Raw genomic sequence first — 215202 nt, forward strand, 5'->3', positions numbered from 1 at the left:
AGGTCCTTTTTTTTTGCTTGCTTGGCCCTTGCTGGTGACAGCAACCTACAGCTCTGCCCTCCCTGACTCGTCGGTCTTCCCAACCCAAGTGGTGATGGCTGGCTTCACCCCTTCTAGATAAGCTGAGTCAGAGATAGGGTTTCCTGCCATCCCCCAGCACACGTGTACCCCAGCCCAAGAGATATCCCTGACACGCTGCCACATAGGCATTTATATACTGCCTGGATATTGCTGGGGAGAAGGTTTTCAAGCCTAATCTGGTGCAAGGCAATCAGCAGTTGTTGCTGATGTGTTCACACTGTCTGCAACTGCTAATAACAGAGCTCAGGCCTCTGGACGGGGTTTTGTGTGCGACAGGACTGACACACAAGGCATCCTAGTAGTCTGACAGCTGGCTGCTCGATTACCTAAAGCTCCTCATTAATAGCTGCACTTTCTGCATAACGAAATGAAACAAATCCAAAACAAAGCAAAAAGATTTCCTGTTCACACATGCACGCTAGGGCCCTTCATGAACTCGCTTTCAGTACTCAGCTGCTTCTCCCATGAACAGGAGGTTCACTTTTGGCTTGACACCAACTGCTTTCGTGAACGATGCAGTTCCCATTCCACCCCTGGGAGTCCAGAGGCAGGAAGTGAACTCCTTGGCTTCTGCCTGAATCCCAAAAGAGTCTAGTCATCTGTGCCAAGCTCTACCTGCTCGTGAGCTCTCTGATGCTCACGTCATCTTTTATCAGACCCCTGTCCACAGCGCAGCACGGGGCACACAGGGTCCTGGACCCTCAGCCCCGTTCAGAGCAGGAGCGCAGCTTACAGACTCTCAAGTTCAGCTCTGCTCCACCTTTTACTCCTTACCCTGCTGTTTTACAAAGAAAAATATATTCGCACAAGGGACAAAAAAATAAATGTTCACAGCTCTTCAGTGACACAACTGCTTCCCTGAGTTTTCATGCAAATGTCTTGGTTCCTTGGCTTTCTGAATGATGTCTTCCTACGAGTAAGCAGCCTTGACAAGAGAGCGTGCATTCAGGTTAATTGATGAGGCCTCTCATAAGGCAAAGCCATACACATCCTGCAGGATGAGGGTACCTATGCAAAATACATTTACATTTCCACAGGCCAAAACTACTCTTGCTGAAGCCTCCTTAATGCTTGTAATCCTACACTGTAAATCTCCAAGTCTTACCCCCTTCTGTCCAAAACATATTGCTGGACAAATTGGTAGCTGCACCTTGCTGCCCTGCCAGTGGCAGATCCCTTATCATCTCTGCTGTCCCTCACCTTCACAGGGTATTAATGATGGACAATTCCTTTCCACTCTCAGAAACTTCAGCTCAGGGGGCTTTCACCTAAGTGTCTGCTGATTGCATCATGAGACAACACTCGTTCGGTGCCTCAAACCTGGCTGATGCTCCCCTCACCACTCATCTTCAGTGCCAGCAGCCAGACTCACAGCCATGACATCACCCTGACCCGGAGTTCCCTTTGGGCAGTGCAAGTCCCACTTGCTGTCCACCCGTCCCCTCTGTTAGCCGAGCACTGCTGGCACCAGTGTGGTGAGAAAGAGATGGAGACTGAAACCCTGGCATAACGTCGAGAGAAACTGTTGACAGGTGGAAGTGTCCCATGGCTGTTTTCCCCCATCTCCTCTGGCTTCTTAGCGCACCAGGATGGAGGTGTTGGGCTGCCCAGCAGCAGGGAGGAGAAGAGCAACCTCCCTGAGCGTCCAGGGGATTTTTCTCACATCTCAGTGTTGGCTTGAAATTCTCCAGCTCTTTCCTTCTCGCACAGAAACTCTGCAGGGTCTCAGTCTCATTTTGCCTCATTACGTTACTCATCCTGGTGATGGGTCTTCTCAGGCAGCTTGTGACAAAGTAATCGTAAAGGTTTTGACAGAGAAAGCCGCTCACTGATATCTGCTGAAACTCTCTAAGCCTGATATCCCACTGTCTCAGAAAGGTCAGCAGTCTGAAGAGAGAGAAAGAAATGGGAAGACCGGATCACCACAGCTGCTTAGGAGGTTGGAGAGGGTGAGCTTCAAGGAGGTCTGTTCCCCTCCTGCAGATTTTCTCCCATTGCCAGGGATGGCTTCTCACTTTTTAGCACCTTTTCACCATTTTTTAGCATCTTTCACCCTCAGACAAAGCCAGCAAAGCCAGTCTGAAGGACCATAGGGCAACACCCCCACCACCGACGCACAGGTTCCCACCGCATTGGTCTTGTGCAGAGGAGACGTCCTTGAGCCAGAGCAGGGGCTCTGGTCGTGGCCCAGGGAGGAAGTAGTGGAGCTTGGCTGCACCCAGGGCACAGACTGCAAAATGCGGTACCACCAGGTGCACTGGGAAATTGAGACAGCCCCAGAGGGAGATCAGAGTTAATGCACAGCTTTACCCCATGTGGGAAGGGGTAAAGCTGTGCATTAACTCTGATCTCCCTCTGGGGCTGTCTCAGTTTTCCCCGCTAGCCTGCACACAGCACATCTTACCACAGCTCCCTTGAAGCACTGTGGCAGCCCAATCCAGAGCGCTCTGGTTTCCTCTGATTTTATACTTCTGGTGGAAACCCAGAAAAAAAACCATCTAAGGTACCTGAAAGAGTTCATTTCACAGGAATATATCTTGGCATTACAAAAAACATTTTCCACAGAAAATTCCAAACCAGTGTCTCCAGTGTGGCTAAATTCATTCTGCCAGTCTACAACAGTGAGCAGCACTTGCTCTTTCCAAGAAAAGTGCAGAAATCCCACAGGACCCAGAGATGGGGTAACCAAGCATCGTGTTGTTCCCTCACCACCACTGCTCAGCTCACATGGTGCCCTGAAGCATGGAGGCTAGTTTCATTTCTGGATTCTTTTATAAAACTTAAGCACAGTTATTCCATCCTTGTTAACTACCTGGTTTGCTTCATAGGCACTAATGAAGCAGGTGCTGTTCCTAACTGTCATCCCAGGTGGAGCTGGTTTTGAGAACTGCCTTTTATCTGCAGACAAGGGCCTTGAAGCTTTAGCTTAGTGCCAGTGGTCAAAAACTTCCTCAAACTCTTCTCCATGTCCTATTTCCTTAGGCAGTGGATGGCAGAGGCTGTATCAGCAGCCCCACAAAGCTCTTTCCTGGGGAAAGATGTTAATGTTGATTCACACATACCCCCCAGACTTTCCAAACACCACAAGTACAGAACCAACAGTTTTGCTGTGTGAGCTACACTTTTTTATCTTTTCTTTTCTTTTTTTTTTTTTTCTCTCTCAAGGCAGATTTCTCTCCATAACAGCTCTTTTTGTTGTAAGGACAATTTTTTATCTATTAAGCTCATTATCTGCTGTTAGAGGGAAAAAAGCTGAATGCAGGAAAATGCGTGCACTACCTTTCAGGGGGAGTGGAAGGGCAGGGGATGTGAATTGCTGTGCAAGGCTCTTGCTGCATTCGTGGTAGACAATTAAGCCCTGATTGATTCTTCACTTTTGTTGCTATATAACTGACTTAACCACATTCTTCAGTGATGGATTTCAGTAGATGACACTTATGTGGCTTTTTGGCTTCTGCTCAAGCTGCAGGGAGATGCAGAGCAGCTGGGAAGGGAGGGGGATTTCATCTGCTGCCCAGAGGCTGGGCACCCACGTGTACCCCTTATGGAAGAGGGGCAGTGCAAAGCTATCCCTCTGCCTAGGGTATGGCTGTATGGACACTGCTCTGTTTGGTTTAAATTAGATTCAGGGCACAACTATTTTCTGCTCTCTGTGGGAGAACACCTCCGGCACCATCCTCCTAGCCTGGGGAGTGTTTTGCGAATGTTGGTGTTGCCACCTGCATATGAAATCATAGCTCAGCCCCCTCCTCAAATCAGCTTATGGTTGCTCCTCACGGATTGGAAGCACCAGGTAAGAGCTGGCAGTGGTGGTGAAAGGGAATATAGCACAGCAGAGTCAGGCTGGGGCTGTCAGATCCAAGTCTCAGCAGTGCTGAGTACTTGGGTACATGCCAGACTGAGAAGCTCCATGGAGTTGTGGATAGGATTTTTAAACACAGCTAGAGAGCACATATTTGTCTTTCTTCATACTGGGAGACCTGCAGCACACGCTGCATTGCAGACACAGGCTTACATTGCAGCGCCAATATGCCTCACTGTTTCTTGCACTTCCTTTTTCATGGCTTGTGCCAAGACTAAGCCTGAATATAGAGAACAGTGTTCATCTGAGAAGCAATCCTTGATGGCTGTCAGCCTCTCACTGTGACCCCGACTTTGGCCACCTTTTAGCTTTTTAGTAGCTCTGACCCTCTGCAGCTTCCCCCCGTCCTTTCCCACAGGACACCGTGGCAAATACTTTCAATGCATCCAGAGCCATGAGATCAATCAATTTTCCCCACGAAAGTGACCACCTTATTTTAAAAGGCGCAGAATGCAGCGTATCCTGTCTTTGGCAAACCCCTCTGCTCTAAGAGCAGTTGCTCCTGCCAAGCATGTTTTGGGGAGTGGTGGGGTGGTGGTGAGCAGCTGCAAGTGATCACATCAATGAACTAGATAGACACTTGTGAACTACTTTTAATTGCCCACTGTGATAGCTGGTGTCTAACAGAAAGAGCTGACGAGTTCATTTGGTGGGTGTTTTCCATGGACCTCTTGCACAACAGACTCTAGTCCATGACAAGGACCTCCAGCAATACTGACACACAAGCAATTAGCAACATGAAGTGTCTGCCTGAGCCTATGTCTCTGCCCAGGCACTTTCCAGTGCGATAAGAAAAAGATCTATTTAACTAGTTTGATCTCCTTGAAACAGGCCCCTGGCTGGCTGAGCTGATCCGGTGCTTCTCAGTCACCTCTCAAGCTTTAATTCATTTGCTAAGAAGTTTGCAGGGGCTTGCACAGTTGTGTGACTATGCTCAGAGTCATGCCGGGGGGTAACAGAGTGGAGTGAGAAGCCACCATGCATGGATGTCGTTTGACAAAGCAAAGTGCCACGGGGGCAAGAGCTAAACTGGCAGTGCTTCACCATTACTCATCTTTGGTTTTGATCTTGCCAAGAGGCTCTATCAAAAAATGGGATCTACTCGGTGCCAGGTGCTGTACAGAGTCCTGACAAGAGATGGCCGTTAGCAAAATAAGCAAAATATAAAGAGTCAGTGGGGAAACTGAGGCAGGGAACATCTGCAGGGTCACCAACCTGTCCTGCTCAGTAGCTTCCAGCAAAAATGTGGGCCCCAAATGGGACTGAGAACAAGGTGATTAACTGTATTTTAAATATTTTCAGGGTGGCTTAGGAGAACGATAATCCCCTCTTCCAGGCTGTGGTCCCAGGAGAAGATCCAGGGCTAAAGGGACCTTTGCTCTGGGCATTGGTATATCATGTTCCTGCTAGAAACAGAGGATTTGTTCTTACTGAGGTAATGAGGCTCTTGCTGATTTTAAATTCAAGTAGCAAACCTTGGATGCGGCAGTGGGAACAGCACCAGGATCTTAGTGAAACGTGTGTCTCCTTTCTGTTTGCAGCGGTTGTAGAGAGGAGCAGGCTTTCCCTGGAAGTGAACTACTTCAAATCTTTAGATGGAGAGGGAGGGGATGGGAGGTTTGTTCATCTCAAAATTAATAGAGCAGCCCCAAGGTAAAGTATGGAGGGGTCTTTACATACACCCATCCCTTATAAATAGCCCACAGTGCAATCTGTAGGCAATATCTGCACAGCAGCTCACAGATAGACTAAGTAATGCCACAGTTGTGCTCCCCACCCCACCCCCCCCTCAGCCCAGTCATTCATTTGGGTCTCCTCTTCTCATCTCTAGAAATGTATGGTAACCAAATTATCCTCAAATCTTCCAGCCCGCTTTCATATTTGATTAAAATTCATCAGTTCAAAAGTTATTGCCGGTAGAAAAACAGATGCAACTGCATGAGCCTTGATCCCTTTGAAAAAACACAGCTACTTCTGCAGTGGAGGTACAGGTGGGGTGTTGGTGAGCTGCGGAGCATATGCCAGAAGAGACAAGGAAGCAAAAGGAGACAGATTCCCTGGGTGAGACTAACCCACCCGTGTCAAACCCCAATTCCTCCTCTATGCCCTATTGCTACTAAGTGCACAGACACATAATCCTGGCTGTGGCCACCACCGCTGACTTAATTCTATGTAGGGAACCATTTTCCTCCTTCCCTTGTGTCTGACAAAACCCGTTCAGCCACATGCCTGCTTATCAGTATCCTGTGGCTTGCCCAGGTGACCCTGTACTTAAAACATGCTGCTATATGAGCCACATGGTTTTCCACTTACGAAAGACAGGCTGGTGAGGCGTTCCTGCTACAGGAAGGCAGAGGAGCAGCTGGGTCCTCACCCAAATTCTTTATCCTGGTCTTTCTTCCTTGGACTTCCCTTGTCTGCACCTCAACATATCTCAGCATCTGCAAAGTGCAGATCTCCAGTGTGGAAGAAGACATCATGCCCACCTCTTTCACCTTTATGGCTTAAAGTCTGTTGTTGCCACTCTGCCAAAGTAGCACACGTTTTCTCATGTACTAGTCTACCAAAAGCTGAAATGTGGTGATTTCTCTCTTCCAGCTAAGACCCATAAAAGCATCCTCCAGCTCAGATCCTTCATTAAAGCAAAGCCAACTAAATTAGCCACCCTGGGGATCAGATGAAGGCCTAGAAAATGTAAAAAAGATTAAAGGGAAAAAAACCACAACTATTGCCACTGGTAAATGTGTCTTAATTAAAACTTTTGAAAGCACAATTCAAACACACTCCAGTCATCCTTCAAGCCCCTGCAAAAGTTAATGAGATGAATTTTTCTTACAGTCCCCCATTGATCCATGAAGTGCAAAGAGGGAATCAGAACTGCAAATGAAAAATTGTGGGTGCAGGGCTAGATGCTGATTGCATTTGCAGGAGTGTAATTCCAACATGACCCCTTGCAGACCCTATTGGCATTATTCCAGGAAGGCATGGTGGCAACTACTGGGTTGTGCTGTGTGGCCAAAGGTGTGCCTTGAATGACAGAAGCAAAAAGTGATGCTGAAAAAGTCCGCTTCATGCACCAAATGTCATGAAAATCAAACTTCAGCTACTGTGGTTTTGCTTCTTCAATGGAAAAGGAGGAGATGATAATTACATCTTTGATTTATGGATAATAAAAGTTTGGGGTTTTTTATTTCAATTTTAAAAATCTCCCCACAGTTGCACACTGTTTCCAAGCCTCTAATAACCCAGCCCAACAGCGGGAGAATGAACAGACTCTGCAAACTTCCTTGCAGAAAAGAGAGCAGACTTGATCTCCCACAATTTGCAATAAACATCCCCTACTCACAAAAAACACACACCAGGGTTCTTAAGACGTGCAAGTCTTTTGAGATCTATTTAACCCAGCTTAATGCAGAAAGATCACAAGCTTGATTTAGACTGGGTCAGGGCTAGCTATTTGCTTAAAGCAAATGCTCTGTTTACCCTGGGATAATCAGTGAGCCTTTCCTTGCCCGCTTAGTCTCATCCTCTCCCTGTTCAGGATTTCTGCTCACACAGGAACAGCCACAGGGAACCACCCCGGGGAGTGCCCCACATACCCTGTGCTGGTCTGGAGGAGGTGGTCTACACATGCGTTCCAGGCAAAGTGGGCAAAATTCCCATCAGTGACCCTAAGGGAGCTCCAGTGAGAATGGGCATTTTCCTGCCTCATTTTCATTTCATCCCCCACTCCTCCTGCAGACAGATTTGGGGCACACAGCTGTGTCCCAGGAGATGGCATCTGGTTGGAAAGAGACATGCAAAGGGACAACCATCTCAGTCTCCAGTTGCAGGTTCCTCCACAGCACAAAAATTCCTGAAGAAAAATAACAAGTATTTGCATATTGTGGGCTTGGAGGAGTTTGCTATTGTTTGTCAGTTATTGGGGTGGTTGGAGGCATGGGGTGTGTTTGGTGGGGGTTTTGGTGTTTTCGGAGGGGGGTTCTGGTTGTTTTGGGGTTTGGGGTTTTTTTTTTACAGAATAGCAGCTAGCACTATTAATACTACTACTCATTAGTGAGCACTCTTACTTCCTAGGAAAAAAGAACCGGAGAAACCTCCTCAGTGGAGCCATAAATGGGTCATTAGGAAAAGTTGATGTGGAAGAGCTGTAAATGAGCAATTTATGGAAAGAAGGGGAGAGGGAAGAAGGCAGGAAAAACATGCCCTCTGCAGACACACGCTGCTTTCTTTAAGTCACTGTTTGGCATTGTAAACCCTGTTAATAATGAAACAGGACAGAGCAGGTCCTAGAGCAGGCCCTGAGCTCCCCAGGACAAAGACTGTGGCAGCACAGAACACGGCAGGACAACAGAAGGCAGAACAAGCCAGGTTTGCATCAGGCCATGGCACACTCCTCTCTGCCTGAGCCACCATCAGACACCCAATGCCACAGGCAACCTCCTAGGCAAGAAGAGAGCCCAGGACATTGCTAGTTTTGGATGAGGCTGAAACAAGGGCCACCACCCCTGGCATCTGTCCCCACTCCACCGGGCACAACTCTGCTCTGTGTGAGGTTTACATTTGCTGTTGGCTTCTGTGCAGAGGAAGGGGGTCCACACAAGGGCACCCCAATCTCCCCAGCACTCGGGTCAAAGGTAAGGCAGCAGCGGCTGCTGGAGATGCTCTGTGGGTGCCTGGACCAGGCAAGGCTGGGCTCTGGCACAGTGAATTACCTTCTGGTGCCCTCTAGTGCCAGCAGCCAAGTAAGGTGGCCTTGCACAGAGCCCAGTGGGAAGAGGGCTGTGGGGTGCCGGAGGTGCATCTCATCACCCTCTCTGCCTTGAGTAGTCATCGTCCCCACTCACACCAAACCCTCTCAAAGGGCTGCTAGCGGTGTCCCAAGGCGTTCATTTTAAGCAAAGAAAGAATCTACGCTCTAGAAAGATCCCCCCAAATCCCTGAGCAGACCCTCACACTGGGCCCCTTTTGACTCAAATCAAAAGGCTGTGAGCTCACCAGGAAGAAAAGAGAGGACAGATGGGGGTCCTGCAGGAAACCTGAACCCCTTTCTGGTGCATCATGTGGCAGGGTGACAAACAGGCTCTTACAACACACAGGAGACATGTTGGGATTCGGTGACCAGGGTCCCGACAGCCCCTCCGTTGCGTGTTGCAGGAGGACTCAACTGTAGTGTCTAAGACAATCTCCCAGCGTCCCTCAGGGAGGTAGGAACTGTAGAGCACAATTCTTGAGGAGAAAGGGCAGGCTGAAGATACCCAGTTCAGCAGAGGAATGAGTCCCTACCTATGCCACAGTTGAGGGACAGGCCACTGTGTGAGCTCAAAAAAAAAAAAAAAAAAGGGTGGGTCAGGGTGGCAAAAAACGCCAGTGTAGTCCCTCTCATTCTCTCTCAACATTTTCCACAGGCTTTGGGGTCTGACGCATTAGCTCTGTCCAAGTAGGACTGATGATAAATGTGACTCACCATGCTTGCCACATTCCTTCTTGGTGGGATGTTTCAATACAGGGTTTACCTAATGACTTCCTACAAGGAAACACTTAAGATTATTTTCCTCTAGCTTCTTATGCAACACCCACACTGCCCTGCATGAGGCCTTTCCTTCAGGCAATGAGATGTCTTTGCTCAGAAAGGAGCACAGTTCATTGCTCGGGCAAGTGAAAGGCAACCATCACCTTCCTGCTCACCTGAAACAAATGCACATACACAGACTGACGTCCACCACTCTCAGCCCTTCAGTGAGACATCAGTTCATCTCCCAGTCTCCTGAATCTGGCAGCTGGTTATTTCAGGTGCATCACAACATCTGGCAACCAACCCCAGACTTGCAGGGGCCAACGCTGCCTGGAGAGGACCTCTCTGGCAACCAAGCACTGACCCTGGGGAATCCAACCCCAGAGGTGAAAAGCTCTGCAAGCCACAGAGAGCCAAACTACCCTTTTCCCCATGTTTCTCTTGCTTTCTGGAGAACACCTAGAGAAAACCTCACCTCCTTTGAGCCTAATGCAGCCCTTTCCTGTTGTCAAAACACCTTTTGTAAATGTGGGGCACAGTGTTCTCCTCTGCCACTGAAACCAAAATCCTCTTCCTGCTGGCTCTGCTCCCCAAACTTCCTTGTCTCCCTCACCCAAACCCCACATCTCCATGTCAGGGTCCATCTTCTCTGTCAGGCTTCTCCCCACACAGACACCCATACACAAGTCAAGAACTACATCCCCGGGGTCACTGCCCATTTCTTAGGGATTAAATTTCCCTATGAATCTTAAAGCACAAGACTGTTATTCTTTTCGCCCCCGCACCACTTCCAGTGTTACATCACACACATCTGCCCATGCTTCTGCACAACCCCTGAGGATCACAAAGCAAAAGTCCCTATCTGATGCAGGACTGGTGCTGCTATCGGCAAGCCAGAGCTTTGCGGCTGGGCTTTGAGGTACGTGCTCGTCAGCAGGAGACAAAGTCTGCATCAGAGCTGCAATGATTCAGGGGGGGTTGAGGGTGATTTTTTTTCTTTCCTCCCAGCCAATAAGAGCATTCAAAGAGGCACATCTTCCCCTGCAGGAAGCAGAGCGGTCACTCCTCTTGTTTGCTCCTCTTCTGAAGTGGTGGAGATGGCAATGAACTTCGCCTGCAGCTTCGCCGCACTTTGCTGTTTAGCACTCTGGAGCTTCACCAGAACTTCAAGTGGTAAGAGTGGAGAGTGATTTCTGTTTTCCTCGTGCTTCAGGTCCCGTGAGTGCTGCTTTCTAATGCACTGGTAAATAACAGCCCTTCTACAACTGCTGCCCATGTTGGCTCAGCACTGCAGGGTTCAGACCGGAGCTGAAAATCCAGCTGCTTAAAAGACTTGCTCCCTTTGTAGCGAACCACGTTATCCAGGGACATCATCTAAGGATTTTAAAGTCAACTTATGGTTTTAACTTATTTGCCAGTGTTTAAACCCTGCGTGACCTTGATTATTAAATCTAAAGACTATGGGTAACAATTTGACTGCTAAGTACAGATGGGCAGTTGAGTGATGATCAGCTGACTTTAATGAAACATTACTCTGTATCGTTTCTTTCCTTGCTGAAGAAGGAAACTCTCTTGATTGTAGCTGGCCTTAAGTCTTTCGAATGGGAGCTGCAGACAGGAGTGTTTTCTCTCTGAAAATCTTAGTTCTACTTCAGTTTTACTTTGGCTTCAAAATACAGAAAGCACTAATTGACTCAGGGATGGCGTTTGGTTAGCCAGCAGCTTTTTGTTTCAGCTGCGGTTTCCTTTGGGGCTTGCAGAGGCATGCAGGAACTCTGCTGCATCTTAAATGTGAAGATAAAGCCTAGCCTTGCTCCTAGTAATGGAGAGGAGGTTTTGAAAGCACGTCATGAAAAAAAAAAAAAGCAACCTGTTGTACTCCGCCTATTTGCTTCACTGCAGACTGGGAGCATCCATAGGATTGCTCTCATACTGCAGGTACAGGGCTCCCAAATTATTCCTCAGTGAGGAAAGCAGAAGAGAGGGCCTCTTAATACAACGGTCAACTCATCTCTGCAAGAACAGCCCTCTCTTGCTTAATAACAGGCAGTTGCCTGTTAACACAGAGCAAGAAAAGAGTCTACCCTACTACTGCCCAAGAGAAGGAGGAGGGCTAGATTTTTTCCCTCTCTTCTCATTTCCAAACTCAGAAGCAAGGATGAGGTCTGAAATACAAATGCTCAGGACATAAGCATCTCCTTGTAGTACAGTAAGAGCTGTTTTCCCAGGTCGTGAGATCACATCCTCCAGGCCTCCGAGTATCGTAGGTGCCTGGCCAAGTCATGCCGTGCCTCTGCTCCCACCCAGGCCTAGATGACAAGTGTTTCACCAGTGCTGGTATGCCTAGAGCCCTGCACTGTTACCTGGGCCATTCTGCTTTGCTCCTGGAGCAGAGCCATCACCTTACACACATTCAATTAAGGTAATGGCCCTGGAGGGCCAAGCTAGGGGAGAGGCTGTCAGGAAAGGTTGCAGTGAAGGAAATCAGAACTACAGGTGCCTCACACCAGAGTTTCTGGGTTTTGGGAATACAGTTGTGCAAACTATTCCAAACAGCAAAAGAGATTTCAGACCAGTGTGTGTGCCATGCAGTGACCACCTTGAACAAGAATCAAAGCACACCAAGAAAAACAAATCCTAGCCTTGAGGAATCTGGGTCACTAGAGGAAAACAGGGGGATAAAGTTCTCCCACAAGGGCTCAGTAGATTTTATACCCACTTTGCTCTGGATGAGTCATTCTCAACACCAAGTTGCAATGGGTGAAGGAGGTAAAATGCCTGGTATCCCTTGCTGAAAGCTGGGGCAAAAATATACTAGCCTAACACCTGCCTACAACACATGGTATATTACCAGCCTGCTACCTGTCTACAACACGTGGTCCAGCTTGCTAGACGGTGAGCCCACCTCTCCAGATGTTGCATTTTGGAGGCCTTGCCATGTGTGATGTTGCTGGATCTACCAGGCACTGGAGTCAGGAACATGGGCATTTTGGACTCTGACTCTTGCTTTGAGTAACACATTTTATAGTTTTCTTCCCATACACACAGTGTGACTTCAGCCAGCCTCACTCGTCCTGCCACCCCATGCCTTGATGTCACCATGACTCAAGAGGTGTTGACAGCTATTAAGCTGCAAAGGGACCTTGTGCTAAGCTTGAAAAAGCCTGCAGTTATCGCCTCCTACTATAAGGGACAGTATCTGCTGGCAACACCCCCACCACTGCCACATCTAACTCTCCAAGAGACATAAAAGCATAGATTCAAGAAGAATCCTTGAGACCAGCCAGAAGAGCCCAAGCCAGTGACCTGCTCTCAGCCTAGCAGCCTGTCTCAGTTGCTAGCTGAGCTCAGGAAAAAGCTGGTTCCTACAAGCTATTGGGTTGGTATTGATGAAGCAGGAAAAAGCACGACATCCCTGACGAAGAGGACAGCTGGCCTTATAGGCAATACTCAAACCAAAGCCCTGCTCTGCCCCAAGCTTCCTTTCTGACTTCAGACAGGTCCTGCATGGCCCTCTAGAATCACCTGTGGGCCCCAGCACCTTAACCCCCAGGCAGAGTTTCTGTTCAGGACAAGAGGACAAACAGATGCTTTGGAAAGTCTTACCCATAAGCTGAGCACTAGATAAGATCTGCTGCCTGAGAAATACCTTCAGTCCTAGTCTGCATGGTAATGAGTTTCTGTGACTCTAGAATCCCACCCTTGCTGCACTGGGAAACTATCATCCCATAGAGAATAGCCTCAGCACCTACAAGTGGATTCTGGGCTGTCAGGTAAAAAAACCCTGCCGGGTTGCCCAGCACTGGCTGCACACCCAGTTCTAACATAGATCGGAGATGAAGGACAGGAAGGCTTGTCACCTCCACACCAGACACAAAGCCACTTGCAGAACAGCTGCTCCTCTCAGCCACATGGCCTGGGTCTCTCAGCTCCCACCTGCAAGAAAACTTGGGGGTCATTAAGGTAGCTGGATTATCAGCCAGGAAGAGATGTGAATTTGGACATCTTTGGGTTGAGGAGGGATGTGGAACTGAGTCTCTCCTTTGCAGGTCAACACTTAATCCCTGAGCAGTGTTACAAGAGGGTGCTGCAATTACTACCTGCAAGGGAGGATGTGATAGTGTAACTAAGATGTACATAAGCAACTTGAAAGGTGAATTTTTGCAGCCTCCTATACCAATGATGGCATGTAATGCTGGGGTGGTTTTTTTAATAGGCTCTGGATCACCCTCTCTCTTCTACTTGGGTTTCTCAGTACCAACTGGCTTAAATACAGTCTACGCTCTGCACTTGGCCGTTAGTGAGAGATCTAGATGTGAGAAAAAAAGCCGGAGGTGACAAAAAGCTTGACTTTCACAGCAAACTTAGCACAAGCTTTGTGTGCACGTGCACACACAGGCTCACTGCCTATAGACACACAGTGTGAACTCCAAGGGCCACCTCCTGCACTGGCAGGTCTTGGTAACAGCAGCGGCTGCACGGCAACTTCCACAAGTTGAGGATTTTTTCCTCATTTGTATTTCAGCAGCGGGAAAATGGAGGGGGAAGTAAGTGTAAAAGGGGAGGAAATAATGACATCAACTGTAAGCTTCAAGCTTCTTTTAAATTATTGAAAAAACAAGCAGCGCATGGGGAAATTAGCTACACAACCAAGTAAGAACATACAGTGATAAGGGCTGTGTGGAAAAAAGTGCTCAAACGTGAAAGCTTGTGGGTTGCCCTCCCACCCCACCCCCTATCTCCATTTCCTACACACCTTGCTCCTCCACTTCATGGCTGTGATAAGATGGTCCTTGTAATTTGGGTCAGGGCTTCACACTGCACTTCAGCACCCAAAGCAGCCCGCTCTGCAGGACAGTGTGGAGCTAGTCCAAGTTCTGCCCCGGGACCTTCCCTGCCCAGCTGGAGAACAGGGACACTCTCTCCTTTATCAGCATGTGGGACGAGGGTATCCTCCCCTCACGTTTATCACCCCCTAAATCCCCCTAAAATAAAAACCTCAAGATGCCATCAAAGGATTAAGGGGAGGGTGGGAAAGACTTATGTCTGCAAGTTAAACTTGGCATGCCAACTAAGAACAGCAGAGCTCTGCCAGCCAGTGTTTGATATCTTATTAAAATTATACTGTACTCTGAGCAACATGACCTAGCTTTATAACTAGATTCAAAGTTGGGCCTGCTATAAGCCGGGAGTTGTACCAGAGATGTTCTAAATAATATTCATGATAAACTGACTTAGAAGAAGCCAGGGTGAGCTCTGCTACCACTTCTAGCAGCATCTTTTTATGTCACTTCATTCCACAGGATTGTTTCACCATTTCAAACATATAAAGGAAAATTGCTTTGTAATGGATGCAAGCAGAGTCCTTCTGAAGCACAAGTGCATTGGACAAGTAAGAAGGTTTAGCACTGGTTCAGAGGCTGAAACTCCCACTGTTTCAGGCACCTGATGTGTTTTGCACTCATGTTTTGTGTTGTTTCAGCTACATATGTACCACCACCTCATTCGACCATGAAGCCTGGCTTCCCTGTCCCAATGAACACAGACAACCCTGGTGTTCGCAAAGCAGCTCGCTTTGGGGTTTACAGATACAACAACAGTTCCAATGACCTCTTTCTGTTTAAGGAATCACAAATAAACAAAGCCATGGTACAGGTAAGAAGACCCCAGACTTCTGGTGGTCCTCCAAACCATTTGCCAATTGATCCTCTACAGAGCACCCAAGACATAGGAGCCCTCATCCTCCTCAGGACTGCTATGCATGCCTAAAGATAAACAGCACATGTCCCTCTATCCCATTCAATTGCTTTGTAGGAGGGCTCTGCCCCCAGCCCCCCCCCTGTAATTCAACACAAAACACTTCAATCCACACCACCACACACAATTCACAGATGTAGCACTTGAGCCCTAGCCAAAATTCTGGCATCTGTTTCCCCTGCCCTTACTTTAAAGGAGGAAACTACTTTCTCTAGATTGTCAGAGGGCTGAAATACATGCTCCATGTGGAAATTGGACGCACAGTGTGTGAGAAGAGGGAGCACTCCAGCCTGGACAGCTGTCACTTCCAGAGGAAAAAAAACCTGCAAAAGGTATGTGTTCAATTCCTTTGGGGTACCCAGTAAGTGCAGGTAATTCTTGGCCACCTCTAGCTCTATAGCCACCTTTAGACCAGCTCTGCCATGTCCCCACAGATGTAGAAGCCTCCTCTGTGCAGAGCCAGCTGGGGTGAGGCAGGGTTATCAGCACAAGCAGCATAGTACCTCTCATGCACCCAGGGCCAGCTCCCATCTGCAAGAAGTTGAACCAGACAGAGCCACCTAGACCGTATTCCTGGGTAACTGAGCGAAAGGGTGCAGAAGTAGAGTAGGTGCTAAATAGAGAGATTTCCTGGGTGGGGGAAATCCTTACACGGGGTTTCCCACTAAGATATGAGTACTTAACAAACAGTACTTTTCCCAGAATAAAGGGGGCAGACAAAAGATGCTGTTCTCTCCTGCCCCATCATGGCCCACAATGCTGAGACCAAGCAGCAGCCACCTGAACTTCATCACCAATTCCCATTTTATTTGCAGATGCTGAGATGTTATTTTGAGGTCTGGATAATGCCTTGGTTACATAAAGCATATGTCCCCATTGCTCTCTGTCACTGACTCATGCTTCCCCATGGGAGCCTGACTTCCAGAGGATCTGCCACCATGAGTTTTTCCTTGCCTGGACTGTTGAGGCCAAAACTGAAGTGGGGAACGGCCGTACAGAATTGCCACAGAGCTTTTCTCTCAAAGCATGTGGTTACTTTTCTCCCTGAGAAAGATGCTCAAGAGTGACAAAAACCTGACTTGACTGAATGTCTTGCTATCCAGCTGTGTAATTGTTTTTCCAAAACTAAACTGCAGATGAGAGCATGTTGTCATTCATTTAGTAGAGAGCCATCCACACTCTGGCTGAATTTCCAAGCAGTGTGAACACACCCAGGAAGCTCTGTTGGTCTTGCTTTATTCTGTGATGAATCTTCACACAGCTATGATGTAAACAAGTCTAAACCACAGCACATGTGACTACAACACTGAGAAAAGCTTTACAACAATGGAATAGTTTGTCTGGGAATACACACATACACACACACAAAAAAATTCTTAAGTTTCCCCAGTGCTAGATAAAAGGTTAGACTGTCAGGAATACATGAGGTAGAGTTGTTCTTTCTTCAAGACAAGAGTATGGATAAGGCTGTCTTGAAACACACCCGCAGCCCATAAATTACACAGTCTCACTAGTGCTTCTACTTCAATAGAAGCTAATCCACACTATGAAAAGGCATCATTGCAAATGCCAAGACAAATAAACCCAATCATATTCCCAAAGCATATTTTTGCTGAGGTTAAACAATGTAGTTTCATTCAGGTTCATATAAGACATTCAATCTCTGGCTGACCACAGGTTATATTCAAACTTAGTAGAACAATGGTCTTCTCTAGGTGGGCATCTACTATTCCTTCAGCCTTCACTCTTCCTGCATGGGTAGATTATTGCTTACACTGGTCTAAGGCCCTTATTTGGAAGGATTTGGGTAACTGCTCCCTTAAACCACCAATAAAGTCTAAGCACATGTTCAGTCATACCCACACCAGCACTTATGAATGGATAGGGGCCTGACCTATGCTATGAAGAATGCTTTCTTTCCACAAACACCCCTTTTCATCTGATAGCTGTTGCCTTTCTGCAGCGACATTGCAGCTCATATTAGCAGTGACATGCACACTTTCAGCCTTTATAACAACCACTCTGTAAAAAAAGGCCAGTGAAGGGCTCCAGGCCAAGATCCAGGGACCTGAAGACAGATGGATCTATTAACAGCACAGCTGACATCTCTGCTCCAAGTAATCCCAAAGCAAACTTTGCAGGCTGGGCAAGTCTCAAGTTCTGCTTCAGAAACATCACTTGTGATGAGTAGGTGGCCCAGCAGCAGTTCAAATTCAGCATCCACTGCCAGAGAGGCAGCTGTGCTGCATCTTCTCTTTGGGGGCAGCAGTCTCTTAGCTGGAAAAAAAAAAAAGAAATGCTCAAAAGAAGCCTCCAGAAGTGCCATGGATAGATGTAGTGTGGTGCTACATTCATCCATCATGTAAGCCATCACTGACAGCCTGGTGCCAAAGACAAGAAAGAAGCAAGCCAACTGTGGTGACTCGATTTGTCCACAAAGCAGGAAAGCCAAGCCACAACTAAGTTTGTGAGAGAGCAAGATGAGCTGCTCTCCAAATCTCAAAGGGGTAACAATGGTTTTAATCCCTCTTCCACTTCAGCTGGGTGCATCACACAATGCCAAGCGCTTCCAGCCAGGCTGTCAGCTCCAGATAGCCTCAGCCCAGAACAGGCCAGACAGATCCACATTTCCTCCTTCAATCAGCAGGACAGCCTGGTGCTCAGTAACAGATGTCATCAGCCTTTCCACATGCCACAGTGGGGGTGAGAAGGCAGAACACAAGGCGCTTAGGTCCGTGCTGGCAGTAAGCACATCACAGAACAGTCTTCCATGTGTGACCCTTCAAGCCCCTGGCATAAAGGGCTTCATCTCAGTCTCCTCACTGAGTTAATTTCCCATTTGTCAAAGAAACAAAAGTTAAAGCCAGGTGAACCTGGCACCACGCAGGCTGACAAACCTTGCTGCTCTCTCAAGGAAAATGCAGCAAGATTTTCTGGACCCCTCTATCCAGGCTTGTTGGAAGCAAGTTTCACCAAAAACTGTTGCCAGCATTTACTGCAACACAGAGGAACTCATTGCAACCAACACAATGGGAAAGGAAACAAGCACTTTCTGAGAAAGACAAATTAGCCTTATGTTTACAGCTGCAGCAAAGTGTTTACTGTAACATTACAGTAAGAAAGGCACACTGGAATAGCAGCATCCATCATCCCTGCCCAGGTAACAGAGTTATCACGAGCACCAGAAAAATGAACAGAGCTAAAGTCAACTGAGCTCTTAGTATCACTCCAGAGCACTTGGATCAGGAAGGATGTGGACAATTAAAGTCCTACGTCAAGGAGGACACTGCTAGGACTGACCCAAGGAATGGGAGCTAAGTACCAGTTAATCACAATGACATGCAGCAGTCAAAAAGCCAACGTGTCTGCTCTCTGCATCTTTGCTAGAATTTACAAAGTTAACTGTTCACCAATTCATTCCAGAGAGTTCATACCTTTGCAGAGCTTGCTGAGGCTCTGACATCTATTCCAGGCTACAAAGGCAATTAAATAAATATTTCTAGTAAAGATTCAGGGCATAAGGAGAGAAAGGAAAGTTGCTCCTGCCAGCCCCAGATGCTGGAGAAAAAAGACCAATCCCAGCAGTTGCATTAAGAGCTTCTGGGACCACCAAAGCTGGTGCTTCAGAGGCATGGTTTCATGCAGGAACGCGACACACAAGCTTCAGATCTCTCTTCTGGTGGAAGCACTGGGCTCAGTGCATGAGTTACTTTCTTGGCTCATCTGTTTATGAGGATCTTTCACCTGTTCCCTAACAGTCTGCCACACAGAGGGACTAGTTGCACACTGAGGAGACCTCCGTGCACATGGTGCTACTCAAACCAAGCTAGCCTCCATTTTACCAGAGCTTCATAGAGCCCAGCGATCCTCAGAGATCTGCATTTGCTAAAAAGCTTTGCTATGCAAATATTTCCTCTCACAATCCTACTTTAAATTGCATAGGAAACAAACGGCCTGTCACCAAAATATAAAGCATTGCTGACTGACGGACTTCCACTTCGCATTCACTTCACATCAGCAGCTCCACATTAAGGACCTGGAAGGCCTTTTTATACCAGTTGTACCCAATTTCACAACCTGACTTGCAGGACCCACTGACAGCTGGGGGAGTCACACATGCAGCTGCACAGAACCAAGACAAGGTTTAACTGGCAGCAGTTAGTTTCCTCCTTGCTGGCTGGGAGGAAAAAACTTGTATATGGCTAATTAAAAATCACTTACTGCTAAATTTTTCAGTCCTTACCTCAAACAGAGCAGCAAAAAGAGCTGCCCCATGTGCTGCTTCTTTTACAGCATTCTGGTTTCTAAGCAAGCTAGATGAGAAACTCCAAGTGTCAGCATCATCAGATCTCTGTTGTGATCACTGAGCAGACAGACCCAGAAGCCAGGAGGTCATTTTCTCGTCTGCAAAAGTTACTGCCACAAAGCAGACTCGGATTTAAAGGAATAGGATTTATGCCAAGGTTTTGCAATCACTTTCATCAGCTGTTTACACTGACATACCAACCTTTGCATAACCGTGTTGGGGCATACATGAGTTACCTTCCAGCAGCTCTGCTACAGAAGTTTGCTCCAGAAAAGGGACAGGGCAGTTAGCTGTGGAATAACATTTTGAATAGCTTCAGCAAAATCTTCTTGATACTTGTGCCCTGCAGAAACATCTGTTCCACCAAGGCAAAACAAAACATATCTTTAAAAAGCACAGCTGTGGTGTACTCCAGCTCAGTTCCTTTTCCTTAGGCTGCTTTACTGTAGAGCTTTAGGCTAAAGCAAAGATTTCCCCAAGCCCTTCAGGAGACCAGGCACTGTTCTCCAATTCCACATCCCGTAGTCTGTCCAAAAAGAAGCTTGGGTTAAGATGCAAGAAGGACCCTCAGGCTCTTCCAGGAGTTGTGCAGAGAGGGTTTCCTCCCTTCTTAGGGAGCCACAGCCCCTTTCTCCTGCTACCAAAAAGCAATCTTGCCCTGACAAGATCTTTGGATACTGCTGTAAATGCTCCTGCTTCTTCCAGCGTGGGTGATGTGTCCGCACTAGAGAAGAGCCAGCCTTGGAGCTGCAAAGGTGCCATGTTCCTGCACTGATACCATCAAGTGAGAAGACAGAACTCATTTTTTCCAAGCCTGACTTGTTCCAGCTTTCCCCATTGCTCAAGGCAGATTTGTCACCATCCATCTAAAACTGTAACGTGCCATTGACTCGTACTTCTGTGGAAGCAGAACAAGCCCATAAAAGCGGTTTTCACAGGAGCACCAAGAGGAGTTTATGCCAGTTTGTTTGTTCCACAGGCATTTTAATGCATTACTCTTGGAGGATTGCATTTGAGGAACCATCAGGGATTAAACACACCTGAGCTTCTATGAAAATACTGTTCATAAGCACCCCTTATGCTTCGTAATGAGAGCTGTGTGTCGGTCAACCTGTTTCATTTGGGTTCTACAGCAGACCACCCCACTTCTGCACACACAGGATGGACTGTCAGGATCCAGGACAGCACCAGAAATAGGAGCCAACATCATCTGAGCTCAGGAAAGGCACTCCTTTCAGCCTCTGCAGACTGTGGGTCTTCCTGGACTGGAGGTATGCAGGCCCTGCATTCAGATACACATCACAAGATCCTTAACTGCACAATGACACCTCTACCTGGTACTGCAGTTCCACCCTGGTCCCCCACCAATGTTGCAACCATCATGACAATAATTGGCCTCCTTTCAATTTTAGTGGCCATGGAGGCATTGGGAGTGGGATGTGGAAATAGGTCAGACACCTCTCTCACCAGGAAGCATCAAGCATAATGACTTTCTCCTAGACCTTGGTCCCTCACATGCCACCATCCCAGTCTGCTTCAGGTTGAGCTCCAACTTGCAGGGCCATGCACAGCACTGAAAAACCTTGCAGATAAGTTTCAAGTCACTATCAAAACACAGGAGACGATCAAATCACCTCCTTCTGAGGAAAAGACTGACCCATATTTACGTCCATAAAGCTCCAGCTAAAATGAAATGTTAAGGTTCTTGTGCCAAACAAAATACCAGTGGCCTGGTTAAGCAGCCTGTCACCATGCAAAGTTTGTTGCTTAGAATGATATTAAGTTGTGCCACCTACCACAGTTTACATTTGGTGCTTTATAGACTTCAGTGGTCTTTATTTTATTTTATTTTTTTACGGGAACTGCCGACTGACTGGACCTATACCCAGTGAACTCTCTCTATTTGTAGAGGTTAGACAAGCTTTATTCATTCTGAGAAATTAAATTGAGAAGAACTGCACACTCTGTCCAAAGGCTTAACCTTTAGACAAACTCATTTAGACTGACAGCTATTCAGATACTTTCCAACAAAGCACAGACAAGAACAATAAAAAATTTATGTTGCCCAGGGCGGACACAACAGGCAGGTCAAGACATCAGAAACTATGAAGACTTTAATGGGCACAAATTCCTCCTTGCATCTGAACCCTACTCCCAGAATTCACCTCCTGCCCTCAGTGCAGAGCCCTGCCTTTTGTCTGCCTGCAGTTGTTTCCAATGTGGCTGTAGCTAGAGGCCCACTCTGCACAGCTGGAGAGGTCTGGCCAGCAAGAACCCATACAACAAGCCAGAAAGGAGCAGTACTGACTGAACTCCTACGAGACCAGTACAGGTTAGGGGTTGACCTGCTGGGAAGCAGCACTGCAGAGAAGGACCTGGGGTCCTGGTGGACAACAAGTTATCCATGAGCCAACACTGTATCCTCGTGGCCAAGAAGGCCAATGGTATCCTGGGATGCATTAAGAAGAGCGTGGCCAGCAGGTTGAGGGAGATTATCCTCCCCCTCTACTCTGCCCTGGTGAGGCCACAACTGGAGTTCTGTGTCCAGTTCAAGACAGACAAGGAACTACTGGAGAGAGTCCAGCAAAGGGCTACAAAGATTGTAAGGGGACTGGAGCATCTCTCGTATGAGAAGAGGCTGAGAACGCTGGGTCTGTTTAGCCTGGAAGAAGAGAAGACTGAGAGGGGATCTTATCAATGCTTATAAATATATAAAGGGTGGATGTCAAGAGGATGGGGCCAGACCCTTTTCAGTGGTGCCCAAGGACAGGACAAGAGGCAATGGGCACAAACTCGAACACAACAAGATCCATCTGAATATGGTGGAAAACTTCTTTACTGTGAGGGTGACAGAGCAGTGAAACAGGCTGCCCAGATGTGTAGTGGAGTCTCCTTCTCTGGAGATATTCAAAACCCACCTGAACACGATCCTCTGCAACCTGCTCTAGGTGATTCTGCTTTAGCAGGGGTGTTAGACTAGATGATCTCCAGAGGTCCCTTCCAACCCCTACCAATCTGTGATTCTGTGAGACACCAGGGCCAAAAAAGACCCCAAGTGCCCAAGGCATCAGCTCAGCTTCCTCTGTACTACAGTACTACCCTTCACTTGCTGGATTTTATAGGCAAGTTGCTCCCCATAGGAAGACTCTTGTGCAGACAGCTCCAATATCTTCATGGTGTCCGACCTCCTTTCCTAACTGTGGCACTTGGCAGAACAACCCTCACTGCTACCACAGCGTTAAGAGAAGAGCTCAGAAGGCAACAGGCCCAGTCAATAAGGGCATTAGCTATCTTCAGGTTAGGGGAAGCTGCTTCTGGGCTTTGGTTCTGCCATGATATACCATTATATACCATATATATCTGCCACATAACCATTTCTAGTCTTCTTGCACCTGTCCCTGAGATACCCGGACACTGCCTGACAGTTTGGACTAGATCATTCAAAAGTGACACCAAAGTCACACTCTTAATCTTATATTTGGCCCTCTCTTTTCCCCTTCCCCAAGAAAAGCAAGTTATTCATATGACCTCTGGGTCTGCTATACTTGCTACAGAGCTCAGAGAGAATTAAAAAAGACTCAAGAACTTTTTGGTGGGACCACGGGATCATCAGTGTACTAAGTTAGTATCCAAAAGTAGCCAGGAAGAAGTGAGGGGGTGGAAAAGTAGAAAAAGGATCAGAACGAAAAATCTCCCAAAGAGAGAACTCTTCATGCATCTTATCCCTCTCTCTTCAGCATCAGCAGCACTACAACTTATTTTCCTTCTCACTTTGTAACTTCAGAGACAGTGTCTTAAGAGGGAATTAGTCACACAATCACCATCACATTTGGCATGCCAAAACAGCCAAGATCTACTTCACTACAAAAGACAGCACAAATTATTCAGTTAGATACTTTGGCAAATGAATCACTAGAGGTAACTATGCAACAACAGGCAAAGCTGTGCTTGCCCCGAGGCTACCAAAGCACCAGCATGAAACAAGACCCACAGACTTTTTTTTGCCACCCTAATTTAAGATCCTATCAAGTTGAATTTTCATATCCCACCAGAATGGGACAAATAGCTGCAAGGGCTGGCAGAGCAATGCTAACCAGCTACAGTTTAAACAGCCTGCCCTGTGATGGGTTTTCCCAGAAAGCGACACTGCAAGCGTGTCCAATTCTCAGCCCTTCTTCAGAGTTCCCGCAGCAACAATCTGTTGTGCATGTCCTCCCCTCCTCCCCCAAGGCAAGTCACCCCTCTCCAGCCTTTCAAACTTATCACAGTATCACCCCATCTCTGTCCACAAACTATTAAGACGGAGCTCAGCTGGACAAAAGGCCAGAGCCTACAGCAACTTATCTACTAGGCTTCTTTTGCCTCTTACTGAGCTCCCTCCCAAATCCAGTCAAGAAAAAGGGCTTGCAGCCCCTGGCCTGTATAGGAACAGGTCAGCCTGACCTAGCAACCATCAGCTACTTGCCACAGCACTCCTGCGGCCTGGTAGTACCACAGAACAAGGTCACAGAAGCACTGACATAAAGGAATCACTTTCATTTGCATACCCCTCCATTAATAAAGACAAGCACAGAAGGCCAGTGAAAACAGATGACATTTTTAACATCACCTTCCCCTTCTCTGGTGCTTTTCATGATATATCAAGCAAATCTTGATTATTTCCTTCTCAAAGGTGAGGTAATTGAGCAATAGCGTAAGTTTATGTTTGACTATCACCCAGTGGCAGAAAAAGACAGAGCAGCCAAGTCTCCAATCCCAAAGCACAAATCAATCCACTAAATCACACAGCTGCTGAAGTCCTTCAAGATGCACAACCTCTTATTTAAAATGTAAGAGCACAACCTTTCCTTTGTAGTAGTTGACAGAAAAGCATTCTCTGGATTTACCAAGCAGAGTATCTGTTAACAGCAGAAGTAAACCATTTCCTCTGGAGGTACCAGAAAGCACTCATGAGCTACTACCGCATTCTGAGATTTTCCACCAAAGTCTTCTTCATCCACTGTTACTACATTTTACAGGGACCCTTTCAGTTCACGTCCATCTTCAGACACCAACATTCTCCAAAATCTTTACCAGTTCTCCATAAAAAGCATGCTGAAGAGGATTCCTGCAGCTGGCCCTCTTCCCTCCCACATCTTCTCAGGAATGGCCACCTACATAGTGAACAGGAGACTTAAAGGATCTGGTAAATATGGAGCAAATACTACAAGTGACCCTGTTTAAATTCACTGGAACTAGTCTTTAATAACATAGAAAATGCAACTTTCATTCATCATCTGACTACAATGGTATAAAGAAACACAGGAATCCACAGATAATGATCAAATTTGATTCTGCATGTTGATTAACAGGTAATTGTAGCATCTGATGTTGATTACACAGGCTGGAATTGAAGAAACCCAGATGGTATAACTAGATTTCTAGGCATGTTCTGGATGTTGCTGCCTCTACCACAGCACCATGGTATTACAGTAGAACGTGCACTGTAATCACGCCTAAACAGGAGGCTCTAAAACAGAAATAAACACATGCAAGAGATCCTCTTCAATCCAAATCATACACAATTAAATTCCATATATCACAAACCCTTCCAGTGTAAGAAGACATACAGTTGCATTAAAGGTGACAGATGATGTCTGTTTAAGATGACTCCAAACAGGGCCTGAGCATGGAAAAGCAATGGATTTTCTTTAAGGACCACATGACTGTATGAAGATTGTCCACCATACTCCTCAGATATTAATAATTATGCACGCCAACTCCAAAGCAAGAGCAGTCAAACCAAGGAAGAGGACAGGTACAGCAAGCTGTACATTTTCCTATGGCAACACAACAGTGCTACTGCATGTTAACCGACTGTCTTTCACTTTTTGTCCTTGGTGACACACTGCCTCAAGCACATGCTTCCTTCATACCTCTGGAGTATTATAGGACAGTGGCACTTTATCATGGATGGACACTTAAACATGCTGAAGATTAAGTCTGCAAATAAACGGAGACTGGAAGGAGCCCAGGTAAAGATATCCATTGTGCTCATGTGCCTCGCTAACGTAAGCTACCGTCACTCCATTAGGATCATGAAAGCTTCTTCTGTAGGATCCCGTCTCACTAAGTTCAACAACAAGGCTATATTTGGGCACAAACTTTGTCACGGTTTCCTGACTCAGCAACTAAAAAGAAAAGAAAAAAAAGAAAATTAACAACAAAAGATTTTGTTCTCCACAATTGGATCTCAGACACTTACACAGTCAAAGACCATTCCACACTCCTTGGAAGAAGCAGCTAAGAACATAAGTACATGTTTTGAGTAAAGAGGCACCTGAAAAGCCAACTTTAAAATAAATAAATGAGACCAGCAGTAGCATACTCTACACTAGCGCTAGGCTGAAAGGATGTCCATGCAGGAGACATCAGCCTGTTCTGGTGCAGTTGATGCCAAGCAGCAGACATCATGCTCTGCTCCCCATATCATCAGTTTGTTAAGGCTCCTGCACTGCACCAGGAGAGACAACAGGTTTTACAGGGACAGCACAGAGTTTGTTTAGCTGAAATGGCACTTCCATCCTAAGCACTGCTTGTTGATTTTTATTTTTTGGGGGGGAAGAAGTATTTTCAAGTCTTTGTATTAGTTAAAAAGTACCATGCCATTTCTTTAGCATCAGATATCCCTTACAAAATACATTATTCTTGCTCATCCTCATCCTAAAGGGGAGTGTGATATAACAACAGGCATACTGAGTCAGAACAAAGCGTCACCTAGCAGCATACATAGCATACGCTGTCTCTGAGGATGCCTAGTGTAGTGATGAGAACAGGTCAGACTTCCCAAATCTCTCCGGACACCTGCCAATAAGTAGTTTAGGCACTTCGGGTACAAAGGTTAAGCCTTCACCTATCCAAGTGTAGATCCTATATTGCTGCAAGGGTAGGGCAGAGATAGTCTCTTTTTCTTTCCCGAGATCAAGATGGAAGGCAACTTAAGAGATGTGCACCTGGTACTCAGAGAAGCAAATGTTAGTTTTATTACCTATGAACTTATAAGGACTGTTCTACCTGGGGACAACCAGGACACTTTTAACAACGGCACTAAAAAGATTTTAAAAATCTTCCTGTGAAAAGGAAGAAAAAGGACAAACAAACATTTATCACTTCCATTCCTATACTAAAGGTGATTTCTAAAAAAATTTTTTTTTTTTACCTTAAATATCATCCTTTTAATCCATGGTTTTTCAGACAAGAAATCCAACAAAGAAAATCCAGGATTGGGCCGGACAGCTGACATAGCTACCCAATATCCTCCAGAGCTGCTTAACCTGATATTATCTGGAAGACCAGGCATATTCTCAACAAACATATCTGCTCCACCTTTCATCAGGCCAGACACATAGTACCTGAAATTTATAGATAGTAGGATTAGGACATCTTATATCAGACAGTCTAAGTAAAAAATAAAAGTCCCCGAAGGAATTAACTTCAAAAAAATAGGGGTTTTTTCCTTATTTTGGTACAGGGAAATACAGCACAGCCACATTCCTTTTCCAAGAACAATCAGCTTACTCCACTATGCTCAAGGAGCCCATGATGGAAAGATTATGCAGTCCAGATGTTTACAGTGAAAGAAAAAATTAAGTACAGAGGAAAGCCACCTTCTTTGCCATTGACAACAAGGCATGAATAGAGTGCAGGGTTTCTTCTGTCATTCAACTCATTTATTTAAAAAAAATCTCTAAACAGAGAGTAGTAATAATTTCAGCAAATTCATACCTCCTGATTCTAGCCATGGTTGTCTCCTGCACCAGGACAAAATCTTCTGCAGGAGAGAGCTGGACACCATTGGGAAACCTCAGCCCCACCATTAAGACTTTCACTTCTTTTGTTACTGTGTCATATTCAAGCAGGCTAAAAAGAAAGCATTATATATGGTTTTGAGTGAAGACAAATATTTATTCACCTTGGTTACATTCTCCAGGCATTCTATCTTCTCTCACATACACTTCAGCTCAGTTAAAAAGGCAGAAGAGCCAGAAAGCATTTGTTGATGAACACAGGAGAAATAATAAGCCACTTGGGATTAACAGCATTCATGAAGGATTTTGGCTGAATCTAATGCATGGAACATCTTTTTTAAAAGGGAAGGTGTAAGCAAGACCTCTTGAAGGAAAAAGAGGAATCTCATTCATTTTGCTGCAGGTCTCATTAGCAACATCCACACATTCTCTCACCCTCTCCTGAGCAGTGCAATGTTTGCACCAGGTGGTTTATAAAGAGAAAAAAGCTTGAATACCAAGGAAAGGGTGAAGTCCATTCCTACAGCTGAGCTTACAATAAGTTAAATGCCTTGGGGAAGAGATACTTGCCGCCCATCATCTGTGCCTTCCATAATCAAGAATAAGTAGTCCCGTCTTTGCCATTTGCTACTGGAGTCAGTGAAATAGATTTTCCTCCCATCCTGGGTCACTGTCAGATCATTCACAAATGACAACTTCTGACCTTCAATTAGTGTTTTGGTTGACACAAGCATTTTTGTTTCACCTGGTTACAAAAAGAAGAAGAAAAAAGAAGACACACAAGACAAGTTTTATGTCCTGCCTTGGAAATGAGTTAAATACTAACACAAAATTAGCAGGCACTTCACATTTTTTCCATTCGTGCCTCTGTTAAGTAATAAGGTTTTGGGTTGTAATGGAACAACTCAACACTGAATGTGAATGACCAGGAGAAAATACCCATCAGAAAAACTGAAACAGTAGATTGTGTTCCCCATTGATAAGTGCCAGACTTTTCACATTTCTGAAGCTCGTATGAAACCAAGTGCAAACTCAGGTCCCAACCTTGTAGAAGGATGCAGGCAAGCCAATCACTACTCCCTCTTTCCCCAGAAATCCACAGAAACAGAGAGTAGTACTTTCTAAACATTAAAACATCGGCAGGTTCACTAAATTGCTCTGGCACATATTAGCAGGTATATTATTAAAGTCAGATCTCTAAAAATTAGCAAAATCTATAGAAGTCATCTTTGGGCTTGTTTGCTTGCTTGTTTTTGTCATGAATGAGCTAAACCAGCAGCTGTCTGCCATTAAAAGGGGAGACCTTGAGCATACCCTCCCAGAGCCACACAGTCTGAGCCCTTTGGTTACATCTCACCTAGGATTCAGCTAGACTCCCTCTCCCCACCTGAAGCCAATTTGGAGATGTAAACTGTCAGAAAATCAACCCTACATGAAAGCAACTACTGCTTTCTGACAGCACAGCTCCTAAAACTGAGATCTGGCTCAGGGACATACAAGAAAGGGCATGATGCAACAGTGCTTTTCTCAGCAGGAACAAGCCACCTGATCTTCAGCTGCACCAAAATACATCTTTCTTCACTTTTTATAGATGGGGGTTACAGAAAAGTTAAGAGCTCTTCACTACTACACAGCAAGATCAAGGCAGAAACAAAAGTACAGCAAACATGACAAAAAGTTTATGTAACAGCAATATATTTTTTCCCCTTTATGAAAACTGAAACAGCTACACAGAGCTTTATTCATGGATTATCAGGTACAAATTTTGACAACCAAAAGCATATGTCACCAGAAGATAAGCCACTGGTAGCTCCGATCCAGACAGACAGACATAGAGAGGAAGTGATTGCTACAAGAAAATAAATATCACTTTCTTGCATGGCATATTTCATCCAGACAGCTCCAAGCCACTTTACAAAGGCAGCAGGCATTGTTTTGTCTGCAGTGTCTGGCAAAATTGCAGAAGCAGCCCAGAATTGTCAGTGGAAGAGAACTTCTGAACAGAAAAGTCATACCTGTACCAGGATTAACTTCATAGAGTCCATAATAAGCATCTGCCACAAAAAGGGTGTTATTTGGCCCCACTCTGATGCCAAGTGGTCTCCCACATGTTGGCTCATCTTCACGGGTTCCTTAGGAAACAATTTTAAAATGGTTTTCCAAATAGAAATAAATACAAGGCATTCAGGCTACCTATATAGGTCAAACTGTAGCTTAACAAAACTCTACAGCCAGCACCACACACATTCACTGAAGAAATTATTCTTACTTCCTAGGTGTGAGTGAAATGGATATCCCAATGTTTTCATCAGTCTAGAGATAATTATGTAATTTGCCAGGCTGGCAGCTAGCTAACAGCTGCCCTGCGTAGGGCTGAATATCAGAAAATTGGATTTAACTAAACACTTCTCCGAAAACTGCAGGTTTTCCTCTTTTAAATTAAAAAAAAAAAAAAATCACGCACACTTTGGAACTTTCTTTTTCTGGAAAGGTCCAATGCTGTCACGAAACAGCTGGTTTCTCAAGACACAGACACTGAAGACTTCTATATGAGGAGGAAGGGGAATACTGCAAATCTGCAAAGTTTGTCTACTTGAGTCCTGAAGAACTAAGAACTTCAGAACATCTGTAGTTTGAAAGTCTAGCAAGAGAAACTTCTGGAAAAGGTAGTCAGCTACAGCCTTTCCACTTCCCTCCCCAACTCAAGGAGGGCAAGATGGAAATCTAGACTCCCCACTACCTCTTTGGCCCCAAACAAATAGGGCAGCACCATCTTCCCACCTCTCCCAAGCTGTACAAATCCAATGGAAATGAGCAGTGGAAAGGTGATTCTTCATATCCATCCCAACCTATGCTCACACCTAAGCAGCAGCTGGAAGTCCAGCTTCCTATCAACTGGCAGCAGATTGTCAGTGCCAAGGCTGACAATCCACATAAAATTATATACCTAAAATGATGAACATATCAATGTGAGCTACATAAGACAACAGTTCCTGCCCATAATTTCTGTCTAAACTGGCAACCAGCTCAGGGCTGCAGAACCTCATGCAAGCTTCTACATTGTTTCCTCAAACAAAACCACCCACCACCCCAACAAACACCAGCCAGGCTTCTCAGACTGCCCAGGCAGTACTGAGATGGGCAACATGAAGCTTCCCCACAGAAACGGTTCTATTAATAAACAAGCCACTACCAGTTTTTCTCACTCAGTTCCAGAAATCTCATTAAATTAAGCAAATAAGTGGTTCAGAAAGAGGTGTGGAATTCAACAAGAAATAACTGCAATTTAGCAGTGAGAAAACAGAAATATCATGACCAATGGAAGATCTCTGCTAAAGCAGGTGCAGCCACAACCTCCCACTGTAGTTAGAGGAAAGGAAATTAGTAAATAAAATGCAAGGCAAAATTCTGTAGATGGGGAAGGTGATACTTATTTTCAAAAATCTCTAAATAAGTTTATCTTTTCCACTCACACATTATCTCACGAGTTCATTCACTCACACTTGTTTAGGAGTCCTCAGTTTTTATGGGGTGGCCCTTCACCTCAGAATCATGCTGACTTCAGCTTCCATAAAAATTAGGCCAGGTTGCTGCCCATTTTTATCTTGTTTAAGATACGTGCTTTTTCTAGATGGACTAAGAGGAAAAGGAATGTTATTTGTGATGCACTTCAACCTTGTCTTCCTCCCAGTGTTAATACGCAGGATCTTCTACTGACAAGTCATCCATGCTGCAGCCTCACAAGAGTGCAGGCCTTGTAGCCATGACACCAAAACCCCACATGCCTAAATTCTACTGCTGGGAACAGTGTCCTTTGTTATCAAGAGCATCCATTCCCATTCTTTTGACCCTTTGTTCTGCTGTTCCTTCCAGTGCTATGTAGATATTCCACTCACACTTCATTCGTACAAATATATTAATATTTCTGATACAAATCTCTACAGAGGAAGATATGCACTTGCATAAGCAATACAGACAGAACACCAGTTTGATCAACACGAGCCCTGACCCAGATGTTTTGAGGTACGCTGTGTTCAGGAGCTGTCACTCACCACAAGGACCATGGCCAATTCTGGCTATTGTTTGTATTTCCCCATCTTCAATTTTGATAATCTTTCCATCAGCTGTCCCAGTAAATAGCACATCTGCAAAAACAACTGATGTGATTAGCTTGATCACAGAACTATTGTGGCAAACATCTTTCTACAGGATCCTTCTACTACATGAAGTAGAATTCAGGTTTAAGATAAAGTAAAGCAACAGTCATCTTCAGTCACAGCAAAAGAATAAAGAAAGAAGAGGAAAGATGAAGGTAAATAAAAGTATTTGGTTGGATTTCTTCCAACTCAAAAAGAAGAGGAAGGATTTAAGCCGTAGGCGTTATGAATATGGGATATGAAGCTTTTCACCCATAAGTGATCCAAATCCTTGGTTAAAGATGAACGTAACAACTTAATGGCTAGTCATTGGATTGATCCCTCTGGGCAAATTTCTACACCATAAAATGCAATCAGGCACTGCATCCATCTTGCCACTTTTCAACGAGAGACTGACTAGATAAAACGTCTTATTCTGATAGAGTCCACATAGGCTGCTGGACACCTGGCAATGCCCATATTGTATCGGTTCTGAAGAAGAATTGCAAAAACCATAGCAACTGAACAACCACCCAAATCAAAAGCACTGCCAAATTACTGTATTCATGCCAAGCCACGTGACAGCATAAGACAGATTCACTGAATACAAACAACACACAAACTTTTCCATGCAACCAAAATAAATAAAAGACCACTGGATTAGTAGAGCCCATTGCCTGGGCTTTTCCATCTCCAATTTAACTGAAGTTTTAAGTTTGCTAATTACGCTTTTAAACAGGGAATGACTTCAACATTTATTCATACAAAACTTATTCCCAGACAGGTTGACTATTTCACCCACAGGTCAGTTGTCCCTTGCAGGAAAGTTTCCTTAAAGAGTTTCCAATGAGATTGACAAAACTAGGTATCAGAAAAGAATCAGTGATTTCAGGTAATCACTTTAGCACATTGTTAACAGGTATAGGTAGAAAAAGCATAAACTGAGGAAGGAATTTACAGTAGTTTTGTGGTGAGTAAAATATTTTTTTAAATTATTATTAGCAAATATAGCAGAAGGAATATAAATGATATGGCTGCTGAGCACCTCTTGTACTGAAGGATGTTTCAGTAAGGGCCTTGCTTGCAACTCCGACACCCTTTCCTTTTTCCATTAAAACAGTCAAGGACTTATGTCAGGAGTAATTTCTAGCCCTACCCCCTTCAGGAGGCACAGGGAACAACTCCTGCACAAAGCTGGTTTCCTACTAAGAGGGTGTCTTGCCATTACAAGTCTAGTCACCTCATTAAGAAACTGCTCAGAGGTGGCATGGGTTTGTAATTTGGGGAGAACACACATACCACAAGAGAGAATAGGATGGCACCTGTATGTGCATGCAACAGCACTAAAACGTAAGTATGCTATTTATCAATTTGAGATTTTTTTCTGTCATATAAGCAAAAATTAACACCACAAAACTCAGCTCCCTCAGAGGCAAGGAGCATTAAAAGACTAGGTAGTACCCCATAAGTATTACTTCCCAGTTAAGAGCTAGCCAAATGAAAAATAGGACCACTTCCTCCAAACATAAGTAGCCCCTGACTACACTGCTTTCAGTCCTGGAAGACAGGGATTTTTAACCTGGCAGCAAGATTTATTTTATTCTGGGAAAAGAGGAGAAAAGCAGTATATAGCAGCCAGGTTATTTTTTTAAAACCTGTATATTCAAAATAACTTCCAGAATTTGTTGTTTAAGAGCTATATTGCTGAACAAATCCTTATCAATAGAGCAACATTTAAAAGACCCTTCTTTAAAAGCTTATTTTGTCAGTGCTTACCTCCAATATTGACAATGGACTCTGGTCCGACCAGTTGATTTTCCCATAACCGCTCAGCTTTTCGTAACTTGATGTTGGGCTCAAGCACACCCGTCAGGAGGGGAGGTTCCTTCAAACTGCAAGACAGAACACAGACCTCATGATCCTTTCTGCAAATCTGCAGACACTCTTGAGCAAAATATTGGATCATTTTTTTGCCTAGTTTGCCAACTCCTGCAAGCCTGACCTATGCTTCACATGTAGCATATTTCAAAAAAGCAAACACAGCTGACAGGCTGAAAAATTGACTCTTGTTCATCAAAGATCATAATTTTCTGGTTCTTTTGATCAGAAAAGTTGTGGTTATGTGTTCCTAAGACGTATCTGGAAATCTATACAGCTTCAAGTCCAACAACACGTTCCCAGTTTATCTATCTTACACAAAGGCAAAGGATTTCTGCATTGCCACAACAGAAAAGAATAACTGCTTTCTTACTCAGCTGAATGAGTTGTTTGTATCAGAATATTTTTCCTAAGCAGATATATGCAAATTCCTAAGCAAAAAGGATTTAAAATTTCAAAGCCTGGCATTTTACAATACACTGAGATCCGACACTGTATAGCATTTTGATCACAGAGAGAAAAAAAAAAATTAATTACTAATTAGCATACAAGTAGGGGAAAAAAGCGTTCCAGTAGTTTGAGCATTAGGACACACAGACTTTTGTACCATAGTGAAAGATACATTCTCGTTCGTGACTTGAATGCATACCCGTAGAGAAAGACCAACTAAAAGGAGTAAGTTGCATGTAAACTTAAAGGGTATTGAACTGAAATCTCAAAATGACAAAGTCCAATCTTGCAAGCCCTTATTCACAGAAATAGCCAGGTTCAAGCCAACCGGAGTTCCAACCAACTACAGAGATACAGAGAAGGAATGTAGTTAAGATGCCTACGCAGCTTCAACTTAAATACCAGGCTCAAAAGTACTGTGCTTCAAAACTAGCCTTAACTGTGCTGACAACCTTTAATATGTTTTGGTCTCTGGTTCTTAAAAACACAGACATAAGCCACCTCAGCCTCCATGAGTTAAGGATTTCAAGTTATTACTAAAAGCTGCATACATGCCCAGGGTGGTAAGCTCATTAAGTGTTCATTCACAAGAGTATGCTAAAGCTCCCTAGGCCAAGTTTTGAAAGATTTTTTTTTTTAATGACTCCTTATATGACCATAAGCAAATGCCTTCCACCTGTAGAATCTTAAAAAGACAAGGTTTGACTCCAAAACTTGCCCAGGTTCACAGGATCCAGCACCTATTTGTCACTGACCACATTGCAACTCTGCTGCTCATATGGTAAAAAGCATTACAATTTCTAGACCTTCAGTGAGTGGGTGAAAAAAAAAGTCAACTGAAATCACAAATTATAAAAGCCATGACAATTGAGGAAAACCGGTTCACAACACAAACAATTCAGAAGGAGGGAAAAATACATACTTTTATCATCTGGGTACAAACAGCAAACTTTCCTTTAAGTATGTATTACTGCAGTGGCAAAGCCAACTGAATTACTGGCTCCTGTCCACAGAAGCTTTACAGCAGAGTTGTCTTCACAATGCTAACACAAATTCATTTTCCATCCCTTCTTCCAAGCATTAGAGAGTTTCAGATGAGGATAACAGGCTTCAGATAAGGAACTCATTTGCTGGGAACTCTGGACAGTTGTGTTTGCAAGCAGAAAATCCTCCCTGGGATCAATATTATCCAAAACAGGCTCATAGATAAAGAACTTGAAATAAACCAGAGTTGCAGGAATTTCACATGGGAGTTTCACAGATCTCATCTGGTTTTTTTCTCCCCCCCTCTTATTCTTAGTGGCTTACAGGAATAACATCACTGTTGGCAAACAAGATTTCTATGTGTTCTTTCACTGAAGGAATTGATTCAGACAGCATCTACCTCCTTGAGCTTTTTCAAAACATTTCATAAACATCATACAGAATTATCCTGGCTATTGTACAGACTGGAACCACTTCTGGCAGTGAAGCTAAGAAGCTAATTAAGAATGTACAGCAATATAAGCCAGTGATTTGGGCATGAAAAATAGCTCTCCTGGTCTTATAAAAAGGACTTAAAAGTAAGAAATGTAAGCATGCACAATACTGTTACCCTGGACCAGAATTAGACCAGGACTATATAGCAGGAAAAGCATTATACACATGCCTTATTGGCTTTCAGAATTACTGTTCAGTTGCAATGTATTTCAGGGAATTGCGTTGTGTTAAACCCAACCACAGTAGAAAGCTTTTCATTATGATTTGCAATGAGGCAGCCTATGTCTAACAGTCTATTGGCAAGGCTTGTAACTGCTACCCTTACCACATTAACAGTTTCTTTCAACTCTGGAGATATTTACAGTGTCATTGTTCCTTTTCATTAAGGAATTATTGAGTTGAGCATAAATATTTATCAGACCAAGCATTTTCACTTACTGCAAAATGCCAGGAGCACTAAACAACCTGACTCCACCCTGTGCTAGCAGTAAAAGTGTTTCACGTACGACTTCTCCAAACACAGGTCACATCTTCTCACATAGTTGATTTACTGTGACACTACACATTTGATACAGACCTTGATTCAGATGTTTATGAATTCAGACAGGGCAGAATTCACCTAGCTGCATTGCTTTATGAGATCTGCATTTAAATATAACACCACCATATGGTTCCACTGGTACAAAGCACCAAATCAACCAACCAATTCAATTTCCATCCTCAGATAAACAGTCTCTCTTTGACAGAACAATAATAGAAGGGGTACAGCTTGGTCCTTAGTGAAAATGCAGTTCTTGTCTCACAGAAGGCAAGAGTACACGTAAGTAATCACAGGCTCCACCGACAGCTTGGACAGCGGAAAATAATTTTCTAGATTAATGATCAAAGAAATGATTCTTCAGTGATCAGTAGTAACACACAACTGCATGAGATGGCTCAGAAACAGACTGGGTAAGCGAAGCAAGCCATGGCAATGGATAATACACCAATCACTCCCCAATTTCTTAATCCAGTTAGAATCACTTTACACAGTTGACTCTTGTTTGCTGAAAAAAACAAACAAACAAAACCCAACAGAACACATACCAGAAGTTTCAATAATATTTATTTAAAAACAAAGCAGCAATTTACCTTATAGGTTGAGGGTCTATAGGACAATCCAGTAGAACAGTTACTCCAAGCAGGGGCACAGTTAGAGATGCAGCCAAAGTCAAGAAGGTAACACGGAACACCTTGCTGCTGTATGTACTGCCAAAACCAGACAAGAAACAGGATTAACATGCTAAGCTGTTTTAAGATACAATAGTCTTTAAAAATTCTTTAACAGCCCAGGAAGGAACCTGGGCTGGTAAAAGGAACCAGAAATACTTTTGCCCAACCACCAATCTGAATGATGGTCCACTTTGAACTCATTAGGATAACAGAAAGGGATATTTATCCAGTCTCAGCATACTGGTATCATATGAGGCACAGTATTCTCATGTACACTTACAAGTTACAGCTTACTAAAAAAAAAAAAAGAAACAACAACAAAACCCCAAAAACCAAAAAAACAAACCACAAACAAGAAATGGGGGGAGGTGATGCTGTTTGGTTGGGATTTTTTTAACTAGCTCTCCAGTTTTGGCACTTCATCTCCGCACCAGTTTTGGATGAAAAGTTCAACTAAAACAAATGTTAGAGGAAGTTAAATGAATGCTTGCTTAACTTAGTGAACACTGGTTTGAAACTCAAGCCCCAGCACACAAAAGAAATTAAGTATCTTCTATTTACCCATCAAAACACACAAACAAAAAAGTAAAAACTGTTCTTCTCTAGAAGAGAACAGGTTTTGTTCTCAAGAGGCATCAATCAGGCATTTACAGAGGAAAGTACAGAGCCACACGACAAATCCTAGCCTTGAACTGGAAAAGCAGCTCCCACAATTTTAGCTACTCTGAACCATTCACTAGCACAGCCAGCCTTGCAGTATCAATTAAATAAAGGCAAACTGCGCCTGATAGTTCTGCATTAATCCTTGGACCACTTCCACTGTTTTGTCCTTCATTAGCCAGTCATCCAGACAGTAGGAAGTATGAACTACTGCCCAGAGCACAAATATCACAACTGGGGAGCTAATGACAGGTACTTGCAGTACTGATATCAGCATCAAAGTAACCTTTGGGATTATCAGGTGGGACAGCAAGGACAGGACTAGGCCTGGATTTGGTCACTGCCTGCATGCACAGCGTACAGAAGTTGGAATAGTCATAATCCATCACAGTTCTTTCCTGATGGCACAACTACTGTCAGCCCTTCTCTTCTGGCAGCAGACGTGGGCAGCTAGGATGGAGGCCTGCCCCAGTTTCCCCATCTCCGCAGAACACGCAACGGGCCATCACAAACCACCACGCAAATCACCAGGCTGTGCCAAGGCAACTGCTACAAGGATGCTGACAGCCTGCCATGACAAGAGTTGCTGCTAGCCCAAAACCACAGACAGTACAGCCTGCTCCAAGAAGCGTTGTTAGCGCTGCTGCTGTTGGTCACCAAACTTTCCCCAGCTTCCCCAAGGTACTCACACCTGAGCCTATTTCCTTTCTACCAGCATGCCCAAGTATTCTTGCTCTCAGATATATTAAAAAATAAATTTTATTTCTCACACTCAAAACCACAGCATTCCCATCATGGCCTTCAGCAGTGTTAGAGCACTAAGCCTATCTCCATCTGAGCTAGACCACGCTGGGAAACTGCTTCAAACAAGCTCTCTCATCTGCACTGACCTCTTCATACTTCCCAAGAGCCAGACTGCCCTTGTAATTAATTAGAAGAATTCAACACTTCCTGCTCTAATAGTAGATGTCTTGAGGAAGCAACACCTCTCAATCTGTTTCCCCTTGGATTTGGAATCGAGCAGGTGGTAGAGATACAAGGTGATCCCCATGTTTACACAAAGACTTCAGCTGTCAGCCTTGTCCTTCAAAAGATGAAGGCTCAAGACTATAAGATTAAAAGTACTGTCAGCAGACACCTGAGCACCTTTGTGCCAGCTGAGAACAACTTGTGCAAAAAGAAGCGGATATGAATGGGAACTCATCTGCCAAAGCCAACTTAATTAAAAGTCCTGAAAGCATGATTTAAGTAAAGGTCATATTTCTTCTGATCCTCAAACTCACAAGGAATTGACAATAAAGGAAATAGGCAGGAAGAATGAGGCGTGTGTTGGTTTTGCATGGCAAGGTTTTGGTAGCGGGGAGGGCTACAGGGGTGGCTTCTGTGAGACCAACACAGGTGACAAGCAAACTCACGCTTCAAGCCTGAAAACTGCAACAGCTATTTTATACACTGCTGAAACCACAAGCATTTAAACAAAACCAAAAAACTTATATAGAATACTAACAACTGTAAGTTGCTGACTGGTCACTGGAAAGAATCACTGAAGTAATGGTTCACCAACACTAGCAAGAAAAACAGAAATCCTTAGCTAATTGTGTCTCTGATAATTAATCCCACATGGACTCCAGCAACAAATCTCAATAATGCAATTTACCAAGACTCCAGCTATAATAACAGCAATTTAGTTGTCACTAAGAACTAAAAAGAGAAGCCATTGCACCAGCTCTTGAAGCCAGACAGTAGGCTGGGACACCATAGCCAGAAGCCCAGGCTGCCTCACCCTCTTGGCAGAAGAGCTACTGGGGGGCCGGAACGGAAAGCAACTGTCATCAAGACTCTCTGCCATGGCTCTCAGCCAGGAAAAGGTCAGCCTCCAGAATTTCTTCCTCTGGTTTCATGCAGGACAGTCTCACGAGAACAGGACTTGAGGATACTCTGGATCATTGCTGGAGCCCTAGAAATTCAACTGATTTGAGCAAAGTTACCAAGAGAGGCTGAAGCCAGGAAGAGCAGTCTCTCAAGCTGAGAGATGCTGATGCTCTCCTTCAAAAACAGGGGCTATGCATGCAAGCCACCATATGCAGTCTTTCATTCTGATCACTCTGATGGGCAGGGATAAGAAGCTCCAAGGTACTCCAATTGGAAGAGGCACAATAGATAGTGAACCAAAGTATTATAAGTAATCAACCACTTTATTCAGTGGAAGGCTAAGCAAACATCACCACTTTCTTATTGCAGCTATTGCTTTTAGTTACAGTGAAGCTAATTTTTTTATAAAATTCCTAAACAGAAAGTTGTAAATGGAATCTTCTTTAATTTAGCCACAAACAAATGGATTGTTTATAAGATTATTCTCAGACACATACAGACTAGTCTTTAAACTGCAGATTACTCTTTAAACTATTGCCAAATATAAACAGACTAACCAGAGTTATACAGGACTTAATCACACCCACAATAAATCTGTGCAAGCCACAATGGGATAACTGTGATTTCTTGACTAGCAAAAGATAAACAGTACTTAAACAGACCGACTACAAAAAAAACCCCACACAAATTAAACCTTTTGTTGTTGTTAAAAGCTCTTTCTGCAGCTCAGCACAAGCAGGTGTGCAGGCCCTGCCAGAAACGCTCCTCCCCTCTGTCAGCCACCTCCAGCAGAAACCCGAACACTACAGAGAGAAGAGCCCGCTGCGGGTTCGGGGTGCTGGGAGGCCGGGGGTCCCCACAGGCTCACACCCACGGGCACCCCAGCATCAACCTGTGCTGGCAACCAAGAGAGGGGAACTGAGGCCTCGCTCCCCACGCCTGCGGGGCCTGCTCAGCCCCGGGCAGCCAGCCAGGCCCTTCCACCCCCTCACGCCCAGAACACTCTGGCCCTGACCAGGGCCTCCCTCACCGGGGTCAGGCCAGGCCGGTGGAGCCTCTCCCTGTCCAGCACACCTCCCAGCCACATTTCCCTCACGCCAGGCCCAATCACCGCCCTACGGCGTCAGGTCAGGCCGGGCCCTCCAACCCACCCATCACGAACCCTCCTCCTCGGCTCCCAGGCCAGACCGGGCCCTTCCCTCGGGTCAAGCTGAGTACCTCCTCGCACCGCCCAGGCCAGGCCCGGCCCGGGCCCTCAGCACCCCCCGTCACACCGCCCACCGCAGCCCAGCCCTCCTCTACCCTCAGGCTGAGCCTGCCCTATCCCTGCGGTCACAGCAGGCCCCTCTTCCCTCCCCACCTAGGGGGACCGTGCCTGGCCCCACCTGCCCTCCTTGGCCTCCTGCGCCGGGCTATCCTCGGTGATGACCTGCGGGCGGAACGGCCGGCGCTGCCGCAGGCCCTCCGCCTCATTCATGCTGCTGCTGCTGCTGCCGCCGCGCACCGGCCCTCCCGCCGCCGGCCCCGCCCCCGCCACACGCCCCCAAGGCCCCGCCCCACTGGTCCCGGCGACGCCCCCGCCCCGCCCTCAGGTGGGAGCCGCCCCCGCGCCGCGACGGGCGTGAGGTAAAGGGCGCCCCAGGCACACGGCTGGTGTCGGGTCCATCCCCGTCAGCAGGCAGTACGTGCTAATAGCTACGCTGCCCTCACGGGGATTTCGGCGACCTCTGCCGCTGCCTCCTGCGCGGCCTGGGGTTCCCGTGGGCAGGGCCGGTGCTGCAGCCGTCCTTCCCCGGGCGCAGCCTGTGTACGGCGAACCCCAGCTCCAGGGCCCGCAAGATGGCGCCAGGAAACCGCCAGGGAGGGAGGGAGGGAGGGGGTGAATTCCCCGGAGGGGCGGGGGAAAGGGTCTCCGGTGGGACTCGGAGGCAGAGGGCCGCCGGGGGGCTCTGGGACGCGGAAGGCAAATCCGTCGCTGGTTTTCGGAGCCGGCTGCGGGGGTGTGAGCTGGCGGAGCTGCCGGGCCCTTCTTTATGTCTGCCTGTCCCCTTCAACTCCTGTGCCCACGGGATGACTTAACCCAGGTGTGAAGGGACACCTGTGCCCATCTTTGTCAGCCTGCAGGCTCCCAGAACATCACCTTTGCTCCTCTCTTGGTCTTCTGGGTAATGCAATATGCTGAGACTTTTCTGGCTTCTTTGACTTGCTCAGGAGCAGCGGCATGACAGGAAGAACCCTGGGTGCCAGCGCCAAGGAATGGGAAAAGCTATTTCAGATCATGTCTACTAACAAAACGTGTGGGTTTTCCACAGAGAGGGGCTGTGGCCAGGAAAGCAGGGCATTGGGGGTGCCTTTTCTCTCTGGGTTGAATTCAGGCAACGGGCCCAGCAGCTGCAAGAGAGCTTAGCAGCACTGTTCCCTAAAGGCACACACTTTCCTGAACAACCATCTCACCCCAGGACCCTGTGAGTAGTATTTGACAACCTTTCCTCCTAACTGCAGTGAGGCTACGGTGTTTCTGGAGGTGCAGAGGGCTGAGGCACAGAGGAGTAAAATAGCATCCCCAAGGTACAATAGGTAGAAAAAGAAATTTGAGTCTTCTGCATGCCAAGTGCAAGATAAGTGCTAAAAAGGACTGGGTTTCCACTCCCAGCCTCAACAGACTGAAAAGCCCAAGTAAACTTTGTTGCTGCAGATAGGAGTCCAGGCAGATACAGATCAACCATGGAGGAACAGAGCAAGAGTGAAAAAGCTGCTGTGGCAGATCATTCATTACCAATGTTTGTAGGCTGGTAATTTGTCATACCTGTGATCATTTCCACTCCAAAAGGTGGTTACGCCCCTGAATCCTTCTATTGAGGATAAAGCAGGGCTAGGCTCACTGCCATAAAAAACATGCTGTGCCTCTAGACTCAGCCAGAAGACAACTCCCTGTCCAGCTTTGTTTGTTTTCAAGCTGAAAAAAGAATCATCTGTTCCTGCTTAGTTTAAAAACAGAAACTTATTGCTGAAATCAGTTTCTGTGGCTTTAACTGGCCACAGTGACAGCCCCTGAATATAATTGTGTTAGGCTGGAAAACAGTCTGCCATTTTACCAATAAATTCTCAGTAAATAGATCAGGGCAGCTGCAGTAGCAAAACACAAAGCGAGGAGAGGGGCACTTGCCTTTCTATCTATCCCTTGCTGTGCCTTGTCTGGCACACTTACCAGAGGGTTGCAAGAGCTCAGAGTGGCGTTGGAAGCTTTCCAGAAGCAGCTGCTGGACAAACCAGGAGAAGTGGCTAATAAGGATGTTCAGCGTCCATCCCTCCATGCCATCTATAGCATTATCCATGTGGTACGCTGCTGCAGGTGAAACAGTCTTCCTCACTTCTTAATGGACAAGACACCCTGCAGGGGATGTGTTCCTGGCACTTGCAAACCATCCATGGCACCTGGAGACAAATTTCTTCTCTCATCCGCTCGGCTCTGGGACAGCTACATACCTTCTATGCAATGCTGTCTCTCATGTTCCCCACACACATCCCTTTTTCCCTCCTTTTCTACCTGTGCACGCTGTAGATGTCCTTGTAGTAGACAAGGAGAGTAGTAGCTGAACCATCCATACCAACTAATGGTAATTAATTATTCCCACTAATTGTTCTGTTTGCATCACACAGGAAAATGAGTGTAGAGTACTGACACCTTGGGATTCACACAAGACATGCAAACACTAGTTCTTCAACTTTTTGACTTGTTTTTCAGTGGCAGTTTTCTGGCAGTAACTCATTTCGTGTGAGTTACTGTTTAGAGAAAAGCAGCAAAGCAAAACAGCAATTTGGACCACAAGATGACTCATCCTGATCTCAAACTTCTTTGCCTTTCTTTGGTCTGTGCTGGCAGACTAAAATAATCAGGACAGCAAGAACTCTGAAAAAGTCCCAGACCCTTTAGGGGACAGAGGGATGGACACCTATGATGCAAAGCCAACCCATCACACAGAGAAAGGTATTTCCTTTAATGAATATATGAATACAGGGATCATTGAAGAAACTGGTTTTGGTCAAGGACAATAAATGTATTTAAAGCATGATTGCAAGAAAACAAAAGGAAATTAAAGGCTTCATATTAGACTGTACAACACACACCTCATCTCTAGAAAGAGGGACTTTCCCTTTCTAAAATTAAGAAAATCATGGTCTGTGCCTCCAGAGGGGGAAAAGGCACCATGACTGGGTCTCACTGGCAAAACCAAATGGGAGAATAAGCAAGCACGTTTGCCCCTTGCAACAAACTGCAACAGGTAAAACTGACTCTGGATTTCTTTTGATGAAGCTACAAAGGCAATCTGGCAAACCACCCACACGTTATTCACGGGCACACAAAGGTTTAGAAGAGTCCCAACAGTTTTTTTCTAAATGAAGCAATTACTCCCAAGTTTGTCTCACGATCCCACTATAAAATACTCCATGTATCATTACCTCCTTCACTGATTAGTGAAGATCAGCTCTTAAACACTGCAGGCCTAGGGTCTCTTGCAAGCTATGTCCTTCCTAGGATTTCAAGAACTGAGGACATCACTGCCAGTTCTGCAGGCAGAACCTGCCCAAGCTTGGGGGGCAGGGGTGAGACAACTGCATGTGAAGCAGAAAGCATGGTTGCCACACACCAGTGCTGATGTTCATGATGTCCAGGGAGTAATGAAAATGCAAAGCTCAACTCAGGCTTGCACTAAAGATGCAACCACTGCAGTTAGCAGAGATCATGGGGGAAAAGAAAAAAGGGGGACTTCTCTGCCTGGAAAATTTCATGTTTGGCAAAGCTAAAACCTAAATGAGTAAAAAAAAAAAATGAGGAAAAAAATAAAGCTAAAGCTAAATGAGTAGCCTACCCAGTGAAGAACACTATTCTTCTTTTTGTAAGAAGTGCCAGTTCCAAGCCCTGCCTAACTCTGCTTCTACCAGCCTCAGGGTGCTATTATATGAACTGAGCACAGGGTGTTAGCTCCAAGAGCTGATGCTGCTATACTTCCAGAAGTGCAGTTTTACAAAGAGAGGTGGGGGCTGAGGCTGCCCAGCAAGAGCTGTGCCCGCTGCAGAACACCATGTGGGCAGCATGGCACCATGCACTCTCTTTGAACACCCTGAGAGGGCCTCTGAGCAGATGGACACCCCAAGGACTGTGGCTGTGCTGTGGAAACGGGCAAGGAAGAAACGGAGTGGCCGTGGTGGTACTGGATGGCAGGTGTGTGGCACTCTAATCTTGCACACACTGGTGACTTGATTTTAGCAAAGGTGCTTGTAAGGCTTCAGAAGTTCACAGCATGAGGCTTGTTTGTAACTACAGTCTGTCCACACCATAGCTCGCATGGCTGTGAATTTACTGGGGTGCTGCAGCTACCTGGTCAGTCTGTAACCTCCTGGCAGTGGTGGTCCCTAAGCCCATGCAAGCTGAGACAGCAAGGATGCAGGTGAGGGAGCACGCCTATCATCTCCCCCTTTTCCCTGAGCAGAGGAACTGTGTGATGAATGTCTCCATGCACCAAATCACCTTGCTCCTCACATAGCTAATCTTCAGAAGGCAGTTCAGATGAATTAGACCATGCGTCTGTGACCACTGGGTCACACCTTAGCATGGAAATTTCAGGTCAAGAGGACAAGGAAATTCTACATCCATAATATAGGAAATGCTTTCTTGACTAACAGGAAAGTGTGTAATCTTGTTCAAAAGTAATTTTTCTTCCTCCACGCTGTATTTCAGATTGCATGGAGACACCTTGTTTAAACAAGGGAGTCTATTTTTTCTGTCAAAAGCATTAACTCCTGGCTGCTTCCCACTTGAAAATTACTTAAGGAAGCATGGGGTTTTTTTCCTTTTACAATGGCAATAGAGGATATATGTAGTGGCTGTCTCCTAAAATATTAACATCCTGTCAACTCTATCAAACCTTCTGATCTTCAACTTCCCAAAAAGTCCACAGGGTATCTACTCATCTTAAGCAAAAATGGATTGCAGTCAGAAGGATGGGAATTTTAACAAAGCATGATATTCCCTACTGTATTACCCAGTCCCTAGAGACATTAAAAAAAAAAACCCAGCAAAAAAAACAACCCAGCAAATGCAGCTAGCATTCTCAGAGGAACTCTGAGATCTAAGACAACACACCTGTCCTTGAGAACACATTGTACTGTGAGCAGCCTGCTTCTCCATTTGGTACCAGAATCTCTGCTGGCCAAAAAACTCACCACTCCTCTCCCAGTCCTACAGGATCACCCAGACACTCCCTGCCTTTCCTGCCTCCAGCTGGGTGCACAGATTGTCTTTCCAGTACACAGTCCCACTGGAAAAGGCAGTAAACAAAACACACAGCCAAAAGGCCAAAACACACAGCTCTGTGAAACTAAGCAGTCATCCAAGAAAGACTGAGGCAGGACTGCAAGGTTTGATGGAGTGACCCCAGGCACAGCGCAGGAAAGGTGGTTAGCAGTCACTTGGCTTCGGCAGGTTAAGATGGAGAAGCTCTGCCTGAGCCCTTGCAGCACACACTCCCAGGATCAGCACTGCGCACACTTGCACACTACACTGGCGTGTACCTTGAGCTTCTGCACACAGGGAGAGGGGAAGGGTCCTCTACTATGCCTTCCTGGAAGGCTCTGTGGCACCTCCAAATACTCTGAGCCCCTCAGCCAGCTTAAACCAAATTTAGCAGTGGCAGAAGTCTCAAAGGCATTCGGCACCTATGAGATTTTCCGTGATCTTCAGTGGCATAGTAGAGGACAAGAGACCTACTAACAAATTCTTCTGAACAGCCCAAATATAAGGAGTGCTTCAATAAAAATGCATTCATGAAAAGACAAATCCAGAAATAAAACGCTCAATATATTAGTTGCAATTTTGAAAGCATATAAAAGACAAAGGCTATTGTTCCCTGCTATTCTGAGGTTGCTGGTCTGGAATGCTACCGCTGCTTTCCAGGAGGCATCTAAGAGGCACTTCCTTCTTCTTTAAGGATTGTGCAATTTGCTGGTACCCACCTGGCACTTAACTCTTTGGAAGATCAGCACGGCAGCATGTGGAAGGGGCAGACGTGGTAGGGCCCAACTTGAAATGATAAGCGTTAAGTTGTAAGTTCTGACAGGAGAACCTACCTGCAAACTGGGTGCCTGTCTTTGTTGAAGCAAACAAGATTACAGGGCATTTGGGAGTGGGCTAAAATAACCATTCCTTGGTCAGAAATCACACAGCCTGGCAAGTCACAATGAACCCTCCAGCACATCTCTCTCAGCTTCAAATCTCTCTTGAGCACTTCAGGATTTTGTTTCCCAGTACTTCTCTGATGGACAGCAAGCAAACATCGTCCCTTTTCATAGTGGCTTCAAGAAACAAAGGCACCTACACAAATCAACAAAGATGTACCAGTGGTAGACTACCACTCCTAATAAGCAGAAGTGAACCACAATGAACAACATTGATCTAGTCATCGATGAGGAAGAGGACAGTTACTTTAAAAACCCAGTTGGTGATCTCAGTTTCTCAAGGCAGAATAAAAACACGTGGGATCAGACCCCTCCTATGCAACCAGCAGTGCATTGAGGACATGTAGGAAGCCCAGTGGTAGGCTTTGTGGCTCAGTTTTACAGCTGGAAGTGCTGGTGCTGGGTTGCATAGATGGGACATGAAGGGGGACAGGCTCACCATCTCTGGCAAGTCCCAGGACATATAGCAGTAGGAACAAATCCTTATGAGGAAAGCTGAAGGAGGTATTAGAAAACCTGGGTAAACACAAGAATTATCAGACTAGTTATGTCCTTCTCATTTCGCTAATAACACATGAGAAAGATCTACTAGAATACCCAGCATTGCTGAAAAGGCACCACAGTTGCAGTGAAATACAGCTACTTGAACTCAGATATCCAAGCAGAAAGAAAAATTGCAGAAGTGTATTCCAGGGCTTCTTTTAAAACTGCAAAACTATTGTATAAAAACATTTCCCTGTACAGTAACATTAAAATGAGAAACATTAACATCTGCACCTTGCTTCAGCTAGTATTAAATTTCATCATAGCTAATGGAAACCACCAATAGCTGCTCTAAAACAGCTGTAAAGGCAATGAAAAGGAGCTCAGTGACTCTGCAAAACTGCAGATTGCTCCTAGCTCTGTGCATCTCAAAATACCTTGTGGAGCAGAAAATCTTTTTCCCCTAGAAAGGAACAGTTTTTAAAAAAACACCAAGAGAGAACTATGTCATTTGCCTGGTTATTTGAGACCTTCCACATTTCCAGAGAGAGATTCCAGAGCTGCATGCTATGAGGAATTCTTCTTCTTGTATTTCTGGTAAGCATCCAGTATCTCCTTAACAACACTTGGATCATCAAGTGTGGTGACATCTCCCATGTTGCTTGATTGTTCAGTGACTACTTTCCTCAGCAGCCTTCTCATGATCTTCCCTGATCGGGTTTTAGGAAGGCGTTTCACCACCTGCAGAGAAGGGACAGATGCACCCATATTAGAACCTGGGTCCTGCTGGAAACCACAAGGAAATTTGGCTGAACTGCCCTAAGCCTGGCATGCTATCTCATGGCCACAGCTGCTTTAAGGCTCCTGGGAAACACTAGACCATTGAGCACATTGGTTTGTGTCCAAGGAAAGGAGTGTCACTAGCATCAATTCTTTGTGCTATAAATTTTCTTCTTATCTAAGTGGACTTTGTTCCCCATTTACTCATTGCTGTGTATCTCCAGGCTGGGTGCTGCAGGACACACAGCTTTTTGGAGAATCAGGTCCTGAATGAGCTGTTAACTATTGAACTAGAAAGCTAGTTACACTTGAAAACTCAGGCACTGATGATGACACAGATCTCAATGCATTACGAGGACGGACATTCATATTCCCCTTCACAGGGCAGGAATATGAAGCACACAATGCTGCGTGCCAACTACAGGGTCTCCTACTCAAGGGATAACTCCTGTTTGCTGATGTTTCTCTCTGCCCGAGTATATCTGTCAGCCTACATGCCTTCCTTCATAACCAGAAGAATGTTAAATGTCTTGGCTATGCTTCCTGCAAAGGATTTAGCAGCAGATTCAAAGGCTTTAACACAAACTTGAGCCTGGTAAAGAGTTCTCAGGCAGCAGAGACACTAGCAGGTGTCACATTTTGCTACAGGATCAGGCCAGTAGACTACAAAACTCCAAAGCATTAACTACAAAGAGTTGCAGAACTTCTCTGCATGACTACCCCCAAACACAAGGAAACAGAGGTGTTCCCTTGCAAACGCGCGAGTTCTGGGAGCTGCTCCAATCCACTGAGGCTGTTCCAAGTTGAATGAGCCACCCTTGCTTGCTCCTGTTGTATTCTGTAACCTGTGTCTTGGTGTTCACCTTCCCAGCATGTGGCTAAAGCGGAGCCCCTCAAACAAGTGGTCTGGTCACTGCCTCCAAGCAGAGCAGAATGGATGCAGACGGGCCTTGGGGGACAACAAAGGGGCAGCTTTCTGCACTCTCCCCAAACACACAAAGGGAGCTGCTGAAAGGTGAGCAGGCTCAAAACAGAGCCTGGAGATCATCAGTGTGCTCAGGGTCATGTTGAACAGCTGAGTTACACAGTAGAAACAGCCGGTGGTTTGGGATCTGGAGTTGATGATAATTATCAATGCAAGATAGCTGGGCAGTGGAAAGTGTCACACTGCCCCTCAGAAACACTGAAGGTTGTGGCTTTTCTCTACAGTTTGGTGAGGTTTTATCTGATCCATTGCACAGGGCCACAGAGAGCAGTGCCACATTGCTTCAGCAAGGGGTTAGCTGAGGGCAAGAGCTATGTGGAGCAGTAACACTGCTGCATGGTGAACAGGGACATCAAGTGCATCTTGAGACACAGGAAGGGCCTAGGGTTCCCCTTTGCCAGAGCTCTGGCCAAGCACGGTGCTCTCAACACTCTCTGTGCATCCCATTTAAAGGACTGTTCAGCACTTGGCCCAAATGGAGCAGCCCCAGGGTAGCTCTAAAACATGCTCCATAATGGCCCCACCAAGAAGCTGCTCTGCAGGCTGGAGCAGCTGTAACATCCCAACCACCCTCTGGGTCAGGCATGGAGAAGGGGCACATGCAGACCACTGCGCCCGCCCTCCACTACCTAGGGATCCCCTCCAGCTAGTTCTGTCTTCCTGCTTCTTCATCCTGCCAGAGAGGGACAACAGCAGCACTGCAGGCAGGCAGGTGAGGCTTGCTCCATGTGACCATTCCTGCTCCTGGTACCAAGTTACAATCTCCCACTCACCAGAATGTGGTCAGGCACAGCATATTTTGCTATCTTAGAAGCCACTATGGTTTTGAGCTCTTCTTTGACACGGTCTGTATGAGTTGTCTGCTCCTTCAACACGATGAAAGCAAAGGCACCTGGAAGACAAATGAGCAGAAGCCACACACCTCATATTAGATCCTGGCTGGCAAGACCAGGGATGCTCATTTGAATGCCAAGGGGGGTTTCAAATCATTCCTATGCGCAATCTAGGGACTGCCAAGAAAACGATAGATCCTGTTGACAAAAGGGAGTCAGGCTCCATCCCTCAAATGATGGCCCAGCCTTGTCTTGGCATCTATGGACCAGACTGGTCTCAGTGACAATGACAACTCCACATAAATTACCAAAGTGTCATTGGGATCAAAAACCAGCCAACACAAATCAGCTACTTCCATTCTGTTCAAAGGACATCTCTGAGCACAATCCCTTTAAAGGAAGCTCTACCACACACATAAACACTATGTGCAAAAAGAGCTTAGGAATACACAGTTATTTTCATGGCTGTCTTTGCCTCCTGGGGCTGCAATGCCCTCCCATTCCCCAGGCACCTCCTAACAAACAGCCCAGGTTACAAATTAAGAAAAGTGTATGTAGGTGTCATGTCAGGACACTGCTTTTCACATACCTTCTCCTTTGATCTTGTGCGGATACCCAATCACAGCTGTCTCGGGGACCTCAGGGTGATCAGCCTTCACAAAAAGTGAAACAAAAATTTGCAGACCATAACATCTGCTTCAAGCCCTGCAGAGTTCACACCAGTTGCTCTAGGAACAAAACGCCTCGCCAAATCTCACCCTCCCCTTGACAGATCCTGCTGAAAGCGCAACAGGAAAGCTGGATGCCACCTTTCTAGTGCATGGTCAGCTGGTGGCCGCGTCTCGGGGAGTAGCATTTACTTATTGGATTGGCCCTGCTTTTAAACACACAAATAAGTACTCTTCCATACACTGCTAAGCCCACTGCACACCAAGCTTAATTTGCACCAGCTGGAAACTTGCTTTCTCTTTCTTTGTCTGTGCTCTTATGTGTGTATGGCTACAGTGCCAAGTGGTGTCTGGCCATGGCCAAATCACAAGCAAAACCAGTGCTGCATTGCTCTGTGCTACAGGGAACTGTTGCCAGCAGAGCAAAAGTGAAGCTGCCAACATCACAGTCCACGTTTGACTGGTGTTTGTAAGTGCCCAAAGCACACCAGAAAGCAGAAAGAATCAGGTTTCTTCATCTTCCCAGAAGGGGGGAAGGGTTGTTTTGCTGAAAGCATATTTTCATTATTGTGCTACACAACAGTGATTTATTCTGTCACACTTCAGAGTTTCATTTAACATTCTTCTGCTGTAAGATGACAATTTGGGTGTGCAGACAGGCAAAAATCGCATATCTGAATCCCACACCAAAGACTGGATTATGCTACCTTAAATTAGATTAAAATATGAAAGAAAACATCACAGAGCAATCTAAACATATAAATACATTTGCATATACACATGCATACACATATATTGAGTGGGAGAGGAACTGGATCCTGTATCTACAATTAGAAACCCACACAGACAAAAATATTACTCAGAGGAGAAAGCAGGATCCCGTGTGCCATGCGAACACAGCTCAGGTTTATCAAATGCTACATTTGAGTGCCATTTGCAGACAAGGCACATAATACAGCAATAAATATTCAGGTCAAGCTTTGAAGATAAATGGTCTGAGGACTTTTTGTTTTCAATTCCCTGAGCTAATATTGGTTTTCTCTCAAAATGACAGGCTAGCTTTGCAGCTCACATGAATCAAGGTTGCTTCACATTTAACACTGCTGAATTCTCAAGCATACTCAGCTAGTTCAAATGAGCAAGAACCATAGATTTGCGAAGGAGAGGTTAGAGGTTAGCAGAAGGGAAGGAACAAACAGGAGGGACAAATCCTTTATGGAGACTCCACCAGCATCCAAAATTACAACTGCAACAGTGCAACATCACTGAGAGGAAACACAACTCTGACACTCTGACTGCAGGGACTGCCCACGGTGTGACGCCTCTCTCACTTGCCTCTTCGCTGTCTCCTTAATAAGGGAGCTGTTTCCTTTTGCACTTTTGCTATTCATTGTGCATCAAGCTGCGTGCGTGCAGGGACAGGGGTTTGAAGGCAAGACACCCTGCCCTTGTTTAAATTCATAGAGCCTGCTGCAGATATGCGCTGTCAAGGGACCTCTACCTGCCTGGAACTTACCATTGCATCTTCTATCTCTGCGGTCCCGAGCCTGTGTCCGCTGATGTTAATCACATCATCCATGCGTCCCGTTATCTGGTAATAGCCTTTCTTGGTTCTGTAAGCACCATCCCCTGTGAAGTAGTAACCTACAGCAAAGACATGCAGGTGGTCAGCAGTAGTGAGCGTGCCAGCCTGTTGCTTTGGGCTCTGATGCAGAACAGACTGTGCAAGCAGGGTACGGCGGATCAGGCAGCTTGCAGGGCCTCCTAAACTTACAGCCGCATGACCTGTGACACACCATTTCCCACTTCCATCTGCCATCCCCAACCTTTGTCTGCTCTGCCTGGGCTGTGCTGGCTCCTAGTAAGCACCTGAGCAGCACCACAACAGTGGAGCTCAGATCTCTGCCAAGGTGGGCAAAATCACTGTAGGCAATCAGCAGCAACCAAAGTAAAACCAAGTCCAACACCACCACACAGTGATGTTTTGTTGGATTTACACAACTGATCTCCCTAGGCTTTACATGCCTACAGCTGCACAGCAACTGTGTGCTCAGGCCTGGTGCATACAGCACTAAGATAAAACCACTTCAAATGCCATTTGCCATCATGCCGTAGAGTATTGGTCAAACTCAGGTCTGCTGCTACACCTCAGCACTCATGGAAAACTACACCTGTTCAGCTGAAAGAGAGCAATTCTATTATGTTTTGAACATGGGAACATTGCCAATTTTTTTATCACTTCCACTGGGATGGATGAAAAGCCATTTTCCCTCCTGGCTAACAACAATTCAGATCCCAGGTAACAGTCCCTCTCCAACATATGAGCATGGCAGAAACACTGCTATCAGATTAGCTGGAAAAAACCACCCACATAAGCATGCTGTTTGGAGGCTCCAAAACATTTGATGGATACTAAAAAAGACCCAGTGGTTCCAGGAAATTCCACTGTCACTGAGGACACATCTGGTGGCACAGATTGTGTTGGCTCTTCATCAAAGCCACGTCCACATCTGAATTGTTCCGGTGGCATTTCTGAGCAGCAGCAGGCAGCTAGCGCTGCGAAATCTGAAGGTGGTTCTTGCCAGGACCCATTATTGGCCAATTCATGGACTTTGAGTCATGCCTCCTGCCCTTCCAAATCAATTAAACAACCATCAATTAAACATCAACAAGATTTCAGATGCGAACATGTAGTGACTAATAAGGGACTATGGGCTCATTCAATTTCTTCCAACAGTTTCCCATTCTTATTTTCCAGCCCATTTTGTCCCATTTGCAGGATTGTCTCTCTAATTCTTGTCTACCTTGTAGCTTTCAAGTCTCTTTCAGTTGCTCCCCTGAGTGAAGACAGTGGTCTTGTCCAACCTCCTCTAAAAAATGTTTCCCTGCCACTTCTAATTACTTGCCAGATACAACTTGACCATATTTTAAAAAGGAAGGATGTTACACAGCCTGTGACAGCAGGGGTGAGATTCAGTGACGCAGGAGGTACTTTCCCATCCAATATGCCTATTTCCAAGGGAGACACAAATGGCCCCAAAGAAAAGGTACTTGGACTTTAAAATGTGGGCATTAACATTTTCTGAAAAATACATTCCCTTTTGACAGCTAGAAAGGCCAACACTATCTAAGACCATTAGTGCATGCTTGCAACACATAGCACACAATCCCAAGCAACCAAGATCTGGTACAGAAATATCACAAAGTGCTGCTGCAAATATTCAGTGTGCTTGTACTGCAGTGCAAACTGCCTTCCCTTGGCACTTTCCTTACCTGGGTAGGCTTTGAAATAGGCATCAACAAATCGCTGGTGATCTCCGTGGATTGTTCTTGCCATGCCAGGCCATGGCTGGGCAATGCAGAGCGCACCGGATACATCATTGCCCTCTATAACCTTTCCCTGAAGGTTCAAGCACAGGAAGGATGATCAGGTGAGGAAAATAGGAATAGTAAGGGCTTCTGTGTTATTCATATATCAGGCAAGAGACCCGTTGGCTGCTCCATCACAGCCAGCATCACCAGATATTGCATGCACTGCTCCAACTGCTCAGCTCCCTGATTCCCAGGAGCTGTGTGACTTCTGATTTCTCTCATAAATGGAGGCAGCAGCTCTTAATCAGAAGCAGTGTAAAAAGTGGTGCTGAAAATGCAAACACTCCTCTAGAGATTTGCAGGCAGCTTGCAATGCCCAGTTGGCAATCTGTGTGGACATTTGAGATATGCTCAATATATATGTTGCTCATTTATTCTACCATTTTAATGGAGAAACAAACATCCTTAAGGATCCTGTTCCTCTGCCATCAGAAAAGTGATTAAAGCAGAAACACACACCAGATTCTCTTTTGGACACTCAGCACAGCCTCAACTCACATTCTCATCCATCAGCACGGGCACAATCCCAAAGAAAGGTCTCATAGCCATAGCCGGAACGATCTCAGCTTTCTCCTCTGAAGGCCGTGGGGCAATGCAGATGCCACCAGTTTCTGGAAGAATAATAAAAACCAAAATATGCGGGGTCCATCCAATGCTGGATGAAAGCAAATGCCAGCTCTTCTTAGCTAAAGTTGAGAAGAGTGAAGCCACCTTGCAAGAAAAAGCCACCGGGAAGGAATTATGCAACACCAAGTAGCACAGCCATCTGAAAGCAGCACAGACCTGACAAACCAAGAGCTCTCTGTGAATACAAGAAAGGCTTAAACATAGAAAAACGTCTGGCAAGCCAGGATGATGCCACCAAGGCCTGTTCTGTCTACAGGGGACATTGCAGCAGGTAGAGAGCAGAGAGCTGCAGGCAGGTATCCCCTTTGGTAAGCTTGGATCAAGAGCTACTCCTACTCCCTGTTTGCATGGGGCCTCATTCAGTGCTGGCTACAAAAATCACTGCTCCCTGTGTACACTGGTGACAACCCACAGAGCGTGGCCACACTTCCCTGAGGGGAAGAACAGCTCGCCATGCCCCGGAGCATCAGGATCACCGACGTCCGGCTTAGCTCTTCAAAGGCTTGGAGGAGAGCAGTACCCGGTTCTACAGCGGCTGGCTTTGCACCAGACGGCCTGTGGACTCTGCAGCAGCAGCCACGACACGTGCGTTCCACAGCCTTCCCACAGTCCCATCTGTGACAAATCAATCAGGCACAATGAAGACCCCATTGATTGAGCCCCCATGCTCTGCTCTCTTAAGTCAGCTCACAGATAAACCCACTCCTCCAGCTACCGGCCAGCAACGAATACAGGCAGCTCTAATGCACACTTACACCCTCGCAGGTCCTTTCCTTCTCACGCTATCAGGGCTGCTTGGTGGCAGGGGCAGTACTCACCAGCCCCATTCCCTACCCCAGAAGTGATTTTACAGGGAAAGTATAAGCATGTCAGGGGATTTATCTCCCAGTGCTCTTTTTACAGTTAAGGTTAGCATGAAAATCACTACAGGAGTCTGAATTACTATTATTACAGAATATGAGATTAACCCACCCCTTAACAGGCAGGTTGAGCTGCTTTTTATTCAAAATTGAACCTTTTAATCATCCTTTTTCATTCCTGCTGGGATGAACATTAAATCAGATTCCAACCTTAATCAGATCTTTTCTATTTTAAAACTAATTCAGAAACACAAGAGAGAAACAAAAACAAAGGAGCATTAGGCTTTTAACAATACAGCTCTATGAATAAAGGTATGTTCTGCCACATGGAGAGTGCATTCTTCTATCAGCTTTGCTGAGGTTGTGAAAACTGAAACCAGGGGTTGGAAAGGCTGAATTTGACCCTGAATTTGAATCCAGCTGTCCTGACGTAGCTATGAGGAAGGGTCTCTTTGAGGAACCCTAAGCTTCAGACCTGCAGAAATAGATTCACATGTGGCTTACATATAGAATTATTTCACATTTCATTGATGGGCATGCATCCACTTCACATGTTTCTGTTTATTTTGAAAGGGTCATCTTGAATTTTTTCAGAAAAAGAAAAAAGCACCCCAGCCACCTGCTGTTCTGTTTGCACAGACAAAATCTGTGTCAGAGCAGGGAACCTGATTAAACTGATGGTTGCTCTTCCTAAGCCAGTATTCATTCTGAATACAGCGCTGCAAGCTATGTTTCAACGTGGGCTTTGCCACATTCTACACATCCTGCAGCCAGCTGCACTTAAGGCAGTAAAGACGCATTCCAGAGGGAGCTGCATAGTGGCAAGGATGCTTTAAAAATTATTTGCATGGTAAAGACCTATTTTAAACTGGTTTAAAAGTACCAATTTTAGTCACTGACAGCTAGCAAGGCTTCTAGGCTCTACCCTGCCCTTATAAAGTCTGTCTCTTTAGAGGAAGCCAGCAAAAGAAAAGCTGGACTTCCACGTTACCTGTGCCCATGGTGTCACCATTGTGCATATCCACCCAGACTTTAAGCAAGGACAGCAGAGTCTGAGCAGGGGTGATGCATCAAAACAGGCTCCGCTCTGTCGTAGGTGTATCACCTCTGGCAGCAGCGTGGTGCACGTACTCTCTGACACTGTTGTCTTCACCACCACAGATAGATTGGACTGACTACTTCGGGGGAACCCATCTCAGAAGCACGAGCCCAGTCTAAATCGCTGTAAGATGATGCCAACAAAAGCTTCCAGGGCCTATTCAGAGATGTCTTTCAAAACCAGCTTTTCTTCACAGCTGCATGCAACAGCTGTACTTTTTTTATAAAACCAACAACAAAAGTAAAAATACCTAGTGTCTCCTCCGCACTGTGAAGAACTACACCTGAAACTCAAACACAGCTTTGATTCTATTACTGTCAATCACAGCACAGCACTACCTAATATTTTAACAGTAAGAGCCATAGGAAATTTTCATCTCTCGCATCTGCACATACCACACTACTTAAATTGCTTCTCATAATTGCTCACTCATTTGCTCATCCAAAGACTTTCAAGTGGATTCTTAAATCACCATTTGCTGATCTTTATGCCACCAGGCTTTATTAGCTGGCAACACGTTGCTGCTTCGGAGAGCAACGTATCGTAGAGGACACTGCACACAACAGCACAATTAACAATCTATATTGAAATGGTCTATGAGAGGTGACACTGCAGGACCACAAACAGCATCCATCAAACTGTTCCTGTGCTCTCTTTCCACGCTCCCTTTACATTCAAATGGCATATATAATGTTTCCAAGATTAATTTGGCTTCCTCTTTATTGGAAGTATCAACTGTGGAGAAAGATTGATTATTCTACTTTCTAACAAAATCAATGTCATGAATATTTATCATTATATTATGCTTCCAGGAGCTGGTAACTGTTGACCTGCAAAACTATTCCTGGTTCAAGGTAAGATCAAGCACTTACAGACTATCAGCAAATGTTCTTTAACCTCTCACCTGACAGTTGTTGCTCCAAAAACCCAGGAGAAATACAGTTTAACATAAGATCTAACCCTGTACTTTGGAGGAAATAGAAGACACTGCACGCACCAGTTAACTGAAGACAAACAAGCAAAAAATGTTAGGACAAAAAAAGATTCTTCTCATCTCTGTTACTGTACAGTAATCAACTGCTTCTCCACGGTATTTTATTTCAGAGCAGTGAGGAGGAAAGCATATAGCACTTAACCAGTCAGCTTTCCTTCTGCTCAGCATGTGAGAACCCAGATGGTTTAAGAGATCAGTAATTGAAGTAGATAGCAGTTAACATTGCTGCTCTGAATTCTGAGGTTGTTTTGTTTCAAAACTGAAAATAAAAAGAGTCTGCAAGTCTGGTCTGGATTAAATGGAACTTGGTTGTGTGCCAGAAGCTAATTCATCACACAGAGATGGGCCACAGGGATCCTGAAGACAGAGCCTGCTAGCAGGAATAAGGATGAAATCAGGAGCAACTTGACTGGAAAGGGAATGAAAATTCTGCCCAGTGCAGCTAGAAATTAAAGAGTAGGGATGGCTTTTTTTTCAGCAGAGGCAGAACACCAGCAGCTGTGCTGTGTCCTTTTAGTCCACAGTTCCATGGCAAACTGTGGTTCACAACCTGAGAAGAACATATTGCAAGACACCTTTAGCAACTCTGGAAAGTTGTTGCCCATAGGAGACTTCCAGGTGCTGAGGAAGGAGCCAGGAAGGAGCCGCAGGACTCCTTGGAGCACAGGGCCCCACCAGGCAGCACAGCCCCAGCCGGAGTGCAGCGCTGCGGCCTCTCTCCGCTGCTGGCCAGGGAGGGCAGGAGGCAGGGACCAGCTCTGCTCCAACCGGACAGGGATCTATGAGAGCCGGTCACTCTGTCCAGCAGGTTGTAAACAGAAAACAATTCTTAACTGATGCGCACAGCTGGGCCAAGCACATTGCCAAAAAAGAAGCACACTCCTTTTTGAGGCATCGGAGGTCCAGGGCCAAAGCAACTAGAGCGTACAACTTCACTGCTGGGAGAAGCTGCTCCCAGGCAGCCCTGCTGGGTGACAGACACTGTCCCCTACCCACCTCCACTCGGTCCTTTCCAATCTGCCAGAGCAGTTGCACTACGTCCCTTTGACTACACAGCTTAGTTTTACGTCCTCCCCTGACCGTTCCCAGGAAGGGAAACAAAGCACACCTAAGTACAGATTGTGGCTATGTGGTGCTATAAACACCTTTTCATGATAAGACTATATCAAAGTCAGTACTGTTGGATAAATAATTGAAAATGAGGTTTCCAATTCAAACTGCCTACTCCCAGCTTTGCCCAGAAATTAAATCTCTGCCTCCTGTTTCTAGAACCGATTGATATTTTCTGGCATTCAAAATATCAAAGAACATTTAGAGGGGAAAAGAAAAAAAAACAGCATTGCTATTGCTTTTATATGCTGTTACATTGCTATTATGTGCTGAAACTCCCCAGTGAGTTTCAAAAGCTGATCAAAATGCCAGGAAGGGTTTTTTTGACAGACTCGTTGGATCAAATTGAAATGTATTAATTCTATTCTTCTCTACCCACCAGCAACCTGCCAATGGTCAGGGCCCTCCACGCTTGTCCATGGGTGCCTTTTACCTGTCTGCCACCACGTATCCACGAGGGTGCAACGTCCTTCTCCCACCACCTGGTAGAACCACTGCCAAGCTTCGTTGTTGATGGGCTCTCCCACTGGACCAAAATAAGAAAGGAAGCAGCCTGAGACTCGGGGGCGGCGGGGGGGGGGTGTTGCAGGCAGTTCATTCTCCCTTTTGGTGCACAACATGCTGAATGCATGATCTTTAAGCAGAATGCTTACAGCATTTTTACTGGGATGTGCAAAGGACTGCAATGCACTCATGTAACTGAGGACTGTTTTTTTCCAGAAAGATCAAAAAGGCAGGCAATAAATATCAATGAAAGTAACTAATCAATGCAGGTCATGTATAAGAACCTCCAGAATCCTAAATAATGCAGGAAAATGCTGCTTGGGTCATCTATGCCAGTAAAATTCAAAGTGATGTCATCTACCATTGGGTAAATCTTTTCAGCAAAGAATGCGATCCCGCAAAATAAGCTAGGAAACAGGCAATCACACTAAGGTTCAATGGCCCCAACTTCAGTTTGTTTCTCCTTCTGCTGAGAAAATATCTGAAAAGCCAGACAGGGAGCCTGCTTTACCATCTATTTTTAACCACATCCCATCTGGTCAGCCGAGCTCCTCTGGTACCTTCATTTCACCAGCTAGAACCCCCTGTCTTTTTCAGATGAAGATTTCATGCCCCTTACCTGATCCCAAGGTCTTCAAGGAAGATCTGTCATATTTCTTCACCCACTCTTCTCCATAATTCAACAGCAAGCGTATAGCTGTAGGTGCTCCATAAAACTGATTAATTTTCAACCTTTGTACCACTTCCCAGTAACGACCTGCAAAATCACAACCAGGCTTTTTATCTGTCTAGTGCTGACATACCGCTGCAAATGCTCAGCAGGAAGGTTAACAGCCAAAGCTAAAGCTGTGACTACTGTGAGTAAAGAGCAAAACCAATGGCAACTTCCCCCCCCCCCCCCCCGGATGCACAGATGTTCCTGAATGTCATAGACATATGTTCCAAAGAAACAGAGCTTACCTCCCCTGAGCAGGCAGGTCACACTGGACAGGTTTCTAAATCTCCTTTGTCACACTGCCATGTCTAGCCAAACCTTTGCCCACTGCTTCCTCACCTGGGTCAGGGTACACCGGAGTGCTTTCAAACAGGACAGAGGTGGCTCCATTGCAGAGTGGTCCATACACAACATAGCTATGTCCCGTGATCCAGCCAATGTCAGCCACACAGCCAAAAACATCGCCTTGCTGGTAGTCAAATACGTACTGCAAAGATAAATGTGAGGCCAGCTGACTTTCTGTTGGCAGGCACAAACAGCTTAAAGGTAAGGTGCTGGACTGGACATCCAGGTGGGAGCAAGAGAGTGCACAGGGCAAGCGGAGCCAGGCACATAGGACACCACAGTACAAAGGCCAACCCGAGGTGAGGAAACAAGTCAGAGGGACCAGTACCAGGGCTTCCAGGCTCCTGACTGCTTTTGCAAAAGCACAGGGAGCATGGCTGTACCAGCAGCTGCTCAGACTGGAGCAACAAAGCTACAACCAAAGCCCAGAGCCCTGGATACCTAAGGTTGCCTACTCCAGTCAGCCCACATGCGAGAGCTGACTCTGAACTGCAGGGAAGCTGCAGGCCTTGGAGGCTCAAACCCCTCACCAATATCAACAGGTTTCCATGAGAAAGCTGGAGAAACTGATAGGTGCCCGTGAAACATTTTCTGATAAACATTCTTAACTGCTCAGATTCTCCATTAGTATATTGCTTTCCAGATCCTCCCTCTCCCTGCTTATCAAATTCAAGATAAAGATCTTGGAGAACTCATTATCTTGTCTTGGTTATGGAAGATGCTTCGCACTGTAAATCTAACTCCTCTATCGTATGGTGAAGAGGTCCTGACTCATAAGGCTGAGTCAGCTTTATGTTTCAAATGAAAGAAAGTGGATCAGAACTAAAAGAAAACCCCACGAGTGTGCAACAAGAGTGTCACACATGAGTGTGCAAAGACCACAGAGGCCACACAGCTCAGCTGATCCCTCTACCTAGGAGAGCCAATTCTCAACTTACTTTTGCAAGTGCCTTTCCCTCGCAGGCTCTGAAGTACCTCTAAAGGGACCACAGCTGCATACAGTGCCTCCCTGCATGTCTGCACCAGGGTGCAGGATCTACCTTCTGGACTAAGAAAGAGAGAGATGCTTTGGAGATTACACTGTGACTTAGAAAAGCTGACATAACAAATACCCTCCATGCAGAGAAGTGACACTTGCACATTCAAGTCTTCTAAAAATTCAACTCTGTCAGCCTAAAGAGATAAAAACTCTGCCTGAATTGTATGTGATTACAAACAGGGTGATACCACTAAAGCCAGAGGGAGATCTTTCACTGCAGTCCTCTCCATATTTCACTGTTATCTTATCATATGCAGAGCTCAGACTAGAAGCTTCAAGAAGCAGTGCCTTGACTTTTTTTTTTTTCATGAGAAACAGGATGAAAACTTTCAGCCTAGATCACAGAGAAAAGCAGCACAAAGGTGCAACCATAGAGCATGAATGTAATTTTTGATCTTCAGACAAGTGCTATGCAAAGAGGTTGTTTTAAGAGTCCAGATCCTCTCCGAAATAAAAAAGGCCAGCATCCCTCTGCAAAATACTACAGTAATATCCACATTACTGATGCCAGTAAGATACTTCTCAGAATCTCCTCAGCTGCATCATTTTAATGTCTGGCCTGCAACACTAGCATATTTAAAATGCAAAAGTAGCAGCACTGCAGTTTCTTTCCTTTCATAACTCTAGGCTCTGGTTTGCATAGTATTATATTCCGCAGGAACAAATCCTGAAGATTAATTACACATTCTCAGACATTCTTCAGTTTGTTTACACCCAGTAAGTCAATTGGGCAGCGAACACAGAATACAGCACCCCTCATCAGTCCAAGTCCCTCTCGTTAGTGCTGCTGGAAGGTAAGTGAACCTTTTCCAGAGGATGCAGCTGAGTTACCTTGTGCGTGATAGCAGCGTACAGCAGGTATCCACCGTGGGTGTGAACGATTCCTTTGGGTTTCCCAGTGCTGCCCGAGGTATACAGCATGAAAAGCACGTCTTCGCTGTCCATGCTCTCTGGAGTGCATACAGAAGCTGCCTTGGCCATCTCCTAATGAAAAAAAAAGGTGGTAATGACATATTTTGGCTATATCGAGCCAACCAATATTCCATCTGTAAGCATGTCAGCAGTGTCCAGAGACAAGAACAACCATTGCTGTTGCCCCCTCACTAACATCCAAGGTTGTATCATAGGTTATAAGTGCTCACCTAGTGGAAAGGTTCCTGTGGACACACAGCACCTAGCCTTTCCACCAATACCTCTGCTAGGTGCAGAAGTCAAGGGGAATTGCCCAGATAAAATAACATTTCAGGAAAAAAATGGTAGGTCATAGCTTACATTTCAAGGCTTTGCAAGCTGCTGGTAGAAAACCAAAGTGTGACTGCAAACATGAACCACACTTGACAGCAGCAGCAAGGCTCCCTGGATACTGTTTAAGATCTTCCTTTTCCTTTTAAAACTGCAGTGCTACAGTCAAACTGCGTGTTCATCTCCCTTCCCTGGCCCCACCAAAGGATGACTGGCCTGCCCATTTGATCCTCAAATTCTAATTGCTTCTACCCATGAGATGGAGAGTGCTTTACTCTCCTGCCTCTGTCACTCTCCTCATACTGCACTGTTTGGCCAGGTGGGTGAGATCCTCTCCTCACTCCTTTGGTCTGAACCACGGGAAGGAAGGATGCAATGTCCTACTAGGTCAGAGCAAAATTTTAGTTCAGCTTGTGTGCTCAGTCCAGCAGAGGAAGGGGAAATAATGTGCTTTGAAAGAGATGCTTCTGGTCACTGAACCTTGTAGCAGCAGAGAGCTTGTCTGCCCAGACTGTAGATTTTTCAGAATGAGGTTGAACATTTTTCTTACCCATGTACAAACTTGGAATAATCACCGTGTGTTCCAGATGCTCAACATATGGCTGTAAAAAAAGCACAGCTGGCTTGCTTCTCTCAAGCTCTGTACTGTCCTAGATGAATAATGATTCCTGCAAGAGTTCTTAGGTGGCTCTTTGAAGGAATTTCTAGATACTGAGGTACTGCCTTTTCACAAGTATACACTGTAAACACGCTGTATTTACAAGTGAACACTATCAACGGCAGGTACAGTTGTTTAAAAGTGTCTGACAAACAAAGCTTAATAAAATACAAAGAGTTGATAGTGTCAGATGTCATTCTTAGCCTCTGAGTTACAGCACTCCTGCTCATCTCAGGTATTTATTCAGACATTTCAGCACTGCCAATTCAGGCTGACTTGCCAGTTTTTGAAACTAAGATGGAGTTCTCATATGCTCCATTACAACATGAGCTTAAATTTTGCAGTAAGCCATTGCACAAGAGCTGGAAAGCACAACTGCTGTAAAGACCAGTAATGACAGAGTTAACAGCATTAATGGTTCAATTCTTGTTACGTTTCAGACACTACAACTGACAATGGGCCGAGTTCAGCTCTTGGATCACCAAAGCGACTCAGGCTGTTTGCAGACTAAGGAAAATTGTCAGAATGTGCTTTGTGGAGTAAGAATGAGTAAGACAATTTCCAAATAAAACCTGCATTCTCTGTTTAACTTACCCTAGTAGTTGCTCCTATCTCATGTGACCAGCACAGGGACTCCGGAGTAATTATCTTGGCTGCAGACGGGGGATTTCCAGGCATTATTACGATGAGTAGTTTCTGTTTACTGCTGCCCGCAAACTGATAAAACTACTTCTGCATTAGGCTGCAGTCCCCTGTGTACCAGCTAAACACACTAAAACAACTGCTGTTTTCTTCCCAAGGAAGCACAGGCTCTAAATATTCTCAAGCCATCACTGTTCTCCCATCATGGAGTAACCATGACATTGTCCACGGGCTGTATTAAGCCTCTCCAGGTACTTGATTATTTCTGCACTGCCTTTTAACAGTTTCCAGTCTGACAGTGCATATGACAAACCATAACAGAGTGCCTGAACACAGTACAACAGCAGCAGCAATGGTATCAGTGCACTCTGGGTCTCAGGAAACACTCATTCCTTAATCTCAGCAGTGTTTGCAAGACTACTAAAATGGAGCAGCACACCCCCTGCCCATGCTGAGATGAATCAGACATGGATTGAGCTGCTTCAACTCACAGTCCTAGCAGACTGTAAATACAGGCAATCCATTTGAGGATGAAGATCCAGATGCCATAAAGGGCATCTCCTTTTCATCTGCAGAACTCAAATCCCAAAGGCACAGATGGAGAGAAAGATGATCTAGCCAACGCTCAGGCCTAAAAGGAGTTATCCAGGATGTCGCTGGGCATCTGCAGAGCTAGGTGACTGCAGGGACGTACAGAGGCAACACAGCTGTATCCATTAGCCCACCGGGGTACTGTGGAAGCACGGGAAGAGCAGAACACGCTGAAAACCTGCTCCAGAGGCAGCAAAAAGCCAGTCATCGCTGGCAGGTCTGCTGCGGCTACACTAGAGTGCCAACCTGCAGTGCAGTGGCTGCATCATAGGCTTTTACCTCAGCACACATACGCAAGTATGGAGACTGTCTGACCTTCCTTGGGTGCCGATTCCCAGTGTAGCCTATAGCAGAACAAAAGACCAAAGCCAAATAGTAGTGTGTGCATTTTCTACACATTCAGCAAGACTCTCACGTACATGTTCCGAACAGCCCTGCATTGGGTCTCTCAGAGATGTCTGTGTTAGCTGGTCCCTACATTTATCAGTGCACCATATTTCTCTCCCCCAGCACAGTAAACATCACATACTTCAAAGAAACATCAGAGGAAACAGGCAAGGTTTACAACACCAACATACCTCCTCCAGGGGAATATCACGGTCACCCATCCAGACTTTGTTATCTGTCCTCTGAGCCACAAAGACGTGTTTGATGCTTGGACAGCTCTTCACAGCTTCATCCACAGTCGTCTTCAGCTCTATGATTCGGCCTCCCCTGACGCCCTGGTTGTAGGTGATAACTGCTTTGCATCCAGCTAAAAAGAGAAAGAATTAGCAGACATACCAGCCTCTCTTCCAGGCTAGTGCGTGCACCCTGCTTTCCTTCCTTTTGGGGATGATGTACAGGACAGCATGTGTGACAAATACTCAGAACTCCTATCAATCAAAACCAGTCAATGTCACTGACAAAAACACTTTAAAATCTGAGACCCACAGAGATTAGGAGCAGCTGGAACCTCCCTAGGTTTTCTAGTCCATCTCCCCCACCCCAAGGCAGGGTCCACTCCAGCTAAACCATTTCTGACAGCTGTCAGTCCAATCTTCCTAAAACACTCCAGTGGTAGGTATGCTATCCTCTCCCCGCCAGTCCACTCTAATGCCTGTCATGAACATGAGAAAGTCTTTCCCAATGTCTAGCCTAAGTATCGCTCACTGCAATTTAAATGCCTCCGTTCCCGCCTAGCAAAGCCGACTTGCAGTTTTTTCCCAGTTACCTGTGTTATAGTGAAAACTGCTGCTTTAGCCTAACAGCTCACATGCTGAAACCTGCGCAAGACTTCCTACGACCTTAGCGAACAAGCTCGTTTGCCCCCCTCTCATCCTCTCTCTGGGGCTGCATGTAAGTGCCCACTGCAAACTGAAGTGAACCAAATTCGGCAGCCTCTCGCAGGCATTCTGCTGCTCTGAGATACCCGCAGCCTTCTGAAACTCACCCGTACCTTGAGGGGAAATCTCCTGGAAGCCCCAGCACACGGCAGCACTCTGGCAGAGCACTTCACATGGTACCATGCTACGTTATTACAGAGCTGTGGCAGCAGAGAAATGGCTCTTTAGCCCATCACCTCCACACAAGTGGCCAAAAGTGAGGGATAACTAAAACATGTACTTCCTCTCTATAGATTAACTCGAGTAAAACAAATAAACAAAAAAAAGCATGAAAGCTGCTGTAAGACTTATTCCCTCACATTAGCCATTAAGAAACTGATGTGACTGCTAAGACATACGCCACTTGCTATTTTGTTCTTCTGCTGGTATTTTTAGCATTACTTTTTACCTAATCACACTACAAGTGCTTCGGGCTAAGAACAGCTCTGCCTGTTGGTACAACGGCTAACAGAGCGGGGGCAGGCTGCCAACGCTTCCAATGCTATACATAAATCACAGTATCACAATTGAGACTGCAGAATTAGCCCTGCGCAGGAGTATCAAAGAAACACTGCGATTATACTGCAAAAGAACAAAGCAAGCCCCATTCCTAAGCTCTGGTTTTCCCTCCAGCTTCACTGCTGTCTGGCAGCAATCCAGCCACAGACTGAATGTTAAGCAATTTGTAAAGTATTTTAAGGCCAGAGGATACTGCATCTGCCACTAAGGAAAAGGCTCTCCACAGTACTTTGCAAAGGAGACTGAACTGTCCCATCAGCTGAGAATGAATCTTTTCTCTTTCTGCCAAGGAAACACAGAATTGGGATATGTCTTGGAGCACTGTCCAGAGGGGTTAGCTCCCCAGTCTGCATCTACTTACAGTCCATGATCCTCCCAGCTAAGGACTCCGCGCTGAATCCAGCGAAGACCACAGTGTGAACGGCACCAATCCTGGCGCAAGCCAGCATGGCTGCCACAGACAGGGGAGACACGGACATATAGATGGCCACCTTGTCCCCTTTCTGTATCCCATATTTCTTCAGGGTGTTGGCAAGACGGCAAGTCAGATCCAGAAGTTCCCTGCGGCACAGAAGCAACGCTGTCATGCGACCGCACAACCTGTTTTACGCCAGGGAGCAAAAAAAGGATGAACTTGAACCGAGCGAGGCATCACGATCACTTCTGGACCTGGTCATCTCAGCAGTAGAGGGCACGTCTGCTTTTGCATCTTAAAGAAGGCTGGCCTGGGGTGTGGTGAGAGCCAGACTGCTCCTGCCACTGGGGAGAGAAGGGGGGCAGAGAGCCATGCTTGCTGCAGAAGGATGAGCGAGCTGCCAGCAAGCCAGTGGCCATCCTGCTGCCTCCAGAAGTCAGTGTCCATTCTAGCCATCCTTGATGCCTTTTTTTACCTACGAGTCTCAATCAGAAGCTACTGGAAACATATGTGGGATAAACACAAGATGAAAAGGAAGCGTTGTCCAAAGATTCCCAGCACTGTTTATGTTGGGGAACTGCCAGAAGTGCTTCACAACTAGTAGCTTCTCTTATACATTGGAAGGGTAAACAATGCATTTGCATGCATAAAGAAGAAAAGCAGCAGCCCCGAGACACTTGTGCGAGTGGCAGATTTTACAAGACTCTCATCAAAGCCACATCACTCGCAGCCCGAATTCCTCCATTGTCACTTCACCCTGCCGTGCAAAGCGCAACGGCCTCGCAGAACAGAGACGCTGCTCCAAGTAAAACCACAGCCACTCTTGCACAGAGAAACTCGGGAACACTGAGAACAGGAACAAAGGCTCTTTTCACAGGGCTCGCCACTGCGACGTGCTCACTTAATAGCAGAAACGTCCCTCTAAGGAACAAAAAAGCAGTCTGTGTGTAAGTACCTGCATGTACTTCTGATGCCTGTGCGGGGGACAACACGATTGCAGCATCTGGGACCAAGATGCTGTCGTGAACTGAACAGCTCTGCGTGCCTACAGCAGAAGGGCTTTGAGAAGATGACGGGTAACCGTGCCAGGCAAGGAGTGGTCTCACGCCAAGGAAGGAGGTGACCCTCACGAGGGGCAGCAGAACACCCCTTACTGGTGCCAGCCATCAGCTCAGAGGAGAAACTCACAGAGTCTGCCAGGAATGAAAATTGTCCTCTGGATTCAGGAACTTGCTGAGTACCGAGGCCCAGAGGAGAGAGAGATCTTCTACTCCCTAGCACACTCATCTTCAACCTGTCACCTGTGAACCCTGAGGGCTCTGTAAACTACGAGGGACTCCAAAAACTGTTCACAAACAAATGAATTTCGGGGGTCTGCATTCCATAATAAGCTGTAAAGCATCCTTATTGCCTAGAACTGGCCATAGCTGTGAAAAAACAAACAAACAAAACCATTTTTCAGCTGGTGGCTAAGCTGCAAAGAAAATGAAACGTTGTTTCTGGTCCATTAAAAATCGTTTTATATCTTTTTTTTAAATCAATGCAAGTTGGAAATAGGCAAACCCCAGTGCTCCACTTTGGAAATGTTGTAACAAAACCATGAGCTGAGAATAACTTTGCATCTTCTTTAGGAAAAAACTCCATCTGCACTGTGAGGGCAGTGAAGCAACAGAGAAAGTTCGAAGACAGATACAGTGATGGCTGGAGGGATACCACTTCCCTGCCATCTTTTGGAAGATAAGGAAAACGAGCCTCGAATCCCAGCCACAGCACTTTGTGCTATTTATTTTAAGACTATTCCTGCAGCATCAAGTAAATCGAACACCCCTGAAGCACAGGAACTCAGAGAGGTGCCCAGGCGTGCTCAGCGCCTGCTCTCTGGCAGTAGCTGGCAACAGCTGCCACCGCAGAGACCACAACCCTGCAGAAAGCACATACGGAGTGGCTTTACCCCGGACTGAATTCCCTCCTAATCCTTTACAGCTAGAGATCAGCCTAAACCCCAAAGTACAACATTCAATACCTCTTCCCAAGCGTTTCATGACCATGCACGTTCCTGCTATCGACATAACTGCACAGTCTGTCAGATGTATTATTTTGCTTACTTTTACTAAGTTCATGAACTGAGCGACTCCGTGCCAATAACAAATTCCCACCCAACATTTGGTTTTGTGCCTTGTCGTAAAAGGTCACATTTAGGACAAGAGGAAATGGCCTCAAGTTGTGCCAGGGAAGGTTTAGATTGGAAATTAGGAAAAAATTCTTCACCGAAAGGGTTGTCAATCATCGGAACAGGCTGCCCAGGGAAGTGGTTGAGTCACCATCCCTGGAGGTATTTAAAAGACACGTAGACGTGGCACTTAGGGACGTGGTTTAGTGGTGGACTTGGCAGTGTTAGGTTAATGGTTGGACTTGATGATCTTAAAGGTCTTTTCTAACCAAAATGATTCTATGATTCAATTCTCTGGTCCAGAATTCATCCAATGCTGCATTAGAGAAAAATCTCAATGTGGATAAATATTAAAGAGCCAAAACAAAACTAAGCTGCTCAACTGCAGAGCACAGGAAGTAAAACAAGCCCCATACAGACAGTTGTGAGAAAGCAAAATAAAACCCACTTATCTGCGATGGAAAATACCCAAGTGCTTTCAGAGCAGCAGCCTCCTTCTCCCAGTCAGAAATGCCAGAAGACCTCTGGCTTTGGGCATCTGTTCTGAGCAACTCCGTGGTTTGCTTGCTTATTCAGGAGTCGGTGACGGTGATGGCAGAAGCTCTCATTGGTTTTTTATGATTAAACCCAATTTAACATTTGCTTAATGAGATTGTGTGAGCAAGCTGGTAGACAATAAGGAGCAAGTCTTCACACCCGGATCTGTTCACTTTGCCTTCTCCTTTGTGCTCTGAAAGGCTGAGATGGGAAGGCCTTGGGGGTCCCTCGGCAGTGCAGCACATGGGGGAACAGACACAAAGGCAGAGAGAAGGTGAAGCCAAGAACTCCAACAAAGAAATCCACAAATCCCTGCGCATCAGGTGTGTCTTCTGGCTCCTGTAGCAGCAACTCAGGCTTCCCCTCCAGTTCAAGAGAGTTAGCAGAAATGCTGTGTCGGGAATCCTTCCCTCGACTCCCTCACTCCTTCACACACGTTTTGCTATCTAACAGGCAGGCAATTAGTACATGCCAGCAGGTTACACATTTCCAGTACTTATCTCAGACACGTCTCAGGGTGGAATGAGCACCCTGCAGGGTCACTGCCCCGCAGAACTGGGTAGGACAGATCTAGCTGAACAGAGCAGGAGGAAACCACAGCCATTACCCTTCCCACCTGCTACTGCTGCCAAGCTTGGCGTCATGGACCCTCCATCACAGAAGGTTAGAAGAGCCAAGAGCAATTCTGGCCTCAGGCTCAGCACTGCCCCACCCTTGGCGGAGAGGCGATGCCATCGAACGCCAGTGGGCAGTGCGGGAAAGGATCTGCCTCCCATCCACACGCAGCAGGTGTGCTGGTAGCAGGGCACATCTACTGAAAACATATATCAGACACTGAACCAAGCTAGACGCTGTCACCCTGGAGCTGGTGAGACAGGTGAGATGAGAGGGTATCTTCACTTAGCTTCTGCCCGCACTGAGACATGGGGTACAGAGGAAAGGTACAGGAAGCGGAGGCTTAGAGTGAAAGTGTCCACCCTAAAAGGGCTCAGCCCTTGCCAGTGAAGGACAGCGGGTGGCCAGAGGCTCGGAGCAGATGTGCACTGCTTCTGCAGACCACAAGAAGAGGGAGAAAGGCAAAATCTCAAGCGACGCTCACCGCGTTGCCGCCTGTCTGCACTCCAAAGGATTTCAGTGCAGCCAACCGATCAGACGGTGCGGAGCAGGGCACTACGCTCAGCGAGGGCAGGCAGGACAACCACCAGAGATGGGCAAAGCCGCAGGGCACACAGAGAGTCTGCAAGCTGGGCAGACAACAGGAGGATCTCAGCAGAGCCACTGCAGGAGAAGGAAACGTGCCACAATGAAAGGAAGTGCCCAGCCCCTCTAGACAGAGACAGCTGAGAAACTGCAAAGTCAGTTTATGGTGCAACCGTCTGCAGATCCTCTGCAAAAGCAGATTGTAAGAGCTGGGAGAAAATAAGCGAGCAAACCAGGCAGCAGAACACCACTTCAGTGGGTAAAGTATCAGGGTGGAGCTGAGAAACAGGGAAGCAGCAATGAGGCCATTTGCGCAAGAGAAAGAACAGTATATATAGCATTTAGCTTTTCAAACGAAGCAAGCCAGGGAGATGGTAGGCGCATTAATGAACATAAGCAGGGAAGGTGAAAGATTATGACACATGGAGGAGATTCTGGAGATTCTTGCTTTCGGAAAATGTTATCTTTCAACTGAAAATGCAGACAAGTCCAACCCATTCATGGTACTACAGGTGTGAGGGTAGATAGCTGCTGAACATGGATTTCACATGAATTTACCCATCCCAACCCTGCACTTCCACAACCAGAGGGAAGCACCATCTTACCCCAATGACGTGCCTGCTCATGGTGCAGCTGACACACTGACAGGCTTTAAACACCACACACAAGAGCTCTGCGGAGATCCAGCTCTTCCCCTGTGCCAGCAGGAAACATGAGCAGGGAGAGGCTGGGTTGCACATAAATCCCCCCCTCCACGTTCATAATGGTGACCCCATTGCAGAACTGCTCTTGGGTTTGCTCTGCAGACCCACAGCCCCCTCACTTCCCTCGGCCTTGGAGCAAACCCTTCATGTAGCTCTTTCATGTCATGACCGGCTGGAAAACCGTTTCCTTTCAGGGACAGAGCAATCAGCACCTGTAGCCCTGTAACGCGGTAGTGCCGTGGCAAGCAACGTGCCACAGGCTTTGTACCACGTCTGCAAGCTCTCAGGAATGCAGTTTGTGATGGCTGCTCTGTCTGAACTCTTCTTGACCTACCTGCAGCCTTGTTTTGCCTGGTCTAGCTGCAACAGCAATTCTTCTAATTGACCAGGTAACCATGGCTAATTTTTTTTATGCTTCTTTATCTTTTTATGCTACCATCATGGGTTTACGAGGCTAACGTAATGAGGTAGCATAAAGAAATACAGGCCTGGTATGATAAGAGGCCTTGAGAAGTGGAGGCATGGGACATGGCGTGAAGGAGAACAGGCATGGGATGACAAGAGATGGAGCACAGGCTGGCACTGGCGGCCCCACACTGCAAACAACCAGTAAAAGAAATGTGGACCTGACGCTGGACAGAAGTGGTGGCAGTGGTAAACAAAAGGACTTCTTTCCTTCTTTTTCTGTAATAATTAGGTCTTGACTAATAAGATTAGAATGTTAAGGGTTCAGTTATACTGAGAATAAACTCTTGGCGCTCTCTATATAAGGTGTGCTTCCTTTTTGCCCAGAAACAAGATTTTGAGCGTTAACACTGCTCTCTTCCAGAGACTCATCACCCTTTACACAGGCATCTCCTCGGCTCTCAAGAGTATCACTTCTAAGTACAAGACCTGCAAGGCTGGCCCTCCAACAGAGCCAGCAGATCACTGTTCAGGCCAGTACTTCTGTTTAATTTAACAGACACAGCACTTCTGTCCCTATCTTTACAACATCTCTGTTCAGAAACTACCAGACCATATTTCTCCTAGATCCCTCCCCAGATACAGCGCTGCCTGTGCTTCCAAAGCCCATCATTCAATGTCTGGAACAACGACTCCTGTAAAACCCATCACCAACACGTGGCATTTCTCTGACGCATTTTAGAGATGCCTGGCAGAAACATTTTTCCAAGGAGCCTGATGCTATCTTTCGCCACAGCAAGACAGACTGCAGCTTTCTAAACAAAGGAAGACAGGTTTTTTTCACATCCAAAAAAATTGCATCAATACCTTCTTTGGGAAGCAGCCTTTTGCAAAGTGTTTCTAGACATTTTCCTAATATATTCAATGCCGAATATGGGCTTTGACAGTGGCTGTTTAGGAGGCTCTGCACAAGCCGTGTTCTCTGCTCTCTCAGCACTACAGCTGCGTTGAGCGTTTCTTGCAGCGACCAGTTTATTTCCTGGAACCATAGTTTGGATCAGGCTGAAACTATCTGAAAATTCAGGTCAAATGCTCCAAACAGGTTATTGTAAAACACCCAAACCAAACCAAACCAAATCAACCAAGCTCTGGGCATCTCTCAGCCCAACACCGTCATATCTCACCTCCTAGCTGTTGCTCTACATGAATTACTGTGGAGCAGCAGAGTTCAGAGCCTGCCTCTACGCCCTGTGATCACAGTGCCGCGGCCACTGTCCTTTGAGAGGTGGGTTCAAGTCCCCCGGGACACAGTAGGTCTTCATACCCATCCCTTCTTCCCAGGTCCATGTTCTGGCCACAAGGATAATGCAAAACCTCTTCACACACCCCTCACTGCAGCTTCTGTGACAGTGCTCAGTTTAACTCTCCACTTCCCTCATTTTTTGCTAAACAGAAAAAACACATTTCCTTTTTTCGCCAAAAGGAAAACTCAACATTTTTTTCCATTTTAGCGAGAATAACTAAAAAATATAATGCTCAACATGAGGCTTTTTGGCTGTAGGTTCAACTGCTAAGCTGAGCACCATTGTCCAGCCTTCCTGCAGACATCCTGAACCCAAGGTAAGGAAAACCCCTTGTGACATTTTTCAGGTGAGAAAGTGAAAAGCCCCTGGGCTGCCTTGCATGGGGAAAGCCAAAAGCCTGGGCAGGATTTGCTTGCAACTTAACTTAGGGAGCCAACACTGGAAAGAAGTAAAAGAGTTTGCCGTCAATGAGAAATGCTTTCCACATTGCACAGCCTGGTAAGTACCCACAGGGCTTCCAGCTGCGGTCTTCATGGTGATCTCAAATACAACTTCAAGCATTTCAGCTTGGGCTGAGGAACCACCATCCGTTAGCTTGTTAAAAGCATAGCTGTGATGTGGCTAATGAAGATGTCCAACTACTTCTCTCTCACCTACCTAAGACCCTACAAAAAACTACCTAGGACCCTAATTTCTGGCCCCTCGGCTTCTGCTTTCCTCTCTCTACTTTGTATTTTGCATTTTGAAATTCTGCATTTTGAAATTTTGCATTCCCTCTGCCCGCAACACTTTCTGCACCAGAGTGAGCTCTGGACTGAGCTCCTTTGTAAATTAAAACCCTTCCATTAAGACCCAGCCTGCAACCCTTTACAAAAACAGGTTAGCTAACGCATACTGCTGTCCACTTCTTCGCACAGCTCCCTGTGGCAATATCCACGGGATTTTGCAGTGCTAGGAAACACTGGCTCACAGGTGGCTAAATTGTAGAGACCGTGGTAAACAAGAGAACACCAGAGAGAATAAATAACCCCGTGTCGGATAGGGGGAGGTCTGGCATAACTTTAGCTGCTGTCTTTAACATTCCCTGTTGCTGAGCTTACAGAGGCTGCGACCCAACAGCTCCAGCCACCAACTCCGCCTGCTTACACAAGGCACTTGATAATATAGTGCCCTCTGAAACCCAGGCTCAGCAACACGTTGGGGAATTCCTCTGCAAGTTTTCAAAGTTCCTGGGCCCTGACAACATCCACAGAGCAGGACAAAACACTCCCAGCCGGGTTGGACCCTTCTGCCAATAAATTCAGCTGGCTGCTCACAGCAGGACACTCTTGTGGGTTAACTGGTACTTCACCACTGCCCTACCCTAAGTTTATGGTGGGTTAGCCTCCAGCGAGCCAGACCTCTTGGTAACAGATTGGCATGATCTGTCCCCACTTTGCTGACTGCAGTTACCAAATCCCAGGAGGGTTGCATGCTCTGTTGTCACAGAGCAGTAAAAAAACCCAACTCTCCTGCCTTCCCATTCAAAACTGGAGATAATTTGACACTTAGCTGAGTTTCTACTTGATAAAAATGAAACCCAGAGGGGAGAAAAAGCCCAAGAGGGGCCACGGAACTTTTTTCCCTGAAAGGCTGAGTTGCATCAGCAGAGAGACAGGACAAAATTGAGCAGTGAAAAAGATCATCACAACTGAGCTTGTAAGGGCAGCAATCATCATTCAAGCAAAACTGCAGTGCTCCAGCCATGGCTTTGTGTACGTTTGCCAATAAGGAGATGTTTGGAACCCTCTCCTAGCAGAGAGCCCTTGAACTCAGCGGCACAAACACAACCCCCTTTGCTGACAAGCACGCACAGGGTTGTAGGCTGGCTGCCGGCACGGCCCCACCAGCTCTCTGCCCACTGCAAGCTCGGCGGTTAGTGGGGCAGCAGCGGCAAACAGAGGCTCTAACTTCTCCCAAGGATGAGCATGCTGGGACAGCACTTTCCCATGTAGCTGCGTTTCTTGCCAGTGCATGGAGGAGGTCCCACTGATCGAGGCCTTTCCCTTCCTCAGGGAGGAGGAAGCGTGTTCCAGCCCTTTTCCTGCACAGCCACCTGCTTCCTTTGCAGGCTGTGACAGGAACGGGGCCAGCGCTCAGCTGTTTTCTTGCCCCTGACAGCTCCCCAGAGAAGTGAGAGCACCCACGCCAGTAGCCACATCTGTCCTTGTGCCACCCAGGCTTATCCATCAGGAGAAGCAGCTCACAGCAGCAAGCTTTGCAAAGCAGACAATGCAAAAAACCAGTGTCTTGTACTTCTCTGCATGTAAGCCCTGGACACCTCCCAGCTGAGATTGTAGGACCTTCCTCAAAGCTGGTCCATAAAGCAGTGGCTAAACTAAAGTCTTTACCTTCCTAGCGCACAACTTTAAGGCTGCCGTCCCATTAACAGCGCATCCAGATCCTAAGTAAAGGGGCACATCTCCTCTGCCACAGATACCAGAGTTTGGGTCCTCCTGATATCCAGCAACCCTGTCATTCCCTCTTTACGCTGGGACTGTCCTACGCTGAGGCTGACGTGCAGAGACCACCCTGCTACAGAAGGTTCTCGGAGGATTATTCAACCAGCATCACAGCTTCTGGGCCACGACTTTTTTCTGATATGCTTTCCCTCACAAAACTTCTGGCTAAAACAAGACGCTACTGCAAAAATTTTTCAACTAAGCTCAGCCTCAAAGGGAGGTCAGTGCCAACACACCTTGGAAAACCTTACTGCCCCATTTAAAACCTTTAAAAATGCAGCTCAAAGATCACAGAAAAGGCAAAACTTTTGATTCCTTCCTTGCCTACACACTCATATATCACTGTTTGCAACACAGCTATTCCTGACTTAATGAGATAAGCAGAGAACTAAGTAAGTGACCTGTTTTACCTCATCAGAGGACCAAAGTCTCACCAAGAGTATCAGGCAGAAACAGGAACAGAGCTCTCAAATACAAGCAGAAGTTCAAAAATAGAGGTTGCCAACTTGGCTTTCACTTGGACATTCTTCTTTCTGGTTGCTAGTTACCATATCTTTGTCAGGCTGCACAAAGAGGGGTTCAGCTTTCTGATAGGGGTTAGTTGTCTTTGAGCCACAGCAATCACAAATCCACAGGCTGAAAATACGCTTTCTTCCAAATACATTTTGGCATAGCCAAGAAAAAAAAAATACCAGTTCTGTTGCTGGTCAGAAAGGCCTTCTCATATCTCCAGAGATCCTGAGAAGATGGTTTGAGAGTCTGCAGCAGCTCGGCACATTTCAAGTAGTCTAACGGGGAGGCTAGAGTTGCCTTGATGAGGCTGTGCTATCCGATGGGCTGCTCTCCTTCTCAGGTCAATCAGAGCACAATTCCCACCTCTGACCTAGCCCCTGTTTCACACTTGAGGCATGACGAGAGCAGTAAAAGTACACACGCCCTCCCCCCCAAACTCTGGGAGAAACCTTCAATTCCATCTTCTTTTCTACCACCAGAATGGCAAAAGCAAAACTTAGAGCATTTAGCCAAGCTACCCCTGTTGGTTACAACACATTTACATCGTAAATACGCTTCCTACACAGCCTGTCACATAACAATACCAAGATTAAAACCAATCCACTTCTTCCACAGCTTTACATCAGGTAGTGCTTATTTCTGTTGCATGGAGCACTAACCTCTCAAAGCTATTTGTACACCCACTCCTCCCTGCTGACCAGCTTCCTCACTCCAATGAATAATGTTTTCAGGAGCTTTAACGAATTCTGGAGGTGAACCAGACCACCAGAACCTATTTAGACTCGAGGAGCTCCAGGAATCCCCACTATCAAGCTACAGAAAACATTTTGTGAAAGAGTCAGACGCCAGGACTTCCTACATCTCCTCTGCTTTCTGATCCAGCAGATCAAATGTGTGGCTCCCTGAGATCCAGCAGATCAAACATCTGGCTCCTTAAAATACGCACTGAGGAATGTACAAGTCTGCGAAACCTTTAACTCTCACTATAGAGACAGCTGATGTAAAAGGCATTTTTGCAGGCAGGGCTGTCTCCTAAATGAAGGCACATAGCAGGGAGAAAAGAAATATGCTTGAAAGCTGCCATATTCTAAGAAACCCTACAATCTATAGCAGCGATTACAAGTCAGCATCACTCAGAGCACCCTCAAGGTTGCTCTAAACTGCACCGAGGATGGGGAAGAGGAACACAGGGAGCTTCGAATTCCCTCCAGCCAGGACTCCATATCATGCTATGGACCATCAACACAAGATGTTTGCACCAAGACATTTGCTGCTGTGCTGAAACCGAAAGCTGCTCACAGAAATTTTCCCATGAACGCTTTCAGGGAGCAAAAAGAAAACTGGCAGGTGAGAACGTAAGCCACGGAGAAAAAACCAAGCCTTTTTCTTCTAAGAGCCCCCACTTAGAGAGAGGTAATGTACAGGCAGGCCTGATTAATGCCATAACCAGAAGATGATGCCAGATCTCAATTGAAATTTTCCGTAGCTGTCACTAACTTACATCCACTGTACCTCTCACCCTGTAACACGTTCATTATACAGGTGTCTAAGATCAGGGAGCTCTCTCCATGAAGAACCCAAGGGAAGAACACCATTTCTCAGTGCAACCATGCCTCCATTTTTCAGGAGCTATCTCATCATGACACCACAACCTAGGTGCTGCGACTGCATGTGCTATGTGCTGGAGCACCTTGGAAGAAAGCAGTATCACAGAGGTCCAATTTCAGAGCAGCAGCTCTTCTCCCCACCCCACCATATCGCCAGGCATCATAAAGCATCATAAGAAGGTGCCGTACCTGTATGTGACATGCACTGCAGTGCCAGGCTCGTCTCTCTCCCAAATCAAAGCCACTCTGTTCGGAGACTTTTCAACATGTCGATCCAAGCAATTTACTGTAAGAAAACAAAGGTTTAAACAAAGCCTGATCGTATATAAGGTGCTCCGTACACTGAGCTTGGTCAAGTGTAACAGCAAGTCAGCGTTAAGGTGAAACATCATTTGTTAGCTAGTCATTTGTAACACTGGAAGTGATAGCATTTGTAGCACTGCTAAAGCTGTCCTTTGCCATATCTGGAGTATGCAAATACCACAAATATTATACTTAATTGGTACAGCTGCCTTAGAGATGGCATCCCCATGAGAGGCCTCAGCTGATTCAGCTCAGTTTAGCTCCACTGGCTAAGCTTAAACCAGCTCAAATCTCTACCCTGCTCCCAGCAGTACAAAGACAAGACACTCTTTTGATGTTTTTGCTCCCCAGAGCAGCATTCCACTACATAAATCTGACAGACTGTCTTCCCCAGCTTGCATTTTTAGCACTGCATGGTTTGAATTTTCTAATTAAAGCTCATGTGAAACATTTTTATTCCAGGGTATAACAGAAGAGCTGAATCTCGGCTAACTGCAAATATCTAAAACTTTAGGATCTAGGGTAAACTCAGAGAGTACAGACATCTACACATTACCAGACAACTGGGAAAGATGAACATGTCTCAAGCCGCGTACTACACCTCCTAAAACTTAAAGGTATAAAATCACCTTCCAAGATGCATCTCTCCCCCCAACTTGAGACAGAGGAAACCTCAACAACTACATGGGATGATCAAGTGGACTTAGGGAGAGCACTCACCCTGAAGAAACTTGGAGAGAATCCACCCAAGAAACCTGTCTCTGTGTTCAGCAGCAACTTGCCTGATGGTTAGGGATTAACCTTGTAAAGTATTAATTCCAAGCCTAAACTACGCTTACTTATTTCATTATAATCTTCCAAAGGCATTTCCTTTATTTCAATAGACAACTGTAAAAAAAACCAAGCTGGCACAGTGCTGTGTAACTCAGAGAAAAACCTTCAAAAAATTGCTGAGTTTCAGATAATATTTCCTGGAAGCATTTGTAAGAGTGGGGAAGGATTTCATTTTCCAGATAAATTAAGTGCAACGAAAGCTGCCTATTGCTGTCACAATTTGTGAAGTTTAAGTAAACTGCAGCCCAGGAACCAGCTTCGGCTGCTCTGTGATCACAGCTGATTTACACCACCACATGGAGTGTGGGAATGAGCCCCTAAAGGTGCGCAGGGGGAGAAATCCCTCCGCATTCAGCATATTTCATCACAATTGTCGATCTCAAAAATATGAAAAAGCGCTCTTCAGCTGTTTTAAAGTCTTTTATTTTTTTATGTAAATTCTTGCAGCAATACTATAAAAATAAAGGTGATAAAGCCATTTCTTAGGCCATCCTAATATGATACAGGAGGACAAAAGCTCTAATGGGGAATACTTTAAGCAGTTACAGGCTGGTTTCTTCTGCTGCGGCTCGGTGTGTGACCCTCAGCAACTCCCGCCTCCAAGCTCATTGCAGCAACACCCTCACGTATTGCGCCACACTACAGTAAATCACATTAACGGGGATTCATTGCCCAAGCAGCATTTCTTACTTGTGAGCAGCCCTACTAGCCTTCAGAGGGAATTTCTCTTGCAGCAAGCCCCAGCTGAGCCAAGTGAGAGCTTTTAGCTCTTTGCTCAGTAAGAATCAGCAGGTGAACCAGGGCCAAATGCTATTATTGCCTTCCTGATCTTAGGCTTACAAAAGCCTTTTGCTCAGTTTACAAAACAGAATTTAGTGACCTTCCCCTTACTACTATACCCTAATGGTTTCTCCATACGCTTTCCTGCCTCCTCAACGATGCTTGGAAAAGATTCATTTCAGTAAGACACGCTCCTAAGAACCCAGTGTCCTGCTTGGAAGTGCAGTAGTTTGCCGGGTTATTCTGCTGGCCACAAGTTACAGTGCAATAAACCCAGAAGTGCTGAAGTTCACAGTTCCCCCAAATCCTACCACAAGGTCTCCCCAGGCAAAAACCAGCAGATGACTCAGTTGCCTGTGGTCCAGCTGTGGTGGGAGATGGGCACACAGGATGCTCCGGATCAGGGACTTGAACTGTTGCCATGTTTCTGTCACCAGTGTTCAAATAACTGGCCACTTTGCTGTGGCTGAGTACCATCTTCATTGTGCTTTAAAAGAAGAAATCCAGCAAGAGCAAAACTGTTTAATTCTGTGCATCTATGTTTCAGAGGTCTATGACATCTTTTTACCTATCCAAAGAAAACTATGTGCCATTTAGTGCCTGCTGAAGAACCAGAACCAAGACACGATCTAAAATCAGGCTCAGCGTCTGGATTTCAGACACCTGATTCACGTGAGATCCTGAACAAAGTGCCGATCCCACTCTATGGAGGGAAGTGAGAGATCCCTGAAAGTCTCTGTGCTCAGCCAAGATCTTCCTTTCAACAGGAGTCACTGAAAACAGAAGTCTGGCTAAAATCCCACTGGTCGCTGGGTGCTGGAAGCAGGGCTGTACGCAGACCTTTGTCAACTGCTGGGAATCATCTCCTGGGAGGAGACGCTCCCCTACGTTCTCTGGAAGACCTGAGGAGGGTTTGCTCTTTTGCTGTGAAAAAAAAGGTGGCCAGAAATCTTATAGTTCCTGCACCACTGAACCAGTGATTCAATCACTCTCCCAGGAATGGGAAATGAAGGTAAGAAACATACATCCCTGTTATAAAACTTCTCCACCGAGTTGTACCCTAGACGGGGCTGGGGCTTGCTCCCACTGCCACAGCTCAGAAGAGCCTTCACGGCAGATACGGCCAGGAAGAAACTCAGTTACGACTGTCACGGCAAGTTTTTCTCTTCCTTCTTGTAAGTGGTGAAGTTGAAGGGAAAGACCAACCTCCTCATTTCAGAGAGAACCCCCCACCTTCGGTTCCTCTCGGCCCACCCCGGACCAAGCATCGCCCCGCAGCCGCCGGCCGGGCTTGAGGGCGGCACAGCCGAGGTGGGGGCACGGCCGCGGGCACGGCGCCGGGGCTGCCGCCTTCCAGGCGCCGGGGCTGCGGCAGGGTTTCCGCAGAAGCGAAGCGCGGCCGCCGGGGAAGCCGCGCCAGGGCAAGAGGCGCAGCCAGGGTTATCCCCCGCTTCGGATTTTCTCCCCCGCTTCCCAGCGTTTCGCAACGCCCGGCAGATTTTTCTCCGAGCGCCGCCCAACCGAAATCCTCATTTTTTTTACCCCCCAAAATGGGGCGCTGGCGAGAACTACCCCCACGGGAAACCTCCCGGCCAGCCCGAAGGCAGAAGCGGGTAGCACCGGCGGGGCGGCCCCGGGGCGGCGGGGCGCGGGGGATGCGCGGGCCCGGGGACGCCTTACCGGAGACGTTGAGGCGGCCGCCGAGGAACCAGCGGGCGGCGACGGCGGCGGCGGCCGGGCCGGCCTGGCAGGCCGTGTGGAAGGGGCTGTCCCAGCGCAGCGTCCCCCGCGCCACCTCCGCCCAGAAACCGGCGGGGTCGCGGGTCGCCCGGTCCTGCCAGACCCCGTAGCCGCCGGGCGGCAGCGCAGCGGGATCCCCCGCGTCGCTGCAGCAGCGCCGGGCGGCGACCGGGACCCGTCCCGGCGGGACCGGGCGGCTGAGGGTGCGCAGCACCCGCGCTCGGGCCGCCGCCAGCGCCATGGGGCACAGCCCTCCGCCGCCGTCGGGGCCTCGCCGCGCCCGGCCCCGCCAGCCCCGGCGCCGCCCCCGGCCGCGGAACAGCCCCCGCCCGCCGGGAGAGAGACCGCCTGCGGGGAGGGGCGGCCCCGGGAGCGCCCCGCGGGCAGGGGAGCCCAGCACTCCCACGGACCCGGGGCACCCCTGGGAGCATCCCGCACCCACAGCCACCCCTGCGCCCGCACGGCCCCGGGAGCGCTCCGCGGCCGGGGAGACATGCCTGCACCCTCACAGCCTTGGGAACACCCATAGCGTTCACACAGGTACACTCCACCCAAAGACACCTACCCAAATGCACCGGTGTCCACACAGCCTGGCAGCACCTGCACCCCCACCACCCTGGGAACATCACGGGCAGAGCTGCACCCCTGCACACACAGACACAGGTGCCCAGGTACAGCCATGCACACACACAGCGCCGCTCGGTGCGCACGCTGCCCCATCGACAACTGATGTCTGTCACCACACGCCTGGACACGGACCACGAAGTCAGCACAGCAGTGGCACAGTCCTCAAGCGGCGTGCCCAGCCCTCATGCACAGACTGTGCTTGTGCACGTGGGTAGGTGGCAAACACGTTGTGCCCTCACACACTGCCACATGTCATACGCTTGTCCCTTCTTTGCTCAAAATGGGGTGTCTCCAAGCGGGTACACATCCACCTTTTTCCTGGCAGCCCTGCGAGCATCATCATTACCACAACGTGGAGCTCCTGGCTTTGGTATCACAACACTTCTTCCTCCATCTTAATCTCAAGACCAGATTTAACTCTGACTTTATAGTGCAAACCCTCAACAATGAACAGCAAGATTTTACAGCAGGTAACACAGAGCTTCTTCCCGGTGCATAGCAGGGACCTCTTCACAGGCATGAAGAAACTAATTATTTCAGGATGTTTGGTGCAGCCTCCCAGCACAGAGTTTGAAAATTCATATTAGAGTGGCAAGGTCTGGGCATCCTTAAGAAGTGCCAAACCACCTGAGTGCCAACTCAACTCACTCCCAGAGTCTGGCTAGACAAAGGACATTTCATGTTCAAGATTAAAACCTTGAACCTGCTCTTTATGCTGAAGCTTGTTCTGGCAGTAGTAGAGACAAGTAGTGTTTTCTATAAGTTTTTCCTATCCTAGAAATACTATGAGACACTTTATCTAGGTAAATAATACAGACTTTATCAGGATTTGGATTTCTGGCACTTCTCATATTTGCAGCTGTGTTTTATAGGTAACGTACAATAATAAACATAATCTTAACTTCCTTGTAAAGTTGGCACTGCCACGCTGCTAATACTGTTCGGTATTCCTTCCTTGCGTTTTGAATGCCAGCGCTTTGATTTGCCTAAGTGCTCAGTTCCAAACAGCAGCACGCGTGCCACCTGGAGCCAGGCAGCAGTACGGAGAGCTCTTCGCTGTCACTTGGTTTGCTTAAGGATTGCTCAAAAGTTTTCTATCAAAGATTACTTATATGCAAACCACACACCACCCCACCACCCCCCAGGATTTCAGAGGAATGTTTTTTACAAAACAAGCAAATGAGTGGTCAAAAAAACTAAGCATGAATTTAAGTTCTTTGGCCTGAAAACCTAGCTGCTTCATTTGCAGACCTTGAAATCTGGGAATGGTGCACTTCTCTGGTTTTCTTCCACATAAGGCTGATTTTCCTCTTCCACCACCAAGTTTGGGTTTTTTTACGCCTCATCAGACCACCCCCAAAGTTTTGGATGTCTTTTTCCTCAGAGAAAGCCACGACCAGAGCAACCATCATCAACACAGCCCGGATGTAATCCAGCCTGGAGGCCACCCGATCGCCCCATTCAGCAGGACAAGCACAACCCCAAATCTCCTTTCTTGCCTCCTTGCTGAGGAGTGGGGAGATGAGTCCCCAAGATTTTGCGATGCCTACTTGTCCTAGCTATGACTTTCTGGAGGTGAAGGCTGTCATCAGGCGGTTGACTTTTGAGAACCAAGGGGTGTTACAGCAGTTCTCATTATTAAATACAGCACTTTAGCATGCCAGGAAAGGCTGGTGCTGGATAAAAGACAAGTTATGGAATTGCTTCCTGCATTCACTGTGTCTCCATTCAGAAGACGCTCCTTGGCATTACGGAGTCTAAACAGCGATGCTGGTGTTACCAGCTCTGGAGAAGTCCAGTTACTGTGATCTGCAAATGCCACCTCTGTATGGCAGCTCCCAAAGGCTCGCAGCTGCCAGGGCAGAAGAAGTCATTCCCTGCTACAACCAAGTCCCCGGTCCAGCCAGGCAACCTCACTGCCCTGCAAGAAATTTTAGCAGCTAACAGCTTCACTTGCTGAATAGCTGCAGCCCTTGGCATATATTAAGAATCTTCTATGCTGATGTCATGGCAGGCACTGATGAACCAAGTCTAGTGGTTTGAGTAGGGGGCTAGTGTGGCTGCGGATATCTGTTGATCAGAGTGGCAGCAAAAAAAAAATAAAAAACAAACCTGAAAAACCCAGCCTCCCACATATTTCTACTCCTATTCTTACTGCTACCAGCAGTTAGTTATTGGCCTCATCTTTGATTCCTGCCAACGTATGTAAGACTTACTCAATGTGGTGTGCAAGCCCTAAAAGAGCCAGCATAAAGCTGAGCACAGGCAGAGGTATTTGCAGGATGAGGACTTTCAACTGGAAGCACTTGAGCACAGGATTTTCATCCCTGCCGGGTCAAAGAGTACCTGGAATTCTAGCAAGCCTGGTTGGCTTTTCTACATTCATCCCTGGCCCACCAGAGATAGTTTGAAGCCTCAGCCTTCAGCTGAAGCCATCCTGGTTAGAGCCGGGACTCCACCAGGCAGGCTAATCCCAGCCACAGCCTCCACGCCACAGTAACGCTCCATGGGCTCATCCTGAATTTACTCCACAGTCCACCTCTTGCTGTCTCTGGTGTGAGAGCCCAGAGAGCACCAGTCCTGTGCCACCAGGGAGAGAGAGAATATCAGGGGATTTCTGCTTGTGCCCCTCTCCCAGGCACAGCTACCTATGGGCACACACACTGATGCCCTCTGACCACTTTGATTTGCCTTTATATCTTTTCTATCAAAGCAGATATTTGGCATGAGTTACATTTCCCAATTGCTTGTCCCCCTCAATGGCCTAAAAAGGAGAGTAAGAAGAGGGTGAAATCCGTGACTGCCACTTGGTTATCACTGTTCTGCTCCTAACCGTACTTTCCGGCAGTCTTCCCACATGGCGCGCACACAGCTGATGTCTGGCCCCACAAAGGAAGGCAGGGCCAGGCAAACCCATGATAATAGAGCCATGTACACCTGGTCTGTGTTAGGAATCTTCCCAAGTCACGATTAACCCAGATTTTAATAAAATCTCTTGATCGTTTTCAGCTACATTTGGGCCCACAGATGAAATTGGTGGCTGTTCCAGTGGGTTTGTGGGCCCACTCAGCTCCATCTGCAGAGGAGAAGGCTCAGGGGGACGTTTAGAGCAGGGATGAAATAAAGCTAAAACGCAGTTGTCCAAGTACTACTTTAACTCAGTAGCACAGATCAGCATGGAACTTGGGGCCAAAGCAACAGGAACTACAGCAGGTGTGAAAGAGCAGAGTGCTTGAGCTAATCGGGGACGTGAATCTTTGCCAGACTTGCTCATATCTAGCCACACCTGAAATAAAGGTCTAAACAGTTTGAAAAATAAAGATTCACTGCACTTCCATTTATTAATGTCATAAATACCCCCCAGCCAGAGCACAGTATCGCGGTACCCAGCCAAGGTGGATGCAGCGGTGGAAGCCAGGTTCAACCAAGAGCTCAAGTCATCAGGAAAGTTTGTGGTGATGAGACTGGTGTGAGGTCAAGCCATGAAGTCAATCTGCAGACCAGGATCAGGTCCAGCAAAGGTAGCCTGGCTCAGACACTGTCCAGTGATTCCTGGGCAAGCCCATACTGACAAGACAGCTTCAAGCTGAAGTCAGGAAATCCATCCACAGGTCGGGGTCCATGGACAGGTACAGCTGTGGCTGAGCTGGAGATCAGCACAGCATTGCTCAGGCACAGATTGAAGATTAAAGTGAAATAGATCTCATGGGCCCATGGCAGGGTGTGGGTAGAGCCTGTGGTGAGGCTGGTGAGGGCTGTTAAGGCTTACTAGTGCACTCAGAACCATGACAGTCTCTTCCAGTCCAACTCTGCTGCTGGGTTTGTGCTTGGTGCTCCACCAGCCCTCTGAAAAAGGGGTCTGAAGGCACTAAGAAGCGTGCGAGAGGGCCTTTGCAGGGGAAGACAGCTCCCCCACCTTCTCCTTTTGTTTTGCCTGCTTCCCTCCAGCCCTCTCAAACCCAGCACCAGGAGCCAGTGCTTGGGGATCCAAGTGATGGGGACTTGACTTGCAGCATAGAGAGCTCATGAGGCAACTGTCAGTCATAGACCTAAAATGAAAGGGGCCTGGGCATGAGGACGCAACTGTCTGTGCAGGGTTGTATTACACCCTGGGGCCTGCGGGATGAGCTGCTGCAGGGCCGAAGTCTCCCTGGAGTCTCTGCAGGATGCTTCCACTGGGCAAGCCCTCAATGCAGGGGGAGCAGGGCCACCTCCAGCCAGTGGAGGAACATCACGGAGGCCCGGCAGCCCTCTTCTCCCTGGTCTGAGTGGCTGGGGGTGGCCATGGTTGTGGTGGATCTGCCGTTGCACGGGCATGTCTGCAGGGATCAATCTTTATAACCACCCTGGTCCCAAGGGACTGCTTTGGGAGGGGGAAGAGTCCTGGTTAGGAGATACATCCCACAAAGGACTGGGGAGCACCGCAGCCCTGTGGAAGCTGGTGTGACATCCCACACGTGGGATCAGATGGGAACCTCCAGCTGGGGACCAACAACAGTTTGGGACACTCTGGTGGGGACAGGGAGAAGGCATGGGCGTGTTGCAGGTCTGTGGAGAGGGTCTGGGAGCAGCACCCCTTGCAGTGTCTTGTGTGAACATCTACAAGGCACAGGACTGCACATCCACAGTTTGGGGCACAGGCACGAGGTACAGCTGGGGATATGGGTGATTTGCAGTACACATCTGGGATGAAAGGGAACAAGAAAGCACTGCACAGCGCATCTGTAGGAGCCACGTGCTTATCTGTGCTCCGAGTACAACACGAGTAGCGGCAAGCTGGAGTGTGGAGAATGGCAAGTCCCTGGAGCAGGGGCACAGCTGTGTACCTCGGGGGGGGGGAACAGGGGACTGCCTGGGCACAGGCGCACTGCTCAGCTGTGCAGGGAGAGGCTCACTTGTGCGAGGCATTTCTGCGTGGCGCAGTTTTGGTAGCACTGGTGCTGCACCCAGCTGTGGGCTGCTGGGCCTGTCCCCAGCCCTGGCAGGGCAGGATCCAGCCCTGTGCAGATGGGGACAGTGCCGGTACTGGTGGTGCTGGTTCTGGTCCCAGCACGGTGTCCAGCCCAGTCTATGCTATTGCTGGCACTGGCAGTGCAGCGTAGTGCACCAGTCCCTTGCTGGTGGTGCTCGAGCTGGTCCTGGGCCCAGAGCACCGGAGTAAAAAATGCAGGAGAGCAGTGCCGGGGCTGACTCCACACTGCCAGCCCCACACTGGTGACGCCGTCAGTCCCAGTGCAACGCAATGCCCGGCACCAGGCAGATGTGCTGACTCTGGCCTTGGTGCAGCGCCCAGCTCCACGCTGAAGGTGCTGGTGACAGTCCTAGGCCCAGTGGGACGGTCCCGGTGAGACCGTCCCAGGACCAGTGTGCTGCTCCCGGTCAAAGCGCAGCACCTGGCCCTGTGCAGACAGTGCCAGCGCTGGTGCCAGTCCCGGGCCGTGCAGCGCCCAGCCGCACGCTGGTGGTGCCGGTGCTGATGCCGGCAGCGCAGAGACGAGCCTTGCGCCAGTCCCGGTCCTGGCAACGCCGCGATCGTGCCGGCGGTGCGGTCCCAGGGCGGCTCCCGGGGCGGTGCCGTGCCGTGCCCAGCCCCACGCCGGTGTGGTGCCCGGCGTCCCGCGTCCCGGCGCGCTGCAGTGCCCAGCCCCGTGTGCCGGCAGCGCGGTTCCCGGTGCCGGTGGCGGTGCGGCGCCCAGCCCCACGCCGGGGCCGGATGCCGGTTGCCGGTGGCGGCGGGGCGGGCCCGGGGCGGGCCCGGCTGGGTGGGGGCGGCCCGCGGGTGATGTCAGGCTGATGCTGTCGGTGCGGCGCGCGGTGCATTGTGGGCGAATCCCGCCGCCCGCCGCGGCTCCGAGGGGGAGGATGCGCCCGGGGCCGGCCCGCCCCACAGCCGCAGCCGCAGCGCGCCGGGCCGGCGGCACCGAGCCCGGCGAGCCGCACTGAGGGGCGCGGGGCATGCGCTGCCCACGCCGGCCGCAGCGGGAGGCGCCGGCGGCGGCGGGGCCAGGTGAGCGGGCCGGGCCGGGCCGGGTTGCGGCGGCCGCTGCGGTCATCGGCGGGGGAGGGGGCGTCCCGCTGGCGGGGAGGTGTGGGGCCGCGGGCCGCACCGGGCCGGGCCGGGCCGCTCCGCTCCGGGCTGCGCGCGGGGCACCGTGGGAACTGTAGTTCGCCCCTCCGCCCGGTGCCGGCTGCGGAAGCTGAAAGGTCCCGCGCGGAGGACTCGGGTTCCCAGCATGCCCGTGGAGCTGGGCGGACCCGAAGCGGAGTGACGGGCGGGCGCCGCCAATGAGAAGGCGGGCCGGGGTGGGGCGAACCATCTGCCGAGAGGGGCGGTGGGGGGTGGGGGGGGCGGCGTGCCGGCAGCTGCAGTGCAGGGGCGGACGCGGCCACCTCCTCGGCGGGGGGAGGCGGGGCGGCCCGAGGTGAGGGGCAGGGCGGGGGGGGGGCCCGGGGCGGCGGCTCCCCCTCCCCGCGTCCCGCCGCCTCCTGCCCGGGCCGGCTGCGGGGCCGGCGGGTGCCGGGGCTCGGGGCGAGGCGCGGGGGCTGCTCGCAGGGGGAGGGGCGGGCGGTGGCCTCGCAGGGGCGCGGGCGACGGCAGCGTCCTGTGGGGCCGCGGGCGGCCTGAGCGGGGGTGCCCCGTCCCCCGCGCCTTGAAAGGCGCCGCCGAGGAGAGAATGGCCCCGCCGGATGGTGCCGGGTGGCTCCGTCGCCCGCCCGGCCCCCAGTGTCGGGGTGGGGACTCAGGTGCGAAGGCAGCCGGTGGCCTTGTGCCGTGCGGCCGGGCCGGAGCCTGCGGGCGGTGTGGGGTGAACCCGCGGAGGGCGTCAGTTATTTCAGCGGGGGCAGGGGACGAGCATCCTTCCAGGTGTCACTGGGTGCCTGTGTAACCCAATGCTAGAAAGCCATAGAATGCCAGCCCGACTCGTAGGGGCTTTTGGGGAGGGAGCGTTTTTGATGTGTTATTTTGGGATAACCCTTTGGTGCTTGGATTTGAGGCGGGAGGCTGAGAGTTTCTCGTCATTAGCTTTCGTGGGGTGGGAGATTTTAGTCCTGTGTGCGTTGCCGTGTCTTCTGCAGCTTCTTAGCTTGAAGTCTCTTGCCATTGTGTCTTTATTGCTTGTGGTGCCCAAGTTTGCATTGGTGAATGTGACTGTAGTCTTTATGCTTTCCCTGCATACCGGGAGAGGAGATCCAGTAACCTGGGTCTGACCCACTGAGAACTTTCAAGATGAACACCATGACCTTGAAGTGCATCTTGTATTTAACGAGGAACCAGTATGCTGTATGAAACGCTGGAGTGACACTGCCACTCCATCAATGTTGCTGAACTACTTGCATGCCAAGTTCAAGACCCCCCCTGTGTTTTTTGGGGGGTGGGGATTTTAATACCTGTTGGTGTTGTTACCTTTCTGAGCAGTCCAAACCAGCTGTATATTAAAATCTTCTATATTTTTTAATTTCCTTATGCTCGCAAGGAGGAAGTATAGACAATTTGATTAGTAGAAGGAAAAGCTTCCTAATTTTAACATTGCACATTAATTTCTTTATATTCCTTGTACTGTCACTGAAAATGCTACCTTTTAGCAACGAACTTCTCAGTGAGTCACAACAGAGATTTTCAGCCTGAGAACTTTTTCTTTGTATGAGTGAAATTTATCCTCATGTTGTGTGTGAGATGGGGTGTGCTGATGCTCCCTGCTTATAGGTGCTGTGCCTTTACAGGTGCTGTGACTAAAGGGCAGTGTGCATCAGTACTGTCTCACTAGTAGTTATTCACCACATTTCAGTGTATCAGCTTCTTTTGAGACTGTCTCTCAATATAAGAGAGGCAGTTTAGGAATTGTGTGTTAATGTTTTGGCTTTTTTTTCCTTTCCGTACTAGCTTGTAACAAGCATTCTCATGCTGATGTATGTGGGATCAGAAACTTTTGAGACACAGTGCTCATGAATGGTGTATGTGGCGTCCACTGCTGTTACTTCTGTGTTCCATGTGCTTTTGCATGCTTTATGATAATCTCATTCCTTCAGAAATGGGCAAAGTTCCTCTTCTCTGACTGGCAAAGAAAAAAACTGGAATTGTCATTCCCTTGTAGGACAGTTTTATCAGGATCAGTCTTGGGGATACCTGCCTAACTTTTTTTTCTTGGAATAGTTAGCAAGAGGAAAGTCGGATCCCCATCAGTGTTCTTGGTCATCCATAAAGGAGTGTCTCTGGTGTTAGGAAATCTATTTCACCAGCTCCCAGGGTTGAAGCTGATGAAGTGGCAGTTGTGGCCCGTGTGTGCATTTCCTTCCCCTTCCCTCTCCATCCCAACCCTAACGTTTGGTGGCAAAGGTAAGTGTATTTCTACACTGCAGCAGGCAGCATGGAGCTCTCCTCTGATGGAAGCAGTTGGTACTCATCATTTTCCAAAGCAGGAGCGATCAGACAGATCCAGGAAGGGCTGACTCCCTCTTTCTTCTTCATCTTTAGTGCTGGGATTCCTTTGTGCTGTTTCTTGCCCTCTCTTACACAAAGATTGCCACATCACTTTATATATAGCTTATTAGGTAGCCCACTACTCTCTTGTGGGTCTTGCTGTGGGCTCACCTCTTCAATTGCGTCCTGTCAGTTTTCTGCCTTGGTCTTATTTATGTACGTATCAATGTGCAGGGTCCAGATAAACTCTGCAGGAATGGCTCCCCATCCTGGGAAGGTCCTAGATTAGATTCATTTGCAGAGCTCCATAATGACCTTCCAGTAACATTGGTTCACTTTGAAAACAGCAGAAGATGGAAAATAGGGCCTTATAGGGGAATATGTCACTATAATGTCCTCAAGGGCTTTGTAAGCTTTTCCCTCATTTTTAAGGGTTTGTTGTTATCTTCTCCTTTGACCATTGCAAGGCACAGCCCAGTATGTGCTGGATTGTAGAAGCATTTGCTAAAAGGGTGTTTAAGCTCTGCTAGTTTACTGAATAAATACAGAATGGACATGACTAGTGCTTCCCTCCCCTTCTTCCATCAAAAATAACCAAAAAGTGGGTATTCCTCTGAAACATCCTGAAATCACCTTAGATGTCATTGTGGGACACCGTCCAATTGTAACAGATGTTAAGATTGCTTTAGAGAGAGGAATGAGGAAGGCCAGCGATGAGGCCTCCCTCCCTAGGGCAGAGGAAGAATGGGAGAATCTGTTGGATGTTTATTGAAGCATTAGGAAGGAGATGTGGGAGGTGAGGGAGATGATGTGACTTTTTACACCATGCATCTGAACCCGAATTGAGACTCCCTTGCCTGTAAGAGTCTCACCAGCTACAAACTGAGCAATGGCAGTCCTCCATGTCATGCAGGACAAACTCTTGGTCTTCTCCACAGCAGTGCCCATAAACAGCCTGTGTACTGAACTGTTGAGACCTGTGACAGTTATCCCAGAAAAGACAGGGAATAATCTAGCAATAGCAATGTGACTTGGAAGTCAATGTATCAAGTGTTTTTTCACATGAACTCTTATGGTTTTTGGAGACCAGCAGGTATACCAATATATTAGACTTCATGAGGGGAAAAAAAAATTGCCACACTAGCTTTTTTCATCTGACTTGCAATCCCTTTTGGTCTTACCCAGTTCCACACTGTTTTCCATTCACTACTCAAGAGCTGTTTACATGGGAAAGGGTCTTTTTTTCATAGTTGAGAAGGAAGATGTTGACAGCGTGATGGACTGTAGATGTAATCAAATAAGATGTGCTTGGAAACCCTTTCCTTTTGGTGTCAAGCCGTGTCATCTTTTATTTGGTGAACAATATGAAAGGAAGCAAGTACAGATCATGGGCTGACACCAGCCATACAGGCACAACAAGGAGCAGAGAGAATGCTTGTGGGTGCAGATTTCCTCTTCTCTGGAGAAATGGGGCAGCCTAGCCTTGAGAAAGAGATTTAGTGTCAGCCCTGACAGATGGAAGTGAATTCCTTGCTGTCTGTGCGACAGTAAATGGTAGGAGGCTCACCATCAGCCCAGAGGCTGTATGTATAGAAAGCTTTGGTGGCCTACCAATCAGATATGAAAAGATTGCAAAAGGGATAAGGAGAAGTTGTTTAGTGAAAAGGTTTTGATTAGAGGATTATAAACCCAACTGCTCAGGCCAAAACCTCGTATTGCTCCAGTCCTTTTTCTACCAGTGACCAAGAGATGATGCTTAAGGAAAGGCTAAGAGGGCACATATAACATGCCTGCCCTAGTTATATCGTTCTTGGTGTTGCAGTCTGCAGTTTTTCAGTCTTTTTATTTGTTAGCCTGAATAATGTTGTAGTACACAAGATGGTCATTCCACTGGTACCTGCACTCCGTTGTGACACCTAGCTATGCATTCCTGTGTGTTTTCCTCTCTTTTAGCCAGTTATTAGTTTTAGAGAAACTTTAGTTTTATCTTGGGACATCTTAATTTTTAACGCCTTCGGTCTGATACCGCATCAGAAGGTTTTGGCTATCCAGAGACATTGTTATTAGTGAGATGGCCCTCTCTGTGTGCTTGTTGAGTCTTCCTAAAAGCACCTAGCTTTTCCTAATGGGTCTATAAATCATGCCTTCTCCCCCTGCCTGCCAGTTAGTTTTATTTTTAATTTTCAGTTTTCTGAATATGTCTGGTGCAGAAGTAAGACACTCTGATTTTCCGGATCCTCTGCAGAGCTCTTTAAAATAAACAACCAAAAATATTTGGCATATTTTTTCTTATCTTTTCTCTATTCAGTCTTTCTATTTTTGTCTGTCATCCAGACTGACTGGCTGGCCTCTGGTCAGGTATGTGTGGAAAACGTAGTTTTTATCTGTAGAGATTTGCTTCATCTCTTTAAAATCGTCAAGAAAAAAATATCATATTTAACTTGGAAGCATTTGTGCCATATTCTTCTTTTGCACACATCTTCTATTTTTAAAAGACTTTTTGTTTGTACAATAGGTCACTTAGAATTAAAATCCAGCAATTTAAAGGACCAAGCAGAAGTTGCACTGGCCAAAGACTTTTTTTAGTTTGTTTTTGAAAAGGTGATATATTTCTGTTCTTACTCAACACAGTTGAGTTACTGTTAAGTTATAACATTACTATTTAAAATTTCATCTTGGTGACATGTCCTGATCTCCATGAGGAAGCTCAAGTTCCCCATTTCTGCCTGTTTCCTAAAGGCACAGCCCGTCTGTTCTCCCATGGCAAATCACCGTTGCTGCTTTATTCTGGTCCTGCAGGGTAATTTTACTACTACGTATTTTCCATTTAGGCTTGATACAATTAATTTACCTCCTTTGCATCTAATTTTTTTTTTCTTTTGTATGTGGTAGTGTTCTGTTCCCCCCCTTGAGTGGCCTGGCCTTTTTGATGTGTACCTTGTTCCCTGGCGCGCCAGAGAATGCTACCCTGTTAATGGCTTCTTGGGGTACATACTACCTCCATGTTCTCCCTTGAATCCATACATCCTAGTTCCCCACCTTACTTCTGAGACCTATTTCATCTGTTTGTTTTTTGGGTCCTATTTAAATATCACATACCCTCCAAAACTGCTCTTTGGGAGGGGGGTATTTCTTCTAAAATTCTGCCTGGGTTTTTTCCTACCCTGCATCAGAAGTTACAGAACTTGGGATTTCATCCAGGCTATCGTTCTTGGCCTTTATACCATCGAAAGCTGTACGGATTGCGCTTGCCAGCTTCTCCCTGGGGTGATATTGAAATGGCTGTTCTGGATGAGACCACCTAGCATGTTCCCTGTGACCGTGGCCAGCGATGAATGCCTGGGGGGGGTGAAGGTTGGAGCTAGTGGGCAGTGCCATTTTCCTGGGGTGCTGTCACAGCACTCAGTCAGTTCAGTGATATTTTTTTTCGGTGAGAGATTTTTGTCATCATATTCAGTTGTCCTCCGCTGGCTGGTTTTGTTTTGTTTTGCTTTTCTTAGTTGTTTTTTTTTCTATTTTTTGTTCAATTCTTTGGACTCAGTGTACACGCTAACCTCCAGTGTGTCTTGCGGCAGGGTGTTGCACAACTCCTCTGCACTTTGCATTTGTTTCAAGTGTGCCAACAGCTAGTGTTGCCTGCTGCTGCTTTCTTAACGTATTGGAAAAAGCGATGAACAGTCATTTCTTGTTCACATTCTCCACGCAGAACTTGGTTGTGTAGACCTCAGTCATACTGCATGTTAACTTCTTGTTCTTCTTGAGAATCTGCCTCCCAGCACCTGATGTGCCATTCTTGAACCTGACTGGCAGGTCACCGCGCTGTCCTTTCACTTCACAAATTCAGCTGTCTGCCTGCCAGGTACCTACCTGAGTTGCCTCTGCAGCCTTCCTTTTTGTCTGCACAGCGGATGGGTGTTCCTGGTGCAAGAGGATGGGGTACCGCCATCCGGTGAGGAGGTTTCACCAAGACGATCATTGCTTGTCACCCTAAGACCTATTGCCACATGGTGTTTTCCCCTCCTTGGTAGGGGGAAAGTCTGAAGGTAGCAATGTATCTGAAGTTGTTCTCTTCCCTCTCCCCAAACCCCGATTTGTGCAGTTCTTCCATCGCTAATGTGAAAAAGCAATACGTTGCTTCTGAGGATCATGAGGTGCACGTACATCTGTCTGTTCAGAGGTAGGCAGCTGTACATACAGCACTTGAAGCAGACTATAGCCATCTCACCTTTCTGCTGCACTGCTGCCTGCTTCCCAACTTCCAGCCTTTTTAGAGGTAGTGGAGAGCAGTCACTAGGTAGTTCTGTTGTTTCCCTCTTCTTTTAGCTTTTTTTTTTTTTTTTTTCATTTCACTTCCTAGGGACTAGGAACTTCATAGTCATCTCGACATATAGCTTAAATTCTTGATACATGTTCTGCTCACTCAAAGAAGGGGATGGTGTACCTGTCTTTTACTTTCATATAGGCATCAGTGCAATGCTCCTTTTGACTGGATGGCTCCATTAAATTGTGTGTTTTGTTTCCCTCATTTCATGAAGAAGAGAAAATTGCTCGTTGCTTGCTTGCTGAAGTACCTCAGTCAGAGAATAGAAGTCACCTTTGTGGTGACAACGTGTTAGGAGACTGAGAGCTTTGTGGTTTAATTACATCTTGAATTATTTAAACAGAATCTAGCTGCATTAGACTCTAAAATTTATTAGTTTAGGGGCTATGCAAGTAAGTTATCGAAACTAACTGGTTTCTTTAAATTTTGCTTTCCTTGGAAAAAAAAAAGTTGGCCTCAGGCAGTTACTCCACTGCTTTTAAGCAGAAGTGTCTGAGTCCTGCGATCTCATGGAAGGCCGAGGGCTTCCTGCTGTGGAGACAAACAGGGAGCGCAGCTTGACTGAAGCTGGAATGTATCTGAGGTACCGCTCTTCCGTTGTGCTGCCACTTGTGTTTGACTGACGCTACAATGAACCGGTTCAAGGAGCTCTAAGCTTGAATAAGGAAATAACCTTATTTCTTACGAAGAGGAATAGTTTTTCTGCTGGTATAAGTCATTGAACTGACGCATGGTGGAATCCTGCGTGCGGGAGTTCAGAGCTGGCAGGAGAGAGGAGAACTGTTTCTCTTCATTGCAGGTGGATTTTTAGATTGGCTGACCAGGAACTTGAAGCTGTGGATCCACAATCAGTGCCTGTTTGTAGGCTTTATGGAGGAGGGATGTAGGTAATGCTGTGTTACAGTGTTTACATGGATTCACAACTTTCATTCATCAGTGTCTAAGCACACAAAATTTTTGATTTTTTTTTTTTGTTTCCTTTTTTTGTCATTGATTTTGGTTTTAGTAAAATTTGCAGTAGCTAAAGCATTCCTTTGTAAAGGTGCCAAGCCTTGATCAGAAAAGAGCAAGAGATGTAGAATCCACCATCTCCCTTGTTCTAGGTCCTGTCCTTAAGGAAAACTCCCATGAAAAACTAATTTGCAGTTGTCAGGCTTCAGCTTCTAGAAGAAGATGAACGAGAATGGGAGAGCCCTTCAGTAGCTTAAGTTTTCATCATAGGGAGATACTTCTACACTGCATTCATTTGCTTTTCAGTGTGCCTTTTGGATAAGATATTTTAAAGAGTTTAGTTTTCAGGTGGCTGGAAGGTATCTTTCAGCCTTTTTTCAGCTCCAGGTTTTTTAGTGATCATAAGGCATGGATGCTGGCCCTTTACTGGACTCACACTGTCTCTCGCCAGTTGTAGGCAAGGACAGAATTGCCTCGCTTTTTTCCTGTTTCTCTCTGTAGCAAATCTGTGCTCTGTATGCATGACCTGTATGACTTATTCATAGATGTCTGAGCATGAGTTTGGTTGTATTAAGAAGCATTTTGTGGAAAATGCCCTTTTTCTTTCTGCTGTTCTCCATGTCTAGAAAGAATCAGAAGTGGTTGCTTATAAAGCAGAGATGAGGCTTAAGGGGCTTTGTCCATTGAGCTCATGGGGAGGGGGGGGAGAAAATGTAAAAGTTGCAAAGGGCAAGTAGTCAAGTATTTTCTCACTCTTGTAACAGTTGATGTGGGGGAAATGGCAGGAGGCATTTGGGTTCTAGGACTCAGGGCTATCTGGTCACGTAGGTCTCTGCAGCCTGTTTTCAAATTTGATGGCCACTCAGAAGCTGGTATTTTTAGTGTGGTTGTTGCATCTTTTGCAAAACAGATTTTCTTTAACCTTGCTACCTGTGTTTCTTCTTGTGATGAAATCATAAATATTTTTTCCCCCTCCAAACATCCTAGGCTAGACTTGAACCAGTAATTGTTCTGTCTGTGGAGTGTTATCAGAAGTGTTCGCCAGTAGCCAGCTTACTCTGGCAAGTTGAGCACAGAATGTGCAATTACCCATTTCAGGTTGAGAGCAGTTTGAAAAAATTGTTATGAGCTTTGACCGGCTCAGGTACAAAACTTAGTTTTCCATTACTTTGTTACAACTGTGAATAGAATTAAAATTATTTTTACATTCAAATATGACATAAGGTTTATGATGCTTTTTTGCAGAAACAAATTCTGACTGTGTTCCGTAATAGGAAATTCTCAGGATCCAGTTATCTGGCATAGCACTAGTAAATTAAGGATCAAAGTACAAATATGGTTTATTACCATGAATCTGCCCTGCGGAACACATTTTGAAGATTTTTTTTCTTTTTTTTTTTTCCTGAGAATAATATTCAAGGGTTTTTTCTGTCAAGCACAAGCTGATGTAAGATCTGATAACAGAATGAGAAGACACATGCCTAACGCATAGAACTGCTTAACTCGACAGACAGGAAAACTTAGGGATGGGAAACAAGTATTTGCATGGGCTGGGAGAATGCAAGCAGATACTGACAGTTGTGGACTAGATGGCATCATTGACACGTGTGGAAATGGCTTATACAGAGGCAGTCCAGACCAGCTTGTAAAACTCTTCCATAATCTTAGTAACACCATTTCATCTTGGAAACTGACTCATAGAGCAGCACAGAAAGAAATTAAACAGACTGTGCTTGCATATACAAGAGTTTTCATATATCTTTCTAGGATATTCAGGCAGAGAAAAACAGGTGCAGGCCACAGCCATTTTCTGCCTTGATGTTATTGTTTTCTTTGATAATATTATCTTTAGATATTACCTACAAAGGAAACAAATTCCTCTAGAACTGTAGATCCTTCAAATAACAATGAAATCTGAGTTTCCAATCTAAACCCAAGTTTTACACCTCTGGGATCTTTTGTCTTTGAGGAAAAAAAAGCTCAGGCAACCATTGAATATGGTTGAGAATGCACTGGGATTTCCCAAGGGTAGAAGAAAAAGTGGGTCAGCCATGAGGACATCACCTTCGGGCAAGTCACCAGCTGTCTGCAAACTAAAAAATGGTGAGGCTGCAGATCAAAGAATGAAACTGTAGATTTGCAGGGGGCAGAGGAAGGTTGAACGCGCTCCCCTGAGCATGCTCCAGCTGGGGGGACGACGACACGAGTTCCTTACAAAAATGAGAAAAATGGTTACAGAAGGGCTGTAGAGATATGATTTAAGTGACTAACAGTTGGCATGATAAAACATTTTTTTGTCAGTCCCAGGAAATCTCTTCCGTATAATCACAAATAGAATCACTGCTGTGATCAGCAGTGGGCTTGAAAACTGCAAAAATTTTGTCCCACTTTTAGTCTCATTTAGTCTGATACGACGTATCAGGGCAGCAAGCGGCAGTTGCCCCACTTATGCTAATTTTTATTAAATTCCAGAAAGCGCTGGGCAACATGAAGTCTATGTGGCAAATCTATAAATACATGATTTTTCCCTGCAAAATACCCTGTCTTCCAGAATTTGAATCAAAATATCAAATTTCTGATCAGGAACTTACTGTTATGTTCTTAACCTCTGAATAGTTTTTTGACAAGTTGGTTTAATCCTTGATAATTATGGTGACTGCATCTATCATGAAATGATTTAAATTGTTAAAGTGAGCACTGTTTTCCCTGGAATGGAGGTTTAAAATGATTGCTCTCAGGCTGTGGGCCTTTTAATAACCTAATACAATATGTTATATACAAGACCATCGAGCAACAGGTGTTATCAGTTTGCTGTATGCCTGAGTCAGTTATTCAAGGTAAAATACTGTTCCAAGAATAAGGACTCGAGGAAGGTACTGTTGACCGCAGCTATGAAAAGCAACTTGGCGTGGCCACATTTGAAGGAAGACGAATAACAGGCGACAAAAGCACTCTGCAGGGAGAAGGGAGAGAACTTGCCTAAGAGGGATATTTTGCATTACCTAAGTATTAATTAAACAAGCTGGTCCAGGGTCAGGTGATGAAAACATACCCGTGTGGTGTCTCTGGTGATGTCAAGTGTAGATTGAGTCCGATACCATAAGTATAACCTCTGCTTGGTTCCTGCTTTTATTCAGATATCTTTGTTTTGGCTACCAGCAGACTACTCAAGCTTTGCAAGTAGTGATCTATATTGACTTTGCAGGTAGATATACTTCAGCTGCAGTGAAATGGTCATTGTAAGCAGACCATAATGTTTGCCTTTTAAATTAGTAGAGGTTAAGCTGGTTATGATATTAGAGGGATTTCCTGGTGTTGGATTTAATTTTTTGCTTGGATCAAAAATTAGAGCAACTCTTGTCAGGGAGATTGGTGGAAGGTAATAACAGACTTTCCCCTCAAACTCTGCTGCTCCCCATTCTTTTATCTTTGGACCTGAGATGCAGTTGGAGAGAATTCGGACCACATAAACTGCCAGTCGTGCAGGCATGCTTATCTGGTGTGCGTTCCTAATGATTTGTTGTCATAATTAACTGTGCTGATTCTCCTTGTAGATAGGTGGTTTTGGCACAGAAGTCACTGGTGTGTCTGACTGCTCTGCAATGTATGTGGATACAGTCTCTGGCAGTATGAAATTACGTGTTTGGGGGTTTTGTTTGTTCTGCTTAGGTTGTATGCTGTTACTTGTAAGTCACTGTGCAGGCAATAATGTGTTCAGTTGGCTGTGCAACCAGGTAGCCATAATAACGCTGTCAAGGTGCTTCTGTTATATTTAATATATTTATGTACGTTGTGTTCAGTGCAGCCTCGTGTTAGGAGAGAGTCTGGACCTGTCTGTCTTGATTGCAGCTTTTTTTGGGGGTGGTTTTTTTGTTTGTTTGGTTTGGTTTTCCCAGTCATAGGTCCATCACTCCTTATTGGTCATAAACCTTTCAAAGGTGAAAAACAGTCCCAATATTTTTCAAGCTTACCTTTTAGATGTTTTGTTTTTTACAGAAATGAAATGCTGTGAATAGCAAATCCAGAATTTCTAAGGCTGATGCCCTTGCATGCCTATGAGAAGAATATGTCACAGAGGAGACGTTAAGCCACAGCTGCTAGGAGTTGAGCCTGCTCTCTAAGCAGGGTTTGCTACAGCAGAGGCAGGCAATGAAGGAAGATATGTATCTTCAAGGAACGATTCAGAACCTTTCGAGCTCCTGCTGTCAGACCTACCCCAACAGCGTATGACTTGTTTGTAATTGCTGTTTCAAGTTCAGCAGGAGGTATGATGTATTCCAGGGCTGAGGGGCTGTTAGTCCAGTGCACTGTATTTTTTTTTTAATCAACTTGTTTCCTGTACTCTTATATGCTTTTCTACCCTAATAACAGAATGCTAGTGCATGATACAACTTATTTATACAAAGATTTGTGGGGGTTTTTCTTTGTTTTAATGTGAGGGATTTAATTTTTATAATTGGTATTGTGTGTTGGAAGCAGATGACATTTGTAAAACATTGAGGGATGCTGAGTGCAGTTAATGCTGCTGTTAACTGAGCTCCAGTTCTGCTACTCAATTGCACTTGGAAACTCCACTGGTTTTCTTTCTTACTTCTAAGCACTCTCCTACTTGTTATATTGTCCTGTTATTTCCCCACCCCATCTGCTTCATTTTGGCTTAATGCCAGTAAAGTTCATGTTGGGAACAGCTAAGTTATGCTTAAATTCTATTTACAACTTTTCGTTTTCCTCCCATGCAAGTATTGGACAGGGAGATTGATCTGATTTCTGGACTGCAATTTACTGGGGTTACTTCTTTTGTTTTTGCAGATGTCCAGTTTTGGCTTACCTAAAAAGCATCAGCATTCTAAAACACCATTGGGATCTGCTCTTAAGGTGGATCCCATGTTCATGATGAGGAATTTGATCAAGTGAAGAGGGTATTGGGCTACAGCAGTCTAAATAAACTTCACTTGTTCTAATTGTTCTAATTTGTAGGCTTCCAGAGGTGAGGATGTGTCCTGAAATAAAGTGGGATATTGCAATTCCTCCACAGTGAGATTAAGACACTTAAGATTATCCAGGACCTTTAGTAAGATGGTGAGAGACAGACCTCCATAGCTTTGTTCCGCTGTTTAATAACCACCTTGTGTCTGATGAGTTTTCAATTTGATGTTTGTTTGAGTTTGGCTGTATTTTGAGCACTGCTACCACAGTATGTTGAGACTGAAGTAAGCTAACATAGGAAAGTTCTCATATATATGTTAGGAATTTGCACAGGGAATGCTCCATATTTATAAATTTAATTTTAAGAGTGCTATGATCCTGTAAAATTAGGAAATACTTTTTCCAGTAAAGCTGTTTAAAATGTTGCTTGCATGAAAGAGAACATTGTAAGATAGGTAATTGAGTTGTGTATATGAGACTTTTTGATTGAGTCTTTGCTTTTTGGTCTCTGACCTCCTTGAAGGAATAAAGGAGACATATATATTATATATAAACTACTACTACTGAAAGTAACTGATAAAAACACAAGTCTGGCCATGCTGAGTCATATCACAGGTCCATCTAGGCCAATATCCCATCCTGAGTTCACCAAGATTGGATATCTAGGGTAGAGAGTAAGAGCAGGGAAGGCATATAAAATGACTCAGCAGAATGCTCTTGCTCTTATGAATTGAAGGCTTCCTAAGCTAAAGATGTGCTATTTGTATGTAACTGTTTAATGGATTTTTTTATTATTATTTTTAGTGCATTTGTCAAGTCACTTTTTGATTCTATGTAAGCTTTTAGCATCTGCAGTGAAGATTTCTTCAGCTTAACAATTCGTATGAAGTTACTTTTGCTTGGCCTAGTTTGTCTCCTGATGAACACGCTTGTGAACAAGGCAGATGCGTTTGATGTAAGACTCTGCCACACCAGGCCTTGCACTGAAATTCTTGCAGTCTTTCCTCCTAAGTTTGTTATTGTTGCCTATCCCAATCATGCTTCTCTGCCGGCTCTTGATTTTCATGTCAGCTAAATAATTGCTGCATCAGAATTTTGTAAGCTGCCCTAAAAATAAGGAAACAATTTACCCATGAGTGCTATTCACTGGAACTGTCTTGATGCCAAACAGAAGGAACAGCTAGCAGAGCAGTGTGTCAGAATATATAGTGGGGCTTATTAGCCTGTTTAAGCATGGGTTTTTTTGGATTTCTTTTTTTATAAAGGCCAAGACTAAATTTATAAGCCTATAAAGATTCTGGAAGAGATAGCAGTATGCAAGAGCTGATTTTACACTTCTTCATGCTGAGGTTGGCCAAGAGACAGGATTTGGTCCTCTTGTTGTCACTGTTTCTTTCTCACAGCTGGTTTCATTTCTGCTTCACTTGCTATTTTCTCGGAAGCTAGTTTTACAGTATTTTAGGATTGTTCTTGCCTGTCTTCATGGGAGAGGGGTACAATAATTTGATATCCTGTACATTTCCTACAGGAAAAGACAATCTGAAAGTTCTTGTCTTCTCAGTCGCTATCTTCAAAATTAGGTATCTTTACATTCCATGGTCTACATTTTAAAGCCAGAAGTGATGCAGATATGTCAAAGTTCATATGCTTGGTCACTCTTTCAATCAGGAACAGCTTTACTGGAGTTTGAGAGAGATATAATCCTTCCATCTCTCCTCCAGTTCCCTTTAACACCACTTAACATTTAATATGCAGAAATGATGCTCTCTGCTGTGTGTTGGGGAAGAGGCAGTAGTGCCTCACCTCTACCCCACTGACCACCCTTCACCACCTCCCTTCTGTAGCTACATTAGCAAATTCAGCTCTAGCAGGGGGCTGGCTGCAGGTTTTGATGCTAGTTAAACAATATTTATACTATATTATGTTGATTTAGAAGGAATTACAATAATGTGTAAGTTAAAAGCATCATTGAAATGTGCTTGTGTTTTCTGCACAAAGGTAACTTCATCCCTTCTTTTGCCCTTTCTTTGTGACGCTTCTAGAGATGATTAACATGTGTTACGTCTTGTCATGGGTGTAGGCAATGCTTCAGTGTTACTCTGGTAAACCCTTGGTCCATAGGCCTGATCATGTTTCTGCAGTATTAGTACTGCCTCAGGAACAAATTTGTGATATGTTAACTGTGATTTTTGATATGTTACTGTGATCTAAAACAGCTAGAAATTTGTCTCAGACTGTAACTAAATGGGCCTTTGGTTTGGCTGCATCACTCTGGCTATACTAGAGCATATCTGTAAACTTACTTCTGTAATTCCGTATTGCCAAATGGCTCCTATTCATGGTAGTACCCAGGACGATTTTGTTCTGTTTCAAAGTCAGTGAAGATTTATGTGACTACTTTAAATAACACACGTTATCTTTGTACACATGTATTATAACATTGATAAAGGAAACTGGACTAGAGCACCGGGGAAAGCAGTTCTGTCTTGCCTAGCTTTGAGTGCTCATAGACTTTTGTGCTCTGTCTCTCCTCTAAAAGTATTCCTTGGAATTACTTTCCACCACTAGTCACTCGACTGAAAGCTTATTATGCGTATGCATCACTAATGCATACATCGTGTACCATACTTTTTAGGTGTTTTGCTTTGAAGTGAAAAATAGCACATGGCTGACTTTCTCTGGAAAACTCTAAACTTGTAACTGTCTTTGTTGCTACTACCACCCCACGTCCTGGGATCTCTAGCTGCCTTTGTATCCCCTGCAATCCAGAGCCTGCGTTGTGCTGTAGTTGTCTTCATGAAGTGATGCCAAGAGACCTTCAGGAGTAGGGAGGGGATACCTGCCTCTGGACCTGCCTGTCAATGTTCTTTTATATTTTTTGTAATGTTGAGGTTTTGGGGTGGTCTATAATTAAATGACTTTAATAACAGAAGAAAAGCCAGCCTTAGAAGAGATTTTTGCAGGGATTCTCTCTCCTGTGCAGTCTGCAGTGATGTGCAGGGAAGCTGGGTGCACAGCATATGCAGAGCTTGCTGATAGCTTAGGGATGGTCAGTTCAGATGTTCTGGTGAGCATAAAGTAGCCTGGGAATGGCATTACACTTGCTCATTAGGAAGAAGCAGCACAAATGCTGTGCTGCCAAACACAGCATGTACTTTCTCATTGGAGAGCTTTCCAGTTTCTTTAATACCTGACGACTGAAAGGACTGCTACCCCATACAGATGCAGGACTCTTTCTATGAGAATTCAGAGCATTTTGCAGCACCTTTCTTCTGAATGTCTTTAATATTCAGTTTCTTATTTCTCTTCTATCATTTTGATTGTACTTTAGCAGATGTTGGATTGTATGAACATTTCTCAGCAGCCCTCTTAGTGCATTAGTCAGCTGCTCCTTTTTTCCATGTAGTTATCGTCTTTATCTAGAATGAAATCTTCTTTTGTGAAGATCTGTTGAGAAGATCTATTTGAGATCTTTTGTTCATGTTTTGTTTGATCACCCTCTATGTCTTGCACTTTTGACATACTTCTGTCTGCTGCTTCCTTGTGCACACCACATGCCGGTTACTTCCTATCCTTCTTTCTCAGTCCTTTTATTGCTAGGGAATGAGCTCTTTTCTCTATTTGAGCTCATAATTCACTGGTGACTTTTTTGCTTTTTCTGAGGCCTGAAGAAGTGTGATGGTCGAATGACCAGCTCCAGTCTTTTTTTTTTTAATTTGGTATTTATCTTGTTAATCTTATTTAAGTCTACAGTCAGAGTGCTACAGTAACACTCATTTTTAGGAAGGAAAATATTTCATATTTTGGGGGAAGGACAATAGAACTGCCAAGAAGGCTTAATAAAAGATCTATGCTTAATAAAAGATCCGGCCTACTTTCTAAAGCCAGAAAAATATCTTACAGGCAGAGACAAAATGCATTAGGAAGCATCTTTTATTAGTCCTGTTTCAATTCATTTTCTTCCAGGAAAGTGGAGTCAATGTGTATCTGAAAGTAATTTTTGTAGAAGAATTATAACCAAAAAACCTCAAAACAAAATTAATTTCAGCATAGGCTATCTGGAGCTCCCTATAAAAGCAAGAAAAAGGGGCATGAGGTAGAGTGCAAACACCATAGGAACAAGATCTCTCTGTATTTTAATTTGATCATTTTTTAGCACTGTGTGTATGCTATGAGGAGGACTAATTTATACATGGCTGAATCCCTTTCTAACCATCCCCGTCTTCTTTGCTTGGCTGTTCATCACAGTGAGTGTCTGTAATCCTGGCTCTGTGAAGGCCCTTCTACCCTATTCGGATGCTTTTAGGCTTATTGAATGCAATAGCTGGCAAACCTTTCTGATTTGTGTTGGATGTCGTCCAGTGAAAACCATAAAAACTGCCTATGTATCAGCTGCTCTGTTAAAGCAAGACCTTTTTGCCTGGTAGCAATAACAGCTCTTGCAGCATTTGGCATTAGATTCTCTTTGACTTGTTGGCTGTCAGGCCCAAGAGCGCTGGACTCCTGCATGGTATAGCCAGTGATTGTCACCCTTTTAGTTTGTGCTGCTGACATGAAGCATGGTTGCGTCTGCCAAGTTTATGCATGGAGTGAGCTCAGGTGTTTGCAAGGTGAGTTTGCCTTCTTTCCTAAGAGACTGGTTCGATATAGTCATAAGCAAAACCTGTGGAAATGTAGCATGTACTTCTGCCATGACCTGTACTAATTTTGTCATTCCCCCCGCCCCTTTTTTCCCAGATAAATGGCTCATTTAAATTGGGAGCTACTAAAATACTCTCTGGCTGGCAAATGCAGTGCCTAGCAGCAGTCATCAAGGACGAACCAAACATGAGTGGAGGAGGGGAGCAGGTCGACATTCTTCCGGCCAATTATGTGGTCAAAGATCGCTGGAAAGTGGTGAGTAGCTCCGGCTTTGTTCTTCCTTTGGGGCCCAGACAGATTTTCTCCTCCTGTAGGGTATAGAAACTTGTCTAGTTAATCCTGAGCTCTGGCAAGAAACAGTGGAATGGTATAGTTTGATATGTTAGTAGGATACTGCAAGAAGATGGTTAATATTGCCCTAGTGTTTTTTAGACTGTCTGGTATTTTTAGAAGACTAAACCTGACAAGGATTTTTAGGTAGGATTGAACTGTTGCAGAAGGCTGAGTCATCTTTTAGTAAGAAACTTAGATTTCAAGTTACTGTGGCAAAGAATGCTACAAACATGCCTATAAATAAATTGCATTCCGATAAAATAATTTAAAAGCAAATGTTTAAGGTTGGAATGTCAGCTACTTCAAAAGTCAGAGAATCCATAATTAGCTTGTTGATACAACTTCTGTGCAAATTTATTAGGTTACTTTTTCAAATTATATCATCACATGTTAAGAGTTTTAGTTCTTCGTGGGACAACTGCCTCATCTGTTGTGCAAGCTGGATGGGGTACACTGACTTAATAGCCATTTCATTTTTTATGTATTCATTGTATGGCTGCAGATCTCACTAGCCATTTAAATTCATGGTGTGTGTTTGCCATTTAAACTCAGCTCTAGGTGGTACAAGAGAGAACTATTAGCTTGCTTTTACAGATACGGTTTCAAATTTAGTTAGATCTTGATTTTTATTATTTTTTACAGATTGCTTAATATTTATGACCAAAGCACAACTCTGCTAGACATCATGGGCATGCTCTTCATTTCTATAGATTGGACCTGGTTGTCTTGCCTTAGGCACCCAGGAGATGAGCGTGTGATTAACAATGGCTTGTGAGCAGAGACTTCAGCAGTTTGACCAGAATCATGCAAGAATGCTGTGGTAGAGATATGAGGAGAATCTCATTCTATAGACATGTATTTCCACCAGATTTGTTCAGAGGATGCATTTCCTCTTACATATAAAGCTTTCTCTTTAGTCATAAAGTGAGGTCTCTGGGATGGTGGGGGAAGTAGCATTATATTATTACCTCAGCTAAAGAAACTAGAATATAACACGTGAGAGGATCATGTACCTTTATACTTCTTGGAAATTCTGTATGGGTTTTTTGAGAGTTTTTTGTTTTCTCGCTTTAAAAGCATTGCTTTTAAAAAGATGAAAAAAAATTAAATCCCATGTGTGCCATTCTGTCCATTTTTAACTTGGTTTACCAGCAGTGTCTGAATCATTAAACTTCATAGCAGAAGCCTTGCTAGTTTGAATTACAAGTGATTTGTAGTAGTAGCAATAAGTTGTTTCTCTGCGCTAACTAGCTGTGGTACAGCTGCCCTGTGAATTTTGCAGTGGGCTGTGAAGAGTAGAGGACTAAAGAGACTTAGGACTCTGAACTCGCTTCACTTCCAGGCTATGGATAGCTTATTTTCAACAGCCCGCTTCAGACAACATATTATCCTTTTGTTAGACTTGCCTCGTGCCTGTATCTCTTTGTTGCCCTGGACAGTTCCCCCTTGCTCTGTTCTCGTTACTCCCCCACTGCCTGCCTCTCTTCATCCGAGCACTTTGCTCCTGCTTTCTCCACAGCCTTCACTTTTCTCTCTGGCCTGTCCCTGGACAGCCTATTTATGTTTAAGCAGTTCAAACTGCTCTTCATTCTCCATGCTTCCTGAGAGCAGATGGAGAATCTCAATTTTCTCTGTGATTAGATACCAAAATGGAGACAACCTCTATCCCCCTCCCAAAGCTTTCTGGCACAGCTGAAGGAAAGTCTTGCTGTGCTCTTGCAGCTCTGGGCTGGAGCATGTATACTTGTTTTGGCAGGATGGTACGTGTACAGGTTAACTGACTTATAGGACTTGCAACATGCTCTGTGCTTATGGACTTCTCAGAAAATACTGCTTGCAGTTTTTATGTGACCCTCCCTGCACAAATGGAAATTTCCTCAGAGCCTACAGTTTGGTCAGATTGGTGCACGTTCTTTGCAAAGCTGAATTTAGATGCTCTCCTGATGCTAAGCCATTGCTTCAAGTGCATGGTTGCAAATACTCGTTCTTATCCATTCTCCTTTACCCTAGCTAGCTTCAGCTTGGACCATTCCTACTGTTCAGCAAACTTTGAGTTTCTCCTTTAGAGAAAGGAGTGCTAAAATATCTGTAAATGATGGGAGTATTTTTTTAATACAGTCTAAACAAAGTAACTTTGTTCTTCGAAACAACAGAACTCTTAAAAGCACCAAAAGCTACAAATAAAGCCTAAAATATGCTGAGTTATGCTCATAGGGGAATATTTCAAACTAATTTTAAATTTGGTAGAGCCACTAAATATGGAATTTGGTGATTCCATTGTTGCATGAATCTGTGACTGGGGACTGCTAGAAGGTCTACCCACTAACTCTGCCTCAGATAATACAGAAATGTGCAGCTGTATTGTCAACAGCAACTACCTCTATCTAGAGAAATAGTCTTTTATGTTTTATAATGTTGGCTCACAGTAGTGACCACAGCAGTGAGGTCATTATAAGACACGTTAAATAGCAATGAGAAATTCTAATTCCCAGCTTTGAGTAGAGCTGGGAATTTGGCCTTGTGCTGAGCTGTGTGTTGGGAGCCTTCATTGAACAGTCATTTCTGTCCCCCAATAGTGCATACCTTTTAGGCAGATCTTCTGTGCTGTCCCCTTGCTGTGCTTGATGTTGGTATGGGACAAGTCAGAATTGTGAGCTGTATACGTCTCGAAGTAATCTTAGAAAAAAAAAAAAAACAAAACAAAACCCACCAAACAAAAAACCCCACTTTGTTGGTCCAAGGAAATGGATAGCATAGGATCAAGTGACAGATGAAAAAAGGAGTATACCTTAAAGTGAGCATACAGCTGTAACATCAGTAGTAGCAATTTTTTTATTTATCATAGATCTTTCTGATTCTAACTCATAGCGTGCAAGCTGGACAGTCCAAGTTTTGCTGTGAGTGATGGATCCTGCTTAAAGAGGTGTGTGGCATATTTATGTGATGCTGGGGTTCAGCTGCCAGAAGGTTTTTTGTGTAATTTGTCCTCCCATTGTGGCTGTCTCTGGCTGGGCACCTGCTTGAACCTTGTAGTTCTTAGTGCTGGCATACTTCCAGTATTGAGCTGATTTCTAATTTTAGATCCGTGTAATGTATTCCTTGAATTCCTTTCCTCCTCTCCTCCTGTAAGCTGGCTGACAGGATTTTGACAAATGAAGATGTTAGTTCTCTGCAGTTAGCCTGTTGGTAGTTCATTTTCCTGTCACTCCAAGTCAGTAAAGTTTGGCTGTCTGACAGCAATGATTTTTTTGTTCTTATTTTTGGAGAAAGGCATGGACAGGGAGTGCTTATGCTTTTTATCAACACTTTTGGACTTGAAGTATTCTTTTGAGTCATCATTCTTTACTTGCAGGTATTCTTGATACTGTGGATGAAATTTGGACAATACTGGAACCATGTGACTTTTGCTGAGACCCCAGAGGGTGACTTGATCCACATGTGCTCTGAATTATGTGAACTGCTTTGTTTAGGGGAGGGAATAAAGTCACATATAACTTGAATGGTTTGAGAACAGCCCTGAGGAGAAGGGCTTGGGGGTGTTGGTGTACGAGAAGCTCAACGTGAGCCGGCAGTGTGCGCTTGCAGCCCAGAAAGCCAACTATATCCTGGGCTGCATCAAAAGAGACGTGACCAGTAGGTCGAGGGAGGTGGTTCTGCCCCTCTACTCCACTCTCATGAGACTCCACCTGGAGTACTGCATCCAGCTCTGGGGTCCCCAGTACAAGAAAGACATGGAGCTGTTGGAGTGAGTCCAGAGGAGGGCCACGAAGCTGATCAGAGGGCTGGAGCACCTCTCCTATGAAGACAGGCTGAGACAGTTGGGGTTGTTCAGCCTGGAGAAGAGAAGGCTCCAGGGAGACCTTGTAGCAGCTTTCCAGTACCTAAAAGGGGCCTACATGAAATCTGGAGAGGGACTGTTTACAAGGTCATGGAGTGACAGGACAAGGGGTAATGGGTTTAAGCTGAAGGAGGGTAGATTTAGATTAGATGTTAGGAAGAAATTCTTTACTGTGAGAGTGGTGAGGCACAGGAACAGGTTGCCCAGAGGAGTTGTGGATGTCCCCTCCCTGGAAGTGTTGAAGGCCAGGTTGGATGGGGCTTTTGGCAACGTGGTCTAGTGGAGGGTGTCCCTGCCCATGGCAGGAGGGTTGGAACTAGACAATCTTTAAGGTCCCTTCCAACCCAAACCATTCTGTGGTTCTATGATAACTTGTGCTTGCTTTGAACTAGGTATAGATGTTAAGGCTGAATGGATGCATCTCTTTGTTTCATCTGAACACTTTGTATTGGGCATTCACAACAGAATCTTAGTAGCAAGACAGAGTTGGCAGCTCCTGCACTGAGCTTTGAATACAAGTAGTGACTCTTGTACATGTGTATACACTTCTGTCAGGTGCAGTCCATGCTTTGGTTTCTTCCAGGTTTCTGAGGTTCTTGAACTCAAGTTTTGGTTACACTTGTCCTTCTCTTTTTCCTGTTTATTTTGGAAATCTTGCTGAAAGCCCCACAAACTTTTGTGGACTCTTCACCTTTTCTTGATCACAAAGGCCATTTATGGTTCCAAGAGGGTTCTTGGGACAAGGAAGGTGTTTTGTCAGTCTGGGGCCTGTTTTGGACTCACTCTGTGCAGAATTGCTTTAAGTGGGCTTTAGCAGATCTTCAGATGATTTAGAATGTGGCTGGTTGACTTCTCCTTGCTTGGCTTCTCAGTTCATGTCTGGTTTATGTGTTAGTTTTCCCTTGAGATCAGTATAACTCCAGTTCTCCTAAGCAAGTTGAGTGGACTTGGAGAGTTTGGTGAATGTAGATCCACTTTTCCTAACCTGTTGTTAAGTCAGATGAGGCCTGCTAGCCATTTCTGGATCAAGTAGCCCATTGAGTTGGGCTGCAGGAGTTGCAGGCTTGACTATACAAGTGCTCCTGAAAGACAGTCACAGTAGTCACTATTTGATCTTGTCAGCATTTGAATCCCATGGGTGACAGCCTTGACCCTGGCTGAGTTCACCATAGGTCGCTGGCTCTGGGTTTGGTCCTTTGCTCTGGATTCGGAGCACATGTTCTTGTTCCTGACGTTGCCACCGATCCTGAGACTGAACCACTTGTGCCTTGGTCCTGGAGTGTTTTCCTGAGAAGGTCTCGTCTTTATATAATATCTTTGGAAGGTAGACTTTGTTTAGAGCAGTGGTGTCTTAAATGCTTGCTGAATAAAAGATTACATTTGTAATTGAAAACTATTTTTGGTAGGAGGAGGTGTGTTGCCTTGGTTTTTTGAACTGTCCCTCTGTGAGTACTGATTTCTGCTTAGTGGGAAGGCTGTGTGTTGTTTGTAGGTTTTGGGGTTTTTTTAATAGGCTCTGGAGGATTGTGCTGCAAGAGTCTTTTCAGGATAAATGCAAAATATTTCAGGATATTTAAAGGACACTTCAAAGGGAGCCATCTGTGTCCTGTGTAACCACTGATACATCCAGGGGTGCTTTTGGGAGTGGCTTCCCCCATCAGGACATGGCTGGTTTGTATTGGTAGTCCTGAGGGACAGTCCAGTTTGGGGAATTCCTGGAAGCCCCTAGCTGGAGACTGCCACACTGAGGTGTCAAGTAGAGTGGCTTTTTGGTAACAGTTTACTCCAAGGGTCTAATGTGGCACGAAACTTCTTAGAATATGGAAGAAGTACTGCAATGAGCTGTATGGTCCTGTGGCTGTTAGTGGCATGCTGAAAGGATTGGAATCATGTCTGAAGTGCAGCTTACTTAATTTTAGTTGTCTATATGCAAGTCCAAATAGATACTTGTGTTCGATCAGATGAATTGTTCACTTGACTCTACAGGCTGTAAGGGAAACGTGGACACCCAGCTCACATACAGGCTCATGCAGTTAGGTAGAATGAATCCTGCTGGTGCTGTCAGCCTGTATCCCGGTCTTAACTGTAAAAGTACTGGTGGAAGGTAGGAAACAGGATGGGAAGAGAATATTACCAGAGCAGTGAGGCTTAGCATGGGCAGGTGACTCATGATTACCACTTAGGTGATTCTTGTTAGACGTTCCCTTCTCTTTCTTGACTTTGTGTTTAAAACAGCTTCATTATTCATTTATTTTCTTGTGTGGTATATGCCCATCTCTCTTTTGTGTCCAGCAGAAGGCTGTGCTGAGTTCACCTTAGACAGTGAACTCCTACAGGGTACCCAAGCCATGAGGAAATGCCTGTGTGGTAAGCCCCTGACCTCAGCCAAGACCTTGAGTTGCAAGATAACAACTTGCTGTGCAACAAAGAAAAGGAAATTGCTGCTCATGGCCTCTGGATGTTGCTGAAAAATCAAGGAGGATGGCAGTGCTGGTACTGATGAATAGGACCATCTGGTGTGCTGGGAAAAGTATGCCAGAGAATAATTTCCATAAGAGGGTGAGAAAGGATGTGAGGAAGAGGGGGAGCTTGAGGGCTCTTGGACAGAGGTGCATCCATTGGCTGGAATGTGTGTATAAAATCAGTTTTCTGATTCAGCAGAATCTCTGATCTTGATTTCATGTCATCTTGCATTTGTTGCTCTATTGACTTACATGGGTCCTCTGATTTAGCTGTTTTCCTAGGTGAGCAGTCTCAATACCTGTAACTTTCTTCCTGAACCTGCTTCTCTGATGCACACCTCTTTTGCTTTTTCTGAGGTAGCAGTCCTAGTCGATCCTTAGTTTTTCCAGCCTTCTGATCATTCTCTTCATTCTGAAATGAACCACTTCTAACTCAGTGTGAGCCTGTAGCAGCAAGGTGATCCATATTGTGCATTGTACATGACTAGACCTTCCTACAGATCCTTACAATGCTGCTATCCTAATCATATTACTGTGTTGTTCCATTTATATTGTAGTAGCTTTGTATTTTGACTGTGTTGGATGTGGGAGCTGTCCCTGTTAAGGCCAGTGAATGGAAAAGGATCACTGTGTGTATCTGTGCTGGCTCAGCAATATTTCTCCCCAGATCCATTTCTTGAATTTGCAACCCAGTGAGATATTTGGGTAGCCTATGTTTCTTCTCCATCCCAGCTATGTTATGTCATATTTATTACGGTTGACTTTTGCTTGTTATGTTACGCTTTTTCCCACTGATACTTTTATAATCTTCCTCAAAGTCCTTCCAGATCCCCACTAAACTTTTTGTCTTCTGCAGCTTTTACTGTCCCTTTCCCTTTCCCTTCTGTGTCATTAGTACGTCAGGCAACAGAAGATCTTGTGTACTGAATCCTGAAGTATTAGCAGGGATGTTGTTGTTATGCTGAATGTAGTATTGTTTTGATAGAAAGATTTTTAATAGCCAGCTCACTTAGTGTGAATTTCCAAGTAGAAGTAGGGCTGCACAGTAATAATTTATGAATAATATGTGGTGACCTAGTTATTGGGCTGTTTACTGTATGAATATGCCTCTTTAGCCCAGTGCAAGGTTGTGAGGAAAAATGACAAGTAAAAGAAGAATGGCTCTGGACAGCAACTCTCAAAGACTTATCAAGATACAGCTTCAGAGACAATAGTCAGGCTGTTAATAGGGAAAGTACTACTTTCTTCATGCAGAGCTGTTTTTCTTGACTTAACAGCCAGAAAAGCAAATGGTTTGGGTTGCCTTAACAAGAAAAAAACCCTGCCCTTGAGAGACAGGGCCCTCTGTCCAGCAAACTGGACAGATGCACAGGACAGGCCTTCTGTGGTGCAGAAGACACTATAATATCATCTAACCCTCATTAAACATTGTGTAAGATAGTCAAACATGTATCTGCCTGATTTGAAGTTCTTTTTCTCTTCAAGTGCTATTGCTGCCGTTGGAAAGAAGCAGTGCTCAGGGCTTCCTGAGCAGTTGTGAACAAAGGGAACACAAAATGCTGAAGGAAAAGGCTGTGGCTAGGTTCAGTGAACAAGTGCTAAGCAGATCAAAGGAGCCCTGATCTAGCTTTGCTGTAAACCTGAATTTGTTCCTGGGCAGCATAGTATGCTTTAAATATATCTAAAAGAACAAATATAAAATCATTTTCCTGGCAATGACATTGACACTTGCAACACGTTAGGAGTCTGTCTTATGCATGCATATGTATAACTATATATGTGCATATGCTCTCAAGTCTCAGAAGGAGAATCAAGGAATCACCTTCCAGGAAAGGCAGAGGATCCCAGCTTGCTCTCCGAGTGGGTGGCTGCTCTAGAACAGGCAGACGATCGGTCTTTAGTAGGTGCATATCAAATATGCTGATACTTAGACATCTTTAGCTTTGAGATTATGTCAATTGAAATGGTTTGGATTTCCAAGTAATGATATCCTTCTATTGTCAAACAGTCTTTAATTTTGCTCAGAGACACAAAAAGCATCATTTGGTGTGGTTTGAAATTAAAAAGAAAAAAAGAATGAGAAACAATGGAGCTGTACTTGTGGCTTGTATGTAACTGTTTTGAGGTAATGCCGTTGGCAGTTCTCTGAAATGTGAAGTGACCTCACTAGCAGAGCAGGTCGAGCATCTTGTAAAATATTCCAGTGGATGTTTTGTTCTGTATTTAAAATCCTGTGAATGAGATATGAATGTCATTGAACTTAATTTCTTGAAAGCATTAGTTCCAACTACCACAGTTGTGTTTTACTGCAGAGACGCATTTGTTGAGAGGGAATGACAGTTTTTATCTACCATGGTCTGGATAGTGGTTCTACTATCTCCTTGAAGGGTCTTTCCTTGAATTTTGGCAAGAACATTATTGAGGTAATAGGCGTTATCATTTTCTTTTAAATGTATCTCATGTCATCGCTTGCTAGGCTTGTTCTTTGTTGTTACAGCAAAGAATTTATACATAGCACAGTCAAGTGGGTAGCTGGACTTTTGCCTAGCTGTGCAGTGAAGGGATTCAGGCGCAGCACAGATTGGGAGCTGAGCTTGTTCTCCCTATGCAGTAAAGAAGCTAGTGCCTGGCTCTGTGAGAGCCAGTTTGATGTTATCTCTCTTGTACGTTGTACTAAACCTCTTTGTACTTTTCTAGTTGAAGAAGATTGGTGGCGGTGGGTTTGGGGAGATCTATGAGGCAATGGATCTGCTGACCCGTGAGAATGTGGCCTTGAAGGTGGAATCAGCCCAGCAGCCCAAGCAAGTTCTCAAGATGGAAGTGGCTGTCCTGAAAAAGCTGCAAGGTAAGGCAGAAATCTCTTTGGAGGTGCTAAAGGTCACTGTGCATGTTAACAATTAGAATCCAAAGTTGCAAATATTTTTTTTTTTATTATTTTCTCTGCAGTTTTCATCTATATGTGATGTTACATTAAGTCATTCAGCTCAGAAAGTTATTACATTCTGCAAAGCGTACTACTCAAGTGACTTCAAACTACAGGGACTATTTTTGTCCACTAGGCTATAAGAACAATCAGGAGACTTAAACTGAACTATTGGTACACTGGTTTGTGCAGTCTAGTGATATCGAATAGGTAATAGGGAATAGAGCAAGCAATGTCTGACTAAGAAATGAGGTTAGCTGATTGCCTCCCAGAGGACCAGGACAATGTTTGTGACTATAGCACTGCGAGCGTGATGGAGTCTTCAAGTAAAATGGTTGACTAGTAGATGAGTGCAAAAAGTGGATAACATGAAGTATAGGGAAACTGGCAGTTATTAACTGGCAATTTTTCAGCTACCTGACTGTCCTGAAGGCAAAGTGTGAAGTGATTTTAGGTCTCTCAGTTTTGGGAGTGGTGGTTTTTGAATTATGTCAATTTAAATTATATGCCTATTCTTAATTCTCCCTAGCACAGCATTATATTGGTTTGGATGTGGAAGTCAGCCCTGGGACCGTCAATTTCTATATTTGAAAAGCTGTATTTTCTATGGCAAACCTTATAAGCAGGTTTCAAACTGACTGGGAAGCAGCAAAATGGGAGCCTTCCTAGACTCATGTCCAACCCTGCTTCCACTTAAGAAATTACACTGAAGGGGGCCTTGCCTTATGCCAGGATGCTGTTTTCTGTTTACTCAGATGAAACTATAAATAAGGCTAAAAGTTAAAACTTCCTGTGCTGATCTTTAAAAAAGTCTTTGAAGTCGCAGTCATTCTCAGGAGTGAACTAGTAGAATAGTGTGAGAGAAGCCAGCCAGTATCTCAAAGGCTTTTGCAATGCTGAAGAGATACAGTTTAACACCAAAGGGTGCAAGGGAACAGTCTTGCTGCAGTTGTTCCTGGCTGAAGGAACAGCGAGGAGTCTTCTACTAAAAACTAATCGCTAGGGGAGGATGTAAACAGGGAATGTCCAAATCTGCCTCTGAGGAACTGAGAACTGCTGTCTGCTGAAGTGTCCATGGATTTCCTTGTGAAGACAAGGCCCGCTATTCACAGGGACAGTTTACATGTTCTAGTATAATATGCCTTTGAAGGGATGTTCCTTTTTGCAGGATTCCCACCTGGGCTGAGGAAACATCTTCCCATGAAGCAATCAGTAGTATTCTTACCACGGGGTCTCATGCTTCAGAGATAGTGTTGTGGCCCCGTGTCCATGTCTATACCTCTGCCCTTGCACAAAATCCCCAGAGATATGATTGAATTAGAAGAGGAGACTGTTGCAGGTCTTGTGAAACAGAGGTTACTCAGTGTTTGTGACAGATTGCCTCTAGGTAGAAGTCAGTGAATTACTTTTTGAAGGTCAAATAGTTTCCCACAGTTTAGGTCTTTTAAGAGAAGGACTGATAAGGCCTTTTTTGAATACACTGTATTGTAATAGATGCAGCTGAGCTGTGTAATGATAATTGAAACAAAGGAAAAATCAACCTAGGTCATTAGGAGGAAGCCTGCTGTTCATCTGTGAACAGCCTCTATACACAGAGCTCCCAGAGAACGGCAGAACAGGTGGCTGAGGTCTGAAAGCAATGTAGTGAGGGCAAGCAAGGCAGAGATTAGATTTTTGCATTTCTTTGTGCACTTGGAACTGCTCTGAACTGAGGGAGGATGCGACCGTGTAGAACAGTGGATTATTAGAATACTGAGAGAAGATGCTATCATGCTGGCTAGTGTCAATATGGGTTACATCCAGGGCGGGGAATGCTTGAAAAGCATGACCTGAAGTCACTGAATCAGAACTAGCATCAGAAAATGTGCAAGGAGTTGACTAATACTCATGCTTTGCCATCAGTGTTTATTTCTGGAAAATAGTTGAGAATACCAAAAGTCTTGAAAAAACACCCACAGTTGTACACAGCATGATGCTGGTAATTGGTAAGAGGGAGTGGTCGTGTGTGGAATTAGGAAAATCCCTTGGCAAAGCAGTTAGCAAATATTAAGGGACAGAAAAGACAAAAGAAGCAGAATTGGTTATGCATCAACTATCCTGTATTTCAGAATGATGAATTTCTTCATCTGTATTTTTATAAATCAAGCTGTTCTGTGAAGAGTTTAGCTTTTTTGGTTCAAGGTTAATCCTCAAATGCCTTACTGAAATGAATGATAAAGCTAAAATAAGAAGTAAGGTTGAGAGAATTGGGAATCATGTGTTGTGTATGTTTTCACTGTGAGCTGTTGTGAAGAGGTGAGAAACATTTCAGAAAGGGAGATGCTGACTTTAACCAAACAGTTGGTGGGTGAAGTTGGTGGTATTATCATAGGTGATGTAGTCGGTTCATGGTTTTCCAGGTGAAAGGCAAGGGAACGGTGTTGTGTAAAATTCCTCTGTACTTTTCTGGTAAATTGAACATTGCGGTACCTCTTAAATAGTACGGCTTTATTGTTTTCTATTTAGATATCACACCAACATTAAAGGACTAGTGAGCTGCTGCTCTTTTCAGAGCTTGTGATCAGGGTCTTGCAAGTTGCTAGAGGTGCACAGAGTTTGGGACAGAGAAGGCTGGCCATTAGCCCATGCTGCTGACGTGCTTCAGGACCTGATTTGGGTGCAGCCCGACCTCTCAGTGCCGTAGCACCTGATCAGTTTGGACTGCAGGCTGTTGCCAACAGTCAGACTTTCTGGGACACTTTCTGGAATAGCCACATAAGGAACACAGCTGCAGGTCCCTCACAATGTACTTTCTGCACTGGCAGTCCATGTAGAACAACTGAGGAACTAATCAGTTATAGAGACTCTCTAGAAGAGTCATTACCTTCTAAATAAACATTGTGTGTAGTTTTCTACTGTGAGAATGGTCACCTTTTTTTACTGTGAGGGTGGTCAAACACTGACACAGGCTGCCCAGAGAGGTTGTGGACTCTGCATCCTTGGAGATATTCAAAACCCAACTGGATGCAGCCCTGACAACCTGCTGTAGCTGTCTCTGCTTGAACAGGAGGGGTGGACTAGATGATCCCAAGATGTCCCTTCCAACATAAATGATTCTATGATACTTGTGCTTGGCTATGTGAGATCACTGCCACTTCTGTATCTTTCAACTGCCCTGTAGAGTCATTCTGTTCTCCTCTTACTTGATTTGATTTTTCTAGCTGTATAGTGTTTTTTCTTTGTCTGTTTAGATATTAATGTCTTTGCCAAAGGCAAAGTTCTTTCTTCTGGCCAACCTTTCAAATGTTTGTATTGTCTTGGGGCTGGGAAGCACGAGCACTGGTGCCCTTTTAGGCTTTGGCTAAAACACAGTTGAGAAGTCAGCTTACAGAGTTTCTTGCTTAAGCAGGTGATGAGCTGAAGCTCTCAGTTGTCCTGTTGGTTTCCATTTAAACATTTCCAGCAAAATTTCTGTCTTTTTCTTGCCTTCCGTGGACTATTTTAGTGAAAATCAAAACCTCTTGGTCCGACATAGTTGCTGTAGAGTATTTCGTTGTTCAGGCTGGGCTCACAGGGCTCAGAACATTCTGCCTGGTGCTACTCTACCTGTCCCATTCTAATCAGAGCACCACAAGGTAACATTTTGTTTTCATCTTTGTCAAGCTCTGTTTGGCTTACATTGCTCCCCTCTTCTGACAGGGCCTTGGCACTGTTGAACCAGAGCTGTTTTCCCAGTGTGTATTAGTAAGCTTGCTTGGGGAACAGGGAAATTGCATTGTCCTTTTGTACCATTCGGAATGTCAACCTCAGTATTGCAATGCATATTACTGTCGTTGCTGCTGAAGGAGGCCCGCACCCTCCACAGTGCTCGATTTTACTTGTACCATCATTGCAGCACGAGCAGATGGGATCTTCTGTGACGAGTCACCATTTGAAAACAAGTCTTTCTTTCCAAATTCTTACCACGTGGTGGCATTCAGGCTGGTTCTACCTTGTTGTACAACCAGTGGCCACTACAGATTACGACGTTAGCCCTCTCTTTTACTTGAGATCACACCATGTGTTTACCCACTGTCTGCTATAGATGAAGTCCTCTACTGTTTATCAACACCAGCCTGAGCAACCCTTTTTGCTGGACTACAGGAGTTGCTCACGACTTCTGTCGGGCTCGATTATCTCTGCCTTATCTGTCCCTTCCATGGATGAAGGAGTAAGCAGGACTAAGTTTACCTGAAATTTTCCTAAGTTTATCAGAAAATTTTCCTTGCTTGAAGAAGGCTGCTGTGCAGTTTCCAGCTACTGGGTGTCATGGAGAGTCCAAGGAACCACATCAGCAGGTAGACTTCTGCAGTAATAGATTCTTATGTACATATTTATCTCTAAAATGTGCAATAAGTGACAAGCAATATGGAAATTATATGAAAAATTCATGGTGTACAGCAATAAGAAATGTGTGTATGTAGTTGGTAAGTCTAGGGATAATAAAGTAATAGTATGAAAAAAGATAATAAGAAAAATTATTTTATAGACAGCTAATAGAGAATTACCCTACTAAGGACAAAAATCTTACCTACAGTAAATTCAGAAACTGTTTCAGGGATAGTTTGGCATATCTGCACAGGGTACTCTGCATGAATACAGCTTCTCTGTCAGAAGAATACTATTTTAGTGCCAAGCCCTCATTTTATTACCTTAATCACTACTGTAAAATTATCTTTAAATGAGATAATTGTATACAACTGTACCATTTGCACATAATTTTAACTTACTGGGCTTTTCTACTTTGCAGTTAAGTATTTTGAAACCAAGCCTAAGCTGCATTGGCAAAATACTTCTTGCAGATAGAACTTGTTTCCAGCAGAGAAGGTTGCCTTTGCTGGGTTTTCTATGTTTCACCCTCTTAAACTATGAGCAGTATAGTACCAGCAGATCAGTGGATAGAAGCAGTTGCTCAGGCCTATACATCTCCAGCGTATATGGCTTGGGGATTCTACACTACGAACAGCATGTGTTTTGGGGATTTTGCTTTGGGTTAGTTTTAATCTCTTCCCCCTGTCTGAGGGACCATTTGTTGGTTTGGACCGTCTCCTTTAGGATTTGGAGACTACTTGGTGTGCACCTGGAGTAGACTTTCTGGGTCTGTTTGCTCTGAAAAGTTTACGTGACCCAAAGCCACTCTGAACAGCACTGACCCATGGTAATTGTAATGATTGAAGGCAGTATGGGGGCTTGCTTTAAAACCTCATTGCTATTATAAACCAGAACTCTGAGACTCCTGTTCTTTGGAATCACGGCTCAATGAGAGAACGGTGACAAGTGGTGTTCCTCAGGGGTCGGTACTGGGACTGGCACTGTTCAACGTCTTTGTTGGTGACATGGACAGTGGGATCAAGTGCACCCTCAGCAAGTTTGCCGACGACACCAAGCTGTGTGGTGTGGTCGACAGGCTGGAGGGAAGGGATGCCATCCAGAGGGACCTTGACAGTCTGGAGAGGTGGGCCTGTGCGAACCGCATGAAGTTCAACAAGGCCAAGTGCAAGGTCCTGCACATGGGTCAGCGCAATCCCAAGCACAACTATAGGCTGGGCGAGGAATGGATTGAAAGCAGCCCCGAGGAGAAGGACTTGGTAGTATTGATTGATGAGAAGCTCAACATGAGCCAGCAGTGTGCGCTTGCAGCCCAGAAAGCCAACCTTGTCCTGGGCTGCATCAAAAGAGGCATGACCAGCAGGTAGAGGGAGGTGATCCTGACCTTCTACTCTGCTCTGGTGAGACCCCACCTGGAGTACTGCGTCCAGCTCTGGGGGCCCCAGTACAGGAGAGACATTGAGCTGTTGGAGCGAGTCCAGAGGAAGACCACGAAGCTGATCAGAGGGCTGAAGCACCTCTCCTATGAAGACAGACTGAGAGAGTTGGGATTGTTCAGCCTGCAGAAGAGAAGGCTCCAGGGAGATCTAATTGCGGCTTTCCAGTACCTGAAGGGGCCTACAGGAAAGATGGTGAGGGACTGTTTATCAGGGAGTGTAGTGACAGGACAAGGGGTAATGGCTTCAAGCTGAAGGAGGGTAGATTTAGATCAGATATTAGAAAGAAATTCTTTACTGTGAGGGTGGTGAGGCACTGGAACAGGTTGCCCAGAGAGGTTGTGGAGGCCCCATCCCTGGAAGTGTTTAAGACAAGGTTGGATGAGGCTTTGGGCAATGTGGTCTAGTGGAGGGTGTCCCTGCCCACAGCAGGGGGGTTGGAACTAGATACCTTTGAGGTCCCTTCCAACCCAAACCATTCTGTGATTCTATGATTCTATGATTTCCCATCACTGAACGTGCGGAAGGAAGAGTCCTGTCACTTCTAGAAGAGCAGATGATTTTCCATATCTTCAGTGCTTTTCTAAGCCTTTGGAATACAGACAGACAGCAACCTGCCTGCTCCCTCTGTGACTTTTTTCCTCACCCTGGATTTGCTGTGGAGCAACATTCAGGTGGCAAAGGAGCATCTGTGAAATAGTATCTGGGCTCTCTTTCCTGTCTCTGAGGTTAATCAAAATGCAAAGACTCTGTTAGAACAGCTCTTGCACAGCTTTTGAGGTGCTTGGCTTGGGCTATCTCAGTATCGGTCTGCGTTTCCAACAGCAGCCCTAATTGCAGAAATATTAAACAAATATTCCTGATTATATCCAGTGGATTATTTCCTCTAGCTTTTGGGCTGCTGCAGAGAGGTGTGTGGAAATCATCTTTACATGGCAAACCAGGCACTGTGTCTGGTCTAGATGCTCAGCTGGGGCTGTGTGAGGCCCAGCAGCAGATGCTTTGAATTCAGAAGTAATCTCCTTGTTCTTACCCACTTCTTGGTAGGTCTCTCTGGGAGCACTCTGAGGACTTGTGAGGCTAGGACAGTGCAAAAAGATCTCTCACGAGGCTTGCACACAGGCTCCCCAAAATGTGGATATGGCCACAGCATTCAGTTTCTTTTGCTGGGGTTCTCCTTGGAGCAGCCTAACAGTCAGATTGTCAGTTACAATGGACAGATTATTCTGGTGCTGAGCACTGTTTTCTGTTCATCCGTGGTGGCAATTTTGTCCTGGTGTGAGGCTACAAGGCCCCATGTACTTGCCTTTGACCCCGCTCAGCAGCCAGATATTCCTATGCCCTCCTCAGTGTGTCATTTTCTTTGTAAATGCTTTCTTTTCAGTGTAACCAATCTCATTGCGTAGGACTCTGATTAATTTTATTCTGCAGTGCAGAGATCTTCTGCATATTGAGTAGTTGTGCAAGATGCAGCCTGGTCACAGGCATTGTAGTTTTTGAGTACCTGATTTTATTACAGCAGATAGTGAAGCAGGTCTGTGTTGCTTGTTCCCCGTTTACTGCCAGGGGTTGGTCAGGTAAGAGTTTCCTAACAAAATAAGGGAAGAAAAGGGATCTTGCTTGTTTTTTCTCATTTTGTGCATATGTGAGTTTTTCGTGTTAAAGTGATGCCTTAACTCTCTGTGATTCAGTTTCTGTTACTTTTGTAGACACGTTTTATATGTTTCTACAGTATTTTGCTAGGTTGATGTAACCAAGCTATCTGTAAAGGCTGGAAAGCATGGTAAATTACCCTTGGCAGGTTTTTAGGCTATCACAGGGTGGCAGATTCAGACATTTGATGTAGCTCTAGCCTCTCTGCCCAGCACTGCATTTTTCCATATGGAAGAGTCCTATGGGTGTTTGAATAAACTGGCATTTGGGCCACATGTTTTCTGTGTCAACCACAGTGTCACAGGATGGGGGAAGGACATGGAATGGATGAAAAATTATTTAAAACATGGTTTTGTGAGTCTGTGTTGAATTCTTGCTCCCTTGCTCTTCTGCCTTGACCTGTGTGGGATCAATTATCAGTTGCTCAACTTAAAGTTTTTAGTGGTCTTGGGAAACAAGTAGAGGAAATTATGCCATGCAAAGTCAGATAGTTTTACCTTTTACTGTTCCGTTAGAAGATGATGACCAGCCTTTCGTTTTTATGTCCATTAGTACATTCACTTATTACAGAAGCACTAGCAAGGGTAACCCTGTTGATTAAGTCGTAGTTGATTACTATTGGATAATATAGTTATTTAAGCCTTACTTCCAGCATAGAAATTTGTTTTCTTTCATGTTCAAAACTCCTTGTCTCCAGCTAAGTTGACGAGTCCCTGAAGTCAGCTAGTTTGTCTGGCCAGAGATGAAACTTGCTAACTGCAAAGGAAAGAAAACTGCATGCTAGTCAGCTTTGCCAAGCTACAGACACCATTTCCAAGTAAAGTTAGAAGATGATGAAAATAACTCTCATTTAATTTTCTAGCCTTGATGGATCCTCCATTTCTTTAGAACATTTGTACAGAAGTGTATTCAATATCCCCACAATACAAAATCTACGATAAGCTGATAAACCTGATATTGATGTTGACAGGTGAATAAAAAAGAGCATAGCTGTAAAATGTGTATTATATCTATAATGAAGAGCATGGGAAATAGCTGCAGCTTTCCAAATGCCAGTGAGAGCAATTGTATAGCTAGATGTCCACAACTGTGCATATCATAGAGACCCTGGCAGTGCCCAAGTGCTCAAACAAGGTATGTCACTAAGTGCTTGGGCTTTTCCTGTGCAGTTGTCTTCAGGGTTATGCTGCTGGATGGCTGTGCCATGCTGGTTACTTTTGGCCAGAAGTATACCATTGGTTTTGATACTTCATGTATTACCTGAATAAAAAGAAACTTCACTGACAATTCTGGAATTAAGCTGAGTTTATGATTAGAGAGGTCAGAGGGCACCACTGATGCAAGAGGCAGGCCTGAAAGAAAAATGAGTGTTTGACATGGATAAATCCAGAGGATAATTTAGGCTGGCAGGGGCACCTCTGGAGGTCTCTGGTGCAATCTGCTCCAAGAAGCAGGATCAGGTTGCTCTGGGCCTTTTCCAGTGAAGTTTTGAATGATCTCTGAAGATGGAGATCCCACAGCCTCTCTGGGCCCCTCTTCCAGGGTTTGACCACCCTCATGGTGAAAAAGAAGTGACACCTAATGGGAATTTCCCATGTTGCAGCTCATGCCTAATGCCTCTCTGTGTACCTCTGAGAAAAGTCAGGCTCCATCTTCTCAGCACTCTTTGTTAGGTGGATCCCACCAGCAGTTAGATCCCCTTCTCCTGCCTTCCTAAGGCTGAACAAAAAACCCAGTTCTCTGACACTTCGAGTGTCACATTCTCCTTTTCCTGCATCCATCCCGGTGGCCACTGCTGGACTCACGCTGTTATGTCAGTGTTGGTCTTGTACTGCAGAGGAAATGCCAGAATTGGTAAGGTAACGGTTGTAAGAGTAACGATAATTGCCATGGGATTTATAAAAATCTATGCACGAGAAGTTTCTTCAGTGTTTTGGGTGGACTGTTAGCAATGAGACAGCTCATCTATGAAGATGAATAACAAAATAATTTTAGCATAAATTTCAAAGATTAAATTCTTGAAGTCCTTTGGCAAGAAGAGTGGTTATTTGTTTTCTGCAGGTGAAAATGCAGGAAATATGGAGTCTGCTACCAAAAAAACCCCCTCAAATTATGACAATAATGTCACATATTTCTTATTTGAGTAGTTTCATTGCTGTATTGAAAATACATCAGGAATATTTAAGAACTTAAACGAGAAGATTGGAATGAATATTGGTTTCCAGCAGTTTGAAATTGATCCATTTGAAAAAATAATACGCTCAAAAAAAGGATCATCATTTAATTTTTTTAAGTGCTGTGTAATGAAAGTTTTTTTATGTAATGAAAGTTTTTAAGTATTAACACGGGGTTTTTAATAATATCTCTACAAGGTAATGAATATCTATGCTAGAGTGGAGGGGTTTTCCACATACTTGAAGTGACTTTTATACACAAGGACATGGTTACTGACTGTAATTTTTAAGTTCTTTCAGAACAAAGATATTTCAGTAACTGAAATATTTTTATTTCTTGCCCAGTATTATATGGGATATTATTATGTTCATTTTAGTTTAAAAGCAACAGCAGCAAGAATTTTTTTCTATGGGTGAACATTAAAACATTGCCTTAACTAAATGCTTTGAAGAATGAATGCATGTGAAACAAAATAAAACACACGTTGACTGAAACTTTTCTCAAGTCAGTGTTTGTGAATATCAGGATGACTTATTTCCCCAACCTATGTTATTTAGTTAACAGGCCAAAACTCTTTATAATCTCTTGCTCTGTTCCTTTACTGTGTTGGAAGATAGCTGCTTTGTTTTAGTAACAAACAAATACAGATATAGGACTTACTTTCTGAAGTCTGAGCTTGTGATCTTCTGGAATATCAGAGTGGCTGTTCAGTGGAACAGTCCAACAAAGGAGCAAGTATGATCTGGCAGTTAAAAGTGCAGTAAAATGGTTGTGAGGCTCCCCATACTATGTATACCTCGGAAAAACCTTTTTTTTTCCTTTTCTTTCTTTTCTGGGCTAAAATATGCTTTGCTGCTTTCTGTGCTGTGATCTTCCTGCTTGAAGAGGGCATGTGTGAGGAAAGAGGGCTATTTCCTTCTGCTTCAAAGGAAAGTATGGCAGTCCCATCATCCTGGCTGCACAGGAGGTTATTAACATGATTGCTCTTGTGGGCTTCATGATTCTGATCAGCCTCAGGACTGATCTGGAGGAATCCCAAAGTCACTCCTGATTGTCAGCCTCCATCTGCTACTTCAGCATGGCATGAACTCCTCCAAGAGAGCAAACAGTTGTCACCTGGTGCCTCCTTTAGTTGAAAAAGGCGTAAAAGCCTCGGAAACCTGGAGGGGTTGATGCTGCAAGCATTTATCCCATCTATATGACCAGCTGGCTGTACATATACCACCTCTAAATGTGGCCTGCTTTCTCTACGCTCTGTTACATTCCTTTTGTTTTGTGCAGGAATTGGCACAATCTTCCCCCCAACCCCCTCTTCTTCTTTTCCTGATGTTGCTGGCATTGCAGAATAGTGCATGGGAGAGCTATTCCAGGGACAGCCTTAATTCCCAAGACCAACAGGTCAGGTAGGAGCCCATTTTAGGCTGGAAAGGAGGATTCAGTATAAAATCAAGTCAGTTTGGGGGGATGTGGGTCATCAAGAACTGTCAGTCCGTCATTTTCAAAAATTATGGTAAGCAGAAAAATGTTGTCAGCCTAAACGTGCATACAATTCTCAAAGATAATAAATTAAAAATTTATTCTTTCTGCAAAATTTTGTGATGCAGAAAACAATAATGTTATGCAGGAAACTGATTTAAAAAAGTCTCAGGAATGTACTTGAAAGTACATTCCTTGAAAGAAGAGGCAGTACTGAATTAGCAGGGATGTGTCTTAAGTCACAGTTAAGTGTATCAGACACTACCACTCCTGTTTTGCCAAAATGATTGATTTAGGTGGTCAAGTTCTCCCTGTCAGAGGATTGGTTTTTAATGTACTTGACTGTCATTTTACAGCAATAAAAACCACGTAGTGTCCTGCCTATCAGTGCTTTGCAATTACTTAATAAAAGCAAGTAAAAATTGGAGTAATTTACCCTTTTTACCGTACAGTAGCTCTCATTGCCAGTAGAAACAGTCATTGTTTTGGCTGTTGCCTCAGTATCCTGGTGCTCCTGATGCTCTGAAAGGCAAAACAAAGCAAAGTGGGACTCACAATGTGTCTGTGAGCCAGGCTGGTCTGTGTGAATCTGTACGGACTTAAAGGAGTTGGGTCTGGGATGAGTGTGGACCTGCGCTGGCCTGTCTATCCTGTCTGAGACCTGTGTGGATTGCCAGCTTGATGAAGCACACAGGTATCGTAAGCTCCTAAAGAAACATAACTGGTTCTTTCTGAGGTTATCCAGATATATTGACTTTGTAGCCACAAATCTGGCTTTGAGGCTGCAGTCACATTGGCCAGCAGCATAGCCGTCCATACTGGGACCCATGGAAGGAAGACCTGTCGGAGGGTTGAGGCTTGCTGGTGTTCCCTTCTTGGTAATGCCCAGGCCAGGACATGTGCTACATCCAGACAGTGTCTCAAGGAGTTCCCTCAGAAAACCAAAAACCTGTACGTCAAAATCAACACTGAATTTGCAATCAATTTGGAGATAGTAGGAAAGCAGTGGCATCCAGTACTCATGGGCACACACAGGACATGGGCTTGGTATGTGAGAAAAAGGATGAAGGAAGAGTGTGCAGGCTGCCCTGATGTATACTGAAGAGGGTACTTTCCTGATCTCTGAATATCTTTTCCTGAAATATAGTGGCTTGTGAGATTCCTTGATGGTTTCAGCATGGTCTTGCACACTCAGTCCTGACACTGGACAATGCCATTAAGTTTGTGCCAGAGACGTGAAGGATCTGCAGCCACATAACCTTTCTGCTTATCTAACCAGATATAGGTGGATACTAGGGTGGCTTGGTTGGTTGCTTGGTTTTAAGCCTGTTCTTCCAAAGGGAGTAAGGGATAGCCAAGGCCTCTGTCCCGCCAATTCTGGTTGCCAGAATTGCCAGAGCCAGGAGTTCTGTTATCTCTTTGTGGTAGGGGAGAGAGCATGAGTATTCTGCTGTGGGATGCTGTTGGACCCTGGAGGGCAGGCTCTTGATGCCCTTACCGAGAGCCCTGGCATGGAGTATGCTGCTGTATGTATTGCTGTATGTATGTATTGCTCTGGTTCTCCAGTCAGAAAGCTGCTTCTTTGTCTCCTGCTGCCCTCCAGGTCCCCGTTCCGGCATGCCTTGCTGTCCCCAACAGTTTTTGATGGCCCAGGCCTATGGTGCACACACTGAGAGCAATAGCAGGGTCCCCAGGGAGTTACAGGCAGTGCCATTACTGATTACTGTATCTGTTCACGTTCTTTTCTTTTTTTTTCTTTTTTCAATGGGGAAGTATCAAACAATAAGCTTTAGTTTACAAACTAATTAAAATCACCATTGCTCAAGTGCTCCAAAGAAATACAGAGCAAAGCTATGCGATGATACTCATCCTCTTCCCTGCTTAGAAACCCTACTAGGAACCAAATGTTCATCACTGTAGTGTGCTTTACTCTGTTATCAGTAGTCTGCTGTTAGAGGAACACAGGCATCATACTTCTTTTGCTAATACAAAGAGCACACCATCACAAATCCATTACAGGTGAGGATCTGAAACCACAGCCTCCATTCCCTCTACTTTTTTTTTGGTTTGTTTTTTTTTTTTAAGATAGGTCCTGCCTAGTGCCACATGATGAAATGTAGACATTGCAGTAGCACTTTTGTACCACAAAGAATGAACCTAGAGGACTAGCTGAGTGTTGCGGGTTGGCTGGTTGGTTTTGATTTTGCCCAAATAGATGTAGTTTGTACTTCTAACACCATGCCAGAACTTGACATGAAATTCTCCAGATTTATTTCCTTCTTTTATTATGAAATTGCTTTAATGTTTCAATGGACTTTTTTCATAAGCATGTTTCTTTTCCAGATGTTTCTGACTATTAAAATCAGGGTTTGTCCATGTTTGAAGTAGCATTGGTTTAGCTGTTTCAGGGTAAGCAATGCTAATAGGCAAGTGTCGTGGTGGTGCGTAAAAGTCAGCATTTACTGAGTAAAGTTGGTGTAATGAGCTTAAGCATGCTGCCAGTGAACCTCTGCAACCATGTGTGCTACCAATGGTTTAGTTCAGGGATGGTGGTGTTGCATGCACATGGTGCTGGTACAAACTGCAGTTTGTCATGCTCTCACTTGCGCCCTGTGTCAGTTTGAGGATTTGAGGATCCCTGACACTGATTTCCACTCATGGATATTTCACAAGCAATTTCCTTGTTGAGCGTCAGTACTCTCCTGAGCTACTAGACTGGGAAGTAGAAACAAAATCAGTCTGTTCTGAAAAACTCCCTGCCTGATGCCATGTATAGTTACAAGCCCTTGATCAGAAACCATTTATCTAAAAATTGTAATCACAGGGTTGTTATCTTGTGTTCCATTCTGTATGTCTCTGTTTCTTTTCAGGGAAGGATCATGTTTGCAGATTTATTGGCTGTGGAAGGAATGAAAAATTTAATTATGTGGTCATGCAGCTTCAGGTGAGTTCTGCGCTTCCCCTCTCCCTCTTGTCCCAGGGAGATGGCACCACAGGGAAGGATTTACAGTGAGAGAATAAGGCCAAGCACTGGTGTAGAGACTTTGTTGTACATAGAAATTGGGTGGAATGGGCAACAGTGAGAAGCGGTGGTGTTGCTGCGATATCCCTTGGGACAGCTCCAGTTGTCAAGATGCACTAAGATATTTCATAGCTCTGCTTTTCTGTTTAAGATGGCTTTCTGTCAATTTTCTGGGGAAAGCACTCAAGTCAGAATGCTCGCAGGAGCTACCCACAATATCGTGCAGCAGTGGCAGCTGTTCGAAATATCTCCTGCTGAGGTCTGTGCTGCAGCATTCAAAATACGTATCTTGTATCAGAGCTCAGAGTGTGGCGGGAGCCAGTGGTGTCACACCAGCGGTAGAGTCTTCTCTATGACAGGAAGTGATCTCTGGCTCCCCCGCCTCTGCTGAGCTCAGCAGTAGCTTGGCTTCTGCTGTGAAAGTGTTGTCTCCTGTTTAAACACTGCTGATATTAAGTCAGTCTGTGTAAATACTTGGGTAGCTAGCACATGGTGCATGTACTGCTAGACAGCCAGCTACTCCTATCAGAGTTACCCAGCTGAAGTCTTACAGGGGTGTCTGCACAAGCCGCAATAACAGCAGAAGCTGCAGGGACCTCTACATGGTTCAGCATGAAATTTCACCAAGAAAACATACATAGTTAGATCTTTAGAGCCCAAATATGGTGGTATTGTCATGAAAACAGCTTTCTTTTTCACAAAAGCAGCTTGCTTTTACAGCATACGGTCACAGGAGAAAGAGTTGGAGGGGAACAAGTGGGAAGAGGTGGCTGAGTCAAAAACACATGGAAGAAAGGCCTTTAAGGAGAGGGAGATTGTCCCTGCCTCGAGGGGAATACTTTCAAACTAAAGGTGCTTCTTTCTGGCACAGTTGCCTTGGAAGCTGGTACATTTCAGCACCTAAGAGTTGACAGGGAACTTGTCCTACCTCTCTTACAGCTTGTGTGATCAGGGCTTTGCTGTGCAAAGCACTGTATGATTAGACAATACAAGCCTACCCTTCCCCTGAAGAGCTTACAGCCCATGTCATGTTTCTTTATGTATAATTTGGGTGATATAACATGCCGAAGGAAAGTGAGAAGGTTGAAGCACTAAGTATTGTTACAGCACTAAGTATAGCACTAAGTGCTGCAATGTGAGTGTGAATATGATTCTTGAAAGGGCTAATCTGGAGCTCATGGAGCAAAAAGGCTTCTAACCCCCCAATTCGTCCTTAACAAGCCTGATGAAGATGACTATACTTTGGGAAAAAAACTCTCTGCACAGAATCTCTTTCTAATCTGTTTTGACTATGTAGCTGAGCACATAGAGTAGGCAGAGCTAAAAATCCTTTCGTTATTTGCAAATGAAGACTTTGATACTTAAAGCATTAGCTAGTTTTGTACCATCACTCTTCAGGCTAAAATTCTCCTCCAGCTTCAAGGTCTGCTAAGATATGGTTTATCAAGTGTCCCTCTGAATGTTGTGCACTGCAATTTTCCTTTTCAGTCACTGGGACTGAGGCTTCCACTCTAAGCTTTGCAACTCATTGCATCTGCTCTGTTTCTTAGCCAGCCTGATGGTGTTTATTTGGAAAATAATGCTCATTTTCTGTCTATTGCTGGGAGCAGTACGGGATGTTCACGTGCCTTGGATTGTTTCTGCGGAGCAGGTGTCTGAGACCATCTCCCAAACCAGCTGGGGAAAATTATGGCACATTTCAGTGCGTGGCTCTGAAAAAAATCTTTTTTTCAGAGATAAGATAGTTGTTGTCCAAGGAACCACTTCACAGTGGAAAGAAAGATCTGCTGTCAACTGAGTAGCTCAGATCTTTCAGTATAGCGATGACAAAGCTGTGCTGCCTCTCGTAAACTGTCACAGAAATTAAAGAAGATAAGCACTAGAAAAGTAGCTTAGTCTTACTTTGTTCATGCTAAGGAGCAAACCTGGCCCGGTTGCTGTGGCTTGACTGTACCTGTACTAGCTGACCTGTATCAAGTGTGGTTGCTCAAGGGACCAGAGCCCTGAAGTGAAACATGGGTCAAACCAATTTGAAAGATTAGTCATATGCTTAAAGAGCCAGTTGCAGATGGCCTCTTAATGTCTGTAAATAACTTGAGAACTGGAAATGGGTGAATGAATGGCATTTCACAGGTTTGGAGAGCAATCTGTGTTTTCTCATCAAATGCTTGGAATTTTATATATCTTCTATTGTGAATTTTGTTTGTATACATCTGGACTTGTATTATAAGCATATATGTCTTTGCAGAAACAGAATCAAGAGATTCCATAGTACAGTGATAATTGGCATGTCCCTATAACTTTTGTTCTTGATGCATGTTCTCTGAAATGGTTGACTCTTATTCCTAATGGTTTTGATCAGTTGATAAATGCATTAGTTCTGTGGATTAGAGGGGTAGTCTACCATAGAACATACTCATTTTAACAACACCTTTTTACAAATCTAAAGAAGGTATAGACAAAACTGAGATGACAGAGATGAAAGAACACTGTGATTCTTCTGGTGTTTAACCTGTCCGTGGTTTTTTTTTCTTCCCTAAATTGTCTTTATTTTCATGCACAGCTAGTAGACTTTTTTTTTCCCCCTGAATTTTAATTAACTGGAGGTAAATTACCAATTTTTTTAATAAGTATTTTTAAAGTCAGCGGAAAAATCCTCCTCTTCTGATATTGGGTATAATTCTCTTGATAGACAACTTTCCCCATTGTGGTGTTGCCACAACTATGCTGACTTGGCACTTGAGCCAGACAGTTGTGTGCTAGGGAGTTTCTGATGGAACTGTTTCTATGAGCTGTAACAGATAGTGGCTTCATGACCTGCTTATCATATTTGTACTGCTTTAATCTTTAGATAGCTCAGAGAACAGTCACAAGTTGTTCTTAAATCAGCTTCTATATAGTCTGGGTTTAAAAGTGAGGAGATGCTGGGCTCATACAGCCTGAGGCACTGCTGTCCATGGAGTGCCTACTTCCCAAATAGTACATCAGCTGACTTCCCAAGATAACTGTCTAGTATCATCTTATCAGTTAAAAGTTAAAATGAAGTATTGGAAGATCATATACAAGAAATAAAGCAGACCTAAGGTGAGCACCTGTCTGAATAGCCTTTCTGCTTTTTTGGGGATGCACCTTAAAACTTGCAGCTGTGAAATGTTGTGCTTTAGTGTGATGGTTTAAGTGTTTTATTGATTGTTTCAGGGGCGAAATCTTGCAGATCTCAGAAGGAGTCAACCTCGAGGGACTTTCACCCTGAGCACAACGCTGCGATTAGGCAAACAGATTCTGGAATCAATAGAAGCCATTCACTCTGTGGGATTCCTGCATCGTGACATCAAGCCTGTATGTTGTGTTGGAAATTTTCCTTTTGGTTGTGTGTCTGTCTGTTCTGCTGGAGTCAATAAAGACAGTCTGAATATGGGCAGATCTCAGTGGAGGCATTTAGGCCTCCTTGCACACTCCCACTGTCTGACACGTTGGCTGTTTTCTGTAAGTACAGAATAGTGTACTACAGTATTGTCATTCCTTTAAGTGCATAGCAAACTAGTTTTTATCGGCAGAGGCTGCTCCATGGTGGATTAGTAGCTGTCAGTCCTACTTGTACCAGTCAAGATAACATGATGGAGCAATCTAATTTTGAACAATCATTTGCAGTCCAACCAGTTATCCCTATAAAAGGGGTTCAGAAAGGATGTCGTGCTCTATGACGCATCACTTGAATAAATGCTATTTCATGTATTTGACTTAGGTAAATAATCCTCTTATTTTTTCCTGAGCAATTGCCAAAAAAAAATGGAGCACAGTTTCCAGTGTTGGAAACACAGTCATAGTGTTGGTCATCTGCCTAGGTGAGGCACGATAATCCCAAGTCTCATTGTAGAAACCAGTCTTTTTCCTGCAGTTCTTCACTACTTGACCTGAACACTTGTTGCTACACCATCCCTGAGACCATCTTTCTTCTAGCAAAATTATTTCCTGCTTTTAAAATCAGATGGTTTTGGCTGATCAGATTCAGCTGAAAATCAGTTATTTATGTGACTGGCCACAAATCCTTTAGCAGCCGTCCATTATGGTAAAGGATATAACTTTAAGAAGGGGGTTAAAAAAGAGCTACTCCATTTGCTTGTTGTCAGTGTATTTACTAAGAACCAAACCCAGTGTTTTTTAGATGTCTGAATGTTCAGATAAATTTAAGTAATGCAGTACAGTGGATGGAGATTCTGGGAGATAGGGCAGCATGCTAGCAGCTGAACCACAAACAGAAGCATTTGTCTACAATAATTCCAGCCTGTTATGCAAGTGATGGAGCTCTCACTGCAGAGCTGGTGGTGTTAAATGTAGCTCTTTCTCATAGCAGCTGAAATTTAGCTAAGCTAATGTGAATTTTAGTTATTTTGAGACTCCACAGTCACTTATCTGCAAAGTGAACTTCTTAACATGGCAGTGATTCTCTAATGATGTTTAAGATGTATCTTAAAATTCTTCTCTTTGACTTATGTTTCTACCAGAGGCATATTACAAAGTTTTGTTAACAAATGGCCACTCTTACTCAAGTTGCTGGTATCAAATTGATTTTTTTTTTCTTTCTTTGTCTAGTCTAATTTTGCCATGGGCCGCTTACCTTCAACGTACAGGAAGTGCTACATGTTAGACTTTGGTCTGGCCCGTCAGTATACCAACACTACTGGTGAAGTCCGGCCAGTAAGTAAATTTTAAGTGATTTTTTTTTCCCACTTCTGCAAGTGCTTAGGCATGGAAAGGTTTTGTGATTGTTTTGTGATTTTTGTTTGTTTTGTGGCTGTTATGTTTGGTCATTATATTGGACTGCATTTTCTGCAAGGTGAGAAGCAGCAGGTGACTTCAACTGAGTTGGGAATCTAAGAAGGGATGCTTGCTTTTGTCTTACAAGGTGTGTGGCTTTTTTTTTTTTCTTCTTTTTTTCTTCCTTTAGGATAATCATGTTTTCCACAGGCTTGGAATACTTAATGAGTACTTGATGGCCAAACAAAGAGGGTGAGCCCAGTGCTGGCCATGTAACTTCTATAGTCCCAGAGGACTGGTCTAGTTCAGTTCTCTGTGATCTGGGGAACCAGGTCAGTGTGTTCTTAAAGGTTTTTATGAAAAAAAAAAATGCTAGAAGTTAGAGGCTGACCTGGTCTCTGAGGCTGAACTTACTGTGAACTGCAACCTGTAAGACTGTTCTCACCCTTGCCTGGTTTTGGTTTTGTGTGTATTGCCCTCTGTCCAGATTTCTTAGCAGGAGTATTTCAATGTGCCTGCTTGGAGGGGAGGTAAAGGCAGGGGGCATAACTTGCGCCACGTGACATGGGTGTTATCATTGGTCCTTTTACCAGCACTGTGTTACCTGAGGTCAGTGATAAGGATGCATAAAGCTTCAGATGCTCTAGGTATCAGTCAGAGCATCCTAGCTTTATTTCAGAACAGGGCGCAAGCAGGGAGGGCTCAGACAATCTCTCTGTTTATCATCCTAGGCTTGTACCTTTTGGTCTGCACATCCTTTCCATCTGCAAGATAATTGTTGTTCCGGAAAATGTTGACAATGTGAGAGCTAAATTGAGAGACTCTGTAGTGCAGGATATGGTTGGGGAGTGGGAAGAAAGTAAAGATCAGTGAGCAGATTGTGTGTCTTTAGCAGATGAACACAGCTGGGGGATTTTTTCTTCTTTTTTTATAAGTCTTTTCAGTTGGACATTGCAAGCCTTTTCTTTTTAGCTGTAGATGGGAGCAGCTCCAAAGGTTGTGTCTGCATCTTATTCTTAAAAAGACACACACTGGGTACTATGTCTTCCTTGTCAGTGCTGTTTAGTTTGGGGATAACGCTTCTCCATATTGCCCTTTTCAAAATGCAGCCCCACTCCATTCCTCTTTCTGCAGTCAGAATTCAAGCCCGTTACGGACTGAAACTGGCATTTGGTTTTCTGCAAAATTTCTTCATTGCTTCAGTGAAGCAACTATGTTTTATGTCTGTCTTTAAAGTCCCATTGTTTGAACATTATTCTTTCTTTACAAATAAACTATTTTTTCTAGATGTCTCTTCTTTTGCATCCTTTCTTTTCTTCCTTTCTCCCACTAATTTAAAATTACTTCACTTTTGTTTTGCTACATCCTTAGAGAATACTCCCAGGCCCTGTTTTTTGAAACAGCACTACATCCAGCCTTGACATTTTTCAGAGCAAAAGATTCTTCAGTTGTGTCACAAGCTGTGTCCTCCTTGGGTTGGTGTGGGTGAGGTGAGGCTTTGTTAGGATGCAAGACTCTTCTGAGAAGGTTGATCTTAATTCTGGTCATTCTGGTAGTTGTTTGCTTGCTTGCTTGCCAGAGATGGGTCTCATAGAAGGACTAATGACACATAATCTTTTCCTGAAAAAAGACACGAGGATTCCCAGAGGGGTGGGAACAAGCTCTGCTGAAAGTGGTAAAAAGTCCCAGTTTGGGATGTGGGAGGATCACATGGGGTAAAGTCTCATATACCCAATGTACCTGTTTTCCCATGCCACACTTCAAGCAGTGAGGCTTTTTGACAAAAATGATACAATAAAAAATACATAAATATTTACTTCAATCCCTTTTAACATTACGTTATAGTCACCAGACTGTTCAATCCTTTTGTGTCCCTTCTGCCTGATACTGCTGCTGAGTCCCACTTACCAGACTGAGACATTTACCTACCTGGAGAAGCATGATATGATTGCTGCCCAAATACTGCACTGAGGAATAAGAAGTAGATGCAAGTGAAAGGTGGTGTGAAGACAAGTGAAAAGAGATTTTTTTGTGGGTTTTTTCTTTTTTTTTTTTTTTAACAACTTTATGTGTTATTTCATCAAAGAGATTATTTCAAGCCAGTAAGGTAGATTCTTCTTTTTCTGTGTTCTTTCGTGTTCTTTCAGTTCCTTTATCCATGAAGAATACAATTCTCAGATTTATAACATAATCATTCTGAGCCTAGTTTTTTTGTGATTTGGATGTGAGGTACCATACACAAGAAAGGTAGGGGAAGGAGCTCACTTTCTCTTTTTCTGGAAGCATATCTGAATTTCGCTTTCAGTCATATTTATTTATTAACAGGTATTTTCTGCTAAAATAGGTTCTGTGTAGTTTCCTACAGTTTCACATGTGTAGGTGTTTGTGGACAGGCACTTGAGATGGGCCACCAGTTATGCTGCTTTCCCAGGGGAGGCATGAGAGCTTCTATCATCCTTTCCCAGGTCACCTCCTCACAACTTCCCTTCTTCCATTTCTCTTCAGGTTACGGTAATCCTCTCTCGTTGTACCTGCTTTAAGCCCTCCTCACTGGGTTAGCAATCCTAGATGTAAAGCCTTTGCAAAGATGCTCTTGCCACTCTGTCAAATGGGTCCTTTCTTTCACCAACAGTCCTTTTTCCTCAAAGAGGGACCTATGGTCATAGAAGCCAAATCACTGTCTTTGATAGCTAGATGTTGACTTGCAGGATGCATCCACTTCTACCTACATCTTTGCCACTCACTTGCAGGATTTAGGAGGACAGCACCCAGCCTCTATGCCCTCAGATCTGTACTTGCTCTTGGTATACTCAGGATCACCCCTTGAAAAACAGGTGCTTTTGGTGCTCCCATGAATGAGCAGCAAGGGTTAATAGTCAGAGGGCCACACAAACTTTGGCAATCTGTCCTTATCATCCCATATCCAGGCCCTCAACAAGCCACAAAGCTCTTGAGACAGTAAGCGAGTAGACAGGGCTTCTATTTCCTGCAGGAAGGAGTCTTCAGTGACCATCACTCACCTTTGCTTCTTGGTATGGACGTTTGGTTCAGACTCAGTGGCTCCCCGACAGGTCTTGTTCCTCCTTGCCAGTTCCCAGGTTACTAAATCTATTCTGCAACTGCAGATCTGCTTGTGGAGCAGGAGCCTCCCTTCTGCTGCTAGCTTCCCTCCTCTTGGGAGTCTTCATCTGTGCTCCTTTGAGCCGAAGTGCTAGTTGTCCCTTTTTCCTTGCATTGCAGTGTTCATGATCTTCACTTCCAGAGGCTCTGTGAAGATTCTGTTGATCTCTTGCTCACCCACCCTGACGCTACACAGTCTTCTCACCTCCCTTCCCACCTCACTGCAGCTCCTTTACCTGGCAACTCCGCACCTCAACCAGAAATGAGGCCACTGCAGAGGCACCAAGTGCTCTCTGCAGCCCAATGTGGATGGCCACATCCTTATTTTGGGGCTCTTTCTGGGTTGAGGTCTCCAATATGCTAGAGAGAGTTGCATTGGCCCATGCTGGGGACCAGGCCCTGTGGCCCATCACCACCATCATTGCAGCCTCAGTCAGGCCCACACTGTTCTGAGCAAAGTTTCTGGGCCCCTTCGCACCCTTGTTTTGCTAACTGCTATCACAACTGCTACAGCTCTGTTAGTTTTCTGTTTACTGTGCTGCTTATAAACACCATAAATAGAGGAAAAAATTAGATCAAAATTTTCATGCTTTTCATGCTGAAGTTTTTTGTTAAACATCAAGAATCTCACAGTTAAACTTGGATCTAAAGGAAATCAGATTCTGAATTTGGCTGATCTCAAAACTTTCTTGTCTCATGACGTGACAAATAATGTAACAGAAGAGGGGAAACTGAAAACACAACTTTGACCAGGTTATATCATGAAGTTCTTATTGTGTGCAGGTCTTTAAGAGTTTGTTGCCTCTTAATGGACAACTGTAATTGCCACCACTCAAATAGAAACACTGTCTTTTGCAGTGTAATTTCTTGAAGTGAGGACTTCTCAGGGGCTGATGTTTTTGAAAATTCCAATGTACTATATGGACTAGGTTGCCGTTGTCTAGAGGCACAAATGCTGCAGAGAACACTGTTGGTGCTACACTACTTTCCCTTAGAAAAGATGTGTAGACTTTTCCTAATTACATCCCAGCTAGCCACATTTCTACTGATTTTGTTCTTAAGGAGAGTTTCAAGTATTCACTCTGGTGCAGAGGGTTTGAACCAACATTATACCTTTTAAAAATTAGTATTGCACATGCCAGATTAAACAGAATGCAAGGGGACTGCATCTGCCCCTACCTGTAGGATATCCAGAAGCACCTTCTTTAGGACTGGAGGCAGGTTACCAGATGAGATGCATCAACCCAGTGATGCAATTGTTATGGTGCATATGGAATAGGATGATGAAAGTACAAAACCTTTTTTAGTGCCTTTGTACAAATCTAGATGAGATAACTGTTGATGATGCATAAGATACCACCCATCCGGTTTGAAAGAAGGTATTGCAGATCTAAACAGTATTCAGAAGACAGTAATGACAAACTCAGGTGAAGAGGAATTGAAAAGATTGTGTTTATAACGTGGGCAGGAAGATGAATAAAAGGAATTTTATAAAAGTCTGTAGAATACTGTAAAGTCTTGAGAAGCAAATTAGAGAGCCTCTGTCCTCTTTGGTTACATAGGAACAAGATACTCAGTGAAACAGGTGATAAATTTAAACCAATAAAAGGATGCATTTATTCATGGCTGCCACAGGCAGTCAGCATGGATTGTAATACAGTGACACAGCGCATGTGTGCAGGTCAGAGACTGGTCTAAATAGCAGCGATGGGACAGCGTGCTGTGGTAAAGGTAAGGGCCAGCTATAGAAAATGGGGGGGGGGGGGCGGGCTACAAACTGGCAGGTGAAATTCTGTGTTGATAAAAGGTGATATTCATGGTGTGTGTTTGCAGGGGTGTGTGTGTGGAGAATAGTTTTAATTTCACATATATGATAGTGGCCTCTGAGCTGACAGGTATCACTGATAAATGAGACCTTGATGTTACGGCATAGCTTCATGCAAACCTGGGTTTGATACTCAACAGCTTTCAAGAATGTGCTCAAACAGAAGTCATCAGGAAAGGAATACAGGACAAATCGGAGATCACTGTTGTGACCCTTGATGAGATGGGGGTGGCTTTTCCGAGTTCTCATAGCATACCTGAGAGAAACCTTTAGATTGATCTGAGGTGGACTGAGTACCTGTTGGCCTTGTTCTTGCAAAGAACCTGTCTCTTTGTGTGTTGGTCATAGTGTGATGCTAGCAGGAGTTGTGGATGTAGGCCATCTCTGCCATCTACTATGAAAAGAGCTTCCTTTTAGGGTGCTTTACATTTTAACCCTTCTCCTCTCAGATTTTTTCAGTGGCTTCACTTTGTGGTTGCATGCGGGCAGCAGCAGGAAAATGGGTAAATATAAAATCTGTTCAGAAACATTTAGAAAATGGAGGTAAAAGAAAGAACTGATGTTCTCTTCAATATCAATAGTCTTCCTGCAGAACATTTGCACCCCATTTTTGCCTCATTGGAGAAGAAAATTTGGAAATATAAGTAGCTTGGGAGCAGCGTTGTCTTGGACCAGTCTGACCTTTGTCCAGACTACTGATATATAGGAAGCAGTTTTTCCTTCCTTTAATTCCCAAGGCAATCCCATTGCCTCATCCAAGGCCACTGTCCTTGTTTTTCAAGCTTACGTTCTGCACCTTCCCACACCCCACAATACCTTTTTCTCCATGGGATCTTCCCAGGATTTGTGCTATTGTATAACTTTAGTGGCAAGGAAGCATAGGTTTTTTTCTGGGGTTATGCTGATGTGTTATGTACTTTGTTATCAGCACAAGGGTTCCCATCCAAGTGGGTTTGAAGTGGGCAGTTCAAGCCATGTGTTTCTCGGTCATGGAAGGCTTGGAGATCTGCTTAAGAAGAGATGGCTTATGGAGAGAATCTGTTAGTTCAGCCCTAGTTAATGAGTGCTTTCAGATGCAGAGGGTACTCTCCTGAGAAACAAGTCTGGTTTTCTCTTTGTATTTTTTTTTCTTCCATGAAAAAGTCCATTTTTGGGGTAAATCCCCAGGATGCAGAGAGCTTTTTTAGAGATTTAACTATTACTTCCTCTAGATGCAACCTTCTGCCATGGTTCAGATAGAGACATGAGCGGTTTTATTCACTGTGATGTCCTGGTTGTACAACCCACCTTTGCCATGCAGCAGTATAAGCAGTCAGTGTTGATGCACATCTTGGGATAACAGAGCTAAGCAACTGGAGAATGAATTGAAAAGTTTTTTGTGGTTTGTTTTTTTTTTTTAAACTTGTGGAAATATCTTCTACAGAAAGTGCATAAGTCAAAATTTTCATCTTGCATTAATTTTTAGAGCAGAGAGCTAGACTAACAGAATGTGTTTGATACGGAGAACTAGGGCTGAGAAGAAAATTTGAACTTGGAGGGAAAAATAGACGTAAAAAATGTTATACAGATAATGTGATGAACAACATATGCTTGTATAGTGGAGGTGTTCGGAGTAATGAAGGTCTTCTGTGCTAATGTAGGTCAGGTTTTGGACGGTAAATCCTTCGTCATTACTGGTCTTTGTTCAGGGTCTGCTAGTTTTGTGCAGTACAGAAAGCATTCTACTTTTCTTCTGTCTGTGACACCCTGCCTTCAGAAACATGTTCCCTGTGGCTCCACAAATAATAATTGAAAGTGGTTGAGGATTTAGCAGCTTGGTCTTAATTATTTATTTGAAAATAGAGGAGAGGCTATGTTTTTTTCCTGGAGTCTCTCTCCCATTGCAGGATCTGACACTGGGCTGTTATGCTCAGCAAGCATTTTTTTTTTAAGCTTAGTCAGCTGCAGCCCATTGATTAGATCTCGGTCTCCTCGTGGCTCAGACTGCACTGCAGTAGTTTGCAGTGCCTTGCTGAAGATACTGTACATGTGCGAGGGCGGCTCTGTGAGTCAGTGGGCAGAGAGAAGATGTTGTAGGCAGAACAGTGCATAGCCTGTTCAGACGAGCATGATGAAGGCTGCAGAAATGTGTCAGCTAATTGAGAAAAAGGTATTTTACTTTCTAAATGTCTGTGCATAGTGTTAAAAATAAACTTCGCTGCAGTGAACAAGGTACTGGAAGAGGAGAGTATGGTATGTTTTTCTACTAAGTAGTTTTCCCCCCACTGGAAAATGAGCTATAAAATAAAATGAAGGGTATTAACTCCTACATTGTAAGACCCCAAATATTCAGACATAGAAGCCCAGTAGCTTTTATACTTACTTTGTAGTAGAAATATATTTAAAACTGTAATGTTATGTAGGAGATGAACATTTTGCAGTAGAATAAACAGATTTGTGGAGCTGCACTACTTGGAGTACTATATTAGCTTAGGGAGGAGATAATTTTTGTCTCAAACTTTGTATTGTAAAAATGTAATTGGAGAAAAGGCAAAAGCACAGCATAGTCATATTGGTTTGCACAGAGATGAGGAAAAGGAAAAAAATAGACCTATGTCTTTAAAAATATTGCATGTTTAATATATTATAGAAATGCTGTTTCTTTGGGAATGGGTTAGTTATAAAACAGGTCATTCTGAAAATTATGCAGAAGTTCTTGTTACTTTCATTGTTGGAGTAGCAAATTTGGACTTGAGAAGGGAGTTCATGTTCTGATTTAAAACATTACAACTACAGAAAGCCAGTGCAGTTGAAATTAAATGTACGAAAAGCAGACTAGCTGATGGATTTGAAAATCTCTTAGCAAGCAGGGACTCTTGTATCTTGTTATAACTAGCTGTTTCTCTGCTTGCCTCCCCTGGAAGCCCTGGTTCAGTGAGGGTGACCTCAGATCATCTACATCAGGTTGTTGGTTTTACTTTATATAGCAGCTCTCTGGTTAGAGCTCTTGTGCTACGGCAGTGAGGGAAAAGGAAGGACAGCTCAGGCTCAAATCCCATATATGCCTGCAGGGAACTGAGATCCCATTTTCCATTTCCGAGTGCCTTTACTGCCAAGGTGCAGGGGGGATAGAATACATCTGAATGTGTCATTCCTTCTGGTCGATGCTGTTCCACTTGAAGCTCTGATTATTTTTCCCACTGGACTACAGAGAGAGGAACAGAAAACTCTTACTGTGTCCAGTGGTGAGGGAACAGGGGCTTCACTCCTTGGGCAAGTGAATGTTGAGTTGGATTGCAGGTCAAGTCTCCCCTCCGTCAGGTAAGTGTGTTTGCTGCCAGGTCACAGAGTGCGTGTCACTCACTTTCTCTCTCTTGGTAATAAATATTCGATTATTCTATGCAAAAAGGATCCTTTTCAACATGGATGTTCTTAGACTTGCATCTCAAAGCACCCTGTGGCTTAGGGGGTGTACACTGGAAGGAGGGAGGTATGGCTTTCATGTCTGTCCAAGGGGTGGAGAGATTTGAACTCAGCTTTGCTGCATCTCAGTGAGTGCCACGACTGTCTTTTGTCTTCTTCGTTTTGATAGAAAAGGACCATCTTCTCCATCTGACTCCAGGAAAGCATTATGAGTTGTAAATCCCAAATGAGATGTGACTAACACTCCACAACAGTCTGCAAAGCATTTCCATTTCAGTGGTTCCCCTGCTCTGTGTTACAGCGCATGAAAAATTTGTCTTTCTTACTTAGCACTCCCTATGCTTTCCATGGGGATGTTCTGTGCTACTTGTTCTCCTATGGGACCATGCATGTAAGAAACAAGTGCAGCTCTGAGGTCAAAATTCTCCTGTTAATAATGGAATGATAATTGAATAATAGGATTACAGCTGCAATAAGCTTCTGATAAAATAATGTTCATTCTTATCTGTTTCTAATGTGAGCAAGGCATCCTCTTCTCCAGCACAAGTTCTGGCACAGGAATCGCATGATGAGATGGTTGGCACATGCTATTCAGAAAGACAAAATTATTACCTTGTTTTTTTCTGATATTAAAATCCATTGGAAATTTTGAATTCTTCTAAAGTAAAGAAGGAAAGATGGCATTTTAACTCATCTCCTTTGGGTCTTTTGTTTTGGAAAGAGTAATAAGAGACTATTAAGTAACTTTCTCAAAACTAAATTTTGTGCAAAATCTACAGAATTAGAACTTGCACATTTTTAGGGAAGAGGAATACTGAGTACTGAGGCTCAAATAAGAAACTCCATTGGGTTGATTGCTTTTGATTAGTTGATTTCTGTTGGAATAAGTATCTCTCAGCCGAGGTCTTTCCTCAGTTTACTGAATTAAGGTTATATAATATATTATAATATTAACTCTTGCCTCTGATCAGGGTGGCACTCATGTTTCCATACTGTGCAATTCACATCTTAAGATACAGTGACTGCTCACGTGGCCTAAAAGCAGCACTGCCTTTCATTCTGCTCCCTTTCAAACCTCCATGCTGCATCCCGCCACAGGCAGCAGAGACCCCGCTATTTCTAGGTGGAGCACTAGAAGGGGGAAGAGGCCTGAAGTTTGCAGCTGTGAAGCCTGTAAAGTCGGCAAGCCAGTGATTGTATGGAGTTTGCTGGTGAGAAAGGAAGGTGGTGATTGCAGAAAAAGTCAAATATCTTGGAACCATGACAATTCAAAAGGGGAAGGGGACATCTCTGTTCATTTGTAGAACCTTACATGCTAACGTTAGATCTTGCTCTAAGTGAAAAGGGCAAGAGATGAAAAAGAGCAAATCCCCTTGCTGGTTATTAGATCAGTTTGATCGGGGGAGGAAGGGAGGTGTGGGTATCAGATAATTTTAGGAAGGAAAATCACGGTAGAAGCATACAACTGACCTGTGGTTAGGATGTATGCATCTCTGCTCTCAACTTTGGTTTTGATACTATTAGGTGTGATATGTGAGCAGGGGGAAGTTAGTCTCTAGAGGGACCCCTCTCACCACTTTACAGAGCACTCACAGACCACGAAGGCTCACTCAAGGCTTTGTGTCTGAAACTAAATACAGCGTGCGCCAACAGCCCTGGGAAGGATGCTGGAAGATGGCAACAGCTGAACAAGAGACTCAGGTTTCTGGAGGGATGCAATATTGAATTGATTTTTTAATTCATTTCTGTTTAATTTTTTTCTCATTTTGTTGTTTTTTTCATGTTTTTCTTTGGGTTTCTCTCTGTTTTACAGTTCTTTTGGGCTCTTCTTTTGAGGCTGTGTTTGATGCGTTGGCTTCCCATCCGCTGCTCGTAACCATCTCTGCTATGAGTTGTGAGTGAGCCATCACCATGCTTCTGGGTTTTCATTTTGTTTTGTGCTTTTGTTATATATGGAAGTCCGAATTACACCTGGTTTTCTTTTTTCCCTCATGATATGTTTGTTTTTCAGCAGGATCGTGACAGCTACCTAAATGTGATGCAGAGGCCTAGAACACTTGGGATTCTGCCTCAGGGGCTGGCAGACATTTGGGTGGTGCCAGAGACTGTGATTTTGGCACTTTTGTGGTTTCAGAGGCAAGGGGAGGGGAGTTCTCTCATCTTAATTTTTTGGCTCCAGCTTCTGCTATTCGTTTTTGACTCCTCATTGAGCTAAAATATGGTGCTGTCATTAATGATTCTACAAAGTGCTGCTGTTTAAATAAGCAAGTCAAAACGTATATAAGAGGTGCAGAATTTGTCTCCAGAGAAGAGGTGGAGATGCATATCCCTGCATCTCCCCCATGAGCCTAACTGATGGAAGCAGGAGATTCCTAGAAGTCACAGAGATACTTCCTTTTACTTCAGTTAAAGCTTCCTTTCACTTTTCCTTCTTATCACAACTTTTCCAACAAGTCATTTCAATCCAAGATATATCTCCAAGTGCTTCCCCATGATCTGTGGCATTTCCTCTCTCTCTTTACCACCTTCTCTTTGATCTGCACTAACTTTCTTTTCATTTTCTTACTGCTGGAAATCCTTTTCCTGTTTCCAGGAGAGGTGGGTTAATGATCCTAGATGACAGCAGGCATGCCAGGGACAAAGGTGGTGGATCTCCTGAGCTGTTTGCACAGGCTTCCAGAAAGTTGAGGAGGAACCAGCAGTCATGTTACATGAGAATACTGCAGGCGTAAGAAAGAGCAGGAGGAAAATAGTGCATCCAAATATAAGTTTTTAGGAAGGAAGCTGGAAACTGGGACATTCAAAATACCAATCTAGGGACCCGTGAGGCAAGAGGAAAAATTTTAATCTCTATGTATGAACGTGGTGTAAGGAGCAGGGATTCAGATTAATGAGGAAATACCAGCACTCCTGAAATAAAGGGAGCATATACAGGAAAGACAGACTGCACGTGAATCGTAAGGGAGACACTGTTGGCGCTTAAAATACAAATGATCATGAGTGTGTGAACTGGAGAATGATGAAAAGCTGATGGGTGCAAAGAGCACAGTTTGGAACAATGCATCCACTTCGTACAGGGTCTTGTTACCTAATTCTGTTTTTGTCTGTGAGGTAGTGTACATTGCTAATATATTGAAAGGAACACAGAGTATAATTTTTGCTCTGTGGTAGTGATCTAACACATTCTCCCAAGCTAAAACTCATTTTAAACCAAGCTTCTAACACAATGCAATGTACTTCATATCTCTGTCATTGCCCTGACAGCTCTGTGTAATAAATTACTTTAGCTTTGTGCTAGACACAATCTGAATGCAGGAAGAGATTTGCTTTACCCTGTGTAACATTTTTTTATAGTAATACTGATGTGGAAAAATTAAAAAATAAATCATGTGTGGTTTCAAATTGTATTTCAGCTTGCTAGCGTATTACCTTCTTATCATTTTGGGGATTCAAATCAGTTGGGTTATGTATGATTCCATAGTCTGAAGCCCCTAACTGTTACAATTTCAGTTCTGTGTCAAATGTGGACCAATGTGGACTGATCTAGACAGTAAGGATGCTTTATCCAGGCTCTTTACCACTGCTGGACAATGCAGTGGTGGGATGAAATTTATTAACTGGAAGAAATGAAGTGTGTAAAGAAATCATCTGGAAAATTAATGTTGATAAATTCAGAAGAAAAGTCAATAATAGTTGGGGATACACCATGTGCTACAATAAATGCTCAGGCAGGACCTGTTTGGATGAAAAACAAAGTATCTCCACAGCCATGGAAATATTTGATTGCAGTGATTAGTGACACAGTCTAAAGGCATGACTAATTGCCTTGTGACTGGCAGGGCAGTGAAATATGGTTAAAAGAGGTGAAACCTTTATGAGAAAAAGATGCTATTAATGCAGTTAGCATCTGCCCATTTTGTTCAAAGCTCCAAACATCCTGACAGAACAATTGCAAACTCTTGCTCAGTTGCAGTGCTCTGCCTTTGCTGGGGTACCACAAGAGAGGACTGGAGAGCGAGCCCTTTGGGTTCAGCTACAGGACTGGCTTGGCAAACTTTCATGTTGGCTGTAGGACAGACGCACAGTTAAAAGATGGCTGGGCTTTTGCTTTGTTTCTGAAAGAGGAGTGGAATACATTTCCAAACTGCCTAGCGTTGGTTTCAGAATAGATCTAATTAAAGACTGCAAAGATAGCCTGTCTGCCAGAAATAGTAACTATTGATCTAAAAAGATTTTCAGAGACATTGCCAACCATACTGAAAACAGCACACGTGGTACTTGGTTCAGTACATACATAGTTGGTAACAGAAGACATTGAAGTAGGAGAAGAACACGAAAGACAAACTCCCATGGACTGCCAATATTGAACCATATTTGTTCTGAAAACATTACGTGCTACACACTAGAATTGTTCACAATGCGCTCTTATTTTATGGCTCATGGAAAGTATCCAAACACACTAGCTTCCACTCATAATGGCAAAGAGAAATGTCCTCTTGCTTTTGATATGTAGAGGACTTCACGGTGATGGCCGATTCCAACAGATGTATTCCAGTGGCCAGTATTCTGCTTTTCAGGAACTCACATCAGTGAATTTACTGGAATTCTGAAAAATATTTTGCAGTCATTTGGCAGTGGGAATCCTAAATGTATGCTCCCAGAGCAATGAAGTACATGATCATGAATATAATATCTCAACTATTACCTGCTGCTAATTAAGTAAATTATAGCTCAAGCTGGGGTACTACAAGATTAAATGCTGCATTATGTGCATGGGATATGCACATGGATTCTCCTTGTGGAGTACTTGATTAACATAAAGGAGTTGTAAGTTAGACTTGTAGCTTTTTTTTTTGCTTGGAGTCACTATAACTTAAGAGCTGCATTATACAGCATTCAGGTGTGTGTTAGTGAGATGGTGAACTCGTTTAAAAAAACATTCAAAGTTTTATTCTTTCTGAGAGTATTGAAACTCAGAGCAACTTTCCTGTACCCAAAAGGAAGCAACTGAATTGTACGTATTTAAACTGACAGAAGGGTGCCCTAGAATCAAAGTAGAGAGTTTTAGGCTTAGTTCTGAAAGCATAGGCACAGCTGAAAGAACAAACATGAATCAACTGACCTAAGTGGGACAAGTTACCCAATTAGAGTTGGTATTAATGTGCTCAAATTTCTGCAAGAGTTTGATCTTTAATTATGCGTATGTTTAGTTCTTTGCACAACCTTAGCCTTATGATGGAAGATGTCTGGGCCTGAACCTGGGTTTGCTACATGAATTTTGAAAGCACTGCCGTTAACTCTGGTGCTTCTAGCTAAGCTGAAAGGATTTGGTGGATGTCATTGTTTAAATGCATTTTTTTCAGAACAATGACATCTTCAGTAAGTGAACTCACATGGTCTAATGTTCTTGTGGAGGCAGCAGTGGAAAGAGTTGGAAGTGTTGCTCAGCCCCCAGAACACAGAAAACCTCCAGCTCAGAGGAACAGTCACAGAAGGACTGCCTTCTTCCCAAGGCCACTATATCAAACCTTCACTTCACCAGGATGCAAAGAGCAAGAGAATCAGAGAAAGAGAAAATAAAGATACATGGTTTAGGATATACTGGGAAGAATGTGGAAAACAGCAAGAACTCTGAAAGTCAGAGGTTCTTAATTTGTTTAAGTCTTACAGAGGATGTTGACAAGCAGTGTGAGCAAATGTGTATGGTCATCTGCCCTGTGTCAGAGTAGGGGATCCCTGTTCTTGTCCTGACCAGGCTGCCCTCAGGCTTTGCTTAGCTCACGTTATTCATGACTCAGTTTTGCACTTGCACTTCTTTACTAGCTTTTTCCTTGACCTGGAGTTTAAGAAGGAAAATATGATCTTGGATAATGTTCTTAACTCTATGCCTAGACTATTACTACTCTAACCTATCACTGTAACCACCTTGCCTCTCTGTAAAATAAGATTTTCTAGAAATGCAGATTTGGCGAATGCTGTCTGTTTAGCTGGCTGCTAGAGCAGATGAAGGCAGTAAGAGCTTTGGGTACATACGGAATAACAGTATAGACAAGAAGTTCTCAGGAGTTAGCTGCACAGGGGATTTATTAATCTGCTCTGTCTCTGAGATTTTCTGTTGTCTCCCTTCAGCCTCGCAATGTTGCTGGTTTTCGAGGAACGGTTCGCTACGCTTCGGTGAATGCACACAAAAACCGAGTGAGTATTTTTGGGTTATAAGGAATTAAGAGCAAGGTTATTTCTCCTCAAAAACCTGTTTTCATGAGCAGAGGAGTGAGAGGTGTGAGTTCTGGTTTGTTACTTACAGAAGTTAGTATATCAGATGAATCAGGTGGTTAAGGCTGTTGACTGTAAAATCAAAATTATGATTCAGTTATTGGATGCTCTCTGGTTGGCAGCCTTAATAATTGTAACTATTGCTTTATCAGACACTTTTAAGGGGAAAAAAGACCCCACAAACACATTAAAGTGGAAATCAGGTTAAGTGCCAGGCTGCTTGCTGCTAGTTTCTAGCAGAAGTTGGCTGTGAATTACCAAGTGCCAGGTCCCCGAATCCATTCTCCACCTGAAATTTTTAATATCATGCCATCAGGTAAAGAGCCACCTAGTGAAAGCTAGGTTTATTTTTTCCTGAAAAGAGCCATTATTTACATACTATCTATCTGGCCTGTTTCATTCTAAACGCTTCTAGAAGTCTCATCGAACATTCTTCGCAAAACACTCATTTGTCCTATTTCAGTAACGTTCCTGTGTAGACCATAGACCATAAGTCCTCTGGTTCTGCTGCTAAGTGCTTGCCAGATGGAAACTATCAGCCCTCCTCCAGGTTTCTGGCCTTATTTGGGATGAGTCTGTAGGATGACCTGTGACATATGAGGAAGTTTCAAGTTTTTTTAGGGAAAGAAGTTATTGTCTGCAGACGGTGGAAAGTGTGATGTGGGGAGGGCAGTTGAATGCCATCATGAATCCATTCTGTTTCCTCGGAGTCACGGAGAAACCTGAGCTATAATTTTTGGAAGAGCTGAATAGTGTCAGCTGTAGCTGGCATCAGCTGAAGGTATATTTAGACACAAAAATTGCTGTATAATGCATGCTATTCTGAGAAATCATGTTCTAGACATTGGATGTTGAGCATTAAAAATGCTTTCGTGTGCTTTGACAACTTCAGCCTTAATCCCCATGTTTCAGTTTCCCATTTACTAGGCCAGGAGGAGAGTGGTATGTGGAAATGTTATAAATCCATAAATTGTTGTGGTGCTTGATGATGAGTGTTTTGCAAAAGTGCTTGAGTAAATGCTGTCTTGTGAAAACAGTTTGAATTATATTTAGCTTAAAAATAATAATAAAAAAGACTTTCTACACATAGTTTTGGTGTGTTTTTCCTTAATCTAGGTTATTCCACATCCCATTAATAAATATTCCATTTCTATATACTGAGTGAGAGAGAGTCCTATGGAAAACTTGTGCTTCATTGTATAGATAAAACACTCTTTCCTAATATATTCACAAAAAGGAAAACAAATGACTATTCAGGTGACTATATTGACATTGCCAAGTTTAATAAATGCTTAATTCTGCATCTTTAGTCTTTAATCTGGCTTCTTTAATCATTGAATGGGAAGTATGACTTCTCTTCTTGCTTTTTAAAATGAGGTAGCTCATCTGGAGAGCACACCTGGAGTACTGAGCAGCATGGAACTTTGCTCCTCAGTCTTCGTCTCTCTTTTCTCCAGGAGATGGGTAGACATGATGATCTCTGGTCCCTCTTTTACATGTTGGTGGAGTTTGCGGTTGGTCAGCTTCCATGGCGAAAGATCAAAGATAAGGTAGGAAACCTGGCATCTGTGCTTAAGATAGGATGCTACATTTTTATTATTATGACTTATTATTCCCCCTGCAGCTCAGTGCAGCTTTTTGCTGAATTAAAGCCAGAGTCTGCTTTTCACAGATCTTGCTGCAAGATGCTAACCTGCTTTTGTGTGTTCTTATGCTCAGTGTGGACCTTGTCTTGTTTGGAGTAGCTAGACATTTTTTCATCACATTGTTAATCATATTTGATCAAGCGACTTTGACTTTATTCTTGCAAAGCAAACAACAGAAGTGGAAAGGCTGAGCTTTCCTTTTGACAAATAAAGATATCTGAGATACCCGAGATATTTTCTTTTTTTCCAGGAGCAGGTTGGCATGATAAAAGAAAAGTATGAACACCGAATGCTGCTAAAACACATGCCTTCAGAGTTCCACCTTTTTCTGGATCATATTGCAAGCCTAGACTACTTCACCAAGCCAGACTATCAGGTAGGAGCCTTTCTTTGTTACCAGTCTGATGCATGGCACTCCGGATTGGCATTTGGATTTTCTGACATTTCCATGCACATGTTCATATCTGGCTGAGGAATACCTTTCCTAGGACAAGGAGAAAAAGGTTGGACTGTACAGTTCTTCAACATCTCAGAAGTTTTTTCTTCTCCTTCCACCACCCTGTCCAAAATAATCCTGTACTCCAGACCAGAAAGCTCTTCCCAAGCAACAGAGTACTTTTGGCTTTCATTAAAACACAAAACTTTTGAGATAGATACTCCAAATGTGACGAACTTTTAGCACAGCTTGCCAAAGTCTGCAAAGAGCCTATGCCAACAACTGAACAGTGCACACCAACCTCTTTGTTTTCTTGCAGACTCATTTGGACCTTAGCGATTATTATCTTTTTCTTTAATATTCATCTTAACATTTTTTTCTCCCGTTCACGGTTTGCTGTCAGCATATATGTGATCAGTTACAGCAGCTCAACTAACACAATATAACTGAGGCAACTAGATTCTACATCCCTTTTTTATCACAATGTTTTTCTCTGTACATTAAAGCCAGAGTGATGAAAACAACATTTTATTAACAGATCTGTGCAGTCTTATATGAGTGTCTGCTCCTGTTGATAGTGCATCAAATGAGTGGGAAAATCATAGGAGGGTGTTCTAGCAAACTCTCTCCAACAGTGCAACCACAACTTTTTAAAAAAGTTTAAAAAAAAAAAAAAAGGACAAATACTTTCTGGATAGTACAGTTGAAAAATAACATTTGCCACTAAGATGGAGGGCTACAGAGGGATGGAGGTGGACTGAGGAGATGCTGAGGGAGCTGGATTTGTTTAGTCCGGAGAAGAAAAGTGAAAGAGGGGATCTGATTGCTGTCTTCCACTGCCTCAAGGACGGTTCTAGGGAGAATAGAGGCAGACTTTTCTCAGAGGCAGCAAAGGAAATTGTGACTAAATATAGGGGGGGGGGGAATCAGAACGAGAGTTCTTAAGTGTCGTGGTTTAACCCAAGCCGGCAGCCGAGCCCCACACAGCTGCTAGCTCCCTCCCCACTGGTGGGATGAGGGAGAGAATCAGAAGAGTAAGAGTGAGAAAAATCGTGGGTTGAGATAAAGACAGTGTAATAGGTAAAGCAAAAGCCACGCACGCAAGCAAAGCAAGACATTCACCACTTCCTATGGGCAGGCAGGTATTCAGCCATCCCCAGGAAAGCAAGGTCCCATCACAACATAACAGTTACTTGGGAAGACAAATGCCATCACTTCAAACATGCCCCCCTTCCTTCCTTCTTCCCCCAGATTTATATGCTGAGCATGATGTCATATAGTATGGAACATTGCTTTGGTTAGTTGGGGTCAGCTGTCCCAGCTGTGTCCCCTCCCAACTCCTTGTGCACCCCCAGCCTACTTGCTGGCAGGGTGATGTGAGGGGCAGAAAAGGCCTCGGCTCTGTGTAAGCGCTGCTCAGCAATAACAAAAACATGTTTTCAGCTCAAATCCAAAACAGCCCCATATTAGCCACTGTGAAGAAAATTAACTCTATCCCAGCTAAAACCAGCACATTAAAGTACGGAACTGTAGAATTTCCATCTTTGGGGATTTCCAAAAGTCGACTGGATGAGGAACCTGATCTGACTTTGCAGTTAGCCCCAGTTTGAGCAGATGGTTGGATTAGGGATCTCCAAAGCTTCTTTTGAACCTACATACTCCTATATTCTATTCCAGTTTAAAGTAATTGTGTCCTAACAGTACTGAAAAGCCACCCTTGAGATGGAAATGGAAGGAGATGTTGCCAGACAATTTTAGTGCAGTACAAATCATGAACAGCAATTTCACAGTAGGGGATTTGTTTGAAGCTGTGAATTGCCTCTCTGCCTTCAGTTTCTTGCAGGTGCATCTCCCTCCAAAAGGGAACTCCCCACAAAAGTCTGGCACCTTGCCACCAAACACTGATTGTTCTGACTTGACTTGGAGGCCTATTCCAGCCAGCAAATTCTCCAAACGTCTCAGCTCCAGAGATGTGTTTATATTGATTTATCTTTATATTGATTTATCTGGATTTATTACTGTGAAAGATTAAAAAGGATATCAGATGGCATCTGAATTTGTCACCAGTTCCAGACCCTCAGGGAAATTAAGGAAATTGGGGAAATATGTCTACGAATATATTAAAGTAATGATTTATTTAAAAATCGGAACAACAAGATTAGAAATAAGAAAACAGAATAAAACATATATGAATATAATTTGATGTTACAATTCACCATTTCCCTTCTTAACTCTTCAATATATTTCAATCTAAGGTGTATGCTGATCACCAGGTGAGGATTATGACTCTGCTGTCCTGTAGCTTGACAGGTTTGGTGTTTCATATAGCTACCCAGCTCTAGTCAATCTCTGAGTTCTCCTCTTTGAGAGAAATTATGATGAAAGGGCAGCTTCACTGGGCTGGAGAAAAGATTTGCCTGGCCTAGTAGCATGTATCTTTCCACAGTGTTGGCTGTGGGACGATTATGAGAGAATGAGCATTCAGTGACATTTCCCCAGAAAACTCTCAAAGCTCAAGGATCAAGGATCCCTGAGGCTCAAGAATCTCCTAAACCAAAAACATCTCTGTATTTCATAGCGCTTAATTTGTCTTCCATGAATTTGTCCAGTCTCCTCCTGATTTCATGTAAACCTTTAGCATCCACCATGTGACAGGTAGGCACCACAGCTTCAGTGCTTGCTGTGAGAAGAACTACTTTTTTCTGTTTGTTCTAAACTTGTCACCTGCCAGCCTTATTTAATGCCCCTTACATCTCAGACAAAACTATGAATGCTGGTCCCTCTCCTGCGTCCCAGCAACACAGAATCTACAGACCTCTATGATATTGCTCTTCAGTTACTCTTTTGCCCAGACTGAAGGATCCTAGTCTACTTACTTGCTTTTTGCCCAGAAGGAAACCTTTCCACACCTTTGGTTTGTGTCCTCTTCTGAACCTTGTCCAATTGTACCTTTGTGAGGTGGGGACTTGCCAACATTGCATACTCAAGATGTACGTAGCCCATGAAGTGATAAACTACAGTTACAATGTTCTGTTCTATTCCTAAGACTTTCCCTCTGTTTTATCCAGTGCCAATGCAGTTTTGATTGCTCCCATCTCCGTGTACCAAGTAAAGCTTTGGCTTCTTTTGCAGTAGCATGAAGTTTTGGTAAAACCTTCCTCTCCCACTTCTATCATTTTGAAGTGGAGAATGATGCATAAATGCTGCATGTGAGCATCCAATAATAAGATTATTCTGACTTCTCCCTCGTCCCTCGCTGTCTGCATTCTGATGTATTATCTCTCTAACTTCTCCTGATGTGTGTCTTCTGGCTTTGCAGGATGCTGGATATCATTGGATGTTTTTGGCTTTAGAAAGAGGCCAGACACGAATGTAAGAAGAGCCATACTGGGTCAGCCCCTCTTTTCTTGCTCCTTTGTAAATGGGGTCAGACAATAGGGAACTGGTCACTGCTGCTGTCCTCCTTGCTCCAAGTAGTCCATGCCCCGAAGTTTGCAATCTTTTTCTTCAGCTCTGCCACCATCAGCATCTGATATTATCTGTCTAAGCACACTAGTGAAGGATAGGAAAGGGAGAAGGGTGAAATACACCTCTAGCCCTCACCAACATTGTGCAGCACAGCTTAACTGTTGCATGAAGGAAAAAGCAACTGCATCTGCTATCTTCAGACTTGTTTTATCATTGTCACAGGTTAGGGGTGGAAGGCAATGCAGATACTTCATCTCAGTGACCCCATGACTTTTCTACCCACCCCCCATCCTTCCTTCTCCATATTGTTGTTTACAAAAAAACAACAAAAAACCCCAGTCCTCTCCCACCACTCAGAGCTGTATGTATCTCTGTATCTCTGTATCTCTCTCTCTCTCTCTCTCTCTCTCTCCATCCGCCCTCTAGCCTGGCTTATGGTGTTTTCTGTCTTCGTATGAATTCTCTCCTCTCTGTCTCCTAGTTTTGCAATTCTCCTACTCACACCCTTGCCCCTATGTAATTGTTGGGGTTTTTTTTCTCTTTTTTGCACTTGTTAGCCACCATGATTATCTCTCGTTTGCCTCAATTAAGTAATCACACTACTGTCTTTGCCCCTACCAGCTGGGACTGGGAAGATCATAATCTTCCTTAATGCATGAATATAACATTACTAACACTCAGGACTACAGCTGATGCTCTGCAGCATCTAAATAGTCACCTGCCTTGGGGAGAAAAGGGGATTACTCCATTGTCTGTCTGCAGCAGTTTCACTCTTCCTTAGCCAGTGATCTTAGCTGGGTCCAGAAGCTGATGGGATAGTGAGCCTGTTCTTCCTGGACCTACTCCCCATGGCGGTGAAGGTTGCCAAGATCATACTTGGTCACACGCTGTGGCTCTAGATCCATGGGAAGTGTCTAGTTCTTAATATTGGTATCTATCAAAAAGCCATCAAAAAGTGTTTGTCAGTAGTCCTCTGCCTTCCCTTGCCATTTTAGATCCCCCTAAGTACACTTCATGCTGAGTGGTGATGCTATTGCAGTTCTGGGCCCCTGAGATCACGTCAGAAGAGAGAGATACAAGGTTGTAACTGAAGACTAAGTGTGACTGGAGACCGCTACTCTCTGATGATAGATGGCACAAGCTTTGCCTAGGCATAGGTAAAGAAAATGATGGTAGAATGAAACAGACTTGACCTGTCATGTGATGGATCTCAATTATGCCTTCTGTTTTTGCACTTCTTGAGCTTAGGGCCTCTGACATCAGGCCTGTCCCTTTAATGGATCATTGTCAGTATTGGTTCATGGTTAGGATCAAACTCTTAGTACTTTCACAGTAGGAGGATATGGGCATTAGAGCAACGTTTTTGGGTTTTCTGACTTACTTGACAGCAAGAGAGACATGCCTTTTCCCTGGCATAGTGAAGATAGGATGTGAGAAAGGTACATGAAAATCTTTTCTATTGCAGTTGCATGCTGGGTCCAACTAGTAGAGGGATAGTTTCAGGTATGGCTGGGGAGGTGGCTGGCTTCTCTCCCCAAAGATCCATCTTTTTGCAATGTGTATCAGAAAAGGAATAGTGACCTTTGATCCTGCAAGATTATAGAAACTGGGGGGCCTTTGCTTGGGAGCCCATCATATTTCCTCAGCTGGTGGATTGTGAATTGTATTTTACCCAAGAAAAACGATCACATCACCTGTGATTGTGTAATAGAATGGCTGGCTTGTACACGTCCAGAGCAGATGTGGGAAGGTAAGAGCTTTGTATATGGACCTCCTCCTTTCAGATCCAGTCAATGCCAGATATTGTCAGAGCATTTGGGAAAGACTCCCTGTGGACAACCAGGGAGTCTGAGTGCTCTTGTGCTGGCCCAGTTTTTGGAAGTCTTTCATCAAAGGCTTAGTGTTTTCTCACCAGGTATCCTTCTAGGGCTTACAAACAGATATCAGGAGCATTCCCTTGTCAAAAGGAGACCCTTGCTACTTAAGAGGTGTTATTATTCTTCAGTACTGTGTTGGGGATTACAGTGCAGATTAGAAACTTGAGCAAGAACAATTTACCATGCCTGAAGTGTGTGCTGAAAGGTTCCATCTTCCTAGATGAGCCCTGAAGAATTCAAGGCTGGAGCATCTGAACAATCCATAACTGTTTTGGTACCTTTTTCACCTGATATTTCAGGATTGACTGTGATTCATTTCCTGAACCTTGGCCAGGAGAAGGCATTCAACAAGATGTATCATGACAGTTTAATGGGCAATTTCTGCACAATTGGCTGCTTCTCTCTCATTCTATGAGGCATCAGCCCAAAACATGGCATGCGACTACAAAATGTGCGATTAAGCTTTATTGTCCTCATGGACATTAGCATCTTGTGGTAGTTTAACCCAGCAGGTAGCTAAAACAACCACACAACCCTTTGCTCACTCTGCCCCCTCCCCCAGTGGGATAGGGGAGAGAATCAGAAAAAAAAATGTAAAACTCGAGGGTTGAGATAAAGACAGTTTAATATGACAGAAAAGGAAGTTAATAATAATAATAGTGATGATGATGATAAAAGAATATACAAAACAAGTGATGCACAGCGCAATTGCTCACCACGCGCAGACCACTGATGCCCAGCTAGTTCCTGAGCCATGGTCCCAGCCCCCAGCCAGCTTCCCCCAAGTTATATACTGAGCATGACGTCATATGGCATGGAATATCCCTTTGTCCAGTTTGGATCAGCTGTCCTGGCCGTGTCCCCTCCCAGCTTCTTGTGCACCCCCAGCCTCCTCGCTGGTGGGGCAGTTTGAGAAGCTGAAAAGTCCTTGACTTGTAAACATTGAGTAGCAACAACATACATCAGTGTGTTATCAACATTACTCTCATCCTAAATCCAAATCACAAAACTATATGTATTTTATTTACTTCTTATCCCTTTCTGTGGTTAAATCTGGGCCAGTGGGAAGCTCAGGAGTCTGAACAGCCCTAAAGGGGCAAAGCTGATCCAATCCATGCTCTGCCACTGTTTCAATAATGTTCTCCTGTGACTCTGATAACCTTCCAAAGGAAAATTCTGTCTGCCTTCTCACTGGGGTGCCATGGATCTCTGCTTAGCTTGTAGATAGGGAAGAGGATCTGATCTGCATCTGTAGCCATTGCCTCCCTTCTCTTTCTAGACCCTAGAGAGGTGGAGTGATTGCTGTATGGTGCAGGTAGTCTGAATGAAATATACTGCCTTGCACCTTTCCTGTTACCTCCCAGGGTTCCAGAATGGCCAACATTTCCTTTGTTTATGAAGAATTCCCAGTGAGACCTATCCAAACTGTTGGTCTTCCACCACAGCTTCCCTATGACTTGGAAGCTCTTTTCCAAGTAAGGCCAACTACAGGCACTGTGATAATGGGTTGATTTCATAGGTCTCTGTCTGCATGTGGTGTAGACCTGTTGGGTGTACTGGAGGTTAGTCCTGTCTGGTAGCTTCATGATTTGAGCCTGATTTTTAGGTTACAATTAAGTATACATAACTTTTTTTTACCCAGTGCATGATGACAGACATATACATTATTCTCAACCAGCAGAGAGAAATTGGAGTATCTTCCTGCATCAGGGAAATCTTATGAAAGATGTTACTCTGTCATCTAATACTTTTTCCTATGTTCCTTCATCGGCCTTCCCTGAAGTCTCTTCATCTAGCCTCAAACTCCATCAAATGGTTATCATGAAGTTTTAGGAAAAAACTATAATATTGTTCATGTATGCACATGCTTCATAATCACTTTCCTTGGTTTTGTGTTCTATCCAGACACAAAAAGCTAGGTCTGTTACTGTCAAGAAAATGTAGCAAGTCAGCCTCTATCTACCCTTAGGTCCATGATATACAAACTAAAAAATTCTTAATGAAGTGGTGTATGCAGGCATAGCTGTGGTGGGCATTATATTCTTGCTGAAGAGAGATGCTGCGCTCATTATGAAATAACTACTTTTGGAAAGCATGTCCAGGTACATGAAAAATTAGAAGGGGGCTGGGAAGAGCCAGCATGGATTTATCCAGGACAAAGCACACCTGACCAACCTGCGGAGAGAGCAGTGACAGTTATCTACCTTGACTTTACACAGTTTCTCACAATGTCTTTGTAGCCAGATTGGAAAGAGATAGTTTGAATAAGTGGACCACAAGGTTAGTGGCAAATTGTCTGGATTGCTGGGCGTCAGAGGGTTGTGATCAGCAACCAAAGTTCAGTTGGTTGCTAGCCACTAGTGGTAACTCTCAGGGAACAGTACTGGAGCTAATAGTGTTCAATGCCTTCACTAAAGACCTGGGTGATGGGACAGGGGGACAGAGCAAACTCTGAGCTAGTTCACAGAAGATACCAATTTGGGAGAAGCAGCTGTTGTGTTGAAGGGTAGTACAGATACTCAGAGAGAAATTGATGGGCGTACAAGAACCTCATGATGTTCAGCAAAGTCAAGTGCAAAGTCCTGCACTTTGGATGCAATAAACATGTGGAACAGTACAGGTTGGGGATCAACTAACTGGCTAGGGAGCAGCTCTGCTTCTTCAGACACATGTTGTAGTGCTGACCATGAAACAGTAGTCTATCCTTGTGATAAAGCCAGCTAACTGCATGTTGGGCTGTATTAGGAAGCACATAGCCAGCAATGTAAGGGAAGTGATTATTCCGTCTGTTAGGCACTTGTTAAATCACGTTGGGAAAGCTCTGTCTGGTACAAGAAAAACTACAAACTGGAGTGAGCCCAGTGGAAGGCCACCAAGATGACTGGGAGCTAGAGCACATGCCATAAGGGGAAAGGCTGAGAGAAGGGAGTTTCTTTGACCTTAAGAAGGGAAGAATCAAAAGGGATCCTGGTTTTGCCTTCTGCTACCTATGGGGAAGACTGAGCTAGACTATTCTGAGGTACACAGTGAAAGGATGAGATGCAATTGACAAAATCCACAACAAAGGAAATTGCAATTAGCTGTACGGGAAAAAGATATCACCAGGAGGATGTCAAACAGTAGTGGGATCTTCATCCTTGGAGACATTCAGAACATAACTTGACAGGTTATTGAGCAAGCTGCTCAATAAATCTTTGAAACTGGATCTGACTTGAAGGTAAGCCCTGCTTTGAGTAGGGGATGGACCCAGTGATCACCTGAGTTCCCTTACAACTTAAGGATCTTTTGAGTTCCAGCCCTTTGCCTCTGTAGCACCTCCTGCCAAGGCTCTTGCTCTGCTCCTTATCTGACATCCTGTGTAACTGAGGGATCTCTTGTCATTTTCCTCCTGGCTCTGCCACGTTAGCTGTTATTGTGCCCAGCAGAAGGAAACTCAGGCTTCCAGTGACTGTGGTAACTCTTCTGGCCCTGAATAAAATTGTGTCTGCAGACAGAGGATTCAGTAACTCTTTACATGATTTCTGGGAGCAGTGGTTGTTGTTGGAACTCTTCTGTGCAGTTTCCCACTCCACTTTCCTCCTTGTAAAGCTTTGACCTTTCATCAGAAGTATAAAGCCTTCAGAGAAAGCTGAGAAGGCTCAATAAGACCATGGAATAGCTTGAGAATAATGGCAGCCAAGGACACTAGTATCCTTCAGCCTGAGAAAAAAGACCCTACAGGGAATTCAATAGAGGTCTATAAAATCCCAAATGGCCTGTAAAGTCAAATGCAAGCATTACAGAAGAAATTATAGCAGAAAGTAACAAAAGTTGTTTTGACTGAGTGGGTCCTTGACAGCATGAAGGAATGCTAAGAATGACAGCTGAACTTCTAATTTTAGCATGTGGTTTCTTAGTTCAGACTGCTTCAGTATCAAAGGCATGGAAGGTGGCAGAAGCAGTACCAATTTTTAAATGCCTTCAGAAGATACCAGTCAGTGACACTGACAAAGAATCTCAAAGAATCAGAAACTGTGATAAAGACTGGGATTAGTGGACAGATGGGTGAGGATCATATAATGAGCAGAAGTCAGTATGGCTTTTATAAGGGCATCTGTCTAAAATCATATGTATGGAGTTCTTGGAAGGAGTCTTTGAGGATGTGGGGATATTAATTTCTAAAACACATTTGACAGTAATCGTTGCCAAAGTAGTAGTCAGAAAGCAAATATAATCCTAAGAATAATTAAAGTAGTATTACAGAGTAAACAGAAAATATCCTTATACTACCCTGTAAATCTGTGTGAAGCATACTCTTAAGTACTGTGTGTAGTTCCATTTGTGCATCTCAAAAAGGACATCTTGAAATCAGACAAGTTGTAGGGAAGGGTAACAAGGAGGCTAGAGATAGATTCACTTCCAGATATGGAAAGACTAATTAGACTAGGACAGTACACTCTGAAAAAAAAGAGAGGACTGACATGTACATGACATCTTTAAAATCAAAAGCAGAATGGCAAGAAGTGAATGGAGAATGATTGTTTTCTGCTTCTTCTGATATGAAAATGAGGAACTGCCAAATGAAATTAGCAGGTGGCAGGTTTGAATGAGCAAGGAAGATAGTTCTCGTCTTGATGCATTCTTTGCCATAAGATAGTCCAAAAGCATATGTATTCAATAAGTAATTAGGCAAATTTATGAGAAAATATCCATCTAAGGTTACTAAGTACTAGAAATGCATTTACTAAAAGCAAGACTGTGACCCCTTAGTTACTTACATTCAGTTTTGAGCAAGAAATTCCCAGCCAACAGCAGCACAACTCCTGTTTCCATCAGAGATGAAAGGAGGCATCGTGCCATGAAGCTAAGAAGCAGAAACAAAATCCTATCATATTAAACTGTCACAACGGTAAAATCCTCTTCAAATCAAAGAAGCTGCTACCACTGCCATGTCACGTCCACTCTCCAGAGAGGTGTTACATGTTCCTTGGTCTAACCGACAGTCAACTCTGGGAATTCTTTCAATCAAATGTAGTGCCACTGCAGGAGTGGAGCACCTAATTGTAGGATTCTGGGTCACAAAAAGGAGGAAAAAGATAGGTCAATTCAAAGCTGAAAATAGCCATTTTACTGCAGTTTGGTGGAAGGTAGTAGGAAATGGCAGGCTCTCCTGGCCGCCTGATCACAGAATCATAGAATACCAGATTGGAAGGGACCTCAAGGATCACCTGGTCCAACCTCTCTTGACCAGAGCTCCATCTAGACAAAAGCACCATCTAGACAAGATGGCCCAGCACTCCGTCCAGCCGAATCTTAAAAGTGTCCAATGTTGGGGAATCCACCACTTCCCTGGGGAGATTATTCCAATGGCTGATTGTTCTCATTGTGAAAAGTTTTCCTCTTGGGTCCAACTGGAATGTCCCCAAGAGTAACTTGTGCCTGTTACCCCTGGTCTTTTCCATGTGACTTGTTGTAAAAAAGGAGTCTCCATCTTCTTTGCAGCCAGCCTTTAAGTACTGGAACATGGTGATGAGGTCTCCTGTAAGCGTTCTTTTCTCAAGGCTGAACAGACCCGGTTCTCTCAGCCTTTCCTCATATGGCAGGCTTCCCAGTCCTTTGATCATCTTCTCTGGACCCTCTCCTGCCTCTCCACATCTTTTTTGTATAGTGGGGACCAAAACTGAATACAGTATTCCAGGTGTGGAATACCTGACAAGTGCTGAGTGGAGTGGAATAATGACTTCTTTATCTCTGCTGGTGATGCCCTTGTTGATGCAACCCAGCATCCTGTTGGCTTCCTTTGCCACTGCAGCACACTGTTCACTCATACTGAGGTTGTTGTCCACCACGACCCCCAGGTCCCTTTCCACAGAGCTGCTGTCCAGCCAGGTGGATCCCAGTCTGTGCCACACTCCTGGATCATGTTTTTCCAGGTGCAAGACCTTACACCTTGATCATGCTGATAAAAGAGCTGGAATATAAATGCAAACAAATGGGGGAGGGTTGTTTATAGTAATTTTTATTTATAACTTAGTGCTAATTCTGTGCCATAAGCCAAATGTATTTGTCACCATATTATCTCTCCATATCGACTTTAGGCTGAATCCTCTCAGTTCTGCATTATTTAGGTGAATAATTTTAGTAGAAATGCAGGACCTCACATATGGCTGTGTTGGCCTATAGCATCCAGTTTCTGTTTGACAGAGGAACATCAGATTTCTCTGGGTAATGCACTGACCCATGGAGCACTGTAGCCAGTAGTTTCATTCTCTCCTGAAGAATACCTGTTCTTAGAAAGCAACAAGCATAAACCGTATCAGCATGAGCATTTGTACCTGCCATCTTATAAAGAAAATTGTATCATCCCTTTTACAGTTTTATTTTCTTCTGCAGCCAAATAAGGCAGACCACATTGTACATAAGCCTGTCATAGGGCTCCTGACCAAGCTGTATTTGAGCCAGACGCTGCAACGAGTCTGCATCCTAGAACTGTGTTTTCCTGTTGTGTTTATGTCTTCTGGCAGCCCCTGAACTCTACATATGAAATGTACTATTCTGCATATGTCTAATCTACAGGAAAGCTGAGCTGAAGTTAAAGCGTTAGAGTGACAAGCCAACTGCAAGATTTCATCAAATCAGTGTCAAAATGTTGCATGCACTTCTTTTGTAGATTTAAAGAAATTTCAGTTAACAAGCCAAAAGCAGCCTGAGAAACAACTGATATGATTTTATGATATTTGCTTTCATTTCTTGGTACCTTTTGTAGGCAAGATGGAGATTATAAGCTGCACTTGATTCTCATGCTCGTACTTTAGATTTTTTGTGAGAGCCACCCTCAGCTACTTAACATAAATTGTTTTTGTAAATTTGTTTCAGCTAATCATGTCCGTTTTCGAGAACAGCATGAAAGAAAGAGGCATCACTGAAAATGAAGCCTTTGACTGGGAGAAGGCTGGTACAGATATCTTGTTGTCCACTAGCACCTCTACTCCACCGCAGCAAAACACCAGGCAAACAGCAGCCATGTTTGGGTGAGTATTGCAGTTGCGCCAGTCAGACTAAGGACATCCTCAATACCAAGCACAGTAACAAGTTCATTTCTGAAAGATTTCAAGGCCATTATGATCCTGGGAAGTTGGAGCTGCAAGGCAGCCACCACTTGATTTGACTTTATATATATATATTAACATATATCTAAGTTGGTGGAACCCAGTTTCAGACCCTTGCTGTCCTGAAAATACATTTTCTACTGGGGATGAGTGTGTGGGTTGGAGTCACGTTAAGGGATGTCTGGCGTCCTTTGGCCAGGATTGATGGAGCCTGTATGCTTCTATGTTTTGCATATTACATGGCACGCATGGCTAGAGCTTCTGTGAGAGTGCCTGCTGTGAGGCAGTTGTTGCCTTGCTGTGGGGTGCATTTGTGATTGATAGTGAGCTGAACACAGCAGAGTGCGTGCACTGGTCGCGCCTCGAACACAGCTCCTCGACCTTTATAAGGTGTTTCATGTGCTAGTGCAAAGGTACACAGAGCTTGTGCTCAAAGACGGAAATGAGTCCAAACAAAAGTTGATAAGGCTTAGTTCTCTGGTCTGTCTTGGTGCTTTTGAGGGGCTGACATTAGGAGATCACAATAATCCTTAGTAATATTATAGAAATAAAAAGCTTAATATTATAGTATATAAAAGCTCTAATGCCTATTAAGCCTCATTTGCTCATGCAAAGAGGGGAAGTTTCTTCTAAGCTAAATACTGCGTAATGGGCACTTCTGAAGAAGTTTGCAGCCTGTGTATCAAGGGTCCCAAGATGTTTTCATGGATCCATCCCACTGTCTTTGTAACTATATGTTAGGTGGAGTCCTCCTATTCTGCTTCAGGTTGTAATATCTGGGATAATGCTGGACTGCCTGTTTTTTTTCAACCTGGTAATATGCTAAAAGCTGCTAAGGAATTTCTGTGGGGCAGTGTGATAAGCCTCCTTCTTTAAATACTAATAATTTTACCTTTCCTCTTTTCTCTTTCATAGGGTGGTTAATGTCACTCCGGTACCTGGGGACTTGCTTCGTGAGAACACTGAGGATGTCCTACAGGGCGAACATCTGAGTGATCAAGAGAATGCTCCTCCCATTCTGTCAGGCAGGCCAGTGGAGGGTCTTGGTCAGGCTCCAAACACCGCTTTCAACGAGGCTGAAGTTTGGGAAGAGACAGATGTGAATCGCAACAAACTCAGGATCAGCATCAGCAAAGTAAAGAACATTTATTTGTCTCCTGTGGCTGTTGGATTCAGGGCAGTGGATTCATAGGCTGCTAGAAGCCGTTTGGATCCGTTGATGTAGCATCCTACGTAGTGCAGCCTAGAAAGCACTGTGGAATTTCCCTGTGGAAATGGGAAATTGCAAAGAATTTTTTCAGAGACTAAAAGCCATTAGGATTAATTTGGATCTTTACGCAAATGACATTTTGGGAGCCAATAATGCTAGAGTGAATCTTTTGTGCAATCATTTTATCATTATCTAGGATCTTGATATTTGAAGCAATGGAATTCTAGTCTTTGCGTAGCTGATAAAATATCAGAAATGTCCCAGGTTTGGAAATTATAAACCAAAATTTTATTGTGTCCTAACTTCTTGGGTAAATAAATTTCATCAGACATTTCTTCATAAGCCATATTTTTCTAAAACTTGAATCATCACTAACTTTTCTCTTCCATTTTTCTAACTTTCTTTTCTAAAGATAGCACAATCTATAAAGAGCATCTAATAATGATTTCACCCCTGTGAAGAGTGAGAGAAACTATCACTTAATATTCTCATATTTCTGCATTCCAAGATCATATTAGACTTTTTAGCTTGCATAAAGTGTATACTTCAGTTGGTTTTCCTCATAATCCCTAATCTGTTTCTTACTCCTTTCTTGCAAATGTTACCTAATTTCTTAGAGGCATCCCCATTGAATGATGATTCCATAGTAAATGTTAAGTATGAGAATCCACCAGTTTTAGTTAGTTTATTTATTAGATCAACTTACATATAGTAAGTAAATTAGTATTTGTGTTGATCTCAATTCTTATTTAAAAATCAGAATGTCACATGGCGTGACATCAGATACATACAGAATCTGTTAGCAGAAAAACCTTCAGCAAACAGACTTAAAATAATATCAGGTTATATCAGATTCACTTCACAAACCTGTCTTTAATGGACATTTGTGGACTAGCATGTTAAACTTCTCATTTGAAGACACATGAAATAAAAAAAGCCTGGCAGAGTGGAACAGTTCTGTTTCCACAACATTAAAAAAAAAAAGAGTATTACAAAAAAATCCTGGTAACTCCTATGTGGTTTTGTGTTCCTTTGAACCACCAGGTACCTTGATGCTCTTCAGATAGACTGAGGTGTGCACAAGGGAGTCCTGAATGTCCTTTCTGTGTGCTAGTTGTACATCATGTCTTACGTACCCATTCACAAGCCCTGTCATAACAGCAGCTAGAGGCAGTGAGGTTTCTACAAGATCCACAGCATGACCAGGTGAATCTCCTGCTAAGGGATATGCTATTTCTTGTCAGTTTACTGGCAAAGGAGCTTAGGGATTTAGTCAGCGTGGCAATCAGCACATCAGTTCTGACAAGCTCTATAGCTACGCAGCAGTCTATGAGATAGAGCCCAGGGCATCACGCTCTCCAAAGCTAAAGAAGTCTGTCCTTTCTCTCTGTGAGACTTGTTATCTTTAGTCTGACTCCTGCCTGTCCTTTCGCTCTGCTGGCTTATTATCGTCTGACTGTTCTCGGAGAGAGAATTGGTTTTTATTTAAGTCATAGTCACCACATGAAGAAAAAAAGGAGGCTGCAGATTTGATACGTAAGGGCACAGCTTCACCTCTGCTTGTAATCTCAGGCATCCCTTGTGTCTTTCAGAACCGCAAGGGCAGCTGGTGTGTAAAACACCCTTCTGCTGTTCACAGCTTCACCATCCTTCATCTTCCAGTCTTGTAGCACTAGAAGTAACTCTGGCTCTCCCTGTCTTGCTCTTTGTATTTAGGTGATGAGTAGATCTTGCCATGTTTTTTCTCCCCACTACCTCTCTGAGATCATCCTTATTTCTCTGTTCACACAGTTCAGATGTCCTCCTGTCCCACTTCTCCCATTTCTGTGGTAAGGACAGTTTCCTTGCTTACTGTCACTGACCTTCTAAATCCTCCTTCAGGTTCTCCTTCCTCCATGGGATCAAAGTTCTCATTCTGTATTTTTTCAGAAGCCTCTTCCTTCTCTCCTATACCCTCCCCCAGTTGTCTGCTCTTGGATCTTGCCAAGCTGCCTGTTACCCTACAGTTACATCAGCACTTTGCTCCTTTCACAAACACATTTGGCCTTTGTCACTAACCTTTTCCTGGCCTGAATGGATTACAGATTAAATCATTATCATCTATTCTGCTTTTCTTGTAATGCCCAAAAGTTCTCTTTCAATCTCCATAGATGCAAAGGCTCCTTAATTATGCCTTCCAAACCCAGCCTGGATGGTTTAGATCTACTAATTTATTGACACTGACTGATTTGCCATATACACAGTACACGCACAAAGGGAACTGTCTTGATCAGCAGCATTTTACTAAGATGTCTGCTTATATTCAGACCCTCTGGCATTAATAGAGGACAAGTGAACGTAGGGCATGTTGCAGAGAATGGTGAACACTCTCCGTACTAGGAACTTGCACTCGCACCTCAGTGCACATCCCCACACAGAAGCACTGTGTTGCAGCTGCTGTTGTATGGCTAGCAGCACAACAGGGTTGAATGCAAATCCTAGACTGCTGCTGTAGCCTTTGGACCATTCTGCCTCTATGCTTTTGCCAAAGCAGGTCTTCTCTTCCAAGGGGATGCAGCACAGTGGAAGGCAGAAGGCAGCTGTTAGTCACCTACTTTTGCTCCTTTGTCTGCTGCTAAATTAAAAAAAAAATCAAATTCACTAAGGCCATAGGAAAACAGAAAATATTTACAGGTAGAGTATGAACACTCAATGCTCATAAGTGTCCACGAGGATGTTCAGGTCCCTGCATGACCTTGGGTCTGTGGAAAGCTCGTCCAGATGTTGTGGTTGAGTATATGTCCTGGAAGACTTTGTTTAGGGGACCAAGATTTAACAAAACAAAACAAAAAACCCCAACCACGCTGGGAATTAGGAGATGGCTTAGTCATATCAAGTTCATCAGAAGTAAAAGTATGTACATTGCAATATAATGCATGGACCCTGCTTAGACAAATATTGACAACAAGGGCTCTTAGACATCTTGGATAAGCCATTAGACAAATGTGCATGCAGGAGGTTAGCCCATGATAACTCCTCTGGATCAACTATTCAGGGTAATTGAAATGTAAAGGCCCCATTGTAAAGATGTTTAAATATTTGAACTGATTTAAAATCCATACCTTGTTTTAATACTATGGGCCCTTGCATTCTTTCAAACATCGCTTGTGTAGATTGTGAAAATGCAGCTGAAACTGTATCCTGGAAGAAGGCACAGAGCAACAGTGAAGGATGAGAAATTAGTCTTTGGTAAGATTTTGAGATTTTCTGTGTTTGCCCCCTACAGACTCAGTGCATGGTGGAAGAGGAGCAGAGAAATGGTGTCTGCCCCAGTTCCCCTGTCCGAGTGCCTCCGGAGTCCCCTACTGCACAAGTGCGCTCCCTAAGATACCGCCGTGTGAACAGCCCTGAGTCAGAACGCCTCTCCACTGCTGATGGCAAAGCAGATCTGCACGAAAGAAGGTTTGCTCATCCTCTGTAGCCTCCTACTGCTTTTAGCAGTGTCTTGAGGATTGACTGTTGAGACCAACCTAATCATTAGATCAGCAGGCACTGGAAGTTCATTTCTGGGTGGAGGTGTTCAGGGGCTTTACGATCTTTCTGATGAGACACTCATGTCTGTTAATAAAGAGAATTAGTGGGAATGATTCTCATCCTGTCCCTGGATGGGAAGAACTCCACAGATGGAAGGAGGGACATTTGTTAGAGGGAGGGCAAACCATCAGGTCAGAGATAAACAGTCACAAAGCTTTTGGCTGGCCAGACATGGGAAGGAAGAATGGATCTTGTTAGGATACATACAGGGATGCATAAATTCTGGGAGCTAGCAAGCAGATCCTGATCTGGTGGGTTTCATTATGTCATTATTTTTCATTAATAGTAATAATAGTATTAATTTTTCAGCATATAGCATTGCATATGTTTGCATGTGAAAAGTACACATTACACCCTGCTTTTGAGGGTAACAGGAATACTTTCTCTCAGATCCACAGCAAAGACATAGACAAAAAAACCCCAAGAATAGTAAAAATAATGAAAAGAAGCTTTTTAAACTACTGTGTGCTGGAGAACATGTGTTACAAGACATAAGCCCTTGGTGCTGGTAACCCCCTTCCCATCCTTTGTTACTCTGTCTTCCTCTTCCCATTGAAAGTCAGGGCATGGGCTGTGGTTGCAGGACACACTGGTGAAACGGCCCCTCTAAAAGAGGCAGGAGAGAGACAGGCCTTCTTCTCAGAGGGAATCTGACAGACCTCAGCCAAGAGGAACAGTCACAAGGAGACGGTAGCTGGAAATGAAGGAGGATCAAAAAGAACTAGAGAGAGGATGAGCCCCTAGCACTACTCCCAGTTTGTTAGGTACTGTTTTATTCTGAGTGGCTGGGGGAAGCTGTAATATTTCTCTGTAATTCAGGAAAGATTGTGTTGGTATTAATAATTTAGGGTTTCAATAATAAATCTTGGGTCTTGCTACCTCTTCCTTTTCTTGCTCTTTAAAATAGGAAGGGAAAAAAGCCATTTATAGCAGTCAGCAACACTAGTCCTGTATATTCACTGAATGCTTTTAACTTCTTCCTTTTTTTCTCCCACTCTTCCTTGTCTACTCAGCATCATGGTAACTTAATATAGATAATGTGTATTACCCAAAACACATCCCTTTCTCCCGCCTTTTTCCCTCAGCTCCTGTTTTTAAAATCAAGATCTTTTTTCATTTTCTAAGTAGCCTGCACCAAGTATGGTGCAAATACAATCCCACTGCCACACAGTCTTCTCTTTATTCTGTTTTCATCTTTTCACAACACAGACATGACTCCCAGCACTGGGAAATTCTTCTGGCTTTCTGGAGTAAATTCTTCCATTCCAGGAGTCTCCTCTGGTGGGGAATGGATGAAGACACTGGCTAAAGCCAGAGTTTCTTTTATTTTTTTAGCAACAGCTCTTTAAAATGCAGTTCTTCACACACACAGTATAGGCCATTTTTCATTCTTACTTTGCATACTTAGTGTTCCCTATTCACAATAATATATTTTTAAGACTTGAACAAATACAGCCTTGTTTCTTTTGGATCCATCAGATGGCTTTTACTGAGATCTTTGGTTTTGATCACAACGTTCTCTACATCAACCTTTGGTTCACCTGCTTCTCTACTTCCCCTTTCTTCATCAAAAATTTTTCATTTTTGCTTGTAATTCTTTCCATCTCAACTCTGACCTTCCACTGTGTTAAAGATACCCAGTTTTGCTTAGCAACCCTCACTCAATGGTCAGTCACTTCTGTTTCCCCTCATGCTTTCTCACACATGGAAGGCTTTTCCCAGAAGAGTCTGCAAGGCTCCTGTATGGTCCTTGTTGAAATCCTTTCATGAAGCACACTGCAGCTGTCTTTTTCTGGGCAGCAGACACTCTGGTTTTGTGCAGCAAGCTGCTAGCTGCCGTGATAGAAAAACAAAGCAAGCAGCAGGTGCAGGCCAAACAAGAAGCATGGATCATAACAATGTGGAGCAGAAAAACAGAAGTGCCGCTGGCTTTTCCAGCTGAGATGCTGCCAGGGCTGCTGGGGCACAGGGAGCTTCCAGGACCTCTTTGAGGGGTATTTCTGCATGGCTGCAGAAGCTGCTGCTCTTTAGACTGTGAGCCACTGACCATTATACTACCCTTTGTAAAAGGATACTTGCCATATTTCCTTCCTCCTCCTCCAAAGTATTTTGCACAATGGGATCAAAGATTCTTGCTGTCTTTGAAGAACTTGTGTGGCTGCTTTAGAGGCCTCAGTGTCCACCACAGAGATAGCACAGTGCAGCTGAAGAGGTTATAGGGGCCCAGCAGAGACACTGTTAAGTCAGATGGTAGATTTAGGATTTAGGGGTGTTTTGGTGTTGGTTTGTTGTTGGTTTTTATTTTCACAAACCAGTAGAACTTACCAAAGGTGAAAGAATATATTGGTGGTGTTGGGGGAATTGGTTATCATCCTGTGATCTACAAGGAAGACAGATACTGAATTGGCCGTCATCCTGAAGCACTTTAAGGGGGAACATCTTTATGCCATTGTAGGTTCTAAAGAAATATTTTTGCTTAAGCTTGTCTTTCTGAAGCATACCAAGAAATGAGTAAGAAGGACTATACAGGTTTTCTCTCAACTCTTATGACCCCTAACTTTAACCACAAACCTGATGTATTTTTAATGGCTTCATGTTCTGTCTTTAGATCTCGAATGGATTTACCTGGCTCTCCATCACGGCTTGTATGCTCCTCCCAGCCAGCCCAGATGCTGTCCATTGATACTGGCCAGGCCGACCGGCAGGCAAGTGGTAGGATGGATGTGTCTGCTTCGGTGGAACACGAAGCCCTCAGCAATGCCTTCCGTTCAGTGCCACTCGCAGAGGAGGAGGACTTTGATAGCAAGGAGTGGGTTATCATTGATAAGGAGACAGAGCTGAAGGACTTTCACCCAGGTGCTGAACCAAGCACCTCTGGAACCACGGATGAGGAGCCTGAGGAACTAAGACCTATTGAGGAGGGTGAGGAGAGAAGGCGCTTGGGGGCAGATGCTGCAGTCAGGCCGAAGACGCATGATGGGCGAAGTCGGGGTATGCAGCCTGTGACTGAGGAGGACAGTTCCCACAGACATGAAGGACCTTCTCAAACAGTATCTGACAGTAAACATGAACAGCAGACAGGAAGTCTAGCCCACTCCCCCCTACATTCAACACCAGCTATCCGACAAAGGAGACGAGAATCTGAACCTACTGGTCCTCAGAGACAGGTAAGATCCCTGGGTCTGTATCTTGTTGCCTAGCATAGCGTCATCTTAGGAAACCTCAGCTGTGCTGGAGAAGCCCATGATTCCAAGCATGGATGCTCTTGTGAAACTTTCTGACAGTGCTTGCAAATGTTGTGAACACCTTAGAAGTGCTCCCTATAGCTAGTAACGTTGTCCCCTACTAAGGACACTCTGTTAATCAAGATCTCTCAGCCGTTTCGGCACAGGGACAAGAGGAGAGCACAGTTGTGGTTATGGGTATCTTTAATCAGTTCTTTTATTGCTCTCCCACAGTGTTTTTTTAATAATCGCTTAGTTGTATGGAGGTGTTGCTAGCAAATCTTCTCCACATAGTTTCTCAGCAGCAACAGCAGTGTATGACAAGAGAATGCCCTCTAATCTAATCACACATCAGCACTGGGCAGGCCTGCAGCATTGCAAATCATAAAATAACTCCCTGAAATTAAACTTTCTTCTAAATACCTAATAAAAAGCTCAGAGTAACCATCACACACAACCCATCAACCTTACTGCAGTGACTGGCATTGTTGTTACCAAATATTTAATCACAGAAATGTTCTTTACCTACTGTGTTTTTTCCAGATAGTTGTAGAGGCCTTTTTTCCTTTCGTTTTTGCTTTTTTTCTATGGTCCTCTGAAGATACAAAGAAGTTAAGTTTTTAGTGGGAGGTAATTTATTAGATTACCTAGAAAAACATGATATACTGTTAAGCTCAGAGTTCCTCTGTCATATCTAATCTTCATTTCTCAGACATTCAGAAGAAGGCTGTCCCAGAGTGCTCACTGCAAGAGACAATAAAAGTGTTCTTCTGAGGGCTTTTTGTATTTTTATGTTAATGAAGATGTCTCATGCATGTGGGATCCATAAGCGCAGCAAAGAGCAGGCAAGTTTTGGGTCATGTACACAGTGATACCCTCCTACGGCAGGCATTCATGCAGTCTGCTTGTTCTCCTCCAGAAGGTGGTAACTCCATTTCCCATTGCCTTTTGAGCTTATTCTCTAAGGGAGTGTTCACTGGACTGGAGCACGTTAAAAGTACATCTTTCTGCTCAAGCCTTCCCCAGATTCTTCTCTTCCCTTGATCCCAGAGAGGTACAAGAAAAAAAGGACCGTTGGTTTTGGCAGCAAAATGTGAATGATACAAGAAACTATATAAAAAGAATCAAACTAAATCCTTGCCTGCCAGGCAAGGCGTTCCTTGCTAAGGTGTATGAGGCTGCAGCATTTACAGGAAGGATAGAAATACTGACAGCAGGCACTGGTGGGACTGTCGTGCTGAGGCATGCTTCTCATGGAGACTGCATCCAGTTGCAAGGTTCCTAGGTGGAGGTGTTTGCTGTATAAAGCCAATATGTTGAATGCCCCAGATATCTAGAGATTGCATAGGCAAGATCAGCAGAGTTGGAAGGCTCTGTGTCTGAATTCACTCTGTCTGTACACTTACTAGGCTGGTCAGTGCAAGATGTGCAAGATGCGATGAACGTGGTAAGAGCCAACTGGTAAGAACCAGCTGCAAGAACCAGCAGGAACACTTCATTGACATATTTAGCATAGCTAAAGAAGGCTGGAGGTGCCGCCTTGGCCACAGCCTGTAATACTGCTATATGAAATGACTGGGGGAGTTGGGTATGATGCAGTATGAAGGCTGCTTATCACTGCACAGTGATACTTAAAAAGTAGGCAAAAAAGGTAAATTAATGGGATTGAGGGTGATCACTTCTAATATATTAGACAGTCTTGGTTCTCCAGCAGACTGGGGGGGGGGGGTTTGCTCCTATTTTCTGAAATACCCTGTAGTTACTCCTCTGGTCCTCATTTTGTACATACAGACCAACACTGGACTTTTTGGCTGGCCAGGATTTAGTTGTGCTTCCTTTGATGTCTGGATCCTTCAGTTGCCTCTATATACACAGCTTTGCAGTGACACTCATTTTTTCATTTGCTATCACAAAACCAACTGCTGACTCTAAAGGAAAAATGACTTGCTGCCTAAAAGAAAGCAGAAGCCTGTTCTCCTTAGGTGCAGCAGAGATGGAGGGGCAGTTGGTTGGGACGCTAAAAAGAAGTTGACCAAGGACTTAACTAATGAAAATAGTGAAGGCCTCACTAGCAATGATAGATGTTTCCTGTAGCTCAGGCTTGGGCTTCCTCTGGGTTTGATTGAAACTGTGATTAGATAGGGTGTTGTGTGTGAGTAAATATTCCTTATCTTTGACTATGAACTGAGCCTTTAAGATAGGTAAAAATGGCACTACATGCAGAACTGCTATGACTAAGGTCATAGGCCTTGTTGTACTGATTTGGGACCTCATTCTGGTCTCCCAAAAACTGGTGGTCATCTATTGGTGTCTAGTAGAGTACTGAGAGCAAATAGATAATTCCTGCTCTCATGCTTTCTTCTGTTCCTCCATTGTCTGGCTCCAGTATATAAGCCATTATTTGTTACTGGCAAAAAGAGAGTGACCTCTGGATTATCATAGAATCACAGCATGGTTGAGGTTGGAACAGACCTCTAGAGATCATCTCGTCCCACCCTCTGCTTCAAGATGGATTAACTAGAGCAGGTTGCTCAGGACGGTGTCCAATCAGAGTATCTCTGAGGATGGAGACTCCGCAACTTCTCTGGGCAACCTGTTCAGTGTTCAATCACCCTTAAGGTAAAAAAACCTTCTTATGTTTAAAGGGAATTACCTGTATTTCAATTTCTGCCCATTTCTTCTTGTCTTTTCACTGGACACCACTAAGAAGAGTCTGGATCCATCTTCTTTTTCCCATCAGGTATTTATAAATGTTGGTAAGAACCCTCCTGTGCCTTCTCTTCTCCAGACTAAACAGTCCCAGCTCTCTCAGCGTTTCCTCAAATGAGAGGTGCTCCAGTCCATTCATCATCTTTGTCACCCTTCGCTGGTCTATCTCCAGCATGTCCATGTCTCTCTCGTACTGGGCAGCCCAGAACTGGAACACCGTACTCCAGATGTGGCCTCACCAGTGCTGAGTAGAGAGGAAGGATAACCTCCCTCGACCTGCTGGCAACACTCCTAATGCAGCCCAGGAGGCTGTTGGCCCTGTTTGCCACAAAGGCACCTTGCTGGTTTGTGTGCAGCTTAGTGTCCACCAGGACACTTCTCCAGGTACTTCTCTGTCAATCTGCTCTCCAGACAGCTGACCCCCAGCATGTTCTCTTCCTTCCCAGTTGCAGGATTTTACACTTCCCTTTGTTGAACTTCATGAAATTCCTTTTTTGCCTATTTCACCAGCCTATCCAGGCACCTTTGATTATCAGCACAACCCTCTAGTCTGTCAGCCACTCCTCCTAGTTTTGTATCATCTGTGAACCTGCTGAGGGTACACTCTGTCCCATCATCCAGGTCATTAATGAAGTTGTTAAAAAGCAGTGGCCCCAGTACCAACCCCTGGCTACACCACTAGTGACTGGCCTCCAGCTGGACTTTGTTTCCCCAAGCACAATGCTTTGAGCCCAGCAGCTCAGGCAGTTTTCAGTCCAACTCACTGTCTACTTATCTAGCCCGTATCTCATCATTTTGTCTATCAGGATGTTATGGGAAACAGTGTCAAAAACCTTACTAAAGTCGAGGTAAACAACCTCCCACCCAGTCATCTCATCACAGAAAGCTATCAGGTTCATCAGGCATGATTTCCCCTTCATATATCCATGCTGACTGCTGTCAGTCACCTTCTTCTCCTTCGTATGTTTGGAAATGGCTTCCAGAAGGATTTGCTCCATGCCCTTTCCAGGCTGACTAGCCTGTAGTTCCCCAAGTTATCCTCATTTAGAGCTCAGATGTTTGTTCAAATGTATTAATCTGTTGGAAGGAAGATATTGTGGTGCAAGTGTGAGGGATGGTGGTGTCCTCATGAAACTTTGTGGGCGTAAGAGGGAACACAGTATGAACAGATGCTGCTGTGGGGGAAAGTCAAGTACAGAGGAGGCTCTGAATAGCCTGGGGGAATTTTGGGACCCAAATATTCTCACATATTAGATATCTCCCAGTTTCAGCTGACAAGAAGGCAGCTGCAGTGGAACGTAGACCTCACAGGAAACCCTGGCATAGAGGGAGAACAGGTCTGAAATGAAACCATGTCCTGTTCAGGCTCTTCTGTGTCTATGCACCACTCAGTGCAGCACTGAGCACCCAGAAAGCTGTTTAATGGAGCTCTTAGGGTTTACCTTAATGTATGCATTTCAGGAATGTACTAATAAATCTCAACTTATTTTTATGCACTAATGCAGATAAAGCTATAGAAATAGCTAAAAATGAGTGGGGAAAAAAAGATTGAACCTGCACTTCTGTTTACATATTAATCCTGACATAGGATTGCTGTTATTGTTGGAAATCATTTATATCCACACCTAGCATTATAATTTAAAAATCTGTCTCGTTCTTAAATATGCTGAGTACATTCACTGACATTTGACAGAGATGGCAACTTACTGCTGCCTGCTGTGCTGGAAAGAAATACAGATGTTCATACATTTGTGAGTTTTAGCAATTACTTCTGACTGTAGGTCTGTGCTCATAGGTATTTCTTGACTGTGAATCTCCCTTGCTGCTAGTGCAATTGGCATTGTACAAAATGTTTTGAGACTTGCCTGCCTAAAACATGCCTGTCCAAATGTCGTTGCCTCAGAAAACAAAAGAAAAGTGAAGCAATAGTGGGAGATCATATTAACTCTTCCTTACCTATTCTTGGATATATTCTGCAGAGTTCAAAGAGCATTTTGCTTACACTGTGTCCCAGAACCCAGAGTTCATCTTTTAGGAAAGGTCTATTTCCTCACCAACTTAGCTGTGTAGTTAGAATCACTTTAAACTAATCTCCCTTGGTGCTGTATTAGGCCTCTGTTCTCCCAGAGCCAGCCTTCTACAGCCAGGAGAATGCCACAAATGGACTTATTTAAAGTTGTCCATGTCTTGACCCTGAGAGGGCAGCAGCTGTGGAGCTTATCAGCCCTTCCCAGCCATACCCCACCATTGGCATCTCTGCTGAGAGATCACGCAAGGATGCTCAGCGTGAAGACTTGCGTTGGTAATACCGTGGGTGAGACAGGAGGCAGTCAGAAGCACATTGCACAGGCTGCCTGGGCCAGCTTCACCTGGGAGTCCAACTTTACCTATAATCACTGGGTTTCTTCTGTAAAAAACTGTGCTGAGACCCTCACTGAGCCAAGAAAACATTCTCTGTTCTGGTGCTGAGCCCACTGGTGCCCCCATGCTCCTGAACTTCATCACTGCCTCATCTGAGGGATGCTATAGTTGTGACATTGCCTGATACCCTTGGGAACAGCACAGCGTGTCCTCTTGACCACTTCAGCGACCCCAGTACGCTGTTCTCTTCCTCCATTGATTTGAGTTGGTGATGATTATTCCTCGGAAAGGGACACAGAGACACAGGAGAGGGTTGCCTCACAACCAGGACAGAACTCTAGCGTTTTGGGTGATCTCTGCTGCATCTGTGATTCATGTGGTGTAGAGCCCTGGGTTGCCCCGGGTCTGTTATCTGGAGGAACTCTGATTTGCACTGAGGACTGAAAGCTGAGCAGGGCTTTCTCTGGGTTATATTTTGGGACCGGTGGCCTCTGTGGCCCCAGACCCTGGAGCAATGATGAGAGAAATCCTTGTTACTCCCAGAGTGCCTATAGACAGCAGGAGGAGAGGACAGAAACTGCAACTTCACTGGCTCTGAGGCAGAATAAAGAAAAGATGGGCTGAAATAATTGAGCGATGAGTAGAAGTAAACCACAGTAGGATCTTAGGTTCATAACACTGGGCAGATGAGGTAGGCTGGGGGAAGAAGGTGGCAGGAAAAATGAGGTATGAAAAGGTGCTATGTGTCTTGGGTTTCCTTTCCCTTCTACAACATTGTCTGTGGGCCACTCTGAAGGGACCCAAGGGACAATTTCTCAGTGGTGAGAAATGGGCATTTGCAGAAAGGGGCAGACTCATTGCCCCTCACTCAGTGTAATTCCTGTTGAGCTGCACTTGGTACCTGTTGTAGGTGATGTGATTTTGGCTTCCCTCCACATGAGAAGAGCTTGCCAGCTGATGGAGAAGGACGTATGTAGAGTTGGTCTCTGTCCCTTACGCTATTTAGATTCAGGGTCCCTGTCCATCCATGTGTTAGGAATAAAGGATCAGCAAAAGGATGATACTATAAGAGAAGTAATGCTGATGTATGCTCGTTATATATATACAGTCAAAATAGATATATATACAATCAAAACCTTAAGTTCAGTAGAAATTCCTAATTACATTTTATATCTTTAAAATGTATTGAGCTCTATCAACATCACATTTTTGGGGGACTTCACATGAGAGGTGTCATACTGCTCCTGTCCAAACAGCAGAATAGGCCTGATGGAAGGTGGTCCACCCTGATTGCTGCCAAGGGCAAAGGGATAAAAGGGGGCAGCACCTCCAGCACAGAATGTGTAATTTAAGCATTAGAGCATGAGTGCAGAAAAGTGACATGTCTGTAACCTCAGCTTCAGCCAGGAGGCAGCAATACCTAAGTGCACTTGCTGGTGAGGTGTTGACGTTTGCCCTTTCATGGCCTGGGCAAGGTCCTTGGTCCTGTGCTGTAAAGGAGGTCTGTCTGGGTAGTTGGAGTGATCTTTTTTGATGTGAGAAGTCTTTACCATGTTGGGATGATATATACATTGGAAATCATATAATATGCTGAGCCCAAACATAGAGCAAAAAGTAATAAAAAGAATTCCAGTATACTTAGTTGTGCAGCCTACAAACAGTACACCCAGGACTGAATTCCTACACCATCTACGCAAAAAAGAGATGGTTGTCTTTATGAGAAATTAGAGTTGCTGTCTAGAATTTCTTCGTCTCTCTCAAATACTCTGTCAGACATTATTATTATCTGAGAGTCTGATCTATACAGTGACATGCAGTACATTTAGGACTGTGAATAATTGCTTTTCACATTTAATGCCCACCACGAGTTGAGTAGTTCTCAGGTGCTTATGAAGGTAAGATACCTGCCTCAAAGCACTGTAAAGATATTGAACGTGACAAAAAAGAGATGAGACTGGATGAAGTTCAGCTCTTCTTCTCATCTCATTTGCAAGGGCAACATCTCTAGTAAGGTAAGGAGAGCAGTGTTGGCTTAAGAAAATACAGTATTGCCTTTTCACATTTCCCAATTACATTTTGAAACCTGCAGAGACTTCCTGAAAAGAAATGCAACACAAGGAAGGGAATGGATTTGAAAGGAAAAATGTAATTCCAGGAAAAATGGTCTGGTTTTGGAAATTGAGGTTGCTGACCCCTGTGAAAGCACTAGTTTCATAGCAGAGGTGGAAAGGGGAGGAAGGGCTTAGCATTTTCAGGGTGAAGAATCTGAAGTCATTCCGGTAATGCCTCTCTCTTCCATTCAGTGCATAAAGGGAAGGTAGGGACTGTGTTCTCATCCTGGCACAAGCTGTCCTCTGTGAGTATACTTCCCTCCTTCTCCTGACCATCCCAGGATCTTAGAAGCAGAAAAGGGACCTAAGAGTGCATCTTCTCCTCATGTCCTCCTGTGGCTCTGTGTTTTGCATTTCTCACTGAAAGGAGGATTATATTCTGCCTGCCTTTCCAGCTGCTGCCTGTCCTCCACTCACCAAAACTGGAAGCATTAACGCTCCCCCTGCAGGTATTCAATATGAAAGTGTATCGGGAGGCCAGCAGTGTAAGTGTGAGGAAAAAAAAAGGAAAGTCCACTAACAGACCCCAAATTTGCCTTTGCAAATCTCTGGAGCAAATTTTAATGCTTGAAAGAGCCCTGAGAATCCCTCGCTTTTAAATACATATAATCATTTTAGCAGCAGGTGTTTCACCTTTTCTCGTACCCGTGGTTTCCAAGTGTGTTCAGAGTTTGACTGTTACCTATGTGCAAGATTTATGAATAGCCTAATGACATGTCAAGATGAGTGATGCCAGAGGAGCAGAGAGGTGGAAGAGCCAGAGGAGGGGACTGACGTAGCAGAGCCTGGCACTGCTGGTGGTGGCTCGTGTCCGCGTGTGGCTGGGGAGAGCATGGCAGGCCCCCTGTAATGGCAGGCTCCCGTGGTGCCCGTAGGGTCCCTGGGAATTTATAGACACAGAGCAGTAAGTAAGCCCCGCGTAGAGCAAAAGCATTTTTCATCCTCCGGCGAAGATGTCTGCAGCATGCGCATCACAAACCAGGGGCGAGTCAAGTCTTTGCCTGACACCTTTTCCTCCACTCTTCTTGGTCTTTTTCAGTTGGAGGAGGACAGGCCTTCTCAGCACTCCCTCCCGAGGTACAGCCCCCTGAGAAGACTGGCGTCCTCCGTTTTCTCCTCCTCAACCCTGGAGACAGAACACTACCCTCACGTTGGTGGCACTTTCATACAGCGCAGCCGTTCAGCGGAGAGCAGTCCCGTGCGCATGCCCCACCGCAGGCACATGCCCCTCACGGCAGGAAACCACAGACTCATGCCTTCCGTCCTCCGCATTTCCAGGTCCCAGCTCCAGCAGGTGTGGGCCCGCTTCACACACAAAACATAGCCTGTTCAGGGAAGCAGCAGCCTCCATAATGCAATAATAGATCCCACCTGCCCACAATGTGTCACCACTTAATGCAATATTGAATCCCAGACAACACTGGCCTAAGGTACTGTAACTTCCAAAGCCCCTGCAACCAGACCCCACAGAGACTGAAAACATCTGCCTTTCTAAACCTCCCAGCAACCTGGGTGAGGGGTGGCAGCATGGCCGAAGATGAGAATGCAGATGGTGAACGTGTGATGTGTGAAAAAGGTGGATGCCAGGGCTCATCTCAGAGACTCATTCGCGCATCCTGCAGCCTTGGGGTAGGAAGTGCAGGGCTGCCTCATTGAACACATGCAATCAAGCCACAAATTATGACTGGAGTGGAGAGACAGTGGAGGTACCAGCAAGCGTTACCTTCCCTGGGCAAATTGGTTCAAGCATCTTTGTTGGTATCTTACACTGGGCCAATCTGTAGGCAGTTTTACTCCATCTAGATATAGGCAGACTCCCACTGGAAGCTCACCTGAGGCAGGACCTCAGGACTTGTCCCTCTTGTGGAGTTACGATCATGTATCTCTTTGTTGCTTTGGCTTTGGAAATCCCCTTGCGTTTGTTGCGGTTTGGTTTCCATACAGTGACCACACATTTCTGTCTCTCTGGCTTTGCCTCTGTTATGTGACAGTGGACCTGTTTGTCTGCTCTCCACTCCTAAGCTGCTCCAAATCTACCTGCCTTCCCCCAGAGGCGCTGACTGTCAAGAGTTGGATAGCAAGGATTTTTTTACTGATCCAGCTGTGTATTACACTGTTTCTAAATTCCAGAAATTTTAGGCACCTGCAGCTTTTCAGTGGCAGAGCAGCCTTGCTCCTTGGCCTTGCTTGGAAATGCTTGTGGTAACAGATCTCACTTGAGAAATAAGCTGGACTCAGCACTTGGTATACAGAGCCCCTGGAGCCCTTGTCCAAAACTGACTTGCATCTCAGAGGAAAAGGGAAATCAAAGTTAGTTTAAATTGTCATTAAGTATCCTTATTTCCCATGTTTGCAGGGATATACTGCCCTTCTCAGTATAGCTGCAGTGGAAAACACCAGGCTGTATGAAGACCTTCTGTAGTTAAGTGACTGTAGTTACTGTCTTCTATTGAAATGAACCTTTGGTCCAGTCTTCTGGGAGAAGAGTCAGTTTGGGTGTTAAGGTTAAAGAAGAAGGGGTCACTGGTGGTGCTCAGGGCTTTAGGAAAGCGTGAGTCCAAAGTAAAATACTCTGCAGAAGGTGTATAAGCACAGGATACAGACAAGAAAACATATAGAAAGCTCAGGCAGATGTGAAAATGGCATGGGATAAGTATGGGTGTTGGAAGAAAGAAGTTGTGACACGGAGGTATTACTGCATAGGAGGGTGTTCCCAGTAGAGTTACGACAAATGCTTCCTTCCAAATACTGATTTCTGTAGGTATATGTGCCCTGCCTGAGGCTCCCTTAATACCAGATTCACCCTTCTATAAGCAACCTCAGACAGTGTAACCCCAGACAGGGTGGGTGGTGCTTTCTGAAGCTCACAGGACCTGGCCGGTGGGTCTGCATGCCGCAGGACATGCTCGGGCAGGCTGGACCTGCGCTGCCTCCTGCCTGCCCACAGAGCATCCCGGTGGGTGCAGGGATGGAGATGGAGGGGCCAACACACCCTCCTTGAGAAGATTCAGCATAGGCATTACCAGTCTCTTCCCACAATCATTCAGTGACATCAGTTTCTTTCGATATGCCCCAAGAACATGAGTGAACAGGACACTTTACTGTCTAGACAAAATTTTTAGCTGCAATTTGTTGATCAGCTTTATTTTTTAAAAAAAGCACTGTGCAGTGCCAGAAATACTTGGACTGAATTAACCAGCAGCCTAATCCTATTTGGCAGTCCTCTTATTGAGCACAGAAATCAGGAAGAGCAAGGATTTGCTTTTCTCAAAGCGACATTAGAAGGGATGATTTCCTTAAGTAGACTCTACTCGATGTTATTTTTTTCCATGTTCAGTAGAGATTTTAATAGAACAGCAGATTCCAGAGAAAATGGAATTTGTGAAAGTAGATTTAAAATCAGTAGCTCTAATAATTTTTAGTTCATAGATTCCAAAACACTAATGTTTCAAGGTCTATTTTAGGAACAAAAATTTCTATTGTTCTATTTTTTAAAAAAAACAATTTTTAGTTTCACCAGGGAACAAACAGAATAACTGGGTATTTATAAACTCTAACCTGCCCGTTTCAGACAAAAACAATGACTAGTTGATAAGTAGCTCCATACATAAAATTTAAAGGGCAGTAATCTATCTAATGCTACTTATCATGTTTATATATAGAACCATGCTTGCTGAGTAAACTTGATACTGTTCTTCTAAGTTCAAAAGTCTGATCGATAAAGATGGTTGATTTATATAGACTTCAGGAAGACTTTCTTCTAGTTAAAATTACTAATAAATTGAAAACCAACTAACCAAACAAAATGTTTATATGTTGGTATTTCTTACAAGTGGAGATGTTTCTCATTAGGATTCCTGATCTCCTGCCCTTAGCTGAGCACTATTCCATGTCATTAGTGGCTGTCAGGAATAAAAAAAGAAATCACTGAGGAGAAAGTTTGCAGTGACAGGATGATGGGGCTTGATAAAATAACACTGGCAGGCCAGCTCTGCAGAAAGATCTGGATCACTTGATGAGTTGCTTGCATTCAAACTAATTATTGCATTCAGCCAGGGACAAGGTCGTGTTTCAAGTACGAAGAATATAAGTCACACGCACAGAGTGGCAGTAACTGTACCCTGGAAGGTACTGTCTCCCAAAATGAGGTGGGAGAGGTGGGAACTAGGGGAAATAATTAGCTGCATGTAAGTTCTCATTATGCTGCCACAGCAAAAGAAAAAAAAAAAAAAATCTTCTTTGATCTATCAGCAGGAAAATGAAGATGTGAGCAGAGGGGAGGTCTTTTTTACTGGTGAGATCACTACCAGTCATCATATCCAAGTCCTGTATGGAAATTTTTAAAAAATATTTTCAAAACCTAAAAAAGGAGAAGTGATACAGGAATTGTTTGATTCTGTAAAACCTGCCTTGTAGAATAAGCTTGAAGAAATGCAGTCTGTCATTACAGACAATACTAAAAGTGGCACGATTGCTATTAGGAGCACTTGCCTGAAGAGAGCAAGATGGGTTTTTAATCTGACAGGCAAAAAGATATGGGTCTAGGTGCTGGAAGATAAAGTAACAAAGGTCAAACTAGAAGGAAGATGCTCATTTTAAAAACATAGGTGGGTGGTAAACTGCTGAAATACATTATTAAAAGACACTGAATTCTTTGCTGTTCAGATTCTATAAGGTGGGATATTGATTTCTAAACCAGTCCTGTTAAACCACCAAATTTGGGCTCTATACCAGAATAACTGGACATGTTGCTGTTGCCTGGGTTTTATGGGAAGTTTTATTTCATGATCAATATGGCTTTTACAATTTAATACTGAACAAATTAATTGGTGCTAACGGCTGGAATCCTGATGTTACAGTAGTATACAAAGAGTATTAAAAATAGTAAATTTGCAGATTTTTTAACATCATCTAATGCTGTAATAATTACTATGGAATCCACATATTGTTGAGGAACAGTTGGAAAATTAAATAAATGTGAAAATAGCTCTCTTTTTATATATACGGAAATGTAATAAATTAATATTAAAACTAGTTACAGTGCAATTCTAAAAAAAAAACCTCTGTAGATTACATTTATATTGCATTTATTTATTGTGTTTCACTTATAATGACTGCAATTATAAATGTAAATATGTCCAAAATCAGTTGTCAAAAAAACCCACCTCAACTAGAAAGCTCAAAGAAAGTGGCAAGCAGCCATTTCCCAAAGCCATTTGCCCAAGCTTTCATGGTCAAGTTAGGGTCGGTTCTCTAAGAGGTACCCTCCAGCCCCCACCTGATGCCATTGCCGGTGTTCATGTGGCTGCATGGACCTGCACCGGGAGAAAGAAAGTTGTTTTCAGCTTTGGTCCATTTCCTGCTTTGCTTCACTCTCCATTTGCACAACTGACAGCACTGGCAAGCTAGGGTCAGCAGGGAAAAAAAAACAACTGACGGAGGGCTGTCGACACGAAAAGTGATCATGGGGCTATGGGCTAAAAAGTTAGTTGCCCTATTTTTCCTTTTATGTTTGGTAAGGTTCCTTAAATTCTTCAGCTGGGGTAAGTCCATGTAAATCAATACTAGTGAAATAAAAATCCCTTTCAGCATCAGACTCCTAGGCAAATTGTATTCATCAGAAGGGTCCAAGAACAGGTTTTACATCCTGAAAGAGATGTTCTTGCTTCTACTTCCCATTGTACATGTTCACTTGTTCACCTCAGAATCCAAAATGAGGATTGAAATGAGCATTTGCCACTCCTTTACGATACAGAGGTCATTAGCATTGGAAAGACAGGTGGCCGTTGCTAGGATCTCATGCTCTACTTCAGTGAGCAACTGCACATCAATTGTATATACATACAAAAGCCATCTTTTTATAACTTGGTCTCTTGGCTCTTTTCACTTTCTTTCTATGCAGAATGGGAGATGTTTCCAATTTATCACTCTCTCCCCAGCCTCCTTCCCACAGGAAGGAGCTAATGAGATGTGATTTCTGTGAAAATGTTACTGTAAATGCTTGGATTAAGCTAGCATGGATTGGGTAAATGTAGTTATGCCAGCACACATTCACTTTCAGTGGAGAAGGTTTTGGTGGGAGCGGGTTGGCTGAAAATAAGCTATACTGACAAAGGTGCAATTTTGCAGATGCCAGCACATCTGCATTAGGAGTATCCTGTTGATGTATACCCACATTGACAAAGTGCCTGGTGTGAACCTGACTTTGTCCGCCTTTCCCATACTTTTTTGCCAGTGTTGAGGGACAGGTAAGTGGAGGAATTATGTTGCATCACCTCTTTCACTGTTTAAACACTCTTGTTACAGTGATGACAGAATGTAAGAGAGAAATGCCCTGTAAGACAGCCATATGGGTGATATAATCCCATCCCTATGCTACCTCTTCATGATGAAAAGTATCTCTTGCTCTTCCACTCCTTCTCTTTGAGTGGGTCTGAATCTGGACATTGTGGTGGTGAAAACTACTGCAAGACTGTTGCTCTGAAAGGGACAAACTGGTTCAAAAGTTGTGTTTGTTGGGCTAAGTGTCTTTGTGGTTCTTAGAGACTTCCAACCTGGACCGATGCTTTCCTTTCCGCATGACAGATGTTGACTCCAAGACCTTTCCGTCGGCTCTTTTCCTGTAGTTCATGTGGCAATTCTTTAAGGGTCCCCAAGGACAGATGCAGATCAGCCCACCCCTAAATTCTGTGTCCAAACGACTTTTGAGGAGTGTATAGGAAGCTGCTCTAGCTGCCTTTTGGTTCCTAGGAAGCTGAGGAGGAGTTTGAGCACACCTTCTCCCTTCCAGTGCTGGGAGGCAGCAGGCACCACCTGAGCTCTGAAGGATGCTGACAGTTGCAACCTCCCCAGCCCAGGATTAAGAAGCTGTACTTGGACAGCTGGCCTCCAGACTGGATTGAGATAAGGCAGCTGACTCCAGGACTAGCTGACGTTCTCCTCTGGGGTCTCATCCATTGCTCCATAAGCAGAGATACTGCTGCTCAGCTGCCACCCCATGCTTAAATCTCAATCTGGATGCAAGAACAGCAGCAGCCAGCTGTAGCCCTGAGCTGTTGGTAGGCTTCACATACACTGTGATAAGGAGGCAGAACCCCCTCATCTTCACCTCACTGCTTGAGAAGCTCTCTTAGATCTAGTTAGTTCCCCTTTGCCTATCCTGTCTCTTCCCCATGTGACAAAACTCTTTTCACATTGCCAGTGCATGTCCCACTCCACATATTCGCCTGCCCTCGTGGTTTACCTGCCTTGCCATTCATGGTATCTCATCCCTCACATCCTTATTGCGTCCCTGGGTACCTGCACTACCTCCTGCCTTTGCCGTTCCCAAGAATATGAGAGGAGGCTTGCCTCCTGCACCAGTTTCCTATGCATTGCATATCTCATCTTTCACCATTCAGTCCCTGTAGCACTTTGATCAGCCTCTTGCCTTCCCTCCCTCTGATTTCCTTGGAGGAAATGGTGAAAAAAGGCACATTTTGGCACTTGGAGCAGTCTTAGCTCTACATGAAGTCTGTGTGGGGAACAGTGATCATGTTGTTTAAAGGCAGTTTAATTTCAAAGATGATAATGGGAGATACCCTCCATTTTCAGGACAGTTTTACGAATTTCAAATCCTGGAATCCTTAGGACTTAGCACACTCCCCAAAATTAGTGTGTACATGAGCAGCTAAATTTAGAGAGCTGGCAATACTTTTTCCCTTGAGACACCGCTACCATCTGTGATTGCAAACCATGTAAATAGGTGGTTAAACACCACTTCTATTGTTGTGAGCTTCTCTCTAAGTTCATTTAAATTGCTGCCTAGTCTCTTTGAGTGAGAAAATGTCTCAACTTCAGTTGCAAATAGTACAAGCTCATCCAACTGGATATTTTCTGGACTGGCAAAAGTGACTGTCCCCATTCTCCAGCCTGGGAATTGCAGGTGGGGTTCCAAATAAAAATAGAAATAAATAAGGTGTTTCAAACAGCCAGGACAGGGCAATTTTAAGTGCAACAGAGCTGACACTTTGTTCACTTATTCTAAACGTTAACTCGCTGGTGTTTCTTCTCATTGCCTGTCTGATCGGGAGGTGTCAGAATGGTGGATCTTTTCCTTGAGGATTGGTGGTCTTCCCTTTGGCACATATAATGACAGTTCTCCCCTTATCTCGCCTGTGCCACTGGCATTAGGCCATCTAAGTATCTTGTTGTTTTAAACAAACTCTGTGTTTCTTCTGTGATCCCATTTGGCAGCTAGCTCTCCCCAGCTGCTTCTGCAGCAGTCAAACCCAGGCGTTATAAGAGAAGACAGCCTGCCTTTAAGAATCAGTCAACAATCTTTACTGTGAAAAAAAAAATCAACTTTTGATTTTTTTTTTTTTTTTTTTTTTTGCATATAGGACTTCTGGAAAGAGGCCTATTGTTTCAAACTAATCAGTGTTAATAAGCAAAGGTGTCCTCAGCAGCTCATGAGGCAGAGAGGTGGAGTGACTCTTCAGTACTTGGGCTGCATTTCTTTTCCAAAGGTGACTCTAAAACCGGTTAACATACCCCTTCTTTTCTAACTCCTCTAGGCTGTGAGTGCTTCGAAATGAGAAACAAAACAAATGTCATCTGGGATATTTCTCTGCTCCATGCTTCAAACATTTCTTCCAAAGGATTCTCTTTGGAGTCTGTAACTACCTCATCTGTCTTTTGCATCAGTAGCATCGCCAGGCTTTGGTACCATCTTTATCACTGGCTACACTGCCCCAAAGTGTGCAGCCTCTTCTGAGAGACTTGATAATTTGTTTTGTAGTAGAAGCCTTCTGCAGTCAGATGGGAAACCAGGGCAAACACCTCAATTTACCCTTTCCAAAATTTATTCAGAAACAATACTAATAGTCACAGTACTTGTACCTTCCTATGGCCTTTTTACCCAAAAGATCCCCAAGTGCTTTATTTTTCCTGAGTCACTTCCCTGCTGTTTGACATGTGGGACCGCTGGAGGAAGTCAGCAGCAAATAAAGCCTTTTCGGAACATGTCAGGATGAAGCCAGATGCGAGAGTTTGATTGCACAGAGACAATTTCAGGAGGCAGAATATTATTTCATGATCTGGAAATTGTCAGGACAGTGGGTGGGACCTATAAACCAAATACAACAAATATCATTGAGGCATTTCTTTGACTGCATATCACCAGGAACTTCACTTGCTCTCTCGTGTAAAAATGCACTATTTGAATCTGGTGCTGTGATCCTATGTAAATAAATTAAGGCAAGAAAATATAACCCATTGCTAGTTTAGTCCTCTACTGTAAAATAGCTCAACAATAGGACGCACTGTGAGACTGAAGATCAGAAAGTATGGAAAGATGCGTTGTGTCCTTTTCCTGTTTTCTAATGCCCTTCCCTCTCACACCTCCATCAATTAATCTTCCATGATTGCGTATATGTGGAACTTTTCCGTGCTTGGCAGCAGCACAAGATTATTCTTGAAAATATAACATTTTCTGCTGCTCATCTGGAGGGATTGGTGACAGATACCCACCAAGTTTGTACCATCTCTTCCTTAGGCTACGTGGAGTTTCTGTGGTATCCAGTCACATTCGTATCACAGCCACATAATAGTGCGTCAACGACCTAATTTATTTTTATTGTAAACTGCTGGGTTAGGTGAATGACACATTTTATTAATGGTTGTCAGTGGAGATCTATTCACGCCACTCTCAGAACTTTACCATTTTGCGACTTTCACATTGAATAAGAAAGGGCTGTTTTATCCCAATCAATACAAAAGAGAAGCTTTTACTTTTTTATTTTTCCTTTTCTGTTTTCCTTTGGTGACAAATGGGAAAGAACTATCTGGAGATAGCTATTGTGTATTTGTCTAGCTCTGCTCGGCAGTAACAGATCGGCTTCAAGAGGCTAGCTGAAGGAAATAAAATTGCATTTCCTAGCAGATGAGGTCTGAAGCCTAGAAAATCATGGATGATTTGCAAATCCCCAAACTCCTGTTAGTGTTTATAGTGAATAAATTGCCCCGGATATTTCTCAGCTGGAGAACATGGGGTGCTTTTCTTCTTGACCTGCTTCCCCTGTAGTTGCCAGCCCTCCTCAGAGTGACTGGAGGAGATGACAGTTTCTGGAGAGGCTGACCAAAGTAAGCCAGATGTGCTTCCTGATTTCACTCTTGTCCCCAGGGTGGTGTCGGGGTGCCTTCTGCTGGAGCTTCCATTTCTGATTGTATGTATGTTTATATGTGTTCATGACCCGCATGTGGAGTGTGAATGGCCACGCGGGGTCATGCCTTACAGAAGCGTTTCTGTGCCGGTAGTGGGCTGCTTTGCGCACATCCAAGTGCTCAAAAGGCTGTTGCAAAGAAAGAATGTCAATCAGTTACAGAAAGTATCCTCGTGGTGTCTGGTTCAGGTGGCACACCTGGCCTCCTTCGCACATTGCAGATCTGATTTCAGCAACCTGGCCCAGCCCAGTTTTCTTAATTCAGTGTCTTGTAGCATACATATCCCTCCATTCACCATCAGCTGGTGGCAGAGTATTCTGGCGATAGGAACGGTGCTGCCCCTTGGGACGTAATTTATTAGTATGCAAACACCTTTTTTGGGTAATGTTAAAAGATTAAATAAAATGTGTAAAGGCTGATCATTGCGGTACTGCCTTCCTTTTTGTTGCATTTTTATACCGTGTTTGGGTTGCTATAACACACAGACCTGCGTTTGCAGTTCCATGGGACAGCGCAAAGATTAATTTCTGGGAAATGTTTCAAAGTATGATTTGATGTATTGCAACTCCTTTGTATTACACCTGCCATTGAAAAAATGATGTTACAATGAATGTACATTTTAAACAAGCTGCTAACCATGTAACCTGGGGATTGGAAGCAATCCCCATTTTACATTCACTTGCATGTCTTTTAGTGTTTGAAAAGAAAATTGCTTTATGTTTGGAGGTTTTGTTTTTTCATATGCAAAGTGTTTCAAGTCAGTTACCTCATCTAGTGCACTTGCCTCATAAGAATCCCCAGGGCTTCCTCCGACAACTCCAGCAAGTTTCTCAGTTTAATTATGAGTGCAATTAATTGATCTGGCAACGTGAAACACAGTAATGGCAAATTTCCTCTGAACAAGTCAGATAAGGAGGATTTCTGTGGGACTCTTGCCCCTTCAGCTTGGTCCTTCCTTAAAAAAAAGCCAGATCAGGTTCTTATTCAGCACTGCTGACTTCTGGTTATTTTTATGCCTAAGGAAGATATTTAGCTTTCAGAATCTCCTTCTTCTTCTTTCTTGCTGCTATTAAGTTGCCTTTACAATTAGGGACTATAACAATTTTTGGATTATCATTTCCTTCCACTTTGCTCGCCGTTTCCTGAGTCTCTTACGAGTGATAAGAATGAGGTGGTCCCCGTGTCTGCTCAGGCAGGGAGCTCTGCCTTGACTGTTTCTGGAGACGGTGGTGGGTGCAGAGGTGGGAAGCTAAGTAAGTGGCAGGCATACCACCTTTACAGAGCTATTGCTTCCGTCCAAGACGCTAGGAAAACTGGCACAAACCTAACAACATATGAAAGCACAAATAGGGAGGAGCAGAGCACTTACCCAGCATTAGAACTGGACTGTCCTATTCACCTTGGTAAAAAAACTAAGAGAAAGGCTGTGGAGCATGTGATATAGTAAGATGCTGGAAAGAAGAACATCTCTCTGACATTTATGGTGCTGATTCTTGGAACGCGGAGCTCCTGCAAGCAAGCATGGCAGCTCTAAGAGCCCTGCTACTTTTACCTCATCTGATGCTGGTTTGAAGAAAGCGCTGCTTCAGAAACTCAGATTCTAGGGGTTTTTTTCCACTCACTGTTGTTAATCCTACCAGATCTCCCAGTCTCAAACAAGCTTAGTCTATGATGTTGGCAGAGGATAATGTCACTTCCAGGATATGCTAAGGTCCTGATAGTACCCAAATCAAAGCTGTTACGGGGAAGACTGGACTATGGCCCTTGCTGTCTGTGTGCCATCTGCATCTCTCAGGACTAAGGCCTCTTCCCATTCCCAATGGGACAATTAACGTCATGTTGGGAACTTGATTTCTGCTTCTTGGACTTTCCAGCTCCCATGAAGAATCTCAGGGACCAGCATATCCTTCCTTTGCATTACCTTGTGTCACCTGTTTGTTAGACTTCTGTTGCTGCTAAGCAGGAGAGAGTCCAGATCATATTTAACCAACTGCCATTCAAGCAGGAGGTGAATGTGGGTTTCTGTAGTAATTTCTACTGAGAGGAGTTAAAAGCCGTAGGTAACCTGTTTTGTGCTTCCTGGTTTGCTTGAGAAACTCCATCTGCTGGGAATTGAGTTTGCCTGAAGCAGTGGATCTCAGGAAAGTCCTCTTCAAGCAGGTCTCCAGCATTAGGAGGCACAGCAGAAGGGCTTCCTCAAGTTGCCAGAAGTCCTCATCGATTGCTAGGGACAGAAGGTTTGAAGAAGCTGTGGAAGTTCATCTCAGGGGGAGGGCAGCAGGGAGACAGGGAGGAAGCAGCCTGCTGTAGCTTTAAAGGCGGTACTGAGTAGGGATCCATTTGGAAGGACATAGTTGACTAAAGGGATCCAAAGCTTGTTTTCCTTGAGTCTTTTTATTCTTCCTGTATCTAAATCCCTTTAGAGCCTAAGGTCAACACCTTTTTGTACTGCAATAACACTGTAATATATGCTTGCACTAATTCTTCTGGCACACCGAGCATGCAAGACCAATTTAAAGCTTTTTTCAGAAGAAAAACACTGTATTATTGTGTATATAGAAATACTGAGAGAGAATTTGAATTCTGTCTCCTGTATAAAAGCATGCATTGATTACCTGTATGTAGACCATGCTGTAAATGCTGCAGAGTACTGTAAAATCCTACACTTGAAACCACAATGAACAGGCAATGTCATCAAAAACAAACAAAACAGAAGCTGTGCAATGGATTTTGTGCCTTTTTTAAATCCATGTATGTTAATCCAGACAATCGGAAAAAGAGAAAAAAAAAAAAAAAAGCTTGTATACTACCAAAACCTTATTAAAGAATCAAAGGCAGCACCTTGGTGATGGCTGGGTTTTTTGTTTGCTTTCTTGCTTTGTTTTTCTACTCCCTTTGCTTTCCAGCTCTGGGAAGGTGTCCCCTGCTCATCGTTGGGTACCTGTGAGCACCGGGCAGGGAGATGAAGGAGCTCTGGTAGAACAGGGAGAGTTTAATTATCGTTTACTAATGTGATCACTGAAAACTTGCGGTTAAGACAGATCTGGGAATAGAAACAAAGTTCCGTGACTGTTGGAGATGTGTTTCATGTACTTTGTGAAGGCCGCACTGCGAGTTCAATTTACGTAAATCTGGGCTAGTCCCAATTTCACTGACACGAACCCAGTTATATCACAGCAGCAGGTTACAGCTAACCCCAACTTACCTAAGTTTTTAAAGCTCTGCCTTGATGATTACCAGCATCCAAACTGGCTAAACTTAAGCTAGTACAATTCAAGACCTACAAACACAGCAGAAACAGTTTATCACATTTCTCTTGGTTTATTACAGTGAGCATCTTCCCCTGGCTGGCAATGCGGCGTGCATGGGGTGGCTGGATGGCTGTCTCCCATCAGACATTTGACAAAGTGTTTAAGAACCTCTGGTAAACTTCCAGCCCTTCCACACCCCCAAAACCCCAGGGAGATGAATGCAAAACTGTGGCTGCCCTGCAAGTAATGTACTGCTGCCTGGGCTGCTCAGCGGATCCAACCATGCTTGCCTTTCATCGTGACTCCTGTTTGAAAGCAGTCTCTGCTGTAGAGAGGCGTGCGGTTCAACCCCAGTTGCTGCTGGTCTGCCTGGGATCAGGCTGGAAGAGGAAACACGGCTGCTTTCGTGCGAAGTGCACAGTTATTAATTCAGTGTTTTTCTGAACGTGGTTGGAGAGGGAGGCTGCGGGCAGCAGGTGCACGCAAAGGCTCTGGTACCTGTGGGAAAGGTGGTGGAAACCTTCCCCCGTGCAGGAGAAGCATGAGACGCCAACTCCTCAAAGGCAGAGAGCAGTTTGTGCAGACAGTTGACGGCCTGGGAGGAAGAGCTAGGATTCCTGTGGTCTCTGACTTACAGGGTTGTACGGTGTGAGTCCCTTTCTTCTCCTGGGAATTGTATGGAGGGTCAGGATTCTTCTGCGTCTGCCTCTAGCAGGGTCCAAAGCCCATCTGCTCCATGATGAATGCCTCAAGTGTGTTTTGGTTTGCCTCGGTACGGCTGTTGGTATGCGGCAGGGGTGTGCGTCTGTCACACGCTGCAGAAGGACACGCTGGTGCCATAGTGGTAGCCACAGTCTGAAACATGGTTTAGAGCATGGTCTGAAACAGAACAGTAGATAGAAGAGATGCGGCATTTCCTGGGTTTATTTTAGGCAAATATTTTGATTTTTTTCCTGTAAAACTGGTGGGGTTTTGGTTGGTTGTTGTTTTTCACAAATTACTGCATTTAAAATGTTTAAAACCAAGAGATGGGAGAGAAACAAAAATCTCAGATTCTACAGTCTAAGGGAAAAATTGATTAGGCTCATGCAGGAAACTGTTCCCTTTCCATCACGTCAGCGCAGAGCTGCTCGGGAGGCCAGGCTTTTCTGGTGGACACTGGGCCCGCTCTGTGCCATGCCACAGACTGCTCTGCTGCAGGGGCATAGGCACAGGCAAGCTACAGGGTCTCTTCTCTATGCCCTCATGAGTTGTGAGATCACCAGAAAGCTATGCAGGCAGAGCAGGTACTGTCATAACTCTTGATTGCTGTAGGGACCTGGGCAGAGCGTGCGTGACTTGGCGTGGGGTAGAACTTATATGAGCACGTGAAGGAGCTGGATGCCAGTACTGCTCCTGAACCCAGAGTCTGAGCTGGCTCCGTGCTGCTGTCTAAGAAGAACACGTCTGGCTACTCCTGTTACAAGGGGACCTGGGACCCTCTAATGCGTGGTTGTAAACTTGACATAGCAAAGTGGAGACTGCATCTTTGCTGATTTTTGCAGTATTTGTAGCATCGCTGGGGCGTAGGAACTTTACTGCTGCCTATATTGGGTGATATGATCTCCTTTGAGGATGTCCCAGTGCCAGTGACCCTGCTAATTTGAAACCCCACCAGTTTACAGTGAAGACAAACACCCAGACTCCACTTAGCAACTCATGAGCACAGGGGCAGAGGTGGACTTGAAGGGGCTGGTTTCTTCCTCTGCCAAATATGAGCAGGTAGATCTTTTTCTCTCCTGACTCTCCTTCCTCTCTATATCCTATCTCTGGCCTCTGTTCAAAGCAGGGATATTTATTGCCTTCCAAATACATACTGTTACTCACAGTAGTTACTAGCCACATTGAATTTAAATGCAGTCAAGTTTTAAGGAGAGACAGAGTGTTAAAGAGGTGAAACGTGCAGACTTTGTGGGGAACGCACGCTCAGACACAAATACTGCCATGCTCATTCCTGCACAATCAACTGACAAGTCAGAAGAGAGTCAGGAGCGAAGATCTGAGCCCAAGCAGGTGGGAAAAAATGGTTCGCTGTCTGAGGACAGGCAATGTGTCTTCTGAGAAAGCGAGGAACATGGGCAGAGATCAGAGCTTGCTGGAGGCAAAGGAAGTCCTTTTGACTCAGATTCGGCCAGCTCCAGTGTAGCTCTGCTCACTTACAGTCTTGGTGGCTTTTTAAAATGAGGTGGCTGCCTCAGCTCACAGCATAGTTCCTGCTCGCAGTGGAGAGAGCCTCGCAGAGGGCTGGCAAGGTGATTAGGAACTAGAAACGTGTGACATGAGGAGAGGCTGAGAGATCTGGGTTTGTTCTGTCTTAAAAAGAGAAGGATTGGGGTGGGATCTTACTTCTTCCTTGAACTACCTGATAAAAGGATGACGCCAGACTCTTTTCAGAGGTGTCCAGTGAAAGGATGAGATATGATGGACATGAGCTGCATGAAAGGAAAATGAGATGTAGGAATTAGATATAAGGAAAACTTTTTCACCATTGAAGAGCCTCAAACATTAGGACAGGGTCCCAAAGAGATTGTGCAATCTTCATCCCTGGACATACTCAGAAAGCTGGACAGGGCCTGGAGCAACCAGCTCTAAGCTGGTCCTGCTTTGAGGGGTGGCTGGAGCAGAGGCCTCCAGAGATTCCTTACACCTTTCTTATTCTACAGTTTGAAGATACAGGCTAAGCCTCTCCACTCCCGATCTTCTGGCATCTTCCTACAGTTCCTCCCCATTGGTACAGCAGAGGAGAAAAGTTCTCCAGCCTTTGGGGAATAGTCCTAGAGCAGCTGAGCGTGCTGTAGTACAAGAGACACATGATGACTGTCACGAGAGGACACAAGCTTCTCTAGTGAGGGGTTCAAACTGGGAATGCCTCGTTTGGCAGGGTGTCCTCTTGCAGCTAGCTGCTGATCACATTAACTCAGCAGTGAAGACAGACTCAGACTTTGATGCCCTAAGACAGTCTTCCTTGTTAACAGCTTCGGGTCATGATAGTAATGAAGGTAAGAAAATACGTGTTAAAATAATATTTGACCCAAGAGAGTTTGGTTTGTAGGTAACTTCTGTCTTCTATATTTTTTGGCATATTTATGATCTTTGGATTTTTCTCCATGGTGCATTTACAGTGGCAAAATAACCACAGTCTCAGGCTGCTTTAAGGAATGCATTCTGGCAATTTTGGGGTACTGCATGCAACAGGTTAAGCAGTCCAAGTCTCCAAAAGGTAGGTAGAAGCCAAGCAATCACTGTTGTGCCCATGCAATCACTAGTGTCAATGCAGGGAAATAGAAAATATGTGGGGAAAATGAAATGACAGAGAGAAAGGCAGTCCATTTGCTAATGACTGCAAGGAATTTCTACAGCCAGAGGTGGAAGTACATGGAGGTTAGAAAGGTATCTACAGCACAACTCTAATGATAGCGAAGGGGGACCAGAGCAGAAGAAGGAAAGAACCACTATTTTTATTGCAGCAATGCCACGCTGTCCAGCTCAATGTCATACCTTATTGCATAGTGCAATCTCATCTCAGAAAAACTTCACATGTCTTGCAAGGGAAAGAGCTGTTGAGGAAAAAGCGGTTGCTGCAGACAGGGCTGCTAGTGGGGCGACCACAGGGCATGGAAACCATATCTCTGGCCTATATAGGATGTGCACTGCAGAACTGGATTCAATTCTCCTTGACAAGAAAGCAGATGAGATGACACAAGCTCCTAAGAGCTGAGAGGAGATTTGAAGGTTTACACATGCAAAGAGAAGCCAGCGATCCTCCAATTGTACCATCAACCACAGCATCTAGGAAATGGTGTGAAGTAGAGCAGGAGGTGAACTGTTGTTGGGGATGGGGTACTCTTTCCACTGGGAAGCTCAGCACAAGGCAAGGTGTTGGTCAGGGCTTCTTTATCAGGTCCCAGTCCCACTGGAGAAGGGCGTCTGTTTGATCAGGATTCCAGGGATAGTACTGCGGGTGTATTTCTTGGGAAAACCAAAGCCAACAGCCAGAATCCAATCTTAGGCTGCTAAATGGACTAATTTCAAAGAAATGTCTGAGGGAAGAAGCCAAGTGAGTAATTTCCTTCGCAAAGGGTGGTAAATCCCTCTTACCAGTCCAAGTTCCACATCTGTCATCCTGATACAAAAGGTAGAGTGGGTCAGTGAAAGCCCAACTCAATCTAATACAGGGCCATCTTCGGGGCCAGGCTTCAGCTTTAATGAAAGAAGAGAGGCATTGCCAAAACCAGTCTGTGTTTTAATTTATAAGATATAAAAAGAAATATTAAATGGATAACAACTTATCACCATGCATAACGGCTTGATGCTGCCCACCAATCTATTTGAGATGTCCCTCTTATACATGAGCATAACAATCTTACCTTTTTCAGGCATACTAATAGGACAGTTGCTCTGCACAGAGTAACATGCAGATTTTCAGCACAATTTGAAATTGTGTTACTGGACTGAAAAGCTATTGAGGGCTTTTTTTCTCCCCCCTAGAGACAAAAAGATAGCCAGGTGAACGTGCTAGCCGTTGGCAGCTCCATGGCCCATGTAGTTAAATGGGTGCCTGTTTAGTCGTGCAGCCTAAATATCCTCTGACGCTGTCAAATGCCACTTGAAAACGCAGATGTTTGGAGCCCTTCTGTTCATGATTAGGACTTTTCAAGGGTAACATGTGATGCATTGTTGACTGCTTGAGTTTATGGAGAGGCTTTCATTTTCCAGACCTCTTAATAGAAGGGTGACCTAAATGTGGGGCTTCTTTTAAATCCATTTTGCAGAGTGATGCTGCTGTGGTTTTCACTCACAACCGATTGTTAATTAGACCAAACTTCGATGGGCATTTCCTATTTATTTTGCCCTTTTCTTGCTTGTTTGGTCAAGTGTGTGCATGTGTATGTGAGCTGCTGTTTTTCTGTTAGTATTATTTACAATCATCTCGCAGCCTATTCCTGGCGCCTCACGGGCAGTCTCTGCACCAGAGACTGCTGCTCGAGAAACGCTGCCTCCACCAACTCCTGTCCTCCTGTTGGTTTTAACGGTGGGACACCCCAGAGTCTAGTAATGGTACTTTATATGTCAGCTTTCATGACTTACTTGCTGATCATTTCAGTGAAAGCAGAAGCCTGTAGAAGAGAGAATTGGGAGTCGCTGGAGGGACATGGGAGCAGAAGGGAGGGATGAAAGGCACAGCACGGGAACACAGGAGTGCTACAACGGTTATTGCCCCGGGGACAACGGTGGATGGTACTGGAAAGTGATCAGGGAATTTATTTAGCCCAGAGGGGCTCCTTGAGTTCACTGCAGCCTGGGCATAGAAGAGTTGCTTGAACAGTTCCAGTAAGGAAGGAGTGAATATGTAAATATATAACTACTGAAGAAGATTAGGAAACATGAAAAAATCCTGAGGAATTGCTTGCAACAGCTCTTTTAGGTCCAGGTTAAAGATGGCTAACAAAGGAACTCCTTTGGCACATTTTTTTGCCTTCATTGATAAGCATGTGGGAATCTGTCTTTTCTAAGGTTTGTACGAATCGAATGATCAAGCGATCACTGCTCAGGCATGTATTTTGGAAGTGTGATGGATTAGATGCTTTCCACTGTTGCTCCCTCCCACTGCTGTTGATCTTGATGTCTTCTGTGTCAATGCTATGTCTGAATACTAACCCTCTTCTTTTGCCACATCTTGTCTTCTTGCAGGCATATATGCTGAAGTCATTTGAAATGAATGGTCTGCCCAAGGCGGTGCCTTTAAGTTTGCCTTATCAAGACTTCAGAAAAGATGTGTCGGACTACTGGGAAAAGCCTAAGGTATCCCAGCGGATAAAGAAAGTTGATTTCTCAAATGTTGTCTTGACTGCTCCTTGCAAACCTCTGGAGCCTTATCTGGAAGTGAATGGAAAAGAGGAGGAGGGAGAAGACGAGGAAGAAGATGAGGAGGACGAAGATGAGGAGGAGGAGGCAGAGGAGGAGGGGGATGAGATTGACATGCACAGTGGTTCCAGCAGCGACCTGAGTCAAAAAAGCACAGAGCGCAGTCAGGAGTGCGCACCATCCACACTCCTGGCTGATGACCAGAAGGGATCCAAGGGTCGAGTGTCCACTGCTGATGGGGACCTGGAGCTGGAGGAAGGCTCAAAAACACTAGTGTTGTTTTCACCAGGTGATCTGAAGAAGTCTCCGGTGACCACAGACTTGGTGCCAGAAGTTGATCTGGGCACTCTTGCTGCACTGACACCTCAGAGTGAGCGGCCACAGCCTATGGGTAGCCAACTGGATGTATCCGAGCCAGGGACTCTGTCCTCAGTCCTTAAATCTGAACCAAAGCCTCCCATGGCAGTGGCTACAGCTTCCTCCCCCTTTACCAAAGTTGAGCGCACCTTTGTTCATATTGCCGAAAAGACCCACTTAAATGTCATGTCTTCCAGCGGCCAGCTGATGAGGCATGAGGAATACTGCCCTCCAGGCCAGTTTGAGGAGGTCATTATTGAAGAAGAGCTGGAGGACAACCTGGTGCTGGTGGAGAATGGAAGCATACATTCGGGGCTAGAAGGGGCAGAGACGGAGAGCTGCGCACTTTCGGCTAATCACATTGAAACCACTTCAGAGACAGTGGGGGAGCCACTGGCCCTTCCCAATGGCGTAGCAAAGCCTCCCGAAGACAAGCCAGAGGTCTCCAACAAAGTGGGACTCTCGCTGGATTTGGAAGAGCCTGGTGAGATGGTTACAAGGGAACCTGACCTTGAGAAGTCAGCGTCAGCAGCAGAGCACCTTAAGCGAGCAGAGACCGTCCTCGACACACCACAGCAGGGCCCCAGGAGACCTCTGGGCTCCAGGTATAGAAGTCGGATACCCATTTTATTCTCTGAGGAGGACACTGGCTCAGACCTTTCAACTTCACTCTCGGCCAAAGAGAGGCTTTATAAGAGAGCAAAGCAACCTGACTTGGCTCGCCTAGTGATGGAGAAGAGGCAAAACCGCCTCCTTCGGCTGGCCTCAGGGGCCTCCTCCTCAGCGTCCTCCAGCGACGAGAGGCGGCGGGCCTCAGAAACCCTGTCAGCCACGGGTTCTGAGGAGGACACCCACGACTCTGATGACTCTATCCCAAGGAAGGCAGGGAAGGAGAGAGCTGCCCTCCTGGGGAAAGAAGATAGACCCATAAGCACAAAGAGCAGAATTCCTCGGCCCATCACGCCAGTGAAAACACCACTAGAGGCAGCGAAGTCTGATAGCTCCATGGCCATCGCGATGGCAGTGCTAGGTAGCTCCCCGCAGGATGCGGCTGTTGCCTACAGGTAAGACCGAAACGGTGAGCAATGCACAATACTGGACCTGTTAAGAAGGTGCAGCCAGGGCTTTGCTCACCTCTCTTTCCTTTACCCTTCACTTGGCTTGAACGCGTGGTCCATCCCTGTTTCCTACAGTCATTTCAGCTCACCAGAGCTGAGAGAGAGAGGTGCACACATACGGGCTTTGGCAATCACTTGGAACAGCATGGGCCACCTCCATGTGGTCTGAATTCCCTACACATCCCTGTTCCTTGATTTTTTTGGAGGTACCTGGCTCTCTATCATATAAGCACAGAGACATAAGTGGAGGTGGACCTTCTGAATATATCAATGTTTGGCTTTTCTGCCTGGCCTTGGGGTTGGAGGTCCAGCCCAGGAGCAGAGCTGCTGCTGTGGCTCTGCCACAGGCAGGTCCAGAAAATTCTGATCTTTCAGAGATGTGGGGTGAAAGGAGTGGATCTTCCAGTTATCTAACAGGTAACATCAGAGGCCAACTGGTGCAATCCAGCTCATGCCCACGTTCCCAGATTGTATCTCCTGCCTTGAAAGAGGTTGCTGCATCCATGCTACGTCCATGCTGCATGTTAAGAAGAGTCCCAGATATGTGCTATTAGCCAAACCATGGCTGTGCATTGTCCCAGAGGGTGCTGGAGGATCAGGGCAAACACTTAATAGTTAACAGCATCGAGAGTTACAGGATGGTGTTCAAACCAGTGTCCCATCTTGTTCACAGCAGAGCTCCTGTCATTCTGGTGCTGGAGACTCCTTGTTATTGCCCAGCAACATTCATGCCAAACCTGCCAGGAGCCCAGAGCCTCTTGCAGAAATTCACCTTTATCCACTCTCTTCATTTCCCCTGCAGGCTTCAGGCACAAAGACCAGCTGGAAGTGTCCCAAGCGAGTGCCGAACAACGCAGATACAAAGTCGGCTTCCTCCTTTGCCAAGCTCCACTTCTCTTCCTCCACGGAGCAGCTCACGGAGGTCCAGCGGTACATCCCCTCGGAGCCCTGTCCTTCCTTCAAGAAACCCCAGTGCTTCCCCCAGAAGCCAGCTGCCACCTCGGAGGGAAAGTCCTTCTCCCTGCCGACAGCATAAGCCAGGGACTGCTCTTCAGCGAGTTCCTCCTTCTCCCCGACCTCAGGCCCTGGGGCCGACAGGAGATTCCCTGCCCTCTCCTGGTGTGGCCAAAAAACAACAAAGAGGAAAATCCCAGACTCAGAGTCCAGCAACCAAAGGAAAGCAGGTGTCCCTGGAAAGTAAGGCAGCTGCCAGATAATGATCTTCTTCTGCCAGCCCAACAGACTGGGTAACTTCTGCATATAGTATACACTTGAGATGCTGCAGCACAGCCTTCCATGCTGGACCCACAAGTGTATAGCAGTAGCTGTACTTCAATGCTTCACTCACTCTCACCCCACACCATCGTGATCAGCTCCCACGGGCCTGAGAGCCTCTGATCCACAGAGAGCTTCTTCAAGGGAGACATCCAGCCCGCAGCTCACGCTTGCTAACGCACAGCACCAAGCAGCGACCCAGGCAGCCTGCCTAGTGCCTGAGCCTCCTCCTTCCCCAGGCATTCCCCTCTCTCTGTTAGCAATACCAGTCGCCAACACCGACCCTGGCTTTGGAAAGAGGAGCAGAGGTGACAAGAGCAAGGGCTGCTGGAGAGGAAGGCTCCTGTCCTGCAGGCAGCTCCCTCCTCTCTCCTTGCTGGGAAAATGCCAGCCTTGGCTGCCACCATCTACCTGAGTGTTGGCTCGCCTCCTGCCACCTGTGTTAGCGAGGGATTGTCACCAGCTTAGCTGAGAGGGATGGATGCGTCCTTGTGTGCTGAGATAAGAGCAAGGGCAGGGTGGAGGGGGTTCTTCTCTCCTTTCCAGAGATGCCTCAGCAGGTGGGGGAGACAGGCAGGTGTTGCTGGATGCTCCCACCTGCTCCAGTATGATGTCCCACAGAGGAGGGCGTCTGGCATTGCTGCTCAGCGACACTGCTGCTGTTTCAGCAGATGTCAGTGTGGTGGGTATTTAGATGGAAGTAGGGATGTATTGGCAGCCTGCTGGGAAACCAAGAGTGCTTGCTAATTGATGTGGAAGGGAGCACACTGCAGCCGCTTCTGTCTCAAATACCAACCTGTGATCTGTGGAGACCACATCTCCCAACATGGGAGCTTCTCGACCTGAGTGTGGTTGGTGCCACAGACCCGTAGTCCACCAAACACAGCTCCATCCTGAAGATGTGAATAGTCACTGGATGCCTTTAGCTTGGGTGCCCCTCGCACCTAAATTCCTTGTGCTTTATTGTCATGCTCTTGGTGTTTGTGAATTTTGGCACTGTGGTTGAAAGTTCCCCTACACGGCAAGATGGGAAATTATTATCCTGTAGTATACTCAAAAGCTGCTGCTTTGCGAGGAGAGGTTTGCTGGCATACCGTGGGTACCTTGTGCATTTCTATCCGAGAGTACAGTGGGTTGAGTTGCGGAGGTCGTATTTATGTCATTCTCTTTCTCAGTGCTTAGCTCTTCCACACGTTGCGTGAGAACTAGCAATGTGAACATAAAAGCAAGGGCTGTGCTCTTCAAGTAATATTATAATAAAGCTTAGCGCCCAGCTAGAACTAAATCAACCAACTTTTTAGCCCCCAGACTAATTAGGAAGGTTTGAAAATGAAAGCCAGGAGCACTGATACCTGTGTGAGCTTGATGAGATCTTGAAATAGTCACAAAATTTTCCCCGCACCTCACAGGGGGAAACACTCCAGACCCAAATACTTTGGGCTTTGCACCATTGTCATGCCTAAAAGAGGTTTTGCATGAGGCAGAACAAAAATACGACTGCTCTGTACACCTGTTCCTGCAGCTGCAACTAGCTGCAAATACTTACGATTTGCAGACAACAAAGCTTGATAGAGGAATCTGTACGGTAAAAACCTTGATTCCTTTGAACATAGATACAAACAGTCACACTGATGGCTATCAAGTCCGAGGAATCCTGAAGTTGTTCACATCTAAAGGAACGTTCTGGAAAGGAGCATGAGAGCTGTGACGGGGTGGCTGGGAGAACAGCATACTCCTTGGACACCCAAACAGGGAAATGTCTAGAAATAGGCGACAGGAATTACCTCTTTATATGACAGTCTCAGTGTTGCCAATGCTAGGAATTTTTTTCATCTAGCTCAAAGTGTTTTTCATTGATGTTCACCCTGGTAGAGTAAGCAGCACAGTTTCTCGTCTAAAAAACATGCCCTCATCTTTGCAGAGAAGTGTGGGAACTCCAAGGTCAGGTTGTGTTTTGATGGACTGAGCTGATGTTGCCACCAAAAGCAGGGGTCCCTCCAAGTTCCAGCTGCTTCATTGCACTGTCCCACTCCCTTATACTGGGGCAGCCATTTGGTGAGGTTGCTGGAAGTGCTGATCCAGCATGACACCAAGCGCTCTGGTTTGCCGGTTTGGTTTTCACCCAGTTCAGTTCATCAGTCCAGTTCAGCATTTGGTCACACAACAGAAGCAGGGGAAGGCGAGGACAGAGGGTGTGACCACTTCTTCTGGTGGCACTGTAACTTCATGGAAGTTTGAAGTGTGGATCAAACTACAACCTACATATGCCCTGCATGTTGCCCAGAGAAGCTGTGGAGGCCCCACCCCTGGAAGTGTTCAAGGCCAGGTTGGATGGGGCTTTGGGCAACCTGGTCTAGTGGAGGGTGTCCCTGCCCATGGCAGGGGGGTTGGAGCTAGATGATCTTTGAGGTCCCTTCCAACCCAAACCATTCCTATGGTCTATGTTTAGAAACTAGAAAACAGAACAAACCCAAACACAGATTCTTTCCAGAAATATAAACCCTAATGGCACTCCTATTAATTTGCTGGAGGCTGTTGATTTTAGAGTGCTCAGATGGTAAAACTTTGTCATGAAGATTTTACCAGATGCTTCATCCAGGTCTTAGTGCACATGCCAAAAATAACATTGAAAGAGCTTGGAAAGAGGGCTACAGGACTATTAACAGGGTTAGCAAACCTGCCTTATCGTGGGAGGCCAATAAAGCACAATCAATGTATTTCTTCAAGAGAAAGTTTAAAGGAGAGTTTTCCATGGCCCAGCTATACCCATGTCAGGAAGGAAGCTCCAGGGCAGAGATCTTCCATTTGGCACATGAAAGCAGGGAAGACGGAGTAGTCAATGAAGAAATCGGGCAAGCTTGTAGTTGTGAAGCAACTGTCCAGTGAAATCTTTCACAGGAATGTGGGGACTTTTTCTTTTTAAAAGGTTTTATGAGAAAGCTAGCTGTCTTCTAAGAGGTCTTCCTAGCATAACCTAACTGCAAGTAGCAGGCAGGAAGCTGGTGACACCAAGGTGTCATCTCTTTTTGTAGTCCAGTAGATTCCTGGTCCTGCCGGACACGAGCCAAAGCTGTCATGTATTGGAGAGTCACTAGATAGGTTCTGCAGGTTTCAGAAAGCCAGTGAAAGATTTCCAGCACAGAAAATAACAGCTGTTCCCAGTCTTGTCTGACAGGGCTGGGCTGAGGGTGAGCTGGTGGGGCTGGCTCGAGTTGTCTCTCCTTGTGGTTGTGCTGCCAGCCGCCCTGCCCCAGCACAGCCCTGCTTCCCAGCTGTCCCTGGCACCGAGGGGAACAGAGAGTGCATCAGCAGCACAGTGCTCCCCGGTCATTTTGGATAGGAGAAGGCTGTGCCATCAGGTGTGATGGCAGTGAAAGTTGGCTGACTGCAGCAATGCTTTCTCCCCAGAGAACCTGTGCAGGAGCTGCCGGGCGCTGTCACTGAAAGGTTTCTAAGGGTTGTTCCTGCAAGGCCTGACTGTCCCTGTGTATCCCACGGGTTTGGGTCTCCGGACCTGCTCCCCTTCCCAGTGGCAAGTGATGCTGTGGTCCTGGCTGGGTGTCACATTGCCTCTTTCATTCCTTCACTGATGTTACTTTTACAGGAGCTTCAGTGCTGTGCTCTTCCAGTCAAGTGGCTATCAAGAATTTGCTAACAAGAGGTGGTCCACAGAGCCACGTTTTGCTGGCAGAGCTGGTCAGAGGGCATTGCCTGGCCCAGGCACACTGGTAAGCCCCCTGTTAGCATGCTGCAGGAGGTGATGGCTTGATCCCTCTTTCAGGTGTCAGCAGAGGGACTCGGGAAAGCCCCCGCCATGTGGGTGCTGCTCTGGATCTCCTCTCTGGCTCTGATTTTCAAGGTTCTGCCCTTCAATGGTGAGTGTGACTACAGGGTATCTCCGACACTGGGATGCTCAGCACATCCTGCTTGCAGATGTTCCCGTGTTTCTCATGTGTCTCTCTGGAGGGATTTTCTGGCAGGCAGGTGGACCAGCAGTGATGCTCTCTGCTAGCGTTACTGTGAAAACAGCCCTGCAAAAGGGTCAACAACTCCTCAGGGTCCTGTCATCCTCCCTTCTTCCCCCACGCCAGGGAGGCTGGAAGGGCACCTGCCATAGTTGGAGCAAACACAGAAGATCATGTCAGGGGGCAGGAGGGGACGAGGCCTGTAATGTTAGGGAGGAGTTAGGTGGTTGAGGGATGCCAGACGATCCAGTCTGGCATCGCAGGACATGGTGGGCTGTCACATCCCAGAAAGGCAAGAGAGGCAAGACCCTGCTGTTCCCTGCCATGAAACATGGTGTGCAAGCTCTGCAAGCCTCGAGGACACACAGGGCTGCTCAAACACTGCTGTTGATGTGAGGCTGCATCCTTGCTTCACTGCAAAGAAGAGAAGATCAAATTGAAGATCGAGCTGACCAGAGCAGAGGAAATGGCTAGGAAGAAGAAGAAAGAAAACTCTTTGGGGTCAGGGGAGGAGAAGCAGGGTTTTCAGCACTTTTCCATGTTTGCGGGAATTTCTGGGAACAGCCCAGCACTACGTGGTTCCCCATCGGTGTGTTTGCTGCAGGGTTGTGCCCATGTGTGTTTTGAGGGGACTCCTGGGACAGTCTGCCGCTGTGCCTGCGCCTGTGCGTGCATGTGCATGGGTTGTAGGAACAGATAGGACTTGTTCGGGGGAGCATTGTGGGGTCCTGTGCGTGTCAGGAGCATAAATGTCTTTGGGACTGCCTGGTATCATGAGATAAAGCAAACACTCTGCTGAGAGCCTTCGCTTTGCTGGGGTCTGTGAAGGTCCCATCTGCTTTCTTACGTGCCAGCTGAGAAGATGGCACACTGGCTGATAAAAATGAGTCAATGGCTCCTATTTGGCCACTAGACGTTTGCAAAGAAACAGGGATGTGGGGGGTGGGGTGTTCCAAGTGGTGAATCTGAAAGACAGTTCTCAGCACTAAGCCACTGTGAGGATGGGTTACATGAGCAGAGGGAGCAAAAGGACCAACGGCATCAGTCAGACTAATGCTGGGGGGGGGGCTCGAACACACGGATAGAGCTGCTCGACTGATTCGTCTGGTTGGCAGCACAAATGCTTCTGCTTGTATTGGTGCAAAAGGTGTTTTGGTAGCAGACCTCTCTGAGTCAGTTGTGCTTGGAATCTGTGAGAGGCAGGACACTTTGCTTGCCCTTTCTAAGTAAAGAATATTATAATATATATATTATTATAACAATATAATATAAGTAGTGCCCATTATATGTAGTGGCTAAAGGTTGAAAAGGATCCTGCTACCTTCAAAGAAGTGCCCTGACGCTATGTGACTTCTGATGGGTGCAGGACTGACTGCTGTGTGCGGTGGATGTGGGCAGAGGAACTCTACCAAAGCACATGTGAGCTGCGAGGCTCCACTTGCCCGAGCATGAACCAGGGGCAGAACACCCCAGCTTGGATGGTTGGCAGCCATCACGCTTGCCATCAGAGTTGTAATAACTGGTGGACTGCCACACATCTTTGTGTGGCATAGATCGGGGTCTGGAGAGTGGCTGCCCTTGACTAACACGAGCATGGTTTGTTTGCTAGTGAAACGCTTCACTCCAAAGCAAGTTGTGTTGGGGCAAGAAAATCTCTGATGTTTCTCCTTTCCAACACAGAGGTATTTTCTCAGTGTAGATCCTCTGTAAGAAGATGGCTAAGTATCTGTTGATAGCCTGACCAGCTCCAGTAGCAGCTCGATGGTCCCTTAGCACACTTCTTTCTTCTCTATATAGTTTACTGACCCCTGGCATGATCCCACCACTATTCCATGTGCACAGACACTGGTGCCCACCTAAGGCCTTGCCCCACACACCAATCAACTGCAGTTAAATTAACCTTGTGAACACAGTAAAAGTCACGTTGTGGACATGAGTTTTGTTTCAAATGAATTTATTCTGGCTTAACTGTGCCCGTGCTCCAGAGGTGCTAGGCTGGTTTCACAAAGCACGCGGGGACAACTTGGGAGTTTGCAACCACCTTTGATTCCATCTGTTTGCCAGCTACTCCGGCATCTGCACACAAGGGAGAGAGCTTGGGCTCCTGTTCAGGCCCTTTCCTCTCATGGTGCCTGTACCACTGATGCTGGGTGGGTGCCCCTGGGCTCCCAGGTCCTGTGCAGAACCCTGAATGGATATTTTGCTCTTCCTCAGCCTGTTGCTGCACTCCGAGGGGCTGGGACCATACTGATAGTAACAGCAGAGCCAGCTGACGTTGACAGGTTAGCAGCACGTCCACGAGCGTTGGGGTTGGTATCTTTGTGAGGCCAGAGAACAGCCCTGGTTGCAGGGCGTGGTGAGCTGTGACGCCGAGCACAGCCAGGATCCCATGAAATGACAGTAATTTGTAAGCCATAACTGACCTGTCCCCTCCTGATTTTACCTCCTCTAGCAAATCTTGTCTTCGGAGTCACTGCGTACTCCCTGCAGGTCAGTCCCTCTCTGGCTGGGGCCTCGAAGCCCTCCTGGATTTCTGCAAAGCTTGAGGCAGACTTGGCTGCCAAGCTGTGCAGCTGGCCCTGCACCATGCATGCTGGTGCTCCAGGTTATAAGGAGAAACATTATCCTTTTCATTTCTGGAGCTGCAAATGTCTGCAAAGCAGGTTTAAAGTACACATTGATGCCCTCTGTGCTAAAAGGAGTCAGGGAGCTACCACAGCAAATTCAGAGGTGGGTTCCAGGTAGGGACGAAGGTGAGAACTCCTCCTGCTCCTAAACCAGAGGGGGCTGCAGGGTGAGATCTCTGCTTTGGCGAGGGTACTGCTGGGCTGGTATCAGCATGGGGCTTGCCAGTAGCTGCTCTGCCTCTGGCTTGCCTCATCTTGCCTCTGCCCTGAGTGCAAGTAGGTCTGACACAGGGTCGCCGGAGGAGGCAGGGGCTGATGTTTGCTCAGCACTTGGGTAAATGGCTGCCGCGGTGCAAGGCAGAGGCTCCCCAACCGTCCCCTGCAGCTGGTGTGACGAGCTCTGCAGGACGCGGGGGTTTAGGCAAGGAGTCCAGGCTAACGGGGTGTGTGAAAACCAGTGTCAGCGGCACTGCTGTGCTACAGGCCTGGGCTGCTGCTTCTCTGGACAGGAATTGGAGCTGGAAACGCAGATAATTTTGTATATCTCCTTTTAACGTGATAGCATGTGACTCTACACTCAGATATTGTATCTGGCGCACCGACGTTGTTTTCCTTCGCCTCTGGCACAGTCTAACAAAGTCTTTTGGCCTGGAGACAGGACTTCTGCTCCTTGGTACTGCCTCCCTGGAAATGCGACTGGGTCCCAAGGCTAAAATCTCTCTACATATCTTCTTTGCATTCTTTAGGAAAGCAGCTGAAGAATGTTTACACACTGCAAACAGAATGTACGACTCCGACCGAGGAACCACAATCTGGTTCAACTGCATGGCAAATTTCTTGGCCATAAAATCTGGCATGCATCACAGAGGCCCTGTCTGTGTACAGATCCACCTGGCATCTGTCATAACTTCAGACCACATCTTAAAAAAAAAAAAAAAAGATGATGCCATTTCTTGTTCATATCAGACACAGTTGTCATTAGATTTGTTATTAAAAGGGGATTCTTGATCATGCCATTAAAAGCCTGTCTACCTTTTCATTGGTGTCTTCTCCGGTTTATTGGTGTTGCCACGTGAAGCAGAAATACCACCTGCATTGTTGGCAAGGGACCTTGGCTACGATTGTGCCTGGGTTTCATTTCAGCTGTGTGGCAACTGTGGCCCCCATTCCTTCTCTGACACTTCCTGCCCCAGGTTGCCATAAAATCTCCCCACAAGGTACATTATTTTCTCCTACATCATGACCACTCATCTGGCTGCGACCAACTCTAAAACACATGGTGGTAAGGACGAGGAGCATCCCCTTGTTTCAATATGAGCATCAGTGATGTGGCTCCTGCCTTGTGCGTGTGAATGGGTACTCAAAAGCTCAGAGCTGCCTGATCTGCTGGTAGCCCTTCCCTGTGCCACAGTGGTAATGCTGGCTTTCTCTTCTCTTGTAGCTTGTGATTTGTGCAAGCAGGCGAGGTCAGAGGAACGTCTTGGAAGAACGCACTAGAGCAGGGCTCTTGGTATTCATGCAAGTATTTCTGCACCACAAATACGTTCCTTCACCATGAATCTTGTTAACGACCACTCTGTAGGCAGCAGGCTCAGCTCTCCACTTCCAAAACAGCATCTGTCAGAGAGAAAAGCCTGCTTTTTTAACAAAAAAAAAATATGCTTTTAGGGTAGAAGCCTCAATGCCACAGCTAAGTAACTGTGCGGTTGTTTGCGGGACCTATGCCTGGCTGGTCCATGCGTTCCATCTGGGACCTGCCCGGAGGATCTTCACTGAGCTCCAGAGCTGGGCAGGGCCAGTGTTTTAAATGACTGAACTCTTGTTTTTCTGCTTTATGTGGTCTTCGCAGTTTGAGCACCACAGGGAGCATTACAATATTTCACTGGCCCTGCCTGTACTCTCTGCTGAGACCAGCCGCTGGGTCTGCAGTTGGACCTGCACATTGATGTGGTGGAAGTGGAGCAGAAGCAAACCAGTAACTTTGCACGGTTTGACTTTCAATACTCTCTGACATTTAAGCTGAGGACACTGAAGCTGCTACAACAGTCATTTCACCATGTGCAAGTTGCCTAGTGACTCTCGTGTGCAGACCACATCCACGTATGTAGTACAGTTTCTTTCCTGGGTTTGGGAAGGGGTGGTGGGAGAGGGAACAGGGCAGCTATGACAGACAATTTTCATCAATTGGTAAGTTCATACCCCTTCACCTCCTTCTCCTGGGCACCTTTACTGAGCACAGGAGACTCTGCAGGCAGGATTAGACACAGCTCACAAGCAGACAGCCGTCCTTTGTAGCCTGACGCAGGTAGTACTGGGCTCAAGCACGTTACTTGGCTGAACAGTCATGAACTCACGGGTGCCTTGCAGGCACGCAGCGGCTGTCTGCTGGCAAGTGCGTGTCAGCTTCCATGGCTCCCTGCAACAGGCTTATTCTCCTGTTGCTCAGTTGCCATCTCAGCTTCTGTGCTGCTTTTTTTGAGGGTTTTGTCTGTAAGTCCTTGTGCTGCTTAGTGCCACCATCTCAACAATTTTACTTTTGCTTGTGTTTTTAGTTTTCCTCTCTGGCATTGCTTTAGCTCACAGACTCTCTCACAATGGTCTTTCCCACCTAGAGATATTCTAGCTAAACTGAACCCGGGGTTTGGCATGAAATCTGGTCCTCAGCTCCCAGAAGCCTGAACCCTGAGTTGAGGGTTTTGAGTTGAGCTAGCAAAAGTAAGAGCTAAGACACTGGAAAACACAAAGGCCTTTATGCGTCCTGTCCCCATGGAGTAGGACATAAACCTAGCCTGATGCTACAACCATCTTTTGAGCTTCCTTTGAGCCACCTTGTGTCTGATTCAGATCACCTTGTGTGTAGCTGTGCCCATATTTCTGTGCCTGTGATCAATACTAGCATATTTCACATGTAGCTTCATGGATTGTATTTCTCCGCTCAGCTCTGTGAAGTTCCCTTTCTTGTCTTACCAAAGGACATGCATTTACAGCTAACCGGACCAGAGTTTCAGAGGGATGGACATCAAGGAATGGCAGAGGGGGGTAGTACGGGAGAGGACACATCCTGGCAATGTCCAAATAATGACCATGTGTCCATTGTCCAAGGACTTGGGAAGAAGAAGTGCTAGTAATAAAGATGAATGTTTGGGAGGTTTTCACAACTCCTGCTGGTAAGGTAGGACCTAAATATTCTTGGCTGTAACAGCTGATAGCTGTGATAGCACGGAGGTGATCATTTCCTAAGCAAATACTGCAGGAAGAGACCTTGCTGTTTCACACGCTAGATTTAGACCAGTTGTTTCTGTGATGAGCATTTTACATTTCAGACTGTAAGTCAAAAGACAGGTTTTAATTCTGAAAACTCACTGTATTGGTGAGTTTGATGGGATTTAGAGCTGAAGACCGTGAACATGGAATCAGTTTTAGTAGAGGAACAAAAACTATCAGGACTTCATATTTGGAGGGAAGAGAGAAATCACCCCAGGAAGAGCTCCCTAGACAATTGCATTTGAACATGACGCAAAGAACTTGAGTGAAGTGGATGTCTTGGTGCCTTTTCCCTCAGGTGAGCATGCCAACATGAAAAGAACTGTGCACCTCTAGAACAACACCATCGCACCTTGAAAAGCAACTAAAAGAAGGAAACTGAGAGCTGCTAGATAAGGAAGCATACCAATTAAAGGGTTTATCAATAGCATTCTGTGCAGCTCACTGTGTGGTGAGGTCTTTCTTTCGCTCTCACCAGTGTTTTCAAAGGGCTCCCTGGCTTGCAGCCAACTATCTGCAGTACACCCAAGTCCTGTGAAAATTCTCTTTAGGTCTCTTGGATCCAAGAGCATGGCTGGTGGATGCTCTCTGGTGGTCTTCAGTGATCTCATCACTGATCTCATGATGCTTCATGCTCCAGCAAACAGGGGCCGTCCCTCCCTGCCCATGCACCAGCACAGGTCACCCCAGGCAAGTTCAGCTGCACTTATGAATTATGCTCCCAGGACCATCCCCAAGGCGTAAGGAGCAAGAATGAGGCTGACAGCGAGTGTCTTGGCACTTGTGCCACAATTCCAGTTTCATTAACACTTATTGTAAAAGACACAGTAAATGCAATCAATGAATAAAGCAAATTTACTCGCTACGAAAAGTGAGCAAAGGAAGTCCCTCAGCCACTGATACGGATCGCAGAGAGCAAGTGGTGCAGAATAAAGCAAGCAGAGTCAAAAGTAGAATTGGATTTTGCAGAGAACAAATAGTAAAATGATATTCAGCTCCATGAATAAATTAACAGCAACATAAAAAAAGGCCCAGGCAGGCATAAGTGTGGCCACCAGCCAGCAGTGGCTCAAATCACTGGTTAAAATAGTGTTTATGAGGCATTAATGCTCCCAGGCAGCAGCAGGAGGAGATGGGCAGGACACGATATTCAAATTCATTTTGTCCTAATGTCATGACTGCGGTTATGACTGGAATACCTATTTGAAACATTTAAGTATATGGTAAAATACCTCGACTAGCATCATCATGGCCTAACACACTAAATGAGTGCTTTGTCTGAGATTTCAGATGATAAAAATCCCACAGGGTAAAAATATAATTTGTACCAGTCAACATGATTTTCTGGAAGTTGGCTTTGTTAGGCAAATATGGTTGCTTCCTTTTTTTTTTTTTTTTTTTTTTTTTTTTTTTTACATTGCTTAGCTAATCATATACAGCATTTGGCTAAACATCCCAAAACACACTATTTCCACATTTATACATAGTTCTGCATAGTTGACAGGTGAGAGCTGCCTATCCCCCTGCGCCCCAGGACACAACTGAGCTGATCTGGGATAAAATAGCCCATGGTAATCCAATTAAGGAGCAACAAGGAGCAGCAGAAAGCTTAGTCTCCTTCAGGTACACTGAGTAATCTGACAGGAGAACACTGTCAGCTCCTCTCAGCTTTAAAGAGCTGTGAAAAATTGGTGAGAGTGAAGAAAAGAATAAAAAATGAGTGCTCCCTTGGAAAGATGTCCCTATGATGACAGATTTTATTCTTTCTCTTATAGCCAACAGAAAACACAGCTGACTCTAGTGCAGAATCTAAATCCATAGAAAGAAACACTGGGGTCTAAGAAGCTCCTTAAAGTCCATGTCAGGAACAGGCAGAGGAAAATTAAAGCTGAGCAGCATCAACTGGGAAATTGAGAAATACTTCAGAAGCGCATGGGCGGGCTGCCAGCAGGAGGGGTTGCTGGAGGGTCTTCATCACCCGCCCCGGCCCCGGGTGGGAAATGGAGGTCCTCTGGAAGGCGCGTTTGTTGGACGCAAGGTGCCGGCTACAGAGTTGGCTAAGGCACTCTGCCTTTGTCACGTGAGAAGGCAAGTGGGGAAAGAAACTAAAACTGACTGATCTTACTGGAGCAGTTTCAGGAAGCATGAAAAGACAGGTTTGTAGGAGGTGGCGATATCTTTTCTTGGACCAGCTGATAGAGCTGGAAAAACCAAAGAGGCTCCTAGGCACTGAGATCTCTCTTCTGCAGAGCTGACGCAGCCACCTTGAGATATTTCCAGACGAGAAGAGCCGCAGCAGGGGCAAGGCAAGCCGCAGAAGTGCCTCAGCACTGTAGGGGACTGCACAGCAAGGAAACACCGCTCCTGCCTGTTATTCCTGGCCTTGCCTTCATCTGCCCTCTAATGTCAGAGGATAGCTGTGATGGACTCTCAAAGTGGGTCTCTGGAGTCAGCTGGACGCAAGGACTGCTGACGTGAGAAAGGGTCCTTCAGGCCTGTGCGTCTGGGTGCAGAGAGCACCTAGAAACAGAAAATTACAGCGTCTAAACAGATTTCATTACTTTAAAAGCTCAAAGACAACTAAAGAAAATAACGTAATTGAGTAGACTGTTTAAATTCACTAATTCACATGTAAAACACAATGAGGTAAAGCCTCAAATTTAAAATAACAGGCTAATCTCGTCCCAAGCCTTGCAGTATAATGTTCATAGGCTCACAGGATAATTCAGGCTGAAAAAGACATTGGGAGGTCTCCAGTCCAGCCCCCTGCTCAGAGCAGGGTCAGCACGGTGGTCCCACCAGGTTGCTCAGTAGACAGAGGGGAGGCTGCACGCGTGACCCCCAGCCTTGGAGGCTGGGCTGGAGGTGCAGAGCACGACAGCAGCTGAGGAGTTCACCCCACGCTCAAAGCAAACCAACCCAACCGCTCTCCTAGGGCTGTCCCACAGCCACCCGTGGGGGACACTGGCTGAAACAGAGACATCACTGCAGGCCACGCTTGGCATCACCACAACGCCCATAAACGTATGGAGCGACGAGACCCAGGCAAGTTTGTCTGTGGCATCAAGAGGCCACCAAGGTCTAACTTCAGCAACAAATGGCACAAAGAGAGCCCAGCTACATGAGGTGCAGACCAAAGCAACAACTCTCCGCTCAGGTAAGGCTGGCGATAGGAAGGAGCCCAGAAGAGCTGCCGTTGGTGAGCACCATGCCTGCGGCGGATGGGCTGGTCGTGGTGCAGGCAGCTCACAATCTTCCCTGCTCAGCCACCGCCTCTGCAACCCTAGCGACTGCTTCAGCAGGCGTCTTGTGAGCAGGAGGACACGGAGCTGGTGAGGGCAGAAAGAACGTTCTGGAACAGCCAGCATTGCCAAGGAAAGGCCACCTTGCACCAAAGAGCTCCTGCAGCCACATTCCCTGACACACTCTCAATGCCACATGCAGGACAGATGGACGGGCAGATCGACACAGGGTGCAAATTTTTAATGCATGGCTCAGAAGAGGTGGTGTGAAAAGACATGAATTGAGGAACTTTGGAAACTTGTCTACTGGGATGAATTGACATGAACTGCATGTCAGTAATTACATACATGACATTACATGACATTATCCTCAGCAATTACATACACGACAACACAACCCATCTGCAGGCATATAAAATTACCTAAAAATAAAATTGTGTTGGAATTTTAACCCAAAGCATAGACGTAAATTGAAAGCTGTCAATAAGCATCCTGTTTGGGACAATGCATCCAATAGCAGGAGCCACAGAAACTGCGTCTTCAAACAAGGAATAGGTTGGAGGCAAGACAACCATCTGGAAAGTCATACTAGATAAGTGCCCTGTGCCTACACTCTTTCCCAGGCTTCTTGGAGATCGAGTATTGGGTGAGTTTCTTACTGATTTGAGGGGTCAAAGCCTCAGTCAGTTCCTGTATTGCTGAAACTGCAAGGTGCAGAGGATCCCTACTCAAACACAGGGCAGAAAAGTCAAAATTAAAGCCTTGGTCACCCAAGACAGGAGCTAGGGGATGCTTAGGTTTAAATGAGAAAGTTGGTGGAAGGAAGGTAATTAGCAGAGGAAGGTGATCAGCGCAGGAAGGCAGAGCAGTTGCAACGCTGGAGGTCTGGTGCTGTACGGTGACGGTAGCTCCCCTGGACACTCCTTTTGGGGAGGGACCTGTTAGGGTCGGCCTGGGAGGGAGAGGGAGGGCAGGACGGGGCTGTGGGGCTGCTGGGATGCGACGAGCACGCAGCCGGGCGGGCAGAGAAACGCCAGCAAGGCCAGTGTTAGACCTCGCTTCACCCACTCACTAATTACCTACAAATCACTCTCAGCATCCAGTCTCCCCATCTCCTCTTTCAGTGGGATAAAGTGTGTGGCCGTGCGTACTTTCGCTCCCACACCTTTACTGTCTGCACAGGCTTTCCAAACACAGTGTTCCAGCCAGCGCTAAAGCCTGCTCCAGGCTCCCTGGGCAGCACTGTATGACGTGTTGATATAAAACCCTGGCACTTCATTTAAGGTATAGCATGTCAGGGCCTCAAGGGCACTACAGGGTGTTAGCTGCCATGCACCTGCCACCCATCCACCTTCTGCCCATGGCCCAGGCCCTCATTTAAGCTCATGCCTGTGTCTTCCGTCCCTGTCTGAGCTGCATTAGATGTTTCCTTTCTTCCTGCTGCTGCATGGACCTTGGACCTGCCTTGTCTCCTACCCCATCTCCTGCTCCAGACCGGTCTCCCTAGAGGGACTGTGGTCCTGGTTCATCCCCTCTCTGTGTATGAGGCTGTTGATGGACCACCCCTGGCTCTGCTGGATATGCTGAGATCTCGTGGGACTGTGCCCTGTGGCTGAGGGCATGGCCAGTGCTGTTGTGTCCCCCCCCGCTCCTGGCTCATCCCCTGCTCCCTGAACCAGTGGGAGTGTGTCTTGAGCTCCCTGGCAACGTTTTACTTCACACAGGATTATCCTCTGCCAGTGACAGTGATTTAATCAGATGGTATCTCACCCCAGAAAACATTTGATCCTGCCTGGGCTTCCCATTCCTGCTGTGTCCTTCTTTCCCTGGCTGAAGGAGTAGGTTTGGGTTTGCCCTTCCCTCAGTAAAACCCAGCCTTATAATTTGGGCCAAATATCAGCCCTGCTATAGTTTCCCAACAGCACTGGTGAGATGAAAATGTAAAGAAAGTAGTTCCATAAGATGACCATAGGAAGGGGCACGAGGCAGGTCTGCGGGGTCTGGCTAGGGAGCAGCCAGGATGCGAGTGCTGGCTGTGGACCCATGATCACAGGTGGCAGAAGATGTGGAAGTGGCTTGTGTGGTTTCACATTAAAGGAGGATCAATGTTCGTATTTCTGATAGGCAAGAAAAGCTTTGGCCAGAACCAGTTTACTTGCAAAATAGTCGTTATTTGTTTGTGTAACCGAGTAAAATGTCTGCACATAAAACAACTGCAAGTAATGGAAAGTATAGGAGTCTTGTTAATGTGGCACCAAGTCAGAATAGCACGAAGTCACTTCCTTCTAACACCATACAAAGATCTTCAGGAGCCCCAGGACCTCTTTGCTGGCCTCTCTTCTGCTTTCTCCAACTGAGCTACAAAACCTGGTGCACATGCGTCCTACCAAGAGCATTTGGCCACGCTGCTGCAGCATGGTGCACCTCTGATGCTGCAGGCATCCTCAGCTGACTTTGGCCAACTTTGAAGGAGCTCACTGTCCAAACAGCATTTGCAAATAATAGAAAAAATGGAGACTGCCTGTGTGGGGCACATCTCCCTCCTGCAGGCATCCCAGCCCACAATGAGCTGCAGTTAGATGGGGACACCTCTGCCCTCTGAGAGCAAGGTTAGTCTGCTCATTGGCTCTGATGGACGCGTATTTTCATGGCAGTCTGGCGTAACTCAGGGCGGAGGGAGGATTTCAGGAT

General features: G+C 45.1%; 4 protein-coding genes across 10 annotated transcripts; 2 read left to right on the forward strand and 2 right to left on the reverse strand.

The window, feature by feature from the left end:
• The first annotated feature begins 10480 nt into the window (after positions 1 to 10480).
• Positions 10481 to 29245, forward strand: CST7 (cystatin F). 2 transcript variants are annotated; one of them, XM_075749509.1, is made up of 4 exons: positions 10481 to 10631; positions 14941 to 15113; positions 15431 to 15547; positions 28900 to 29245. In XM_075749509.1, the coding sequence occupies exons 1-4, from the start codon at positions 10556 to 10558 to the stop codon at positions 28993 to 28995; spliced, it is 462 nt and encodes a 153-aa protein (XP_075605624.1). In that variant the 5' UTR covers positions 10481 to 10555; the 3' UTR covers positions 28996 to 29245. The 2 variants fall into 2 exon arrangements, with proteins under 2 accessions (XP_075605624.1, XP_010302822.1); XM_010304520.2 differs by lacking the exon at positions 28900 to 29245 and adding an exon at positions 16031 to 16303.
• On the reverse strand, positions 24740 to 40536 carry APMAP (adipocyte plasma membrane associated protein). Of its 2 annotated transcripts, XM_075749507.1 has the most exons (9): positions 40381 to 40536; positions 36383 to 36499; positions 33221 to 33336; positions 31361 to 31453; positions 29324 to 29440; positions 27879 to 28053; positions 27286 to 27420; positions 26720 to 26912; positions 24740 to 25691 (listed from the first exon to the last, which is right to left on the reverse strand). In XM_075749507.1, the coding sequence occupies exons 1-9, from the start codon at positions 40470 to 40472 to the stop codon at positions 25482 to 25484; spliced, it is 1248 nt and encodes a 415-aa protein (XP_075605622.1). In that variant the 5' UTR covers positions 40473 to 40536; the 3' UTR covers positions 24740 to 25481. The 2 variants fall into 2 exon arrangements, with proteins under 2 accessions (XP_075605622.1, XP_075605623.1); XM_075749508.1 differs by lacking the exon at positions 31361 to 31453 and having other exon boundaries at positions 40381 to 40528.
• A 6356-nt stretch (positions 40537 to 46892) lies between these two features.
• Positions 46893 to 80987, reverse strand: ACSS1 (acyl-CoA synthetase short chain family member 1). Its single transcript, XM_075749511.1, has 14 exons — positions 80615 to 80987; positions 77207 to 77303; positions 66023 to 66222; positions 64357 to 64532; positions 61477 to 61629; positions 59601 to 59748; positions 59166 to 59303; positions 58476 to 58568; positions 53851 to 53963; positions 53254 to 53380; positions 51497 to 51624; positions 49902 to 49965; positions 49253 to 49371; positions 46893 to 47455 (listed from the first exon to the last, which is right to left on the reverse strand). The coding sequence occupies exons 1-14, from the start codon at positions 80913 to 80915 to the stop codon at positions 47282 to 47284; spliced, it is 2031 nt and encodes a 676-aa protein (XP_075605626.1). The 5' UTR covers positions 80916 to 80987; the 3' UTR covers positions 46893 to 47281.
• A 6182-nt stretch (positions 80988 to 87169) lies between these two features.
• On the forward strand, positions 87170 to 207044 carry TTBK1 (tau tubulin kinase 1). 5 transcript variants are annotated; one of them, XM_075749513.1, is made up of 17 exons: positions 87170 to 87308; positions 98989 to 99257; positions 99970 to 100071; positions 104656 to 104814; positions 113890 to 114037; positions 128073 to 128146; positions 131423 to 131563; positions 132818 to 132922; positions 147459 to 147524; positions 149060 to 149152; positions 149499 to 149624; positions 161885 to 162039; positions 163033 to 163252; positions 166593 to 166768; positions 169509 to 170067; positions 196490 to 198084; positions 198941 to 207044. In XM_075749513.1, exons 3-17 carry the CDS (start codon positions 100069 to 100071, stop codon positions 199353 to 199355), a joined length of 4035 nt encoding a protein of 1344 aa, XP_075605628.1. In that variant the 5' UTR covers positions 87170 to 87308; positions 98989 to 99257; positions 99970 to 100068; the 3' UTR covers positions 199356 to 207044. The 5 variants fall into 5 exon arrangements, with proteins under 5 accessions (XP_075605628.1, XP_075605630.1, XP_075605629.1 ...); XM_075749514.1 differs by lacking the exon at positions 87170 to 87308 and adding an exon at positions 87919 to 88045; XM_075749515.1 differs by lacking the exons at positions 98989 to 99257; positions 99970 to 100071 and having other exon boundaries at positions 87175 to 87308.
• The last annotated feature ends 8158 nt before the right edge of the window (positions 207045 to 215202 follow it).

The sequence above is a fragment of the Balearica regulorum genome, chromosome 3, assembly GCF_011004875.1.
Source record: "Balearica regulorum gibbericeps isolate bBalReg1 chromosome 3, bBalReg1.pri, whole genome shotgun sequence".
In the NCBI taxonomy this organism is placed as follows: Eukaryota; Metazoa; Chordata; class Aves; order Gruiformes; family Gruidae; genus Balearica; species Balearica regulorum.

What these genes read in the sequence shown, in the direction of transcription:
- APMAP (XM_075749507.1), bottom strand. Translation starts at nt 40,472, where the DNA reads ATGAATGAGGCGGAGGGCCTGCGGCAGCGCCGGCCGTTCCGCCCGCAG. An exon ending in TGAAGTTAATCCTGGTACAG is followed by an intron (nt 28,054 to 29,323) that starts GTATGACTTTTC and finishes TTTTGTAACCAG; the next exon opens with GTGAAACAAAAATGCTTGTG. An exon ending in ACCATGGCTAGAATCAGGAG is followed by an intron (nt 26,913 to 27,285) that starts GTATGAATTTGC and finishes TATAAATTTCAG; the next exon opens with GTACTATGTGTCTGGCCTGA.
- TTBK1 (XM_075749512.1), top strand. Translation starts at nt 104,478, where the DNA reads ATGGTTGCGTCTGCCAAGTTTATGCATGGAGTGAGCTCAGGTGTTTGC. An exon ending in TGTCCTGAAAAAGCTGCAAG is followed by an intron (nt 114,038 to 128,072) that starts GTAAGGCAGAAA and finishes GTTTCTTTTCAG; the next exon opens with GGAAGGATCATGTTTGCAGA. An exon ending in CTACTGGTGAAGTCCGGCCA is followed by an intron (nt 132,923 to 147,458) that starts GTAAGTAAATTT and finishes GTCTCCCTTCAG; the next exon opens with CCTCGCAATGTTGCTGGTTT.
- ACSS1 (XM_075749511.1), bottom strand. Translation starts at nt 80,915, where the DNA reads ATGGCGCTGGCGGCGGCCCGAGCGCGGGTGCTGCGCACCCTCAGCCGC. An exon ending in GCAGTGCATGTCACATACAG is followed by an intron (nt 66,223 to 77,206) that starts GTACGGCACCTT and finishes TCTGTGCCGCAG; the next exon opens with GGAACTTCTGGATCTGACTT. An exon ending in TCCGGTGTACCCTGACCCAG is followed by an intron (nt 59,304 to 59,600) that starts GTGAGGAAGCAG and finishes GTGATTTTGCAG; the next exon opens with GTCGTTACTGGGAAGTGGTA.
- CST7 (XM_075749509.1), top strand. Translation starts at nt 10,556, where the DNA reads ATGGCAATGAACTTCGCCTGCAGCTTCGCCGCACTTTGCTGTTTAGCA. An exon ending in TAAACAAAGCCATGGTACAG is followed by an intron (nt 15,114 to 15,430) that starts GTAAGAAGACCC and finishes TACTTTCTCTAG; the next exon opens with ATTGTCAGAGGGCTGAAATA. An exon ending in GGAAAAAAAACCTGCAAAAG is followed by an intron (nt 15,548 to 28,899) that starts GTATGTGTTCAA and finishes CACTTTTTATAG; the next exon opens with ATGGGGGTTACAGAAAAGTT.